The 237,500-nt window shown below is 39.5% G+C and overlaps 8 protein-coding genes and 1 long non-coding RNA gene across 22 annotated transcripts in view; 3 read left to right on the top strand and 6 right to left on the bottom strand.

Annotated features, from left to right (window-relative positions):
- Positions 1 to 47,580, bottom strand: part of cdkal1 (CDK5 regulatory subunit associated protein 1-like 1) — a 292,036-nt gene extending 244,456 nt beyond the window's left edge. Inside the window, exons 1-3 of one of the 2 annotated variants that reach the window (XM_031298668.2) lie at positions 47,415 to 47,580; positions 45,965 to 46,128; positions 44,498 to 44,610 (exon numbers count right to left, since the gene is read on the bottom strand). In XM_031298668.2, coding sequence (XP_031154528.1) covers positions 44,498 to 44,610; positions 45,965 to 46,122 — 271 coding nt within the window. In that variant the 5' untranslated portion in view covers positions 46,123 to 46,128; positions 47,415 to 47,580. Of the gene's footprint in view, positions 1 to 44,497; positions 44,611 to 45,964; positions 46,129 to 47,141; positions 47,241 to 47,414 lie in introns of those variants that run through there. The other variant, XM_031298667.2, reaches the window with a different exon arrangement.
- Positions 47,581 to 56,853: 9,273 nt separating this feature from the next.
- On the bottom strand, positions 56,854 to 71,377 carry LOC116049222 (transcription factor E2F3). Its single transcript, XM_031298670.2, has 8 exons — positions 70,785 to 71,377; positions 68,368 to 68,488; positions 65,405 to 65,535; positions 65,018 to 65,106; positions 63,789 to 63,947; positions 62,131 to 62,245; positions 61,421 to 61,562; positions 56,854 to 61,086 (listed from the first exon to the last, which is right to left on the bottom strand). Exons 1-8 carry the CDS (start codon positions 71,064 to 71,066, stop codon positions 60,791 to 60,793), a joined length of 1,335 nt encoding a protein of 444 aa, XP_031154530.1. The 5' UTR covers positions 71,067 to 71,377; the 3' UTR covers positions 56,854 to 60,790.
- Positions 71,378 to 75,230: 3,853 nt separating this feature from the next.
- Positions 75,231 to 89,049, top strand: mboat1 (membrane bound O-acyltransferase domain containing 1). The gene is made up of 13 exons (XM_031298669.2): positions 75,231 to 75,510; positions 76,022 to 76,167; positions 76,589 to 76,666; positions 78,853 to 78,948; positions 81,332 to 81,387; positions 81,660 to 81,714; positions 82,818 to 83,010; positions 83,328 to 83,520; positions 84,287 to 84,390; positions 84,550 to 84,614; positions 84,728 to 84,860; positions 85,248 to 85,399; positions 86,126 to 89,049. Exons 1-13 carry the CDS (start codon positions 75,421 to 75,423, stop codon positions 86,325 to 86,327), a joined length of 1,563 nt encoding a protein of 520 aa, XP_031154529.2. The 5' UTR covers positions 75,231 to 75,420; the 3' UTR covers positions 86,328 to 89,049.
- A 2,698-nt stretch (positions 89,050 to 91,747) lies between these two features.
- Positions 91,748 to 136,527, bottom strand: LOC116049223 (transmembrane protein 65-like). Its single transcript, XM_031298672.2, has 8 exons — positions 136,248 to 136,527; positions 135,607 to 135,935; positions 119,138 to 119,182; positions 110,031 to 110,098; positions 108,174 to 108,228; positions 103,738 to 103,780; positions 94,878 to 94,983; positions 91,748 to 94,052 (listed from the first exon to the last, which is right to left on the bottom strand). Exons 2-8 carry the CDS (start codon positions 135,899 to 135,901, stop codon positions 93,894 to 93,896), a joined length of 771 nt encoding a protein of 256 aa, XP_031154532.1. The 5' UTR covers positions 135,902 to 135,935; positions 136,248 to 136,527; the 3' UTR covers positions 91,748 to 93,893.
- On the top strand, positions 104,723 to 119,575 carry LOC116049224. Its single transcript, XR_004898459.1, has 3 exons — positions 104,723 to 105,032; positions 114,433 to 114,437; positions 119,564 to 119,575. It is a non-coding gene; the product is annotated as an uncharacterized LOC116049224 (long non-coding RNA).
- A 1,247-nt stretch (positions 136,528 to 137,774) lies between the features above and the next one.
- On the bottom strand, positions 137,775 to 192,578 carry LOC116049225 (protein MTSS 1-like). Of its 10 annotated transcripts, none has more exons than XM_031298674.2 (17): positions 192,038 to 192,577; positions 190,230 to 190,291; positions 184,525 to 184,598; positions 159,984 to 160,068; positions 157,806 to 157,897; positions 157,492 to 157,566; positions 154,712 to 154,723; positions 148,451 to 148,608; positions 148,074 to 148,181; positions 147,784 to 147,881; positions 145,964 to 146,228; positions 144,441 to 144,554; positions 143,785 to 144,030; positions 143,343 to 143,567; positions 142,460 to 142,619; positions 142,056 to 142,313; positions 137,775 to 141,741 (listed from the first exon to the last, which is right to left on the bottom strand). In XM_031298674.2, exons 1-17 carry the CDS (start codon positions 192,107 to 192,109, stop codon positions 141,197 to 141,199), a joined length of 2,649 nt encoding a protein of 882 aa, XP_031154534.1. In that variant the 5' UTR covers positions 192,110 to 192,577; the 3' UTR covers positions 137,775 to 141,196. The 10 variants fall into 10 exon arrangements, with proteins under 10 accessions (XP_031154534.1, XP_031154537.1, XP_031154540.1 ...); XM_031298677.2 differs by having other exon boundaries at positions 145,964 to 146,093; positions 192,038 to 192,576; XM_031298680.2 differs by lacking the exon at positions 143,785 to 144,030 and having other exon boundaries at positions 192,038 to 192,578.
- Positions 192,579 to 195,951: 3,373 nt separating this feature from the next.
- mal2 (mal, T cell differentiation protein 2) lies at positions 195,952 to 202,096 on the bottom strand. The gene is made up of 4 exons (XM_031298685.2): positions 201,788 to 202,096; positions 200,463 to 200,633; positions 197,211 to 197,411; positions 195,952 to 196,208 (listed from the first exon to the last, which is right to left on the bottom strand). The coding sequence occupies exons 1-4, from the start codon at positions 201,902 to 201,904 to the stop codon at positions 196,137 to 196,139; spliced, it is 561 nt and encodes a 186-aa protein (XP_031154545.1). The 5' UTR covers positions 201,905 to 202,096; the 3' UTR covers positions 195,952 to 196,136.
- Positions 202,097 to 207,779: 5,683 nt separating this feature from the next.
- On the bottom strand, positions 207,780 to 222,198 carry colec10 (collectin sub-family member 10 (C-type lectin)). Of its 3 annotated transcripts, none has more exons than XM_031298691.2 (7): positions 221,926 to 222,198; positions 219,972 to 220,043; positions 214,243 to 214,314; positions 212,332 to 212,385; positions 211,199 to 211,294; positions 208,586 to 208,797; positions 207,780 to 208,366 (listed from the first exon to the last, which is right to left on the bottom strand). In XM_031298691.2, the coding sequence occupies exons 1-7, from the start codon at positions 222,023 to 222,025 to the stop codon at positions 208,136 to 208,138; spliced, it is 837 nt and encodes a 278-aa protein (XP_031154551.1). In that variant the 5' UTR covers positions 222,026 to 222,198; the 3' UTR covers positions 207,780 to 208,135. The 3 variants fall into 3 exon arrangements, with proteins under 3 accessions (XP_031154551.1, XP_031154552.1, XP_031154553.1); XM_031298692.2 differs by having other exon boundaries at positions 220,035 to 220,043; positions 221,926 to 222,191; XM_031298693.2 differs by lacking the exon at positions 211,199 to 211,294.
- LOC116049227 (tumor necrosis factor receptor superfamily member 11B) overlaps positions 208,982 to 237,500 on the top strand; it is a 91,544-nt gene continuing 63,025 nt past the window's right edge. Inside the window, exons 1-3 of one of the 2 annotated variants that reach the window (XM_031298688.2) lie at positions 208,982 to 209,323; positions 213,429 to 213,522; positions 214,258 to 214,392. In XM_031298688.2, the coding sequence (XP_031154548.1) occupies positions 214,366 to 214,392 (27 nt within the window). In that variant the 5' untranslated portion in view covers positions 208,982 to 209,323; positions 213,429 to 213,522; positions 214,258 to 214,365. The remainder of the gene's footprint in view (positions 209,324 to 213,428; positions 213,523 to 214,257; positions 214,393 to 237,500) is intronic. The other variant, XM_031298687.2, reaches the window with a different exon arrangement.

The following is a 237,500-nucleotide window of genomic DNA, read 5'->3' as shown; positions in this document are numbered from 1 at the left end:
ACTCCATAGTAACCCTATTCATTTTGCTGTGAGCATCACTGACGTGGTCAAGCTGAGTTATAATATTGATCAAGGAGGTTCATTGTTTACCTTAGGACCAGCATCTGTGACAAAACAACTTCAACTCACAGGACCACTTACTAACTTTTCCTGAGCTTTCAACTGCATCTGTCTTGCATTTACAATTGCCTATTCTAGGTCTTCTGTTGTTAATTGACAAATAGTGTCCTTGAGTGTCTTACATAGCTTCCAGAATTTGACAAAAAAAATGGATGAATAATAAACAACCACCTATGTTTGAATTATAAAAACAAACGGCCTATTTTGACATTACAAATGACTTAAACTAAGAAAATTTAAACATATGTTTAAATGACACCCACACACACCCACCCACCCCCACACACACTTTCCGGACCAAGGACATTGATTAAATTATTTACAATGAAACACAAATAAAGTTAAAAGTCTTTACTATCGTTCCTATTCTGACTGAACAATCAATAGCTTAGTTGCACATGCAGACTTGCATGAGTTAGAAAATTGTTCATTGTACAGGTGCATATGGACCGTTATAATGTAATTTAACCAATGTAATGATCCACTTTTGAATGGACTGTGTCCTCTCTGATTAAGAGTAGAAAAATATTGGGCTAATGACAATGCATTGATCATGAGCCTATAACAAAATTGGTCTGATTATCCATTGTTTTTAAATGTACTGAGTGGCATTTTTTCTGCCTTTTCCTGTTCACGGTCCGTGATGGGAGTGCTACTTTGTGAATGAATGGCGTCATTCAAGAGCCGGACCTGATTGGTCCTGGTTAGTCAACCAAACTATTTAAGGCTATGGTTGAGGTGAATGTGTGAATTTACCTGATGAAGCTCTGAGACCAAAACATTGTATTTTTTCTAAATAAATTATTGCTTGCGTAATGGTCAGTGTGCGGGACTCTTCTCTAAGCTTTTGATCTGCTACTTTTGATCATATCCTACGCACCTGCCCGACAAAAGAGGTGTGCAAAAAAGCTTTCTTATGTTGCAATGAATTAGAAAATAAAAGATCTATTGCAGTAGGGGTTCCCTGGAATAGTCGAATATTCGATGCTTCGATCGAAGGAGCCTGATTCAACTTCCAATCTCACAGTTGAATCTTTGCAGAGGTGTTAGGAAACGAGGATCATGTCATTTTGGCTATATGGACGTGCTCAATGTCTGATTTTACATAGAACTACCTGTTTTCTCCCAATAAGTTAAAATACAGCCTATTATGATATAAATATCAACATATAATGCTGTAAATAATATATTGAAAAGAAAGAAACAAATGCGTGAATAGTGCGTGAATAAATCAAACCGCCCCATGACAGATTTAAGTTTCACTTTCCATGATCCATGACCGATGGAGGAGCATCTTGGCGGCAGGGATTTCAATCTTTAACTGAAAATGTGTGGGAAAATAAAATCTAAAGTGTTGGTGCACTTTGAAATAGTAAAAGATGATCCCAAAAACGTAAGATGCAAGTTGTGTTGTCCACATGAGTACCCTCACTTTTTACTGCGTACTGCCACCTCCTGCGTAGTACGCACCCCTAAAAAAAAAAAAAAAAAGTGTAAATGAGTCTCTCACATAACAGCTCAACGCTGAGAAAACAGAGCTAAAAATGTGCTTGTTAACATTGATAATTGTACTGGATAAACATATTATTGTAACCATGAAGGATGGAATGGCCACTGTGCCATCGTCCGATACAGGAGCTCAGCTGTGATCCAGTGCTCAGCCCACTGCATCCGCCCCAATGATAACCAAATCACGCACACTAGAACGGCAAGCCGCGGCGTTATATGCCGGGTGAAGCAGAGACAACATTTGCGTTTGTGGCAGAAAAACATTATGCCAAGAGATTGTAAATGAAGCACGCTTCTAACCATTTTCAATTAATCTTCTACACCCTTGCACCACTTATTAATGTCAAAAAAGACCAAAAAGTAATTTCACAACTAATTCACAATGTTATAAGGCATTACGTTTATATTGCATGTATATGAAACCACTTGTATAGGAACCACTTAATCTTTTAAAATGTGACAACACAGTAGTGCCTTGAGGTGTGTTTGATGATTGTATCTATCACACAGTAAGCAAGACTTAATAAAGTCTCATAAAAACAGTAGTACAGCTGTTTGTAGTAACAGCACGTCTTGTTAAAGCCTTAAAATAATGTAAGTCACAACAAAACACACACACACACACACACACACACGATTACTGGGAGTGGTCTCAGCTGTGTGGTTGCTGTCTCCTCTCTGTCCCGTGGGAAGCTATCCAGACCAACAATAACAAGCTCTACATCAATTTAACACACTCAAGACAGATACAAACATCTGCAAAACAATCCTATCTAGTCAGCACAACTTACCAGTACAGATACAAACTATAAACGAACTACAGCAAACAGTAAAACAAAAATATGCTAGTAACATGCCTTAGTTTCAAAGCTTCTTTTTGCTTTAAATAACCCTTAAATAATAATCATTGTTACAGGAATTACTGATCTCTATTTCCAGTCTATTGCTTTCCCTCTTCCTAATCCTGGATATAAATGCTATTATCAGAGACCGTTAAGACTTATTTCCGAATGTCTAGCCATTTAATCGCAACAGTACCAAAATCAACCTTAATCTAATCGCAAAGCAGTGCTGTTTCTGGCCGAACCTAATGCTTCATTTAAAGGTCCCATGGCATGAAAATTTCACTTTATGTGTTTTTTTAACATTAATATGAGTTCCCCCAGCCTGCCTATGGTCCCCAAGTGGCTAGAAATGGCGATAGATGTAAACCGAGCCCTGGGTATCATGTTCTGCCTTTGAGAAAATGAAAGCTCCGATGGGCCGATCTGGAATCTTCTCTTTATGTCGTCATAAGGGGAAAGGTTACCTCCCTTTTCTCTGTTTCGCCAGCCACCCACAGCTGCCCAGAGAATTTGGCCCACCCAAGAGGAAATAGAGCTACAACCGTGGCTGCAAGCTGGTCAAGGCCACACCCCCACCCTCCACCTTGCCCCGCCTCTCTCCTCCTCAATAGCATTTAAGGCTACAGACACAGAAATGGCACATCCTAGGGAAAGCTCATTGTGGGACTGGCTCTAGTGGCTGTAATTCTGCACCAAGGCTGAATTTCCAGAAACAGACTTCAGATACAGTATCAGGGGACCACTAAGGCCTATATAAAAGCATCCAAAAAGCAGCATGTCATAGGACCTTTAAGATAAAGAGCAAAACAAGCATTCTTCCTTTGAGTATTATGAGCACTTGTCTGGTGTAAAACATAATCTAGTTGCATCAATTTGCCTCAATGAATGTAGACATTGCTGTAAATCTCTTTCAAAATGCAAACAAAAACTCAATTGTGAGAGTTTTCTAGAACAAAGAAAAATGCAAGAAACTCTACACAGGCCTGATCTTAGAACCAGGACCTTACAGATCAAAGTAAAACCTTTTTTAATGAGTGGCAGACTCTGCTCTGACATCACTGGATATTTGAGATATTCAGGTCAAATACATTTAGCTCTGCTGCCTAATTTTCAGACAGTGCAAGCAATGTCTAATGATGCATTACAGGAACGTCACGAAAAAAGAAATCATACATCTCCACAGTTAACACCACAGAATTACTGCCTGGAAACACTCTTATTCTTCCATTAAAATCATTTAGAGAAATGCACTGACAATGGCTGTCACACCCTCAGTGACGGCTGCTTCTGCTAAGCGAACTTCATCTCATTAGAAACTTATCAAGCCATAACTGCTATCATCCATGTCACAAAAATGTATTATACTGGCTGTCATTAGCAGCAACTCAGACTTGGCCAAGCAGTGGTAATAATAATCTTAATGACGACTCAGAATCTAGAAGATGCAGAATTGTGCATTACTAAAAGCTAGATATTCATAATGTTGAAAAAAGAATGTGCAATTTGAACAAACTGTTACATAAAGCTAGCCTGGATGAGAGCAGAACTTAGCCCTGCCCACAACATTTGAGGTCGAGAAGTTCGGTCTGGACTTGAACCGTTGTGGGGCAACTATGCTCAAACCAGAGCTGTTTGGACCAATCAAATTGTCAGGGCAGGCTTTATACAATGGACAGATGATCAACAGTAATGTAATCAACCACGTCACCAAAGAGCGCTTGGGTTGAATTTGTTTACAACAAAGATGGCTGCCGCTGGAGAATTGAGATGTGTAGATTCTGCCATCGCGTCTGTTATAGAAGATATCGACAGCGCATTAATTTTAAAAGAGAAACAGAGAACCACGATCGAGGCATTTGTCAATAGGAAAGATGTTTTTGCCGCCCTTCCTACAACATACGTCACATACTCTGTTGCTCCGATTGGTTGTAGGTCTATCCAATTGAGTGCAGAGGCATTTTCTTTCCTGGTTCGGTTGAAACACGCCCCATAATCACAGCCCAATGGAGCAGTATCAGACTCATATTCTGACTAGAATCTGAGTATAGCGACGTCAGGCTAGCATAAGGCAGCTGGCAATGTAACTCTTAAAAGGAAGGCATTAAGCCACATAGACTGTATGCTGACAGTTTACAGTAGAGGTGTGGTAATGTAGCCTGGGGTAACCTTCAATGACTTAGCCTTAAGTACACATACTGTATATTCTACCACTGAAAAAAATGCTGCTATTAGGAAATCTGTATAAAGTTAAATTTGCATAAGATTTGCATAGGTATGGAGATGCAGCCAATGACAGGGTAGGGATTTGGCTATTTTTGCAAAACATGGCCATCAGGCAAGGCGTTGGTACAGAATGTGCACAAAAACTGTTGACTAATCTTTTATCTGATCAAGAAAGGTGAGACAAGCTGAGGTGTGTGCGTGCGTGCGTTTATAGCTGTGAAGGGCGTGAGAAGGAGGCTGCCGTTTTAAAGAAACACAATATGTAACATGAAGTACCCACAAAAGCAAAATAAATGAAATGTAAGAATATAACAACATTAAGAATGAAACAAAGCTAAATATGGTACAGCAATGTATGTTTGTAATTGTTGTCTTTAACTGCCTGGGTTTATCAGGTCAATCAGAAAATTGTATGATGATTTTACCAGTCCCCCTAATGTGTGTGATGAATAACTGTTTCTAATGACACAATTACTGCCTTTGCACAATTGTGGGACTTCTCAAAGAGAAACAATTTAATAAGGCTAATTTTCATTTTAGAAATTTTGAACTTAGCTTTATACCTACAAATACACACACCAGTGTAATAATAACTCTTTCACTCAGTCTGCAGTCCACAGATGAAAAGCCTGTTTTATATTTTATCCAATATAAGAATTATATTCCATTTGACCACAATAGCTGATCCCTAAATGTGTGTGTGTGTGTGTGTGTGTGTGTGTGTGTGTGTGTGTGTGTGTGTGTGTGTGTGTGTGTGTGTGTGTGTTTCTCCAATATAAATATAAGGAATTCCAGTACTCTCAAACAGTTGACCCCACTATACACAAAAGAAGAATTACTACTGACACAAATGACTAAATCAAATCCATGAGGTTTACTCATGTGTGTGCTTCTGTGTGAGTGTGTGTTTCTGTGATATTCACCCTAAATTTACCCTGCAACCAAATCATACAAGAGAGACTGGGATAGTAGAAAGACAACACCTGGGGTCAGTGTGTGTGTAACCATATACACAAGGTCATATATAACACATTTCAATCACACTACTCCCGATGGAGAGGAGGAGAAAGGGTTATGGGAGCAGGTGCATGCATCAAATAAGTATGGATGGAAAGATTGACAAAAGAAAGAACGAGTGAGAGCAAGGATCAGATGGCTGCTTGTGTATATCAAAAGAAAGACAAAAAGGATTAAAGGAATAGAGTCATTAAAGAGGGTCATCCTAAAACAGATGAATAAAAGGAGAAAGGTGAGTGTGAAGTGGAGGCAGGTGATAGTCAATACCCAAATGGGATTTAAGGATGACCAACAATGTGAGCAAAAATGAGTATAAGGAGAAACAGAGACAGCGCGACAAAACTAAATGTGAAATGAGGAAGGAGGAGAAAAACTAAGTGGTGGAGATGAAAGATGGAAAGCCCAGAGAGGGTACAGGGGGAGAAAGATAGAGGACACAGTGGGGGAAAGCAAATAAAAAGAGAGTAATAATTAATACATTTTATTTGTATAGCACTTTAAAGGGTACTCAAAGGCACTTTACATGGTAATAAAATAACAAACAGTAAGTGGGTGAGTGTCATTACTGAGTACCCTGTTCTGATCTGAAACAAAACATTATCATACAAAATATACATTTTATGGCCAACGTGTTTTAGTACACTTGCCAGGTTTTGTGTGTGTTCACCTTTGAAATTCTATAAATATTTTTTGTCAGAAACAAAAGATGTATTCTGCTGTATTTGCACATTATGTCGGTTGTTGATCGACCCACAGGTCTAGCACCCCACAGAGAAACAGACAGGAGGCTCAGCTGTCAGGTCAGAAAGCCGGGAAACACACAAACAATAACAGACAGAATGGGAATAAGGTAATTTCCCTGAACTCCCATGCATCCACTGTATGCAGATGTGCCAATTCACAAATGAAACTGTCAACTGTAAATTCAAATGTACTGTAAATAGACAAACAACTTTTCACATAGATACTGTAAGGTTTGTTACTTTTCTAAAAGTAGCTGAATAAAACTATATTTACTTACTAGCTGCATTTTACCTTTGCACAACATTAAAGATATAGCACAGTGCAACTGCATGTAAAAATGCAGGTTTGCACAACAGCACGTCACATGATGTATATCCATTGCACACATGGAACATAGTGCAACATGTCAACAGAATAGCATACAACATGTAACAGTCACAATACAAAGCATATAAAGTCAATTTGGAGTACTACCCTGGATGCAGGAGTCTAGATGTGTAATTTTAATTGATTCATCACTTCAAAAGCCCATCCTCCAGCTACGGCTCAACAGTATGTTTTTCGGGGGTCTCAAAATCAACAATGTAGAAAGGGTTGCACTCTTGAGTCCACGCTTACCAAGAACTTATATCAGGTGTGTATGGCGGAGGTAAATGTAGCATGGGACTGCTTTAATACCTAAACAACTGAGTTTGTCCTTTGTCCGTTGTGACATTTACAAGATTACAGAAGAACAAGTACTATCGCTTAACAAGAGGAAGTCAAAGTGCAGTAGTTTGCATGTGCCAAGCCGACGAGAGTAAAAGCAAAATTGCTGTTTTATAAGGGTATTAATGCTGGAAAACAGGACAATGGTGTATTAAGTTTCCTTGCCTCCACTGGAATGTGTGTGTTTCAACAGAAAACAACATTGGTAGGTACAGTATCTAAACGTATAGGCGGCACAGTCATGCAGTGGTTAGCACTGTCACCTCATAAGAGGTTGGACTCCAGTAGCCAGCATGGTCCTTTCTGTGTAAAATTTGACCCTGTGTCTGCAAGAGTTTCCATGCAAAGGCATGCAGGTTATGTGACTTGGAGACTTGTAGGTGTAAATGTGAGTAGTAGAGTTTGTCTATATGTGTTAATCAATGTGTGTTAGACTGATGACTCCCCCCCCCAATGACTCTGACCAGGATAAATGGGAATGGACGGACCTTGAAGTGTGTCATACAAAACGGGTATGTAGAAATGAAGAGGAAAAAAGTAACTGTTTAAATCACCTTACTGCCAGTGTTAAACACTATGGGCAGTGCAGCACACACAACTAAATATCTGACCTGTTAAGTTTCATTCTTTGATGTACTACACCTTCAAAGTAAAGGTGAGACACATATCCTATTACCCTATTATTTTGAGTAGTGGAACAAGGAGAAGTGGGAAGCAAATCTTATTAGAGAAAGTGAACATTCCGCCTTATACTGCTACTTTAGGCTGCATGCAACACAAAAGTTAGATCTAGACATGACTGTATCAATATTAAATCAATGACCAGAAGCAGTGCTATAATAAAATGCACTACATTCCGTAGAGTAGTAAAGCAAGATACAGCCCATTAATGAATAACGAATGAGTAATAATATAAAGAAACCCTACTAGTGTCCTTTTTATGCCAATAAAAGCCAGTTTTCCTAAATTTGAATATTAGCTTTCTGTGTGAATGTTAAAATGTAGTAATATTTAGGCCGAAATTATCTGTAAGGCACAGAGTTGCCTGAGGTAGATTCACATTGTCAACCAAAGACAGAATGGCATTGTTTGCTGAAAATGAGAGTAACAAGTTTGGAAATATACTACCTGAAGCAAGTAAAGACGGTTTTCAAAGTTGAAAAACTGTATTTTACTGGAGATACCAGAGTGTAAACATGTAAGCCGCAGACATGGTGGGAGGTAAGAGATGGGTGATTCTCATAGCATTGTTAAGCTCCTATCAGCATACACATTTTATCACATCATCTTTTCCCCCTATGTAACTTTATTCTTCTAGCTATTCTATTCTCCTTTTCCCCATATTAAACAAATTCTTTATTTCCCCTCCTCTCCCATCTCATTTAACCACCATATAACATCACTCTCACCTCGTCTTTCCCAATGTTTTCCACAGATCCAAAGGTTTAATCTATTTTTTTCTCCTTTCCCCTTCTCCGCCTTTTATAATTCCTTTTTTTTAAAGATATTTTTAAGATTTCTTTCCTTTATTTAGAACAGCTGAAGAGAGACAGGAAATGGGGAAGAGAGAGTGGGGATGACATGCAGCAAAGGGTCACAGGCCGGACTCAAACCCGGGCCGCTGGCAAGTACTGAGCCTACATGGGACGCGCGCTCTACCAGGTGAGCTAGAGGCCGTCCCAGCCTTTTACAATTTAAACTGCACCATCCAACCCTAATATTAACCTCAGACTTTTCTGCTTTTCATTTTTCCCACTCCATAGTAAAATTACAGTGTCCTTAGATGATCACCATCTTATAGAAAGATAATGCTCAATGATGATTTCTCTGTAGGATTTTGCAGTGGAAGCCGTGCTTTCCTACAAACTTCTATACACTTAAAAGGATCCTTGTATGCTGGATACATTTTAAGGTGAAAGTGATAAAGTCTTTCCTAAAGCAATAAACTCCTCCCATAATGTATCCATTTGATTTGCAGAAAAGGACAGGCTTACAGTAACACATTCCGCTCATTAGTTTGCACTGTGATCTAAATAATTAAAGACTTGTTTTGATGTGATTGCAATCTAAAATGAAACAGCAATCTTGCTTTCTAGTACTATGGAGCTCCCATGGTGATTACTCTGCAGACAGATTTGTTTGCTCCCTGCCAGGAGAGTACTTAGCATGTCTAGGTTTCACTGATCCAGCATCCTGCTTGGGTTTTTCAGGCAGTTCACGGAAGTTTACTGCAGTCAGATCTTGTAAATATATGTAGGTAAAAGAGCTCTGGAGACTCTGCTTTCCAAGCATATACCCCCGCTTTCACTGCTATCACGAAGGCTACAGTATCATATTTTCCATTTCAGACGAACCTACCTTAACAAGTTGCCAAACTTTCTCTGACATTCCTTCGAACGCTATGCATACACTGTGCAAGGTATATCTGTCCCTAGTGGAGACGAGCAGGTAGAGTTAAGCTATACAGGCATATTTAACTGTACAGAAAAGCAACAAGACTGAATGGAAATGGTTGTTTGTACTTGCTGTCTTTGCAGTACACTGATTCTCAATCAAATTTGGATTACATTTCTCAAACTGTTGGGCTCCACTCCATTCAGTCATTTCCCCAGACTACTTAAACTAAAACAAAGTATCTGAGCGATTGAGATGTGCAGATTTTCCAGACCAAAGACACAGACCTATGCAGTCTCTGATTTCCCTCTGGTCTTCAGCCCTGATAGATGACATGAGGGCAAAGGCAGAGAATTTTGGGTGTGTATATGTGTGTGTGTGTGTGTGTGTGTGTGTCTCTTGAGGAAGACAGCAAGCCCTAGGGGTCAATATGATGTTCCTGGTGCTTCACACAGACCACACCATGACCCACTTTCCACCCCATTCCACACACTCCCACATGCACAAATGCATATGCGCGCGCGCACGCGCACACACACACACACACACACACACACACACACACACACACACACACACACACACACACACACACACACACATCTCCCTCGTTATTTCTGTCTCCTTGCCTCCATCCATTCCACCCTCCATCTCAAACACATTATCTTTCCTTCTCCACTGCGCCCCCATTTCCCATCTTACTCACACACACACACACACACACACACACACACAAAAATACACAGGACATGCTGACCTTGGGATACAGTGCAGTAGTGGTTTGTAGGGGCAAGCATGCTGGGGCAAAGGGGTGGCTTTGGGGTGAATGGATACACTTGACTGAGCTAACAAGGCCTGTCTGGCCTTATTGGCTGATTGAACAGCTGGATGCCAGGCTGACTGGCTTGGACAGGTGGACTGGAAGGCAGGGTGGGGCGGTGATCCACTCACCATCATCGGAGGATGTGATTAATCATTATCCTCTCAGCTGGTCACTTTACTTGTCTTGTGTCTTTAAAAATCACATTGGTGCATTTGAAAATGGCCACCAAAAATCACCAAGAAAAGAAACTCCAAGTAGGTTTATAATATTGTTGTCTCTCCCCTGGATATAGTCCATGAGCCAGGGGGGTTAATAGTGCAAAGTGGTGAATGCAGTTAAAGATTTTAGTGCATTATATATATATATATATATATATATATATATATATATATATATATCAGGGTTCATACGCATTTTAACCAATACTTTTCCATGACCTTTTCATGACTTTTCCATGACGTTTTGGCAATTTTCTATGACTATGTATTCCTGAAAATGCCAGTCGACATTATACAATAAGAATAAAAATCTGTGTTAAAGTTTACCCTCAGAGGTTTAACAATAAAATGAATGACTTTATGTGGTTCATAGTGGGAGTCGTAATATCGCGCCCCGAATAGAACGGTTTCTAGGTTTTTTCAAAAACGTATGAACCCTGCTATATATATATATATATATATATATATATATATATATATATATATATATATATATATGTGTATGTATGTATGTATATATATATATATATATATATATGTGTATGTATGTATGTATGTATATATATATATATATATATATATATATATATATATATATGTGTATGTATGTATGTATGTATGTATATATATATATATATTAGGGGTGTAACGGTACGCAAAAATCACGGTTCGGTACGTACCTCGGTTTTAAAGTCACGGTTCGGTTCATTTTCGGTACAGTAAGGGAAAGAAATGCAAACATTAAACTGCAGGTTGTTTATTACTATAAACCTTTTTTTAACAATTTGTTTACACTTTTTAAAACACTTTTTAATAAAATATAATAAATAAAATATATATAAAATAAAAGAAGAATAAGAAAAATAGTGCTGCAAACCACTAAATAAAATACTCTGTCTCAAACCAATATCACATAATAAAATATAATGAACTAACTATGGATTACAGTGCAGCATTATCAATCCAACTTGTCAACAACCGAGTATGGTCGTAGATCAGCTGCTATAAAAACACCAATTGCTTTCGTTATTGCGTTGGCCTGATCGGAATTACCAGCAAAGGTCTGTTTAAATGCCAACGGGAGCTGCGTTTGAATTACAGTCGTTTTCTTCCTTGTAGTAGTGATGTTCACACTCGCGTGATGCCTTTTCAAGTGCGTTAGCAACGTCGGCACACTGCTTTCGTCTTATCGACTAGTCTTTGTCCGTTGACATATTTCACTGGGAAACCGAAGTGTTCCCGAACAGGAGACCTTAATGATATGGGTGGCTCTTCATGCTCCGGGTTGTCCGTACTGTCTATGGGCTTGTCTACATTGGCCATGACGCTAGCTAGCGAGAAGCTGAGCTAAAGCGTGCCGTGTATGTTGTTGTACAGCACGCGGTGTGTGATTTTTATTTTTTTCCCCAAACCACTTCAACGGAAATCCCGCCCTGCAGTCGATTTCATTGGTTTAGGTTACAGTGACAGCGGGTAGGTTTAGAGATCAGTGTTTGGTGTAGGCAATCTGTACAGTGATTGACATATTGACATGACCAATGAAAACTTCAGAATCAGCTGCAGGGCTGCGCAGATTTGCGCTGAACGAGGAGACTTCCGCCACTTAATATGTTCGTGTGGAAACACGAAAATTGACCTATGTTCCGCACACAAAAGATTGCGTTCGGTGCACACGTGCACCGTACCGAAAGCCCTGTACCGAAACGGTCTGGTACGACTACACGTACCGTTACACCCCTAATATATCATCATCATTATGTCGGTACACGATCCGTTCTGCCTGCACGATCCGTTCTGCACATGCGCAAGATAATACTGTTTTACCGAGGATACGACCTGCACGATCTGTTCCACGCTAGCCTATGGCTAGCCTCCACCGGGAAGCTAACGTTAGTTTAGCTAACAGCTAATTCGGCTAACCGCTAGTGACAGCTAGATTCAGACTAAAATAACGTTAACTCAAACTTAATGGGAAAAGCAGGCTACAGCTAAATTAAGACTTCACAGTAATAACAATAAAGACAAGTATTGAGTAATTGTATTTTAAATGAGCACAAGTAAAGTAGAACTGACGTAACAGCTGTTATATATGTTACGTGTTTGTTATATATGTCAACGTTTATTTTCAAGTTTTATTTTGAGGGTCTTTTAAAGTTATTACATGCTGTCTCAGCTAGCAGTTAGCCGAATTAGCTGTTAGCTAAACTAATGTTAGCTTGCCTGTGGAGGCTAATGGCAGACCGCTACAATCAGCTAGCGGGTAGCCGAATGAGCCGTTAGCTAAACTAACGTTAGCTTGACTGTGGAGGCTAACGGCAGACCGCTACAATCAGCTAGCGGTTAGCCGAATTAGCGGTTAGCTAAACTAACGTTAGCTTGGCTGTCGACCGGAAGCGTAGAACAAATTGTGCAGTGTCGTAAATCCTCGTACAACCGCGCATGCGCGAACATTTTGCGCATGTGCAGAACGGATCGTGCAGGCAGAACGGATCGTGTACCAACAGGGTGTATACGGTTCACAAAATCCACGGTTCGGATCGTATCACGGTTTTAGGATCACGGTTTTCAGTTCTTGTTATTTTTTCTTTTAATCTTTAACACTCCAGAAATATACTTTAGCATATGATATATAGCTAAAATTAGCATATTGAATGCATGTTGCAGAATACATGCACACAGTGGCAGTTCTATCTATTGTTTTATTTCCACTGTCATCATAGGTAACATGAAATCCAAAATGTTCCCATACACCAGACTTATACGACGCTGGCGCATCCTCCAACTCCGGGCAGCCTTCCTTATCTCTCCCACTTGACATTTCTGCATGTGACGTGACCTGCAGCACTCCACACTCCACCTGAGGAGCGGTCAGCTCAGCGCCTCTCAAAATCTGACGAAAATCTTTTAAACTGACCTTTGCCGATCAAAAAAGCAGACAGATTCAGCAACTGTATGGCCTATTTCTCGCTTAAAATGTTTTCAGAAACACTTTTCGGTGAACTATTTTCGTAAAATACGAGATCGTATTCAGAAAGAGACGCCATTAGAGTCTGTTTTGAAATTCGGGAGCAGCAAGAACTACGTGACGCGTTCATCCAATCAGCTGCCATGTGTTGCGTTCATCACGCTCATCCCCCTTGTCGTTTCCAGTAAGTGTTTTAACATATGTGTCGAAAGTAGGCATTACAGCAGTAAGTGGTTAGTGCACATTAACAGTGTACTGACGAACCGTGCGACACACACACTCCGAACCATGACAAGCGAACCGAGCGGTTCGGATGTTTTTTCATGAACCGTACCACCCCTAATATATATACAGTGAGGAAAATAAGTATTTGAACACCCTGCTATTTTGCAAGTTCTCCCACTTAGAAATCATGGAGGGGTCTGAAATGGTCATCGTAGGTGCATGTCCACTGTGAGAGACATAATCTAAAAAAAAAAATCCAGAAATCACAATATATGATTTTTTAACTATTTATCTGTATGATACAGCTGCAAATAAGTATTTGAACACCTGTCTATCAGCTATAATTCTGACCCTCAAAGACCTGTTAGTCTGCCTTTTAAAATGTCCACTTCCACTCCATTTATTATCCTAAATTAGATGCCCCTGTTTGAGGTCGTTAGCTGCATAAAGACACCTGTCCACCCCATACAATCAGTAAGAATCCAACTACTAACATGGCCAAGACCAAAGAGCTGTCCAAAGACACTAGAGACAAAATTGTACACCTCCACAAGGCTGGAAAAGGCTACGGGGAAATTGCCAAGCAGCTTGGTGAAAAAAGGTCCACTGTTGGAGCAATCATTAGAAAATGGAAGAAGCTAAACATGACTGTCAATCTCCCTCGGACTGGGGCTCCATGCAAGATCTCACCTCGTGGGGTCTCAATGATCCTAAGAAAGGTGAGAAATCAGCCCAGAACTACACGGGAGGAGCTGGTCAATGACCTGAAAAGAGCTGGGACCACCGTGTTACTGTTGGTAATACACTAAGACGTCATGGTTTGAAATCATGCATGGCACGGAAGGTTCCCCTGCTTAAACCAGCACATGTCAAGGCCCGTCTTAAGTTTGCCAATGACCATTTGGATGATCCAGAGGAGTCATGGGAGAAAGTCATGTGGTCAGATGAGACCAAAATAGAACTTTTTGGTCATAATTCCACTAACCGTGTTTGGAGGAAGAAGAATGATGAGTACCATCCCAAGAACACCATCCCTACTGTGAAGCATGGGGGTGGTAGCATCATGCTTTGGGGGTGTTTTTCTGCACATGGGACAGGGCGACTGCACTGTATTAAGGAGAGGATGACCGGGGCCATGTATTGCGAGATTTTGGGGAACAACCTCCTTCCCTCTGTTAGAGCATTGAAGATGGGTCGAGGCTGGGTCTTCCAACATGACAATGACCCGAAGCACACAGCCAGGATAACCAAGGAGTGGCTCTGTAAGAAGCATATCAAGGTTCTGGCGTGGCCTAGCCAGTCTCCAGACCTAAACCCAATAGAGAATCCTTGGAGGGAGCTCAAACTCCGTGTTTCTCAGCGACAGCCCAGAAACCTGACTGATCTAGAGAAGATCTGTGTGGAGGAGTGAGCCAAAATCCCTCCTGCAGTGTGTGCAAACCTGGTGAAAAACTACAGGAAACGTTTGACCTCTGTAATTGCAAACAAAGGCTACTGTACCAAATATTAACATTGATTTTCTCAGGTGTTCAAATACTTATTTGCAGCTGTATCATACAAATAAATAGTTAAAAAATCATATATTGTGATTTCTGGATTTTTTTTTTTAGATTATGTCTCTCACAGTGGACATGCACCTACGATGAATATTTCAGACCCCTCCATGATTTCTAAGTGGGAGAACTTGCAAAATAGCAGGGTGTTCAAATACTTATTTTCCTCACTGTATATAAATAATAGTTTGATTGCATTTAGTGTGTGTATGTGTGTGTGTGTGTGTGTGTGTGTGTGTGTCAGAACATCTGTGTGTTTGTGTAAATCTGTGTCTCGTGCATATGTGTGCTTCTGTACGCTTGCCTCACTGATGTGGCAAGTTGTGAATGGGCCTTAGAGGACTTACGAGTTTCACCTCCAATCACATTTTACAAGTGAGCACTCACACAGGCACACAGTCACATACACACAAACACTATGACATGCATACACAGAGGGGCCTTGGGGTTTTAGCGGTTGGTCTATCTGTCTAGCAGGGTGAGCAACCACTCAGCCGTGGATGATAATGCAATCAACACGCATTGCTATAGTAAGTTATGGTATTAGTACAATTCAACTGGCTACATGACAAACTCCTCATATCTCAACCTTACAAGGTGAGAAGCACATGAACATAATTAGAGCTGAAATGATTAGTTGATTTATCAGTAGTAGCTTCTCCAACGTGAGAATTTCCTGATTTTCATTGTCATACATTATTGTAAATCAAGTATCTTAAGGTTTTGCACTGTAGGTCGAATAAAACAAGACATTTGAAGACAGGACCTTGGGAAGTTGAGATGGATATTTCTTCCCTATTTCACATTTCATAGATGTAACTGTTATTTAAAAAAAATATTCGCAGATTAATAGATCGAGCAGCCCTGAACATAATTAATGTGAATATCCAGTTACAAAAAAACATATAGAACAAATGTGTATACGTAAAATAGAGCCGACCGATATATCGGCGGGCCGATATTATCGACCGATATTAGGCATTTTCCAAACTATCGGTATGGGCATTTATAATGGCCAATAAACGAATTTTAACGAAACAAAATTTAAAAAATAAAAAAATAAAATAAAAACGGACGAAACACCCTTCAACCATGTTATAAGTGTTGGCGTTGCATAGTTTGTCCACCAGAGAGCACTCTACAACGTCCCTGTTGGCAACACAGAATTTTTTTTTTGTGTTTTTGACTTTATGTTTCATATCTTAAGTTTGTATTTTTATACATTTTATTTATCAGAACTTTAATATATTTTGATGTTCCTCTGTTCTGTTGTGACAATAAAACAAACAAGTTTATTTTTAAATTGCATTATCATATTATTTTAGTGAGGACTCGGAAATAACTTCGGCCGGCCGATAAATCGGGCTAATATTTGCATTTTTACATGTATCGCATCGCCGATACGTGGCTGCTGCATTCACCAATTTTCCCGGCATTATTTACAGACAGGCGTCCACACAGGTAGCTCTGTGTTGCTAGAGAGGCTGCGGTTCACGTGCAGACCATGTTTTATACGTGGTTGAATATTTGTACCTTTTAACGTTGATGCAGTTTAGAACAGAAACTTGAACAATTAAGTTGTTGTTGCTTAATGTGCATCTGACATCACGTTATTTTCCTCTGCTGATTTATGTTATGTGGTTGACAAATCTGGCAGCTTCCTTTACATTTTCGTTTAGACCTACTAGTGTGTTGTCTTTGCATATTAGACGGCATATTAGCCTTAGACATGCTCATTTTATTTGATGTAGAAAAATGTAATTACAAATCAAGCACTTTATTTCAATGGCTACTTTTCAGGTTTATTGTTTTCTTAAATTATTTAAATGTGTTGACAAAGGACATTTTGTGATGACCTGATTATATCTGTCTTATAATATGTCAGCAAGGAATGCATCATCAAGGCTGTGTTGTAGTTGTTGATGAAAGCCTTTTACCCTTGCACAGTTAACCATATGCAGTGCACCCATCCATATGATGCACATTTCAGACATAATTTGGGTGATATGAATGTAAGATGATTGCAGAAGTGACACTGATCTGTGTTTTTGTTTATTCTTTTTAAAGAAATGGCATCTGCTGTATCGGCACTAAAAAATCCATATCGGTCGATCCCTACTACAAATAACTACTGTTAGGGAAATCTGTTTATGTTTTGTTACGCGTTTCTGGATTATTATTTTTTTAAATACATATCGGCCGATATATCGGAATATCGGATTTTTAAATCACCAAATATTTGTATCGATATCGGCCTTAAAAATCCTTTATCGGTATAATGTAAAGCCAAAATACTACACAAACAGAAAAACACAAGCACAACCACATCTTCCATCCTCATCTGCAGATATTCTCCTGATGCAACTACAGAGCAATACCAATACAGAAATGGAACTGGTTGCCTCAGACACTCAGAATATCAGAATCAGCTTTATTTGCCAGGTATGAGGACACATACGAGGAATTTTGCTTTGGATTATACATTGCTCACAATGTGCTTACTCATACAAAACAAACAATATTTACTACAGGATTGATACAACAGTTCTTGGCCCCATTGATGCTCCTCCTGCTGTTCTTTTTGTATTCTTCCTGGTGACATACAGGTGGAGTTGGGAGAGTAATCAGACCTGATGTTATGCACCTAGGTACGCAGGGCACAGGATGTTTTCATACTTTTTTCTTTTTGAAGATTACCCTTTTTTTGTTTTCACTGCATTACTACAAACTTGTTTACAATGTTAACTTTGTCTTAGGTAAAAAAAAAAGCAGGGGCTCATTACAAACTACAACCTACATAATTAGGAAAGATAAAGATTGCAGAGCAGCCAGCAACAGAAATAAACCAGACCCCAGGCTATTTAATCTATCTAGTTCAATGTTTTCTGAGAAAGATTACATTTCGGGTTTAAGCAAAGATGCTCAGCTCACACAAGTTAGGCACAGCAGGGGCCCACCATAGCACTCACGGCAACAGTTTGACAACATCTTAGAAACATCGATTCACTTGGGATTTCTCTCTTCTCCTTAACAACTCGAGAGTCCATTACTGTTACTGAGGAAGAGTCAGACTGACAGAAAGAGGCAAGGAGAGAGACAAAAAATAGATTGATGGAGGGCTGAGAGGGAGGAAAGGAATCCAGAGAAAGAAGTTAGGAAAGATGGAGGTGGAGCAGTATTGGAGATTCAACGGACTCAAAAGACAGAAGAGATTGAGAAAAGGAGGTAGGGAGTTGGAGGCAGGGGCTGAGTTTGAGGAAAGAAAAGGAAAGGAGGAGCATGGGAGAAAATGATGAAAATGCAGAGACAGAAACAGACAGAAAGAGAACAAAACAACAAGGGTGCGCAAAGAAGAGGCCGAGCATTAGAAGAGTAAGTGGGGGTATTTCAGTGAAAAATAGCAGGCAAGCTCAGCTGAAAGTGGAGCAGGAATGATGAATGCTGTGAGACAAGCCAACCGCCAATTTGGATGGCAGAGGTTTGCTTCTACAGGGCAAGAGGCTGGAGTCAATCTGTGTCTCTTACGTCTGATCACAGAGACACAGTGCACCTGGGTCCAGACAAGGGACCCTCTTTTAGACTAAAAATAGTGGAAAACCCTACTGAACTGGCAATACAAACAGCCAATTACATATCTGCCTAAACTGAGCAACATTAAGGCACTTTCTACCACTGGACCATTGTTTATAATCTATACTAGAAGTGGTCATCAATATATTGTTAAAACCAGAGAACAGTGGCAGTTCTGTAAGTAAAGGGGGTAGGAAACTGGAGAAATAAATACATTTTGAGCTATTAAGCTTCAAAGCAATCACTGCTAAAGAAGAAAAGTGGGCTTTGTAGGGCACATATGGCTTGTATATGGAAATAAATGTACAACAGAGGAAAGTAATGATAAACATCTGGCAGTGGATTCGCTGTGATTTTAAATGTGCATTAAGTGTGATTTATCAAGGTGCATACAGGCAGGGGATGGAAACCAGGCCTAAATACATTTTTGCCATTACACGTCTCACCTTGCATAGATAGGATGATTTGAAGCCTCAGGTTCATGCAGTAATTGGGGCCAATCACTAGTCTGCAGCTCAGACAGAAAACCATTATGATCATCAGTGCAGGCATGAAAAGATATTTCACACAGCGAGAGAGGGATTATTAGAGTCAAGGGCACAAAAGTCAGTGTGTCTGGGAGAAAGAAGGGCCTGGAAGGTTACTGACTGACAGAGTAATATGCCACTGATTTCACTTTTACCACATACCTTGGAGTGAAACATGGCAGACTCTTTCACCTTGTAGATGGAGGCCAGTGTAATTGCCTTCTCATTACTAGTACGATTTGACTGTCCACATGTGAAGTTAGCATTTAGTCTGGTTAGGGATAGAGGAAGCAGGCCAAACTAAAAATGATACAGTCACAGTAACAGACCCACTTTAAGTTTATCATTCAGCTCTTCTGCTCTAAATGAAGAATATTTAGTCGGATGCAGACTTTTGTGACAGGGGTAGGCAGGAGATAACTGTGTAGTTGTCTATAACAATAGGCAGAGTGCAGGCACCTTGAAAATTATCATTGATGAAAACATGGCATCAGAAAAGAATAAATACAGAGAAAACTATCCAATGTACACTACACTTATTTTCAGAAACGTTAAACAGTGTATGTTTTGATAATGACAATCATGTTATATTTGTCTCTGGCAACAACACTCTTGGCATTTTTACTTTGCTACAACATACCATACCTGAACTGTTTACGTATAAATTACCAAGTATTAAGCAAGCAAACTTACTGATTTACTGATAAATAGGACTAATGCTGTGCTATTAATAAAATAATTTATCTTTTTCTAAATGGCATTTTTTTGTAAATTTTCTGCACTTTTACAAACACACCAGTAATTGGTTTGAAACTGGTCTGTTTCTGTGTTATACACGAAATTCCTATGGCAAAAACAAAACTTTCTCAAGTTGTTAACAAGCTTCAGTCTATTTTTGTTCAAACAAAAGTGTTCATTATTCAGCTGAAGGAGGTATTAGGAGATTTTGTATAGTTTCAGATGTAAACTTGTCAACTTGTCAAAATCCTTAATTACCTTCCTCCCTCTGACATTATAGAAACTTAATTACGTGAAAACATATGTGTTTGCATGTTAAAAAAGGAAACACTGACGAATCTACTGTAAAATGATCAATATGTTTGGCCCAATGGATTCCCTCTCCCAGGTTCTAATTCTTCTTTACTGACCTAACAATCCAAATATCAAAGTGAAAGTGCTATTCTGCAAACCTCTTTCACACTGTGTGTGTGTGTGTGTGTGTGTGTGTGTGTGTGTGTGTGTGTGTGTGTGTGTGTGTGTGTGTGTGTGTGTGTGAGAGTGAGTGAGAGAGAGACTTTCTGTGCCTTAACGCTAACTGTCAAAATCATGCGCACCATGGTAACCACAGTCAGTTCCCCATTTCACAACAGTAACAGACTAGGCAAATATTGACCAACTATTTCTCTGACATTACAAATGTAATTATATTTGCTGTTTGCCTTAGGAGATGGCAGTTTATTTCAATGAGGTATGCACCCATCTGTGTGTGAGTGGGTGTGTGTTTACATGTTCAATTTTAAGTTAAAAAATAGGCTATGGGAAGAATATGCATCAATTTGCTGTGTCCACAAAAGAATGTGTTGGCAGACTGTTAGGGATCCCGTGTGTGTGTGTGTGTGTGTGTGTGTGTGTGTGTGTGTGTGTGTGTGTGTGTGTGTGTGTGTGTGTGTGTGTGTGTGTGTGTGTGTGTGTGTGTGTGTGTGTGTGTGTGCGCGCGCACGCGTGCGTGTTCCATTTCTCCCTCATGTCACCTGGAAGAGAAACAAAGAAAGATAGAAACAGAAAGGTAAAGAAAAAAGTAGGAACCACCTGTATGTAAAAGCTCACCTGTCCTGGGAACAAATAACACCAATGAATGAGCTAACTGATGGCAGATGGAGCTTTACCTTAATAAAAGTGGAGGTGGTAGCTGAAAGGGCCTGTGGTCTGTGATCATTAAAAAAATACAATACCCAAGCAACACTAATGGTCGTCCTTTTTTGGAAATGCTTTAGTACTCACTAAGGTAACCTGTACAAAGGTTCTCAAGTTTTAGATATAATAGGATACACACAATAATCTTCAACAATGCGGTTCTGTCTGCTGAATTGTCATATACACATAGGCCACCAGTTTAGGTCCAAGTTCAGATATACACTGATTATACAACAAGTAGCTCGGACCAGGCATTCTGATTGGTCAACTAGACATTTAGAGTGTGCTCAAATCAGCATGACAGCACGGCCAGGCGCATCACTTAAAGTATCACTCCGCCATTTCCATGTCAAGTTTACAGAGTTGAATCATTAACGGTTTTTGAAACAGTTGTACTGATGAAAATAAATCAGGAACCACAGTGGAACCCACATAAGCTCTCCAACTAATTTAGATAAAGTGATTCACGCTCTAGAGTTAACTGTTACTAGTAATGTTTGGATCACATCAGCTGTGCCTTTGACTGTGCACTATGTTAAAAATAGCTGCTACATGTGAATTTCGCAGACATACAGGAGCTAAATCTGTTGATGGAAATATTATTTTTTTCAACAGATATCTTAGTTACAACGAGATTGAGCTGGCAAAGCAGTTTTGTGTTTATTTGTGCGGTATTTATTAGGAAAATCCCACAATCTCTACAAAGCTAACATTAGCTCAGTTGACTGGCTGACTAACGTTAAACAGGGACAGGAAAATTGTCTCTGTTACTTAAAGTTCGTGGATGTATAGTATCTAACTCTATCCATTGAAAAGTTATTTTTTTCAGCAGATATCCTAGTTATAACTAGATTGAGCTAGCAAAGCGGTTTGGTGTTTATATTTGCGGTATTTATTCAGTCTGGGAAATCCCAAGATCTCTACAAAGCTAGCTTAAGTTAGCTGGCTGACTAAACAGGGAGGGACTAGCACTGAAATGCCCCACAATATGAATACAGTTTGACTTCGGCCAATAATGACCGATTAAATCAAACCCTCTCATGTAATATTGATAAAATAAAAGCACTTTGGATGATGAAAAGTCTCAGTGTTGTAAGCTGGAAGTGTTTGAAGGTTTCTGCTTAAACTTCAGTGCAGTTAGGTTCACATATTCACAAGTAGAGAGACGTAAGAAGAGAGGCAGAAGAGCAGGGAGTTAAAAAGTGATGATAGGGAACAGACAACACTCTTCTTGCTCCCTAACAGGCTGCATCACAAGTTGATTTTAAAACATATTTTACCGCTGAAGCCTTAATTAATGCTCACTGCTTTTACAGACACATTTTGACAGTTTAATTTTATTTTATTGATATCGAATTATGTGTTTTACTTAGGGCTGCAGGATTAATGTCATTCTGTGCGATTACATAATACCAAAAATTGCGCGATTTAAGTAAACAAAAAGGTGTGCTGTGTGTGTGACACTAGTCTCTGTGTGCACTGCAGTCTCCACGTTGTAACACCCTTCACTTCAACAGATCATGTCTTAAGAAGCTTGGTGTTTTTATTGTTCACTGGTAACTCACTTTACATTGTCTGTTATCTCTTTTTCCTCTCACTCTTCCCTCACACAGCCGCTCCAACACTGCTCACCAGTCACTCTCCACGCTTGTTTAACAACTCACACACTGACGTCACTCGCTCAACGCACCTGCAATTCTCGCTCTCACTAATGCCTGATTTATGGTTCTGGGATGAATCTTCATTGAATCTGCCCTCTGAATTACACACTGTGTGGGACAGGTACAGGATGGCAACAACAACTGCACAAGTTACACCAGGAACGCGCAATCCCTCCATCAGTGCTGTCCGCAATAGGCTGAGGGATAGCTTTTTGTTCAGGGACACATTATTCATTTTCTGTTACTCACAAGTCTGTGAAACTTGTTCAGTTTATGTCTTAGTTGTTGAATCTTTTTAGGTTCATACAAATATTTACACGTTAAGTTTGCTGAAACTAAAAACAGTTAAAAGTGAGAGGACGTTTCTTTTTTGCTGAGTTTAGATGGTCACATGAGTGGTAGAAGTGTAGAGGGTTTCAGGGCATCATTTGTACTTGAAAAGATTTTTGAAGTTAATTTAGTAAAATATAAAGTTATTATAAAAAAGTAATGCACATTTTTTGTTCATGTATTTCTTCTTATGCTTGTTTAACTTTGTATGTTCCACGCAAGTAGACTCATGGTACCATTATATCGCAATCACAATCACAGTATTACGTAAATGGCAATCGCAATATGACGTTTTCTTCGAATCGTGCAGCCCTAGTTTTACTGTTTAATATCCACTAGTCACAAGCACTGACTGACAGGACGTTAAGTCGGGTTTTCTGGATATTAATTAATTTATCCACGTAGTTAGCCTGAATGAACATTGGCATTACATGGAGATACTATTGGTCAGATTATTATTGTAAAAGGTTTCTTTTAACCTCTTCTGCTCCTGATATTAGATGATTGATTTCCTCAATGCCTTAAAATTGGCTTTCACGGGTACCTAGTTTATCAAGCAGATGTTTTGCATAAGAGAAGCTGATTGAGATAATACACTGATCTTAGAAAGCAGTAGAAAACGTGTATTTAATCTCTCTCTGCATGCATTACCTTGTGCTTTACATTAATCCGACTGCATTCAATTCAGACTTATGGCATGTTGAAAGTAATGCAGAAACATTTCTAGGTCTGACCTAGTAAGATTGCCATCGTGACTTTCACGTAAATGTGACCAGGGTGCTTATTCAGGCATGAGAACGACATGTTAAATTGCCATCAGATTAATGTAAATGGGAGCATGTCTAAAAAGGGGCTTACTCTTCTATTAAATCCCCTTCACTGTGGGCACCCTGTTCAATAACAGTTTGAGCAGTTTGTTTATGAACAGAAGAAAAGAAAGACCAGTGGAGAGCACCAACCTACATGTTTGACAGGATGAAAAGTATGTAACTCCCAGATGTGCTGCATGTGCTGATAAGACAGTGTTTCCCACAGGTTGAGAATGTACTTGTGGTGGTGGGTGGCGCAGGATGTTACGGCGCAGCGTGTTATGGCTGGGTTCAGTAATTAACAAGTCAAACTGAAAACAATAAATGCAACATTGACAGATAATTTAGGAAGAAATTACTATTTAAATAAACAAACTAGAAGATGATACAGATGAAGTGTAGCTTATGTTCTTTGTCAATTAAATCTGGTTTGTTTGTCATCGATTTTATGGTTCAGCAGATAAAATACCTGATTACCTGGAGCCAAATGTTATATGGGGTATTAACAACCTTAAAACCATACTATGATCCATACAGAAAGTTAGCCTGAATGTTGTTATATATCTTCACACTATGTGCACGGCATGTCTCTTTCTAACTCCTGTTAAATCATATTAACGTTACACTAAGGCTATCCAAAGTTAATTCTTGTTCATCTGTCATTCAAAAAACTCTGCATTGTAGTTTAAAACTTTTACAGCCAACTTAATAAAATGTCAGGTTTTATTTGGGCTCGAGTCTATAAATACAGTTAATGGGTACGGCACAGAGACGAAGGAAGGAAACATGCTTGGTTAGCGGTTCGCTCCGGTTAGCTCCAGTTAACTTCATTATAAAGATCAGCTCGAGCGGAGGATACTGCCGCGGGGAGAGTGAACAACCAGACTCTGGTAGATGATGCTTGGGGCGCTTTCACAGCGATGTGTGCGCAGTGGTTTTATGTTTTAACAGTACAGTTAATTCCACTGGAAGCCACAACGCTACAAGCAGCTTGATACTACAAGCCTGACGTGAATCGTTGGCGCTTCAGGGGAGTGGCTGGAGGCCGCTGGTCTGTGTGCACTATAAAAATACATTGTTGATTAGATGAACAAAATGTAATTCGGATTTTATTTACCTGGGCGGGTCTCAATCTACCTGGGTGGGGCACCCAAGTAGAACCTATGTATGGGAAACACTGGATTAGATCAGTACAGTGTGCAATAAATCTGCATAGCCACACTCAGTCTATCCAATTCCTTATGAACTGTTAATGGCCAATGCAATGCTAATTAGCTTCTATGATTAATTAGGTCTGTATAGTTGAAATGGATATCTTTGAGGATCTCAATATAGAAGTTGTTTGCCCTAAAATAGAGAACCTACAAAACAAAAAGAAGCCTTTTGATCAATACTACCACAGACACAAACACACAGATTGTTGTATTGTCTACACGCAAAAGCAGTTTGCATTAAGAGGAAGTTGCCTCAGCTTGGTATTGCAGCTAATAACCCTTTCGCATATTTACGCTCCACATGTTAAGCGTCCTAATTTGATTAATAGTAATAATTAGACCTTCCTCTGCTTTTTGTTTCTGAGTGGAATTGAAACAATTTAGGTCATCTGGCCCCTTATTCCCAGATCTAAGCTGTGGGACATGCAAATCAGATGCAAATGCAACAGAGAAGTGAAAACTAGTTATGGGCCCGAGTAATAAATACTGAATTTAGCCTCTTGGCATTCCAAAAACAGCCAGTTGGGGTTCATATGCAAATGGTATGCAAATAGCCCGGGCGTAGAGAGCTTTTCTGATACCGAGAACATGGGGGGGGTGGGGGGGTTCCTGGTGGCTTAGCAGGCACCGGCATATAACATGTCATTATGATGTTGCGGGTTTGAAGCCAGTTCATGTTGCCATCCCCAGACAACTATCACATAGAAGAGGGGGTAGAGAGGATAGAAGAGAGGAACGGAAAACAGGAAAAAATTTGTTCAAGACATTAGATGAAAGGAGCAAGACGAGAGGGTAAGACAAGGAGACAAGGAGAATGGGAGGCATGGCATGTAATTTCAAAAGTAAACCCCAGACACTGTTGACTGCTGATTAGAGGATCAGTGTGAAGATGAAGGCAGAGGGAGAAAGACAAAGACGTAAGAGATACAATTTGATTGTAGGAAGGAGGCGAGGCAAGTCAAATAAAAAGACAGAAGGGTTGAACATGAGTTCAAAAAGACAAAGATACAAACGAGAAAAAAGAAAGGAGCTGACGAAGTAAAAACCAGGAACGTTGAAAAGAAATCAGAAAGATTCACCATGGAAGACAAAGAGTATTTGACAGTATTTGAAAGTGTTAAGAGCAAATGTAGAAAAAAATAGATATTGGGATGAGGAGGAAAGCTAGACAGACAGACACACACACACACACACACACACACACACACTTTGCTGATCTAGCTTGTTCCTAAAGAGGGGGGAAAGGCTAGATATAGCAAATAAATCTGGAGGAAACACGTTGTGCACCCACTGTTAGTGGACCACCATGTTCAATTGGCAACTTCTCCTCAAATTATATGCACTGGCACATGCACGCATGCACACACGCACGCAGATGGTGAGGTGATGAAGTGAAGTCTGACTGCAGAAAGTAAATGTGGGAATAACGATTACTCGGAATATGTTCAAGTATTGATGCCTCACGCACATTTCTTCACTCCATATCATCCACGTTATCATGAAGATTAAATCCAGCAATGTTACGTTGCTTTTACGGAGTTATAATTGTATCATAAACACCTTGTAAAATCCAACTCAAATCTTAAATAAAAATGTATTCTTAATATTTAATCGGTGTTGTCTCACCGTCACATTGTCCGTCCCACCGTCACATTAGACCTTCATAAAGGTCTAAGACCGAAACGTTGTATTTTCTAAATAAATAACTGCTTGCGTAATGGTCAGTGTGCAGGATTCTTTCTAAGCTTTTTAACAACTTATTAAAATCTGATTTAGGAGAAATTACAACAGGAATCGTAATGGATAATTCTATGGAACAGTTGGAGGTGTTTTAATAGAACGAAGCTGCCTATGGCATGTGTGTGTGTGCGTCTGTTTGTGCTTGTGTACGTGCATACTTGGATGTCTGCCTCCATGTATTTGTGCATGAATATATTAGCTAGGTGGGGCGGACATGAAGCCAAATCCCAGAGATCTTGCCTCTTAATTAATAAATCATTACAAAATGGAACAATTTATGGTGTTTTCCATCGTAAATAATTAAAGTCTTTGTTCATAGTCAGTGTTAATAACGGGTCCGCTTTTCCCTTAGAAAAAAAATTTGATAAAAAAACAAAAAACTGGAAATAGGACAAAGGGAAAGAAGATCTACAGTACAAATACAAATAACGGGCCTTAAAAAGTGGCAAGGAAAATGACAGAGTAGGGGTGTGGGGGAGCATGCAGAACACACACACACACACACACACACACACACACACACACTCTTCCTCTAACAAATTCCATTGAAAACAGATGGCATCAGAATTATCTGATGTCCTGTCACTGTCTTTTTATATGCTAATCCAGCTCCTACACACATCCGAGTCTCTTTAATCAGATACCAGGTCAGAGAAGCTAAATCAAGCTGAGACAATCATGCTGCTAGCATATTACAATACACTGAGACAATAGTCAGACAGCAGTGTATCAGTGCACTTAATGCCATGAGTTAACATACGTAGCAAGGGTGATGTTGCTTTCAGCACTTGAAGACAATTGGAAAAGTGTTTCTGCGACACTGCACCACAGCTACATTTTAGCCACATTACAAACTTTCTTGCATACAATCCACTTATTTATCAATATGAGTCAGCCGTTACTCAAACAGCATTGTCACAGCGGGACGTTAATCTTGATCGCTATAGCTACGCGAGTACTTTCAATAGAAAAAAAACAGACCCGAATCAGTGCAGGTAACACGGAGAAGCTGCAGCTACATGTACAAGCGTCCCCTGAGCTAAAACGGCAGTTGTCGGGGAAAGTTTTAGAGTGCCTTTGTGCTTCTTAACAGACACAAAATGCAATTAATATGTCTGTGCCACATGAACAGGGCCCTTACGTGTCAACAAGATGCGTTTTCAACTCAGACATTGTTTAAATTGACCTACCCTGGTCCCTGTCTCTATCCTGCCGGTAGCTAGCTTGCCCTGCTAGCTGATAGCCGTTAGCTGCTAGCTGCCGCTCCGTGGATTGTTATTGGGATGATTATCACAGAAGCCTGGCTGAATACACTCACCGGAGGGCAGCTAGCAGCTACTACCACACTACGTTTTTTTTTTTAGGGGGGAATACACTTCAAGACGTGACATGACCTGTCCTCTGGAGGACATAGCCATACCACTGCCGCTCCGTGGATTGTTATTGGGATGATTATCACAGAAGCCTGTCTAAATACACTCACCGGACGGCAGCTAGCAGCTAACGGCTATCAGCTAGCAGGGCAAGCTAGCTACCGGCAGGATCGAGACAGGGACCAGGGTAGGTGAATTTAAACAATGTCTGAGTTGAAAACGCATCTTGTTGACACGTAAGGGCCCTGTTCATGTGGCACAGACATATTAATTGCATTTTGTGTATGTTAAGAGGCACGAAGGCACTCTAAAACTTGCCGTTTTAGCTCAGGGGATGCTTGTACATGTAACTGCAGCTTCTCCGTGTTACCTGCACTGATTCGGGTCGGGGTTTTTTCTATCGAAAGTACTCGCATAGCTATAGCAATCAAGATTAACGTAAAAATTGGCCGGAATTCTCCTTTAAGTATAGTGAGCTAAATGAACAGAAACAGACTTAATGCATATTGTTCATCTGCTTTAAAAGTTAAAAGCAGGGGCAGTTATGTGTGGGGCTGATAACTCACTAATCATGTGTGTAACTCCTTCAGCTGGAAATGACCTATTTTCAAGGCCACCCACTCTCTCTCTTTCAACTTTCCAATGTATACAGTCCAAGGAAAGATAAAATAAATATGATTACATTATTTTATTTATAATCACTGAAGCATGACTGATATGTGACCAAAAACCAAAGTTCAGAAATATAGGCTTGTCATAACAGTCCTGGTCAACCATTGATCAACTATCAACCACAGTTGCATGATGACGAGAAGATGAGAAGAGAAGAGTAGACACATTCAAACCACAAACTGTAAAACTTAAAAAAATTAAACACAACAAAAGGCTGAACAATCACACACACAGGAGTCAGCAGGGGAGTTTTGAGGACAGATCTATTGAGTTAATTCTTGGAAAAAACACACACACACACACACACACACACACACACACACACACACACACACACACACACACACACACACACACACACACACACACACACACACACACACACACACACACACACACACACACACACACACACACAGATCAGATATCAAAAGGCAGTGTCTGTCTGGAAGATTAGAAGAGCCATCTGTCTGCCATGTGGAAAGCCTCGGATTATCAATCTGTGTGCTTGTGTGTTTGATCCAGCTACTGAGTATGGGATGCAAATTAGAGAGACAGAAACAGAAGCACAGAATAAATAACTAAAAGTAACAACACAAAAAGAAAAAAAAAAAAAAAAAAAAAATCACTTTTGGTAGTTTATTTTAGACTTAAATCCACACAGCCTAGCACCATTCCTGGGGGCTTGGTCCAAGTACTGCAAAGAAATACAGCAACTCATTTTAGGGAGCAAACACTTCCAAAAGCATTAATTTACAACACAGACAGACAGCCTGGAAATGACTAGTGGCCACACTTAATGCTTTATCAATACATAGCTATTGACCTCTTTCCTGGCTAAACATTAACTGTATTTACTCTGTTAGGTTTCCCGTGTATAGATCTATACTGCTAATATAACCCGAGGATGAGAGGAGAGCAAGGTTGAATAAGAGCAAGAGAAAGAAGCACAAAACAAGTGAGAAAATGTGAGTGAGAAAATGTGAGTGAATGAAAAGATGTCGTTGACTAGAAGGAAAATGAATATACACAGCCCTTCAAGCTAATTCAAGCTAATTTATTACTGGTCTACACCCTGCCTTGCAGAGGGGACAGCAGACAAGCTATTAGGTCTATAACCTGTGGATGATCACACAGTTACTTCTATACATCCACAATTTCTCTCTGGTCAAACAAGGTCCTGCCGATGCTTCCAGTCAAGTTATTTTTTCTGCTTTGTGATCAAAGTTACTTTGTCCGATGATGATTCAAATTAAACCCACTGGTCAAATCATCTGCAGCTTTTAAATCCACTCTAATATCTGTGCTCTCACATGGAAATCTAGCACATAGCTGATTAATTTATATGTATGAAGGCAAGATCAGACAGAGACACATGTAGAATTAATTTATTACAAAACGACATAAGTGCACACACACCCAAGCATGCTCACACACACGCTGTCCTGTGTTAAAATACTGAATTCTTTAACCTAAGTATTATTAAGTGGTCCTCACAAAACTCATGATTTCATAAAACACACAAACACGCTTACACTTTTCTCTCTTCACTCACAGGTAGCCAGTGCTTTCATTTCAGCAGGTGGCCTCATATGAACATCCACATCCACACACACACACACACACACACACACACACACACACAGGTCACCCCTGCTTTCCATTTCAGCGGGTGGTCAGCAAGTAATGGCACTGATGGCTGAACATTGGACACTCAGACAGAAAGCAGGGATTATCTTCCAAAACAACACAAAAAGGGCCAAAGGGAAGAGAGGGAGGGAGAAAAACCTCAAAGGGGGCCTTGAAAAGTCATTCACTACATGTCCTTGATGCCCAACTCTCCACTCTCTTTGCTTTTTATCCATATGTCACACACACTTTCTCCACCCACACCAACAGCCTGGCATGCCACATTAATTACTAATGTCTTTCAAGTTTTCATTTCCTCTTCATGAGGAAAATTACATACATTACATGTTTTCCTTGTTGAGTCAAGATGACAGGGCAAACAAAGGACAAATTAGAAGTGAGAAAGACTAAAAAGTCTCTTTAGGCTTGTAAAAGAAAACAGACAAGCTAATGATTCAAAAACAGAGCAAGCAACAATGAGTTATCAAATGTCAAAAAATACACATCATCTTGCTTTGGTCTTTTTAGCTCTACTGTCAAGGAGTCCGACACAGTATTACACTCAGTACGTTTACATGCACATTCCACTATTATTTCGAATATGACAATATTCCGAATTTGATACACATCACGTAAACAGCATATTCCGGTTAGATATTCCGAATAACGCCTTTTTCCGAATATAGCATTTTCCGATTAAGACGTAGGATATTCCGGTATTATTCGGGTTTTAGGGGCATTATTTGAGCATTCGGAATATGCGTCTCAATCAGGGTTTTCACCGCAGGCTTATGGTCAGCTCTGTGCGTTGCTATGGTTTCTGTACACAAACCAACCAGCCAACAGTTTGCAAGGCTAGAGACCCGATAAGGAGAAACACAGCTACTTTTAAACAATATCAAAGACTTGGATATAAACAGGTTTTTGGATATGCGCACACATTGCTACGCCAACCTTTTCAAGTAGCTGGTTGAAGGAATGAAGGAGGGAGGCTGTGTTTGCATAAGTCCGCCGCCGCTGGTAAACTTTGAAAAAATCGTGTTTTGCATGGCTACACGTAAACGGGAATATTAGTGGAATACTCACTTTCATTAGCAATGTAAAAAGCTTAGTCGGAATATCCTGCTTTCAGAATTATATATGTAGTCACTGTCCTCAAAGAGAGGAAAGCTAAGTGAGTCCCTGACATCACTCAACTGATCAAATAAAGACATGTAATTGGATTAAAACAGTGGCATTTTTAAATTAGGACAGTTTGTAGTTTGAAGTTATGTGAATAAAACTAAATTTGTCCTGTGAAGCCCCTAATTAACTTGTTTGCTGTGTCTTATATACGTCACAGAAATTTTCAAGCAACGTTATAGCTCAAGGTTGAAGAAGGGGTGATAAAAAAATATTTCACAGTAAGCTGAGTCACCAGTTGACATTACCATACCATGATGTTGCATGCCTAACAAAAACAAGTGGATAAGATTAGTGTCGTGGTTTTTTCTTTTTTTTTTTTTTTATTGTCAACAAATCCCATTAAAAGACCAAAGCCAACAATGCATTATTCTGTCTTTAATACTTTGTCTTTCTCTATCCGTCTATGGTACCCAAGGCCCTTTTGTTCTTACAAAAGAGGCAATTCTTTACAGGCCCAGCCCACAAGACCCCCAGTCAGGTTGAAGTTTGGTGGAGCTATGCTTGTTTTGTACATGCCCACAAAGTCCTGAGAGGTCTAATTAAGCAACATGAGTAAAAATCCCTGTGTAGGTGTACTACGAGTGTGTAGAGGCTTTAAAAAAACATCTAATCACAAATATATTACATCACAAATATACAATTTTACTTTTAAAAACTGGGCACACTAGATTTTAGCAAACATTACTGAAACAGGAGTAAATAGTGTATTTGTTAGGGACTAATTTTAGCCTCAGTGTGTGCTTGCAAGTATTCAAAGCAGCAAGATGGTGTATATGGGATTGACTAGGTTAGTGCCAGTGGAACACATCCAATTTAATTAACAAAAAGTCTCAACTTTTAGGCATCACAGTTTCCCAAGAAAACATTTGTATTCATATTAATAGATATAAACTGTCAAGACAGAGGCATTGGATGGTGGGTTACTTACATACTGGGAGGTGCCTAACACATCCACAGGCATGTCGCGTTGCCCACTGAGCAGCTCAAGTTGAGACGCTGGGAGTTAAATGCCTTGGTAAATGGCACCTAATGCAACATGTTGAAGGGGATGGAAAGCATGACTCCATCTCCTACGCAGTGTGAACATGTTGGTCTGAGATTTCTACTGTCAATATGTAGACCATTAGCTTTAATGTTTTGCCATTAGGCCACCTCTGCTGCCAGAAAGTGTCATCTCCCTTCTTTGATTTAAGGCTCAACACTTTGGATGTGAGCAAAACCTGGCTTCACCGCTCATCCCTTTTCCTGACAACCAACTATCTTCCTTGTTTCTTAGTCCCAGCCTTCTTCAATCCCCTCCATCCCCCCAGCCTTTCCCTCAGCTCTTGCCTTATCCCATTACTCACATCCTCTCTATTATATTCCCATTATATCCCTTCAGGGTATTCCCAATCCCTGTGGAATGCAGGCGGTATTCCTGGGATAACAGGGGTTTGACGAGATGGCTGGCTTCTGCTGGGAATAGGGAATATGCTTACTTCCTCTTGAGGGAAGCAGCACCACCCTTTGGAGAATCAATTTGTTCTGTTTCTGCAATTCTCTTTCCTTGCTCCTAAAGCTCACATATGGGAAGTGCAACTAGCAATAAGGGAGATATTCCTATCCTTGGACAAATGAGTGCCAGGGAAGAATAATCCTTGTTTCCCTCCTGCAGTCCCTTACTAGCACTAGTGGACATCTGGTGTTAAGCATTTAGACACAGGTCATGCTGTTTTAACTGTTTTTTTCCAGGGGGATACCAATTATTTGCAACAGATATATATGAACTACACTGCAGAATGAATTCTCTACTAACAGTGACAAACAGAGTGACGGCTGACTCATATGAACGGGTCCAACGCAGGTTGAATGCACAAAGGCAGGTCCGCATTACATATTTCTGGTGTATGAAATATCTGTCTCTAGCCTGGTTGACATCAGACCCTTCTCAGTTGTAACTGAGAGTGGGTCTGGGGAAGGTTCATTCACAGCTCAAAAGGGGCGTCACCACTGGACGCCGCTCAAATGCCTCTGGGCGCATTGGATAGTCCTTCAACCAATCAGACCAACGATCCGGGTGACGTAACAGCGACAGCGGCATCAACAGGTCGCTGCGCTTCAGTGGCCGTCATGTTGAATGTAGACAAAAAAGCTGCTTGCCGTCGCTGCGCTATCGTCATCGTGTAAAGCCCGCCTCAATGGTTGTGATTGGTGCCTCGATTTGGAAAAATTGGAAATGGGCTTGAATGGGCTCTTGTCCAGACTGACTTGCAGAGCAAATCTCAAATTTGCCGGAAGTTCGTCAGGGTTTTCCCAGGCTAGTCTGTCTCTTCACTATGCTGCTTTTTTATAAACTATGGTAATCTGGTCAAGTGCAATGAGTGCAACAGGACATGTACTGTATAGTACAGAACAGCGTGTTTAGGATCCCCAAATCACGGATTAATACACTTCAAAAAACGAACAATGATCAATCCAACAAAATGAACAAGAATTAACTTCAGATAGTCCTAGTCTTATATGATTTAACAGGAGTTAGTAGGGAACAGTGTTGAGATTAATAACATGTCACTTTCTGTATGGATCATAGTACAGTATTACAGGTATTTTATCTGCTGAACCGTTAACATTTGGTAGAAATGCAGAACTGAGCAGGCTACATTTTAATATCTGTTTATTTATCACAAGTTATAGCCTATCATTATCGCGATATTCAACGTTACGGCATCATCGCATATTTTCCTCATATCGTGCAGCCTTAATAACTACCCTGAAATTGTGTCAGATGCTGTATAGTGTCGCAATATTTTCATCTGTATCATCTTTTAGTCTAATTTGTATGTAAAAAGTTATTTCTTTCTAAATTATCTGATAATGTTATGTAGTCATTATTTTCAATTTCGTTTGACTAGTTTATAACTGAACCCATTATTACTAAAAACAGCCACTACACGCCACACGGTCACATCCCGCTCCACACACCTCAACCTGTGGGAAACACTGCTTACCTATGACTCAACTAGTAATGTGGCAATTAGTCTAAAATAGCTCCAATGGTTGTTCTCATCAGGTCAGTTTGCTGAAATTCATCTCCTAAGAGTAATCAATGGATTAGATTGACCACTGATACCCCCTTTCTTCAAGTTATCCCATTTTCCTTCTTCTCCTCTATCTGTAGTTCCCTCAAGGGAATCTTAAGGCACGAATGGCTGGGGTCCCTAATTCCATGGCCTCTAAATGGTTACTGGGCGCTGCTTACACGTGGGTCACCTTGTAGGATGCACACACACAAAGATCACTCTAATCTCCTGCCCTCACAATGGTTACACTTGACTGCCTAGACTCATGGGTCTATTTGTAGGACCTTAGTGTGTGTGTCAGAGAGAGAGAGAGAGAGAGAGAGCGAGCTATCCCGTTATCATTTTAACAGTACTGCTCTGTTAAAGCCACACATTCCTAAATAAAAAATGGTAGTATTATACACGATGTGTGTACTCTGTAATGGAATTGTATTAATACCCAGTGTCAATTGTGACAAAGTAGTAAGTGAGATAGAGAGAGAGTAAAACACAATGTCTTTCAGTAGTTATCTTTTGTGATTGCAAAATTCCCATACAAAAGGACACCTGTTTTTCCAAATGACAACTTTCATATTCAAAATAGTTTAACCGTCATGTCGCCCGTCTATTTACATATCCATATTTACATATTAACAGCTTGTCTACCTGTCAAATGTCTGCTCTGAACTTGAGGGTAATATATTTAACATTCAATTCAAGTGTACATGCAGTAATACAAATTTATTTATTTTGGTTCCATTTCTAGTCCAATGTATATTCAGTTTCTAACTGTTATTTTCTTACAAATATGTCACTCGATTCATCCATTGCTGCTAACTATCATTCTCCATTAGCTTAACCTCATTTTTTCTGTCATCTTTCATTTTTTAAACCGCTCCCCTCTTGTCTCTTAAATGTTCTCCACTCAGTTATTCCTCCATCTATCCATTTCTCCAGATTTACCAGTGAAGTTTGTTTTTTTCTGGCAGCATATTGCCCTCCCTGTTCGCCTCCCTTTTTCCGACCGTTGTTTGGCTGATTTTGGCTTCAAGTGCGTCTGCATCTCTCGGCTGTACCCTTCATCCCAGCACCCTCCTCCCTTCCCCACTGACTCTTCCTCTCGTCTTTCCTAACATCGCTTTCCTCTTCAGTCTTTTTCACCCTTTTCCCTCTCTCAATCAGCAAAGACACACATAGTTGCAAAATAGAGGGGGTAGAGCAGACAGAGTGAGCATACAGTGTCTTTCTCACACACATACGCACACCAGTCAATCTAATCATTCTAATCTTGTAGAATGACGGCTGTCGAAAACTGAACCATCTCTCACACACTTTCCCTATACAATATCAATTCCCACCACATCTGCAACTGTGTGTGAGAAGAGCAAATGTGTGAGAGAGCTGGATGCCTGTGCTAACGTGTGTGTGTGTATATGTGAGAGGTGGAGTCAAAGAGATTATTGTAAGTTTTCATTGGCTATAACATTGCGGCGTGTAATGTTGCGTAGCACACAGTCAGCCAATCAGAAGGTCCTCACACACTCCGTTTTATGAATGAGACGGCACATATGCGAGATACACACACACACTCAGAGTGAGAATACTCTACAGTGATGTAATACAATCGCAGTAGAAGTGCTTGTAACTCGAATGCAGTATGAGCTAAATCAGAACAGTTCAACAATGTTTCTGGCTAAATTTCTAAACACTGTCAATTACAAATATCCTGGAAAATGTATATAAAATTGGAAAAGCTAAGGAAATTCATTGACTGCAAATGTCATATACCCTTCAAGATCAAATTTACAAATATGTTTTCCTTCCTGCCATGTGACATGCATATATCAATAAGTGCTTCATTTTAAATGGAAACAAACATTTAGTGATGAAAACATATATAATACCTGCTAATCCATGTAGCTTTCTGTTAAAGCTAATGAAGCATTTCATATAAATCATAATTTCAAGCAGTTAATTGTCTAAAAACACTCCAGCATTTTCTATCGACTGCAACACCTGGAATGCTTGCTGATCAATAAAGCCCTCGTATCATTTTATCATAACAGCTCACACCCTCCTTCTAAAACCCATATCCTCCAACCGTCTGTGTCCAAACCAGGAACTGAGAATGCCTCATTTGGCTGACATTGTGTACTGGGGAGTAATTTTGCCTAACCGGTATGTAAAATCATAACTGAAGTGCTGGCAGAGGCTGGATATCGGGAGGGGAGCAGCCAAAAACAATCAAAATATCCTGGTGTGACTTTCCATGAAGGGGGTGTGTGTGTGTGTGTGTGTGTGTGTGTGTGTGTGTGTGTGTGTGTGTGTGTGTGTGTGTGTGTGTGTGTGTGTGTCCATATGAGAGTATACACGCCTTTCTATGAAGTCACTATTTGGCACATTGCTCTGATGCTCAAATGTGGTTCATTTGTATCAGTGTACAATCATGGGTAAACAGTGCCATCTCTGGTTGTACAGAGGAACAGCAACTCAGGACGAGCCAGGCTGAACAAGTACAGGCAGTCTAACAAGTGTGGAGACAATAAAAACCGAGGAGAAGTGACACATGTTGTTCTTTCATTGAAGTAAAACAGAACAAGACAAAAACTCAGGGGAGAAAGCAGGCGTTTTTTTCTTCAGATTGTTCAGAATTACTAAATATTTTCTATTTCCTATTTTAGATATTTTATGACTGAATACATAAACTGGCTGCTCAGTAATCACCTCAACTGGAAGGCACCCGGAATATAAACATTTGAGGTAAAAATAATAATAAGGGTCTTGTTATGTCTTACAGTATTACATTATATTGATTCCAGGTTAGTTACAGTGTAAACAAAAATCTAGCTTAATTTGTATTAACATCAATGATCACATAATATCATGGTGTAGCCTTCAAGGACTAAAAGTTACAACTTTTCAAACTATGAATGAGTTTTTCAGAAGGATGACCTCATCCTGATATTGCAGAAATGTCTTCTTTCAACAAAGCTCTTCCAATGAGCCAAGGATGCCACCTAGAGGCCACCATAAGAACTGCTACAATGTCTCACACTGGGTGATGTCATAGTTTAAGAAAGAAAGAGTTAGAGAGGGAGATGAAAGAGGGACAGGGGAGGGCAGGGGATGTGAAAAAGAGAAAACAGGAAAGATGAGAGGGAGGGAGAGAAGGTGATGTCATGTTTTCAGAGCAGTAGAAGCTGTCTTTGTCCAAACTCTTTCATTAAACTCTGCAGATCGGCACTGCGGATATAAACGACAGACACTACAGGAGGTATCGGCCTGATACTCATATGAAGAACATAAACACTCTGACTCACAAATTATTATGTTCCATCATACTTAGCTAAAGACTAGACAGTACATCCTTCAGAAGCCCAATTCAGTCCTTGTCATTCCAGACTATTCCACTCTCTCTATGCATACCCAACAATCTCATGCCATTCTAGACAATTGCATTGCATTCCTTACTACACCATTCAAAACAATCACGGCCTCTCCTGAGTGTAATCTCCCCCGATTCTGGCCATGAAGAGGCAATTTCTCTTTCCAACAATCTCACAGTAAAAAAAAAAAATGAGCGAAGACACACACACACACCCAAAGAAGAGAGGGTGAGATAGAAAGAAAACCAAAAAAAGTGATGCAGGGGAAAAGAGATAGAAGTAGAGACACGGAAGCAAACAAAGAGAAAAGAGATAAAAAGCAGAGAAGAGGGAGACAGAAACCAATGTAATACTTTAGCTTTAGCAGTGAGACACTGACCTTTAAAGTACTTTGTTGAGAGGGGAGTGAGAAAGAGAGAGACAACAAAGCTGAAGGAGGGAGAGAAACAGGGAGAGTGTTCTAAAGCTTCATCTGTGAAGAATATACACATCTCTGAGCTACATAGTGGGATAAAACCATTAATGCTTTTTTGAACCTGAAGGACACACGCAGACACAGAAACACACGCTACTAATAAATCTAAGGCTGCACGATTAAACTAATCGCAATGTCACTTTGTGCGATTACATAACCGCAAAATTGTGGGATTTAAGTAAACAAAAAGGTGCTTAGTGTGTGACACTAGTCTCTGTGTGCACTGCAGTCTCCACGTTGTAACACCCTTCACTTTACCGGCAGTATTAACAACAGATGAAGCCACCGTGTCTTGTTAACTCACTTTACATCGTCTGTTATCTCTTCTTCCTCTCGCTTTTCCCTCACAGAGCCACTACGCCGACACCACTCAACGCTGGCTCTCCTTGCTTGCTTCACCACTCAAACACTGACGTCACTCAACGCACCTGCCATTCACGCTCTCACTAACGCCAGATTTATGATTCTGCGTTGAATCTATACTTTTGTCCAAATCGTGCAGCACTATATAAAACCTGTATGCTTATGAAGACATTTCATTAGTAAACATTTATATACCTAGCCATAACTTTAAACTTTCCACCAACTGGTTTGGAGCAAATAAACTAGGCTACAGCGTAGTTTCGTCAGAAGTTGGCGCTATAGGCCATACATAGCTGTAATCCGCCAGTAAACAGAGTAGAAGAAGTAGAGGTTGCTAATCTGATAAAAAAGAAAACAAATCACCTTGGCCATCTACCCACATTTACGAGAGAGAAATGATGAGGTCTTAAGGAATTTGTTCTTTCATGTCTGCGATTATTGGCCATGTTTCATGCTGTCCGGAGATGAAAATGCAAATGCGTTTCCATATCCCATATAGCGAATCAACTCTTTTTTCGACAAAGGCAAAAACTACCTTAGCAATTGAGAACACAACACTTCAAAAGCGCATCAAAATAGGTAAATGCAAACACGACTAGTGTTGGCTGATTCCCACTACAGAACTTGAGACCTGATTTTCCACTCTGCAACACTTTTTGGAGCTCCCCAACAGAAGCCCCAGATCAGAGGCAAATCGGCGTTGGCTCAGCGTCTGCAAATGGGCACCCGCAAATTGGCGTTCACACGCCATGTGTGAAATGTTAAAAAACACGAGCCAAGAGGCTATCTAGTGCCTCGCAGGCGCATTCCAGATATCTAGCAGGCTTAATATCTGGACCTGTCGGGAGCGGGGGAGGGGTCACCTGTAACACGGACCAAAGTTGTTGTTTGCACCTAGAGAAAACAGGCTATAAGCAGCAAAGACATGTGGAAACAGGCTATTTGTGAACATGTGTGCCAACTAGGGCTGCAACAACAAATCGATAAAATTTGATTATTAAAAAAGTTGGCAACGAATTTCATTATCGATTCGTTGTGTCGCACGACACGCCACTCAGTCGCAGAGATAAAAGCAATTGAGTTGAGTGCCGTGTGGAGCGGCGCGGAGCGAAAGCAAAGAATCGAGTAGAGCGGAGTAGAGGAAATACGGAGAGACCGGAGAGACCCTTAACATTGTTCTGAAACACATGGCGGAGGCAGAGAAATCAGTATGACCTAAGTCATCCAAGGTGTGGGAACATTTCACACTACATAAATCGAAAACGTGTTAATTGCAAGATAAGCAAAAGCGACATGGCATGGCACGGGCGCACCACGGTGATGATTCAGCACCTCCTAAAACGTAAACATGGTGGAGTCCTTGATGAGGAGGAAGGGAGTTCAACAGCAGGGTAAAGTCACTACACAATCCTACTTTTGTACTTTTGTCCCTCTTCTGGTGCTGGTGTGGTATTTACTCGTTATCCAGCTGACTAGCATGACAAGCTAGCGTTAGCTCGTTAATAACAGTAGTAAAGCAGGACTAAAGACACGTTTTTATTCACTCGCCTTTTTTGGCCCATTCATTTTTCAATCTATTGTCATGTATATATTCTGTGCTTTGTCCCATATCAGTTATTGTTGACAAATATATTTGTGTGTGTTGTACTTTTTAATTTCATTTTGAAGTTCTTTTACAGCACTTGGTCATCTTAAGCTGTGTTTAAATGTGGTGTACAAATGAACTTGACTCGCACTTACTACAATGATGGTAATAATTTAATGAATAAGCTTCAAGTGAACGTACGTGTGTGTGTGTGTGTGTGTGTGTGTGTGTGTGTGTGTGTGTGTGTGTGTGTGTGTGTGTGTGTGTGTGTGTGTGTGTGTATCTGCTCTTTGGGTTTGGGGTTGGTTTTTTTATCCGATTCATCGATTAATCGAAAAAATAATCGACAGATTAATCGATTATTAAAATAATCGTTACTTGCAGCCCTAGTGCCAACGACAACACCACCTAACCCTTCTTTTCTTTTTCTTCTTTGTTTTGTTGCTGCAAATCAGCCACCAACAACTTGGAGCGCTTGTTTCTGGCTTTTTTTTTTTTTTTTTTTTACATCCAAAAAACCTGTCTCGGGCATGGTATTACATTATGTCCTGCGTCACTTCTCGCGTGTGTCTTTTCGTGGCAAAGCGTAGTTTAGAGCACCAGTGATTCCTCCTGGTGAGATCTTGTAGTGTGTGACCATATGGGTGACCCCTACCCCCAGTCAGTCAGGAGTGTGAAAACAAGGCAGCAAGTTGTGTAGTGTGAACAGTACAGCGATCTGACGACTTTGAAAGTCTTGTAGTGGGAACTCAACAGACACCTACAAGCAGAGGCACAGAGCAGGTAGACAGGTAACAATGTCCCATAAAAACATGAAACACGATCGCACCTTTTTGCAAATGCATGTAGTCATGCAAATGATATGCAAAGGAAATATAAAAAAGCCATTAAAACAACTGTGAACCATTTTCTTTTGACCCTTGTAAGTATCTACATCACCTGTTATTGTTTTCGTGACACCAAGTCAAAGATGGCTGCCAAAGATGCCCAAACAGAATATACTAATTTGTTGTTATTTTCATATAGAATTGCATATCTATCTGGACTAAGATAATGGTGAGAGAAGAGTTTTTATAAGCACAAATATCCATACCACTATTTGTGAGTCTTTCTAAGCTGAGCTGAAATATATTGAAATTAAACAGCAGTAATATTTTCTCAAACCATGATCCCTGTGTGGTCACTGCATGGTCCTACTTTAAGAACAAACAAACCTCATCCAGAGATGAGGAAACATTCATAACAGCATGTTTTAACCTGATTACCTATAAGTGAATACATTACACCATCTTAAAATGTGTCTTTATCTGCTGAGGCCCTTCAGACAACCAGAGAAGCTATGTACTGTAATCAGATTTTGAACGGACATATTTCTCGCACAGAAATCCAAGTGGGAATACAAAACAACTCTCTAACTATAAACAGGGTTTCACCACACTTACTTCCTGAAAGACAATTGCCACAGTAAATTACAGAGTTCAAATATATCTAAGGCAGGGATCTTCAACAGGGGGTCCTCAGAGTCAATGCAGGGGGGCCTCCAAATTGCTGTTCATTTTTGAAGTTTTTTCAAAAATGAAAAAGTCTTAACATGAATATATTATTAACAAATATAAATCCCCACTGAATAGGCATACTGTCCTATAGGTAAGGTAGTCACTAAGGCCATCCACAGACACAGTGAATCGTCACATGTATGTTTTAACATGATTTATAAAAAAAACAATTAGGCTAATTTAATAGCTTAGTATTCAATGTAAAGAGTTATGTATAAAGGCTTTAGGCTACCCTACACATTATTGTAGGCCCAGTTTAATATGCAACTCAATGTATACAATATATGTAGTAGGGGTCCCTGATCCGTCTCTCTTTAAGTTTAGGGGTCCTTGGCTTAAAAAACGTTGAAGACCCATGATCTAAGGTAAAACAACTAGTAGCACACTAAACACCAAGACTTAGTAGATGCTTTAACACAGGATCTGCTACTGCGTCAAGAGAGACAGGTATCTGAGACTAGCTCAAGGGACAGAGTAAACTGTTAAAACAAAGAAAGATGAAAAAAATAAAGATTAAAGGTCTACTACCAGTGTGTTCGTGTGTGCGAATACATCTGCATTTTTTAAGTGTGTGAGATTAATGTCCCTCTCTGACTGGAGACCCCATGGTGAGAGAAACGCCTGAAGGGTTAATATTAACTCCCTTTTCTTCTGTGTGCATCTCTCTCCTCCATACACACACAAAGAGCTACTGCAAATAGAAAGACACATCAGTACAATACAAACACTCATACGTGTAGGTACTGTACAACTAAGCAGACACCCTGGCAAAGGAACTTCTTTTTCTTCATGACTGATTGTGATAAACACAGGATCCCACATACACAAGGAAACTGTTTGAACTGACTAGCAAACTCAAAAGATAATTTTTAACTGACAACTATAATTCAACACACACACATGTTCTCAGTCTAACCCCTGTTGTCTGAGACATGTAAAATGTAAGATGAAATGTAGTATTCAACAATCTCTAATCTTACACCTGTCAACTGTATGTTGATGTCAGATGTATTTTCTGATGTATCACCGGTGTCTTTCCATTACCAAGTCGATTTGTGCCTTAGCCTAACCAAATCTTAACCATAGTAATGTCAGATCATAAAGCAGATTTATTTACTAAGTGACTTGAAATGGTTTTTGAAGGTCCTGGCAAATCAAAGTGTCCTGCCAATAGGTGAGTCAGATCACAAAACACTTATACAGTATGTGTTGTTCTGGATGGCAGTTACAACAAATATATATTTGCCGTTTAACTTGGAGGGCTTGTAGTATTTTAAATGTCATCATTCTAACTTTCTATTAAAACAATGTTAAATTCCAGAAGTAGTAACACCTATTAATAGTTGTGATGACTCAACTGATGACTCAACCGTTAATAGAACATGGCAGCTTTAAAACATCCACCTCCTGGAGAAAAAACAACAAAGACTCTTGTAATATTATGCCATAATAAACTTTTCATTTTCTCAATGTGGGAAAAAACAACTCTGCAACACTAGCTGGCTTACTGAAAGAATTTGCTCTTTGCTTAACCAACACGTTTTGGCACAAGGCCTTCACCGGTTCAGCTTTGGTTTGGTACTTAAATAAAGAGTAGACTCTACCAGTAAGTCAGCAATGTTGCCAAGTGGATTTTTCACATTTGGTCCTTTGTTACTTGAGCACTCTTCATTCATGTTCCAATGTATCAGATAAACCCCACTGATAACAACTAGCTAACTAACAACTATAACTATTTTTAACCAAATACATCTGCATGGTCGAGTTTTTTTAGGGCAGCACACAGCCTAGGAAACTCAATTCAGAGCAAAACCAATTCTCCCAATGAAATAACATAACACAAAAAGTACAGCTTACTTACAAAGCAAGACTGCCCCCTTGTGTTTAATAATAATAATGACATCAGTTCTACAGACACCTACAATATAATAAAAACATTATACAATTTTACCATTTCAGCTGTTCGTTTATTTACCTTCAATTCATCAGTCTGAAATTCTTCCACCCTCCTATCTTAGTATTATTCTATTAGTATCTATTAGTAGTAACATTCTGGGAGTGCGGTTATTTAATGACCTCCAGTCAACGGACTTAATATAAACCACCACAATTTAAGAATCTCTTACCAGTCATCTTGTATCCGCTGGCAGCTAGCTGTCCGGCCATGTACTCTCCATCTGAATTGTTATGACTGCAGCCCCACGTTTTCATCCAGATTTTTTGGGTGCCAGGGATCAAACTAAAAATAAACAATAATAAAATAGGTTTTTGTAATATGATGTGTTGAAATCAAAACCAATAAATCATAATAAATCATAAATCTGCCATAAAATCTCAATCAAACGATCAACTGATGATGACTTGTCAACTTTAGCCTCAGTTTAGTGGGACAGATAGATAGTGTGCTTTCACACCTAACCTGTTTGATTGCTGATGGGAAAGCAGACAACCAAACTCTGGTGCAGATCAAACAACCAGACCGAGACTGCTTCAAAGCAGGCTCTGGTGTGGTGTGTTTGTAGTATGAAAGCAAATCACAGGATTTAGACTAGTATTAACGGGTATAATATATGGGGGATTTTCCCTGATCAGAAGAAAGTTAAAAGAAGTTAAAAGAGAATGTGTGTCCAACACAGTGTAATAGAGCATTTCTCCAATAAAAAGTGAGTGAAACATACAACCTCTGTACTCTTACTATGAGATACCTCTTTTGATCCTATTTTTACTTGTCCGTTATTATTCATGACATGTGAGGTCCAGTGGCAATCTTAACTAACAAAGCTCACAATCAATCAATTATGTCTTCATGAGTTCCTTGTGTCACCAAAGAAGTAATATAAAAAAGGAGCAGTAAAGTACTATATGACTTGCTGGCTGTCACCAGAATGTGGTTTTCCCCAACAGATCTATGTACATGTAGCCCTGATGCTGCAGGATGACAGTCACCATAACTGTCCAATGAATGAGTTACCGGTCAGCCCATATGGCTTCTTGTTAACATATATTGGTGCATTTGTAATAACTCTGTGTGAACACGTAATAGCTCTGTGTGAACATGAAATGGACCCAAACTAAAAGGCAACAACATATCATATTTTTCTTTGGTCCGGACCAAGTGAGCCAAACTACAGGTGTGAAAGCAAAGTTAGTCCAAACTTAATGTTCAAAAAGCTGCACTTAGCACACTTATAAAAATGCAGTTCTGCAATGTTTAACTTTGATATTTCTTTTACTAAACTGACTGAAAATTAACTGATCAAATCTTAAACATGACCATCTTATTTTTATCTACATGAGATATTTTCACATTTTATTCAGGAAATATTAAAGTCAACATAACCCTATATGTATCACAATCCCTTTGATTAACTGAAAACCTTGAAATCAAGACACACTGGTTGCAAAACCAGCAGTTATCTGAACTCAGAGAGATCAATCTATTGTTCTCCCCCTGCTAAGTGACTTACTGGGAATTTAGAATTGACTTAAACCATCATTAGCCTAAAACATACTGTATACACAGAAACAAAATCACTAAAAGCTCCCATCCTCACATACCGTACCATTATAAAAAATGGTTTGACATACAGTACCTGTCAGCTTGGAGCTCCTCATTGATCAGACTCTCGTTTTTCTTCCTGGACCTTGGTACGATACTCTTTCTAGCAGACTGTCTCTCATTAGGAGTGGGGTCAGTAGAGGACACCATGTCCTCAATGTCTTCAATCAGAGAGTCACAGGCAGACGGCATGATGGTCTGAAAATTAGACAGCAATATTCTAGTTGAGACCTTTGAGTAGTCAAGTAGACCCTGCGAGTAGTAGACCCTGATTACATGAAATGGATGTTGAAAATGACTGTGGACACCAAGTTATTTTTTCCTGTTGGACAGCAATGTAATAAAACAAAATAATGTAATAAAACAAAGTACACTGTCACTTCCTTTATGTCTTCACTGGTGATTAAAACTGATGCAACATGATAGTTTTCTCTATGTTAGTAGTGTGCTGTCTCCTTACTGTAAGGTTTCATGGAGGCAGTTTTACATTTTTGGTAAATGCTGCTTATGCTGGTAATGTCAGAATAATTTTAAAGACATTTTAAATTCATCAGACGTTCCATTTTTGAAACCCTGCCTAAACTGTAGAGAATACATTACCTAGCCTAATGAATATGACATCCTTATGATGATTAGAGCAGAGCACCTGTGTCCAATGACACACGTAGGTTAATTATAAACTTGCATACAGAGACATTAAATGAAATAACAAATGTTCTGTTGTTTACTCTTTCTTCTTCTTGCTTCCCTTGTTTTCTCTATAGTGTAAAAAAAATGTGTTTACTACATGTGTTTATTGAATCCATCGTTCACTGAAAATATGCCAGAGAAAAAAGCTAACGTTACATGAGTGGCAGTAAAAAAAAAAACTTGATTATAGTAGCTAGCTAGGTTGCTAATGGATAGGTCAGGGTTAGCCAAGTAGGCAAGTCAAGCATCCACAGTGCTGAGACGTTGAACCTTTAACTTTATGCATGCATTTACTTTGCTATAGACATAAGTTGACATAGTGAAAATAAAATATCTGAAAACATGAAACTATAGCTAACGTTACTGGGTTTGTCGTATAAACTGAATTTGGCTTTCTAACTAACTAGCATAACAGTTAGCTAGTGTTGCCCAATAACCCCTTGTTTCAGCTGCTGCTGCTGTTTACATAACATAAAAAGCTAGCTTCATAATTATATGTAACGTTAACTAAATAAATTGACCTAACGTTACCCAACTGATAGTATTTTCTTATTTTCACCCGACCTTTACCTATAACCTAACCGCATGCGCACGATAGGTGATTAACATTAACACTGACTGATACAAATGAGAAACACCTGTGCAAAGTCTGTCTAATTTGACGCATACATAGCAACCTATAGTTTAATTTTGTTGGGTAACATGGCCAAGCTAACGTTAGCTAGCTACCAGGCTACCCACGTGCCCTTATTTTGGACAGGCATACCCCTTGAAATACCGTATAAATCCCTTACCTTGAGTCGCAATGTAGTTATTAGTTTAGATAAATACGAAATCCGAGAAAATGATGATTTAGGAATGGAAAATGTATTGTTTACACAATCAAAACAGTTGTCACAACTCTCAGACCGCCATACTTGTGCGTAGGTACGGTAGGTAAAGAGGGACAAACAAGGCACGTGTGTATTTCCATGAGGGGAGTTAGTTAGTTCTCTACATCCGTGGAGTTCATGATGGATCATTTATACCCCCCGATTTTAACTTTTTAATGCTTTTATATATAGCCTATATATAATATAAACTAGGCTATTTCTATTCACAAAGTTTCCTAAGTGAGTGACAAAAATATCCATTTCATATTAATTTCAGTATTACAAATATCCATTTAATTTCTACATAGGCTACCTATATTCATATGAATTACAATAATACTCCAATTGATATCCATTTTAAGAGTACATAGGCAACTCAACATCAACCATTTCAATAATAAGATCTCGAATTCATATCAATAACTGTAAGAGGTTCTACCATTGACATTCACTGCTTCACATTCACGGCTATTAGAAGCACTTTTCCGGTGATGGCTGAGCGCTACAGCTTCAAACTGAGATTGAAGACGTAGATGTGATGTGAGCAACCTGTCTGAAAGTTTCAGGGAATGGAGTGCAACTTATGGCACGGATAGCATAATAATAGGAGGTGATTTTAACATAGCACCTAATTCCTGGCTTGACAGAAAACCTCCCAAGGGGTTACAACCAGAATATAATGACATGTTACACAACTTTTGTCTATCCAATAACTTGGTAGATTATTGGAGAGTGACACACCCTAACACAATGCAATTTACATGGATCAGCCCAGCAGATACTAACCTATGTTCAAGGTTAGATTATTGGCTTGTGTCTCCAAATATTACTAATCTTACACCAAAATGTGATATTCATTCATCTCCTCTCACGGACCATTGTCTTATTGGTTTGTCACTATCAATAGTCAAACAAAAACAAAAATCAAACAATATTTGGAAATTTAACAATACCTTGTTGCTGAACGAAGAATTCTGTAGCCAGATTAGAATAATATGTCTTGAAACTAATGACATGGATTTGTCAGATATAAGTAAATGGGAGTGGTTTAAATTTCGAGTAAAGCAACAAGCTACTGAAGCTGGAAAGAGAATAGCCGACAACCGTAAACGTAAACAAAAGGAAATAGTTGAAAAGATAAGTTTATTATGTGGAAAACCTAACATGACTGTAGAAGAGACACAAGAGTTACACACGCTCTAGAACAGATTAGATGGTATATACTTGGAGAAGGCAAAAGGCGCCTTTGTTAGATCAAAAGCCAAATGGATTGAACAGGGGGAAAAAAACTCATCATATTTTTATAGCCTTGAAAAACGGAGACAGACTAAAAAATGTATAACAAAATTAAACCAAAATGGAAATATCATTCAAGACACAAAAAAAATAAAAGAGGAAGTATGTCAATTTTATAGCAACTTATATAAGAAAAAATTTCAGAGTGACGATTGTGATGCCTTTATGAAAAGTGTAAATGAAAATGTAACAAAACTAACAGATGAAGACAAATTTTTACTAGATAAAGATGTAACCTTAACAGAAATTGAAACAGCTTTAAAACAAATGCAAAACGGTAAATCACCGGGCATTGATGGTTTATCTATAGAATTTTTTAAGACTTTTTGGACAGATATTAAAAATTCATTATTTAATGCGTACCTCGATTGCATAAAAAAGGGTCAGTTATCCCCAACAATGAAAACTGGTCTGATAACCTTGTTGCCCAAACCCAATAAAGACTTATTATTATTAGATAATTTGAGACCTATAACTTTACTTTGCAATGACTATAAATTACTAGCTTTGGTATATGCTAACAGAGTAAAAAATGTCTTGAACAAGTTAATAGACGAATTTCAGTCAGCTTTTATTAAAGGTAGACATATTCACAATAATGTGAGACTAATTATGGACATGTTAGATTACCAGAGCTTTATTAACACAGAAAGCCTAATATTGTTTATTGATTTTTTCAAGGCATTTGATTCCATCGAACATGACTTTTTACTGAAATCGCTCCAACTTTTTGGGTTTGGCAATAACTTTTGTAAAGTAATCAGAATGTTTTATGATCAAATATATAGTTATATTTCACTTCAATCAGACATCACTCCAAGAATCAATGTCTCTTGTGGAATAAGACAAGGGTGCCCAATTTCACCAAAATTATTCATTCTCTGTATGCAGCTTTTGGCCTATTTTGTAGTAAATAACAAAGACCTTGAAGGGATAAAAGTTTGTGACACCGAATTGAAAATAAGCCAATTTGCTGACGATACAGTGATATTTCTAAAGGACAAATCAATTCTTCAGAAGGCTTTAAATGTAATTTCTGTTTTCTCCAGGGCATCAGGCCTTTGCCTTAATCTTAAAAAATGTGAAATACTACCTTTGTATAATTGCACTGAGACAAACTTGGAGATGATTCCAGTTAAGAATGAGGTAAAATACTTGGGTATTCATCTTTCTAAAAACTTGGTAATAAGAGAATCCAAAAATATCACAGAGAAACTTGAAGAAATAAAAAGAAACCTAAATCATTGGTTAACAAGAGACTTAACTATTTTAGGACGTAACCTATTGTCAAATCAGAAGGGATTTCTAAATTAATTTACCCAAGCTATTCTCTCTATATTAGTTCACAAAACATAAGAAAAGCAAATACTATAATTTACCAATTCATCTGGCGTAATAAAACTTACTACATTAAAAAATCACAACTTGTAAAGGACTATAATAAAGGGGGGTTAAAAACAATTGATTTGGAATCTATGGTTGGAGTTTTTAGAGTTAACTGGGTAAAAGCTTTTTTAGATAAACCTGATTCTCTATATACCATAGAGAATATATTCCCAAAAACATTTTTGATAAAGTGGGAGGCTTAGAGTTTCTTTTAAAGTGCGATTTCGAGGTATCCAAATTGCCAGTTAAACTGTCTGATTATCATAAACAAGTTCTTCATTACTGGAAGATGGTATTTACTCATAATTTTACACCACATGGCTCCACCTTGTGGAACAACAGAGTGATAACAATAAGTAGAAAAACACTTTTTTTCAAAAATTGGTTTGAAAAGGGAATTATTTTCATCACAGATATATTAGATAAACAAGGTAATTTTCTTAGGTTTACGGATTTTAAAACAAAATTTAATATACAAAGTTCGATAAGGGATTATAATAAGATATGTAAAGCAATACCAATAGCCCTATGATACAAAACTATTTACATTATTCCAAAAGTCAAATAAATTTGCCTAAACTGCAACTAAACCAAATTCCCCTGAATAGCAAAAAATGTAAGCAATGCTTAAAAAGAGATTTGGTTTTGAAGTGGAGTCATGTGTGTTCTGTTCCCAGGAAGATGAAACTATTGAACATTTGTTTTTCTCTTGTTCAGTGATAAAAAGATTCTGGCAAGATGTCATGAATTGGCTGGAAACAAAAATGGGGAAAATTACACAATTAAAGTTAGAGCAAATTCTTTTTGGTAATGAAAACCTTCCGAAAGAACTTTTTAAAATTTACAATATCATAACAATTATGGGTAAATACCATATCCATAAATGTAAATGGCAAAACAAAAATCCATCCCTAATGGTGTTCAAAATTGAACTGAGGGAATACTTTGCTTCTTTGAAACTTCTGAAAGACTCCAGTGTTAACATTTATTTTCTATGTGAAGATGTCTCAAAATATTTGTCATTATAAGTTGTAAAGCTTCCATGCAACTTTATTTTAAGAATATATGTAGACTGAAGACAATATATGTATGTAAACAACTTTGACATGCCTTATGGACTGTAATGCCTTTGCTTAATTTATTTTATTTTAGTTTTATTTGTATTTACCTTTTTATTGTAATTTGTTCTATTTAACTGTGTTTAACTATGTTCTACACATAAGTCTCCCAACGAGAGATTTTGTAAATTGTGTTTTTGTAAAAAAAGTGTGTTCAATAATAAAAAAATAAAAAATAAAAAAAAAACCAGTCTGAAAGTTGTAAGTCTTCTGGTAGCTGTGCCAAGAGAAATCTCAATCATTCCGAATCTTGCAGAGACGGAGAGCGTAGGTATATGTTAGGAGATAACATAGTAACAGGCTAATTATTGCTAACTAAAATGCTAGTTAACATTAGTAATTCAACTTAAACAGCTAATGTAAGTCCAAACTGCCTGCAAGCTTCTCCTGACTATACGGTAATCAGAATCAGAATCAGAATCAGAAATACTTTAATAATCCCAGGGGGAAATTATTTTTGTTACCACTCCAGGTATACAAACAACATATATTATTCAGACTTTTAACATATATATTAAAAACAAATATACAGAAATAATATATACAATATGAAATGTACAGTGTTAATGTGCAAATAGTGCAATAAAAAGGAGAAATGATTGTCTATGGTGAGATGATTATAGTGCAATAAAAAAGAGAGTGATTGTCTGTTTGAGAGATTACAGAGAGGGAGTGTTCGACTCTCCGAGGGAGGCGTTGTAAAGTTTAATGACCACAGGCAAGAACGATTTCCTGTGGCGCTCTGTGGTGCATCTGGGTAAGAGGAGTCTTCTGCTGAAGGTGCTCCTCTGCTGGGCCAGTGTGTCATAGAGAGGGTGTGAGACATTATCCAAGAAGTAATTCCTCTACTATGCAACAGTAAGTCGCGTGGTCATGACACAATCGTCAGCCTATTTTTATAAAAACGTCTGCTACGGAGCCATAACGTGAGATACAAGGTAATGGAGCCTTTTATACATTGTTGTGTTTCTTCTGGCTCATCTCGAACAAGCCTAGTGTTTTTCTCTGGTCTTACGAATCAAACAAGACCTCTCATGAGCCAATCGGTTCCCGGGAGGCGGAGATAGACAGCTGGAAACCCAACGATGCTTCTGCATTCGATGTGGACCACTTATTTAGACTACTTATTTCTATATATTTATGTAAATAGTTATTTCAAGTTTGTGTGTGATTGATGTGTGTGTTTGTGTATTTGAGAAGTTTTGTATTTTGCACTTTTTTGTCTTTTTGCTTTGCACTTTCCAAATGGACCTAAGAAAAATGCACAGACATACCTGTAGAAAAAAATTCATATAAAATCCATTTTTGAGTCTTTTGGCTTCAATTCTTTTCTGTAGTAAGTTGTGACATGTGGCTCTGGTCTTGTGTTGTCTGTATCTCACCTAGATGTGTTTACAGCAGTATGCTTTAGTCAGTTTACAGATGTATTCTAGCCTCTGTAACTCTGTGTCAGTAAGGCCTAGAATCACCCTGACACTGTTACAAAAACTTGAGAGTGTTACCTTTCCAATGATATCAAGCACACCCCAGAGTGTCAAAGTATATGGGAGCTGTACCACTTTTAATTTGGGTACGTTTAGACCAAAAAGCATGGAATTTCAGTCAGGTTAAAGAAAATCAAAACAGTGCCATCTAATTGCCGATTGACTCCAAAATTTGCACATATGCTCAATGTCCCATGAGGAACAACTGTGACATGTTTCGTGCTCAATGGCCCACGAGGAACAACTGTGACATGTTTCGTGGGTATCGGAATAGATGTTGGCAAGATACGCAACTTCCTGTTTCGACAGCCCCCTACAGTCTATACAGAAGTTTTTGTGCAAATCGGACTCACGGCCCAGGAGGAGTTAGATAAAGTAGGTTTCCCATTTATCGCGATGTGGCTAATTAATAAAAGAAATTGAAACAGCGCAATGGCCGATTCACTCAAACTTTGGCATGGATGCTCAACCCCCTATGTGGAACAACTGAGTCAAGCTTCGTGATCATCGGAATAACTGTGGCCAAGATATGCAACTTCCTATTTCGACAGTCACCTACAGGAAGTTGGTCCCCCCTAACTTTCGCATATTTTCAACTATCAAAATTCTTTTGAGAACTTTTTGTCATGAGGGTCCATTGATAGTATCTGCAAAGTTTGGTGAAGATCGGAATCACCGTCTAGGAGGAGTTCCAAAGAATGTAAAACACATGAATAATGAATAAATTAAAAATGGCTGCCTTCTGGTTGGCCGAAGCTAATGAACTTAAATTGGAAATATGTCCACAATGATTAGATCAATATGTGTAGTAAATCTGTAGTAAAGATGGTAATTAACTTTGGAGGAAGGGAACGGCTCCGCAGCCTCTTTGCATTCTAGGTGGAGATGTGGACATGGTTGAGGAATACAGATACCTGGGTGTCAACATCGACAACAGGCTGAACCGGAAAGTCAACAGCACTGCTGTTTAGAAGAAGGGGATGAGCAGACTCTATTTCCTGAGGAAACTGAGATCCTTCAACGTGTGCAGCAGAATGTTGGAGATGTTCTACCAGTCTGTTGTGGCCAGCATTCTGTTCTCCTCCGCCATCTGCTGGGGCAGCAGCATCGATGCCAGTGACACAAACAGACTGAACAAACTGATCAGGAAGGCTGGCTCCGTTATTGGCTGCAAACAGGACACTTTTGAAGCTGTGGTGGAGAGGAGGTCACTGAACAAACTGTTATCTATCATGGATAACCCCGACCACCCTCTCCACCCCACACTGGTCCAACAGAGGAGCACCTTCTCTAAGAGGCTCCGACAGCTTCGATGTCGCACGGACCGCTACAGGAAATCATTCCTACCACAGGCAATTAAACTTTTTAACACTTCATCACTGAGTGTTAGATAAGACTTATATACATCACAACTGCACTAAATGCACCTTGCACAATAGGTTTATCTACATCTTTATCAATACTAGTGAAACAGTTGTACATTTTTTTATTCCCAACTTGTATATATTTTTAATATTTGTTTTTGTATTCTATTCTATTATTATTTCATGTATATTGTATCCTATTATTTAATGTATATTCTGTATGTCTGATATTTTGCTGCTGCAACACCATAATTTCCCATTTTCTTTTGGGATCAATAAAAAAAACTATCTATCTATTTATCTATCTATTTATCTATCTATCTATCTATCTATCTATCTATCTATCGGAGCAACTATGTCCATGTTAAGGCTTTCCATGCATTAGGGGGCGCTATAGAGCAACCATACCACTCTCAAGCCTAAATGTGAATCAAAGAATTTCCTATTCTGCACATGGCTGCACAACTTCAAGAGTTTTTGTGCATCCTAAAGTCCTAAAACACCTGTTCGTAAAATTAATAATTTCGCACGAAAACCAAGATGGCCGACTTCCTGTCAGGTGGAAAATTTTCAAAAAAAATGCTCCATGGACTTCAACATGAGACCTATGTTCCCTCAAAATTTGGTATATTAACTTCTAATTTTTTTCAGAATTCCGAAGCTCGTTAGGGGGCGCTATGGAGCCCCCTGGCAACGCTCAAGCTGAATCACTACAGAACTTTGTAGTTTTCGCCATGTCTGACATGTGTGCAAATTTTTGTGAGTTTTCAGCATGCTAAACCCCTCAAAAATGCAAGTGACGTCGCAGAATAATAATCCTTACAAAAACAATAGGTTCCTTCGCACTTGTCAGTGCAAGTCACTGTTGGGGCAGTGACTACTGAACAGTGTTATGTCTACTAATGGGATAATGTATTAAACTAAAGACAAAAGGCACATACACAACCCCAAAACAATTTAACATTCTTCAACTGTTTCATGTTTAAAACATGTTGAGAGGTTTAATCCAGCATCACCCCTACTGGATTAAGACTCTCAAGCCTTCAGATAAATTATTTAAAAAAATATCATGACCCCTAGTGGATAAATGAACTTCATCCCTAAGAAACAGTTGAGGCTTGTTAAATTCAATTTGAGGGTGATGCACGATACCCCCTGTATTCCCAAGACAAAGGTAGCCATGACACTGTTCACCCATTTACGGGACTTGTCAATTTTCCCCGGATGGCCCGATCTCCACGGACGTCTCTGGGTGATGTCAGACAGCAGGATGATCATCTGAGGGAAATGCCGATGGGGATGTTGCAGATCCTGCTTCATCACTGCGACGAGATCGATGCTCTTCCTGCATCCCAAGTCGTTCCCGCCGCAGTGAATCAGCAGGACATCCGGGGCTGCTCTTCCTCTTAGGGACCGGTAGAAGAAAGGAAGGAGTCCGTGCCATTGAAGTCCACCCCAGCCAAACCAGTGAACTAGGCCAAGATTGGCCCCCATGGTCTCTCTGGCCCTCTCTTCCCCAGGACGAATGTAACTGCTGCCCATGATCCAAATCACTGGACCTGTTAATAGCATACAGTAATCACAATCAGAACAGTGTTTTGTCAGTGTCAGCACACATATGTTAACACACACAAGTAACTTGTCTCGGGCCATTGATTTCTCCCTATCCAAACAAAACAGAAAAAAGTCTATGCATTTTGTGGTTATATTCGGCGACCATTAACATTACACAACATGTGCAAGCAAGCATGTTATCTTTACCAATGCCTATTTTCATCGTGCTTAAATGATATATGCATTAACTTAATATGGCGTACTGGCGTTATATTTAAAAATAAATAAATACTATGCAAAATTACCAAATAATTAATCAGAATACTTGCCAAAAGTTGCTTCTGCTCTTACTCTCTCCGTCTCTGCAAGAATCGGAATGACTGAGATTTCTCTTGGCACAGCTACCAGAAGATACAACTTTCAGACAGGTTGCTCACGTCACATCTACGTGGTCTCTCTCAGTTGGAGGCTGCGCAGTAACACTCAGCCCTCACCGGAAAAGTGCTTCTAATAGACTTCACTGGTCTCCGTTGGAATCTACGGCGTCACATTGTCCATTTATTTTACTGTCTATGGTTATGACACAATCGTTATCCTATTTTTACAAAAACTGCTGCTACAGGGACCTAACGTGAGATATAAGGTAATGGAGCCTTTTATACATTGTCGTGTTTCTTTAGAAATAAACAATGGACAAATAGTCTTTAAACGCTTCAGATGTAAAGTTATTCGCTGTCAAAGTGACGCCAAAATGAATGGGAGTCAATGGAATGGTAACAGAAGTTGATGGCTTGTTAGCCTAAAATCTCCCCATAGGAGGTATGCTTTACGGATGCTCGCTTACCCCCTTGGTTTAAATACTCTAGACCGCCATACTTGTGCATATATACGGTGGGTAAAGAGGGACAAACTAGACACGTGTGTATTTTACACAAGGGGAGATAACGATGAATGATGATTTTTGGCCATTTGACAATGTTTTTAAGTGGAGTGATATATGGTTATTTCAATTACGGGCTTGTTTTCTTCTTAAATTATGTCTGTTGCTGATCATATCTTTCAGCAGTAGCCTACAGGAAACCAATATGTTCTTAGACCGAGATTTTCACGGTACTTACTTTTCACTACAGCGCAGTCATCCCTGAAGACAAAACATTTATTTTCATGTTCATATTGCCTTTATTCAAATTTTCAATTACAAACACCCAGAGTACAAAAAAAAAAATTCATTTATCAATTTATCCTCCCCCCCCAAACAAATACAACTCAATTCCCCATTTGACATGTTATAGAAATTTGTAACTGAATAACACACATCAAAAACATCAAATTAGTTTACCTTAAACATTCAACAGCACACTAATACTTTCACCCATGCATTCAAATTGCGTTGTGATATTACAGCTCTTTTTTCTGTAATTAGTGGAAACAGGCAGCAATATCATAATTTTACAGTCAATTCTTTCCTATGAAACGGTTAACTTTTCACTGAACCTTTACAGAATATTTACCGATCAGTATAATGTATTTGGTAACAGCTTAAGAATAACCATAGGTAAATAGCAGGAACAAGAGTGCTGTTTCAATCTTCACTAATAGTAAACACCACATTTAGCCTAATGATACTTTTCTGTAAGGTCTAATCACACATCAGAATCACTCATTAGAAATGAAGGAGCTGTAATTTTAAGTCACCCATAACACATTTTTCACACTCACTGGCAATGACACTAGCTTAAGCGGTGCATTAAAATCTTTAACATTCCATTAGAAACCCATGGAAAGGTACAATCTTTCCAAAAAATCATGTTTCCATTGTGTAAAAGTGGATACAATATTGTGACCAGATTCTGGTCGCCTGAAATAGATGGAGGAAAATATAATTACTTATTTGAATGGTTTTAGAAAATAGCACAACGGTGGTTAGTGAACCAAATGGGGAAATACATGGGCTGGATTTATCCATGCATACAAAATACACTGATATAAATATGCTTATAGGGAAATTGTATTGTCTATCAGAGCATTTCTGTGCATTTAAGTCAAATTTTACGTTCACTTGCGATGGTTTATATTATATTGGGTTTTGATTTTACATAGTCAAAAAGCGGTTTCAACGGGCTTCAATACTCTCCATGAAAAAGAAAGTCAGAAAAAAAAGTTCCAGACTCCCTCACATCATTCCAAAAATAAAACGGACACACAGTGTCACAGAAGCAAAAACCCCTACACACTTCAGTAGAGGACACAAGTCTGATCCTGGTTCAGTGTATATAGACATAGCAATGTCTCCTAATGGCCAGTAAAGGGCAGATAGGCTAACTGTGAAAGAATGACTGCATGTATGCATTATTGAATGTGTACCACTTCTTGGGTCTAAGAGAGGCTCTGCATGTAACAAAAAAAAATGACACTAAATAACTTAAGAAAAAAAAAAAAAAAAAAAAAAAAAAATCACAAAAACACAAAACCAAACAAATATTGCAATATTGCAATTTGTCCGCTTTTCTACTCATCAAATGTGCACCCCTAATTCAAATTTAAGATGCAACAACATGAGACCGATTTAAGAGCAAAGGCATACTCATATCAGGGTAAATAATACAAGGCTAATTTCTAAGACAAAGGGGAATTCAAAGACTCATATACGCTGGCATTTACCTCTATGCCCTATTATTATTGTCACACATTAAGTGAGAGGTAGCCTACAGTACCTTGTGCACTGAAAAATTTAGAAAACTGTACATCATATTACACATGGCAGGCTTACTCTTTAGGAAGCTTGATCTTTGACATAACTCACACATGCTGCAAACGCAATTACTCAAGCGCACATCAATCAGGTCAGGGAAAAGTTTACAGTAACAGCAGCAATATTACCTGCGGCCGCAGGTTTCTTTAGATTAAAAGCCAGGGTTTCAGAGGAAATGTTTGTTTTGGTATTACCAGGGATGTCATCAAACACAAGAAGCGATGGTGTTCCAAATACCAAAGTGAAAACACAACACATCCCTACAGCTCTTGGTTCACCAAGTCCTCCAGCTGGCTATTCTTGATTAACCACTGTTTGAAGACTCAGTGGCCAAAGACAACAGTATCACCAAGCCTGTTATGAAACATGGCTTGTTGCACTGAATTTGCTCAATTTACGAAACAGGGTCTTTTTTTTCTTTTCTTTTTTTTTTTTTAAATATCCTGGTTATGGAGGGGGGGAAAGCCCTTCATTGCATGCTGAAGCCTAAATTATTTTCTTAATTTCTCGTTGCTTAGGTGACCGTGATATTAGTTATTTCTACAGTATTAAAATCCATTAAAATTCAACATTTATTAAACCTAAAAAGATGAATATGCGCCTATCCTGTCTCCTACACAGCTTCAGTACACACCGAGTAGGTAGTGTGCTTCGATAAGTGGTTCAAATTTTACTGATTAGCTCGAAACCACAGTATAATTTCACAGCAACACAGACTAAATGAGGAGGCATTAGCGTAAGTTTGGTTATGGCAGCTTCTGCTGATGAAGATGGAGGGGACAGGCAAAAAGCAGCAAGAAAGTGGAAATTTGGGTCTTGATTTCACCAAGTGTCAATAAGAATATGAGTTAGAGATGATATTTAAGTTTGGATATCAGGTGTTTATGCTTATCCCCACATTACCCAGGTATGATGGCTGTTTGTGCTGTTAGCACATGGGTCATGTAATGTTAAACATCACAATACCTGTTCCCATGTTGAACATTTTTGTATTCATCATGTACAAAATATGAGATTGCCCACTTGATGAGTAGATAACAGGCTGATCAGCTAACAAAGGTCCCTTATTAAATGTACCTATTAAATCCATTTTAAATATGGAGGACATAGCACAAGATACATTGTGTACAAGGGGATTTAACTAATTACTAGCCATAAGGCATACTGTAAGTATTCTGTACACCTAAACAACTTATTTATATGTCTCATTTTAGAGCATTTAGAGTACACACTCTTATTTCCATTGCCATTTTCCTTTAACACTGGATAATTGTCATGTGCACTCCAAAACAGTATATGAACTTCCTTGGAGCTCTTAACACATCTAAATAGTGCTTTAATGTACAAAATACTCATACTTTTAGTAACTGTATGATTATAAGCCCAAATAGCACAATAGGAAACCTGACAAGTGTCTGAACAGGCAGGGACAAGATGGGTGACCAAAACCTCAGCCTGCCTAACCTAACCATAGGATAGCAACAGTAGTCATGAATGCTGTGTATCAAAATTGCCCTGTTTTCATTTAATATTCATTTTAATTCTTAAAACACCTACTTAACAGTCAGCAGTATGAACCTTCAAACACAGATCATTGGTGCAATAGAAAGCCATCAATAGCCCCCACAGCACTTGGCATTAACACATCTGGATGAATTTTGACATCTGCCAAGAAAATGCATCACTAGGAAACCACAGATAAAACCGCTCCTTTTCTTGCCAAATCGCAGATTTACAGGCCTGTCAAATCCTCATTTGCATTATCCTTCAAGATTTAAACAGTAAGCACAGTCTACTGATAATTTTGGGTGATCCCATCTGTGCATCTTAGGTGCACTTACACTTGGGTGTCATGCTAAACCCAAACCAATCAACCACAATGTGTGTTAATGTCAGATGGTGTGGGGGTGTTTTCCTTCGAGCTGTTCTTTGTCCCGTCTTTGTTGTCCTCACTGTACAGTGATGTAATGTGAACCTTGTGTCATACAGAGAGGTGGATATCCTTCCCCTTCCCATTTATACTACCAAACAGACAGCAAAGGCCTTAAGATGCCCCCCAACAACCAGCTACACTGGAGGCTTTACATAGCCTGAGACAAAGAGTAATGGATATGTATTCCCATTGACCGGTCGTGTCTTTGTGTGAAATCATGCAAGGCCATTTATCTCTCACACCATGAAAGAACATGGCATTTAGTCCCACTGGGACTGAAAAAAACCCCAATGATTCCTTTCCAGCTATTTAGAATTGGCTTCCACTAACTACACAGTCACAGGCATCAAAACCTTCACCGATACTCCATCTCTCTCCCATGCACTTAAACTGAGTTTGTAATAACTAATGCTAGCTGCACAGGAGGTCATCCAGGCCAAGAGAGGGCATTTTATCAAAGTCACAGGCGTCAAACAAGTCGCTGATTCCCTGGTCATCTCCCAAACCTAAAAGGTAGTCATCTTGGTCCAGAAGAGGCGGCCCAAGGTTTAAGAAAGGCCCCAGGGATAAAGGGATCTGGTCTTCTGTCTGCTGGAGAAGACTTGTGTAAGGGGACGAGATGGGGGAGAGAGTAGTGACGGAGACTGCTGAGGAAGAAGAAGGTGGAGCCAGGGAGGGGATGGAAGAAGTGGTTGTGCAGGTGGGACCTGTGAAGGAAAGTTGAGTCAACTAGTTATTATCTTTGCATAGTCAAGGAACCATATCAACATAACAAGACCATGTTGGCCAAAAGAGTAATCATGTTGACCAGTGTTATGGTGCTTGTTGTACCAGCGAATCAGTGCTTGGAATCAAAAGTTGCATGGACACGTGCAAGTTGTTCATTGAACAGATCTTGGGTTAACTTGGGTTGGGTGGGAGGGTGGCACTCAAAACCAATTTTATTCTATTACGAGTTTAGCTAAGCATTGCACACGTTGCTCTTTGTTTGTAATAAGGTCTAAAAACATTCATGCACACCTATGTCTATCTGAGACAAACCTTGAAGGACTTTGAGGAAAGGTGAGTTCCCATTGATGTCCATGCTGCCATTTTTTACAGGACTCCTGGGGTCATTCTCCTCATCTGGGCACAGGAGGACTTCTATAGGACCCTTAGTGCTGGTCAGATGGATGGACAAACTCTGGAGAGAGGAAAAAATGTATTCTGATAGGACTGCACTTGATTAGAAGGATGGACAGACTTAATTGAAAAAATTAAGAACAGACTACGAGTCTCTTTTCCATATGCCCTCAACTTATAAATGTTCTACCAACATATATACACGAAAGGTACTGTAGTCTGTACATGTAATGGTGTACCCAAAAAACTGGTAACTCGGGGGGAAATTGATGCACTACATTTTGCTGCAGACCATGACACTGCTTTAGTCACTGTCATCCCCAAATGCCTGGTAAAACAAATCCTCAACACCAACCCTAGATGGGTCACCTAAACTGACTGCAACCTCCACAGCTGGTGCATTAATGTCAGGAGAAATGCTATGTCCGTTAACAAGTGGCTAGAAAGAATAGCAGTGTTCCTGCATTACTTCACTTTTCTATGTTTACACACTGCAAAAGCATTGTGAAGCTGTCAGTTTTCCACTTAGAAGCCAAAAGACCACCAACCATAGAAGAGCAATAAACAGAAGTTTCATCAGGACAACAATGACAGATCCACCCTGTGTGTTTTTGTGTGTGTACACATACCTCATCAGGGTCTGGTACTTCTAGTTTGGTGTCTGTGGGCGCTTTGACAACAATAACAGTCTGGTCTCTGAGGTTTCCCAGCTGTTTGATGTCTTGGTACGTTACATAGGCATATGTGCAGATGAAAAGGTTAAAGAAATAATGCTACAAGGACAGTACATATTAATACTAAACATACATGTATATGCAAGCCGGAAAATGCTAACTACATGATGACAAACCTCCAAACTGCTGAAGTGATTGCTGTACCATGCATCTACACATGCTGGTGTTTTAAGCTTAACATGTTAGGCACCATCATGTAAAATAAAATTAGGGCTGCACGATATTGGAAAAAACTGACATTGTGATATATTTTTTTTTCCTGCAATAGATATTGCGTTATGAAATAAGACACATTTTTACAAGATGACAAATAGCTCTATTTGGAAATAATAAATCATTCTGGACTACTGGGGTGATTTTGTAGGGGAGTGCATCTACATAGAAAATAAAAATGAAAAAGGAACTTTTCTTATGTGAACCATTCTTTGTTGAACTTTTATGCTTTACAAACACCAAAGCAAGTAAGCGCTGTGACTACTCTTCTGAAGTGATTTTGGGGAGGGAAATTAGGTAGTTAAATACACTCACATGACACCATTGTATTCATATAATACTATCAATCCAGGCTATAGTTAATGATATTAATAATGCATGCATGTTGCTTCCTCTAAATTTCAGGTTGTGGTCGACTAGTGGGGCCTGCTTTGTTTGTTTGATAAATTGATTGATGGTTTGCTGTGCATGCAGAGCCTGCATGTCACACAATTGCAACAAACTGTGTATCCAAGAACACATACATCAGTGTAAATGTGTTATATCAGACACAGACTTCTGTTGTAGATTGGTGTTACGTTTCCAGCTTCGTGGCTCCGAACCGTCACGTTAGTTGGAACAGAACCCTTGTATCTTTAGGTTAACTATATTAGCTTTAGCCTGGCTGATAGCAGCATTCTGGCAACTCTGCTGTGAAAAATGGCCAGGAGACGTCGTGATAACGTTCCATTAATCAGGTGATTTATTTTGTCTTTGCAGCAAACATAAAACACTGACTACGGTAGGGTCACTATGAAATACCTATGAAAATTATGTTTTTTTTTTGTTTGTTTTTTTAAACACACACACACACACACACACACACACACACACACACACACACACACACACAGGAGAGCCTTACTTCCGAACAAACCCCGTCGGACTAACGTTACGTCACATACACACATTGCCCACATGGCCACCTGTCTTAAAGGGGAATGGTCGGGCGGTAACAATCATGTAAAAGGAGAACGGTGAAAGTTTACTTTTCTATCAAGCAGCAAAACATTTGTAGCGTTACCATTGCATGTCCTGCAATGTGACTATCGCACATCGCGATGTAGACGATGAAACAAAATATCGTGCAGCCCTAGCAAAAATCCTCATGGTATCACCTTGGCCTCACTGTGAGACAGGAATAAGCATGCATACAAACAATTTTACACCTTGATCAATTTGGTGAGGTTTACCTGCAGAACTATGAGAACATAGTTACAGGAAGTTTTTAACAATATAATAAAGTGGCTAGGAACCATTTTACCTTTTGGATGACATGTCAACTAACAACAAAAGGATATTTCTGGTTGGTTTGCAACTCGCTCATGTGTCTCATATCCAGGCTGCATCTTTGGATCAGTTGTTCAAGCCTCTGCTCTTCTTCTCCCAGTGCAGAAACTTCTGCTGTTAGTCTCTGTCTCTGGCTCAGTGCCCCCTCTACCTCCAACAGACTACAGCCCCTGTGAAAGTGAGAAGAGTGAAGTGCGTGTATTTAAACAGATTTAGTACTGGCTCAGGTGCTTCACTTGCCCCTTTATTACTGCCTGCTTAAACAGCATTTTTTGGTACCACAGATTTGTGTTTCAATACTTAGGTGAAATCTGCTACTTGGGCGGAGTGATATGATTGCAGCACCTGAGAAGCCTCGAGCAGAGTAGCAGTGCTTCACCTTTCTGAGAATATAGTTCCCAGTTTATATACGGTTAGAAGATGGCTGTGTCTCATGTGACGTTATTTGTACACGCTGTGACTATACAAATCACAACATGTAAACAGGAACATGTTGGCGTTATTTTGTCACTTATTCGGAGCACTAGGCTAGTTGGAACCTGTTACCTCCAGGATCTGTGCTAGGCTAAGCTACCGGCGGAGCTGTCTGACAGAGTTACAACATGCACGGAGATGAGAAGGGTATGTATGGACTTATCTAACTCTGGGGGTTACTGTGAATAAGCTAAAGTCCCAATAAGTCGGCATGTTCCTTTAAGTGACTAATATGGATTTATTTCATTTTAGCAACATCTAAACTTAGGCCAACCACATTACATCCAAGACAGGAAAAATCTGGGCCTTAACTAAAAGAAAACAGAGATACTGTATATCATAGAAAAGTTTAGAACAGTCAGGTATACTAATATTTCTAACATATAGCTGTTACCACGTATAGTGGTAACAGCTTGCACGCAGCCTCCTTGTGCTCTACAGAACAAGGAACAAAATCAGTTTATATGCAAAAAAACAATCATAACATTTTTTTTTGCCACACCAACCCAAGATACACAAATATTGTCTGAGATGTTAAAGTTTTTAACTCCAAAACAATGAGATAACTCACAAGATGGAGGAAGACACAGGGAGAAACCAAGAGAACTGAAATGTGTCACATTATGTTCTCAAATCTGTTCATGATGGGATCAATTAGACAAGAGTATAAATTCAAGTGGGTACTCGGATCGGCAGGTAAGACAAAATAATACTCTTAAAAAGATATAAATCAAGTATTTGAGTGTTAAGAGTGGTGACCACTTACATCCACTGAATGTTGTTCTTTGATTTCTTCTTGATGAGGTGAATGCCTTCTAGTACATTGGTGATATCATACAGCCGCCTTTTCTGTACCTAAATGTTGAGGAATACATATCTCATCAGTTACCAATTTAGAGGTTGATTTTGATGTGTAAATTACCAATCGTAGCAAAACAAAAATACCTAACACACATATCCAAAACATTTTCAATGCTTTGAGCAGATATTTTTGCTTAAGATGTCCCTTATACATTTTATTATCCCTCCCTTTAATTTCTTGCATCACTAACAGGATTTAAAGGAGAAATGCATCAACTGTAAGGTAGGTTTGCTTTACATAACCCTCCTACCACCGACACCCCCTTTCTTTTTTGTTTTGATCTGAAATTACCTGTAAGGTTTCAGCAGCGAGGTTGAGGTCCAAGACGCCATCAGAAGACTGGGCAAGGAGGTCCACAAACTTCTTTGTCAACAGGCCCAGGGAGGTGTCATACCGAGTCTTCTCTGGTGGAGACTTGGGTGCTATGGTGGAGGAACAGAAAAATAAAGGGGAAAGGACAATGTATTTCAGCGACGTGATTAATTTATGCAAGGAAAGTAAAACATAAAACTTCCTAATAACAGTTTTACTTGGTAGGAGGAAACCCAGGTAAATTGTGGGTTTGTCCATAATGTGAAAAAGTTAAACCGACCACAAGACACCTATACTCACCCTGACTTCCAAAACCAGCAGTAGAAAAGCAGCAGAGGTGTCAGAACTAGGGCTACTCCCTCTTAGTCGATTAGTCGACTAATCGGTCGTTTTGGTCTTAGTCAACTTAGATTTCTTTAGTCGATTAGTCATGTTTTATGCTTTTTTCATGCTGAATGACTTATTTCCAAGAAACGTACGAGCACATCTCTGGCAAACAAGAATTAAAGTGGTGCTTTTTGACTCTTTGCGGAGAAACTCAGATTTACAGATCTGTCGATTAAATCAACTAATCGATTAGTCGATTGAATTGATTACACTGATGCAATAGCCAAATATCATGAACACAAACACTGAGGTACAGATTTTGTTTCCGTTTCAAGTTCCAAATATAGTTCAGTAGACTGTTCCCGGGGCCCGTTTCAGAAAGCAGGTTCAGTGAAAACTCTGAGTTTGTTAACCCTGAGATGAGGGAAACTCTGGGTTTTCTGTTTCAGAAAGAGAGGTTAATCAAACCTGAGAGAGGGGGGTAACTCCAACCCGTTTCAGAAAGAGAGGTAACTTAACTTCAGAGTAGGGCTGGGCAATATATCGATATCATGATATGAGACTAGATATCGTCTTAGATTTTGGATATCGTAATATCGTAATATGACATAAGTGTTGTCTTTTACTGGTTTTAAAGGCTGCATTACAGTAAAGTGATGTCCTTTTCTGAACTTACCAGAATGTTCTAGCTGTTCTATTATTTGCCTTTTCCCCACTTAGACATTATGTCCACATTACTGATGATTATTTATCTAAAATCTAAGTGTGAAGATATTTTGTTAAAGCATTATTGTCAACCCTAGAATATCGCTGCAATATCGATATCGAGGTATTTGGTCAAGAATATCATGATATCTGATTTTCTCCCTATCGCCCAGCCCTACCTCAGAGTCAGTTACTATGGTAACTGAGCCTGTGAACCTAACCTGGTCGGGAGCAGGTTTTCTTCAATTAACCTCGAGTTACAGTTTGTTATCTGCATGAATATAAAAAACAGGGTTGGTTTATTAACTCTGTTAGGCAGACTATAAAACTATTTTTTTTTCTGAAAACATGGCATTTCCTTTTGTCGATGATCCCGTTGATGAAGAAGCTGTATTACTTCGCAGGGAGTTAAACATACGTCGGGAGATGATATTGAGGCTCCGACTATAGAGGCATTTTCTTTTCCAGATACGAGCCTTCCTATTTGAGCGGTATCGTTTTTCTTCCCAGTCTATCAGTTATGTAGCTTACATAACCTTATCCGTCCTCATATCACTAACGTCACCCATGGTGGACATGCTCTTACATCCCAGCAGATTCTTTGTGTTGCATTACGTTTTTTACAAACGGAGGTTTTCTTTACAACATTGGTGATGTGGTGCATTTAAGTAAAGCCACTGTAGCAAAGCGCCGTCAGAAGAGTGTGACTCGTTCTGAAACTTGTTTTAAACGTTTTTTTGTAGTGTTCCCTGGACACGAACCAGTAAGAGCCATTAAAAAGGAGTTTCACAGTATTGCGGGTGAATGATGTAAACTCTTTGAAATAAAAGATTATGAATTATAATTCTGTTAATGATTGTGCAGCCTCAGAATGGGATTAGTAGGCCTAGGACTTTTTCGCCCACAGGATTGCACCTAAATGAAATAGCTTATAGGTTTAATACTATTTCACCAGTAATATTATACTTATGATTAAATATGATATTAATACACTATATTGGAACTCACGCATTTACTCTTGCAGCAATTTTCTCCCACGCAAATTCTCTCTTTTGCAGCAGCCGCTGTGTTGCTTTTTAAACGAAATATATGTTCAAACTCGTTTGTTTATGGTTGTTACCATGGTGAATCGTAGTATCATGGCTCCATTCATGCTGCCTTTTTATAGTGGTGGTGCACGCGCTTAACTCTGAGTGAACCTACTCCGAGTTGATTGAACCAACTCATATCAGCTGTTCTGGAACTGAAAACTCAAGAGTTTCCCATCTTTTTTGTTTGTTTGTTAAACCTCTTTCCTGAAACGGGCCCCAGGACACACATGCAGAGAGTAAACAGAAATTAAAAGGGCCATCATGAAAGGGCATCTTGTTGTATTTTTTATTATATCCATATATATAGATTTAGCCCAATATCATTTAAATTAGGTAGCAATTAGGAAGAAAGTTTTGTCTTGTTTGAAAATGTTGTGTATGAAGGACATGCACGCAAAAAACTAAAGCAACTTCTTAGTGTTTTTGAATGTGTGTGCATTCTGCATTTCAGCTCCACTATGTCTTGTTCAGTGGAATTCACGGGATTGCATTTAAAATTGTTTGCAATAACATTGAATGTCTATAATTCTCAAACAACTGTGAAATGACCCTGGGTCAAGGGCTGGGTTAAACTCCATTCCACTTGAGAGTGAGAATTGAGTGGATCTTTAACCCTTTATGATTATGTCTGGAGCATCATAATGTCCAATGTGTTCAGCTCAGTGAGAATCTTTTTTTTTTTCTGTATGAAGTTGCTGCATTGAAGCTGATTTTGTGTAAGAAACTTTGTGTTGACCGCCTCCAGTACAGGATGACCCTGTATCATTGGGCTGTAAAATTCAGGTTACATGTACAAACAGAATGGCGAGGGTTTCTTACTTCTAGGTGTCTTTAGCCGTGCCCCATTGGCCACCACAGACCCTCCTCTGCCTCTTGGAGTCCTGGCTGGTTCTGACTGGTACTGGTGGTCTGAATCATCGAGGGCCAACCGCCTTTTTGCCTAGATGGACAAATATATACTGTTAACAGCACATATGGCAGTTTTGGTCATTTGGTAGGCATCTCATCTTTGAAGCCACCAGGAATTATGCATGATGCTAAATAAATTACTTTCATCTTATGTCTCCAGTGTCAGTGTCCTAAAACATTCACAACTATTTAGAAAGTTAATAGAAATACAAGTAATTTTATAAAGAAGACAAGGTGAGGTATTTGGTCACTGAATCCGAGGCAATCATTCTTCTGTTGTCTTTTCTATTTCAGTTTTGACAAGAAAGAGCCTATTTTGTTCTATAATTTCTGAGGTGGATCAGTCAAAATGATATTCATGAAATAGTTCAAAAAACAAGATGTTTTTTAATCAATATTCCAGTGTGCCATGGAGAGACTGTTGGTCTTACGATGTTGCGCAAAACCAATGGTTGTGATTAATTCTCATCTGAACACATTGGCCAAGACAAACCCACATAGCTTTAGAGTGAGTCACACCCATGGAGTTGATCACAGTTATGCCAATAAAAAAGCCAATACAAGTACACTTATAGCCCCATAATTAACCCAACTAACTTTGAATATTACCAATAGGAGATCCCAACCTACTGTCTAAGGATGTAAAAGCCCATTTGCTGTACCTTAGTCACCCATTAATCAAAACTAAATAATGCCATTTCTGAAGCAGTGTTGAGAGCTTAGTCTATTTTGATATAATCTAGTGTTTTAACAACATACATCCACATTCATCTTTACTCCAAAATTACAGGTCACCAATGTATAACCTGTCAGAATCAATTTCTTCTATTGTAGTACTTGTGTAGGTTGACAAAGGTGAGGTCATTACCTATGGTTTCAGCAATAGTAGACATTTAAATGTCTGCCTCATCACCACTGCAGTACTTGACACCATGTTTAAGACCATTTTGGCTGTGTTCTACATTCATTTATAATGCAAATGTTGAATTACCCAGCAACCATTTGCTGTTTCTTCAGTGGAAAACTGAATATTTTCACCAGCCTAAATTGGCATTCTAGTCATTACTGTTACATGGCATGGTGACTTAGCGAATAGTCTCTCCAACCAGGGACGCTTAAAAACGTGTATGTTGGCTAGAAACCATCCTGTTTTAGTGTCTGAGCAACACACCAGTACCAGAGAGCTGGTCTACTGCATTTCCCTCTAAAACCCATGTAGACGAGCAGTCAATTAACACTCATTAAGCATGTTATGTAGAGTAAACCCTATAATTTAATTAATTAAAACACTTTCTTACTTAATTTAGGCCAAGTCTGAGAAAGAATAATATGCCCTCTGTTGACAGTCAAAATGTCAGCCATTTTATATCAGCAAGCAGCTCCCCTCACCCCCTGCCTGCTCATGGCTACAGCCTGAGATACAGAGGCTGGTTTAGGTTTAGTTCATGAAAGATGAGTAGCCAGAACAAACCAACACCCTGAATGCTGCTGAAACTATTTTGTGTGGTTTGTGCAGGTTGAAAACACAGGAAATGTGCAATCAGTTCAGCAACAAACTCCAGTTTCACTTCACTTGGCATGAAAGGCACCATAACGTTACACTTTATTTGCAAAAAAAAGAGGCACATACAACACTTAACAAAATTAAGGTCAAGGCCGACAACGAGTAATGTCCTCTGATAATTAATACTGCTACTAGCCTTGAAAGCTAACACATTTCCAAGCTCCATCCAAGTTGGCTTGCATCTTCATAGACGAATGGAAAAAATATCTATCGAGTAACGTTAACTCGAGTTTCAAAACTGAAGTGCAGCTTTAGCTTATAAGCTCATGTCTTTGCAAATTAGGCACTAGTGTCTTGTTTGAAAGACAAAAAGTAGCTAACTGAGAGCCAAGTAGTCCAGCAATCCCCCCAACCCCTAAATTAGGGCACCAGCAGCAGCCACTAGGCCACCGCTAACGTTACTCATCTCTTACCAATATTTCCATCTGGCTGCAAGGGTGAAAGCGGTCTCAAAACACCGTGAAGTTAGCATAGCCCGCTATTAGATGACATGTCTACGTGTTTTGTAAACCCCAAACTAACTTAAACTCGACGTTTGCTTCCCTACGGTCAACATAACACTTAACCAACCCACTTGGATAACTTAGCTAGCTAGCGGTAGTTAGTTAGCCACCTCGCTAGGTTGAGGGAATGCCCTGGCTAAGCAGCTAATGTTAGCTGCCCGAACAACAAGCTTGGCTAGCCTAGCAAGCTAACATTTTGTCGTGTTTGAGGCTAGTTGTAGCAAGCCAAATATGTTGAAACGAGCTGTATAGATGATTACCGGCGGTCTCCCCAGAGCGGGTCGTTGTCCTGCTCCGTTTGCTGCAGCTTGTTGTGGAGTTGTGTAAATGTTGTTTATCTGAGGTTCGGATAAACACACATTTGATGTCTGTGTAACGTTGCAAGGCGGTGGGGTGGTTATTATTTGGATATACGTAGCGTTGGATTGACCGGGGTTTAAACGATCCGTGAGAGTTGTTAAAATGATATTATTGTCGAGAGGAGAGCCCCCAACCCCCGCTAAAATCACTTTGTCCGGAGCCGAGGAGATCCCTCTTCTCATCTTGCGTATTCGGGGTAACCCCTTTCTTGTCTCAGTACTTTCAAGCCCGTATAGCTGCTAATCCGCCGCAAAAATTACAAAAATAATCAGACCGAAGTAAAGATGACAGTCTGATTCATCGACTTTTGTAAAGTATTTTTCCTTAAGAAAGTGCATTTAGGCAGATGCAACGGATTAAAAAGTAGCGCAACTCTCGTTTCCCCGATTTAGAAATGGCTTCAGGAAACGGCCTGATGAATGAAGGGATACGGTTTACGCGCTCAAGAGCCCTCCCGCGAAACTCAGATTTCCCGGGAAATTTTCAAACGGAATTTACATGACAGACGCTATTGGTCCTTCAGAGAAAATTCCCCACCCATATTATAGCCGTATTGACCAATGACAGCTCAAGATTAGGTGTGCCACGTGTTCATTGGCAGTTGTAAACAGGCAGCGTCACCTGTCACGCCTTGCGTGTTCCCTGAGAGGACGCTAAGTGGCGCAAGTGATCGGTTGTGCTGAAGAGGCAGAGTGAAGTGAAATTTTCACTCTTGATTTAATGTTCGCCCCCTTTTTTAACTTGAGTTTTGTGGGCCCTTGTACATCAGAATGACAAGATAACCTTTGGGCATTAAATACTGACCTCCTCCAAGATAATAGGTTACTGTGATATTGTTATTGTAGCAGTTGGTAAAACCAGTTAAGCAAAAAGTGATGACAAAACTAAATACAACTTTAAAAAATATGATGAAATAAAAAATGCTATATTTTCTTCCTAAAAGGTGGTTTAATTTGAATTTCAATATTGTTAGGTGGTATCATGTTTGTTTTTGTGCATCATGTTTTCTTCAGAATCAGAATCAGAAATACTTTAATAATCCCAGGGGGAAATTATTTTTGTTACAACTCCAGATATACAAACAACATATACAAACAACATATATTATCCAGACTTTAACATATATATTAAAAACAAATATACAGTAATAATATATAAAAGATCAAATGTACGGTGTTAATGTGCAAATAGTGCAATAAAAAGAGAAATGATTGTCTATGTTTGAGAGATTACAGAGAGGGGGTGTTCGACTCTCCGAGGGAGGCGTTGTAAAGTTTAATGACCACAGGCAGGAACGATTTCCTGTGGTGCTCTGTGGTGCATCTGGGTAAGAGGAGTCTTCTGCTGAAGGTGCTCCTCTGCTGGGCCAGTGTGTGTGTTCACAGCTCCTATGGGACTTTATATGTAATCCCTTGCTTATTTCATGCAGAGCATTTAAAAAAAAAAAAGTTTTTGCACTTTTTTGCTTCTTTGTTTAATCAGCGCTTCTAATTTTCAAACTTTCAAGTGCATTTTTTAACTTAAAGCAAACCTTACCTGTGTGTGTAATCATAATGTTGACAACAAGTAGAAATTAACTTATCAGAAGGGCAGCTTAGCATTGTGTCTAATTCTAATACTACTGCCTACTGTATGTTTTACATGGCTAGAGTAGGCCAGCAGTGACCTGGTTAACTGTAGCTCAGACTCACAGAAGGCAAATTACAAAAGTATCTGCCTTTTAATTAACTTAAAGCTGTTAAAAGGTTTACATTCAGTGGGGGAATGTAACTAAGTGCATCTAATCAAGTACTGTACTTAAGTACAATTCTGATGTATTTGTAGGCCTACTTTACTTGAGTATTTCCATTGTATGCTTTATACTTCTACTTCACTGCATTTCAGAGGGAAATATTGTACTTTTTTACATTACATTTAGCTACAGCTAAGATTGTACATACAAAATATGTCATCAGCTTAAAAATGATAATTGCTTAAAATAATATTTGGCCAATCACAACATTAAATTCTGTTTACACATAAATGCATACATAATAATAATACTACTACTAATAATAATAATAATAATAATATAATATACAGTATATCATGATATAATGCTCTGTAATGGGCCATTCAACGTTATTTTACTTTTAAGTACATTTTGAAGATAATACCTCTGTACTTTAATTAAATAAAATGTTAAGGACTTATTTGTGTAATGGAGTGTATTTTACAATGTGGTATTTCTACTTTCACTTGAGTAAAAGATTTGAATACTACCACTGCTTACATTACAGGTCTGAAAGTTGGTTTTCTCAGGCCATACAACACTTGGCGTATTGACATCATAGTATGGTCAATAGGTCAGAATGTACTGTATTTCCTGTAAATAGATCATGAATTGTGGTGAATTGTGTAAAAGAAACTTAACTGTCCTTACAAAATATATTTAAGCTCAACCATGCAGGCTGTTATTTTGTAGCTGATCTTGACCTCTGACCTCACCATTGAATACATGAGGTGGCCTAGTAGGCTACAAGAGGGAAGAAAATTCCCTCATGGGAATCTATTAAATGCCACATTAATTGTTATATGGTATATGGAAAGGCTAATTCATAGCTGGTGCCTCACTTTAAATGTCACCCTTGGACTCACCCTGTGCAAAAAGTGTTCATAGTAGGTGGCCACTGACAAAACTTCACATTTGGGCATTAATTATGACTCTCTCTAAATGCCATGTTTGGGCATTAATTATGACTCAAGCAATAACCTCTCAAAAATGAATAAAATTCATGCCATGGTCTTGCAGGAAAGAACATTCAGTCCTTTCACAGATGAACTTTCTTAACACACTCTGCAACACACACATGATTCATACATTTTGAAATTTTGAAGATTTGAGATTTGGGCGACCTCATATCTAAACTTTAACAAAGCAGGAGATGTATCATCCATTTTCAAGTGACAAATTCTCACCTGTGGCAATCACCTTTACACTAGTTGTAGTAGCCTACACACTGTCACGAACCCCTCCCCTTGAGCATGTTTTCCCTGTCTGTCTGGTTTGTTTCTGTGTTTTGTGTTACGTTCCTGAACGTACCCCGTTCCGGTTGCCGGGCAACGAGTGCAAGGCGGGAATTCCAGGATCACCTGAAACTGCTCTCACCTGTTCCTCATCAGCAATCTACACACCTGGTCCTGATCATCATCACAACACTATTTAAAGTTGTGACCTGACAGTCCCTGCCGATCGTTAGCCAAAGTCTACGCGTATGGTGTGTTTGCGCGGCAGCCTAAATCGTTTGCTAGTCAGTCTCTGTTCGCTTTGTTCGTTTATGCTTGTTCGCTTAATTGTTTCTCTGACTTACCTTCACCCCTGCCTGGCAACCAGAACCATCAACTTTCCTCAAGACCCCTGTCCACCAGTACTCACCTGCCAACACGTTCGTCACCACCACCAGCATTCCATCGCCCGTAGCCTACTCACCTGTCTACACGTCTGGCATTACCTTTTCAGTTATATTTTTGTCATCAATAAATACTCACCTTTTATGGGGGGCTGGGGAAAAAAAGGCTAAATCTTGGATCAAAAAATAAATACTCACCTTTTTTCACCACCTACCTTCTCGTGGTCTGCGTTTGGGTTCAGAACCTGAGAGGTCTGACACACACGTTACCACGTACCAAAATGGGATTCCTTCTGTCTTTGAATAACCTACTCAAACACTGTTAATTCATATTTTCTTCTGGTTAATGAGTAATGCTTTGTCACCATGAGTCACTGACAAAACACTCATTTTAAATAGGGCGGGGGAAATAGAGCTGATACCACTTTGTGAACTCCTGTTGCACAAAATTGGAAAGAGCCTGGATAACACAGCGGAAGTAAGATGAAATGGCTTTCATACGTTTTTGTTCTCAATCGACTTACTGGATAAATAAAGGTTAAAAAAAATATTCCAATGTTAAATGTAGGCTATAGACGCAGACGTTTCTCTTTAAAAATAATCTTTACTCACGATGCAGTCTATTTATTTTTAGATAAAAGCGTATGATACACTGCCACGTTTGAAAATGAGGGATAGGCATGTGGGGTAGGTAATGATGAACACATTTGTGTGAGAATTGTAATTAAAACATCGCCTTTTATAGTTGAATGTCTGTGAGTACATTGTGGGCGAAAACAAGTCCGTAGAGAATAGATTTCTCCTCACAGATATATCTTATTTGCTTTCTGTTAGCCTACAATGCTACAACCCCTAATTGTGCACGTTCGCAATCCGACTTTTATTTTGGAAGCAATGACCGGAAAAGCTATTCATTTTCTTTCTGTCACTGTTTTACTTGATTGGTATGTCTACTGTCCTAAGGATGAGGGGAGTACTGTATTCCTGGTCGTACTGTGTAACCTACTAGCTCGACTTGTCACGGAGGCTTTTGCCAAACAATGAATTTCTGTCAGAGAAAATAGTAAGTAGTTAAGATAAATAAAAAAAAAAACAAGGAAAAAGACAACCGGGAACATTGAGGCGTCGCGACAGAAAATTACGCAGGATGGGCGAGCGGGCGGACACTGCTTTTAAAACCACTGGATCCAAGTGGCTGCTGGCTGTCAGTGAATACTTGGGCTTTCCCCTTGATCAGGTAGGAGGATCTGTCCATGAATCACAAAACAACGAGGATATTTCGGAGTTAATAAACAGCATTCCCCAAGCTCTGTTATGTTATGAGTGGCACACTGTTATGACTGTAGGCTATCGTCTGCAAGTGTGTCACTTGTTAGAGAGACGTGCAGTTATTCCCTTATTGTCATCGACGCCCACATTGCAGTTCATAATTGCAATGATGTGTAGATTAAATGATGTTGGTGTCTCTCCAAAATGGCATTTAGAAACTGAAGACTTGCATGCAAAATGACTCGACGTTTATCGTCAACTATTTGATATTCTACTAAACAATTATCACAGAAAAACTATACATCCTTATAGAATTTATATGATACCACTGGGGATGATGAACCAAGTGGGAAAAAAAAAATTATTACCATGCATCATGCTGTCACAATATGTCCCTACAGGAGTATTATTTAGTTGTATTTTTTTCAGGTATTAAAAAGCAGATATTACCTATCCTAATCTCTACCTCTCCCACACAGGTGAATTTTATGGTGTGCCAGCTGTTTGCCCTGGCTGCTGCCTTCTGGTTTCGTCTCTACCTCAGTCCTAGCCATGCCAATCCATTGGTCAGGCACGCTGTGGCCACTCTCCTTGGCATTGCTTTTCTCATATTCTGCTTTGGATGGTACTGTATGATACTGTCAGAGATACTCTCACACAGTACTCCATTCAATTTCTCTTCATTTCCTGTCTTTACTGAGTCAGAAAGTCTGTGGTAGTGTGTGGTAGCCACTGAGTTCTCAACTATAATTGTCTACTAACTGTCTACCTTTCTGACAGATAGACAGGGCTGATGTCAAGTGTGCAGAGCTACAGGCTATAATTATAGGAGGACAATGAGGCTGTAGACAATAAAGGTGCACAGAAAAGAGAGACACAGGGGAAATGTTTGTGGTGGCATTTGATTCATGAGCAACGGGTTTCAGAGGAAACGTGTCTGGGCTGCACTGACATACAGCCCACTTCAATTTAAAATAATGAATACTGTATTTTTCAAATACTATTAATGATGGACATTTTCTGGTCCTGTGTGTCCTTGTCTGCAGGTACTCAGCTCACATCCTAGCAGTAGTGGTAGCAAGCTACTTGATCATCAACAAAGCTGACATCGACAATGTACACAGGTACGTGTTGGTCTTCATACTCATAAAGAGAAATTAACATTGAAGTCTGGGATAAAGCTAAGTTATGGAGACAAAATGTTGGATTATAAAATGGATCATGAAATGTTACAGCACTAAATAATGTATAATAATGTAAACATATCAAATATTAGGTGGAATTAAGAACATTCTTAAGTGCCTTGTGCAATCAATTAATGCCTTTTTGCCACACCTCTAGAAAGTCTTCAGGTAAAACTTGTCAGACAAGATCCACCTGGAGATGATTTACGTCATAAGAGTAAACAGATGGCTTAGTCTAGATAATGGTAACTATATTAAAGGTCCCATGGCATGAAAAATTTACTTTATGAGGTTTTTTAACATTAATATGAGTTCCCCTATCCTGCCTATGGCCCCCAAGTGGCTAGAAATGGCGATAGATGTAAACCAAGCCCTGGGTATCCTGCTCCACCTTTGAGAAAAAGTAAGCTCAGATGGGCCGATCTGGAATCTGCCCCTTATGTCGTCATAAGGGAAAAGGTTACCTCCCCCTTTCTCTGCTTTGCCCGCCCAGAGCATTTGGCCCGCCCATGAGAAAGAGAGAGACATCATGGCTTGCAAACAAGCGAAGTACGGCAGTTGGTCAAGGCCACACCCCCACCCTCCACCTCGCCCCCCTCTCTCCTCCTCAATAGCATTTAAAGCTACAGACACATAAATGGCACATCCTAAGGAAAGCTCATTGTGGGACTAGCTCTAGTGGCTGTAATTCTGCACCAAGGCTGAATTTCAGGAAAGAGACTTCAGATACAGTATTAGGGGACCACTAAGGTCTATATAAAAGCATCCAAAGAGCAGCATGTCATAGGACCTTTAATGCTTTATTTGTTGCAGTAAAGCAGTATTTGACATTAAAATCTGAAAAACAACATTTATTGTTTCTTACCTCTTGGAATGTACCCATTAATTTACTCCCTGCAATGCACCTCGTCCCTGTTATCCTTCTTTTAAAAATGGCCTTGAAAGAACTTGGCTCAAGTGTGTCATTGTAGTCTTTTTCTTTTTATGAATGGAGCAACATAAAAAAAAGGTTTTGTTAGGTTACCCTGGTTTATACGTGTAAAGGGATTACCTGCAGGGGCAGGAAGATAACACCTGTGTTCTATACGTATATGTGGAGGCAAAAACACACCATAAACTGTGTTCGTGCTGATTGTTAAACATGCATACCACATTACACCCCTCTTTATCACTGGCACAGGGTGAAAGAAGGTAACAAACTCAGGACACTATAGTGCATACACGTAACGTAACGTAAAGTAACACAAGTAATTATTCTGATATGTTATAATGTCAACATTTGGGACTATTAGGAATTTGTTGTGGTGATCCTGGTGTTAAACATTTACCATTCTTTTTGAAGACTTGAATTCATTTGAGCTTGAACCGGATGATTAGTAATCATTTTACCTTTAATTACATTTTTACCTTTAGAATAGGTCAGTTCATACATTTTCATAGTATCAACCAGCAGCTCCTCTGATAAGTCAGGACACAGTATACAAATTTAAAAAATATTTAAAGACAGAACTGCATGTTGTGACTGACATATTTTTAAACCAACTTCACTGGTAACAAGTAAATTATTCTTTTTGACCCATTTCAAATTTACAAGTGCACATCAACAAGGTTTGCAGCAACTTATGTAAAATTATGTTTTGATGAAGACATTTAAGGAAAATTAATAACATTCAGGTAACAAATGTTAAATTCTTAGCATCCGACTTTGGAAAAAAAAAAATTATGTAAGAAAGGCATCCATGTGGCTGTCTTAATCCGAGTATGCAGAAAAAAAAATAGCTGCCATTAGCTGCCGCCTAGACGACCAGCTAGTCTTCCCGGGGTCCAAAAGGTGGCAGCCCTACTTGGTAATATTAACTCTTATATTACCAGAATATCTTTTTGTCTGATGTAGTTTCTTTTCTTTTTTTTAAGATTACTTTTGGGCATTTTAGGCTTTTATTTCACAGGACAGCTGAAGACATGAAAGGGGAGAGAGAGGGGGAAATGACATGCAGCAAAGGGCCGCAGGGCGGAGTCGAACCCGGGCCTGCTGCGTCGAGGAGTAAACCTGGGCGCCTGCTCTATCAACTGAGCTAACCGGGCGCCCTTGTCTGATTTAGTTTTGTTAATTCCTCCACACACAGGTATTCCATGGTGACGGCTATGGGCTACTTGACACTGTGCCAAGTGAGCAGAGTCTTTATCTATAACTATGGAGTTCTGTCCACTGACTTCTCTGGGTAAGGAAACACGTAATCACTCTGTAATCTTCTCTCTTTGCCACACCTTCTTGGTGACAGCATATTAATCATTTTTACAATCACACCGTTTTAGAGCAGTTGTGATGTAATCAGTTAACATATGAAACTGTGTTGTACCTGTTTACACATTCGCCAGTGCCACGGCCTTGTGTAAAGACAACGCCACTGATTAAAAAGCAGCAGTGTTGATTGTTCACAGTTGACATTGTAGAGTTAAGGTACTTGCTGCCTCCTGGCAACTGTGACTTTGTTGTGCTAGAAACAAGGCTGCTTCTAAAGGAGTGAGCAGTTTACTCTTTTTCTCTTTTTTTTCATTACAGCATTACATTTGGACTCGACTCTTTCAGAATTATAAAGAAGAGCTAAAAGAAGAATTTAGCGAAGCAGGAGGGGATTTCCTATAACAGAAGATGAGCAGTGACTCCTTTGTCATTGCTTATTATTTCATAAATGAAAGATTGCATCATCAAAAATGACTATTTTGAAATAGAAACTCTGCCCACATAGCCTAGAAATCTAGACGCACCCTAGCAGCAGCAAATGTAATTTGCAGTCAGGGTCAGTCTAGCATGGCTTGCGACCTGGAAAAACCAAATTCTGGTCAGGCCAATCACATTGTGTATATGTGGGTCTGGCTTGTCAGGCTACTGCCTACAGGTATTAACTGCAACTTCATTCCATAGCTATTCTTACATTAATGGCATGTGGTTGCTTTGATAAAGAGGGTTATCATTTTGTTCACATACTGGGCCTCCCAGGATTCTCAAAAATCAGACAAATATTGAACTAAACATGGAGCTGCAAATACATGTGTTTTGTCAGGCCTGAGGTGGTAGCAGTGGTTTTACTGTGATGGTTCATACCAGATAAACCGGATAATAATAGTGTTTACTGTGTGCAGTTACTTTTTGAAAGGTGACTGTTGAATTTGCTGGCTCCTGTATTCAGCAACTTTTTGCCCAGTTCTGGTCTAGATGAAATTGCTGGCAGCAGCACTTGCAATCCGCCGTGTGACTTTAGCGATGATCAGCCAGGCCTGTGAGTCAGCCTTGGTAGGGTCATATATTGAATTAGAGATCCAGCTTATTTAAGCTTTCAGATTGGACAGATGAATAGTTGTGAATCACAGAGATAGTGTACATATGTGTAGCTACTTACACAGGATTGGATGTAATAATCCGGTGCTAAAGACAATACTTATAAATATAAGGTTCTGTGACTCACAGTGCTTTTTTCTTTGCTTGTGTAACACCATTCATTTCATTTGCGGTTTTATACTGTCATGTTGTCCTCACTATCACCTTGATATACCCACAGTTAATTTAGAGCTCGTCTCTAAAGTCTGTGTGCTTTTCTCCCATTTGTCATTCAGCATTTCCATAAGCCGATCTTACTGAATATGTGCAAGGCAGCAGAACTGAAACTGAACCGGGTCAAAATCTTGTGTACAAGGCCAACTTTAGAGTCTACATGGAAAAACAGAGTCTGTTGGCTACAGCGGTGGAGAGAGTTGCACATACTGGCTGGCACCCTGAAAAGGTTTCTCTAAAGCCAACTGCCAACTCTCATTGAGCTGGCACTGCCAGCCGCTCGGCCCCTCTCTGCCTCGGTTATCCATGCTGTCCACACAATGCAGCCCACTCAAACACAGGAACCTGTGTGTGTGTGTGTGTGTGTGTGTGTGTGTGTGTGAGAGAGAGAGAGAGAGAGAGAGAGATGTAGTTTGTGTGCCTTTGCACACTTACATTCTTGGGACAGAGAGGTCTTTATCTGTGAATGAAACTAGTAAAGGGGGTGTGAAACTAGTCTGTTCAGAATTATTGTACAGGACCTTAATGCCCTCCGCTGTCGCCTCCCTTCCATAATTTTTGGTATCCATTAATGGCTAGCTTACTGAAACGACTGAAACCAAAATGTAGCTGTATGTGTGGTAATGTATGTTCACCTAGTCTCTCTGTTTACTGTTGTGTATTGTTGTTCTGGATGACTGAATTGCATGGCAAATAAGTGTGAAAAAAACTACAGTTTTTGATGGATGAAATGTTCTTACTAGCAATATTCCATTGGTTTAATCAATGTTAGAAAATCAATGTACTTACAGTGTGAGCTTGAGAAGATGGCTGTCAGGCTGTACTGGTTTCAAAGAGAGACGGGGAATTAAGTGAAAATTTAGAGATTTGAATGAATTGCATTGGATTAATGACCTGACATTGTCATATAATAGATGACTAAAACATTTTTTTTACTTAAACATCCTGCTGTGGATTAAACGTGGAGTGCTGAGGCAGAAATAGCATAAGCATATTGTATTATAGGGATTTTACATCATTAACTTTGTACTTTCATTATTTTTTCTACCCAGGCCTCTGATGATAGTAACCCAGAAGATAACCACACTGGCTTTCCAGCTCCACGACGGTAAGGCAGAGGAGAAGATGACCACACACACACACACACACACACACACACACACACACACACACTGCTCACCCATTGTCCAGGCGAAGTAGAATTTGGGCCTTGCTGCTTGAATGGAGAAGAAAATATATGTCAAACCATGACAATACCAGGACCCTGAAACTAAAGCAGCTAAATGAAATTCAGCCATCATTCATTTTATAATTTGCTGAAAAATGACAAAATGAAAGTTTCCAAACAGGTTACTCATGACGTCATCTCTTATTTTTCAGGTATGTGTAAGAAAGCTGAACAACTGACCCCAGAGCAGAAGCCTCTGGCTATAAAGTAAGTTTTTACCGTGGTAAATACTCACAACTTCCAGTACACTTGGAGTGTGAAACATCCAGGGTATAGCCTTTTGGCAGACAAGGCAGAGCACTGTGTCCTGCGAATAATGACATCTTTTTTTCCCTACTGAATTTAGCTGATTTCTTTTAAAGCTGATCTTTGAGGTGCACATAGTTTACAATGTAGGGTTGATATGGTAGGGTTGCATCTGAATTAACACCTTATTTAAAGAATAAATAACTGTTTCTTTTCCTTTAGCCACGAAGGACAATGACAAGGAGATGCATTCATGGTGAATAGCTTGTTCATGTAAAAAGCATGCTGTGAACTTAGAAAAGAGGCATCATTTTGCATGGAAAATATTACATTTTATGCATGTGAATCGATAAAACAACAGTCATCAGTGTACCATGCATGCCATTTTAAAACAAAAATTCTAATGAATTTTAAAATGTATCAAAAAGCGATCATAACACATAGTGTTGCTCTTGTCTGATAATCCTGCAGCTCTAAATTCCATGATTGTCTCATTTTTGTTAGCTTAATTTAAGATTCCTGGGCTACCAAATAGTTTTGGATACCAACATGTATACTTATTATAATTAATATAGACGGCAGCTCAATAGGTCAAAACCTTTCTCTCAGGAATCAATAAGCTTATTAAAGCAGATTTTTTAATATAATTTCCTGTTTACTTCATTGTTTGGAACTGGTAACACTTCATAACCAGTTCTCAATATACCCAACTCTGGTTTCTTAAAATGCTGCAGAACTGCTGTCGGAGAACCAAAAGGGACCAGATCAAAAGCTCATTTATAATGTGGATTGTCTCATGTGAAATTTTAAAAAGTCAAAGTTTTTGTCATTCATAGAATGTTTACTTTTGTGTAACGTTTCATCTGCCAAGCAATTATACAGGTTCACAGAACTCCTTTTTTAAATGTGTCATTTTTATTTAAAAATAATGGCATGCTTTTCTCACTATCCACCAAACTTAGATGAAAGAAATTGAATACCACTGTTGCTTTCTCACATGAAGTGATCACTGTTATCATACTAAAAATATGATTCTCGTTTGTTTTAAATTATTTCTCCTACAGTGTAAGGCCTTCTCTCATCGAGTACCTGAGCTACAATCTGAACTTCCTGAGTGTATTGGTGGGACCATGCAGTAACTATAAGGAATACATAGACTTCATAGAGGGCAGACACATCAGCATGAGGCTTAGGCAGCACTCTGGGATGTGTAATGGGCAGAACGGTTATGATAAGACACCGGAGCCATCACCACTGGTAAGTTAATGAATGCATACCTGGTTGCTGCTTCCTTAATGGCACAGCATAACCTGGGACTGTAGTAAAATCTGTCTAAGTCTTCTCCTACTTAGATTTTTGTATTCACTGAGACTCGAATCTTATCAGAGTCAGATTCTTCCATTTTTGCACCTAGTCCTGTTGTCATTGTTTCAGCCTTGGTTGTAAATATGGCTCATTTCCTCTGATCTCAACTGGACCTGGTTTTGGAGTGACTTAATTAGTCCAGTGGTCATCACGTCCATTCGTAATGTGTGTTTCCATCGCTGCTCAGCAGTTATCCATTTTCTCTGCAGAACGCTGTCTGTCGAAAATTGCTGGTCTGCAGCGGATGTATGCTGTTCTTCCTCACAGTGACTCGGTCCTTGCCGATAAAGTACAACGTGGACCTTCACTTTGTCAGCCAAGCCCCCTTCCTCACAAGGCTTACCTACGCTTTCTTCTCCATTCAAGCAGCAAGGCCCAAATTCTACTTCGCCTGGACACTAGGTGAGCAGTGTGTGTGTGTGTGTGTGTGTGTGTGTTTGCGTGCGTGCGTGCGTGCGTGCGTGCGTGCGTGTGTGTGTTAGAGTGCGGATCGGGTCGCATTTTTCTGAACCCGCCCCGAGCCCGACAGGCATTAAGATATTTATGTCCGAGCCCGACACAGTTAAAATCTCGTTTTTTTCTCATACTAATGACACATGTACGTTTGTTGGTGTGGAAAGCCCGCTTTTATTAAGCAACTGTTTGTTTGTTTGTTTATTTAGGCTCCTCATTAGCTCCTACATTGCAGGTGCTATTCTTCCTGAGGTCCTTACAACTCACTTGAAAATGTGGCAATGCAATAATCAATACACATAACAATATCATAAACAATAAAAAATAAAAATTGTAAGACAAAAACTAAACATACACTATCATTTCATGACACAACTCATATAAAATAACAAAATACACACACATAAGACAAGGACAGACACATAGACAGCTCCACCAGTGCAGTCATCGGGCATTCATACATTTAGGTTGAACACATTTTTAAGACCGGTATATCCACATACTATCGTCACATAACTTCTCTCACAGTTGAACAAACATACATATGTTTTTAAACCTCAACCAATGTTGTTTCTGTAGGAAGGCATTCGGAAATGTCAACAGATGAGCGCATCAGCGCACATGGGGCAGCAAGCGCACATTAACACAGGCGCGCACCTACATAGTGTGTGTGTGTGTGTGTGTGCGATTTAATTTTTTTCCTCTGTCCTGTCAGCTGATGCAGTCAACAACGCTGCAGGTTATGGTTTCTTGGGGATGGATGAAAATGGAAAGCCATCTTGGGACCTTATGTGCAACCTCAACATCCTGGGGATTGAGGTACCCTCAATGTTTTACGTGATTTAATAAACATACATACACAGTCTCTCTACATTGTGTTAAGTTTCATGCACGTTCATGTTGGTCAAAATCAGGCAATGACTTTTAGAGGACAAAGTTACTGTTATGTGGTTATTGTTATTTATTGATATATTTCAGACCGCCACAAGCTTTAAGACATTCATAGACAACTGGAATATTCGAACAGGAATTTGGCTCAAAACGTAAGTACTGCAAATGTGAACTCCAATACGCATGCACGCAGTGAGAAAACATTTACTCAGCTGTCTATTTCATAAACTCTTTTGAATATGTTTGATTACTCTCATCTCTTCAGGGTGTGTTATGACCGAGCCCCCAAACACAGGTTGGCGTTGACCTTTATCCTGTCTGCCCTGTGGCACGGTGTTTATCCAGGGTACTATTTCACCTTCATCACTGCCATCCCCATCACCATGGCAGCACGAGCTGTGAGTACTCTACCTCCTCTGGAAATTCAAATAAATACTTCATCTTCAATCTTACTTTTAAATGCAAACAAAAACACAGTTCTTAATAGTGATAAAAATGGTTCTGTCAGAAAATAGCTATATAAGAAGTGGCGCTTTCCTGTAGCTGAGGTAAGGTTGGTTGAGCATCTCAGTTTTCAGAGAAAACCCAATAAGTGCACCTGGCTGACCTGTTGATGATAGTAGATGTTTTTACCAAAGCAAAATATACCATACACCAATGAATGGTTTTAATAGACTAAATTCATACAATCAAGAAAGGTATTAAAGTATTTTCATGTAACTTTATAGGCTTAGTATCACTGGTGTGAATGTATCCCTCTCTGCTCATCTGTCTCTCCGCACCAGGTACGTAAGTCAGTTCGCCACTACTTCCTGGGCTTCAGAGGCTTGAAGCTAGGTTACGACATTTTAACTTGGGCTGCCACCCAGCTGGCCATCTGCTACACCGTTATGCCTTTTCTACTTCTTGCAGTAGAGCCCACTTTGGTTTATTACAGGTATGTAATTCATCTTAAGTCCTCTCACCTCTTAAATCCAATTCATGCTTACTGCTTTCGTGGGACCGCGTGGGTATGTGTGACACAAATTTCATCATAGTTCTCGCCATCTTGTTTTCTAATGCATGTGAAGAGCGTCGTACGCAGACCCCTGATTGTAGTAGGTATAGAAGTGAATGCACGTCCGCCCTGCACATGCAAGTCCGCAGCTAACAGCATTCGTATTGAAGTTTGAATAAACATGAGAATGTACAAACAGTGAAATGTGGTTATGAGAAATGAGTACCAGTGCACCTGTGTTTAGGTCATTTCTGAATACATTTTTGTGTACAGGTGTATTGCCACAAATTTGTTCAGTTTAAGGAAATGTTCTGTGGATCCACTCAACAAACTACGAAATTGTTGTATGGAACCAGATCATTTTGGCATTAAAAACCGCCTAATCCACTTATTGTTGCATCTTTAGTATTCATGCATTTGCAGGCCTTTAGCGATATATAGATGTTATTTTAGGAGCTATGCCAGCAATGCTGTTTCTACTGGCTGATGACATTTATTAAGGTTGAAAAGTAGAGGCCCAGAATTCTCCTTTGTTTTATACATTTCCAAAAAATAGTAGTTTCGAAGCTTTATTTTGTAATCTCATTTTTTCCTACTGATCAACATTTCCCCTTACAGTACTTTCATGACAAAGTTACAAAACTTACACTCCATTTTTCCTCCTAGGTCTATGTACTTCCACGTTCACATCATCAGCATTCTGGCTGTGATCGCCCTGCATCGGAAACACAAATCCAGTGAACCCACTGCCACCACCAAAACGTTTTACTCCTCCTCCTCCTCCTCCTCCTCCTCCTCCTCCTCCTCCTCTTTGTGCTATGCCCAGTGCCAGCCTGTTCACTCTAACAACAATGACAAAGTAGACTGAAAATCCCCACTTCACGTTCTTTTACCAGGCTCTCATTCAAGGGTGAATATCCCTTAAGGGCATTCAGCCAACTTAAAATGGGAAAACATTATTTAATTTTGGGACAATACAGAGTTAAGAAAAAACTATGATGGTACATAATGATGCATGACTTGAACCTATGACACTGGATGTACATGGGGAGAGCTGCCATATAGTAAGGTTAACAAGATCAGAAACTGAATCTGATTCTAAGAGAACATATCAAACACAAGCAAAGCAGGCAGACTGAAAAGAAAAACACTAGCTAAGGGAACGTCTCTGGTACCACCACTACCCCCAGGACGCTGGCCTCCTTCCGCTTTTCCCTCCACCTGCCCCCCCTCCATGCCCAGCTCTTCATCATCTTACAGCCTGCCTGTTCCAACAACAATGCAACAATGTGAAGAGAGAAAGGAGGCTGACTTTCTTTCCTGTCCTATCTCCAAGTACTGCCGATTGGTGGGATCTAAGCCAGCACAGTGGGAGAGCAGCTCATAAACGGTGCACAAATACCAGGACACACAAACTCATGCATTACCAGACAGACACTAGGACACAAGTATGCACAATCTCTCTCAGACACGCTCCTACTTGGTCACACTCTGATGGCACACAAAGGCTGCGCTTGTGTGGCTCCAGGCAGCAAGAGCATACCAAAAGGCCTGGTGTGTGTGTGTGTGTGTGTGTGTGTGTGTGTGTGTGTGTGTGTGTGTGTGTGTGTGTGTGTGTGTGTGTGTGTGTGTGTGTGTGTGTGTGTGTGTGTGTGTGTGTGTGTGTGTGTGTGTTGTCATTATGAAAAACTGCAGACTGTGTTGGTATGGGTGGAACGACATGGCAATGGAATACAAATTATACAATGCAGCTCTCAAACTGTCCAGTAAAACTATTAAAGAAGTATTTTAAGGCAGGATGGCAGCTCTTCCAGGTGAGGAGACCATCATGTAGGACACCAGAATGGTTAATCTGATCAAGAATAGGAATTTATAAATCAAATATATTTCTTCTCAGTAGGAGCATGTTGCTGTTTTTTTTGTTCTGTGGTTCTTTGTGAGAAAGAACATGTTTGGAAACTGTAGATTTACTAGAGCTTATCAGCAGCTGCAGGTTGATTTAACAGAGACATCTGCTGGTTGTTTGTACTGTCTGAACGCTGCTGAATGAAGCAATGAAGGTAAGCTCATGTGGACTGACTGAAACTACCCCGCTGCAGCATTTCCCAATGTAATTTCATACCAACTATAAGCAGAAAGCACATTTTTCTTCTGATATTACAATTTCTTCAATTTCTCCTCTTCACTAGCTTTTATCTTTGCACAATCGGAAGTTAATAAATCAGTGGTTGATGCTTATGATTAGAGATGAGCTAAGCACGGTGAAAACAAAAAGATACATTCATGTTTTGAAATGATGAATTATTCTGTTATTTTTTGTTATCAAGAAGTTATCACTCGTAAGAGGTTTGGGTCGCATTGGGAGTTTTAAAAGTGGCACAGTGGCTTGGTTATTAATGGTGCTACCTGCTGCAAGCTAGCATGTTAGCTTTTAACTACATATTGTATATGGGTTGGTTGTAATAAGGTGTGCTAACAATGCTAACGCTGCAATGTGATAATATTTTTTTGGTTGTGTTAACAGTGCCTGGTGATGAAAAATGACATTGCATTTGTCAGGCTATGCATTTTAAATGCATTTTATGGGTTGCCTAATGAAAATGCAATTTCTTTCCACGGGTATAGCATGCAAACAGCATTTTTGTCTGTTGAATCATGTTGGAGACACAATCTTTATGCATTGTATTACCTGCTTTAGATTTTAATCCCAACCTTTTTGACTTTGCCTGTTTGGGCTCAGTTTGGACTCAACCCTCTGATTCTTATTTGTAAAGCATCAGCATACAGCATGTTTATACAAGAAAAAGAAAAAACATCAAACATTTATATGACAAAGATTACATCTGTGTCATATAAAAATCACACTTCTTTGCTGTGACAAGGACCTAGTTCACAGATAGTGAAGTGTTGACACGGGGGCGGCGGGGGGGCATTCATCAAATTAACATTGATTATTAAATAAATACAGCAGGGGAATTATTTAAGATTGTGTTGATTATTTTAATGTTTACCTGCACATTAGTACCTCTTGAAGTTGATGAAGCATCAGTAATGACTGCTCTGGGACCCTGTAGACTTTGCAAGAGGCCTGGAGTTATAAACCTAAATGCTGATGGTAATGCCCCATCCCCATGACAGCCACTGTCAAAAACGTACTGCAACTAAACTCAAGAGGTTTCTGTGTGCTGGAAAGTGTTTCCAAGTATTAGTTTGCTCTAACATAAACTTGTTTGTTCTTTTTGTGAAGCAAAGCCTTTATTAATTGATATGGAACTAGCTGTAGCCTTTAAATATGTTTTTATCATTAATATGTTCACGGCACTGTATAGTTTGCCAGTCTGCATGTTGGTAATGTGTTCTTAGTGCAGGAAAATGAGCGATGAGTGGCACATATACATTGTGACTGTTAAAATGAGCAGCTATTTGAATGATGTAATACTGATTATACAGATATTTTTTTGTATGTGTTTTTGCAAATGTATGCATGATCACTGACAGAGTGTGTGCTGTTCCATTGTAGTATTGTTTGTATGGAGGAAAGAGTGACTGGTATAAAAAATATTTGAGTAACAAATAAAGCTTCAGTAAAAAAAATGTGTTTATTCAATTTGTTTTAAGTTTGAATTGTCTGATACAAAAACATTTTAAGTTTTTATATATATATAATGAGGAATTATAAACCATTACAAAGACAAACGTCATTTTTGTATTCTGACCTCTTATTAATTCCAGGTGCCAGAGTCCTATTTGTTTTCTATCTGTTAGTGATTCTCCCTCTATGCGACGCCTGTCCCATGCTGTTTATTCTCAGATAATACTCTCAAAGTGGCTGCCTCTCTGTCCCTTGTGTCACTTGTCCGTTCCCCTCTGACACGGATATGCCTGTGTGTTCGCCTGCTGTGTTTTGATCCAACCTGACCTCCAGAGAACTAATGACATCCAGGGGAAGAAGAAAATGTGATAAAGATGACAACTAGCAGCAACAAAATATACTTAAATCCCTGCAACCCTAGAGTATGCTCCACTTTAGATCTTTACGCAGGACACAGTCATCCAAAACAGTCAGTTTGTTTTTTTACTCAGTATGAGACTGATTGCCAACTGATTGAAAAATGTGGAGAAATACAGGTGGTTATACGGCCCTAAGAATAGTTCAACACAACCAATTCAGTAACAGGTGGGCTTGTGGAGGGACTAAGTAAGGTAGATAAAATATACTGTATATTTAATTTTCAAATATTAAATATTTGACTTTTTTTTAACTCAATGTGTGTATAGAGAAGTCAAACTTGAAAACCTTGCATCATTGTAAAATATTCTGTCAATAAATAAAATGCACTGCTTTCTCTGTACACAGCTTCACAGTGAGTCTACTGCCTTCTGGAGCTAGAGCAGGGAAATGCAGTTTATCTTGTTTGGCAGTAAAGTCTATATATAGAGACAAATGTGGTGATAACACATGCACATAAGCATATTATCAAAATGCATAATCAAAAAAAAAAGTCCACCCCAGGCCAGATGTTTGCAGCCAGGTGATTTTGGTTTAATTAAAGCTGATAAAAGAAAACAGAAACAGACCCCTATTCTCTACTCCATTTTTTCCTCTATATTATATTCCTCCCAATTAATCATTTTAATTTCTCACTTCTTACATATGTACAGAACACATCCTGAATGTATACTTTAAAATACAAAAAATGTAAAACTCATTAACTTAGTACTAACAGAAATCAATGATGATTGTTTAGCACCATGAACTATGTCACAAAATAAAGTCATGCATACTGCCACACTACAGATGAAAGTGCTGCAAAGAGACCAGAACACAGAAATCAGGTTTTGAACCCATGTCATGCAGATTTGATTCCATTGCTTTCAACTTGATTTACCCTCATTGCTTAATGGAGAGAAATTACTGTATGTGCATGTCTGTGCAGCGGAGAATAGATGTGTTAAAGTTGTGTATATTTATAATGTCTAAGACTTTTGTGACTTTTATGTTTTAACTTGAGTTTGATTACCTAAAAACCTGTGCCACTTTTAGGCTATAACACCAGTCAAAGCCCAGTGGGTAAACTCAAATCCCATGATTAAACCCAAGGCCTTATTTCTTATTTCCTGCAAAGTTGATTTGAGTTTTGATGCAACAGCAGTCTTTCATTGAAAACGAGCACGCTAGAGGAAATCACCAAAGTCCCCGACTTTGTCCTCTGGGAACCATGAATGTCTGAATTAAATATCTCAACAACTATTGCCATGACATTTTGTACAAAGTGGTGGATCCACTGGCCGACAAGATTTTAACATGCAACTCCAGAATTGATAGTTTTATGGTAGTTTAAAGAAGAAGTTCTTTTGGATGATAAAAAATACACAACAGACTGTGTCAAATAAGATGGGCCATATGGTGTCCAAATACTGGACCATGTCTAAATAAAATACAAGACAGCAATGTATACTGTAGACTGAAATGTCTTTGGCTAATTACTCCTGCCTGTCCATATAAAACTTCCAAATATTCTGAAACCAAAGCAGGTCCATTCAAACACTGAAAGCAAAAAAAATTTCAAAATAAGTAAATAACAGTTTACAGCATACAACTATATCAGCAGATATAAATTAAAGTCCTTAACTCACAACCTACAACATTTCACACACCAAAAAGGCAACCCATGAAGAATAATTCAATGTGTTCTTTTTTTAAGTCATCTTTGATTTAACATAATAAAATTACACAGAATTAAAGATAAATCAACTGAGATTTTGTGAACTGTAGGTCTCTTTGCTTTCCTCCCAATGATACACATAGGTTAAGTTAGTGAATTAAGAAAAATTGCCCCCAAATTACAGTACTTTGACACAGATTATTTTTTCTTACCATGACTGACTATGCACAAAAGACAGATGACAATTCCTACTTTTACTTAAAACTATTATGATCACATTTTGCCAGTCAAGCAGTTTTCTCATCACATTATGCTTCCTGTAGGATCCACACACTGTCCAAATCTCCACACTGCATTTGCCAGTTCACATCCCAGTAGAGGGCTCTGTTACCTCTGCAAGGCTACACAAAAGAAGACAATCCTATTTTAAACTATGTATATCATTATCTGTCTAAAAAGGAAAACACAGGAGATTCCTTGTATGATTCCTTATATACCATAAAATATATATTTATATCACAGCAGTCAAAAATCTGATCTTTTGCTTTTGCATGTTAAAACTGGATTCATCACCTCCAGTGATTTGTATCCTTCAGTAATGCATACTTTTAGAACATACAAGTTTTTTTTATGATTCTTACACAATAAACATGTACAATAGGTTGTTTTATTAGCAGTGCATGCAAGGTGGAAATCGAGCAATCAGATCAAAAATCCTAACTACATAAATATGTTCAATTCTTTTCTTCATTGTTATCACTGTTTAGGATCACTGTTACCCACATAATAAATAACCAGAACAATCGTATACAGGGTGAAAGTCTTCAGAGTATGTTTCATAAGTTTAGTTATGGACTGTAACATAGAGCGATCGGTTGCAAAGTCCTTCCTGTTAAAGAATTCTGCTGGAAATATACTAACAAAAGGTGTTTTTGTGCTGACAAATATCTATTCTTAACATAGTCCTTTGAGATAACGATAATATACAGTGTGAACATACATAAATACAAGTCTGAATATTATAACAAAAATAAATACATTTGCTGCAATCCATTCAGTGACACGTGGCTGCTTCCTTTCATTTTAACTTCCAAAACAGATTCAACGCCATAAACAACAGGCTTCAGTTCTGCTGTTGAGATGAGCAACCTGTGTCGAGCAACCACGAAATCAGTGACAGCTAAATTAAGACTTGGATGGATTGTAGTATCTTATCATCCCAAATAAATCCTTTCTGCCTTCATGTTTCATGGCTGGCTGATGCTGCAGATTACTTGGTTTGAATATCAAATTAAGAACAATGATTTAGAAATATAATTATAGGGAGTAAGGGATCAATTATAGCCAGAGAAACTCAACTAGCCATTGAGGGGCTGGAACACTAAACAGGAAAAGCTTTAAAAGATTTATAACCGCAAGTGTGTGGCAGCATCAAGGTAAAAAATGAACTCAACTGAAAGAAACTTCCTCTCAATTTCACCCAGAAGAGGGCAGTAGAGAAGAGACAATATAATATAATTGTAGGTATAGAGTTTAGTTGTGCGTAAGTGTTAGAAAGCAGTCCAACTGAAAATATCCACTGGGCTTACCATGCATGGGAGAGGTGTGTTGCAGTTCACCTGCAGGTTGACGAGGAGATAAATCAAATGGTATTGGAACCAAAGAGACGGAGCAAATGGGACAGGTGGTTCAGTGTTGGCATTTCTTATCTTTCTGCCACAGCTACTCTGTCTTTTCCTCCCTCTGCCTCTCGGTGTTCATCTCCTTCCTGCTTAGAGGAAAGTAACAAACTGCTCTTTGAAAGATTTTGGTGAACTGCACCTACCTATTCCAGTATACATGTTAGACATTTGGTGCATGTTACTGCTTTGGGTGATCGTCACACCATATAATATAAAGTCACACAAACAAAAAAATAATAATCTAAAGAAGTAAAGGCGCAGCTAGCAGGTGTAACATTTAACCGCCCGACTCACACTAAAAGCAGCTGACTGGTTGTCGTTGAGTGTAAATGAGGCGGGACTTTTTAAGACTGTGACATCATCAAAAGGCAGACATGCTTGTAAAACCGAAGAATAATGTAGTTGATGTTGAAGGGTGCATGCAAAAGTGACCCTTTCCTTGGGACTTAGCTTAACACTGCTGAATCGAGCCATTGGCATGTCTCTTTGTTCAGTCTTCCTCTATTAATTATCACAATTTCTGCCAATATACAAGAAACCTTCAACGTCAAAATGCCATGTATGGTAATTTTTTTCTGAATAAGCTCTAAAAGTTTGTTGTGATATTTTAGGGAGCCCTCAAACTGTCAACTACCTTTACCTAGCTTCTACTCATGTAGAGTCAGAGGTTTATATATTCAACAGACTCCGAGCAGAGGAGAGAAAGAGGCCACTGCAGTGTGTTTTAGATGGAAAGTTTTAGATAAATGAGTTTCAGCCTGTGTCGGTCAGTCAAGACAATGTGAGGTCACGGCGCAATAGTTGGAGTAGCAGCGGTCAAATGAATCAACCATTTCTTGTTTCTTCAAGAGATGATCAGGTCCCTGTGCTTAAGTTTAAAGTCTACAATCAAATATCTAAAATCCTCTTCAGAATACCTTTGATAGTTTGACTGGGCCTTGCAAAGTAAAGTACCCGGTGATTAGACTGTAACGGGTTCAATGACATTTCCATACACTCCAGTCCATCAGACAACGGCAATCAGTCCCAGTTTAAAGTATTCTAATGGATTTCAAAAAAGTATTTGTCTCTGGCGAGATGTTATTTTCAGTTTTTGCTGTTCTCTGTTGGAGCAGGTGGTGGTTGTGTTTTCTCCTTCGCCTCCATCTGTCCTTCTTTCTTCTTCTTCTTCTCATCATCGTCCTTGAAGAAAAAAAGAGGAAACATGCCGAGGATACAGCCGATGGCAACACCAATGGCTTTGCCCTGCACAGAGGAAAATGGAAGTAAGAAAATATTACTGACAAAATCAATTTAAATAATCCACACAAAAAAGTTCAGTTCAAAAGTTCAGCTTTACAGCTCTGTCATTTCCAGTAAATAAGAGTGTTAATGAAGCTGTCCTTTTTTATTTTACTTTTGGTTTGTTTGACTAATTATCAAAACCAGTTGGGTCTAAATTCACCAATTTACAAGAAAGCTTTATCATCATTTAATTGCACAATTGTATTCACAGAGTAACTGGCCTGCAGACTGTAAGACTGAACAGGCAAAAAGTGCAAGGAAAGATTGACATTGATTTCCCATTACACTTTGATATGTATTCTATATATACACATAGTTCTAAGAAAATAAAACAGCTATTCCACAACATGTCAGGGCAATTGCCATGATCTTTCACAACCAGGAAAGAGCCTTTTAGTGCTAGATGAATCACTCAACCTTATTACAGCTAATTACATTTCACTCTTCAGCAGTCACAGCATATTAACAATCATTAAGGTCTAATTTTCTCGCACAATGAAAGAGTGTGACCCAAAAGGCCACATCCCAGAGGCTTGTGTCTCTGTTGTCACTATACAGAACTCCTGAACTGGTTTGATGTTTACGATGCATTAAACAATTTAATATCCACTCTGACTGTGGACTGATATGTTGAATGTTAATTAGTCTGATGGCTTTTGTCTTTCACGCACGCTAAAAAGTGGGACAAGCATTTAAGTCCCTGTTATTCTAAAAGAGTGACAGAGACAGTTAGAGCAGAGTCGGGGTTAAGGCTCGTGGGTTTTAGTGAGGTATGATGATACCAACCGCATGGGAGCTGACTCTGGTCTGCCACATGTCAGCCTGTTTTGGGCTTAAGTCAGGAATCTGCATTCCCAGCCGATACGCCAAGGCCTCCACATAACCTGCCAGCCTAAAGAGAGGAAGAGACAGACAGAAGAAAGAAGAAACTGAATGAATGTGAGTTACCACTGATTTGGTTATTTGAAGATCAAAAGACGTAAAAAACCAGGCTGGTTTTGTGGCTCAGATTAGTTAGCAGCAGATGTTACTGAAACAACAGTGTTTAGTTTTAACGGATGTTAAAACGTGGTTTGACTACCTACGAAGATAGAATGAACAACAACTACTGCAACTGATTAAATAAATCCATCAATCAATGCAGAGCATAGCACAACCTCTGTAAAAGACCTTATGTTGGCTTTTGACAGTGTGGTTATTTTTGATTTTGACATGAAGGCTTGTGACGGCAGTCAGATTAGTTAGCATCAAATGCTATTGCTATGACTGCTTGTTTTTTGTTTTAACACTTAAAATGTGGTGTTGTATAACCCATTTCTGAAATACATTGAAAGTTCTTTACAACCAAGTAAAATCCAGAGACTACGGTAAAGGAGGCATAGCACGATGACTGCTAAATAAATTAATTAATAAATATATTAAATAATTTTAATATTTAAATATTTATCGTTAAAAACCTTAACGATTAAGGTGCTTTGAGAAGCAGATATTGAATTATCCATCACTTTGTCAAGTGAACAATTTTGACATTTGACAAGATGGAAAGCCTGTTCAAGCAGAGCAGAGAGACATGGTGGACATAAGGTTATTAATAGCGACATGCGAATCAATTATAGACAGAAGTTAAGTCCTTGGCTCTAAGCTTCCCATTTTATTTAAATGAAGAAAAAGAAAGCAATATTATTCACATCCTGTAAACATGACCACGATGACTTATGGGAATAAAATGCATCACTAAAACAAATGTGGCACACACATTAACAGGCACATTAAAATTGTGTTCAGCCTGTAATTTATAACCAATTTGTAGATGTTTTTCTACATTATATGTCATGATCCATTAAACCACCCACGGAACAAAACTTACATAGCAAAGTAAACGACCAAAGTAATCAACAATAACGACAAAACAAAGTAAATCAGAAGATGAATGTTCCAATCTGCGCCTTGTTGATGCCATCTGTCATAAAACCAGTACGATGTCAAATATCATCTCTAATAACAGACCGAGAGAGAGAGAGAGAGAGAGAGAGAGAGAGAGAGAGAGAGAGAGAGAGAGAGAGAGAGACTCCAGTGTGTATAAATGAAAATCACTCCTCAGTGCTTTACACACAGATGACAGAACAAAGACTGCAGCAGATAAAGCATAGTGGTGATCAAATAATAATAAAAGAGTGTATGTATCATTAAAACTTATCAATCATCCAAAACTGTTTTATTTCAATTGAAAAGTTGTACGTTTTGTCTGATGTGGACCATGAATAGCCATGTAGATACGTTCTGTGTAATTGATTAATACTGAGGGCCACAATTTATTTTCTGTACTCTATAAGTAGATATCCAACTATTACACAAATCTATTAAAATACAGAATAAATCAGTTTGTATTCCTTATGAATAGATTTTAGTTTGGGGGAAACTTCTTCCAACACCTGCGTCCATAAAGCTAGACATCGGCCTGATATCTTGAAGAGCTTTTGTGCAAACAACCAGAAATGGGTCCAAAAGTGAACTACAGAAATTTTATAATTTACCTAAAGAGCAGAGAGAGTGAGAACATTGTCAATACTTCCCTCACTGGGGATAAAAGTCACATGTTTTATATTAACATGAACAATAATTTGGGCAATAAAGGAAAAAAAACAAGAAGACTAAAAATGTGTCATAGATAACAAAGAAAAAAAGTATAATGCAAAGATGTAACAGTCCAAGTGAAGCTGGTGATTAAAAAACAGCTAATGTTAAGGGTCTCATTTTGTGTAGATTGCAACATCTACTATAAGAAACTGGTAAAGCTCTTGTTTGTCTCTCAGTTCCAATTATTTCAGAGCTATAGAGTAGTTGTAGTAGTAGTAAATTGGCTTTATGGTGTAAATGGTGATCTCTGTGGTCAACGCTGGCTGGACCTGATAAATCTGTGGCCCTGTATTTAGTCCTGCCCACACAAACACAAACACACACACACACACACACTGACACATTTTGCCCAGTATCTCTACACTGAAGTACTACCCTGCCCCACGTTTGGTATATGTCAGTCAGTTAGTTAGTTACAGTAGTTCATTTGATAACACACAGTCTTGTTTAAGGAAATCATTTTGTATAATATCAACTGAAATATTTAAAAAAAAGTGTTAGATTCTGACACAGGGCCCATTTATAAGACACGGCCTCAAGTTTCAATTGTGCTTTAGTGCTGCGTATTGCCAAACAAATTTGTAATTAGAGATGATCTTGGAATAAGATCATACTAGCCGCGATGCCAAATCGGGCCAGTGGTATAAAGTGAAGGCGACAATGGCCCCTTCCCTACTTCTTTCCGCCCTTCCGTGGACCACACCCATCTTCATCTTGATCTTAACTACAAAAGTTTTGTGACTGCATCTTGTACAGTTGTGATGCTATCGCAGTGACAAAAATCTAGCCACAGACAGACCAACATATAAACACCTCTTCTAGCAAAGTACTCAAAATTGCCTCCGTGGTAGTTCCCACTACAGTACATTTTACCATGATGACACACACAAACTCACAAGGTGAAAACAATACCAGCATTGCTTTTGCGCCAGGTTCATTTTTTCACCCGGGGCCTTTGGGGCCTCAGAGCATCTGGGGCCCGAGGCACCTGCCCACTTAACACAGTAATAGTGTTATGACCAAAATAACAACTGAAACTGAAAGTTTTTGGAGAGCTGCTGTACCTTACTTTCCAGTCTGAGAAAAAAATATAGAGCAGGTCAAGCAGCTCTAGTGTGAGAAATGAAATTCAGGCTAATATTTTGACCCAGGTCTGGTTCAGTCACTGGCACTAATGGAACTTCAGTTCACTGCACACACAAATAAGCTGCAGCTGGAGCTGTCGAGTCAGGGGAGTGATAAGTAGCAAGTTGCTTATTTGAGAGAAAGATGAGGAGACAAGGAGAGGAAGCCAGTGTGTGCGTGTGTGTGTGTGTGTGTGTGTGTGTGTGTGTGTGTGTGTGTGCATTAAGCTGCATGTGTGTGTGCCTGACAGCAATAGCCTTTCATCACAGTAGAGCAGAAATAGGTTTTTAAGAGAGACCTTTTTCAGTTTCTCTCATTACAGATGATGAACTATTGAACTAATTATCCAAACGGCTCCTGAGGACAATAATTACACAACAGACAATCATGATATATAGACATATAATAGAACTATGATTCTATGATATGCAAACTCATCAATCCAAAATACTGACACTCAGTCATACAATTTCTTTAAATTTTTCAGGTGCATATCTTGATGGAACAATAATACAGACACTCCTGCCATTGAGTCAAATCCTGCCTAAATATTGCACACATTTGCAACAGCAGAAGGCAAAAGAAATAAAGAATGCATCAGAAAATAGGAAACCTGTGCGGGCAATAACAAACGTGTGTTCTGCCGCGTTGGATTTTGATAGTTAAAAGGGCACAGCCGCTCTCATATGGTTAGTGTTATCACTGTTTTATGCAGAGAGCAGTGGTGTCATTGGCAGGGATGTAAGTCCAAATGAAGGCGAAAGATGAACTATAAGAAACAAAAATCTTAAAATGATAAATGAGCTACAGTTAATTAATGGTAAATATGGTATGTTTCCAAAAGGGTGGTTAGATTAATGGGGTGGGTTATAGAAATCCTCCTTCGACAGGATTATGGATTAACACTGAATCCCTTCTGGTCTGTAAAGGCTCTGACACACCAACCCGACGGCCGACCTTTGGCAGAAAGGCAGTTGGACTGACTGCCTCCCCGAGTTGGTCAAAAAAGTGCCTCGGAACACACAGAAGCGATGCCGAGTTGAGTGTACGTTCTGCGCGTGCGTGAGACGTAATACGTCTCCATAACAGCAGGCGGTGCAAATCTGTATTGTCGCCCCAAAAAATTAAAACCGGCAGCTGATTGGACAAACGCGTCACGTGGGTCTGGCATCATGGCGGCTCGTTCGGAATACGATCTCGTATTTTACAAAAATAGTTCACCGAAACGTGTTTCTGAAAACATTTAAAGCGAGAAATAGGCCATGCAGTTGCTGAATCTGTCTTCATTTCAGATCGACAAAATCAGTTTACAAGATTTTCAACATGTCAAATCGGCCCAAATGAAGGCCGACGGCTCCTCCGACTGATGATGGTACGGAACACATCGAACAGACTCGACTGTGCTTTACTGGCTGCTTTGTCTGCCCCAGATAGCTACTAATGCCTTATGTCCACAAGGAACACGACAACAGTAGCTGAGACTAAGCTGTGCAGGAGGAGCATCTGTAACAACTGGCTGAACGGTCAGAATGACTCATGAGCTAAATTATGGGCTTCAACGAGGGTGAGATGGTTTTTCTACATCTGTCAAAACACACACACACACACACGCACGGAGGAAAATCTTACAAATGCACCCAAGCATGAACCCCTACAGATTGGTCACTACAGGCACCAACACCCCCCCCCACACACACACACACACACACACACACACACACAGGAAATTGTATACAAGAGCAGGGAGTCAGAGTCAGAGCATCAGAGCTCAGTCCCTGTCTTTTAGTTGAGGAAGACAGACGTTGAGTGGAGGATTTACAAACAATCATTGCAATGTATAATCACTACAGTATTGACAAAAGAGACTCCAGAGGCCCAGGCTGAAGCAGCAGCTACATCTACAGTATTTGTACTGTTTGACTACATGACTGAGAAAAATCACACTTAGCAGAGAAGCTGGTGCATTTTGACTTTGACTGGCTGATGTTAGGAATGAGCTGGCTAATGTATACATGACTCCTGTTTCACATCCTCTCCTACTAGTCCTCCCTGCACTTACCACTGTGTTTCCTGTCTCTATCCATCAACTCTTATTACAGATGCACAAATTACATTTAATTATCTATAACAAATTTAAAAGAGTCACTGTTTGAAAGTCAAGACATATATTTATATTATTAGGGGTCTAAGCCCGAGTCTCGAAGAACCGGCAGTAGCAAAGCTACGCCGTTCGCACAGCAGGGCTGTGGAACCCTATTGTTTTTCTAAGGATTATTTTCTATTACTCTTCTCCGCCTAAATCTCCCGCTACAGCCTAAACCGTACATGGTGGGGGGGGGGAGATTTGGACCAGGACTGGTCCAAAATCTGGTCCAAATCTCCCCAAATCTCCGCAAGGACCTCAGGAGCAACAACTGACCCACTTGCACTATAGCAGAAAAAACGCGTTTAGCCCTAAACTCCCACACCATACACTGGACATTCAAAAACCCTGGATGTTCCCTGGATCCAACTGAATCGCCTGATATAGGCCACCCCCATTTCCGCCTAGACTTTTGTGTGAAAAATCTCAATTTATCAAAAACCTACTTTTTTTTTTTTTTTTTTTTACACTCACTTTACACTCTATCAAAAGAATGTTTATAGAATAAAAATTGCGCATATTACGCACGAACAAATTTGTGTAGCTAACTATGAAAACACTAACTTTGCCATATCTCGGCCAAAATAAATGCTATCAACGCAAAACTTTAGATTCTTGTTTGCCATGACCCTCTGGAGGTGCCCCTCACATTTGGCCACTAGGTGGTGCTACAAGTACAAAAAGTTTATATCTCATGAACAGTGCATCCAATTTTTACGAAATTTGGAGGGTACCATCTAGGGCCACTCCTGAGGCCACCCCTACAGTGGGGTACTGATTGGTCAAAGTGGGCATGGCCTATGGTATGTTATTACACATGTGGACCACTAGGTGGTGCTATAATGACGTCAAACGTGTTTTTGCCTATACTCCCACATTACACATTAATATATACATCCACGTGTTCCTTGAATCAAGCTGAATCACATGATATAGGCCAGGCAAGTTGTTTCGTAATTTCGCGCAATGCTACTTTTTTGAACTCGTCCTAGGTCGTACGACCGATCTGCACGAAACCTGGTACATAGCATCTCCAGACGGACCTGACCAAAACGTATTTTAAAAAATTTGCTACGTTAAATTATGCACATTTGACAACCAAACAAATTTTCCTAACTAGCTAACACACACATATCATATCATATCTCAACCAAATTAAATGTTGTCAGCAAATAACTTGAGATCATTGTTCAACATCCCACTGCGATGCTCTGTACCAAATTTGGCGAAGATCGGCCATAAGGGGGTGCTATAATCAATGTTTATTTGTTTTGGCCAATAACTCAATGCATTTAAATGGGAAATTTGCAATTGCAATATCTCTGCCACAGTAAATGCTATCAACACGAAACTGTTGATGCTTGTTCGGCATGCCACTCTGAGGCTCTGTACCACATTTGGTAAATATCGGCCATTAGGGGGCGCTATAGTCAACGTAGACCAGTTTGGGCCTTTTTACCCCTTCTGAGGTCGAGGGCATCATATACAACGCCAAACAGCACTTCTGATTCATAACTTAATAACTTTATAATTATAACTAGTAGAAACATATGGTCTTTTGAAGCTAAAAGCTAACAGTCGCCCCATTCTGTTGATGTATTTGATGTCTTCCTAGCCCTTACAGAAGGTTTTGTATTCAGCCTAGAAGTCCAGAGTTTTTCGGGGGCCTTTGTGCAAACTCATTTAGGCAGGCAAGAAAAGATTCTAACTGATCGTCACACCCAGACTGCCTGAAAATGGGGATCTTGATCCCTTTCCAAGTGAACTGAAGTTTTTTTTTTAATAAGAATATATTCCAAGCCAACTGCAGGAAACAACCTTCAAAATATTCAAATTTATGGGACTTGGGAATTTATGGTTTGTTTTTTAACATTTGCTGTTAGCAAAGACACTCAATAGGTTGAGAACATATTACATGCTAAAACTGCATTAATTAATCAATTAATGGATATGTCATTAACAGAAAATATTCAAACAAATAAACGGTTTTAATACTTTATTATTTGTTTAATTCATTTTTTAACCAAAAGAATTAAGTGGTTTCACCTTATCCAAAACTGAAGATTGCTGATCTTCCTAGTTTATTAAGACAACAAACTGAATATCTTTGGGTTTTAGTGTTTGTTCAGAAAATAATAGTTGAAGCCCTATTTCATTCATGCTAAGCTGACTCGGCCATGCCACCAACTATCTCTTAACTGGTGGAGTATAAGTCGGTCCAAAAAGCTATTCACTTGCAATTGGGTAGTTTGGAGCTGAGCAAACTAAATACCAAAACTGCAGCAACTTTACAGTATAGAGGCCCCTGGGGTATCCTCAGCTGTCAGCTTCAGATAAAAGGTACCCACAGTAAGTCCACTGCGCCTCCTCAGCTCTTAACTGCTACTAAAGTGCCACTAACTCCCAGAGTAATCTAAAGCACAGGGTGTATGTGTGTGTGCACTTCAGCCATTCCCCTTTGAAACAAAGCTGTAATGCAAATGTTGCAGCGAAGGACACCTGCAGGAGCTCCACTGACAAACAGCCTTCACACTCACTGGTGTAAATCCATCACAAGAAAACAAAAACCCTCTCTTGTCTGGTCTAATCGAGTCTCACCTTGACAAACTGGCCACAACGGCTCTACTTTCCAACGTGATTGAGTGGCAAACACAGACGCTCACACAGAGGTACAACTGTGTGTGTGTGTGTCCACTGAGAGCGTTTACAAAAGGCCAGAATGACTCCATCACACTAAAACGGTGCAAAGGCATCTTTAAAGTTGTCTTTCTACCCGACTGTCCGACTTGTCTGTTTTGCTGACTCTCTCTATATTTAAATGAGAAAGAGTAATTCAATTCAGTTTATTTATGAAAAGAGACAGTGCAAATTAATAAAACGCATGATTTTACATGGGTTACAAAAGCCAGAATTTGCCAAAAGGCTATTTTTCATCTGTAGTCCCCTGCCCTTGATGTTAAAAAAGGCTTTTTAAAATACAAAGAAACAAAAAGGAAAGCAAGCAAAACAAAACTTAGCACAAAACATCACAGAAGCAGAAAACAACAAAACAAAGAACAACGCAGAACTAAGCACAAGACAAGACACAACACAGAAGCAGAAAGATATACAACAAAGCAAAGCAACAGAGTATATACGGTGGCCGACAGGGGCAAACACACTGCAATTTAATGAAACACACGCAAATAGACAAAACACACAGAGACGTGTCTGTATACTCATGGTAATAAAAAGGCAGCGCGATCTCTCCCCGTGGGGTCGAAAATCAAGCTGTTCCACTTAGCGCTCCCCCTAGAGGCCTGGAGAACTTCCGCTGTGTAATCTGGATGCAGCGATTTTTGTCTTGTTTCCTTTGGGACACAAAATTCTTCATTTCTCTATCTCCCTTGCTGCTCGTGCTTATCTTCCTCTGGGGTAAATTCAATGATTACGGTTTAATACTAATATAAGTAATTTAATGACTTAGCCTTTACCAAAGGGAGTGGGATGGTAAACCTTTACTTTCATTCTCTCTGTATATTTTAATTTGTGTATACCTGGGTTGGAATTTAAAACACCGTATTGCTGTAATAATCTGTGTAATGGGATATACACTGATAGTACCATAGTTTTTCTTAACATTTCATCATTTGAGTGAATGAGGGTAATAAATCTAAATCCTCCTACAACCTGCCATGACGTGCAGAAACTTTAAAGGGTAATAGTTGCTGAGTATGTGTGTGTGTTGGTTCTGATTCTTACCCTAGTCCTGCCAGGTCAGACACCAGGTTGCCAAGGGCAGCAGCTGTAGAAAAAGCAAGAGAAAGAGACATGATTACAACACAAGTTAGGAAATTGAGGTTTGTATTGAGGACAGCCAAAAAGCACATCACGCAAAATGTGTTTACCTGGTTTTTCATCATATGAAACCCGAGAAAATGACTTTTCCATCTACCTCTCAGAGGCCTGACCTGGAGTCATCTGCCAGCAGAGTGTGAAGCCGTCCATATTAACAGGTCACTACATTCATTCCCCCTGAATCATATTTCTGTATATCTGTATCAGTGTCTGTGTCCCAACCGGCAGCAGAAGATGGCCACCCACCAACAGCCTGGTTCTCTCTGAGGTTTCTGCCTGTTTAAAGGAAGTTTTTCCTCCCTACTGTCGCACCAAATGCTTGCTCGAATTGTTTGGGGAATTGTTGAGTCTTTGTTAATTGCACTGTGGTCTAGACCTACTCTATCTGTAGTGTCCTGAGATAACTTCTGTTATGATTTAACACTATAAATTAAATTGATTGATTTTACGACAAAATATATACAGTACAGTTGTTAGTAGTAGTTGTAGTAGTAGTAGTAGTAGTATTGTGTAGTCACTGTACATGTGCATCAGAAATACTAGTGGACCAATAAGTATCCTCATAATTATTTCTAAATATAAATACACAAAGAGTAAATATGGGTCAGTAGTATATATTTGTTTTACAATAACCATATAGTGCTTTTTTGTTTGGGGGGGGGGAGGGGGGATTATTGATAGGACAGATGAAGACAGGAAAAGGTGGTAGAGAGAGGGGGGACGACTTACAGCAAAGGGCCGCGGGTCAGACTCGAACCTGGACTGAGCCTTAGTATATGGGACGCACACTCAAACAGGTGAGCTACCAGGCACCCCATATATACTGCTTATTTTTACCATGTTGGTTATTGCACAGCATATGATGGGACACCCTCAGTGCATTCTGGGCTCATTAAGGAGACAAATGCAATGCTGAAGTCCACATCGCCGTTGCCTCACTCACTTAGTGCAGAGTGGAAGGAGATTCAGGGCAACAAAGTTTTTGTAATTCTTCGCCAAAACACACAAAGTAGGTTTGTCCTAAATGAGGAGACCAGGGGCGCGGGAAGTAGGGGTGCTGGAGGTGCTGCAGCACCCCCTGTTAGCAAACTGCGATGACAATAAAATGATAGCTTATAAATATCTCTGGTTGTTGTTTCTGTTCCACGACATTTTGTATGTCATGTTTGGGGTGTGGGATGAAGAGAGGGATAATTTTAGTAACAAGAGGGCTTTTCACCGGGGTGGAACAGCTGATCGCTTTACCGTGGAACAGCTGATCCACTTGTGCCTCTATTTACCAGTGTCTACTGCTGGCTCCCAAAGGTCTTTCTCAGCTCTTCGCCGCCTGAAAACCTTGCTCCGTAGCACTATCACTCAGAGTAGACTTTCACATACCGCACTGCTTCACAAACACAAAGACATTTTGGATGATCTGATATTCAGGGTGTCATGGCAGAATTTATCAGCCGAACTCCAGAGCGCAAACCTTTTTAGAATTTGTCACATACTTCGCTGTTCGTTGTTCTGAGTTTGCTGTGCAGTACGCACCGTCAGCTCAGCTGTACTTCATGGAGGGGAGGGGAGAGACAGAGGTAGAGTGGTCTACCTGTTACATTTCTGATTGCTAGACAATCTGTTCTGGGTCTCGTGGCAGTGAAAAAAAGGTTGTTGGGTAAAGATGATTACAGTTTTTTTCGATTGCTAAACGTAATGTAGTTAAACGACAGTGGGCAAAAGTGGAGCTACATGTGCAAAACTTTCTAGACCTGCAGCAAAATGTCGGGATGTGTATTATCCACCGATGTCTATTGGTGAGTAAATGGCCTGTGAAACAATGTGATACAACAAATGGGGCTGTCTTATTGGTGTCTATTGCTTGTAGCTGCAAGGCTCACTTACCAGCTGTAGGCCACGATGATAGCTGTATATGAACAACACTGATCTATACCTGGAGGCTTTCTACAGCAACAATAACACACAAGTACACTTACACATAACTGTACATAGGCCTTACATTAATTCTATATAAATATGATATCCTGATAAAAAATTGTCCAACTTGTGGGGACCGAGGAAGGGCATTAATCATCTTAGTTGTAATTATTTATAGATGTAATCCTATCTGGACCTTTCACGTTACCTCTGTTTACAGTATGTAATTGGGCCAACTCAGCAGTAGACCATTTTAGAATGGTGCACATTTGTCTCATAGAAAAGGTGTGATTGGTGGACTTGACTACAGACTTGACACTAGTGCTAAATCACTGTGGACTGGGCTATATAACTGCAGCCTCTTGATTTGCAGAGCCCCACATGTTACAATGTGAATGGTAGTTTCCTACACTTTTTAAAACTTAATCACAGGGGGATTTCTGCAGCGAGAGCTCACTCTCAAATCTCTTTATGCCACTCAGATATAACAGGCTCTGCCTGTCAAACTACTAGTAGCCTTACTGAAAAACAAATTTAACATTTTCTGGCTGAGTTTGCAACCTGATAACTCTTTTGTCTATAAATCCAAACTCCCAATCATCCATTCATTGTGAAGTTCCAAAAGAAACAAGAAAAAAAAGAACAAACGCACATTTTAAATTTGAAAAACTGGTTTGTATTGTAAATCTACAAGAGCAGGATCAAGTCATAAGTTTGTTTGACACAATAAGCACCTCAAAGTAAATGTTCAAATACCTCCCCTCTACGGTATATCCCTAAAAGATCTATCGCTCCTTGCTAGGGCTGGGTACCGAAATCAATAATTGTTAGACACCAGGCGAATTGCCTCCTTAGTATCGAGTATAAAAAAAAGTCTTGTCATTTAATATCAAATCTCATCAGCGTCAGTGAGCCAATAAGCATGCCTCTACCAAGATCTAATAATGCTGCTGATTGGCTGTCTAATGTTACGTGTCGTAGAGACATGCAGGAAAAACTCTAAGTTACACACAGAGACAGGGCTCACGTGTTAGGAGCTGAAAAATAAATAAAAATATTTGTGCCGTAATGTGTAATGTTGTAATTTATTTTTATCGTTCAGGAACCAGTATTAAAGTCACGGTATCGGTATCAACATATTTTCAACGATACCCAGCCCTACTTCTTGCTTCAGTCTGCACTGGTCAAGTTTTCTACATCTCTACAATTCCCTGTGAAGTAGATTAAAAAGAATAGAATAGAAAAATAGAATAAAAAAATGCTTCAGGCCTCTGGCCTTCTCTGCTCTACAGCATCAGCTTCGACTCCAAGTCTTTCAGACTGATTAGTTTACTGAGTCGATATGAAAATCTTGAGCTATAAACAAAAGCACACTGTTATCACCGCCAGCAGCAACAAATTAATCAGAAGAGGAAAGGTAAGACTTGCAGAGTAGAAGTGGGAATGCCAGTTGCCCCAAACTATAATGTTTTTACCACCATTACATTTGTAAATAGGGACAGTCCTACTGCTTCACTAACATCATTATGCTCCTCTCTCAAAGTATCTCCAATATACACTGAACAGGAACAAGTGATAACATTAAAATGCAAATGTGCCTCTTTGAACTAAGTGGATATGACTGCACCCATTCAATCTGCTTGTGAACAGTGTTACAGTATTTATGAAACCCTCGTTATTTAGGCCAGGCAGTGTCACTCTATGTTATCGTTACTCTTTTTTTGGATTAGTGTCACAACAGTGTTCAAATTGAGACTTTATCATTAAAGTTTCATTATGAGACTGGGCATTCTGTCGACACTGAAATTGAAAATGCCTCCTATTTTTGTTTGAACGAGTTGGGAGTCCACTATGATTTGCCATACCGTCACTCTAATTGAGAAGTAGACAGTGAGTGCGACTTGCAGTCTGGAAAAGAAAAATGTATATCTGAACCTAAACTAAATCCGAGGTAATAGGTTTTTGTCACATATACATTTGCTCCAAGATTTTTTCTCAAACTTAACAATTAGATGATGAATTTAATTTGACTGATTATGTATGCAAATATATGACAAACATACTTTTACCAGATGGAAAGCCATCAGGGAGATCATGTAAACATATGTCAGAACTGACATGTGACCCATGTATTATAATAATAATAGGCATGTTTAAAGAATTGACCAAAGTGGGTTGTGCAACAATCAACATGAGAAACATATTCTCTTGTTGTCATCCAGGCATCACTTTTGTTCTGCAACAATCCTCAATCAAAAATTTGTGTTCTTAAAAACCTACACAGAATTGATATAACCATTCATACCTATAAAGGAAATCAGACAAGATACAAATCAAGGAAGACTTCAAAAGGTACCAATAAGAACAAAATAGGGAAAATGCACTGCGTCATTGTAAGTTACATTAGGATCATGAGATTATCTTACCAGCCATAGTTGAAATGCCGAGGACCACGCCAATGGATAATTCAATGTGTGTGCCCTGTAAAACACACACACACACACACACACACACACACACACACACACACACACACACACACACACACACACACACACACACACACACACACACACAAATTTGTAAGACGGGAAACTCAATTTCAATTCCCTCATACTACAATACAAACCATACAAATCGGTGCAGGCTAATGTACGGGCTATGACATGAAATGTATCTGTTCATGTTCTTTCTCAATGATATTCAGAGAGAAATACAGAATGACTTATTTATCGTCATAAAGACTTAATTATTATATACTGTGATGCCAGTATGTTTTTAATCTTTAGTAATGACCTCTGTGTAATGTCTCATCACATAGACTATAGGTGTCTCTCCTCTGGTCTTGTCAAAAATGCTATAGCAAGATGTTTAATTTCAAATTGTCAAAATGCCCAATACTTTTCAGTCAAGATTTTCTAGAAGCTTTCAGTCTTTCAGTTTATGGCTTCCTGGTTTTAGTGGTCTGATCCCATACAAAATGGAAACTGGCCTGAGATCTTCAGCAAGTACAGTTACACTTTTACACTCACTTTTGATTTCAATTTTCACACTTTTGCAGAGTCTGCTTTATAAAAAAAAAAATATATTTTGTATAACATCTGCATATTCTTCCTTTTGTTAAAGTATATTTGTTTTTGGGCAAAGTTATGACATTTCATTATGTCCGATTTAGGATATCATAATTTTTTCTCTTGTTATATATTCCTATAATATATTTCTTCACTTCGTCTATCCATCTTAAGAGCTTCCAGCATAAGAATGAATCATCTCTCTGTTAAAATAACCCTGCTGTGAAAGAGCAGTATCAGACTGTTCCACAGGGTTTGGATTTCATTATTTGAACAAAGACTTAAAGTGCTCATATTATGCTAATTTTCAGGTTCATAATTATATTTAGAGGTTATATCAGACTAGGTTTACATGGTTTAATTTTCAAGAAACACTATTTTTGTTGTACTGCACATTGCTGCAGCTCCTCTTTTCACCCTGTGTGTTGAGCTCTCTGTTTTAGCTACAGAGTGAGGCATCTCACTTCTGTTCCATCTTTGTTGGGAGTCGCACATGCGCAGTAGCTAGGTAAGGACTACTAGCCAGTCAGAAGCTGAGTATGAGGGCGAGCCACGCTAGCAGCTATGCGAGCATTATAACGTGTTACAAAGTGACGCACGTTTGTCACGGAAGGCTGAACTACAATAGAGCTGTTTGGAGCAGTGTTTTCTGTTGGAGATGGTAAGTGCCTTTGGGGTGGACTTTGGGCTTTTTCACTTTTTAAACCTATAACGTGCACAAAAAAGATATATAACACAATAAAGGAAAAGGGAAAAGCCAAAAAGCATAATATGAGCACTTTAATAAAGAGTGGGTAGGTTTGTGGCAGACAAATTACGATTTTATCGGATGTCAAAAAAACAAAAAGAAAAGGAAGGACCCTGAGAAACAGATTGCCAAACAATAACAGAAAATATACATACACACATTATATATACTGTATGTGTGTGTGTGTGTGTGTGTGTGTGTGTGTGTGTATATATATATATATATATATATATATATATATATATATATATATATAGAGAGAGAGAGAGAGAGAGAGAGAGAGAGAGATAGTAGCATTAAACTTGTGCTTCTACTTCTCCCTCGATGCTTCTATTCAAAGCTTCCTACAGTATTAAGAGTACATGCAACGTATTTGTTGGAAATCAAACCCCTCACACTGAGTAAATCTCTACACCCACTGAGCTGCAGGGGAGCACGGCACTGCATGAAGCTGACAGACTTACAGCAACGATCATGATGCAGTTGTCCAGGAATCCAAATCCAACGAACGGGATTGCATTGTGCAGTAGAACTGTAAAATGACAAAAACAAACAATAAATCACCAACAGACAAACAGAAAGCATGCAGATTGCGTTTGTCTACATTATTAAGTAACAACCCATCAGACACATTGAACCTTGCAGAGCAGAACTGTACCAGAATGAACACAAAGAAGATACAAGAACATTATTTCACAGAGACACAAAGCACTTCTGTGCTAAAAAGAAAATGAATATTATGAAACTGATGTTGGGAGATCCTTGAAATAAACTGGACCATAACTCTAGTTATTTATTCATGCAGGTTAACGTTATGTTGCTGTAACGGATTGAAATGTGGAAGCATATTACAAAAACAGCCACAAATGACCTAAGTGTGCAGATTTGAAGTTTAATCCATATTCTTGATACAACATGTGACAGAAAATATACTGTTAGTCTGTGTCAGCTGATAGTGTGAGTAGTTTGCCTGATGGACAGGGCCAGGCTGACACGTCACATGGCGGGGCGTTTGTGTGATGCTGATTTAACCACGGCCGAAGCAGCAGGTGTGGAGATGGAGATTCAGGTGGAGATTGTTTCTGGCAGGAGACAATCACGGAAGCAGCATGCGACAGCTTTTAAAAACCTTTTGAAACCTGAATTATACAACAGGGAGAGCGGGCTTGCGGAATCCTGACGCCGACGAAGGAGAGGACGCGGAGCAGTGAATGCGGAACAGCGGTCATCCGACAGCAGGAGAGACTGACGCCAGCAGGCCCGGCTCCAGAATGCGAATTGAAACTGCGGCTGGGTGAGTCAGTTTAACACAGCACAATCCCTTTTAGGTAGAAAAGTATACACTCATCCAGGGGTCTCATTTATAAAACGGTGCGTAGGAGCCTTACTATAAGTGTACGTATGCCCAAAAGCCCAAAATGGCGTATGCCAAAAACAATTCAGATTTATAAAACCGTGCGTACGTACATCTGTAAGCAATGTTCCCTTTATAAATCACAGATTACCTACAAGTGTGCATACGTGAATCAGCCTCTTATCCCGCCCTGTACACGCCCATTTTTAACCATAAATAGTCAATGCAAAGCACCTCGTGAATGCTGATAAGTATGTTAATGACACTGGCAGTCACCGAATCAAGCCGAATCGTGACGACTGGCGGAGAAAAAGCGAAAAACCTCTCAGACGCTGGTGAATTGCTGCCAATTGAATTATAATTTCGGCCTGTTGTCGCAGTGTAGGGAAACCTAATCTATAGACTACCTTTATTAATAATATCTTCCAAAACGGCAGGTATTACGGCACTCGGGGACAGCTTCGATATACCAGACCTATAAGATTTAACAGAACTATACTGTATATTATATCCAAACAAGTGGATAGTGATAAAGGTGAAGATTATATATAATATTTATTTGAAGAAAAAAAAAACCCACTTAGCTAGCCATTTCCATCTGGAAACAGCGTGGCGAGTACCTGTATTTGGACCGGGATGGCACGGTTCCGGCGCGTTGCCCTCTCTACTGGACCCAATTCAGTACATAGATCCAAGAGCGCAGCTTTATGGAATTTAAATCGGCATATTAGCCAGTCATCGTCATGGTCCCTGAAGCTTTTTTCTCTCCTGATTCTTCCATTGGGGGTTATAACCTAGTCCTCTTGCAGGGCCAGCAGTGCCATCATGCAGCATTACGCACGGGGGTCACCGCAGTATTAATATGTTTACAACAATTAGAGTGGTTGTAGACACCTTGCCAAAATCACAGCATCAACTAGTGGTATCCCCCCCCACCCCAAGATACAATTTGAAGACGAAAGTGTAATAGGCAAACACACTTTTCTTCATGCAGGTTTTGTCACGACCAGTATTAAAGTGCGGCCCGATAACGAGGACATTAAGTGTAACGATTGCGCGAGAGCTTAACGGCTGTATTTCCAGACTTTGACATTTGATGATATGTGCACAGTATTAAAGCCAGATATTTAGTTATTTACACTGTGTTCTGCCGTTATCTAATGCTAGGGTATTTAAATGCTATCCTGTATTCCATGGAGTCGGGCCGTCTCATCCTCCTGCGCTCCGTAGCGGACAATGTGACGGTGATCAGCGGCGATTAAATCAGAGTTTTGATTTAAGATTTCATTTGTATTTTACAAGGTGTTTATGGAACAATTATCACTCAGTACAAGCGCAAATAACACTGCTGGATTTAACCTTCATGGTGATGATGATATGGAGTGAAGAAATGTGCGTGAGGCATTAATACTTGAAAATATTAAGAGTAATCTTTATTCCCACATGTACTTTCTGCAGTCTGACTTCAGTTCACCACCTCACCATCTGCGTCGCCAATTCCCATTGGCCCTCATTTATCAACCTAACGTAGAAACCAGCGCAGATATGAGCGCAGAAATCCTCTTACGACAGGCTTCACGTGTGATTCATGAAACGTTCGTATCACACCAATCAGAGCGTAAGAATGGTCGTACATTGATAAATGCAGCGGCTGGAAACGATCGTAATTTAAATATCACGCCCCAATATATTCTCGGTTCTGAGGCCTCGCCCCTACAATTTACGACATGGCGAGACGTAATCCGGCTGAGAAGCGGCACTTTTCAGAGGTGGAGATAGAAACTCTGATATCTCAGGTTTGCACTAGCGTTTGTAGTTTTGTCAGCCTGAAAACTGTTATTAAAGGCTGTAGAAATAATGCGGAATGGAAAGAGATCACTGATGCAGTAAACAGTGTTGCCGTGGTAAATCGGACTCCAGCTGAAGTTTATTTAATTTATACATCCTTATGCTATAGTCCCCATAGTAATATACAGGCTTATATTGCAATATCTTAGGCCTACATGGTTTACGTATATTTAAATAAACACACAGTAGCGGAGTTTATGCAGTGTCTTTTATTTTACTCGTGTTTTTTTCATGAGTCAGAACTGTGAGGGAGAGCGCGTGTCCTCCGCCCCCCGTGCTGGACCCCCACCTCGACCCTGTCTCCTGACAGCAGAGGGGCTGGAAAAACAAGCCGAAATATATCGGTCAATGGCAGAAATAAATGTTGTGCATCGTCATGTTTCCTGTATTGAGTATCATTGCCAAACATAATATACCTTTTAAAAGCGAGGAATAATATCCCCAGTTGGGGCTGTGGTGGACACTGCTCTCTGGTCATCGGGTCATCTGGCTCCAGAACCCCACAGGCTAAAACAATGTTGCAGAATTTTTCTGCCGTGTATAGTAGGGTCCCCCCCCGCTGATGCAAGACCATGAGCCATCTGCCCTTAATCAATCCGATGGAGCGCTCCACCGTGGCCCGTGTGCATACGTGTGCACTGTTGTACCGGCGAATATAAACTTTTTATATGCTGCACCGCAAGTCCACACTGACTCGAAAACTTGTGTACACAAGTTCAGACCAGACGTGAGATTTTATCGCAGCCTACGCTCACGTTCAAATCCCTTGCTTTGCGTAGGAATCGGCGTACGCCCGTCCTACACCTGTTTTTGGTCGTACGCACGTTTCACAAATGAGACAATGACAATTGTCTCCAAAATGTGCGTACGCGTGGGTCAGAGTTTGCGTGGACGACCGCACATTCTCCCCAAGTTTGTTTTTTATAAATCACAACCTTTGCGTGGGAAGTGGCATACGCACATTTTCAGCCCCGTTTTGTGCGTACGCCACGTTTATAAATGACCCAGGCCAGTTTAGGTCTCACTCTCACGGTAAATGCATCACGCAGGCAAAAGGAGACAGGGGAATAATGTTACCGGCGAGACTAGCCTTTAGTAGCTGTGTAAGTAAGTAAGTAAGTAAGTAAGTAAAATTTATTTATAAAGCGCTTTTCACAGATAAAATCACAAAGTGCTGTACAAAAGAATAGGTAAAACAAACAATATAAAATGTATATACATATATAAAATTAAAGTGACACTAGTGAAAACCCATCAACCAAAAGCTTTCCTAAATAGTAGTTTTCAGATCCTTTTTAAAAGAGACAACAGAGTTTGCCAGACGCATGGACAGGGGCAGGGCGTTCCACAGTCTGGGAGCAACAGACTGAAAAGACAGGTCCCCTCGGGTCTTATAACGAGTCTTAGGAACTACAAGCAAGTTCTGGCCAGAGGACCAAAGAGTCCGGCCAGAGAAAACCATCTGTTCTCGTGGGGGCTATGAATGAAATCCAGTTGTTCCAAATTTGGTAAAATTTGTCCTTTTGGATTCTTAATTGGTAGGTCAATTTTTCCATCCTAAATATCTCTAGAGTAGTTCCAATCCAATCATCCAGGGTAGGCTGGATCGGGCTTAACCATCTCCTTGTAATTGTTTTCTTACTTGCCACCAAGAGTAATTGCAGCAACTGTATCTCGCTCCTACATTCCAAAAAAGAGACGCGACCCAGGTACATAACATCAAAACTCAGAGGTATTTGAGTGTTAAAGACCATGTTTAAGGAAGCCTGGATACCCTTCCAGAAAACATTTAACTTGGGACAATCCCAGAATATATGATAATGGTTAGCGACAGTCGAGCCACATTGTCTCCAGCATGGCATATGTGCACCTTTATACCTCTCCTGATACGGTGTCTTGAAATATCTAATAATATTCTTCCAGCAATGCTCTCTCCAGCTCATGGAGTTGGATGTTGTCCACTGGAAGGACCAGATACTGCCCCACGCCTCCTCAGAAATCTCAATCCCTGATTCCCTTTCCCATTTACCTTTAATGTATAAAGTGTTATTATCGTTGGCATGGGAAAGAGCTGTGTATAGTTTTGAAATGGAGTTAGAAGGGATCATGGTCATGGCATTTTTCAGAATGCAGTAAAATTCTGATTCAACATCTGAAAGGTCAGTCAATTTACATTCATGATCAATATATGATCGTAGTTGCAAGTATCTATGAAATTCGTTTCGTGCCAAGCCATGTTTGACCCGCAAGGTCTCAAAACTGTGCACAGTGTTTCTTTGAGTGAGTGAAAGGAGTGTTGTGAGACCTTTTATATCTTAAACACAGACTTTACTTTAATGCTACACCAGGGGCAACTTGAATTGGATTTTTGGTTTGGATGAGTCTGTGCAGAAAAACAAACTAGAACTCAAGAGTGAAGCCTTTTAAAACAGCAGCGAGTGAGTTTATCATTTTGCCTCTTGGCTCCAGTATCCCTTCATATAAAGCATCACTGACTCATGCAATTTCAGGGACAGATCTCCAAATTTTAATTTTCCCAATAACTACCCCTTATCTCCCCCGGTCTCAGCTGGTAATTAAAAGTGGACTCCTCTGGCTATAGTAGTTCCAATTACTACAGACAGGCGCGCAGGAACCTATTTTTGACCAGGGGTGCTGAATAACAAAATAATGGATGTCTGACGATTTCTCCCCCTAGGAAATGTTTCGGATTTTGACAGCTAAATACGTCATTTTAGCGCAGTGTATGGGTGAGAGTGAGAAGTTTTAGAAAAGTCCTGGGCAGCCACAAATTCCACTGTTCCACAATTAAGCGTGTTTTACAGTAACCACAGCCCAGCTGGCGTGCGCATATGTGACGTCATGAAATCGCTGTAACTATTTATACCCGCGCTGGTGGTTGCGACACTAGTTGCAGTCTTCTCCTGAACAGAGGTGGCACTAATGAGGAAAGGCTACCGACTTTGCTCTTTCTACGGACTAGAAGAAGAAAAAGATAAACAATGGCAGAACTGGCAGCAGCATTGACGTCAATGCTTCGATTTGATTCGACTTGGTCGGATCAAGCCTTTCATTCACCATAAAAGAACTCATTTTAACCCAGTAAGTTTACAAGAGAGACTTGCAGTCACTCTGAGAGTGCTGGCATCTGGTTGCCCAGGAGCTCGTTCATGCTTCCCGTTTCCCCTTTGTCGCGCCCCGCTGAAAAAAAAAGAGTGGTGTGCGACCTTGGCTCACGCGCTATAAATCCGGGCGCGCCAGCAAGATCTACGTCATTTTGACGTCACCATGGCGCGCGGCAGGTTGGGAACGGCCAGTATAATTCACCTCTTATGCGACAGCACTCGCCACCTCGACTCCACTGTGTGCACCCACATCACAGAAGCGCCCTTGACATCATTAGCCTGTTTCAGTATATAGCTACGGTATACTTTTCTGATCGTCAAAACCACACCAGAGATGTTTGGCTTGAAAATATATGCTAATAGTCAGGCAGCAATGACCTCGCCAACAATTTCCTAACTTGTGCCTTCTCCACAGCAAATGTGTCCTAACCACGTCACAGCGGTTTCTGTTACACAAAACATATGCAATGAAAACAATCGTACTTGCAGGCATTGCCCTCACAGGGAACGGAATTATCTTTAAAGCAACTTATTCTTTTTGCAGAATAACCAAAATTTCAGGAGACACTGAACCAGCGTGTAAACCGTAGTTCTTTTCCACACATGAACAGGAAGTAAGCTGAACATATTCCTGTATTTCAGGATAATTACCAATTGTGCCCAGTAGATGGCACTCTAATTCAGGATAATTACCAATTGTGCCCAGTAGATGGCACTCTAACACAACAAATGACACAAGAAACAGCTTATCATTCATTCTCATCTCAGGTAAAAAGACCGTTGAAAAGTTTCTGTCCCGAACCTCCTTCCAGGATAACTGAAGTTGCTTGGCTGACAGGGCTTTTTGAATCCTTCTGTAAAGTTAACGTTAGATGCTATGATGGTGCTGCTAACGTTAGCCGAGTTGCTTGCTAATGTTATTTCAGACTCAGGCTCTTCAGCTACCCCAACACGGACGAGGAAACATCAACTGTAACATCTACAGATGAAATCTTGCTAATTTAAGCCGCATTACTATGCCAGAAGAAAAAATCTTGTATCCTTTTCTGCGACATATTCTTCTCTACAACTAACGTTCCAGTCAACTAGCTTCAGCCTGCTCTCTCTCAGCGAGTCACGTCACTTGACTCACTTTCACCTCTATAGCAGCTATAACAGTTAATTTTAGTAGGCTATATTCAAACCTATCCATAACCCTTTTTTGCTATTTGCCTCATTATTTGATATAAAAAAAAATATAAATAATGTCAGACAGCGAATTAGTAATTATTTAAAAAATATAAAATCCAGCTCCTGCCAGCAGGGGGTGCTGCAGCACCCTCAGCACCTCCCTTCCCGTGCCTTTGGCACTTTGTGTTACTCTGAATAACATGACTAACTAAAGTTTTATCAACTGATCTTTACCCTAACGCCACCATCAAGCCAAACTTTGCTTATGTCGTATAAACTGTAGCTATTCTGTTCTATTCTGCACAGAAGCCTTGGCAGAGGTCTGCTCTCTGTGCTCCCCTTTTATTTCAACATTTTCATCACATTGAACTTACCTAATCTTATTTAAGGCAAAGAAAAATTCAGAGCCTAGAGAGTAAAATGTAAAAGCTGTTTTAGAGGCACTGCACCTCAGAAGTCTCAAACTTAAAAAAGGTTTACTTTTATATATCAACATAGGTTTTTTTTTAAAATTGTTTTTATTAAAATAAAAAAAAAATGTTTTAAATAAATGAGAACCAGGGTTGAGGCATTTTGATTGTCAAACTTCAGCTCTAAATGGCATTTCCACTCAGTTTAGTCGGCACAAAGGAAGAAGCTTTACAAAAGAGCTTTACAAAAGAATTTCACCATTAAATCAGTTATCAAGCTTATTTTCAGAATTCATAGGTCGGAGTGATATGACTTAAATGCTGAATGGATCTTTCGTTTTTACAGTAATAAAAAGGCAGAAAAGCAAGGCAACAATACACACAACACAAAGACTTTGCCGTCTTGAGGAAAACATTTACGTGCCGTGTTGGACGCTGTTGCTCTAGTGACAGCCGGCTGAGTCGATGTTTCTTGTCTCGATGTTGATCTCAGCTGTGTTATCTTTAGTGTTGAGCCAAAGCAAGAAAAACTGCATTTCAGCACAACAGAAACACTGAGCTTAAGAGAAGACAATTCTCACACGATGTCTCCGTTTTTGCTTATAGTCAAAGATCTTTGTCTTTCTCACAGTATACACAAACACAGTTTGATATGAACTACTTTAGGCTTTCCAACCTCTCAGCAGAAGGAGAGGAGGAGAGAAATCTGAGGTCATGTCAGTAACTGAGCAGTGCAGAGTGAAGTATGCCTGCATAAGCTTTTAGTTGAGTGTGTGCAGGTGGGTAACGTGTGTTAGTGCATGACCTTCATTTGTAATGAGAGACAATCTGCAATACACATTCTATTGGAATTTATTACCAACTCACACCAATTTATTATTTCGGCAGCATGGCCGTTGTTTCTTTTTTCTGCATTTTACATTCCTCATGTTAATTTGTGTTTCTTCTTTTAAATCACTTAACGTTAAATCATTTATCAGTATGGACTGCAGGAAGACTATCAGTTGAGTTTATGGTTTATCTTATAAACCATAAACATGAATCAATAAACATATGTTTGTTTTCTTGCTTTTCGTTAACAGCATTTGTGTGTGTTGTGCTCTGCTAACTGTGATTTAAAGAGTGATGGACTTCCAAGCACACAGCCCAGCGAGACGGAGTAGAGAAACATTGTGTGCTTTGTATGATAAAGAGACAGGACTATACATTTTCAATGCCTGTCTTTGTCTCATCTTCCTCTGTATCCGAAAACTTTGTTTTGTATCTTAGATTCAGATTAAACTGATATTCTTGGGTACCCCTTTGTCAGGGACATATGGAGCAATAGCTAGTGGCATATCTCTTCATGGAAAACTTATAACCCTATAAGCCAGGTTCATATACACTATGTTTTTCCTTTCCTTTGCAGAGACCATGGAATCAAAGTATCAACAATCCACAATAACCTGCTCATTAATGTTAAAGACTGATCTTCATTAATCCTTCCTGCTTGATTGACAGTTAAATGAAAAATGTCAATCCAGGTGGTCATGTTACAAGATTAATAAGCATTTTTCAATTCCATGTACTTCTTTAACCATCCCTCTACATCACCAAAATGGGGTAAAATACACCTAGAAACAGAGTCATTCTAAAACATCCACCAAGATTGCAAAAAATCTTACCATATCTTAACTCTGCTGCAGTAGGTGGTGCAACTTCCAGCTGCCCTGAAAAAGAAGAGAAGAAGAAAAAAATTATTATAAAGCATCTGCATCTCCAATGGCCTATAGAGGGGAAAAGTCAGGATAAATGTCACACAGTTCTTAAATGGCAAAGCCTTTCAGTCAGGACCTTAATAAGTAGGAAGAGGGGAGAGAGAGAGAACATTTTAGCAATGTGTCAGAGGAGATAAAAGGGAGCGAGGAAGAAGCGCAAAGAGCACCTTTCTTGTTTCTTCTTTCTCGTTGCCACATTGCCTGAGCGAGATGTGGATAGGAAAAAAATGACGTCAGACGTCATTGGTGTGTGTGGGGTGACAAACAGACGGCGAGAAAGGGAGTATGAGATCGAAGGTGTGAGAGGCTTTTGTTTTCTGGCATCATCAACAGATTTAAAGTAATACCATCATCCAACACAACGTGGATGAAAATAAAATGATTACCTTGTCTACACTGTGAAATTTAAAAGGAAAAATTAAGTTAAAGAGCTGTAACATCCATCTTTGATGTGAAGTGTCAGACTTGATATGCCACATTAAAAAAAACAGTCGCACCGTGACACAAAGACCTGCTGTAAAACAGGAGATAATTACTGTGCTTTTAAGGCTAAAGACAGGAAAGACAGTTTTACTGGAGGTCAGTAGAAATGTTAGTCCACACAATGAAGTCTGTTCCATCAGTTACAGGTGTTATTGCACCACTGCAGGGCAAACCAGGCGGCAGCAGATTTCGCCATACACAATCTGTCTCCACTACTATTCCAGCCAGGCACACAAGCATGCATTCTGACACAGACACTTGCTATCCCCAATGCACTATTCCAACTGAGTTTGCTACAAGTGCAAATGCCAACTTTCTGGGAGGAGAGCTATCTCTGCCAAGAATTGACTCCCGCTAATGTTTGTGTTTTTTTCCCCATCTTGAATACATTTTGACATTGCTATCACTTTATAGACACATTCACATTGAAAACTGGCAAAAATTATCCACCGCATAATATTAAGTCAGGCTGTACCATCAGAACAAATGCAGAGAAAAAAAAATAAATAAATGTGCCTTTATCCTGTCCCCACCCATTTCCATCTTCTCATTTCCTTTCAGGAATCAGTCACATTACTTACTACATGCTGCAGTCTTCAGTTCAACCCCCGTCTCATGTTGCTAACACAACAATGGACAACTGTTCACCTCAACGACAGCCCTTTCATCAGCAAGAGCGTACAAATACTGCTGGTACATTCACAGAAACGCACCAACACGACTATATGTTCATCATCAGTGCTCATACTTACACACACAGATGTGTAATTGCCTCCAGCCTCTGCAGTACCTTGTGCATAATGAAATGCTGTCTCTTTCCAATTTCAACCATGAGCATCATTAAAGGTTTTATCTCATTTCACAGGTTTTGGAAAATCCTCTCAGCTACAAAAGCATACATAAACTGTCAAACTACAAGACAGGAAGAAACTGGCAGAGATGAAGATCCTGCCCACAGAGGGCTTCGGCAATTAGGTACCAGAGCATATTTCTTTCCATTTATTACTCATTCATGGGCTGTTCTAGGATTTAATTAAAGGCTTTCAATTATCCTCCTGCGCTTACTGTATCTATGAGCTGACGCTGTCGGTGTACTGCTGCATCAACCACATCACTTTTCTCACTGAAACAGCTGATGCTGAATTGTTCTCAGCTGTTATATGACACTAATATCTGTAATGCTTTAGAAATATGAGATAACTTGTAAATCGTATGGATGTCACTAACCAGTGGTACCATACTGTACTTTGGTACCACTAAACAAACACCTGGATACTCTCAGCCCTCTCTGGCATAAGGTTTGGCAAAATGATATTGGTTGGTCGTACGCTGGAAAGTTACATGTTAATATGGCAACTAGTCATCCCTGAAAAATATCTCAACTTCAGGGTCGTATTTTTGCATTGGTCCAAGCTTGGGTTATCTTAAGACTAAAGCAGATAATTCCTTTTGTAATTTAGTGCCGTTACAAAATTGTGTACTTTGTTATCATCCATATTTGTTCTACAAGAATAGGGTCAGTCAAGGTTATAGAAACTGCAGAAATATCGTGTAGAAACACCAATATACTTGTGCAATGAACAGTAGCGGTTGAAATGAATTAAAATGCCTGCTGAACATTTGTTTTTCAGAGGTTTTTGGTGCACTTAACTATTTCTCAGACAGCAGATACTATGGCCGTGCGCTGTTGAACAATGCTAAAATACAGGTCTGTCGAGAAACAGAGTTCCTTGAAGATTTTTCTCTCCCAATCCAGCTATTTATTAGAACTGTGGTAGCTGACATAGCTGTCTATTGCCCTCAGAACTCCTCTGGTATAAAGTATTGATTGCATGGTAACTTAAATCCCCCAGAGCCGCTGTTTCAAAAGAATTCAATTCCAACAGACAGGAGTGATGAAAACATGTAATGGGCTGTGATAAGTAGCGAACCACAAGCATGATTAATACCGAGGCAGCCATGTTTCATTCATCTCAAACCTTTTCTTATCTTGCCTTGCACTACTGCAGAATCACCCATACAGCACACACCTGGCATCTGATGAAGACTGTGCTTACAGATAAACAGAAAACTGTTGGGCTCAGATCTTAACTGTTCTTTGCCAAGTCAGATACAACAATTCTCTGAAGAATTAACTATGCTCAGCCTACAAATTATCTAAGACTATAACAAGGCTGTTAACTGGTAGTGAAATGTTCTTTGAAAGAGGGGCTGTACTTGAAATACTGGAAAAAAGTGTGCTGGGTTTGCATTCACACGGCTCTCACAGACTGTTCCCCATACATGAAGTACCCGAAATATGTTTTTTCACGTGCGGCCAGACCGGCTTTCAAAACAAAGAACAGAGAATCTCGGATTGCAACACACAGAGGGAATGTGACTTCATTCTCTGCTCAGGACGCCATTACTCCACTATATCTTTACATAACAAAATGTGTGTTTGTTGCTATATTGATGTTCTGAATATGGAGTACAGCCCCTTTAAACAAGCAGAAACCAGGCTGTGTCCAGGCAGCATTTTGACACAAATGAAGAAGACTAAGAGACTACAGACATACTAGCAGTTCTGTAAAGCTGTACAGGGGATCACTAAAGCAATTTATCCTGAGGGGGACATAAATGTCTGCAACACATTTCATTGCAATCCATCCGACAGTTGGGTGGTAGATTGTCTGACTGACCGAGCCATGCTGCGGTTAGCGTTGCTAAAATCTTGTTTTGCTAATGTGATTGTTTTTTAACTAGTAAAAATCTAATCATGTCATCTAATATTTCACTTCTGCATCTAACCAATACTGTGCTATTTATGAAACTCTATATTCCCTATTCAGGCCAGATGGCATTTACTCTTTTAAAAGGCTCACATTAAGGGGATTTGTTCATATTTATCTAAAAGCATTTATATATTTGTGTGCTGGATAGTTGGGTTTTACCCTGAGGTTTTTTGTTTCACTTTTTTTTCCCTCCCTCCTTGCTGCTATGAATTAAGTCTGTTTGAACACTGAAGTCCTCTTAAGCTGTGATTGTTTGAAGGGGAGAGACAAGTCTCATTTTCCTGTCTTTGTTTTGCCGCTTTTTCCACACGTTTGTCTCTTGGTGCTGATACGGCATGAAATTGAAGTGTGAACAGAGTTTGGGAAATTGGAGCTAAGTCTACGAAGGAACCGAAAAACCAAGTTCTCTCACAGCAGTTATGTCAGTCAATGAAAATGATAAATAGAGGCAATACGATTTTCTGCAAAGTTAGGTGTTGGATGTTACAGTGGTAGAAACCAGAAGATTTGCACGGGCATTTTTAATGGCAGTACTATGCAGCAGTTCAATGCAGTTTGTGTATGTGACTGCCTCTGTGTGTGTGTGTGTCTTGGGCTTTATCTAGCAAGAAACATCATCTTCCCCACAGAATTGTGTGTGAAGGGGTGTGGTGTGTAAGTGTATAAACATGTGTTTATCAGTGTGAATCTATATCATATTATCTGCAGTGTGTGTGTGTGTGTGTGTGTGTGTGTGTGTGTGTGTATGTGTGTGTGTGTGAGTGAGTGTGTGTGTGTGTGAGAGAGAGTTCAGCAGAACAGGAACAATAGAAGGCTAAAGCCATTCATCAACCTCACTGCACCTCAATATTCTCCTATGATTTATGAGACAGGAAAGAGCTAATTTCACAGCACGCAGAATGTGGGTCAAGACGGCAGGGACAGTTATTAGTAAACTTCTAAAGTCTAGGTTGAAATAAATTTTACCTACAAAAGGCAATTAGATTTAGAAATAAATATATTTAAGGAAGTACAACTCAATAGAAAGCAGACAATACATGAAATGTTTATGTATCTAATGTCCTCTAATATAGTAGTCCAATGTAGTTGACAAAATGATTGAGTCCACATTCAGCTTGTGATTTGCATATAAAATGCTCATTTGGAGGAAAGGCTATTTATTTCTGTTTCTGCTCCCCTTTGCCAAGCTCTTACAGTACATACTGGCGGACTTCTGAAAGTCATAATACAACTTCAAATTCTTTGTCTGCTGAGGGGAAAATAATAGGCTTGCTCCCAGTAAATGCAGAATTGACTAGTCAGTATATACCCGTGAGAAGAAAATACCTGGGGCACGACACCACACAAACTGATGCCTAACACTGTGGTTGAATTTCAGCAAAGTACTTTTTTTCTTCCCATGTGAGTTGAGTGAACTCTATATGGCAGGTAGACAAATATAAACAGACACCCGTCTATTCCCCCAGTGCCAATTAAGACAGCTGTGGAGGGCCTGAGACTAAACACAGAAACAGACCAAAAACAACCACAAATCCTTGAAAGTAACCCTCAGACAAATGGCAAACCACAAGCGACAGGAGGAAAACAAGAAAGCAGCCCTGTTTCCTCTCTGCCTTACTGCCGGCACCCAGCCAGTAGGAACAAAGGACAAAGTAAAGAAATGTTTTTAATTGAGCAATGGGCTGCCTAACTAACTCCGAGAGCTTAACAGTTTACAATGACTTCCCCTGTGGTTTTTAGTAACACTAACACAACGAAAACGTTCCTGGGAGAACATTCATTTACATGAATTGTTTAAACCGATAATAAGATGCCATAATAACACCATATTTTTATAGTTAAATAGTGATACAGCCCGAAAAGGTTCCACCTATATTACAGTGAATGCTCACTTCATTTTAGTTGTGAGCAGATGCAAATCCTACAGCAGCCCTTTCTTTCAAAGGCATGGTTCTCAAAGCTGGCAACAAAAGTGAAGCTGGTTTCCATCCATGCAAGTTAATTGCACTTAATTACATGCACCTGCCTTCCTAGATGTCAATTAGTCATTCTATCAGATTGATAGAATTAACACCCCTCACTCCACTACGCCCACAAACTATGCACAGGTGTTTTCACTTATTTTGGCTAATTAGAACTTCTGTGTAGGTGTGCACAGACCATCTTCCTGATTCTCTTTTCCTGCTTCTGTTTAGTGCGGGACAACTTTACATTTTGATGGTTGGCTGCACTCTATCTGGCCGTACCGGCATGCTGCATGTTAATGTACATATCAGCAAGAGCAGCGAAAATTGCTTAAACAGGGCAACAGTGGCACAAACTATACTGAATCCGTCTTAGCTGATAAACAGCAGCAGGTAGAGACGCGGGAGCTGTGAGAAAGATGCTTATTGAGAGTGAGTTTTACTAGATTCAGCTGCATCTTTAAACAGCTTGTGTACAACATGTGCAGTTGTTATGCAGTAATATTTCCATTGTTTACCATATGCTGGAAAGGTACGTTTTGTACCCTACTTGCTGCTTAAGCCAGGGTCAGCACATTCTGTTTTCCAAATTTAAATATTGGAAACCACACTGGTACAACACAAACCAGGATTTCATTAGTTGGAGCACACCCACTCTTATGTGGAGTTGAGCTTAGCAAACTCAAAGCATGACTCTCCTAAATTTAAAGGTGGTCTAATCAGCAAAGAAAAGAGTTTTGGAAGCTGACTGTACACTATATCCCCAGCATCAAACAGCACACATTTAAAGTAAGTAGTAGTGGAGAGTTAGCCAGAGCTGTTAGGAGAGTAAATATTGGACTCTGTAACTGTCTGCTGTTTGCTAACAAGAAAAACATTTACTAATATAAATCCTTCCTATGCAATTTCAATATATGTATTTTGGGCCAGTCAACAAAGCAGCTAGTGAAGTCAACTTGCCAATATAGTAAGAAACTTAGGTAGGTAAACCTAGAAAGCAGTAAATACAGGCCTTGAGAGAAATATTAATACCTGCTATAAAGTGCTGACTTAAGTCTTGTGGGACTGCAGTGAATTTAGCAGCCATGGTGACTGTGTAGCAAGGTCAGTTACAGAAGCCTCTGGGGGAAGGTATAATGTGTTGTGGTACATCTCATAGAAGTGTGAAGGGACAGAATGAGAGTGGGAGAGATAAGAGGAGAAAAGACAGTGAGTGAGGAGTCAGCAGAGCAAAAGAAGTGAAAGGGGAAAACAGTTTGGAGGTGTGTTGTCTTCAGAGGTCATATTGTCCCATGAAAAAAAAAAAAGATGATCCCTCTCTGTCTTTTACGCTCTCAAGATCATGACCTCGTGATAGAAATGACAAGCTCACGAAAACAAACACCACCATGAATATCAAACGCATCCTGCTGTGCATAATAATATTACCTGGGCTGCTGTGGTGCCCGTATAATTTGATTCATGCCTTGATCCATCTGTCTAGGTTTCACAAGAAGGAAGAGCCATAAAGTATGTAGTGAATTTCCTCCATCTTTCATATCTTCTGAATAATTACATTTTAATTGGTGCCAGATTGTCAACTGGAAGACAATCTCACATACTGGGCTCCATATATAATGATTAACCTTGGCTCTGATTTATTGTCTTTCAAAGACTCAAAGGAAAAGAAACTTTATCATGTATTTTACTCTCCGAACAAAACAAAAAAAAGTTAAAATACAGTGGTTCTTGCAGGTCCGTTCATTTTTGTTTTGTTTGAGGTTTTTATATAATACTGTAGCTTCCCAGTAGTGTTCCTTATGTATTCAAATCCAAACATTCATGCTGCCGCTGCCTAACATACTTACTGGTGCCATGTGTACATGGTGTCCACAGCAGTAACATTACATTGCTTAGATTCTGTGCAGTTATTTCCAAACTTAGCACAGCTAACGTTGATTCAGTTAGTGCCTGCATTCAGATTATTGATAACCTTAATGATAAACTGTAGTAAACGTCACTGCTTTTTGCTAAGGCTGAGTGTGCATTACCATTTAAAAAACCTGTAAAAGAACACAGTAGTCTGCCTTTAATTTAGTTTTGTTTGAGTGATAAAGTGTGATAATGTGCACCTGAACAGTTTGAAAGGTTGTGCTTTATTATTTAGCTTTTCTAAAACCAAAAAATAATTGAGCAAAGGTGTGAGTGATGGATTATAAAATGAGGCGTTACTAGCTGCTCTAACATGCAAACATTAGCATGCCTTACTAACTTGCTTACTACCAACCTAACTTCTAACTTAATGTTACTTCAAAGGCTAGGAGGCATTTCATTAGCATGATATCATGTATGTAATTATCAAATACATAAGAACCCTTTCACTGAGTTTTTAAAACATGTCGGAGTTTTGAACCAATTCATGAAGCTAAGTTAGCTTCATAAGCTAGCTAGCTACAGCTAATAAAATTTGCCAGCAGTTGTCATTTCAGCCTGCAAAATCAGCAGTCGCTGTGTAGAACTTAAAGGCCTGCTTTTGTCTACCACTGTCCAACACCAAGGACAAACTGTTTCAAAAATCAATATGAATTTTGAGAGATAAATCTGCCACCGTTGTAAATGTAAAGCTTGGCGTAGCAACAGTATTAAAGTGGGGCTGGGCTTAATAAACAGTCAATTGTGGTATATTGTTTATGTATGACTAATCAAATTCCCTAGGTGGCAGAGTGCCAGTCATTTGTTTGTGTCCACTAGAGTGCCAACGTGTGAGGCACTCTTAAGACAATTGATGTTTAGTTTTATGTGTCGCTTGGACAAGTCAGAGAACCACATAATTGAAGCTCTCGTCAGCCCTCTGAAAAGCTGTTATAGATACACTTCTAGGTTAAGACGACATTGGTGCAATAGCCTTTATATCCTATAGGCTCATATGTAATTTTTATGTATTATTGTGTATCCTATAGGTTAATATGCAATTTTTTATGTGTTTTTGTATCTCCTATACTATATATATTGTATTATGTGTTATATGGACCGGTGTCTGCAATAAAGCTTTATATATATATATATATATATATATATATATATATATATAAATAAGGTATCCTTTAAAAGGAAAAAAACTCACTCATCCTCAACATCACTCTGCTTATTTGTTTATTTGTCTAGCATCAGCGATAGCAGGTATCACTTAATTTTTGGGGGTTCAGCAGCACCCACTGCAGTTAAAACCATTCAGTCAGTGGCTGGGTTGGCTCAGTGGTAGAGCAGGCACACATATACTAAGAGGTTTATGCCTCAATGCAGAGGTCCAGGGTTCGAATCCGATCTGTGACAATTTCCTTTCTCACCTAGCTGTCTTGTCAAAAATTAAAGGCGGAAAAGCCCAAAAAAATAATCTTAAAAAAAACACTCAGTCTAAAATCTCCTTGGCACACTGAGACTGATTAGTTATTAATGGCTGCAGTTCTGTTGTTGGCAGCAAACTGCGCTCAATAAATATCCACAGCGTGTTCTAGCGTGTCTGTGTGATGAATGGTGCATTTCTGTACACAAATTACAAGACAAATGTTAGAGCAACAATGTCCACTGGACAGCAATATAACTGACTGTCTGGCATGTTATTTACTCAAGTAATTCAGCGAGAATCACTGTTTCCTTTTAGAAAGTCAAGTAGCAGCATGATGGCAGCATCATAACAAATCATGCAAATGTTCATCAGTGCTGATGATGCCTCTACTTTTTTAGTACCAGACTGAAGGGAGTCAGTTGTGTTTGTGCTTGGGTCACAGCAGGTTAAATGTCATCATGGACCACCATTATGCCACAGCGTGTGTGAATTAGCATGACAATAAGAAGGTATGAGCTGAGGCAGAGTGGAGAAAGGTCCTCTCCTTGGTCCGTCAGTTCAGGCTAGAAGGCTATAATCTGAAAGGCGGGGAGAGAGGATATGGCTTCCCCTTTCAACATGAAAGATGGAATATAATATTATCAGGCACTATGAAAGCAATGCATTGAGCACAACAAATATTAAGCCTCCCTTCGAAATAGACAAACCTGAGAAAAGAGGATGAAAGCTTTGATGCAGGATTCATTATACCTGCTGAATCTTGTCATGGTTCAAGAACAGATTAAGATGATGAAGAAGAAGAATTTCAAACTTTAAGACAAATGTAAGACGGGTTGTTTAAAGACAATGAAAGGAAGAGGTTTGTTTATGCCCCTAAGACTGTGTACTGTAGCCTCAAGGGTCACTGAGGTGAAAAACAAAGCAAAGTCATAAAATCATCTAGATATCCCCCATTCCCTCTTGCTGCTCTTTCTCCTCTTTTGCATCTCCAATTCACTTTCCCTCTACATTACTTCTCCATCCTCGGAGCCATGAAGGGAAATTGCTTCTATCCTGTCTCATCTCACGTTTTCTTTCTTACCAGCAGGCCTGTGGGAAAACCACATTAGTAGTGGATGTCACTGAGTCACTCAGTAACTGGTGATCATAGAGGGCCAGATGGAACAGAATCTCATGATCTCTGGTCGCTTATTTATTAATTCATTTATCTGCTGCATCTCTCCTTTAGCCTTCTTCTCCAAATCTTTGCTTCATTTCTCTGTACTTTTGTCCATTGTATAAAAATGTAATGGATGACTGATTTTTGTCAAGCAAACAAGATAACTCAATATGCAAATATGTTCCCTGTCTGAGTATGAGAAATAGGCTTACCTGTCCCCCCCCAAAAAAAAATGTGTATAGATCAGCATATACTCCTGGGAATAATTCCCAGAATAATTCCAATTAACCTCAAAGTCATTTTTCTTTTTTTTTTATTGACTGTACAGTGTTAATGTCATATTGATTATTACGTGACAAAGTGACAGCATTTGTCCTTCAACAAGTCGTTAAAATAATATATATTTCAACTAATCTGTAATCATCAATTATTTTAATTACCATAGTTACAGTGAGCCCCCTTATTTCCACGCTCTCTATCATTATTATACCCTCACAATGATATTTAGACAATCAATAGATAATAATAAATCAATTAATTAATAATTAATCATTTTGTTTTATATGAAAATCCCTGTCCCAGTATTAGTCGGTCAGTCATTTCAAATATTTATATTTATTTGCAATGCAAAAGACTAATGTAATAATCACTAAACTGGTCTCTGACAGTGTAGTTACTGAGATCTCAAACATGACAATGAGTCATCAAGATCCACACTTTAACTAAGCTGTACAAACTGGTCACAAGTGTAAAAGGCTTTTCAGCTGTGCTTTTGTTCACCAGGGTCAGCTTTATTCTTCTAAACTGTCATGATAGTAAATCACAATTTTTTTTTTAATTCATTGTCTTTGAAATATCTATGTTCAAATTTTGTTGAAATCATGAGCTCATTTTTGTTCTTTCTGGCTTGAGTCAAACCAAAAAATTGCTAAATGTCCTAGAAGAATAAAATTGGGATTTGTATTCTCATTAAATATGTCTGAGTTACTTTGCACCATACTTGGTTATTAGCTCCCTCATAGTTTTTACTTCTCTTCATCCTTTCGCTTTCCGTCTGTTTACTCCTCTGCTCTAAATTAATCTTTGCCGACATCTCTCCCTTATCCATTCTAAGTGTCTGCATCCCCACCTTACAGTACCTTGCTTCCTTCAAACTTCTCTCCTCTTTTTCTAAGAACGGGACATTTCTATCGCTACAAGAGGTAAGGTGAATGTACTTGTGTATGATCTCCACTACAACTTGCTTTTTCCTAACACTTTCTCTTTTCTCTACTCAAACAAACATCTAGTCCTAACACTGTGCCCCTAAAATGTTCACTAGACATTTGTCTGGAGAATAAAGTCTAAGAACAAAAAACTAGTAACAACTTACCAGCCCTCAGTCTGCCTTACATGTTCTACTGTTTCACCAAAAACATTGCAATACAAAAGTATTGCAGTCTGCTTTCCCTAAAGTTGTGATTATTAGTGACTTGAAATAAAATACATGCTCCATGCTTAATAAAGAGAAGTAGTTTTAGCCACCACCACAAAAAATGACATAGAGGCATGACTAGAAAATAGCTGTCTGACATTAAAACAAGAGACCCAGTAAAGTTGATCCCGGACCGTGTACCACTTTCAAAGAATGGTAAGATAAGTTTTCAATTCTGAAAAAGCATCAACAAAGCCTTCTCATATCCAGAATACTGCATTTACAGCACAGCCTATGCTATGAACAATGGGTCAAATGTGAAAGGGGTTGTTTGTTATTACATACAGAACATTTTCTACCGACTCTGCAGTTCTCCTCAGCTCTACGGAAGGATTTAAAATCTTTCATCTCAGTGTTTTGATTTTACAGCCAACAACTCTACTGTTTTGGGTGATCAACTAGTTCCCAGCAGCTTACTGTTTTCAGCAAAAAACTCAACAGACTGTATGCTACCTGCCCAGCACCAAATGGCAGACAAGCCAAGTTAGCAACTAGCTGGTGAACATAGCGAAGCATTTAGCAGCTAAAGAGACAGATGTTTTCCTCCGGGGTTGCTGGTGACCAAAAACAGATCTAAAAGAAGAGTGAAAATTGGACATCTGGCAAGAAATACAAAAGACCAGAAATACAACTTGAAATGAATGCTAATGTTCCACTTTGTCTGCAGGGTGTGTAAATAAGCAACTGTTTGCTAAAACAGTTGCAACTTTGAAAAATTTGTGTAGCAAGGAAACTGACTAAATGTTCAGGCAAGCATCTTGTAACGTAACATGTAACTTAAATTTAATAGCACAATCCAGAATGAAGGTGAATTAATTCGGTAAATATGGCCACAACCTGCATGGACATTATGCAGTGGACTCCATTAATCCTGAGGACTGCCCAGTACAATGTGTCAGCGAGTTTCACCCACAGGCAGAAATCCAGCTTCATCACCATTCCCCGAAACCTGCATATACTGTAATATATGTCAGGAAAATAAGGGCTTTGCCTCAGGTGTCCTGCAGCGTCTGGGTAGAATGACGATGGGTGTTGATAAGTCTGTCTAAAAAAATCAATCTATCGGCCGGCAAGTCAGTGAGAGAGTGTGCCGACTGGTCCAGCAATCACTGATTCAGCTACTCTGCAGCCCTGCACATATAGTAGGTAAGAAGATCCCTGAGGGTTTTATAGCGCGAAGGTGAGGATGTCCGCTCGCTCCAACCAGGTACTGTAGGCCCCATCGGTGAGAGCAGAGGAAAGTAGCCGTCGTCTGCATACAGTTACCTCAGTACACTAGCCACATTATTCTCTATCTTTGGTTGCAAATTTGTGGTGGTTTTTGAATTGTAAAAAATATGAAGTTGTGAATCAAGCCAGCGATGTCAATCTATTTATAGCCCTCTGGTGCATTTCACAGAAGGGGATGGAGGTTCAAAATCTGGTTCAAAATATTACAACATCTCTCCATTTTCATGCCACACAACAATATCATGAAAGAAGTTTTGCCCAAACATTTAAAATGGTCTAAAATGTTTAATAGTATGGTTTTCTAGTCACTAAGTGCAACTTGAACATGTTACAGTGATCCAAAATGAGTGTGACACCTTGTTTATTGCAGCCCCAGTGTGTGATATAAAACCCTCCACCATGAGGATCATGGGGGATTTAGCGCTGTTTGTTCAGTGTTGAAACTGCACAGGGAAGGCTGGCAGCATGTGGTCAGGATGTAATCAACCACATTGGACAGGAAAATAATGATGTACTATTAGGAGCGCCGAGCATGGAGAATCTTATTGAAACACCTCGTAATGGGGCGAACCGGCCAGCCTCCTACAATTCTCTCTGCCAGTTCTCCAGAGTCTGGATACAGAGTGGGAATGGGAACAGGAGGGGTATTTCCAATCAGGCAATAGACAAACTGAGTTTCTGTATATTTTTCCTTCCAAACAAGTTATTATCATCTGTGCAATGAGAGGAACTATTTAGGTGGACTTGAACAGGGTCTAAGCTTATTGGGCAATAACTATCACTAAGGCTACGTTCAGACTGCAGGCAAAAGTAGCCCAAATCTGAACCTAGATTGGATTTTTTCAAATCAGATTTAGACCACTTCCATGTGTGGTCCTGAATCAGATCCATGTCTGATTTTTTTTAATGCTGCCGCAGTGTGAACAACCAAGGCGGATTTGATGAGACTTTTACGTCAATCTACATCGACATTTGTCACAATTATGCGCCGGCGGGAGTTAGCCCTAGACACAGACAGTAAAATTAAAAACTTGACTAGGCCTACAAAATGGAGAACAGTGATGGAGCAAGTCAATGGAGCTAGAATGAGGTGTTAGACCTAATTAGTGTATGGGGAGATACTTCAATTCAATCAAAACTAGAAGGATCATACCGTAACCACTCCGTTTTTGAAAAAATAGCAAACGAAAGGGAAGAACGGGGACACAGGAGAATGTGGCTACAGTGTCAAAGGAAGGTGAAGCGCCTTGAAGCTAAATTTAAAGAAGTGAATGATTCCAATAACCAAAGCGGGTCGGGGTCGCATCACCTGCCCATTTTATAACAAGCTTAGCCGTGTTTTGGCCGATAAACCCAGCTGTCAGCCATTGGAGCTGCTGGATAGCTACGAAGCAGGCGAAGAGGAGCCTGAAACTCAGAGGAGCGAAAGTTCGGCGGACAGCCACAACCCCGCAAAAGGCCAAAATAGCCAAATCTTTCTCTTCATTCTTCTCCTCCTCAGCACTTGCTCATTACACATTACACAAACATTTGGAATAAAAAGCGAAAATGCTTACTTCCTCCATAACTTAAGTGCAACAGCGTGCTGCGTCTGATGTCATTGTTATTGTTCTTTTGCGCAGGCGGGTCAGTTCGAAACCGCAAACAGTTCACACTGGAATCTGATATAGGCCACATTTTAAAAGGTAATGTGAACAGCCAAACAAAAAATCGGATCTTAGCAAAAAATCCGAATTAAACATTAAGACATGCGGTGTGAATGTAGCGTAAAGGTGTGAACTGTAAAACTGTTCGGCAAAATAACTGTTAGATGTAGGGCTGGGCGATAGGGAGAAAATCAGATATCACGATATTCTTGACCAAATACCTCAATATCAATATTGCGGCCATATTCTAGGGTTGACAATTGGTGCTTTAACAAAATATCTTCACACTTAGATTTTAGATAAATAATTATCAGTAATGTGGACATAATGTCTAAGTGGGGAAAAGGCAAATAATAGAACAGCTAGAAGAGTCTGGTAAGTTCAGAAAAGTACATCACTTTACTGTAATGCAGCCTTTAAAACCAGGAAAAGACAACACTTATGTCATATCACGATATTACGATATCCAAAATCTAAGACGATATCTAGTCTCATATCACGATCATCAATATAATATCGATATATTGCCCAGCCCTAGTTAGATGACACTGTCAAGCTTAACAATCATTACCATTGTCTTCACAGCCATCACTACCATCTCTGTAATCACCACTTTTAACATTATCATCACTGCCAAAATTACTTATATAACCGTCTAAGCTGCTGTCAGTCAGCAGAAGCATCACTGGCCTGTTTTAGCATACATGGACAGAGGTGGCTGACTGCTATGACACAATCAATCATGTTAAGGAATCAATACCATCCATCCCCCATACTGTAGATGACAGCAGAATGCTACCCTTCCCAGTTAGGTTATTGATGCAGGAGTGTATAGAGAGTAAATTATGACACTCACAGAAAAAATGATGCAACATTTGTTTGTGTTTTTCCTCCTCAAAAACCATCTCTGACGAGGTAAAAAGTGAAGAAACAGAACAACTGAAATCTTAAATTGTAAACTAAACAAAAAGATGAAACTTTTCAAGCCACAATGTCAGTAGGCATGCTTATATTAACTATTACAGTCTTGGCTGTGATTTGCACATGTAATTGCTAATTGTTATTCTGGGCCTCACATACTGTACACTGCAAAGAAACTGTACACACATGACACTATTCATAGCAACTGATGCATATCGTTCAACATTCAGCAGTCTGACGCTACATGGTTTAAAGGGGCCTGGCATACAGTTCACTGAGTGCAGCAGGCAGTACACAAAATAAGAGCATTAGATTCAAATGGTTGGTGCAGAGAAATTGAGAGACTTTAGGGATTATTCTGACTTCAAATCTTCTGAGGTCAGAGATATTTGAAGCTATACCCTGCAGGGTGTCCCACGAATCACTTGTCCATCATGAGACACAACAGTAAACAAGGCTCCACTGAAAACCATCCGTGCAAGGCTCCAGGAATAAAGTGGAAATAAAGTGCTTTTATTCACAATTTGAGGGCTCAGTGCAATCAGTCATGCCTTTCCTCAGTGCATCCCTCTATTCTCTTCTGTCTCTGTATTGGTCGACCCAGTTCCTTCTTTTTCTCTGTGTCTGAAAGCCACAACTAGGCTTAGGTACTGATGGATACTGTAGTCTACTCCCTACTGAAATACTGTGTGAGGGATTCTTGTGGAATACATGTGGAAATAAGAGTTACAGTAATTAATGGTGACACACTGTATTGATCCCTGCCAATACATTATCTCTTCTCTCAGGGAGGTCAGAGGTCAGGGTCGGCTGCAAAACAGAACACAGGGATAAGCTGCCCTCCGTGGAACTGTGTTGTGATATTTAAGAGAAACTAGGCTTTGATCAGTCTTCCAACTGCAACTTTAGACTTAGACTTCCATTACCCATCAGGAGATTAAAATCAAATCTGTGATGTTACCGACATTATACTACAGTGTACCACACTGCAGGCTACTCCATCCTATTACAGCCTGTTCCCTGATGCTGTAACTTATGTCAGCTATGATTACACTGATAAGTGGATATCTAACCCAAAAGTTAACTGCTTGTTTTTACATGTAGTATTCAGTGGTGATTAATAGATCTAACATGATCTAACAACATCTAATATGAAGTACATACTGCAGTTGATGATGGCACAAAAACCATTATCATCAATTATAGGCCTAAATGATTTTAATGATGCATTTTCTGATAAAGTAGGCTATAGGATGTCCTATGTTGTATATTAAAGACTATTCATCCATTGCTCACAATTTCAAAAGGATGGCCAGACTGTATTTCCATTGATTTTCCTGCTGTGTGGCACTTATTATGAAAATATATTTAGCTGTAGGCTACTATAGCACATCACCTACCTTGAGCTATGGCTATGGACTCGAACTTGTGCAGTTCTCGCAGCAGACAGGTACGCTCAGACGGATGGAGAGTATAAATAAACTCCTTGGCTCCCCGGGGAGAGTCGAGGGGCTCCACGAGCTCATTCAGTGGATGTGTGCCCATGTTACACCGCTGCACCAGTATGGAGAGAGGAGGCTCTGAGGCGAACCGTGCTATGGCGGGTGTTTGGTGGTTGCGTCCGGCTGTGGCCAACGCAGCCCCGGCTCTCAAAGAGAGGGCGGGCCGCAGGACTCTCCGCAGGCAGGGCAGCATCGCAGGGATGGAGGTAGAGCAATACGCCGGGAACCTGATGGAGAACAGCGGAAAACACACAACAGGCCTTGTTACCACTTTCAGCCTGCACTCATCTAAAACATAACATGTCGCTTTATAAAAGAATGATGCTACAAATAATCGCTGCAACGGTCGCATGATAACATCCTCAGTGTAGAGGCATCTGGGGTTATTTAAGGGCATAACGGGCCTGACAATAACAATTCCACATTATTTAAGAACATATAATTCAAGCCTATTTTACGCGCCTTTTGTAAAACAAAAAGTAGGAAAATATGCGACAGCTGTCCAAAAATCCAACGGCAACTTGTCTTATCGGACGCACCTCAGTCGATGCAGCTGTCCCGTCCAACAACCTAAGAAACCTTGAAAATACAGAAGCTGCTCCGGCGCACACGTTACTTATTTACTAGCGGTGCGAGTTTGTAGATAGCCGCATGCAACCTCAAACACCCAACTGGCTGTAGTATTCGTACAAAATCACATATTTGCGAGCGTAATCCCGGCTGGTGTAACCTCTGGTTGACAGGATGATGTGAGGCAGATGGGATGGAGGGCACGTCAGCGGCCAGCAGCCCGAAAATACTTTCCAATAGCAGCGCTGCTTTCCTCAGTGCGTAACTGTGACGACACCGCCAGACGTAGCCTACGTTCATTCAGTACATAGATAGGGGCATTGTTATAGGCTACGACACCGTACGTCTACCATAACGAAAAATACGAATTATGTCCTGTATAAATTGGTAACCTTATAGAAATGTTAGTGATAGCAGCTGAGATTGAAAAATAATATCTTCATATTTCCTGTATGAAAATAGTATTTGTCACAGACAGGCGGTTATCTACTGCAGGTTTAGTAAAAGGAGTGTGTTTGTCTGTTCGGTGTGTGCTCATCCCTCCCTCTGCTATTAAGCACTTGGGGCATTTGAGCTATTCAACCAGATTACAGTCCACACCCTAAGGAAATATGACACCATGTGGAAGTTATTTGTGTCGAGGCGGAAGCCTCTTACATTAGGCAAAAGTAGGAGGCTCCCTCACAATCTAAAACTTTGTAATGCGTGATTTATTTCAAGCCCTTCTGTGTGGAAGGGGCATATTCATTGTTTTGGCTGTACATGTATTGATTAGAAGAGTGTGTCCAGGGATGTAAGGATGGGAGGAGTGATGCATTATCCAAGTAGAAGCTGCAAACCAGGTTTGGGTGTTAAAAGAAGCTCAGACAAGAGCACCCCCTGGTGGACAAACCCAAGCACATCATCATTATCATCATCATCATCATCATCATCGGTTTACATCCTAACTGAAGGTAGTGAAGACTTCAGCTCTTCAACCTGTGTTATCCTAGAGTTACTTTGAACCTGTACATGACAACGTTTCCCACCCACTATCCCACAATATGGCCAGTTTTCAAACTGGGTTTGTGTATAAGCTTTTAAATGAACACACAGCTCATGCAATTAAATATATGAGAGATCAATGTGCAAAAAAACTTGTACCTGATTGTTTTTGAGTTGCTGCTTTCAAGGTCAAGACTTAACTGTAAAGCTTAACTTTTAGGTCAACATCGATGAGAAGTCCTAGAGGTGCTCCAAAATTTTGAACATACATTTCCATTGCAACAGAGCTAATGCAAATGCCGATGAGGTCTGTGTGATACGGCAGAAAGCTCCAGAACAGCTAATAAAGGGTTTGTCAGCCATTTACCTAAAAGTTCAGTAATGAACGTAAGATTAAAATTGACCGGTTCAAGATGTCTTAGGCCTACAAGTTAAACAAATAAAGTATTAGGGAGGTGGTGTTTAAAACTCTTGATACAACAACAACACATTCAATAAGTCAGTGAGCCAAATCAAAATTTATATTTTTATTATATTGCTAAAGCTGTCATTACACAAAAATAACAACCTTTTACTTCCTGAAACAAACTGCATCATAGCATGTTGAACTGTACAGGGACAGACAGAGAGGTCAACTCTCCTCGGTGCTAAAAACTAAACTAGAAACCAGGTTCAACTGTACTTTCAAACCCTCACAAACTATAAACTTCTTATTCATAGGATATACTGGCATTTGGCAACTCTGATATAATATATATTTATGCTAGCAATTTAAATATGGAAATTACAGGTTGATAATATAAGTTTTAGACAGGATGACGGCAAAAAACAAACAAAAAAATTAACATCATCAACAATTTTAAGAACTGAATGCTGGGTTTGAAGAAACATCTAAGCAGTAATATTATTTTTGCTCTGTTGAAATCAAACAGTACAGGGATATTTTGTATGAAAGGGGTTTGTGGTCCATAACCCCTGTTCACACTATAGGTTTAATTCAGGCACAGAGATAATATCTTTGCTTTTGTCATTGCTTTTTTGCATTAATTCCTCTTTTTGTACCTGTCTATTACATTACATTCATAAGAATCTTGTTTAAAAAACTGAAAAAAACTAAATTCTCATGCTAAAATGTCTTTGGAAAAGTCAGGTCAGATTAGGCTAGAAAGGCCAGACGTTGTGGGCAGCGTGCCATTTGTTCGACCCTAATATGAAAAGATATTGTTCAATAACATTTGACCTGAACTCAGTTGTCAATAACTGGGGTACAAACATTCAAATTTAAATCACCCTCAGGGAATAGTTACAAGTTTGCATGTCGCCATGATGATGACTCAGGCAAACCCATTCTGAACTGTCTGCACTGTCTTGACTGAACTGGACTCAGCTCTTGTAAATACCATCTGTCCCAAAATCTGAATCCATAATACTGATTAAAGCCTCTCCATTGTAAAAACCAAAACTTTGCGGACTTCTAGTGGTACCTGGAATCAGAGGAACACATTTTGTTGTAGCCTTTGTTCACTTCTAAACCAGCCAGCATTTATGCCATTATTAGAATGCAGTGCAACTATGCATGTGTGTGTGAAATATGGGACTTGAATGAATCGTAGCAGGACGGTCATGAACGTTTCACTGATGAAACAACACATCATCAGATGGTACATGCATGGATAGAGGAAACAACTATATTACTCTATTTTATATACGTATAAAAATAGGTTGAGAAAAAAAAGACTGAGAAGAATAAAATAAATTAACATGTGTGAGTTCTTGGACTAACCTGTATAGCTAAATAACACTTACAGTTCCATACATCTTGTAGTAGCCATGGTCTCACAGTGCTTGAACAGAAATGTAAATTAAAATACAGACTATGACTCAAGGATACTATTGGTTTCAGCTTATTGTCTTAAAACGCTGCAGTCTCATAGCTCCAAAACATCTTATTGTCCAGATAAAAACAGAGCATTTTAAATTGTACCTATGGTGACATATTTCTTAAATTATACAATGGATTTTCGTAATTTTTAGGGTAACAAAATCTGTACGTACTGGACTTGTCACCTTTAATGCTATTGCAAAAGATTAAAAAAAAAAAAAAAAAAACTGAATTGGAGATGACAGATGTTAAAGCCTAATTAATCAAGGAGGACATGAGCATGCACGCTACATGCTTTTCAAAGAAGACAACAGAGTTCAATATAACAGCAACCAGACAGAACAATTAAACCAGTATGGCATTACCAGTAACAGCTAATAATACTTAAAAGATCAAAAGTATGTCCTCATTAACTTCTAAAAAATGTTTAATAATATATATACATTTGATTAAACGTTGAGTTTTGACATGGCACAGCTGTATATTGACATTTATTAGTAATATTATGAGCAATGATGCGCAGCAGGTTGCAGTATGGCTAAAAAATGCTACGAAAAAGAAGGGACTAATATATAATTGCTAATATATAAACACAAACCACTGAGGAGTTCTACAAAGGTCAGCATGTAGATATTGCAGATTAAATGATAAATTCATACTGGGAAAAATTATGAAAAATAAAAACAATTTACATCCAAAAGGTAATGGTATTTGAGTATTATTATAAATTATATTAAAGATGTGAAACTTTGTGATTGTGGCACAGAAGGAAGGAAGAAGGAAATACAGAGAGCGAGAAGCACCAACACACTCCTCAGCAACAGAGACGTGCAACATTATTTACAAATCATGTAAATACTAGCACAACTAAAACAGGGCGATACTTTTAGTGTCTGTTAATGTCACGGCATCAACCATGTGACACTTTAGTCTCATTGTTGTCTCCTACAACTTTGACTTGGATGAAACTCCGGCTGCAAAACAGCACTTGAGGAGCTCTTTGTATTGGTCACAGCCCAGCCCGTGTTGGCTCTGTGGACACCTCACATATTTAAGTATTTGAACTGTGAGGGGATGACAGCATTGAAAACACAGCACCTTCCTACAGCCATCAGGGCGTCCCTCCAAGTAAGCAGTTAATGCAATTCGGGAGATGCCAAATGGTGCAATCGAAAGCCGACCACTGGAGCCATTGCTTTCTAGTGCGACTGAGTATTGCTCTTGATGCTGTGAAGTACTTGCATTGGCTATTGTGCTCCTTCTGCCAAGTCACTAGGCAGTTAGAATGCTTACTTGTCCCACGCTGGTACAATGCACTCCCTATATAATAAGAGTTTACACATACTATACTATTATACACATTTTATTTATTTTTGTCTTTTTACACTGAGAAGAGGCAGGCACATTGTCCTTGTCCAACACTGTGCTTCAAGAATACCACCAGATAAATGTGTGTAATTACGGTCCTATTAAAGAAATAAACATACTGTGGTGTAATGCTACTCTTTTCTTCTTTTGTTATTTATCAACGAAAATATCCTCATGTCATTACACAGCGGTTGGCTCGGATTTGCAAAAACATTTTAGTGCTGAGGCCAAAAACCTTTATCCGAGGACCTAATTTCTTAGGTCTTATCCTTGTACCCGTAAAGGCTCGTTAGTTACTCGACTTACACAAGGATCTACTACGTGTGGTCCTGTGATCCACTTTAGGTCCAAACCAATATTTCAACAAACCTGGCTTTACATTGTTTCTGAGGCATCATAAGCCAAATCAGAAAATGTGAACCAGCATGTCTTTATATTTTCTACATTGAATCATTATAGATGGCTTCTGCAGTGAGGGATTCTCACAGGTAAAAAATGTACAGAATGAGAAACGCTTACATGGTGTCATTCACTTCTCATACTAGCATAAGATGCCTTTTGATTCTGTACATCTCATTTCTATCAGCGAACATTTTTTCTAAAGCCTTTGACCTTATTTACACAATGAAGGGAGAGCCTCACTTCTGTGACATGAGCTCACATGTTGTCACGTGTGTCATGTCATCATGCGATGCGTGGTGCGGAGCGGTCGTTGGTGAGGGTCCTCTTGAGCTTGACCCCCTTGCGGATGGCCACCAGCATGTTGCCTTCTAACTCTTCTCCTGCCTCCTCTGCTCCTCCTTCCTGCCCTATCTCACAGTGAAGGTGCTGCTGGTTGGGCAGGGGTACAGTGGGAGGATTGGTTGTAGCCTGACCACTCCAGGACATCACAGGCAGCGTGCCAGCATCCTCCCCTCCTGCAAATGTTGGAGAATCTGGGCTTTCTTCTCCTCTTCCTCCAACCATCTCCTCTGCACCCCTGCTCCCATTAACTGCTCCAGACATATCGGGCACGGTAGGGATTTTTACCGGGATGACAGGCGTACGAATAGGGATGGGTCCTGTGCCCACAACTGAGCCTGACCGTCGGGCGGAAGGTTTTGAAGAAGGCGTGCGGCGGATTGTGGCAACCCCAGGGGTGACAATAACTGGACCGTGGCCTGTAGAATAGGAGCCAGGGGCATTATGGGAGCTGGATCCAGAATAAAATCCCTGACCTGAACACGAGCCTGCAATGGTAGAACACAAATAGCAATTTAAGCCAAAAAATAAATTTTACTATTAATAAAGATCATTTCAGTATATTATACAGCAGCCTTTGAGATTTATTAACGAGAATAATGAAGGACATAAAAAAGCAGGGGAAACAAACAGAACATGAACTATTCTTCTGATGAAGTATTACATTTATGTAACATTTATAAAGTGTGTTTTAAAAGGAAGTTATTGACATAAACCAACATGATACCTTACAACTTCAAGACAGTAAAAATGGAAAGATTTTAAGTGTACACATTCAATTGTGACATATATCAGTCGGTACCTGTAGGGGTAGGAGGATAAGCCCCAGTGTGGATAGGTGTGGGGGGATAGGGCCCTGCAGGGTAGGCTCCCTGTCCATGGTAGGGAGTCTGTGTGCTGGGCAGGCCGGCTGTGGAGGCCGGCCGTTTGCTCTGGAACATGAGTCGGTAGGACTGACTGATGTCACTGTTTCTGGGGATGGTGGAGGACTTGTCAAAGTCAGAGTGCTGCTGCTCAGGCTCCTGATCTCCGGCCATTGAGAAATAGTCATAGTCTGATACTAGAAAGAACAAACAGAGAGGTTAACAATGATCTGACGCAACAATATATTGTATATTTGAAAAAGAGAGGACAAAAGACAAAGAGTTGAGCAGTGTACTTCACTGAAAATTGGTGACCATTGCATTATAGATGTACAAGTGTTACCTTGTGAAGGAATTGTGTCTTCGGAGCAGCAGGGCGTGTTGGTCTGCGTGCTGTAGCCACTGGAACATTGGATGGAGTCTCTACTGGACCTCTGTGTGTCCAGCTCCAGACCTCTGGATAAGGCCAGAGCCAGTTCCTCGTGGGCCTCAATATCACCAGCCTGGAGCAATCACCCAATGAAAAAAACATTTGGTAGGGTCAGGAAGTCTCACTGTTTGGATACAGCCAGACACAATTCATTAAAGTAATTAAAAACATTAGGTACAGATCATGAAAGTCAGTAAATGGGAACATTAGTGGTAGGAGGCTCAATCATGTGGTCTAAATGCCATGATTGCAAAAACATCGGCTAGCTGGAAGTTGAATCTGAGGTCGCCTGAAACAGATGGCATTAAATGTAGACTGACCTATGTCAATGTGCTTTGTCCAGTATTTGCAGAATTAACAATCACTGAACGATTCTGATTTTGTAGCAATTTGCCACCTGCTGCAGCAAAGTACAAATTTTTCAGGCACAAAGACAAAACAGAATGTCTGAAATCATATGGAGCTTCTTTGCCCCTAACAACATAAACACGCAAAATATAAATCAGATGACTCAACAATTAATGGAGACCATATAGTAGTACTAAGGCCAACAACACACTTCTCACAAGTTGCCATTAAAAACAGCGACTAATTAAAACTACCAAAAGTCTCCATTCGAGTCTAAATGGAGGACAGAAAGGAAATGATACAGACAAAGTAAAAACAAGCTAAATGAAGAAGCACAACACAAAAGTGAATATGTGCCACAATTACCAAAAAATGAATGCCTGGCTGAAAGCGGGATTAGCTAAATGAAGGCAGGCTGTGTTTGTATGAGAGGGAGACTAAAACTGACCTTAAAAGGGGCACCCACAGTTCTGTTCTTCTCCTCCACCGATGCCGATGTTTGTAGTGCAGCCGGAGCTGGTGCTGAGGTCGACATTGAGGCCGGGCCTGAGGATGGTCTGCTATCATTACTCACACTACCATTACTGTCCACTACAGCTGGGGTCCCCTTGTCTTTCTTCCTCCTCAGTGTGTTGACCATGGGCTGATCATAAGGGCCTGGCTTAGCCCAGTCCTATAAAGAAAGACACGTCAGTGTTGATTGTTAATACTTTTCTCTGATGTGCTTCCCCCCTTATTTTCAGCAGCAGATTGAAAGTATGAAAGAAGGAAACTGGTGAACAACAACAACAACAACAGTAAAAATATGAACAAGGCTTGCATGTTGAACAAACCGTTTAACAAAGAGAACGGGAATAAGTTGATCATCGAGACCGAGGGGATGAACAAACCTTCCAGCTGGGGACTCGCGATGAAGGCACCATGGGGGAGCCCAACGAGCAGTTGTGAGGTTGGTCTGGCAGCAAGGCTGAGGCAGGACGTGACCATGAACGAGTGGGGCAGGACGAGGCGATGTAGGATGAGGAGGAAGGAGGGAAGAAGGGAAAGGCAGTGTCTGACCCTGAGCCCAAACTCCCCCCGTTGCTATGCATGTAGGGGGAAATGGCTGGACTGTAGTGGTCAAAACCATTGGACAACTGGATGCGTGCGCGTCAGTGGGAGGAGGGATGATAACAGAAACCGGCAAAATAGAACAAACACACAATGGGGTAGATTATTGAAAATCATAAACAGTGGAAAATAAAAACAAAACGGAACACATCACTGGGAGAAATCATTCACAGGAACACAAAAATAATAAGGGATCCATATTGATCACATCAACACAGAAAAAAAAGCTGAACTGAATGAAAACTGGAGGAACTGATGCACATGCCAGGGAGTTTGGAGGTTTCTTTAACATTTCTGTGATAAACCAAAGTCGATGCAATGTACAGCACAGTTTGAAGTTTAGTATGAGGAAGCTGCGGTGGGTGTATTGCTGGTACAACACAGACCTTTATGTGAAAGGAGGGGTAAAGGTTCTTGGTGGATGAGTGTGTTTCACCTTGTCAGTAGTGTGCTGAGGAGCACTAGCAGCAGCTAGAGGAGAAGGGGAGCTGCAGTCACTGTGGAGCTGCCCAGTCTCTGATACCTCAGAGGACCTGAAACTGGGACAAGGCTGGGACAGCGAGGGCAGCAACAAGCAGGCAGTGGGACCAAACCAGAGGGAGAGAGGGGGGAAAAGATGGGGAGGGGGGGATTGAGACAGACGGAGGGGAAGAATCGCAAAGACAGACATGTCAGCAGGTAGACAGATAGAGGCAGTTTGTTAGAGAGCACAGGGAACTTATCCACAGTTCTCAGCAGTTAGTGAGGAGTACAACCAAGTGTTTATAGAGGCTGTAGCGAAGGTGCACTGGGAGTCATACCAGCATTACTTGCAAGGACATCAGCAGTGTTGGAGTTTGTTAAAGGGAAGCACAGGCAAAGTTCTTCTTCTTTAGGAAGTTATAAGTATCCTCACAAAGTCAACATGTGTGAGGCATGACATTTAAAAGAAAACTATAAGCCCTGGTTATTTTAACATTAATAATATGATACTTACTCTCTGCCTATAGGGAAATAAACTTTTTGCATGCTGCCCTCCAGAAGGAGAATAGGAGTTGGGGCAAGCTACAGAACATCACCCTCCATAGAAGTGGGTTTTGAAAATGGATGGATCTTAAAGAGATCCTCATTAAGTGTCAGCCATGGCCCGGCCTTATTAACCCTTGGTTAAAGAGTGAGCCCCTGTAAACCCTGTTTAGCCATGAGACTGTTCTCCTTCGAACATCAACTACTGTTACTACACCAAGAATGAGGCAACGAGAGGGCTGATTCCTAGGACTGTACTGTAAATGGGTCAGGTATGGACTTGCCAAACCGCCGTCTAACTATACCAATGTGTTTTGGACAGGGGAACTCTGGTTGCTGGCGTGCTAACAAAATGTCAGCTAGTGCAGCCGCTTCTCATGGTTGATCTCAAACCACAAGCCCCACACAGATAATCCTATGGACTATCACAGTAAATATTATCTGAAACCTTGTGTCAGGTGGTTGGATAAAACTGTCAGGATTAGACACGCTGATAGAGACACAATCTTAGTGTCTGTAAAATATGCTGTTGACACTGTGACATGTCATTTTACTGTGATACATTTAATGAAAATACAACACACAGTATGCTCAAGCCAAACCACAGTCTGTCACAGCGGTCGACTCTTTAATAGCAGGATGGGGCTGACCTGTTTTGCCCTGGGCTAGAATGGAGGCAGACTAATTTCCTGAGCATTTATGTCATAATAATAATAGCATTGAAATGACTTCACCATGATCACATACACTTACGGCTGCCAGCTAACTGCCTCTCGTAGTGGCTGGGGAGATGTGCGAGAAAAGACTTGCGTGGATTGCTGGTTTGAGGTTTTCTCTCTGTCTCTGACTACAATAACTTGTAAATCATAGAGCATATGTGGTTTTATAGTCTTGTCTCAACCGTGTGTACATACCTATTATTGTTAAGTGTGTGTAGCGGAGGGCTTCTCTTACCTTTGTTTCAGCTGCCATGGGCGGGGAGGATTTGGACGACGTGTATTGGTCGTGGGATGAAGAAATGAAGCCCGAGTCGTGGGAGGAGATGCTAGAGAGCCGGGCTGGGGCCTGCTGGGGTAGTGTGGAGCTACGGTACCGATGGTAGGGGTGATGGTGGTGGAAGAGGTGGTGTGAGGAAGAGGAGGAAGAAGAGGAGGAAGGAGAATGAGAGTGAGAGCCACTGGATCCCCTGGAGTCACTACTGTTAACGCTGTTCAGACTACTGTGAAAGGGGAAGGAGTGATGGATGAGGGGAGGACCAGAGGAAGGAGAAGTTTGGCAGTGACAGGCGGGGTAAAGAGAATCAAGTGCACCCAAAGACATGGATTGAAGAAGGAAGGTTGGATAAGAAAGAGATAAAAGGAATAAAAGGGAGGGAATGAAGGCAGGGGATTGGGGAGAGACAGGGTGGGAAACTATTAACACAGCACACACCAAGATGCAGCAGGCAGTGACTGAGGCCAAATCCAGTCAAAACAACAAAACAAACCAACTTAAAAAGGCATGAAATCAAAATGACAATAATTACAGGCAGGAAATCACAGAATTTCTTGCCTATGGGAATATTCACACAAAACACTAATGAAAGGTGAAAAACAGCATAAAGACTGGGTCTAATTACTATGTGAACTGAGACTTGAAAGCAATAATCTGAATGTCTGTAGAAGATATAAAAATGGCATCTTGCGAAATCTGTACTATGAAAAATACATACAAATCATGTACAAAATTAATAAAATGCACAAGAACAAGGCAAAACTATACCTAGTTTAAGCTTCTAGTAGTAAAAAAAATAGTGACAATTATAAATTGCAAAGCATCAAAATCATAAAAGCGACTGCCTCACGATGATTTGTGAATTAACAAATCACCCATCTAAGGATCAAGAAAAAAAAAAACTAGCTTGTTATGGACTGAAACCATTAAACTGCTCCTCTACAGCGGGTTTAACATGGTTTCAGAGTCTGGAAGTCCTTCAAACATTCTCATCATGACAAAGTTTTGATTCAATCACAAGAAAACCCACAGCCCCAAAATTACAGTGTAGTTACAAGATTTTAACAGGACAAATGCAAAGCAATTCCCAACCCAGGCACAACATTTCATTCTTTAAACCAGAACAGTTCAGGAAAAATCAATGGGAGATGCACAAAAAGCAGGGAGGACAGATGGTAGAAAACAGAACAGTCTGAACAGCTACATAACAAAAAGTGTGCCGTTTTGTTAATTCTTTAAAAGTTCCCTACCTTTACTTTGACAAAGTAGGAACACTTAAACTGCATTTCTCAGTAAAGTGAACTAATGAACAATTATCACTAGCAAAGAGGAGATGAAGCAGAGATACAAAGAAACTAAGATAAAGAATTTGCAAACTACTCCATATTGACCACTGGGTGGCAGACAGAGTAGTCAACACAAAAGCTTTTCTCCATGTTCTTGTTCCCTACTGCATTACACTAATGTAAGCTGTCTCCATAACCATTGAAAGGGTCTACAGGACAAATTCGCAGATTTCAGTAGATACTATGTGTATACATGTGACACTTGACTAAAAATATAGACACTGTATACAGTTTTCACCTCCTCATTCCTCAGTTCTTGGAAATGGGTGAACAAAATAACTGGAGTAAATTCATTTTCCATTTGACATTATTTTCAAGCACACCGGGGCACAGAAAGCTTTTACGGTTACAGCAGGTAAATGTGTACTTAAAAGACAAAGTCTCTCTTTCACTTATTTATGCCTATGAGTCTTGTGATTGGCTGTCGCAGCCTACCTGCACATGCTAGACTTCCTGGACATAGTGGTGCTGGGGGATGAGGGCGGCGTTTGATATGACCAACTGTAGTCTGAGCCCTTAAGGTCCAAGATCACCTGAGAGGGAGGACGATATTAGTCATACTGATTAGTCATAGTGAAGAGGAATGGCACTAAACAAAGCTTTGTTTCATCAACAGAATAGAAGAAAAATAAGACACACAGGATCAAAAGGGTATGTATTTTGACAGTGAGATAAAGGGCAGTTGCATAAGCACAGACTGTCGCATCTTTGATATTTTTCCTCACCTGTTCACTAGCAGGGGGAAGCGTGTGTGGGTCAGAGGTCAGGGCTTTAAGGTCATCAGAGATAGCCTGGAGATGGGTGACCTCTCCCAACATAGAAATCTCCTCATCCTAAAAGAATAAACGGCAGAGAGAGAGAGAGTTGTGGAATAAACTCTCATACACAGTTTACACAACACTGAAAATAGTCCTCCTTAGATTAGTAGTGGTAGTAAAAAAAAAAGCTCTAGAAGTGTGATGAAGTAGAGGGTGTGAAAATGCATATTTCCAGTCTGTGGGATTAAAAGAAAAAGCAAAGACACTGTGGAGTGAGTTGACTTTCTGTTGTTCTCCGAGGGCTTTCTGAAGTCTAATTTCTCTTTCTCTGCCGCTGTACTCACCACTACAGGCCGCAGCATGGCTACGAAACAGCAGAACCTCTGTCTGTCCTCTATAAGAGCCTTCCTCAGGGCCTGTTTCTCAGTCTCTTCCAGCAGAATGTATTTATCACTGACATCCTGCATGGCGCTGTCCAACTGGGGTTGGATATCACCACGACCTTAGAACACACAAAAAGAATATATACATCACTAAAAGGTATAATAACGTTGCCAACTCACAAGAAAAAAACACATGTCTATGACTCTATTTACTACTTCACAATGTTTAAAAATCAAGGTACTGCGCTACATTTTACCATTAAACCTGATGGCCAATATTCTCTTTATTTTCCTCCACAACACAAACACTAAGGATAATAGCGTTATGCTACTGTAGCATGCATGGATGATCATGTAGCAATGAAAGAACATTTGGTGTTTTTACTACTGCTCTACATGTTAATCTTTTTATCATAGTACATTGCTATCTTCAGTGCTAGTATTTGAATGTCCCCACTACTTTTTGGCTATCACCTCAGCATGAAGGGCCACTCTTGTCACTGAAGTGTTTCCTGTCAGTTGTTCTGAGGTGGCAAAAAGGTTATCTACTTTAGGCTAATCTGTTGCTTGTCTTGGACTTCAATCCATTATGCAGAGATAGCAAAAAGCGAGATTTGCTTTGACTAGCTCTCTATTACTCTTTGTCAAACACCTAAATTCCAGTGTTTATAGACAGGGTTAAGAGAGACTGCGTCTGCTTACACAAGGTATCTCCAGAACCATCTGTTCCTTGTGCTGCCTATATCTCTATAAATATAAATAAATAAATATATGTTTGAATATGCGTATGTAAATCCAGGAATGTCTTCGGGCAATTACAGTCCCAAGGTGACCCTGTTGTTCAGCACTGTGTGCGTCTTTATGCTGCATGTGTATAGGTGCGTGTGTGCGTGATTGCATGCATTTCTGTTGGTGAGTGTGCAATTATGAGAGAGGATACCCTGAAGCCGAAACAAGCCCTCTTGAGCTCTCTAAGGAGGCAGGAAGGCTGGCGACTGTCCTAGATGACATGCAGTGGGCCTCAAAGGCATTATCTAACCACTTGACGCACACTTTGATACATCAAAAGGTTAAACCCAAAGTGAACAACTGTGGTCTGTCTGTCTGTTCTTGTGTCTGGGCAAAGATAACAAACACGGCATTTTATATGGCCCTATATCATGACAATCAGTTGTAAAGAAACACAGCTAGAGTTACACAGGCAAATCATGCTCACCTCAAATGTAAAACATAAGGATGTGTGCTCTTTCCTTTCTGATGTGTCAGTGCAGTATATACATTATGTATGATCCAGTATGTGGGGAGCTCCGTTTCCACTGCTTTATCTGTCCGTCAGTCAACTTGAACACAATTAAAATGCCAATTAACAATGGCTTCAGGCACGCACACACACACACACACACACACACACACGCACACACACACAAATACCAAGTTGATGGAAAAGCACCAAATGGAAACACTTACTGTCATTATGCACCCACTAGCACAACAGCTGCCCTTACTGACTAAATGTTTTAATCATTCAAGTGCAGTGTGAATGTTGATATGGGGTGAAGGTCTAGTATAACTCCTCACTATATATTGTTCTGGATTTAAGACAATGTTTGTACCCAAAGTGAGAAGAATGCAGGATTACATTGGACTGTTTTTTCTATTCTAGGCAAGATTAAGTCTAGTGTAGCTGCTTAAGAGTTTCAACCAAAATACCAACAGTTATTGTCATACTTTTTGGTTAACATATTGATGACATGGTAAATGTGTAAAAGGACTAACATTTGTAGTTTTACGGCAACTTTTCAAGTATACGAACACCACAATTATGAGTCCTGTGTAGAGAGTCCTTAGCCCTTAATGGTTGTTGACAAACTGAGTTTCCATATGGAGAGAATCCATTCACCCAGCTTGGTTTGGTGACTGTAACACTGAGAGGAATGTGAGTTATGTGTGTGTTTATGGCAGTTCCTCCTATATTACACTATGGAGAACCACAATGGAGAAGATGGACTGTAGAAAGTCCAAATTGCATTTCAATCCAAAGGCCATTTTTTGAGCAGACACGTATACAGTTACGTTGTACTGTAAGGTTTTGTGGTGCACTGGCAGTATGACTGAGTCTGAGAGGGCTAGACGGGCCTCAGTCATTGGTCTGGTTTCCACTGCAGGACCAAACTCATTATTATTTACTCCCCCCCCCCCCCAGGCAAAATTAGGCCTTTTCCATCTTTTTTGCCAAGGAAATTAATTGTAAGCTGGGCTGACATTTCAAAGAATGTTTTAGTCACTGGTTATAAATAGCCAATCACTTAGGTAATGCAAAAAAACACATATCAAGTGCATCTATAAATTAAAACGTACAGTTAAAATTATAGAACAATACTCAAAGTGCTCATATTATGCTTTTTGGCTTTTCCCTTTCCTTTATTGTGTTACATATCTTTTTTGTGCACGTTATAGGTTTACAAAGTGAAAAAGCCCAAAGTCCACCCCAAAGGCACTTACCATCTCCAACAGAAAACACTGTTCACAAACTGCTCCAAACAGCTCTATTGTAGTCCAGCCTTTACTTCGTGATGAACGTGCGTCACTTTGTAACACATGTTAATGCTCGCCTAGCTGCTAGCATGGCACGCCCTCATACTCTGCTTCTGACTGGCTAGTAGTCCTTACCTAGCTACTGCTCATGTGCGACTCCCAACAAAAATGGAACAGAAGTGAGATGCCTCACTCTGTAGCTAAAACAGAGAGCTCAACACACAGGGTGAAAAGAGGAGCTGCAGCAATGTACAACAACAAATATATGGTGTTTTTTGAAAATTAAACCATGTAAACCTATTCTGATATAACCTCTAAATATAATTATGAACCTGAAAATGAGCATAATATGAGCACTTTAATACCTGCCCTAACAACAAAATATGCCTTGAGTGAATGTAGCCTCTGTTGTAATGCTCAGGGATATACTGTACGTTACGCGCCATTAAGAAACATTCCCATCACAGCCATGTTTTCATTAACTCTGTTTAAGATAAATAAACAACAGTTTAAACTTAAGGCCTTAGTTGGCCTCAATATACTGTAGAAAAGTGAATTTTCAAGTCCCAAAGTCAGAGATTCTGTGGTGTCTCCTTGGCATGCAGTAAAACGAGGGAGCATATTGTATTCTGGTTTTCACCCACAAGTTCAAGTCTTGGCAGACTGTATTCTCAACATAACCACAGTGGGTTTGGACAGACACTACTGTAAGTTGAGGCACTTTGTCTGAGACAGATGGAAAGCCAAATAATTTCCTTGTTGCTGTTTTGGTAGTGTCCATGAGTATCTTGCGTAGTGCTTCACATTATCACAATCAGTGTCATGATTACTTCCTCGTGTACTTCTGTTAAAAGTTGACCCATCAAAAAGCACCTTAGCCCTTCACTCATTTAATTACATGAACAAGTTTAAATCAAGCAAGCAAACAGATTTAATTGCGGCTGACTGACTAATATTTGAGTTTGAAAGTGAATCACAAGGCTATCAATTCCAAACATCCATACACTCATGATACTAGCTCATGTGGAAACTCACCATGAAGAGTGAATATTATAAACATTCTTTCAACTAACCACACAGATTGAAAAATATGTTTAATATTCAATCAAATGCCATTGTTATTACTCAATCAGCTTGAGGTAGACATCAGTGTTGATGTAAAAGACGTAATTGTAGGGATGGAGGGGGTTGCGCACACACAAACATAAGATGTCAACTTGTGGTAAGCAGAGGGGTTATTAGTGCTGAACTGAACACATTCCCGGTCTCTGTGCCATAACTTCTGCATCCGTGCTTGTGCAACTATGTGAATTACAAGGCCCTATTTGCTACTTCCTCTTTTTCTTCAACCACAGACAAACACTGAGGTTCATTAAAGGTCAATGGGCACTGACTGCACTGTAAACAAATCCACCCTGAAACATATTTCACTACAAGCCATTTCAGTGTTCAATAAAAGGACAATTAGTGTTTGTGACAAGTAGTGTAGACTGAAGGATGACTAAGCGATGATATACTGTAGATGTCCTGTGTGTACGTCTGTTAATTGAACCAACACACGAGTCTCCAAAATATAGTAATACCAAAGCACACACCACAACGTCCTCTAATGCACTTTACCAGTCAATTCAGATAAGCTTCATCACTTTATTAGGTAGATTTCATTGGTTAATGCGACTAGTGAGCTAATTTGCTTATCCACACTTTAACACAACAGTCAGGGAAGCAAAGAGGAGAAGTTTTGAAATGGTGCACGCAAAATACTGTACAGCACATATTCAGTAGATGATTTTGTGATTATTTCTTTTCACCTTTTATTAAGATTGGGTTTTTTAGAAGATTTTCTTTTTGTGGACATTTTCGGCCTTTATTTTTGACAGGACAGCTGAAGACATGAAAGGGGAGAGAGAGAGAGAGAGAGAGAGAGAGAGAGAGCGAGCGAGAGGAATGACATGCAGCAAAGGGCCGCAGGTCGGAGTCGAACCCCGGGCCTGCTCCGTCAAGGAGTAAACCTCTATATATGGGCATCTGCTCTATCAACTGAGCTAACCGGGCGCCCCCTTTCATTAGATTTGCTGTGTTGTACAAGCTATTATTTATCAGAAAGTTTTAGGTTAAAAACAATAAATCAAGCAGTAGTCTCATAAATCTAACTGATATTTTATAGGCTTAGTTGTTGTTTACCAAACACAAATATATGTATATGCTATGGTAGATCTGCACAGTCTGCACACTTGTAGATACTGTGCACACACACGGGAATGAGATTAGCTTCTTCAGCTTTCACATGACCGATGATTACATTAGGTTGCAGTCACAGGCTGTTACTTAGCAAGGCTGGGGTCTGAGGTCAGAAAAACACCCTCACAAGACACGTATCAGAACATCAAATATACACTAGCCAACACAAGCGGACAGATGGGGTGTTATTTCGGTGTGTAAATGGACAGCTCTTCCTTTAAGTAGCGTGACTAAAACTAGTAGCCCTTGATTTAAATGTTTGTGTGAATTTCTGTGGTACAATGGTCACAGAGTTTACATACTTCTTGGGTTAAAGAGGTGCATTTAGGTTAAGTGGAGGAAAGATGGTTGCCAAACAAGATGAAATTATTTCCAATTTATAGGAAACAAAGACAGCAATCTCTTTTTATTTCCTCCCTGTGAGCAAATATATAATAGAAGCAAGCACTTTACTGTATATATATAACCACGCACACACACACACACACACACACACACACACACACACACACACAATTTAATGACTTCATTTACAACTATTCAGTGTGGACAGGTTGTAGTTAAAAGTAAGAAGCATCACAAAGCATTACAACTTTACAAAAAAGTTTTGTTCTGGCCACACTTCCTTTTATTGGTTTTGTCACTAGGTGGCTTACTGAAGACAAGACAAAATGTGCATATGTGTGAGCAGAGCAAAGGAACAGAAACTTGCCAGCATGGACCATACTTAAGGCGGACAACACAGTACGGATACAAATTAAAATGGTAATTTGTAGACATTAATGTAACATTACAGAACTGGACCAGTAAAGCAGAAGGAGTCACGCACTGGACAATTTCAAGTCTACTTAGGCTTCCACCTCACCTGCTTTCCTCTCTTTCCTCTTTAGACCACAGCTTGTTTTTACTATCACTGTGATACTGATTCACTGAAGACATTCTCTTTTCTATTTCAACTCTCAAGTGGGTCAGAGCAAAGGCTCAGTAAAGGAGCACATCTCTGTTTCTTGTTCAATTTCCTTTTCAAGAACACTTCATTACTCCAGGTGCTCAACAACATGGGGCCTCTGACCCAGAACTACAGACAGCAAATGAGAGAAGCCATAAGAAAACAAAAGAGAGGATGTATAGACAACAGTAAAAAGGATAGATCTTGGGTTTCTGTACCTTTAAGTAAAAACCTATAGGGAACCACAGCTTCTCAGATGACTATATACAGTATCCTAATGTGCCAATATGAAGTTGCAGCGTCAACAATAGTTGCCATATCTGTGGTGGAAAATTGAGCATGACAATATTCACAGTAGCACCATCCAAACATATTTCATCTTTTCATAAAACTCAGTATTGATGGTGGCTTGTTCACAATGCAACCAAAATGCTTGGTTAAGCATTATAGTGTAAGCAACAACCTGGACAGTGTGTCTACTCCACAAACTGACTTACCTAGATTATCAGCTGCAGTGCAGCGTAAGGAGAAGGATGGTATCAGAACCACATGGGGACAGGGAGAGGAAAAAGATGCAAGTCAACTGAAAGAGTGCCAGCATTTAACACCAATGCATCACCTAAATGTGCAGTCTTGTATGTCTTGATGCCATGTTTTAAGCATTTGTATGCCTTAGTAAATCGTACAAGAGTAAGACAGGCTGAGCTTTACAGATATGCCTTTCTCAAAGACATTAAACCTTTTGGAAGGTCAAATACCACGATAAGTTGATTGATTTGGCAGTTGCATTAATTGCCACATTGCCAATTCAAAAACAAATGCCAAATATCAGCAGGTTTTGTTTTCTACAGATGACACTGTCTGATACCAAATGTATGCTGATATGTTCGTACTTTAATACTAACACCAAAATTCCACCAACTGCGGAACGGCTGCGGAACGGCTGCGGATCGGCTCCGCTGCGTGTCGGCTCCGTGCTCCGCCATCCTTCAATACCCACCGGGTCCGGATTTGTTGCGTAACGGCTGCGGCCATGACTGACTGACAACTGACAGACTTTAATGGAAACCGATTGACTCCGCCGCCGTTCCGGAGCAGATCCGCAGACGTTACGCAGTTGGTGGAAATTACCCGTAACAGATGACACAAAATGGGATTAGGGTTACTGCTTCCTTCCTCACTGGCACACTGGTCCATTGGTCAGTGAACTCAAATACATCAAGACAACGCCTTTCAAAAAAACATCTGACATTTGACTGGACATGCTTTGTAAATTAAAACAAAAAGGAGAGCAACGTGACAACAATCCCAGTGCTGACAAGTATGGTCTGTCTTGAGCTTATGCCAGCAGTGTTTAATGATAACCAAAGTCATGCAAACAGCTGTAGGGGAAGAACACCCATCTTAAAGGGACAGTTCAGCCCCAAATCAAAAATACTAGTTTTACTCTTACCTGTAGTGCTATTTATTTATCAATGTAGATAGTTGTGGTGTGAGTTGCCCAGTGTTGGAGATACCAGCTGTACAGATGTCTGCTTTCTCTCAAATATAATGGAACGACATGGCACTCGGCTTGTGGTGCTCAAAGCACTAAAAGAATACATTTGAAAAACTCAACAGCAATGTCTCTTTCCAAAAATCATGACCCGGTTACTCCAGATAATCCACATACGTGGTTTTGAGCAGTTTCATGTAGGTACTATTTTCTTTCTACTGAACTACACCCGCCAACCTTATCACCGCGCAGAAGGAAGCGTACTCATGGACATGGAGAGACTGGTGCTCGTGACATCGCGAGATGAAAACATTTAGGGGCGCCCCCCTCGGTTAAGTTGTAGCGTTAACTAGCTCAGGGGAGCTAGCAGTAACGGTTAGCTATAAAATAATCTTCACGAGATGAATATGCTTCCTTCTGTGATACGGTCTGTGGATTATCTTGACTAACCGGGTCATGATTTGTGGAAAAAGACACTGCTGTTGAGTTTTGAAAATGTGTTTTTTGGCGCTCTGAGCACCACAAGCTGAGTGCCATCTACTTCCATTATATTCAAGAGAAGGCGGACATCTCTACGGACGATATCTTACACTGGGCAACTCACACCGAAACAATCTAGATTGATAAATAGCACTACAGGTAAGAGAAAAAAATATGTATTTTAAATGTTGGGGTGAACTGTCCGGTTAAGTAGCAGTATTACTAACGATCACTATGGGCAGCATTAGTTATATGCCAAAGAATACCCATTGACCTTTTTTTAGGGTTTTTTTGCCTAAACATCTGTTGACTTTAGGAATGTGAGACATGCACTGATTCAAACCTGAAACTCCCCAAACATCTAATTCCTTTTTTGTGTATGGTATGTTTTCTCTAGGCAGGTGAATGTGTTTGTAGAACCTGAGCCAAGAGAAATGCAGAGCAGGGAAAAGCCTGTGCCCTCTCAGAGAGTCTTTACCAAGTAAGGTAATGTTTAGCCTCACTAGATCTGCACACGTCTAATCAGTAAGAACAAACTTCTTCTACACACATCACTGCTGTCTAATGAAAACGTCATATATACAATTTGGACATTTTCCTATGTGAAATACAAGGTGGCAGTTGTTTCTACCACTGAACCCTTTCATAATTTCAATAATCAGATTTTTCCACTAGCCCTAAATGTTGACTTCTTGCAGATAGAAATCTTTAACCCAGTACAGCATAAATCAAACTAAACTCAAATACTCCCAAAGCCCAGGTGCATACAGTAGAATTCAAGTAAAACAAATGATAGAATTTTGAGTGAATCACCAGTAGATAAATTGCTATTTTTCCTTCTTCTATCCTACATCCATAACAGATAATTGCAAGACTCTCATAGAGGTCAATGAAAACCACATTTTTCTTGACTCTGGCTTGTGATGGCATATATGGGAAAAAAAAAAAAAATCACTGATTGAATTTCAAGAAGCCAAGCCCTTCCTTACTAATACATGTCTATAGCTAATCTCAGGTGACTCATGGTTCAATGCTTCCTGATAAGGTTGCATACTAGTAGAGGATAACAAAAAGCATTTTACTTGTGTGTTTTCTAAGAATTGAATCTGAACTAATTATCTGACGGACACTTGAGATGGATATTTTTCACTGAGCTTAGCAGACAATGCTCCAAGTTGTTAAGTATGTCTGTAGGAACATGATTTAATACAAGATTTGTCTCCATCACTATCAGATGAACTGCACGTAGCAGTGTTATTTTTGTTAATTCACCCAAGCTTTGGTTTAAAAAAATTTTTTTACCTTTCTTTGCTTTCTTCTGAAGTTTCAGTGTGTCCGAAGACTTCTTCTTTATTTCCTGCCGGGCTCTTTTATACTCTGGTTCAGATAGACAAGGTAAAAAAAGTAAACTAACTGTGTGAAAACTAAGTGTTAAGGTACACATTTTCATACACTTAATAATATTCTGTGGCACAGAAGAAAAAACATAAATGGTATGAAACCCTGAATGTCAACCTAAGCTTTAAGTCTGTATTAATGTATCCTAATGTCAAAGTAATTCCTGGATCTGCATTTTGTGTTATATGCTTGTATGTGATTACATTTGTTTGTCCTACCTTTAGCATGGTCCTTGTCCAAAGTATTGACTCCTCTTTTCCACTCCTCCATTTGTTCTTGTAGAGGGTTGATCAGACCCTCCAGGAAGGCCCTGCAAAACACCAGGATAGTTACTTCTAATCTGAAGTCAGCTTGATCAGTTAAACCATTCAAGACTAACCTTTTAAAATCTAAAATGGTCACTATTTGAATTCAGCTAAAACACTAACTGCTTGGGTTTACAATTTCCATAAATGATGTGTACTTATTGACCAATGATAGGGCCCAAAAACCTATTTATAAAATGTTAAATACCAGACCTGCTCTGCAGGGGTTTGTCAGTATATCTGTCACCTGATCATAAAGTAGCAGACAGACGGTCAGACATAAAAATCATTAGGTCTGGTTTGCCTTTCTGTCTTTACACTGTATGGTCATGTCTGTCAATCATTAATAGGCAGAGAGAATTGTGAGAAAAACAGAGACTGGGAGAAGAAAAGGTCGGCTTATGTCTGACTGTGTCACAGGAGGAAGTAAGAAGCTTGTGCAGTCAATCTTTACCCAACAGTGTCCGTGTTGTATTTGAGATGTATTTGTGAGTGTGTTCAAGAAGCTGTGAGTGTGAGAGGTAGGCAGCTGCAGGCTTACTGCATGAAACTAAAATTAGACTTCTTCCTCTTGCAGGCATTTCTCCAAAAGTCTGTCTGTGTGTGTGTGTGTGTGTGTGTGTGTGTGTGTGTGTGTGTGTGTGTGTGTGTGTGTGTGTGTGTGTGTCAGTGGGTGGGTAGTGACCACAGCCCCCCGTGTACAGCCCCTGCTATGGAGATCCAAGTGGAATCTCCACTGAAATGCCACCCAAAATTAGAGAGCCCCTTGTCTGTGTAGGGTGTGTGTGTTTGTGTGACTGACGGAGAGAGAGAGAGATATGTGGTGTGTGTGTGACTACACTGAAACATTATAGATGCTTGTGTTGCCAGACAATCGTCTCTTTCCCAGCATTCCATGACAAGGGGCATTCTCACCCACGCACATGAAATGTCAATACATGGAGGATACGTTGAGATGAAATTTTTAATGCTGACCATTTTATTGGAGTTGCACTGTTAGAGAAACAGTTTGGGTCAAAGTACACAAACTGTGAGTAACTTATATAAGAAACAGTGCAAAAAATAATGTTTTTAACCCAATCAGATGTTTGTAAGAAAGGTTTTAAAAAGCTGGTGCTAAGAACTTTTTGTCAACAGTAGAAAATCATATTAAAAGCAAATAATGCATCACTTGAAAGTGGTAGGGTTTTAGTGGGGAAGTGTATAGGACATATGAACTTCCTGTAAATATTCGTCTTTTAGCTCAATAAAACCACACTGATGGGGCTTATTCACAAAGTAACCCCAATTAAATCCCATCTCCCACCCAACCCCTCTTACATCCCAGCCAATCATTCACCATAAATGCAGAAGGGATATTTTATATCAGATCCTGTATGTTGGTAAATTTCAATAGTATTGTGGTTGAGGAGAGATAAAGACAAGACAAGGTAAAACAGCACACAAATGCACTACGTGAAAAGGCTCTGACACACCAACCCGACGGCCGACCGTCGGCAGAAAAGGCAGTCGGACTGATCAGTCGGCTCCCGTCTCTCAAAAAAGTGCCTCGGAACACACCGAAGCGACGCCGACTTGAGCGTACGTTCTGCGCGTGCGCAAGATGTAATACGTCTCCATAACAGCAGGCGGCGCTAATCTGTATTTTCGCCCAAAAAATGAAAACTGGAAATGACGGATGAACATCTCTCTAGACCTAGTAAACACAGAGCACGCTGTCGTCAGTCATTGCCCAGTCAGCCCATCAGAGAGTGTTGATAGTAGTCAAGAAGGATCGTTGTTGTCATTACTCGCTGAACGGAAGAAAATACGATGGCTAGTAATAAGAAGATACTGCCGTTGTCAGCTCTCGGGCTTCTTCTTGTGGAAGAAGCACTGATTTGCTAGTCAAGGGCTAGCATCCCACCAATCAGATTGCTCATTGATTCAACAAGGCCGATTCAACAAGTCAAATCGGCCAAAATGGATGCCGACGGCTCCTCCGACTGATGACGGAACGGAACACACCAAACAGACTCGAGTCACCGACCTCACCAGACTGTCCGACAGCCGATAATCGGGTTGGTGTGTCAGAGCCTTAATGTTGCTTACATGGAAAACTGTTTGAGTTTAGCCTCTATGCTGCGATGTCTCATACACATCCTGGTCAACGCTGATCCAATGTCCTTGGTCCCACCTGAAAGACATAAAAAAAAGACACAAAAAATGTTTTGGTAATTGTATTAAAGTAAAGTATACAATAGTCAGCTAATTCATATAAGAGTGAGAGCGACTTTGCTGCTGGAAAGAAAAAATATGGCTGGACTTTCTAAATTAAACATCTGTAACAAGCACTCGCTGACCCCTCTCTTTCTACTGTGGGAAGCCGAGGGAAAACACTGAGTTACGAATTGCACACATTTTGGTCAAGAGAAGTGATGGGAAGTTGGAGATGGAGCCTTGTAAATGTGCTTGAGGCCAGTTTCCTTACACAGGTTAACTAGCTGTCCACAGGAAGGCCTCAGGCTGGACAGCCAAGCAGGGACTTGACGTTGATTGACAGAGCTATTGTCTGGCTGCTCAGTATGACTAGTCGGTTTCTCTGTGGGGTTGAAGCACTTCAACCCCACAGAGTGTGTGTGTGTGTGTGTGTGTGTGTGTGTGTGTGTGTGTGTGTGTGTGTGTGTGTTAGAGACAGTCTGGTGTGATGATCTAATGTGAAGTGTGAATCCCCTCCAACAGAGCAAGCCATTCTGCTGTCAGCACAGTCCTTGCTTCATGCAGAGACACACACAGAGCTGTCACTCACTCACAGCCACTCATACTCATATTAACAACACACACGGACACACAAACTTGTCTTTTGCTCGGCTGCTAATTAGGCCGACTACACGCACTCATGGTGATTGGGGCGGCACAAAAAACAATCCTCTTAACAGGAACTCCTTACAGAACAGGAGAAAATGTGTAAATTGAGACAAACTTTCAAATTGTTTCAAAATATTATTGAATGGTAATGTGATATGGCCGAAGCATCAACATCTTATATTGGTCTTAGATTTTTTTTTTTCACCCTCTGTGAACTGTTTATCTCAGCTGGAGTGGGGAAAGATGGGCCCAAAGTTTGGAGCATATGTTCTGAATTACTTATGTCTAAATTCCATGTGTGAAGCAATGTTGAGTGGATAAAGGGTTAGGGTTTTTCTGGATCCCTAAAATTAAAACCATAGATATTTGGTGTCAATTTTGCAAAATGTGTTTTGTGTTAAATCTTCCCTGCCTCTGTCTTTTTCACTAAGCTACCACACTGATCCAACATGCATCAGTGACAAAATATCTCATTTCTACTCCAAAACTAAACCTGTGGAATAGCTGCTGAAGTTTTTAGTCTCAGTCGCTGTGTGATTATGAACAGTTTGTCTAAGAACTGGTTTTCAGACAATCCGCATCTGTCCTGCTCTTCTAAAAGACCAGAATTAGCTCACTGTTCTTTTGACTGCTCTGTAAAAGGAGGGCAAAGCAGAGACAAACTGTAATACAGAGAGATACAGCGTGACAGTGAATTAAGCTACGTATTCTACATGGCAAATTACAACTTTCACCAATACATAATTTAATGTCAGTCCCATTGAGCCCATCACAACCTCAATGTTTTTCCTTTATCCATTCATTCATCCTTTCCTCTTTTACTGTGCATGCTTGTTATTGCAGAAGGTGTGGCTACTACATGCCATAAAAGACCTTTCTGTTAACACCAGAATTCTCATTCATTCCTTCGTTAGTTTGTTTAGTCATCCTAGCCATCAATCCATCCATCTGCCCATCTCACCCTAACTATAACTGCTTGTTGTTCTAGAGGGTGTGGCTGATAGGTGCTATAGTGCCACAAGGAGGCCACACACAAGGGGGAAAAAAAGTAGGATTTAGTGCTGGCAAACGTTTTTCAGTAGGGAGTTACTGTAGAGTAGATGTTGCTGTAGAGATGTTGCCAAGAGAAGAGTTGGTTTCAGTTTAAACTCAGGTTTATATCACACTAAGATTTTGTGAGATTATTGGAATATCCCCATTTCCATTTGAATAGAGTTCCACTGAATGGCACATTTTCTTTCAAGGGGTCATATTTGAAAGAGACAGAAATTTGTATGCAGACGTTAGCATTGCTCAAGGCGTGGGTATGACAAAAGAACTCCTCCTGTGCCATGAGCATAAACAGGCAGACATTCCAGGTAACTGAGCCTTGCAAATAAAACGGTTTACACCATAGCAAGATGATAATCATGAGAAAGGTCTTTGGCTGAATTAAAATAATTCAGCAATACCAAATACTCCATGTGTAAAAGAGACTTGTGCGTGTCTCCCTCTCACAGTAGTTGCCAGTCAATGTGGCCTCTGCCATGACTGCTGGTTACCGTGGAAACAGTTTATGTATGTGTGTGCCTGCTACACTCTGACTTGGGCTCCATAGTAATAAGTTGTCAATCAAATAAGATCCAAAAGCAGGAAGATCCATGGGTAATAGCTCATTCATTGAACTATATCCCAGTAGAAGTTACAGTGACAGCTTATTCGCAGTCCTCTTCAATGTTCTGGCAAGTGTTTTCAAATTTCCTGCAGTTGCATGCGTCTATACATTCCAAGCAACTATTTCTGAATAGAATAGATTAAATAGAATAGAATGATTACAACCAGTACAAGTACAGGTACATTGGAATACTGTACCAGTCTATCATATTTGTAGATTTTTGTACACAATGATCAACATCAGCTAATTCCCTATACACATACCTGCAGCTACAGCGTTGGCTGAGTAACTTCTTTATCACTAATGACCTTTTTCTCTATACTTGTGTGATTTTCAAGCTGATTATTGACACTTGATCTAAATCAGGACAGGATGTTAAATTCCCCATGTGTGAAAACCTGTGAACATTTAATTAAAGTTTGTAACTTTTTGTATATGTTTATACATTTGACCTCAAAACAAAATACAAAGTAAGTAAATGTAGCCTGATAATATCAACAATAATAGTAATAATATTAATAATAATAATAACGGAGTAATTATTCATAGTAAAAACAATTATTTTCCAATATCTAAGCTGTTTCTTCACATTACTTCTCAAATCTGAATATGGCATCGAATTGCCCATGTAGGAAAACTTACAAAAGCACATTTAATTCATGTTTGTACCTTGTTTAGTCAAAAAGATATACTGAAAAATAGATTTCAGCCTGGCGGTGGCGGCCATTTTAAATTTCTCAATTTTGAGGCATTTTGGGACATTTTTGAGCTTCATATACAGCAGATTTGGATTCAGCACCCCTTAATACCCCTAGAAATGTTGTACAATATAAATAATCACAAAATGCCTTCGGGGTTCTGATTTTGTGAAAATTGACCCTGTCTACCAATAGTGTTACGAGGTTAGGACCCTTTTGTTTTCTTCCATGTATAAAGTCGATGACATGCCATACTCTTTGGGAAGTATGACACCCAAAGCTTACACATGACGTCCAATATAATGCACAGCAAAGCAGGGTGGGATAGTAGGACTGATTCAATATTTTTGTTAGCAACTTCTGATGGTGTAAATTGACGTTTTGTTGTGAGATTTGTAAAACTTATATTTGAATTAGTGTATTTTTGCCATATTGTGAAAAATATTCTTTATATATATATATATATATATATGTAAGAAGTGTTAAGGGTTAGGATGCTGACCAAAAGTGGTTCTCAGGCCAATCTGCCCTGTTTGTGGAAAGTTGTTCTGTTGCTCTCAGGATAAAGTGGCTGCTAACACACATCGTCTACTCTGTCTAGCACCAAGTGACCCCTGGATAGAAATAGCGCCATTGGCAGCTCCAGTTGTCACATGCACGCACGCACGCACGCACGCACACGCTTCAGACCGCTGCTCTCTGTGTGTGTGTCTGTCTGTGTGTGTCTGTCTAGTGGCATAGCTGGCTGTCAGTAGAAATAGCTGCTGTGTGACATGGTTGTTTCGGAGGCTTGTAATTATCCCTGCACCACTAACACTTAACTTGTTGAAAACACACACATTATACACTATGAGCTTGACTCTTGACTCTGGTGTATCTGTGTACCAACTGTGCTAAAGTGACGCCTTTCTTACCTAGTGAGCAAGTAGCCAGCGCTAGCAAATTTGAAAAAAGTGGCCACAGAATGTTTTGACGTTTCAGTGTTTTGGCTTTTGCATGATTTGGTTGGGAATGCCAACCAAATCATGCACACCCAGCCCTAGCCAATCAACAATGTCCCACAGTAGAGAGTATACAGTATAAAGTCAATGGATTGTCTTGCAGCTGTTAATTAATTCACTCTGTCAGGTTGTAATACTCAGAAACCACCACTTTTCATATATCCCTAACAAAGCTTTGTCTATTGGTCTATGATATTTCAACTTTCTTGTGTCTTGTGTCTCAATAGTCTATAGGGACGTTTGTGACAGAGGTGATAGTTTTCTGTGTGTGTGTGTGTGTGTGTGTGTGTGTGTGTGTGTGTGTGTGTGTGTGTGTGTGTGTGTGAGAGAGATAGTATTGCTATTTGATGTTGAGCTGCCAAGTCTGTCTCTGTCCTCAACCCCCTTCCAGACTGTTCCTTGGAACGTCACACTGTGCTGGCACAGAGTGTGTGTCTGTGTGTGTGTTTATGCATTTTGTAAGAAAGCAGAAAACGGACTTGGGAAGCAAAGTAAATTAAGATGTATCAATGTATTGAAAGCATACTGCAAAAAGGCACTCTTTAATTTAAATTGTTTTATTATTAGCTCTCATTATGCATAGCCTCTATAGTATAGACCTGTGTAAGCAAGCTCTGTTTATTTTTGGTCTTGCAATTAACTCTCTTGCTAAATAAGCTTGCTAGACAATTTTCCAAACGGCAGCAGGCCATGCAACTCATCCTCTCCACAGAAATTAATAAAAGGTGGAAGGACAAAGTTCTTTCCTTTGTCTTTTTTTATATAACGGGAGTATAGTTCTGGTTGCTATGAGAACGTGATATGATTCAATGCAATCTGAGACTATCAATAATAATAATCCTCTCCATATGCTTATACCTGCAGTAAAATCTCAATGGACCAGTACTTTATTAGCAAAATGTTAGCACATAACTAGATCTAGGAAAAATCTATGTATCATAACATCTGAATTCTTCTCTTTAAATGTAAACCATTTCAGTCATGAATATTAAAGCAAAGTGTAAACTAAACACAATAGCATTAATGATAAAACATTAGTGGGATGTTAATAACTTAGACAGTATTCTGCTGAACAGTATACTAATGTTTCAATAAAAACACACACCTTAATTCAATATGTATTGATTTCAATCAATTCCAACTTTTCAAAGCAACACTGTTGGCTTAAAACCTCAAAGACAGCAATCATTCATCAGAATAACCAACCAACATTTTTGTTTATAGGACCCCATTTTATTTCAATAAATAAACTACAAGAACCCTTGTTGTGTGCACCCCACGTCACAATCTCGTAACCATCTCTTCACCTCACAAAACAAGGTTGTTATGTTACAAGCAGTTCTGGAAGTTTGATAACAATTGGTATTACATAATGGGACTGTGCCTTGGGTTTTAGCAGAACTCTCTCTATACAGTATGACCCAAACGAGTAACAAGTATGACTTGTTACTACAACTAGGATTCTTTTCTATTAGCATGTCATATAGTGGAAGGGAAGGAGGATAAACACTTAAGAGCAAAAGGGGAGAAGGAAACATGGAGAAATAGAGAGAGAGAGAGTGATTTGGCTGGGGTAGTTTTGAAATGAAGATCAGGCTTGCTAAGCTAAAACCAACTCTGTATGGGCACCAGATGGTTGCTGTTAACTCTGTGCCAGTGGCTACACTGATAAGAGACTGGAGACCATACAGCTGGACGGACACACACATGGACACACACACACACACACACACACACACACACACACACACACACACACACACACACACACACACACACACACACACAATAGCTGAGCAGTTGGTATGCCCAGATGGAGCCACCCACATAGCACAGAAACAGGCTAGGATTTCATTCATTGATTTATATTTCTGCTCTGTCAGTCTGGTAGGCTACTGTAAGTGTCTACAATTACATTTTTTAATAAATGATAGGCCTAAACTAAGTGACTTGAGGGAGCTGGAAAAAAAAGTGAATAGATGTAGGAGTGAATGAGTCAAAACGACCAATCCAAAAATGATCTCAATAAATAAATAAATCTACTATACAATTCATACTGGGTTAAGGGGTTAGGATATGTGGGGATAGGAATCCGCATGGTCTCCAAGGTCAAGGGCTCATAATAGTCTGCTCTAATAGTTCACTTCCTTGGGAACCAAGCTCACCTCTTCATTCATCAATAGCTGCTGACAGAAAGTCAGCTTGCCCTCTACAGTCAGTCTACCCACACACACACACACACACTCACAATCAGCAAGTCTAGCCTCAATGGGCACCAATGCATGCAAACGTGTGGGCGAGCAAGCACACATGCACCTGCTGCAGTGTGACCAGTGCTGACACACAAAAACTCTGGCCTGTCTGACTACAGCTCCTAACAGCTGTCATCCAAAGACAGAATAAGGGAAAGAAGGACAGAGGGGAGAGGAGGAGAAGATGAGCAGAGATGTTGAAAGAAAAGAGGAGTGAGAGGGAGAATAAAATGATGAGGAATATTTTCAGATACTGTAAGAATTCTGTAAGCGTCCGGTTGGGAGACTTTAGATGAAATGTGTGTATCTTAAGTAGAGTTGTGTAGTAATATTATTGGTGCTATAGAAATTGATTTAGTTTTTTACTCCTTATGAACATCTCTAAATTGCAGACTTTTATGGTGAAATTTCCATTCACTTTGTGTTGTATTGTAAGATATGTGTTGTAGCAATCAGCTGAGCCTTATCTGGTTTTATTTAGTGACGTATATAGTCTAAATACCAGTGTTAAGCAGAAACTAAAACATCCACATTGATTTAAATGTGCACCATATTCACTGAATACTGACAGGAGAGATAAGAGAAAGACAGAGGGGAGGGCGGATCATTAGCCCGGTTTGAACTCATGATGCGGTTTGTCAATGGTTTGCATCATAGTCAAATGAGGCACCAAAACAACTGCAGGCTGACATCTGAATGTCTGGCCATGCGCTGGATGTGTAGCTTAGTGACAGTATTCAACATAAACCTTAACATTGGCAATGGGCCAACAATGTAGCAGATTGTAATACTGACTGCAAGATATTTACAATCTGTATTCTTTAAAATAACTCATTGTCAACTGTAGTTGTGAATGTGTGTCAGTGTGCCACTGCAATGCAGTGAAATGCATCCTGAATAGTAATGCATGAGACTCCGCTTACCCTTCTCTCCTTTACATTGCTCTCCTCTACTGAAGGCTGCATCTCTCCCAAACTCCTCTCTACTCCCCGTATGCTTCCATTTTTCATTCCTTTTTAGCCCTGATCTTGTTTCTTCTTATTCTCTCTGCTTACCCTCCCGATTTCCTCTACTATTCTCATCCCATTCCTTTTTTTTCTCTGTCTTCCAACTCACTTGGTCTTTTTCTCACTACCTTCCTGGTGTACAAAAGAGTGATGTCCTGGTGTCATTGGTGTACAAAAGAGTGATGTATACAGAGATGATTTAGAGATGTAGTGCTTTAAAAGAAACCTAAGAGTCTTGGACTGATGTACACTAAACAGAGCCGAGGTGGGCGCCCTGGTAGCTCACCTGGTTGAGCGTGCGCCCCATATACTGAGATTCAGTCCTTACCGCAGTAGCTCAGGTTCAAGTCCGACCCGTGGCCCTTTGCTGCATGTCATCCCCCCCTTTCCTATCTAATAAAAGCCAAAAAGCCCAAAAAATAATCTTGAAGAAAAAAAAAAAAAAAAAGAAAACGAGCCGAGAGCTGTTAACAGGAAGTGTGTCAGTGTGCCACTGTAGAGCTGCAGCCTGAATACTAATGCATGCTGTACAGAGTTCCAGCAAAATGTTTACAGTGTTGACATAATGCTTACTGCAAAGTAGAGAAAATGTGTCATAAAGAGTGGGCGAGGAGGGCTGCAGAGAAAGGAAACCAGGAAACGGTAAATATATGTTGATTTTCCAGTGTTAAGATAAAGGGGAGAAGAGAAAGTATAGTTAACAAAAAGGACTAATTTGAGAGTGACAGTATGTCACCTCTGTGTGGTTCTGCAGTGTGAATGCTAACGAGGTCTCGAAGTCGCAGATAAACAAGAAAAGATAGCTGACAAATGCATCCATTGCTCTCTGCATCGCTCGCTTTCTCATTTGGATGCTTACCGAGCTCCTGTATCTCTACATCCCTCCTCCGTAATTTTCCGCCTTCATCCAAATGCTTATAAAGAATTTCTCTTTTAGATGCTTTTGTGTCTACTATTGGACTGCTGCTGAGTTCTGGGACAGTGCAGCAGGACAATCATCCTGAACATACAGCTAATGCAAACAAGAAATGTTTTATGGCCAAACAGTGGATGGCTTACTGTACTCTTACTGTACTCTATGTCATAACTGCACATGTTGGCTTCAGCTGGAGATTGCAGTGCAAATGTAGGTCATTGAGGAATTCCATCCCCCCCTCTCCCCTTTATTCTACTGTATTCCTTTGATTTCTTATTTTAAGCTGCTCTCTCTCTGATCTAGTTGTTCTCTATTGTGCGCTCCAATCTCTGTGTTGAGTTTAGTTTTCTCTCTTTCTGGTTTCTTTCTGTACTGGCTTAGTCCTCTGCTCCCATTCCCCTCTGTGAATGTAGTACTATAATGTTAACATGGTGCCTGAGTTAATCCAGTCAGTAAGCAGTTGGCCAGTTCAATGAACGGTCAAAGTTGGGACAGAAAATAAATGCTCAAAGAGAAGTGGAGAATGTCCCATGGGAAAGTACATGATGGAAATACAGCTTTTTGGCGCATCCTTGCAAATGCCATCTCTACTGACAGAAATGTTTCAAAGTGTTGTCTCGGAAGAATACTTGCAACAATATTGAAATATAGCAACATATTAAATGGTAAACATCACTCATCTTAATAATAAAAACCCTGCATGGTCCCAAAGTCCCTGTTATCTAAAGGTTTTCCACATACATTAGAAGGTAACATCTGATCATCACTGGGTCTTCAGAGCTGCATGTTTACGGACACAGTCAGTTCTTGAATCTTGGGTGGATTGATAGACAGTGTGTATTATGCAAAATGCACAATCTCTGGTATGTACAGGCGTTTGGTGTTAGGCTAAATATATCGCCAATGGACTTTTAGACAACATAACTACAGGTGCCATTACATTTCAGCCTCATCCGCATTCAAGACAACACATGTGGTGCGAACAAATAACCTCGCAAAGCTTAAACACAATAACATCAGCTGTTGTCATAGAGCTGGCAATATCAAATAGAGCTGGCAATATCAGGTGCCATTCACTGATAGCCAGTGCCTGCATAATGTTCTACACAGCATGTAACAGCTCTCCAGCAGCTATAAACCCCCGAACGAGGGGGTTTAATAGTGTCATAAGATGACCAGAGAGAGAGAGAGAGAGAGAGAGAGAGAGAGAGAGAGAGAGAGAGAGAGAGAGAGAGAGAGAGAGAGAGAGAGAGAGAGAGAGAGAGAGAGAACAACAGCGAGACCAAGAGACACAGAGAGAGAAAGAGAATGAGAGAAAGAATAGATTACCCTAGAGCCCACTCTTGCTCTTTTCCGGGCTCTGGTGCCCCACTTTCTCTCTAATCTTCCTTTCTGGTCTGACACACATTCCACAGACAGACAGAAAGAATTTACTAGAAGCTCTACCGATGAACTTGCTTTTCTGGTTAGAGTATTGCCATCCTTATTTAGGGTACGCAGAACTAAGAAGCAGTGGCAATGATAACGGCCACTTAAAACAATCAATGAAACCCAATCCACATAAAAGCCAACAATAAAGCACTTTTTTCTAATTTATTGGACAAATGAGACACTGTCTGGTCAGAAGTACGGCGCAGCGTCACATCAGCATATGGTCAGAACGTGCAAAAAGTCTCATGTCACGGTTAATCATTTGCAGTGAAAGGGACAGAGGTTCATATTTCCATTGCAATAACTGAACACAATAACAACTGAATAAACTAAGGTCTGAGTCATTGGGTCTGAGTCATGTTCATCTTGTATGCAGGACTAAAGTCACAGCCTAACTTGTCTTCATGACTCATATTCAGATTCAATTTCAATTGTGTAATTCTTTACATTGTCAACAAGGCAGAGATATTCAAGTCAGGTTTTAGGTGCAATATCACCTACATAGGTCTCAACATTATAATATAACAAATGCAACCTGTAAAAAAATATCAGCAATAGAAAAACTTTGTTACATGTTATAACAAAGTTCTTATTAGAAGAGTTTTAGCGTTTCTGTCAATTCGCCCTTACGCAAGAGGTTTATGTGGGCGCTAATATTTCAACATAAGTCATAATGGAGTTTTGGGATGTGTGTGCACAAGGAGTGGCAATGTATCATTCTCTCTTCTGTATAAGCCCAAGGGCAACGTGTGAAATGTTTCATTGAAGAATAAATTGTAGTAATCACTTTTCTACACAGCAAAAACACTGTGTATAAATTAATGTTAATAGCTGTAATACTGTCATAACAAACAATATCTGGTGAAATAAGCCTAGACATCAAAGTGATGAAGAAAAAACATCAAAGTTTTACCTTGACACAATGGGAAGATAATCTTTTTATGAAAGTGACTTTAAAAGTCTGATGAAATGAAAAAGACTTTGGTTGCTGAGGGGGAATCCGCCCAAAAACATCAAACAACAAATATCAAGAGTAAGAAGTTTTTCTCTAACAAAGTTAGAAACAAGACAGCAGTCTGTGGCATAATTAAGAGCTGCATGATGGAGAACAGGTTCTAACCTAACTTACTTGTCAATCAAAAATATCTACTATGTTTGGCTTTTGCACATAAGTATGCAAATGGGACTCCACCTTTTCCTGTAGGCAGAGAGAATAGGAGGCCTCTAGTCTGGGAGATACAGGTGATAATTTAAACCAGACACACACTAGAGAGACTGAACTGTCAGTGCAACACAACAGTCCCTTGTTTGCAATAATGACCACCAGATTACATCTACCATGAGCCTTTGCATGCATATATGTGTGTGTGCACATGTGTGCTCATGTATGTGTAAGAGCCCTCTATACTATCAAAGAGTTAGTGAGGGGACATTTTCCACCCCAATGTCACCCCAGTGTTTTATGAAGTGTCTATGGGACGACAGGGAACAATCCAGACACTGAAAGCTCACTGAGTCAACACTGAGTAACTTGACTGAACCTAACCATTACTTATCCATCTATCAACCAATACAATGGCTGTATTATCTCACACACTCAATGATAAATTCATACCTTAGATCTGTTTACATTACAACAAGTGACATGCTTGTTCAGCATTCACATTCATTGAAATCATTTACCTAAATTCAGAACCTATAGCTTAAAATGATTACATAAAGAAATATAAGGCACATTTCACGCACAGTGTAAGGTCACCTTACCTTATTCTAAAAGAATAAAGTTTTTCCAGTGAATGGGAACGACTGAAAGAGGTAACACTTCATCCAAGTTCACCTTCAATGGTTATGCTGCAGCAGATGGCTCACCTGTCCAGTTACACACCAACGAGCTGATGATGGTATCCCACTGTGCATGCGTGTTTCTATCTTTGAGTGTGTGTGTGTGTGTGTGTGTGTGTGTGTGTGTGTGTGTGTGTGTGTGTGTGTGTGTGTGTGTGTATATATATGCAAATATATAACTGTTGCACTCTATTCTTAAATACGACACCTTTTATTACTGTTACTTCTGCAACCAGGCTCTTGCTCTCCTCCGTCTCTGCCCCCCTATGAAATCCAGTGTGAGTCTATAAGTGCGTGCATGGAGGTATAGAACAAAAGCAGACTGTGTTAGGTTGCAGCCTGGCTGCTGGGATGTGGTCTTGTGTTGATGTGTTCAATGTAACTTTTATATAAGGAGAAACCCAAAACTAGCATGCACAATTACAACACATACACTTAGCTAGACACCACAAAGACACACATAAGCCAGTGTTTTAAGGTAAACAAACTAGTACATGCACACACAGTCAGCAGAAAGATGCAATTACACACACTCACAACACTTGTGTGTTTGAAGAAAATTTGGGTCTTGGTTTCCCTAAAGCCTTGGTAATGCTCACGCTTGACACCGTGGCGCGGGCCTCCATAGATGGTGCTCACGCTACGAGCATGCACAGAGAAGTTAATGCTCAACGCATCGTTTGTTGCAGTATTCTCTGAAACGCCAGGGGGCATACAAACAAAATAATCTGTGAATAAGCAAGAGGTAGTAGAGAAGAAGAGAGTGGAGGTAAAGGTAAGCAGTGGTAAACACATTAATGATAAACACAGACATACCGCCAAACATTGCATTGGTGTAATTATTAATGTTACTGCCGCTTGGAAGTGGAAATGACTGACTGCCTCTAAATGTTATGAACACTCTTTCTATAAGGACTGTTTTTTTAGCTTTGACAAAGCCATCGCTCAAGTTTTTCCATACTCTAGCAAAATGCTTCTTTTCCCAGTGTGGTGTCTCTCTTTTACACATATTTAAGGCCATTTGACTCCCTGTGGTCTGTACATGAAGAATCATACAGATGACCATGTTGAAACGTAAAGCACAGTGTGCACAGAGTTACAAAAATTCAGAGATGCACAACCACGCGCAGCAACAACTTGTGGAGCCTTTGCGCTGGAAACGACATACGCGGTGTTGCCATTTTATGGCTTGTGCACCTTGCGCCGGGAACACCACGGTGACCATAAACCTAGCTTTAGTTTCTCAGGAGCACACACACATTAGCAGACAGAAGGGATGTTATCAGCCCAGGGTTTTCTTATCACTTAATATAAGAGGTGAACATTTAGGAAATGTTACCAACTGAGAATAAAATGTCAATCAAATATGACTGGGATTAACAGGTGTGCAACTTGGTTCTTTAATGATGTATGTCTTTACTCTTGTCTTTGTCATGGACAATAACAAAAACATGTTTATCAAGGCCACCAATGTGATGTTTCACATTAACCCAAGTCCTTTAATGCATATTGTTTTCCACCAGAAAGGAGTATCAATTTGGCAACTTTCTAAATAACCAATCAAAATGCCAATCAAACCACCTCAGAAAGTCATTTGTCTGAAGTTCATTTGCCAAGCAAATGTCTTTCAAATTTGGCTTTGCATGTCAGGTGTTCTAAATCCAAAGCTCACTGGTCTAACCGGGTTTATGTTTAAACTTGAACAAAAACAAAGATCAAACAGCGCTAACACCCACAAACACTTGTGTGGACACACGTTGCATGCACACATACTCAAGTTCACAGAGGATTCTCTGATTCTTTTCTGGGTCAAACATACCCAAAGCTGTTTGGCCTACTCTCCTGTTCTACTCTACACATGAACAGAAAAACATACACCCCCACATTTGTGTCCCTTAACTCTATGACAAGGGCGTTTTGGAGCCTAACTCTGAATCTGCAAAGTTAATGGGCAGATGTTTGTATTAAAGCAGATGGTTGCGGCTACATTTTTCAAAAGAGACTTCCTTGGATTTTCTCTATTAATGTGTTTTATAGTGCAAGCTAAATGGCAAGGCAAGTGAGTCCACCATGAGACGTGACAAAAGAGTTTGACCCATACATTCTCAAACAACAGAAAGAAAGACCAGCGCTAAATCAGCCCCAGGAATGATAGTCTGAGAAAGGCAGAGATCAATTAGTCTATATGATTGAATTATGCTGTGTATGTTTTGTGCATGTGCACACAAGGGTGTGTAAGCTTGAATTAGTCTATAAGTCTATACGTGAGTCTATATATTGTGTATTTGACCCATTAACTAACTGAATTGCTGGTTCCAGTGTTCTGTAAGATTCCCAGGATGGGGTCAGGGTGAACAGAAGAGAACAGAGGGTGGATTGAGAGGCACAGAGCTCGTCCAGGGGATGGGATCTAGGTTTGGGCTGGACAGAGGACAGGAAATGTACAGGGCCAGGCTGGTCTTGGACTGAAACTGGAAAAGAGGACAGAGCCCTGTCAGAGAGTGCATTGAGACAGTGGGTTAGTTCAGGATCTAAGGCTGCTCTGTAACAGAGGCCAAGCCATGAACTGAGAGGGGCAAAGAGGAACAGGCTTGATTCTTTTTGTGGAGCTGTATGGGGGTCTGTCCATGGCAGAGCACACAGAGCCTGCTTAGAGAAATGAGCACAAATACAGACTGAAGTCTGTTCCACCAAAATCATAAATTCAGTGCATTCCAAGTTTGGTTTAGAAAGCCAATGTGTCTATGATAGATTTAACAGACAATTATACTTTGTCTTGGAGCCTGTCAAGTAAAAGTACATCTGCATTCAGGTAAAACTTGCTGGATTATTAAGAGTTACTGTGAGCAGCTCAAAAGGAAACGTGCCCACTTACTTCAGACAGGATCTCTTCTTTACTTTACTAAAATAGGCTGGATGTGCGCTAGTTCACAGTAATTATATGGCCAAGCGCCACTCAGTAAAAGGGGATGAGAGAGGGGGAACAGAGGCCTCATTGAGAAACAACCATACACACAGTCACACAAGAATATGTGTAGCATGTTCTTGCCTGTATGTACACACGTGCAGCCACAAGCTCAAATCCCTGCACACCATATGACAATCGATACACACTTGATTTTTCACTCCCCTCAGACCCAAATATTACAGAGATCTACAGTATCTAGGTTATATATATACACACACTAATTAGTTACCCTTATCTCCCATTTAGACTTTGGATCTCAAGGTTTCATATCCACACCTAATGAACTGCATTAACCACAATGTCTGCCATGCATGCCGTCGCTGTAACCCTGTTTTTAAATCATTCTCAATCTCATCTACCAAGACAGAGAGTGATGATATGTGAATATGTTATCTATGCCTGTAATAGTGACAGGCATAGAAAACAGATAACAATTTTGACAGTTTCTACCCTGCATTAGCAGAGGTACCAAGTGCATTACCAGATGACTGGAAATAGCAGAAGGTAAATCTTTAGAGACATCTGCTTTACAGCCCCACTTACCCTGAATATCTGCTAAACACACAATAACACAGCATGAACAACAATTTATAAAACACGTATGTAATCTACTATTGTGGAGTTTGTCTTTTTTTCTGGAAACATATTAGAAATACACTGCAGATAGTTTAAAATGAAGTACATACACAACTCTAAATTGGAAGTTATTTTCGGGGGCTGAACTCATTGTAGGCACACACGGGCCTCAGTGGAACTAAGCTATTCCATAAGGAGGGGCGGCATTGATGCTAATGGGAGAGGTATTACAATTGGCTGAAGCTAGGCAGTATAGAGGTCAAAAAGATGTAGCACAGCTACTCTGTCACAACTAGAAGCAAGCTGGAAAATATGGAGCAATGAGATAACTTGGCAAAGTAGTGTACCAGTATGGTAAAATCAGCACTGGATTATTTACTGGATTCATTATTTTCATTCGCAGTATACACCATCACACATTGATTATGAGAAAATTATAACTCACTTCATACTGTAGATCTGGGATTTAGCATCGCGCCCAATACTTCAACGCACCTTAAGCATCTCAATTCCATAACCTCGCTTCTCCATGTCTACTGAGACAACTCATTACAGTTTCATGAAGGCTGCAGCTTACTCAGACATACTGGGCTGCTTCCAGTCAACATACCAGAGAGGTTTATTTTTGGTTGATGTTTTGTTTTTCACCATTGGCCCAAGTGAAAAAGGTGGCTGCAACTGTCTGTCTGTCTGTAATAAACGTGAATTAAAAATCAGGTGCGAGATAAGAGGGACAGGCACTTGGGTAATAAAGTAATATACTAAGTATAGCTGGATAACAAGTAAACAATAACAAGTATTATAATAATGACAACATGACTGCAATAATGACAGCAATAGCCAGCCTATTTCCAAAACAGACAGGATGTGTGTAAGAACTGGCTAATCGTATTCATTAAGGCTTAACAACAATACTACAGTAGACATTTACGTCATAAAAATAAAATGCCTGACTTGTAAACGTAGTGAAACAGAGATTATTTGACAATACATGTTAAGGAATATTCATTTTGACCACACAGGGTGCTGTGGGCTATTACTGTACATAGAAGTCTTAGGTAGTTTAGCCTATTTAGCCCCTTAGCACTTATGGAGGAGCTTAAACAGCTAATTGTTGAAAGAATAATTTCTTTTTTCATCTTTGCCACAAAAAACCCCACCATTTCTTTAAAAAAAATTGTTTTAAAGCAAACTGCTTAAATAAGAAAACAATATCTGACCATGTATGCACAATTCTAGTGATATGGAGCTGTTTAAATGTGATGTAATGATCGCTTTATGATTTATTATTCTTGCTGAAAACGATTACTGGATGGGTGACTGGAGGATTCAAGTAATTATCGGCTCTAAAAACATGTTTGTGCAACTTAATAATCCTATTAGGTCCAAACAGGCTTCTACATGCTAGCTCTGTGGCAGGTGTCTATTTCATCTCGACAGAGTCAGACGTGTCCAAACAGACTCAACACTAGAGCTGGTGACAGAGCCACTGGTATTCATTTATACACACACACACACACACACACACACACACACACACACAGACAGTGGCCTGACAGCTGCCAACCATCATGTGACCCCGGCTTGGTTATTTTTATGACTGTTAACAAATTTTGCTATGAGTAGTGTGAGAAATTTGTGTTGTGTGTGTGTGTGTGTGTGTGTGTGTGTGTGTGTGTGTGTGTGTGTGTGTGTGTGTGTGTGTGTGTGTGTGTGTGTGTGTGTGTGTGTGTGAATGTGTTTTTGCAATAAGCAAGAACAACTCAACTCCTGGTAGTGTTTTCCTCACGCAGTGGCTTTCAAGGTCAGACTCTGGGATTTAAAGATGGGCCAATGGAATAGAGCTTAGATCGGCCCAAAAAAATCAAGCCCGACCCTACCCAAGCCCGAGCACGTTGTGTCCGAGACCGGCCCGGCCCGACACATTAACTGTAATTATGAGCCCAAGCCCGATTTAAACCCGACACTTTTTTAACACGTGGGCCGTTATAACTGACGTTCTCAACTACAATTCCTAAAGAGAATCTAAACTCTACAATGGAAGCCTCAAACACACCATCTAATTACATCTCAAAACTGGTCAAACTTCCTCTATGTAAACCTAGTGAGACTGTCCAAGAAAGGGATGTCTGTGCCTACCAGTAACATACCATAGTCTAGTAACCTTAGATAATAATGGCCTTCAACTTTATCAAAGTTAACTACCTTTGGGAATATACTCTTACACAAGTCATGTCTGTTTTTAGTCCAACAATATGCAATTCTTAGAAAGGGTCTAAATTGCATTACTATGTTATTTTTAACATCTGCTCTCCTTGTCTGGTCTGTTGTATGGAATGACCTCATATCCCTGTACAGCCTGGTTGCCATCAGCTGTTTCACCACGGCTGAGTCAAAAAAAATGCCACTACCTACCCACTCGGTCACTCTCACACTCACTTAGTGAATGGAATACCACAGAGGTAGCACTGCTATACGAACATGCACGCTAAAAAAGACTCGTGCTCAGGCACACAGAAACAGACACATACACCAACCCATTATACGCAGAAGGAAACTATGACGAAAGTATAATTTGATACAAAACAGAGAGAAAAAGGGGATCTACATGGAAAACAAAATGGTACTTGATGAAACAAGAGAAAGGATTATACTTTCTCCTTCTCTCTTCTTCTGTGTCTGATATCTCTTTATCTCTCTCTCTCTTCCCAAATTCAATAGGGCTTTGTCTCATTCGTCACCAATGCAGTTTCAAGTTTTTTAGAGGGAGAAAATATGGTTCAGACTGCCTGGTTTTGTCTCAGCCAAAAAAAAAGCTGGAATGAAAATCACGAAATACCAATCAGTCTTGCTTTTTGCAATTATTTTTGGTTTTGCCTGTAAAATTAATTCTTAAGATTGACTTGCATGGTATAATACCTTGCAAAGAAAGCAGGTGTACGTTAGAGTGCCTAAAGCTGTACCCTGTAATTGGATTTAACTGACCCATCTTCCAACGTTTTCTAATCTGCTTACTTACCTATTAGGGGTGGAAAAATGAATTATCTTAGAAACATCATGATACTCTCTTAAACTACTGAGCGCTGATGCAAAAAAAGAATTTAGAGGGCTCTCCACGGATGGCTACTTTTATATACTGCAGTGAAGTCCCATTTTGGGGAAGGTGGTAAGGAGGTAAAGAGATTATTGACAGAATGTGATGTGAGTCAATGTGAGCCATTCTGCTCATTTAACTAGATTTATGTAACCAAGACTGCTTAATCTATTTTAAAAAGTGCTAAAAGCATGTCCCTACTGATGAAAGCTTTATTTTGTGTGCACCATGACTAAAGATATTGTTATGGATATGCTCAGATTCTGTTTATAAAATGTAAAACATAAATGTAAATGCATCACTTGTAACTGTTTCCATTTTATAATCAAACCCTATGTAGGGTGGCCATGCACGTCTGGAGCAAGAATAGTTTTGTGATCAAATCATAGCACCTTCAATTGAAAGCTAATTGAATGGTGAGCTAACTAAAGATGCCTTGCCCTATTGCCTGAAGCATCACATTTTTCCTTTCAGCAAATTCACAGACACCTCTTGGTAACAGCTTATTTTTCAGCCTCCTGGACATTGTTCCATGTGGCCTGATGTCCGAGTACGTCTATGAAGTCAGACCCAAAACATGTTTAATCATTAACGTTTTATCACATTAGTTTAAATCAAATAGAACCATAAGACCTATTAGAGCAAACACTGTCACACTGCTTTAGGCAGAAGCAACTCTGCGGACGCGTGATGTGAGTGCCCTGTTTGTTCCAACAGTAGAGGGATACATGTGTATGTCTTATGTAATGTTTTCACCTTTGTGGGCAGGGTTCAAGGTTAGAAAATAGATAGAACTGTGAGAAAGATACATGGACAAAGAGTAAAAGCAGCCCATAGAAAGAGAGAGAAGAGAGTGCTGCAAAAAGTGGAAAAGGAGACAGAATAAGAAAGGCACAAGAGACGGTGAAAATGTGACAGACGAGAATAAAATTAGAGACAAAAAAATCTATTCTTAAATTCAGTTCTTCAGTTAATGAGTGAGAGGGTTAGTGTGAAGACGGCAGACAAACTAAATAAAAAACAAAAACAAGGATGGAGCCTAATCTTCTGTACAGGAATTGCTACAGGCTAGACAACTTTGAACACGTAAAAATGGGTAAACAAAAAAAGTTAGTTTTGGAAAAATCTTTTTGTTAATATGACATAGTAACACGCATGCTAAGCAAACTAAAAAAGGCTTTCTCTTTCTAATACCCTTTTTCAACCAAAAACACACATACAGTACCTTGAGAAAATATTGACAGACAAAGCAAGACAAGCCGTGTTTTAGACATTACTGGAAAAAGGTGTCTGATCCATTTTGAAAATACATGGAGTAGCCAACGCTAAGCTGTCCATACTCAGCACCTACGGCAAAAACAAACTGCAAAGACAAAAGCGGAAGGCACAAAGCAAACAACTGGATGAATACATTTTCCACAGGGATATGACTAAGAAGACCAGGAAAAGGGTTTCATGTTGAGGGAAATCAAATATGAAAATGTACAGTAAACACTGACATTATAAGAATAAACTTATAAAATGATAAAGAATAAAAACTACGCAGACACATTGCACAGAAGTTCAAAACGCAGCTGAAATACAACTAGAAATGTGCGGAAGTGGGGAGATGCCAAAGCACACTTTAATGTACTTTATCAGACTGGGACAACAAAGCAAAGGGAGCCCTTTGTGCATGAAGAAAGTCCAAATCCGAACAGCCCACAACAAAGCACAGCGAAACAGGTGGTTTTGGCTAATCCCCTGTCTGTGTGGCTATGAATGTACATGTCTTTGAATGACCACATTTAAATGTGTAGAGGTGTGTGGTCATCCATGATTATAAGTGCATAGCTCTCTGTTTATTTGTAGCTGTGTATGCATACTGTACGTATTCATATAAGTTCTACCTAAGCAAGCAGATATAGTCTTTGCTGTGTCTGTGCTCACTGTCAGTTCCAATACACTCTGAATAATAGAGCACAACAGAGGAAAAAAAAAGACTTTGTCTGGAAACTTAAGTCTCTTTCTTTCTTTCTTCCATTCTTTCTTTCTCCACTTAGCATTCCAGTTATTGTATTTCACTCAACTGTGTTAACTAGTAAGCTGCTTTACCTTTACAATCCTTGACAATGAAAAGAAGCATATGCACTCATTGTGAGTTTATTTTGGTAATACGCAATAAATCTTGCATCTTAATCCTCATTTCTTTTCTAACCCCTAACTATGCTCTAACTGGGTATCCTCAACCTGGTCCATGTAATGCAAAAACTGGCACGGCGTTCCAGATTTAAAGGGTTTTATCCTCTGTTCATCTTTATGAACACATCTGGTTTTCATAAATCAGTTACACAAACAGAATGCTACAGCTAATGATTATATGAAGCTACAAACTTTCACTGGACCATTTCCAAAACTCAGTCGAAGGTTTTTACTATGCCACAGTGATTAGCTCATGCAATGGGCATTTACTGATGTTTACTGGAAGATTGTTCCACAACCCCAGGGTGCTTTGTATGAAACTACAGCTATATTGCTGACACAAGGTTCTCACCATAAATCATCAGGCATATTTTAATCAAAAGCCCCTTGCATTAATGTTAAGATGATTATGTTGTGGTGTATTTGGATTATTTGCAAATATGAGGTGGAGGAGTGAAAAGAGAGAACGAATTTTGCCCAATTTATTAGGTCCAATGTGTTAGGTAGCTTATCAACAATATCAAGGATGTAACAAGGACTTGTTTGAATATGACTTATACAGCTGTTAAGCAGCCATGAGAGAGCAACTCCAACAGCCTGTCAACACTGATAATGACACTGTGTGTGCTAAATTATACTTTGAGAACAGTGGAACTAATTATTCTTGCTAGGAAGATATTAAAAAAGTTGTAAATAGGCCACAGCTGTTGCAACCTAAGATTTATAAATTCAATGGCAATTCTCGGTAAAAGGTCAGAAGCTGTGAATAAGGTGTTTTCCTGTTACTTTAGTGTCTCTTAATAGCCTGAACCCTAATGGAATCATTGAGGTATTATGGAAGAATTGTTTAAGGAACCTGAACCTACCTTCCACATATTCAACCTATGACGCTAGTGAGGGAAACAGATCACTACTGGTGTTTCAACATACTGGGAAGCTGAAATTCATGCGGGGAGTTTTTAGATAACCTTCTTGGTTAGACTTCGTTCTTTAGCAAAAGCCTTACAATTCTAATACTGTAACAGCATGCACTACAAATGGAAAAAAGTCCCTTATTCAGTTGGTATTCAGGACTGGAAATGTATTCCCAGGACTGGCGTGAAAACATCTTGTACTGTGGGTATAAAGACAGATGTGTCAAATTCATGTCTTGCTTGGGGTTACCTATGTCATAACTGCAAAAGAATGTTTAATCCGTAGTTAATCATGTCCAGGTTTTATCTACATTGGGAACTGGGAATGGACTGGTCCTTAAATGCAAACATAAACTATTAAATGTTTGGTATGCACATTTTACACATCAATATTTTAACAAAGATGCACACGTGAACACAACATTGCAGTCCATGGTTCAAGTTTTGAAAAGACTCACTACTGTTGATGTGTCTTTCAATCTTCTGATCATCTTGCTTCAGTGATAACACTGATAAAAGAGTCCCAGAGTAACTTTCATCTAAACACTTATAAACATAACTGCTGTCACATATCAAAGTCTGCAGAGTCTAGTGATCAACCCTTGATTTTTTTTATGAGCTACCATCACTGCCAATATCTGCAAGGCTATACAACGGTACAAAGGCGGCCAAAAACCTTGTTCTCCTGATTAAGAGACTAATCAACATTTAACACGTGCACTGTCAAATCTCTGGCAACCTTTATGTTTGTGCACCTTTATTATTATTATTATTATTATTATTACTACTACTACTATAGAACAGTGGACAGTCTCTATGGTGTGGTGGTAGGGAGAAGAAAAGTGTTTGACTTTAGCCCCTTAACACTCATGCACACCTTTGATCCGCAAACACCCGATTTCCATGCTGTTACCATGGTGATGTCTGTAGAAAGCAGGTTAAGATTTGGAGACACAAAGGAGGACAAGAAGCAAGAAGATGGAGTTAGATATAAAGGATGGAGGTTACGAAGTCATTATCTATGTATAATGGGGCCTCAGCAGCCTCTGGCTAATCATGATGAGCAAACAGAAAATGGTGTGTGTCAGTTTGTACTATATCAGATCTAGATACAAAACCATGCAGAATCTTTTTAACATCAAAGCTACTGTAGCACACACACACACACACACACACACACACACAGGCCGTGATGTCTTTAGAAAATATACCTTGCTGTTCTGCTTTGTAGGTGAACAATACAGTAAGCTGATATCCATACCTGAGTAGATGCAGCTACCCCAGGCACGCCTAGAGGTCCATTACATGTGCATAACTGTTTTGTAGATACAGTAGATTCCAACAGAGCAGTTTGGTTTGGTGACAAATGAGTCCATAGTAAAGTATACTCCAGAGATCAAGTTTTTATAAATATTTTTCCTTCACAAACAGGTCGGTTGTGGGGGCTGACCTAAAATTCTATCCAATTTGTCATGCCTCTGAGCTACCAGAAACCACAAAAACCATAGTGCTATAATTTTTAACAATACTTTCCATAATACTAATTTTTAACTTAACTTTAGAGGTAATGAGAACTTTCTTTCAGACTTAATCTCCTGCCTTCTAGCAACTGTTCAGAGGCCTTTGAATTAGCTCAGTACATCCCAATTTAACAAACAAGAAGAAGACAAACATGACATCTTTACTTAATATTAATGTTACTCTTTCTCCAACACAACACCTGTTGGTCATTAAAGAAGGCTACAGAGCTCTCTGGAGCATGCCCAATTCAAAAAGTCTCTAATCACTATGTAAACATCAAATAACCCTAAAACGACCATTAGGCAGGTGTGTGTGTGTGTGTGTGTGTGTGTGTGTGTGTGTGTGTGTGTGTGTGTGTGTGTGTGTGTGTGCGCGCTCGAGATAAGACTGCTGTTAGATCTATTATGAGTTTTCATTAAAACAGTAGCCCAAATTAGTATTTTCCAGATATTTGAGCTACTGCGAAGAATAAGTTAAGCTGAAGGGTGTTATGAGCCCTGAACTAGTCTAAGAGGATTTTATATTCCATAATTTAGAGATAAAGAATAATACAGATAAGAAGATAACGATAAACATATTAAAAGCTATTTGTATAATATGTTGTCAAAGCTCTTGCAAAGTATGATGAGCAAAATGAAAAACTTCCCGGCGTAAGTGGTGGAAAACAAATGTGGTGCCCTTACAGTGTACCTCACCAATCTGAGGTAGGGTTTATATGAACATTTTAGGAATGTGTAAAGATAGAGCCTTAATGGAAAATATGTTCTGTAATCCAGGTAATCAAGACTCATTATAATACCATGGTACGATTATCATGTGGACAGGTTATCTATCTGTGATACAGATGGCAATGTGTCAGCCAACAGTGCATTATAACACATTATCCTCGCTTGCCCCTGTGCTCTAGCTCAGGTGTACAGCGAAGGCTGAGCAACAGAGCATAAATATGATAAGGCTGTTATGCGATACTGCTAACCTAAGGTACAGTATGTAGAGAGAATAGAAAGTGATGAAAGAGCAGATGACAGATGACGCAACGCTTCAGCTGACTCCTTCGCAGCAAACATTTATACTGTGTGTGTTAGACAGAGAAAGAGGCAGAGGGAGAATGACTCCCTGCACTCCCCCATCTCTCTCCTCCCTCTCTTTCTCTCTGCAGTGAGTGAGGTGATGAATGTGTGTGCCTGTCTCAGTTCCTATTAATAGTATTAATAGTATGGAGCAGGGCTGGAGGTGTCAAAGCTAGGGAGGGATGAGATCTCTCACTCTCTCTCTCTTTCCCTCTCATACGCATACAGAGTTAACGCCGTCTCTACGGGAGAGTCCAGATGTAGCAGAGGTGGAGTGTCTGTGGGTGGTTGGGGGGGAGAAAGTAAGAGAAAGGGGGGGGTAGAGGTTGAAGACAAAGCCAGCAGCAGAGCTTCAAACAGCATAGTGAGGGATTTACTACCCATACGATAAAGCAAACAACCCACAGAACTTCTCAGCACAGTGGGGTGAAAGACTGGCCTTGCACAGTAGGGCTACACAGACGAACATACTGACACGTAGGTGCCCAGACACACATACCACATACTGTTAAACAATGACTTAACTGATTAACTGACCGGCAGCACTGTGCTACACGGTGTCCATAAAGACAGAAAATGACATGGCACTGACTCTGTATTTTGCCGTAGAAGACCACTGTTCCTACACTCAAGCCTATGAATCTGTGTACAAGTTCCTACCTCGTGAGTTGGTGGCCAGGTCGGCCACTTTTTGAAAGGCATCCAGGAAAGCCGCAACAGCAACCACCGTCGCCCTGGGAGAAAAAAAGAAGACAGAGGTTTAGTATCACACTTTACTGATGTAACAACAAAATACAATACTATGTTTTATAAAAAAAAAAGAAACTGTACACAAAAAAGGAGAAAATCCCAGTGCAATAATGATGGAAGAAGCAGTGCTTTGAATCAGTCAAAGGTTTCGTGAACACGGGTGGCTGATCAACTGTAGCAATTATATGTAAGTGTTAAAATGGTAAACACATAAACTGATCAGGTGAAGAAAATACAAGATCTTGTTTTGCTCTGAAAGGTAAAGAAAAAAAACATCTTTTGTGCATGTATGTGCTAAATCTTAGATTATGAAGTTTACATTAACCCTGATCATTTTAGAAAATGTAGGTATATATGGTAGTGTCCGTATGTACTGTGAGCATGGGAGTAAGTTAAAACTTTAACATGCCCTGCTGTGTGAGGAATGACTGTGATTACTTTATAGACCGCTGGAATCTGTCCGGCTCAGCAGAGCAGCTCTTGACCCGAATTTGCCGCACTTACAGGTGTCAATGTGGGATCTACCCTGTTCAGCTCTAAAATGGAAAACGGACTTGTGGGGAGTTCACAACTCATACCTGCTTCTCTGTCATGTACACTATGGTTTACCAAGTATTTACAAATTGCAGTACAAACTAATGCTTATACATAACAGAATAAAGAAAGGGCTAAATTAAATCTGTCATAAAAAAGTAGTGGAAGCTTGGTGTAAGATGACTTTCTGTTTTACTCATTAAAGACACAATCTTGCTGATATCCCCCTGTCTGGCTGCCTGACTGACCGGTTATTTTGCTAGCTGGTAACAGGCTGCCTCATTAGCAGTCCAGCTGACTGGTTAACTGGCAAATACTGACTCTTCTACTTCAGAAACAACAAGCCTCTCATGATTAAGATCACAGGTATGGAGATGACGCTCTTGGTGTGAGTATATACATGTGTGCACATGCATGGATGTGATACATGATCTCCTCAACAGAGACAAGACAACATTAACTGGTAAATACAGTCTTGTCTACTTCAGAAACAACAGGCCTCTCATGATTAAGATCACAGGTATGGAGATGACGCTCTTGGTGTGTGTGTGTGTGTGTGTGTGTGTGTGTGTGTGTGTGTGTGTGCTCGTGCATGTAGGCCTATGTGATATCTGTTCTCCTCAACAGAGACAAGACTACGTATCAGTCATGCATGCTAAAAAAAAACCAACACAATTGTCTGTAAATTTCCCCAGGCACAACAATGACAATAAAGAAGAATGCGTGGAATAGAAAAGATATTATCTCTGGTTCTGCTGCATCAATTTTGATGCTTTTTTTAGAAACTGTCCATTGTGAGTGTGACAACAATGTTATATAAGTGCAATGCTAAATCGTTGAGTAGTCCTTTAATGCATGTCTTTAGGGGTGGGAGGAAACTGGAGCACCCTGGGGTTCCAACCCAGGACCAGTTCTAACCACAGAGCCACAGTGTTGTGCGAAGATTTATAATAGACTGAAGGTTTATTGTGCTGAGAGTATGTTCCTAATGCTGAGTTGCACAGTAGTTTTAAAAAGTATTTTCTCAACTGTCTCAAGACTGTTAAAGTCGTTACTTGCTTAATGGAGTTACAGTTAACATCTCGGAGGGGCCCACGACAAGCTTGACAGAAAGGGGAAACAGAACACTGATCAACTGATAAACAACCCTGATCCAAAACTTCATAGAGGCCTACATATTCTTCTACATTCAAGTGACAACCAAGTCTTAGCTTTCAGTCAACGATGGAACGGTCACTTCCTTAATCACTCAAAAACATAATATAATATTGGCTAATAAGTGCTGTGTTGTTATAGAGCTGACCAGAAGATCCAAGGGTGTGTCCTGCAAATGGAAAAAGAAACATACGCGCAGGCACACAGATTCCGTTCTATTTAAAGTCCAGTGCGGCCACCAGAGCAACCTCCAACTGATATGTCTCCACTAATTTATACTTAACACTATTACTCTGTGGATTATATTTTACATGCACTAGCAGCAGTCTTGTTCAGTCAGGTTTAATTTATTAATCCAAAACAGGTTTGTGTGGGAAGTGGTTTCAACAGAAGCCTACTTTTAGTATTAGTGGCCCCAGCCCTCTTAAGTACAATGTGCAGTAGTTTACAATTACAAGCCATGATCATCCGCTCTAATCTGTTCCATGCTTTTACAAGAGAAATGCCAAACTATTAAACTAGTTCACTACACTTTCGATAGAAACCTTGGAAAGGTTGTCAACATTAGAGGGAAAAACCACGGCTTTACATTTGACAGAGAATTGTTGAATAGGCAGCATTGAAAAAATTAAACATTCAAATCTTTTTTCTTTTTTTGCTCAATCGACAGTGAAATTAGGTAGGCTAACCTCTCAACAAATAAATGAATACTTAGTTGCACTAAAGGCAGAATAATTAGGTTTTAATACCAGCTACAGTCAGCCAAAAAGCCTCTAGACTTCTGTGGCTGTAAGAATAAAAAAATAATAAAAACTAAAAAGCATTACTGCTACAAGCCTTCAGCTCTGCACAGTGCTCTAACAATGACCTGACTGCTACCACTGGCCCTAAAATCTGCAAACGGCCCTGTCCTGGAGTCAAGACAAACGACTTTAACATATCTATTCCGCAAGGCCTTGGCCAAGCCAATCTAAACTCCCCATAGACCCTGGCGTAGTATAGCACAGTGCTCTTTCTGACAATGATACATTCAGCACTGCTGCCCCCATCTATTCTTAGTCCAACAGAAACTGGAATGTGACTGTAGTAAATCTGAATCTTAGTAAAGAGGTTGTGTTTAACTCCTCCTGTTTGACACAACATACCAAGACTCAGGACAGAGATAGTGCTTTGAGTGTGCTTTAAGAGATTTTTATGTGTATGTATGTTTATACTGTATGTGTCTATTAATCTATCCATCCATCAATCAATCGACTTGTCCATCTACCATCTAAACATTTTAGGGCTCCTTCTTGAGCCCAAATAAGTTTTATAAACCATACAGTTCTTAAGCTGAATTTGAAGTTTTGAGGTGGTCGGTTTCTTCACAGAATTAACTTCTGAGGAGAAGGAGGAAGGCCTATGTATACGCCTAGCTCTGACACAGCTGCATCAACCATGACCCACCAAACAGACCAAACACTGAAAAGGACTGTGATTAGAAATCAGCTAACCTATATTCCACCCTGCCCTCTTTCTTCAAAGCTGTTCTGCATGCATGCATGTGTGTGTGTTTGCTGCTTAAAACCAGAATGGGCAGAAAAAACACCATATTTGGACCAAAAAAAAATGACAGAACAGGCCCAAGGAGCAGAGGGTCTAAATTACAGAGTAGTCTGCCTTAGGACATCATTACACACACAGACATATCCCGCTACCACTGCTGGCTAGTAACTTATCCAGGCCAAGGGGGGAAGGTGTGTGTGTGTGTGTGTGTGTGTGTGTGTGTGTGTGTGTGTGTGTCCCAGTCCTCAAGCAGATTATAGAGGTCCTTGGGTGGGGGGGTCATGCTGTAGTCAGAGGGGCTAGTTGGCCAAAGTTTTAGTGGCTGGAGACAGGCTTTAAAGCAGACAGAAAAAGCCTTATTTGTAGGTCACCACAAGCAAGCAAAGATAGCACTCTTATTAGCAGTACAGCAGCAAGGGCATTGTTACAGCCAGCCATATGCCACAACCACTGCCACCTGGAGCAGGGCATGAGCCAAGCTTAATCGGGCAAAAGCTAGCCTAAAATACCAAAACATGGTTTTCTTTCCATGAATGACACTCAACTCGTCCTGTAAAGTGAATGGGATTACATTTCACTGGAATTGTGTACCTCGTACATTTTTCATGTGACAAATAAAATTGATTGATAAAGAAGGAATTGATCTTTTCTGGGAGCAGCATTTGACTAATCCTGATAGAGCAGGAAAGTGGTGTAATGCCGTAAAACGAATTGGTCAAAGTATGGGACAGTGATTAGGGCTGCACGATATGAGGAAAATATGGGATACAGTTGTTGAATATCGCGATAATGATATTTCTTGCGATAAATAAACAGATATTAAAGTGTACTCAGTTCTGCTGCTTTCAGTATTCTGCTAAAATACAACAAATTGCTTGTTGAATTTAAAACAAACGAAAGGAAATATTTTCCATTTCCAACATTATTTTATTGAACATATTTAACATCGAATTGAATATAAAAGGCACTACTAAAAAAAGAATGACAGTATCTTTTTAAACTGTAATTTTCTACTGATATTTTCTTTCAACTAACACAAAAAATCTCTGAGCGTCTATCACGATATGTCGCAGCCTTTCGTGTATATTGCGCCAGTTGATATTGCAATAAACGATAACGATAAAAAAATTATATATTGTGCAGCCCTAACAGTGATCATACTTTATTATAACATATTGTTTTATAGTGGACAAAAGGAAACTTTTCACAAGCATCTCCATCATCAAGCTAACATACTATGACTAGATAAAAACACATTGACATACTGCAGGTTCAACTCACCATTTCACCAGTACAATTACAGGTAGATTTGTTCTTTTATCATTGCCTCCGGTGCCCAGACACACAGACATCCTACTGCTAAACAACCCGTCATTAGCAACAAGGCCACAAATACTCCCCTGAGCTTTAGCATGGCAGGGTCACATATTTAACCCCTGAATGATGGAGACACTTGAATAACATATCACCATTAATCAGCCTTAATACTGAGAAAATAGAAGAATGGGACACTGAGTGGCCCCTGGAAAGTATTGTTAAGTTCCTGAGCCTTTATACAACTGTCACTGTTAGTCTGTCTCAGGACACGTGGACACTTAAATGGCTAGAGAACTGGCACGCATTGTTAATCAAAGAATACGTTAGACCACAGGACATCCATATTTACAGTACTTGCTGGACAATAAGCTTTTATTTCAGCTGTCATCAGTTGTTTGTCTGCTGACACGTGGCCACTTAAAGCCAACTAGCAGAGGTGACTGGGATTGGCATTGATTGTTCGCAGAAGACTTGGAATAATTTTGGCAGGACGTGTGGAAATTTACAGCATTAGAAATACAAATTAAATCAGGCTTAAAGAAGACTAAATGTGGGAGAGGGACACATAATGACCCCTGGACAGTATTGTTAAGAGATTAGGATTTTATGTAGACTGTCATTGCTTATTAGTCTAACACATGGCCACTTAAAACTTCTTTCGAAAGGAAATGACACTGACATCTAATGTAAAAGCCCATATAAAGCACAAAATCTGTTGACAGAATGAGATTTTTTGGTGTATAACGGGTCATCATGGGGTACCAGAGATGTTATGCAACAATCACAGTGGTATTTCCCTAGGCAGGAAAAGTTGTAGGTAGTTCTATAAAATCTATTTTGTTTTAACAATACAATCTGTGCTGTCTATAGTAAAGCCTCCATCCAAATTTAGCAAATAATGTCGCTGAATTTCCCCCAAAAAAACAGCAAAAGAAAATGCTAATGAATGCGCATTTCAATGTACTTCTATTATGCAAATATTAGTAGAATCGTAATAGTTTATGTTTCCTTTTACACACAGAAACAAATGGATTGTATTTATGTGCACATACGCACGGTCTCACCTGAGCTGCGACTGCAGTTTGCCGGCCTTGGTGATAAAGTCCTCCCAAATAGGATAGCTGCTCTGTTGGGGGAAAAAAAGATAAATAAACATGAATGACACAATCATCAGAACAGATTTCAATACTCCCACAGTTACATAACGGTTCAATCAACATGAGGCCATACTGATGAATCACCTGAGGGCTAAACAGAACTAACCAAGGCTTAGGCTTTCTGATACAATTTCAACAGCTGGCTTTTATTTTGATCCTATTTAGTTTAACATTTTTTTTTATTTTTTTGTTATCTGCTAATGGGAGAATAGACACACTGTCATGTCCTGCATGTTCAACATTGCAAAATGGGTCACAGGCCTCTTTTGGAAAGATCCCCACACAACAAGAGCACCAATACATGATATAATGAGCCTGGTTCCTGATGGGACTCTAAATTTATCTAATTCAGGTCCTGGGCTGAAAATAGTTGAATAGCCTATCAAAAGCATCACAGAGAACAGGTGGCCTAATGCATCGAAAAGAGGAGGCTAGGACAGCACCAGATAATGTGATGAATATCGCATGAGCACATGTTTGTTGCAGATGTGCTACTACTGTCAGGGGTCTGAGGAATGTCATGTTATGCTGTCAAACATTACACCCAACAACCAACTCAACTCTCAACCTACAGTACTCTTTCTTTCTCTTTCCCAATCTGCCTCACATCACTTTTGTTCTTTTCGACCTCTGCCCTCTATTTGCATGTTGCTTATCCCTATCTCTTCTCACTGTCTGTCTTCCTCTCCTTCTCTCTCTCTCTCTCTCTCTCTCTCTGTAGTGGCCACCACCATCAGCTCTGCCTGCTTCAGAACAGATATCAAACGCTCCTGCACCATGGCAAATGAGCCTTCTCTGCATTTCTCTTATAATTTCTTACTCTTCTTGTTGACAGCTTAGGTTTAGTGAGCTGTCACGTTATTGTTTCAGCATCTGTAGCGCTCTAAAAGAAAAGGCATTTGATATTTTCACTGGATTCTCTGACAGCATAGATGTCATAAAATACAGGGGAACCATGAACTGTCAAGTGAGACATGGGAGGCTGAGAAGTGCTGAGTGTCCGAGCAGTATTCATAACAAACTTTCTGACACCAGTAGAGCCGATGGCTGGCCATTTGACCTACACACACAAAGCCTTCAGACCCTGCGGGTAATTTTTTACCCTGACAGCTACATTCCCGGAATTCCTTCAGACAAGATGTACAACAGCTGGGAAATTGCTAATTGTCTCATCGACCAAGCTGTAAGAGATAACATCAAAATAAGATGCCCTAGTTTTGAGACTGATGGTTGCCATATTTAGCCTTTATGCACTGTTGGCTGCTGCATGCACATCAAACTGGAACAAATGGACGTATAAATGTATTTGTTTTTCCAATATAATAGAATGGAAGAAATTGAGAAGAGCGCAGTCAAATATAATAATAGGCTAACTTAGCTAACGTTACCACAAAAAGTAAACCTAATATACGTAAGACCAGATATACTACACAATTTAACCTAGCTAGTTATAAACATCAGTTGGAAAGTATCTCACATTTACTCAGCTCTACTCCATTTTGTTTATCGACTTCTAACGTTAGCTAGCTAGATATACAATAAGAAGGTCTGGTCAGAAGTCTGACGCTAAGTTTGTCTGTCATAACATTAAATTACCTGTAGTTGACCTAATATTGATAACGTTAGACTGATGTTTGGGAAGTTACTATCTGGCTGGGGAAGATAGTTTTTGGACGTCGCTTAACGAATATGTGTTGCATGTTGATTTGGCTTACCTTCATGTCTCCGATAACAGTTTGAAAGAGTCCCCCGAGCGCGCTGCATTCCTTCTCGATAACAGCCTCCATTTTCAGGACCAACTCCAGTGGTCAGTCCCGACTCGGTGAGCCGCTTTCAGTTCGCCACCTCCGCTCTCCAGGAAAACCAAAATACTCCAAAAATATGAACAAAAACGAACAAACCCTTGTGTTAAGATTCTACTGTTCCGTAATCGATGAACAACTTTTATCTCAGTCAAATGTAAAGAAACACAGACCGGTTCTGCTCTAGTGCACGATTTACTTCAAATCAAAAGAAGTTGTTGGGACGAAAGAGAAATTTAAATCCCCCTCTCCCCTACACGCCGCCCAGTTTATACTCATGGCTGGACCTTGACGATAATATATTGCAGTTTGCTAGTCGAAACTAGAAATAATCCCAATGTTAGGCTGCTAATGTCACTCCGTATCTTGACAGGTAACGTTAAATGCCGACACTCACTCGTTACTCCTACTGCTTTCTCAACAGTGACTGAGAGAGAGAGAGAAAAAAACGAGACAAGAAATAAGCATCAAACCTCCCTGAATAAAAAAAAGATATTTCCGGTTAATTAGTTTACACCAAAATAAAATATCTGATTAATGGTGCCCTGGAGAGATAAGTAGAATGAAAATGGAATGGAATGGGAATTTAAAATTAGCGTTCGACAAATTAGTAATACTAAGTAGCAGTAGTACTCATAGATGCCTTGAAAGGGTCTTTCTCTATCACTCTGGGCTATTCTATTCATAATCACACACTGTGTGTAAGTGTAGCCTACATCAGTTAAATGCAACATAAATCAAACATTTAAAGCTCGAGGTAAAACTTTATATTTTTAACATTGGACGTGTTGTTATTTTTATTGTGAAGGAATACCCGTGATACTTCCGGTATTGTTCTGTTTGACTTGACTCCATGATGATGGGAGATGCAGCAGCAGAGGAGGTGCAGCAGAGGAGGTGCAGTGAGTGAACGCGCGCATGGGGAGGTAAGCGCGTTCATGGTGTTTGTCCATTTGGCAGCACTGTATCGCACAAAGCAGCGCACTAACAACGGCTTGAATGTGTGGACTAGTCTAAATTAGCTGACATTACTTTTGTAAGCATAGAACAAAGTATTTTCTTCCCAGTGAGTTGTGTTTAACTTCATAAGTGTTGATACAAGCACAATATTATAACGAAACACCAATTATGTTGACGCCAACGTTTTTGTTATAATGTATAAACATTGGATACATGTTGAAAGGTTGAGCAGTTGTAGACAACGGGAGACATCTAATGGCTGAAGTGCAAATTACAACATAGCCTACAACTATTGCAAGGAGTTTAAATAGATGTGATGTGGTGAGTGTTAATTACATCCAATTACAGGAGCAAATTAATTAATTAAGTCAACCGTTTCTATAAAGACCGTATCTATAGCGCTAAGGGCATTTAGAAATGATGTTTCATTGTTTCTAGCACTAACCTTACTTTTAAAGGTATAGTCATATGAGCCGTACTGCTTTTTCAACAGTAAATACATATGTGCTGAAACTATAGGCTATTACAATACACCATGAAATATTTAGTTTTGATAGTGTGTGTTAAGTGAAATTAAATGTATTCACAGAATGACCGAGTCATAAAAATATCGGACCACAGAAAAGACATTATGTTCACTTAGTCAAGTCTTTGAATTATGCAACCTGAGGAACTCTGTGGGAAACAATAGGCCTACTGCCTGGGACACAGTTTATCCCTGTACACTTTGCTGTGTTTCCTCCGATTGCCTGCAAGCTTCTCCTGACTATACGGTAATTTCTCTACTGTGCAACAGAAAGTTGCATGGTTATGACACAATAGCCTATTTTTTACAAAAACGGCTGCTACGGGGCCATAACGTGAGATACAAGGTAATGGAGCCTTTTATACATTGTCGTGTTTCTATAGAAATAAACAATGGAGGGCGCCCAGATCACTCAGTTGGTAGAGCGGGCGTCCATATCCAGACAGGTTTACTCCTCGACGCAGCGGGCCAGGGTTCGACTCCGACCTGCGGCCCTTTGCTGCATGTCATTCCCCCTCTCTCCCCTTTCATGTCTTCAGCTGTCCTGTCAAAAATAAAGGCCGAAAATGCACCCCAAAAAAATAAAAAAAATAAAATAAACAATGGACAAATAGTCTTTAAACGCTTCAGATGTAAAGTTATTCGCTGCCAAAGTGACGCCAAAATGAATGGGAGTCAATGGAATGCTAGGGGAAGGTGATGGCTTGTTAGCCTAGAATCTCCCCATAGGAGGTACGCTTTCCGGATGCTCGCTTACCCCCTTGGTTTCCTCTCATAATGCCCGTATGTGTAGGTCGGTCAGACTTGATATTTTCGGACTTTAGCGACTCCTAGTGGTAGAATAAAAAAGACAACGTGGCAGACAACAATGGACCCTGTAATGATTCAAAGACAAGAGCTTCTTTTTTCTTCAAAACCTTTATTTCTGTAGTTCGAAAAATTCATTAAAAACGTCAAAAACAGCAGGTGTCAAAAATCAAAGATTCTTTATTTAAAAGTATTTTTAAATTAATAACATTTAATAGCCTAATGCAAAGAAGAGTATACAGCTAATACAACTAATAAATCATGTAGCAACATAGTTATTGATTTGGGTAATTTTATGATGCATCATCGCAGTTACAATAATCATCAAACACTAAAAACATACTACTATATATACTTAAATGATCCATTATTAGATACATATCAATGTTTGAAATATAGTAGCTGACAAAAGCCGTTTTTTTATTGATGGTCAGATTAAATGTTAGTTTGTAGTAGCCTAGAACTCATGAGAATGACAATGAAATTGATCAATAAGTCACAATGGAGTCACATACAACAACACTCACAAGTTTACAAGTTTAAACAGTAACAGATATTATCACATGAATAGTTACCAAATTGTGAAAAACAGTTATTTAAATTGACAAAAAGTGCTCACAACAAGAAATTACAAATTTGAAATTTAATTATCAGATAAACTCACATTTTAAATAGTAGCCACATCAAAATGTATTAACAGTCATCTAGAGTGTTTACAACTCAGTGAAAACAATCATGTTGCCTTTTAGGCTTTTTCAAACTAATTGCACCATCACATTATTGTTCTATTGTGCATAACCTATTAGCAGCATACTTAGGCATGTTTTGTGGTATTATAAATGGGAAATATTCCCTTCAATATGGATGTGACTCAGGAAATTGGGCAATATGACTCATTCAAACTAATTGCATTATAACATTAAAGGACAAATCCGGCGCAAAATGAGCCTAGGGGTTAATAACACGTGTACCGAGTCGACCGTTCTCTGGGATTTGTTTTCATGCTAATCGAATGTGACCAGTTTTAGCACAAACCGCTAATTAGCTTATAAAGCTAGTCGTCGGGGCACAGGTAAAGTAAAAAGAAAACGCTATTTCTATACCACTAACAAGGCTAAAATAGCACCACACTTCCACGGTAGCATAATGAGGGTCCCTACATATAAACCGAAGCATTGAGAACTTGGTAAGTGTACAAACAGTTTATTAAAAAGATAGTTTATAAAGACAGTACCGTTCACGTATACAGGCGGGTGCCATCTTGGGAAAACACTCACAACCAGTTGAACGACGAAAGTTCTCAATGCTTCGGTTTACATGTTACTTACATCTTGCATAATCATCCTGTATAGCCTGGTATCATATTCAACTACATAAACTGCTATTCTTAACTGTGTCCTCAAAATACTTTTAACAGCCCAGAACCTACCTGAGCCCAATTCTTTCAATATCTCAGAAGAATAATTATTGTATTAATATTATTGTCGAGAAATCTTAACAGATGTTTTGACTGAGGCAGAAATTTTTGTATATTTGTATTTTTTTTTTTCTTCCTTTGATGACCTGAGTGTCCCATCAGAAAATAACAAAGTTTTCACTGAACAGAATAGCAGTGCTCTCCATGGAGCTCTGGATGGTGTGGCAGATGTTTTAATAATACATGCTAGAGTTATGAAGTTATGACGCAGTTATAAAACTAGTTTGCACTGGTTTTCCCGCTTACATCCTCCACCTCTTGAAGCCCATCACCATACTGCAGCCGTAGCATAGTGTCACCAAAAATGCAAATATCTGGGACAAAAAGACAAAAGGAGAGAAAGCAACAAAACTGGTTAGAAAAACCCAGCCAACTTTACTCACGTGCTAACTGTAAGTTGATTCATTACCTATCTATAATTATTTAATTATTTTAAATCAATTAAGTTCCAACAAGCTTATCTGAAGACATCTTTCTTATTCTAATCAGCAAAAAACAACATTTATAAAGCAGCTGAGTGAAACATTTTTATAATCCTTACTAGAAAAGGTGAAATTGTTTGCATAAGTGGCTAATATAAATATTCATCAAAAGTATCAACTCAAATATACTGTTTTAAAATGACCTTTTCTTTGGTATACAATATATACAGAATATGAAAACTCAGCACAGAAATGTAGCCTTTTATATGAGTTTCTCAAGTTACACATTTTGGGTCAGCACAGGTTTTTTTTAACATAAGACCTCACATCACATAACCAAACATAACCTATAATATTTCTGTCAAAGAGGAGGGCCAGCACTTGCTTTTTTAATCATACTGTTTATGGCCTGATAGATCTAGCTGATAGCAGGACACCACAGGCATGCATTCAATATTCTGTTTATTTATGGCAACATGGACACTCTTTCACTTTATCAGAAGGTGCATGCACATTTTTTAAAACCAAAACAAGACCAAAACCGACGTTTAGTGAGCAGGGAGGTTACTGTGTAAATGCAAATGTGTCAACTGTTTCTTTGACAGAACTTATTGAGAGCCTAAACGACTAATAAGGCTGTTATTACCTTCATGATTATATGAATTAACCTTTCGTAAAACCAACTATTTCTGTTTTTTGTTTTGTTTTTGTTTTTTTATATCTTTGTAACGCAATTTCAGCAGCTCCCGTACGTCAGTAAAAGTCAACCAAGGAGTTTGACATTGGGCTATATTCAATCAGATAGCACTGTGAGTGCATTATGATATGAATTAAAATGTACAAATTATGCATGCACTGTATTACAGACTTTATTTGAAAATATATGACACTCACCGTGGCAGCCACATTAATACTGTATTGCTTGTCATTCAGGACTGTGAATATGTTGCCCCGAGGGTAGGTTATACACATGACACTTTGAGTGCTGTTAGGCAGTGGCTTGATGTAGGCTCCTCCATTAGCTGCTGTAGTTGCTGCCTCCAGCACGAAGGCAGCAACGTAGAAAAGCAAAGCTATGAAATGGTAAATCACATCCTGGGGGAAAAGAAGAGAGAATGCATTACAAATAAACACAAAAAAAGTTCAAGTAGTAGCAGTAGATGGGAACAAAGAGTGACCAACATGTGAGTTTTATCCCCATTGGGTAATTATCAGACAATAGCTGCACTGGTCACTACAGCTCCCTGGACTTTGGCATTCACATAACAGACCAGGCTATCTATCGGTCAAAGAATCAAGTTTTTACATTAGTTATAAAGCATAACATAGTAGATAAAACAAACATGGCAAATAAAAGAATGAATGAATACAAATACAAAAGAGTGAAAAGACTTGTTATTTGGAAACCATTATATTAATAAAGAAAGTAGAAAGACAGACACAGAGAGAGTACGTGTCAGAGAGTAAAGAAGGTTAATGAGAGTTTGTGTTGTCGACTTTGCGAGCCCGGCGGGACCACAGGCGGGCCTTTGTTGCGTTTTGGTGTGAGCTCATCATCCTTGTCACTCATTGTTCGGCTGAAAAACAAACAACTTCACACGCCTGGCTACTCCTGGAGCAGGGCCTGGAACCCGAGGCAAGGCAGGCTCTGTCTGAGAGCCCAGACTTAACACAGAGTACACTACAATGACATATCACATATCACAACAACATGGCACAGGTTCTCACTTTTCGTCTTATATCGTACATTTATAGTAGTTATGCACTAATGGAAAATGCTTTCCAATACTAAAATGAGACTGTCTTCTAATAGTGATTTCATGTTTGTTATATTCTATATGTTGTACTCCACATACATGTAGGTGCTAGGGTGCATTATTGAAAAGTTTTTAAGCAGGGTACTTAGATTGCTTATAGCCTAAACTCATTATTATATCAGATTTTTAGGCAAGGAAACCAGCCTAAATTAGTTGATTTCCATTGAAATACAAATTGCCTCATGTGCTGCACTAATATGTAGCATCTTCAGCCACACCTGCTTGAGCTTTTTACATACAACAAGAAGGCTACGGGTTTACAGCTAAGCTATATACTGTACAGTAGTTACAACAATAGCTATTTCACAACAGGGATGCAATATCGATTACTTTTATTACCGATTGATCTAAAGACTATTTTCTCAATCAGTCGATTAACCAGCTAGTCTATAAAACGTCCCACCATAATTTCAAGGTGCCAGAGGTGATGTCATTATGTCTTGTTTTGACCGACCAACAGTCACAAACTCAAAGAGAATCAATTTTCTATAATATAAGACAATGGTTAGCAGCAAAATGACTCAATTATCAAAATTGGAATTGATGGATTTTCTGTTGATTGGGCAATCAATGAATTGACTAAATGTTGTAGCTCTATGTCAGTTGGTGCTCTATGTAAATTTCCACATTAATTGCTAGCTCTATACCGGGATTAGTGCAGCCATTCTGATAGATCTTGTCTTAGTTCAGTTCTGAACTACCAACAGCTTACCTTTAATAATGTATAAGTTTATAGCCTAATGTTGGCATTTGGGTGTAGGTGACAGCCAGCTTCTGACAATTTAAGTTACCATTATTGTCTAAATTACAAATCTCCAGAGCTGTTCATGTTTACTACAAAATACTTTAATGTTTCAAGCCACCTTTAAAACAATTCACATCTGTCATTGCAACAACTTGGCTGTGTTCTACACTGGCACGGAAAGAAAAGTTGCCTTGACTGTTTGAGTCATTTTAAGATGAGGAAGTGTAACTGCTTATGTTTGAATAAGTGGCATAAAGCTTTGTGTGATCCTACAAGAGAGCTGATAAATGAATAAACCATCTGCCTCACTGTGTAGTTAGATCATTATACTGAAGAAACAACGTGTTTGTTAAGCACCTGTTTTAAATTACAAAACAACAGTTGCTGCCATGACAACATTATCAAACATGACAGTCATCTTAAAGGTGGAGTGGAGTTTTTGACACAGACCTACAGTACCAATGGTGTCACACTATTCCACTGATCAGGTGGCTGTAACACACCAAGATATTCTACAATGTGCCAGCAAAGACAGGAAAGAAGAAGACTGCAAGCTAGTAAACATGGACAATATCGCCGCTCAATGCATGCCGGTTGAATTTGTGTCCGACTTCATCCCGACTTGCTCTGACGTCATGCACACGTGGGCAACGATAACCTCACGAGATCATGGCGGCCGCAGTTTTGAGAGGCAGGCGCCGCAGTTGCTCTCCACCGACTCAAGACCCAGGTGGACCCAGGGCATGATGGGAAACGCCTGGCCCTCAGCTGATCTAACAGCTGATTGGTTCAGAATCGACTCAACATGACGACATTTTATATGTCATCCTGTTGTCTGTGTAAAGGCTTATTCTGTACAGAACACGTGTTGTGTGGCGGAAGGTGACGTTTAGAAGTAAGAGAGACTAAATGCGTTCAGATTTCGGATCATCTACAGTCTGTTGTTTATTAACATCAGCAACAGATCGCGTGTAGAGCATTTTAACAGGCTTCTCTGTCTTAATAAAAACAACTGGAGACTGCGTACAAGCTGATATATGGGTCTGATAACATTTTAATTAATTGGAATCGGACCTAACAGGATGAAAGTGTTTCTGTGACTTCCTGTTTAGACTGAAGGCTGCTGGAAACGACTGGAAACTGTCCAACTTGACCGCAGCTTTTTGTCACCGCCCCCTGCTGCTGCCACCTGCTTTCGTCCACATTACAGGCGAGGTGCAGCTCATTTCGAACGAGCCTAATGTTTTATGAGGAAGGAAATGCACTCAACATGTTTGGTAGACCTTTAAAGACGAACACAATGTGTTATGATGAGTAACCCTGAATTAAACATAACGTTTGTCTGTTTATAAGTAAACTCCACAGCTAAAACATTTTAAAAAGTGTTTCGCTATGTTATGTTGTCAAAGCATTCACAGGCTCTCGCACAAAAAAAAAAGATAAGCAAAATGAAAGGCTTCCAGGCGTAAGTGGTGGGGAAGAAATGTGGTGCCCTTTCAGTGTCTGACCAATCTGAGGTATAGGGTTTAATATACAGTAAACATTTTAATGGATGGAAGGACAGAGAGTGACTAACTGACTGACCAAGAAATTCCAATCAGTGTTGATGCGGTCAGCCAGGCCGGTGACGAGGAGCGCGAGGTAGGCGGAGGAGAGGAAGAAGGTGGTGAGGGAGACAAACATCACCCAGCCCTGCAGCAGAGGCACAGGAACATTGGAGGACGCCACCAGGATCCATACCAGACCACCAAATAACTGGGGATAGAGACAAACACTCCTATTGGTCATTATGTTTCAGTGGACACATTTGTATAGTTACAGGCTTGCCAACTATTTATGATGCACTAAGAAGACATAAAGTATAATAACTGTACATATGTATGCTAGTAAGGTTTATTGTACTTATGACATCCAACTTAGAATCTGTTTGCCTCACTGAGTGAAAATCATTGGAAGACGCTTAATGTAAGTTGTCCAGGAATAGCTGTGGTACACCAGTCTGCTGTGACTGAATGAATGTTAACTGATAGAAAAATGCTGAATTTTATAATACAATTGAAACTGTATTACATGTGGATCAGGCACATCTGATTGTTGCATCAATAATTGTGAGATTTTGCATTATCTGCTCATAATATGATGCTTTTCACAGTTTGGTGACAGAATCCAAGGCAAAGTAAAATAAGCTATGTTTATGGTAAACTTTGGACAAAGGGGCAAACATGAAGTTAACACAGTTTATTAAAACACTGAAGAAGATTGTGTTATGGAACTTCCCAAGTATTTCTAGGCTACAGTATCTACTGTAGTTTATGACAGGTGTAATATCTTGGCAAAGGCTTTCACATTGTGCACGCTGATAATAATAATTGGCAAATGAATGATAGTTTCCATCTGAAGGCCTATCTGTACAGGCCTTCACCTGCAAAGGCCTATAGATAGGTAGTCAAATAATCATAAGCTTAGAGGTAGCATGTAAAACACGTTTTATTATAGTGAAAGGAGATGATGGTGATAACAAATGTGGTATTTTACAGGCCTGCACTGCTCTATAAGAAGCAGGTGTTTTGACCCTCGCGGCCAGTCTTGGCGACATTTGCCCTTGCTTTGACTGTTGTTAAGCAAAAAAAAAAACAGCCTCAGGCAATCACAGTGACGACCAGTGTGTTGGCAACATCCAAACACTCAGCAGTCCGCACATTACAGAGGAAAGACCGTGTTAGTAGCCTACAACTTAAAGTCTAACTGGACTTGAACAACGTGCCGTACAAAACCATCAATTATTAATAAAGAATTAGTGACTATATAGGTTCTGCAGACTAGAGTATTGCTACAATACAACTGAAGTCACTGATACATTGTAAGAATATAACATACAGTTGAACATCACAGATAAAAAACACACTTACTATTTCTACACAGACAAGGGCTCCAGAGTAAGTTCTCAATACTTCCAGTCCCAAAGGAAGAGAAATGGTTGGCGCTGGGAACGAGGTGGCAGCGGGATTAGCGGCTGGTTCCGACATCTCTAAATCGCCCTCTCTCTTCTCTCTATTTCCCCCTCGCCTCTAGCTCTCACTCTCTGTCGCCCACGAAAAAGAGTCCGTTGAACAAAGGACGGGAGCAGCGGAGGAAATTCCTCCGGAATCATGTGTCCCCAAAACAGGTCGGACAGGTGCAGGTGCAGGTGCCACTCCCTGGAAACCAGCGGTGCATTCAAGGACCTCACGGAAGCTCCTACATCCAGATATCCATTTATTTAATCTCCTAGCCAAATGTCCGTTTGACAAATATGACAACCAGAACAGTTTTTGTTGTTTTGTGATGATAACTACAGATGGAGTGGGTTAAATTGAACCCACATAGACCTATTTAAAACACATATGCCTAGATTTTCTAAAGATCATAATCCATTTAGTTTTTAAACAATTGCAGTGATTAAGCGTTTATGCAGTGTTGGAATCAATGTACATTAATTACTTGCTGTACTTAAGTACAAATTCGAGGTATTTGTACTTTATTTGAGTAGGTTACTTCCATTTTATGCAACTTAATAGCCTACAACTTGCCACTAATTCTCAGAGGCAAAACTGTACTTCTTAATCCACTGCTTTAGTTAGTGGTTACTTTTCAGTTGACAATTTTCTTCCTACCCAGTGAAAACCCTCTATCTCTAAATTTGGTGATTTTGATGAGAATTTTGATGATAGATCCATAAAAAAACATCCCACTTCCTTTATGGGTTGAGAAAACTGTCCTACTTCTTAAGCTAAATAAACAATTTAAAAATAATTTTGGATGAGCTGGAAAATGCATCACCAAAAGCTGAAAATGAAGTTTACTTTTTAGAGATACATGGTTCTCACAGGACATGATTTGGATCTTATAGAATATATATATATATATATATATATATATATATATATATATATATATATATATATATATATATATATATATATATATATATATATATATATATATATTATAGAAACCTATATTAAAATACCCAACAGTATATAAAGGAGTTAAAATTAGCACAACCTTAAACATCTAAAATGCAACATACACAACGCAGCAGTAATATCAATCCAGAAACATCATATATAATAGTAAAACACTGACAGGAACCATGTTACTGCTAAATAAGTACTTTCACTTTTGATACTTTAAGTAAGTTTTGCTGATAATTCTTACACATACTTTAACTTAAGTAAGGTTTTGATTGCAGAAGTTTTACTTGCATTTTCACAGTGTGGTATTAGAACCTTTATTAAAGGATCTGATTACTTTTCCCACCACTGCTTGTATGTGCAACACTGGCAAGAAAAAGCCAATAAAATGTTGACAAGTCATGTAACTAAGCTTATAATTAATTTATTAGTTTGAAGTTGATTATAGTACAATAGAGAGGGAGGCTAGAACAAAAACAATACCCATTAGCCATAATGAATAACAATCAAAATATATTTTCTTCATGTCAGTAATGGTTATAACATGCCAATACATTTAGTTTTGGCAGAATGAATCTGCTGTTTACATCAGATGTTGGTAAGGTAGTATATCAAGTATGTCATAAAAGGCTTCAAGGTTTACAATGATTAACACCACAGACTGATCCCTCCTTTACTCCTTCATGTTTACACGACTTTTATGCTCTCCACACCCTAAATGTCAATTCTTAATACTATAACTCTGCAATCAGAAGGCTACATTGTAAATAAATATGCTCATCTTGTACTTCTGGTAATTCCAACTCCAACTGAAGGCAACAATTTTACTCCCACTTGTTGGTTGGAGCCTTGGCTCCGTCATTGTGTAAGCAGCCACCAGCAGACTTAGAAAGCTTAGAAAAATGACAGAGGAAAAATCAAATAGTTGGAGTCATGGCTTCTTCTTTTTTTTTTTTTTTTTTTAACATGGTTAGAAAAGAAATAAGGGCTAAGAAACAATGGTGTGTCTACTGGTTAACCTTCCCAGTACAGGAACAAAGTAAATATTAGCTTAAAGGTTAGAGTATCCACTGAGGAGAGAGGAGAACTGATTTCCAAACTGACTTAGCTATGTTTACCATCTTTGCATTAAAACATGGGACAAAAACATCAAGTGTTGGAGGGTCATTTTTGGGGACCACATGCTTTTTTTTAATCAAATGGTGATGTTGTTACATTGGTTGGTAGCAGTTTCTTATGGTAAGCCACAGTTAATGTTTAGCTATGACTTGGGTCATGTGAACCAATGTTGATATAACCTTTTAAAGGGCGCTGAGCTTAGTTCACAGTTAGAATCAATACCACCTGTATAAGACCCCTGTATCCTATCATGTGAGATACCAGCATTGTTATATTGGAAATCTTTTTTAAGGGTGATTTTTTTTTTAACATCAAGGAAATCACAAGTTTTAAGAAGCACATATTTGCCCCTGTTTCTCCGTACATAGAAAGACTTTAGCCCGGTGCGTCCCTGGAGGTCTCCATAGATATAAAACATATATAATATTATATCAATGCCTCACTCACTGTCATCTATGGAACAGCATAAAGCTTGATATTAATCTTCTTTAATTAAACTGCTGATTCTTAAGCTACAATGTAGCAAATTACTGACTCTGCGAGATTAAAATAAGGACATTGTGAAATATAAAACTAGTCAATCTTACTCTTTTGTCCATGTTTTTATTGTTTATTTTAGAAGCAGTGGAAGAAAACAAAACAACATACAACGCTGTGTGTTACCTTTCTCTTTGAATGACTAAAAAAGCAGGAACAAAATATTAATAAGCAATATTGTGAAGATTAAAGAAAACTCATGTGTATTTTTTAGTGGATACATTCCCTTAACATTTGTTTTAGTGTCTTTTATTTCATAAAAGAAATTAGAAGAAAAAAAATCGGAGTTTATTTGGAGGGCTTGTTTGTTATAAAGATATAAAGTACAGTAACAATGATGAAAAGTGAAGCCAATGCGTATGCCTTACAACTGCATTATATCTAATTTCCAGCAAAGGGCGACTCAAGTGGTTGCAAAAAGAAGTCAGCTTGTATAGAAGTCTATGGGGAAATGACCCAACTTGTCATTTGATTTATTACCTCAGTAAACATTTTCCTAACCAGCTTATGGTCTCAATTGCTACTTTCAAGTCTTCTTTAATACAGCATGATGTTCATTTTGTAAATTATGGTAACATTTATTTTAAAATTGATAATAGAGCAGGACATGCTTTGGGCGTGGCTAACACACCAACCTGTCAATCACGATGATGCTTAGCAATGCGTATATCCATGGCAATGTGTACATTAAAATAGCCGTGAACTTGTTTTGGGGTGTTGTCCGTGTTTTTCGCGACTCTCACTGTGTGTTTTCACTTCATCAATGTTAATTGCTCTCACTCATCAGCTCTGCGAAGCCTGGACAGTCTTTGCCTGACCTCCTCCCACAAGGCTTTCAGACCCTCTTTCTCTGCCAGTGTTGCCTTCCTCCAGTTCTTCCGTAGTTGTCGGCGCCTTCGCACTAGATGGTCAATCTCCTTTTCTCTCCTTCCCTTCTCTCTTTGAGCGGTCCTCTGGTTGGAGGTCACTTCGCCAAACCTGGTCCTGCAGGCCTGGTATAGGATATCCCCAATCTGGTTGAGCGTGGATTCCGCCCCTCCTCGCAAAGATTCCTCCAGTGTCTTGACCAGGTCGGAGTCCAGTGTTCGTCATGCATCTGTCTCGCTTGACTTTGGCCATTTCAGCTTGCCTCTTCTAGTTGGTTTCTTGGTCTCTGCTTTTGGCTCTGTCCTGTGTGAGTTGGTGGCGACTGGGTCTTGGTAGTACTCACGTAGGGGCTCTCCCTCCACCAGTGGGCCTTCTTCCTCTGTGACTTCTTTGCCTTCTGCAACATTGGGTCCATCGGCTCTGTGGTTTTCGACCTGGCTTTCGGTCCCTCTTGTCTCACCTGCTAAGGCAGTGCAAGGTTGCTGTTGGCCCTTCTGCCCACACTTTCGCTTCCCCTGGTGGATTCGCAACCCACAGAACCCATGTTCATCTTGTTGTCCGTTTCCATTGCTGTCGTTACCGTGTGATCCGTCCTGTTAGGCCAATCTTTCATCCCGCCTCTCGGAGGGCCTGCGGGTTGTTTTTTCTTAGTGTTCTTTGTAGTCAAGGTTTGGGTGTGCCTCTTCTGAGGTACTAGTGGGTTGGGTAACTAGCCACCCACTACCGGTGCGGTCTTTCCCTGCTGTCATCCAGTCTTTCCTGGTTGTCCTCCAGAGAACATATAGAGGTATAGAGACATATAGAGGTTTACTCCTCGACGCAGCGGCCCCGGCCCGACTCCGACCTGCGGCCCTTGAGTGCATGTCATTTCCCCTATCTCTCTCCCCTTTCATTTCTTCAGCTGTCCTGTCAATAAAGGCCTAAAAATGCCCATTATTTTTAAATACTATAATATTCATTCTTTGTTTGACAACACAAAGATGTGTGTAGTAAAGACTAATAGCTCAAGTATCAAGCAGTGAGCCTGCGCTTGGTTAAATGATTCCGACACAACTGTGCAGATGAATGTAGTTGTAGTTAGAATTTAACAGTTATACAGATTCGTTTTTCATTCGTTTGGGTCGGCTGATATGACGCTGTATTAGTTAGAATTCTAATCTTTTTATCCCATCCCTTTTATTTAATGTGCACTCACATGCATTTTATCAACCCAAGTCTCTTGGTGTTTGATAATGTACCTTTATTTTCTGCACCTTCTTTGATTTACAGCAATGTCTCCAAATTTTGGAGATTGCATTCAAGTTTCAATTTCTTGTTGTTGTATTGGCTCTGCAGAGCCTCCATCTCTTTTGTCAGGTTGCTGGAACCAATCTTCAGTTGGTCTCCCACATCTCTCAGAGTGTCTCTGTCTATAGTCAGGCTATAGATTGAATCTACAACAAGTTCATTCACCGTAGAATCAATGAAAAACCATGATTTGTTTTGTTTATGTTTATTTGTATAGGGACAATTATGTAGCATAAAGTTATGCCACACACCACAGCATTTATTTAGCATTATTTATGGCCTAAACTAATTTGCAACGCCCATGCCTAGATAGGCCTTTAAAATACATAACATATTGGCAGGAATGTGGTTATGGTTATTGGTTGGTTGTGTATTCTTGCCTGAAATTTAAGATTGCCATCCATACTTTAATCTATGGTCAGTACCCATCAGATTCACACTATCTTTCCCAACCTCCCCTGACTTTCTGTCCATTGACACTGACATCTCTCAAGTTTGTGGTCAGGGTCTGTGTCAGTTATTATTAAGGTTCAATGATTTGCTGACACTGCAAACACAAACTTGTGGGAGGAGATCTTTAGTTTGAAAAGCAAATATTTCATAACTTTCCTAACCATAAAAAAATCCTCTTCTTCAGGCCTTAATAATAATGCTTGCACAGTTGTAGCCTTTGATAGCCTTGATAGCTTGCCATGTAACCATGCAGGTTATACAGTGCCAAAGAGTACAGTTGGGCAAAGCAGCTTGAAATGCATTGTTCCATATTCCATGCAAATGTTGAAAGTCACCATAAGAACAGTTGTTGTACACTCTTAGCCATTTTTTATGCTTACAGCATAACAAACAATTAAAAATAAATGATAGCTTTTTCATGCCAATTCAAATCCATTTAACAGCTCATTATCACGTGACCAAAGGTGGTCGTATATGGGAGGGAGATCTTGACACCTGTCCTGGTTCAAGGATGGTCTATAACATTGAATGTGAATGTGAATGGCAGGAGTTACATGCACTCCCTTATTCAATTTTACATGTAGGTTTGTCAGCAATGTAGGCAGATTAGACATTTATTAATCGTTGAAGCTATATTCACATTGTATGATTATATCACACACACACACACACACAATTAAAAACATACATATACTGCAATTTTAATGCTAATGTTTTACGTAATAATAATGCAGTACAAAGAGACATAATTAGTGAACATTACACTGCAAACCATCAGTGTGTCTCCCTCTAGAAGCCTAAAGGTGCACAACACTCAAAAACCTGACAAACTTTTAAATTGAATTGGCTGGTGTATTGCTGAGGACCCAGAGGCAAATTTAGAGCAAATTGGCCAGTTGGTGGCGCTATAAGAACAAACTTTATCTTTTAGCCTGCATCTTTTGAACCATAGGTCTCTGACCTTTTTTTGTATTTTTACGTTTTTCCTCCAGGATAGGTCCAGACAGATCTAACTGTGTAAGCCACGCCAAGTCTAGATTTTCAATTTCCCCCTCCTCCTGATCCTCCCCTTCTCCTGCTCTTTGGGAACTCGCAGATAAAAAACAAAGTGGCTTCACACTCCACATAACTCCATGTCCCAGTGCTGAGCAGCTCCACACAGCTTGAGTTTGTGGTGGGAGATACTCTGGAATTGAGCTCCTCCTCTTGGCTCCAAGCTGCAAAACCCTGCAGAGGACTGGAGTCTGCATAAACATAACCACTTGTTCCAACCTGACAAGAAAAAACAGAGATAAATATATAATTAGAAAGTTATTTGCACTTGAAAAATAGCATCTCATTATTAAACCAGGTTTCAGGAGAGCCCTAAAACTAAAAAATGAAATTCCACCTGCTGCAGTGTGAGTGTGTGTGTGTGTGTGTGTGTGTGTGTGTGTGTGCATTATGAGCATCTGATGAACATCTGTTGAACATCTGATGGGGACCACTTACTGTGTCCTTGCTTTGAGCCTGCAGTCCTACATAAACTCTTGTCAGTCCTGCCTGACTGACATAGTCTGCCATGAGACGGTTGGTGTTGCTGGTTTTTGGCATGGCCAGGGTGCCTCCTCTCAGCTTACAGTTTATTAAAGCCTCTCTGAACCTCTTGGGCTCCTTCACCAGCAGGTAGTATCTCTCTTCTGTTTCCTTCAGCCCCAAGATGACTGCACAGGACAGGGTTAAAGTTCTTTAGGGGTTAGGATACTTACTTGTTTTCCATGATAATCTGTTTTAATAAAACAAATTATACAAAATATGTATTAAGTAGCATAAAAAAGAAAAAAAAAGAAAGATATTAAAGAAAAGAAAAGAAAAGAAACAAACAAAACAAGTCAGAAGCCAGTGGGCCAGTGCTATGTGCCATTAAGGTTAGGATAGCCGATTGGTCAGGTGATAGGACCTATACAAATAGGGTTACGTTACCTTGCGTAAGCATGGACGCGTGGCCAATAAATGCTATTGAAGGGCGGGTCTTGGCGTGGCCATAGTAGGATTCGTAAATCCGCGCCCCGTTCTCTTAACTCAACCATGCATACGCTCACTACGCAAGTTGCGGAAGTCCCCGCAAATTACGCAAAGGCCCTGCCTCCCCCTCGTGTGTCATGTTTACAACTTTGACGAGGAAGATGAAGCGGAACTATTCTTCTAGTCACGCAAAGAGGGAACCCCCCCCCCCCCCACAGTAATCAGGTAAACTTGTGTTCTCTTTTCTCCAAGTTTGATTTCAACAAATAACAGTAACGTTAACGTTAAGGTTAAGGTTAATATGGTAGCTCGCAGTGCATCTGTCTGTCGGTCATGCTTGCTTGCAGCCACTTCCAGGGCTATTCTGTGACTGCCTGACTAAAGCGAGAGTGAAAGAGGCTACAACGATTTACGTTTAATAAACCCCAATCTGCAATGGTGTTAATTAACTGCAGCTCGGAAAACATAATCGCGACGCGCGTGAACATGCGTTCATACCCATGCGCGTTAATTTGCGTGTGCACGAAATGAACTTGTGCCTCCAGCAGCCACTCTGTGTAGTGGGGACCAGTCCAGACAATATACAGTTGCCTTTGAGTGGGATGGCACTGTTCTCATTTGAAAACAAGACTATCTAGTCGACTCTCATTCAAGGGTTAGTTGTAACTGTGGACTAATGCAAGATGGAAAACCATGGGTTGATTGACTATTGATTAAACATTGAATTTAAAATAGCTATTAAATTAGCTATATTGAATTCCAAATGTTGATTAGCTGGCAGCTAATCAACATCTGGAATTCAATATAGCTAATAGCTGGACATACTGGTCAATAGGCTATATATGCACATCTCACTCACAGTAAATAATAACCTTAGTACGCAGCCTAGCCATAGTATAATTCATATTTTATATTTAAAAATGTATAAGGAAATCTGGGGAAGGCAGTTTAAATGGGCCTGATGCAGCTAATTAAATGAATAATAGTATTATTATACTATAATTTACAGGTGCATATTTGTCAGGATATGCTAAATCATCAGACAGTACAAGCACAGACTTTGCACAGTAGTATTAGTTATTTGTAATAAATGTATGTGTTCGTTACCACATGGTTGCCTTGTGCATCATATCTTGGTTGTGTCATATCTGTTCTATATTTGGATATGTAACACATTAATACAGGTGAGATTCAGGCCTTTCCAATGAGAACATGACAGTAAAATATGCATCAAACTCTAACCAGATCAAGCAAAAGGCTGAGAAGGACCATTCATTGGATTAGGAGGAAATTTACTGTAGTCTATAGATAGTGTAGCTGCAAATATGTCTCACTTTAGTCTTCACAGGCTTATTTGTATAGTACGTGTGCTTAAACTTATATTTACAATACACAAGTTGGTTCAGTGCCATTGCAAGAGGCAACACATTACAATGATGGGACCCCAAACCAAATCTTGCTTAGGGCAACCAAAGGTCTAGGGCCGGTCCTGGTTGTACAGTACCTATGTTCTGTAAGCTTTTGCATCAAGTTCAGACACATATTTCTCAGGGCATTAACATGGCATTATGACTATAAATACTGACAGATATTTACTGTATCTATATGGCAGCTCCACTATGCTTGTCAGCACAGAAATCACAGAAAAAGAGACAGAAAAATGGAAAGAGAAAAGCTGTGTCTCATTTTCAAAGTTGATCAAATTACATGCCATGAGTAAGCGCAGGCATGGGAAAACTAAATACTGTAAGCACTTTTTTCAAATGAACATAATGCAAATAAGGAATTGGTGTTCATACAGTTTTCCACCCTACGTTAGTTTCAACCTAAGACCAACCAAGACACTGAAACAGATGAACTCATGTTTAAAAAGGCATAGCAATAATGTAAGGGAAGGTAATATAAAGAATAGGGAATAAGGAACACAACAAAAATATTAAGTAATAAAACATTGTTTCTTCTTAGATGCGTTTCATAAATTTTATGTTAACTCAATATAGGTTTTACAATTTTATATTTAGAGCTGCATGTTATGTTTTTCCCACTTTCTAGAATATTCAGCTGGCGTACCATGGATATATCACACCACTTAGCACTTACCATTCTTCACAAACTTGACAGCCTTCCTCAGCTTGCCTACATTGACATCCAGCTGTCCAACCACCTTCCTGTACCTGCCACAGTCACATGTTGTGCCTGATGGATTTAACAAAGGCCCGCACATGATTTGAGTGTGTACACGATTTAGCACAGCACAGAATCACCTTCTTGCATTATTACTATTATAAAAATGTACCACCATATACAGTATTAGTGTAAGGTCCTTCAGTACACCACCACTGTTGTTTCTTTGTTGTACGAATTGATGGCCATTTAAGAGCCTACAAGTCCTCAGTCAAGTCCTGCTGCATGGCCAAAGCCTCCTCCACCCTAGCCGTGGGTTAATTGAAATAAGTTAATACCATTGAAGGATTATTTGCAATGCTATCTAAGTTTTCATAATATGTACACAGAGTAATCAGAACATAGAATTATAGAACTATTTTTCTTAAGTCTGTGACCAACTAACATCAGCCAACATTTGCTATCATCCTTGGTGATGCCCTGCCAGGTCTGTACTGCTGGCGTCTTCTTTTCATGTTTGCTTTCAGCAAGTGAAACACATAATCAGGTGGACTGAGGTCAGACTATTCCAGTGTTAGACCTTATATAATATAATGTCTAAGATCATTGTCATGCTGCATGGTCATACAATTGGTGAACTACTGTATCTATAAATCGTGCTACAACACACATTTTAAAGCTGATAGTCAGCACATTACCCTTATTGTCATCATTTGACTTCAACTTCAGTGTGCTGGAGTACACAGCCCATACAATGAAAAACATCACTGTCCTGATATTCTCTGACAGCTGAGTTGTATTTAATGCTGCTCTACTGTATTTCTGTAGTAGCGAGGATGCTCAAGTGGAGGAAGCTTTTTTTTTTTTTTTTTAATTGCAGTAAGTGACACAAGTATAGTTTGCTCAACTCTATATTTATCAGTTCAAACCCACTTACAAGAATGCTTGAAATGTCAGAGAAATACTGACACATTATCTGGTTAGGCTGTTTATTTGTAAATGTAAAATTTCTGTAACCTCATCATGTTGGTCTGAGAGGAGCACAATGGTAGTTATTGTCACATGGTGGACTTGAAAAAGCAACGTCTACATGCTGTAGACTTACTCACCAGGTTTCCCCTTTAAACCAGAAGGCCCCTCCAAACCTGTATCACCTTTGTTACCTACAGAGCAATAGAAATCACATGTGAGACAATTCTGACATCTGTGATCCTGGCAATTAACGTTTTCATGTTTTTAATCGCTTAAAAAATAAATAAACAACACAGTACTATGACTATTTACTAATTCATACTGACAGCTTCTAATGTTATTATGTGACATTGTGATGTAGTTTCAAAAGATTACCACCAGATGGCTGTGTCATACAGTCAAACAATTTAAAGATGGCTGCACACAGGTATCGATATACTCAGGTCAAACTTTGACCAATTGTAACCCAGATTAAATTGTTCCAAATAGACCTACACATGACAACACACACATGTTTTAAAAAAAATATATATATGTTTGTAAATTGTAGTGTTGGTGTGTACATGTAATCCAGAACTTATTGTGGAAGTGAACTGAGTGTTTGACATATTGGGGAAGTGGGCTGCAGTATAAACATCACAATAGGCTGGTTTTGTATGAGGACATATTGTACTTGTACAATCTGATCAGGCTGAGTGGCTTTGTGATGGAATAAACAGTGACAGTTTGAGCACCCTGACAAAAATGTGAAAAGTCAACATTTATAACTTCAGACTTATTATCTTGTTGCAAGTTATTAAGTTAAAATGCTACCAGATATGCAGTGCAGTGTCATTTCTGTGGACAGTCCTGCTGCAGTTAGATTGTTGGTTTCCCACATTAATTCACTAATTACACATAGTTTTATAGCTTTAGGTAGTTGCTCTATCCAAGCCGAAGCAAAAATGTAAGCCATGTAAACACTCTAATAATAAGCCAACATATGCATATAATTATAGCAGATACAAAGGATACTTGCTCATGTATTATAATAACCTTATATATATATATATATATATATATATATATATATATATATATATATATATATATATATATATATATCTTACACCAATTTTGCTAACATGGAAATTAAAACTATTTTCCTTGAGTGGGCTGGTAATTCAGCAAAAGATTAGTTAAATCTTAGTTTGTGATTCTGCTGACATTGCCCTAAAAATGTGTTTTTCTCTAGGTGTTTTATGAGCTACAGGCGCTCAGGATCAAGGGAAATCCAAACCTGTGACCTCACTCTTCTGCCTGAGATGCTGATGCACAGCTACTTTCCTGTAAGTGTATTAAACATAATGAATACTGAGAAAAGTGAATGCCTAGGAAGGCAGGGGAACATGACTGCTCATAAAAACAAATATAAAGATAGAAATTGTTTCAGCCACCCTGGGCAAAGCAACTGGATGACATCATGCGGTAGGATTATGCCGTCTTCTATCTTTGGACGCGATCATTTAAAACAAAAAATGGGGGGAAATTCTTACTTGTGTGTATTAGTCTTGGGACTAATTAAGTTTGCTGCTTTGTGTAGAAATGTCCGTTCTACTCATTTTAATGTTTTGAGTCTGATTATGGAGCTGCAGTCCAAGCTGAGGAGGAGTTCGGGAAACTATATTTCTTCTTTTAGGCAATTATAAAGTCATTAAAATCCTGCGTAAACCTTGCAGCTACATTTTTGCCATTTTTTTAGCCTGTTGTTGACAACTACAGGCAGGTTAAAGAAGTGTCATGGCACTGGAACAAGGACAAATGTATACACTTGACGGTTAAAGAGTCAATCAATCTTTCTCTCATTTTGTAATTATGTTTTTTTCACAGGACACTGAGGATAGGAGGTTTTCCACTCCTGTTTGATTCATTGTGTACAATCTATTTGACTCAATGCTAATGAATCCATAGTAATGGGTTAACTTTAGAGAAAGATAAAATGATCAAGGCGGAGAGACAGAGACAGTGTTTACATTAAAAGTGCTTAGAAATAACTTTTTTTGTTATACCTTTGTCTCCAATAGGCCCCATCTTTCCTGTGTGGCCCACATCTCCTTCAAGCCCCATCTCTCCTGACAGTCCTGGGGAAGAAGAGAAAGAAACACAGAGGATGAGGGGAGGGGAGAGCGAGCATGAAGAATATATGGAGAAGATTTGAGGTATTTGAGACCAGTAAAGATCATCATCTCAGTTTGAGATTATGACTTTCCAATTGATATACTCTACAGAAAAGGGAAGTATACACAATATGCAACATTTTCCAAAAAAAAAACTCACTGCAAAATCACTTCATCATATCTTATAAAGATCCTTTATTCTATCATTCAGACTTTTTATATTCATACAATAAATGGTATGCTTTCATCATTTCTCTTTTGTTTTTGGATTATTTTGTTGTTTTCAAGCCTAATCAATATAATTGCATGCTCCCAGAGATTGCGAGCCCAGAGGGTTTTTACCAACAACCGCTGCATAGTTTGGTTCCTAAATTGATGCTGTTTTTGCTATTATTATTTTGCCAGTAGATAAATTAGAGGGAAAAATGCTGATTTATTTCGGGCACTGACTAAAGTATTTGGTGTTTAGAGGCTGTTTGTGGAGTGAGGATAGTCTGTGAGAAAGTGCACATTGTTGCAGTTTTAGCTGGTTTAGCAAAAGTGGAAGTCCACTTTAAAAATGTGGTAAACAGAGTACAGTAAATGCAAAGTGTGTAGTCGACAATGATCTGCTACACAGAACGTGATTTGAGTTGAGTTGATTAAGTTCTTTTAATTTGTTATTTAAGCATCTATTGTGATTATCTATTATCTTCTATCTGATTGCTGTCACCACAATGAGAGATTACAGCCCTTTTCTGTAATCTGATTACTGTCATCTGTCACTCCACAATCCTTTTAAGGCTGCTTTAGTTTGGTGTTAGGAGAGATACTGAGAAAGTGCATGATTTTGAATGTTACAGTGAAACTGTAGGAGGACAGAGAATATCAGAGAGAGTGTGAGAGAGACAGAGATTGTGTGTGTGTGTGTGTGTGTGTGTGTGTGTGAGAAACTACAGAGCAGACAGAGGCTTTCTGCCAACACTTGAATGAGTATTTCCTCAGGAAACTATTCAACTGGAAATTGATGGCATTTGAAATACTAAGTGACACATTAGAGAGGCCTTCTGCTATAAGAGGGATTACACACACACACACACACACACACACACACACACAAACACTGCTATTTCCCACTTTCTCATGTGAGAAGTGTTGGCGGAAGGTGTGAGGACTTATGAATTGTGTGAGGTCTGGTAGACTCTGTTAAGCTATGGGAAATTTCATTATTTCACTATAGTCTGTGTGCAATCTTTGCGTACTTTTCAGTGTGCATGCCTGAGAGAATACTTTGACAATGCTGACTTGAGAACTGATTGTGAACCGTGATTATAGGTGTTTGTTTTTTCCTATACGAAGAAATGTAATCCATTAGTCTCTTCTTATTGCTTCTGTCTATAAAAGTGGATTATTGTTGTTTTCACAGTGCTTATGCTTGCCAGTTAAACTGTCTTTCTAAACGTCCAGATAACAGTTCTCCCTATCACTGCAGTCGCTCTTTATAATGGCCAACCCCTCCAACTGGTTTAACGTCTGGATTCTCCAGCTGCTGGAGGGTAATGCCACATTTTTCAGTCAAATAAAGAGCCTAAGACAACCTTAAGCTAGTTAAAAAACGTTCAACGGACTAGGTGTTTTCAAGGCTTAATATAACAAAAATACAAGAGATAAAAATGCTAAGCAGATCTTAGATCAATCATTCATTATACATTGTTTGCCAAACAAACAAACAATGAGCAAATCTGAATACTGTTTTTTTGCTTTTCAGAGCTTAATGGACAGAGGAAAGAGAGCTAGGTCAGATGAAATAAAGGCCTTACCTACAATTCATTGGTAGCTTTCTTAACAGGTTTTCCCCAAGAATTAAGAACCTCACATAACATAAAACTACTGTCTGTTCCACTCAAATTCTTGTCTAAACGTTACCAACAGTTTAACAGTAATTTAAGCAGTATTATCAAATGTAGAAATCAAGCGCCGCGATTGGTTGACAATAATAAGCTAAGCTTCATAGTCATGTATTCCTTTTTAACATTCCAAAATTAAGCAACTGCTTCCTGTAAAACGGCCTAATTTAGAACAGGGAATAGATGCGTCATCTGTTGAGCTGTTGACATATTGCAGTTACAAAGTCATAGGAACCTGCGTTCATTCCTACAGCATACACACAGAAAACCCATAATGATTGGGTTTGCTATACTGTTGCAAAATATCCACAGAGTTGAAAAGTTGAAAAGGGTTCACATACTGTATATATATATATACACTTTCTTTCACTTTACACTTGGAAAAGACTCAAGCAGCCCTGGCATGTGTCTCTCACAGGCTGATGAAACAAGTGTGTGTCTGTTGTTGTAGAGTGTGTGCATGTATGTGTGTGTGTGAGGACCTCTGTGTGAGGTTAGTAAATAAAACAAACATCTGCGGAGAGCAAGAGGGCAGCCAGGAACCAGTGCTTTTATACGGTGTGTGTGCGTGTGTATATACAACTATGTGTTTGTATATGTACATCCTTGTGTCGTTATGCTTGCATGTCTTGTGTGTATATAGTGTGTTGTATATATGCCTGTGTGTGTGTGTGTGTGTGCGCAGAATGCAGACATCTGTGTATATCGTATGGTTGGTTGGTTGGCCAGCTAGTCGACCAGCCCAGTTGGAACACATATGGCGAAGCGGGACGCCACTGCTTTCCTCGGCAGCAATTAACACGTCTGCTTCCTCCACAGACACACAGCAGTGCAGGTCTATCTGTTTGTCTGTCTGTCTGTCTGTCTGTCAGTCACAGAGCAAAGCAGGCCTCTGTATCTACTGCACAGCAAAGGAAAGCAAGCTGTCTAGAGAAGGAAAAAGCAGAAGCTGCTGCCAGGGCAAAGTCACGCAGCTGTCTGGAAGCTCACAGTACAGACACTAAGTTGTATGTAAATGACATTTTTGAAGTCGCTGAAGTCAGACTTTATGCTATTCTGCAAACATAAGAGAGGCCTTCCCGACCGTTACTTTTGCTGTTTTTATTTCCACTTACAATTGTCTTTAGCCCTCGTTAAACATGTTGCATGCTAATGAAGACAGAAGTGTAGGAGCGTTTCAGTAATACATCTCTCAAGGGCTCTCAAGCGGTTACACCAGGGCTATTTTTGTTCTTTTGCCTTCAGTAAGGCCTTTTCCACAGAGGACAAATTTCACATGTCACACTAGGAAAAGCACATGTGTAAATAATAAAATGAATGATGACCAGATTCCATTTAGCTACTACATCACACTATCATCATGGCTTTATGGGACACTTGAATAGTTATTAATCTCATGTGTAACACCTGTGTTTTGCTTTCTATGAAATGTCAAAATGTCTGCTGTGTAAAAGGCCTATTTGATACACTTAAAGGACAAATCCGGCGCAAAATGAACATAGGGGTTAATAACATGCCATTCTCTGGGATATGTTTTCATGCTAATTGAATGTGACCAGTTTTATCACAAACCGCTAATTACTTTATAACGCTAGTCGTTGGGGCACGAGGAAAGTATTTCTATACCACTAACAAGGCTCAAAATAGCACCACACTTCCATGGTAGCATAATGAGGGTCTCTACATGTAAACCGAAGCATTGAGAACTTTATAAGTGTACAGGCAGTTTATTAAAAAGATAGTTTAGAAAGACAGTACCGTTCACATATACAGGTGGGCGCCATCTTGGGAAAACAGTCACGACCAGTCGAACGACGAACGCCGTGCAATGTGAGCTGAACTGTCACTTGAAATCTCCCATGGTCCGTGGTTTCCCAATGGGTCGATAGGAATTACGTTTGTGAAATGTAATTACATGGAAATGCATGAATTACATCTCCATGGGCCAGGTCGGGCCGATATTTTCCGCCGCTATCCTCGGGCCGGGCCGTTGATTAAGCATTTGTGTTTTTTTAATAATTACTTTGTTAGCCTAATTCAGTGGGGAGCAAGCTATGCCTCTCCAGCCCCTCCCGTAGCTCTGGGTAGGCTACATGTCCTGCACTGATTTGAGTGTGAGGTAAACTGTGCTACATCGTGTCTCCCCCATCTGCAGCACTGTTGTCGGCCAGTGTGTCAGCATGCAGACCGTGGCGAAGGACAGTATTAATTAGGTGATCGAGACAAGAAAGTCTCCTATATGGTTCCAGGGCTTTGATTATGTTGCTGCCTTGATCTGTAACCCACACTATTCGGCTGAGGGAGCTAGGGTCGAGTTTTTTTTTTTAAGTTTCTTCATTCGGATCCATGTGCGATCCATTCCATTCTGAATAAACAAACAGCGCAGTTTACATGCTTCGTCCTTGTTGCATTATTCATGAAGATAATTCTAAACAGATTTCTGTAGTTCAAACAACTCAGAATTGTAGTTGAGAACGTCAGTTATAACGGCCCACATATTAAAAAATTGTTGGGTTTAAATTGGGCTCATAATTACAGTTAATGTGTTGGGCCGGGCCGGGCTCGGACACAATGTGCACGGGCTCGGGTAGGGTTGGGCTTGATTTTTTTGGCCCGATCTAAGCTCTAGTGTTATTAACCCCTAGGTTCATTTTGCGCCGGATTTGTCCTTTAAAAATATCTAACCTGTTATTGATTTGTCCTTTTTTAAAGATTAAAAACTCACAGTGAGGTGAGATTATTTCACCACAATTCAAGACAAATTATCTTTTTCAGGACAATAGTGCGACAACCATTGTTCTGTGTTCTGAACTTTGCAAAGTTTAGAACATTGCCAGACCTATCTCCACAACGCTGTGGACTAATGTCCGGTTACTCCAGCGTGTAGCTTGCTAGCTCGAAGTTTGTTGTTGTTTCCCGAAGCGAAGGGATTGATTTTGAGTATCGCAGAGAGCTGAAGCGGAAGCTCACGCGCCGGATGTCAGGCAATTATCCTGGAAATGTACTTCCGTTGATCCAGACTAGGGTGCCATTAAAACAGACCTGGAGTCACTGTCATTATGCTAATATTTGACCACTGCATCATCTGCAACCACAGTCTGATAACAAACCAAATGTTATTTTATTTGGACTATATAATGCTGGCCTTAAAGGGGAACTCCACCAATTTTACAGATCAAAGTCGGTTTACAGGTCTTGGGGAGTACTACTACATATGTGGAAAATGAAGTATTGCAAAGCTTTTTGTGGCTCCATTGGGAGTGATGTCACTTCAGTAAGCATCAGTTGGGGCTAAAAAATAAAAGTTTGAAAATAAAAATAAATCTGGGGATGTGTTAGAAATGAATGGATTCTCCAGACCTCTGTAGCCTGCTCCTCATCTCTGCTACATTAGCTGCTACTAGCATATCACACTTAAAACTCTGACCGACCTGTCTGTGGTTGAGATGCATTATGGGTAATGTAGGCATCAGGTTTTGACGAGGAAGAACAATGGAAAAGGAAGGACTTTATTTTTGGTTTTGCTGCATTGATTTCATTTACTTTTTTAATTGCCCATTGTGAGACAGTGTTAAAAGACTGCAATGCTAAATCGGTGGAGTACTCTTTTATTAGGGTAGTGTCTTGTTTTGTTTTTGTCCCCATTCCTACTTCACAGTAGCCATTTATGACAACATTAACCGCATTTTCCCCACCATATGCGGTATATATAATACATAGATGAATGTTCGATACCTGGAAGTCCTGGTGGTCCATTTTTTCCCAGTTTACCCTGATCTCCCTCCTCTCCAATCTCACCTTGGTCTCCTGGATTAAAAGGAAAGACAGTAAAGAGGAGGAGTGGAAAAGGAGGAGTGTGAAAGTAAAATACATGAGAGCATATTTCCCTATTATGTTTAATGCACAGTTCTTTTCAGAGGAAGGGGCCTTTCAGAGGCAGTGTACACAGCTAGATGGCTTTTCCCAGCATGGCAGGGATTAAATCTGCATATTCCCACTCACTGCTGGCATTGATGGAATATTAAAGCCATCACAGGATGACGATAAATTATCAAAACTAACAGTTGGCCAAGAACTACTACAGCACAGCACTCGGCTGTGAGTGTATGAGAGTCAGTGTAGGGCCAGTTGTGGGATTGGGTGTCCTACTGTAAGGTTAATTTTGAATCAACTTTGTATGTTTATAAAAGTTTTTTTACTCTTAATATTCTTTTTTTAATCTATCTTCATCCAAGCCAATTTCATTTTCAAAAGTAATGAATCATTTTTAGTATTAGTGACACCACATAGTTTTCTGAGTTGAAAGCACAACTGAGCTGTAGGAGAAATATCTCTGCACTGCTCAAAGAGCTCTTGGCAAAAAATCTTGAGAGGTTTCTGAGTGTCTATTAGAGCTGTAATTTAGCCATAGTTGTTGATGCCAACAGCACTTTATATCTTGTTAAGTGCAGGGCTTTGAAATGAAGGATTGTAACAAAACCCCCTCAATGAGACTGGAGGAGTACTTGGGAAAATTGATTATTCAATTCTGCAGACTGCTTAGACATTATCAAGTAACCTAAATCATTGCAATTTCAAGTGGTTCTGCCTGCATACAAATTGTTTCCTTTTGTGGACTACTAAAATAAAACCATAAATAGTTCCTAACATGCTGCGCTTATGTAATAAGTAAGTAATATGTAAGAAAAAGCAAATTCAAAGTTTGTCATATAACTTTTCTTAGTGTCTTGACATTCTTAAAAACAATAATGATGACGGTAAATCTATTTAAAGTCAAAGTACCAGTAAATGAAATAAAACTATGTTGGAAAGTCAAAATAAATAAGGACAGTGGTGTGGACATTTTCTTCGGGCTATGAAACAGAAAAGTACACGTCCGACACCAACTCAAATACACAGGCGTGAGAATACACACACTCAGAGACTGACTCTGCTCAGCAGTATCTGGGATGCATCTTGTACAAATAATCAGTTTAGTTTAGTGGCAGCTGTCTAAATACATGCTGTCTTTTTTACTAGTACAGCAATTCAGTGGAAAGCTCACAATTTGTACACTCACTTCCTGGTGAGTGTATATGACTGCCAAAGTAAAATCTATCTAACTTACTTTAAAACCAGAAATAAAAGCAATGTTTTTTAATAGCATGAATGGAGCTAAAAAACTGGTGCTTAGCTTGAGTGTGTATTATATTAGGTCTGTCTGTCTGAATCAGCAGGGGAACAAGCTACTGGATGTCGTAAAATGGAAAGCACACACGGGGAGGCATTCCCTCCAAAAGACTATGGGGTAGCAGACTGCTAGCTAATAAACTACAGGACATTACATGCTTGCTACCTTTATCATCAGCTCTCTGAACCCTAAAGCACATTAGGGGTGTTTCCTCAGAATTTTCCATTTGACACATATGGGTATAGACATTTACTTTGTTAAGAGATGTAGTCAACACTCCTATACATTTACTATGAAGCCATAAACTTGAATTGTCTTATCTCTAACAGTATGAACAAACAAGAGTTAAGATTGTGAGCACAATTTTTTGTTGAATTACTGCGTTACACAGATTTGTGCGTTTAATAGAATTTCCGACTCAAATGTTTAAGTACTGTGCAGTCAGGTTTAAACATCAAGAGACACACACACACACACACACACAGGCAAACCCCTAGCACATTCTGGGATATGCCTTACCTTTAGCTCCAGGTAGGAGGGTATTTGTGCAGACTTCAGTAGAGGCAGAGATGTCGTTGAACACGACTGCAAACACACACAGCACCAACAGTCCCGTCATCTCCCAATCATCACTGACCACTGAAGAAGATCCTGATTTTTAGATTTGGAGTTTGTTACTAGCGCCAAAGTATTAACTGTGCATCTTATGTGTGCCAGTTTGCACCAACTGACAGTTTTAACTGTAAGACCAGAGGATCAGTGCAGCACTAATGAGCAAGCATGCAGAGAGGGTCAGAACAGAGCTGTTGTTTATAGAGTCTTATCAGTTACTTGTCATAATGTCAAACAACACAATGCAGAGTACTGCATTCCTGTACTCTTGCCCCTTGGAATTTAAAACTGTGTGTTATTATAAGTGCAGTTTATAACATAATGTAGATTGATACAATGTTGGGAGATCAATGAAAGAATAGCAGTAGAGTTAGGGCTAATACAATATACTCTAAGCCAATTCATTAAAGTTCATGAAAATAAGTAAATAATGTCAATTTACACAAATAGGCTGTAAAAGCTCAACAATTTAAGATATTCCAGTACATATTGTCAGGATGATGATGAATTAACTGTGACTTGCTGGAAACTGAAAAATAATGTGAATATTTAGGCTAAAAGGAGTGCAGTATGTAATATTAAACATGCCTGAGTCAGAAGCGATTGGGATGTTTCTTATCAACAACAAGGGAGTAGCACCTCTGGGCCTGCACATTCTTTATTCTGTTCTTCTTTTCCTTTCACCCGTCTGACCACAAATAATTTAGTGGGAGAGGTTTACGCAGATATATATTACATACATGCACACATAGACATGCCCACAAACACATGATATACCAAAAGTGTCCATGCACAAAACCAAAAAGGCATGTTAACACACACACACACACACACACACACACACACACACACACACACACACACAGATTCTTGCATTGCGTAATTGCATCCTCTGGTTTGTCACTATGTGATGAAAACATACAGGGATTGGAAGGTTTGGAGGCCTCAGGGATAAAGAGAAAGGAGGGAGGGTGGTTGGTAGAAAATGAGAAAAGAGACAGAAAGAGATAATAAGAAATAATGACACATAATGAGAGAAGAAGACACAGTAAGACAAGAGACAGAACAAAAAAATGGCAAGTAATGAAGAGTGTGTGGTCAGAGCCACATGTTTTGGCACAAAGAGCAATTTCCTTATTCAAGAGTTATGCTTCCTGGGATGTAGTCAGCACTCTATCAGTGAGGCAAGTCATCGGGGGCGTTAGTGTTCTTCTTTGAAGTACAGGGAGGGGCTGATGTTATTGAGACTATTAATTGAAAAAAACGGGGAAAAAACACTGAGATTCATCTTAATCAGACATGTGCTGGTTGTTCCCTGAGGGATTGAATTGGCTAGTCATCACTTTGTAAAGAGTTAAGTGGTTTGTTGACTTTATTGCGGTTGGCCTCTTACACTGTTATTTGTATTTACAGAAAAATACACCCAGTATTGACTGGGATTTTTCGACAGATTTTTCTGCTTACAGTCAAGTTACAACTTATTTCAACTGTTGCAAACGCTGTGCTCTTCAAAGAAAATAATAGAAGCCTGTTACATAGTTGGATAAGTCATATAGTCATTAATCAGATATTTCTGCTGATTACAATGTTTGTTTCGTTTGGGTTATCTGTGAAAAAACATTTTAAACCCCACACATACACACACAGAAACAGGCTTGAAATATTTCAGGCCTCACACACTCAATACCGCTGAGTCTGACAAAAGTTTCTTTTGGCTTTTACCATGTTTTGCTCCAAGTCTGTATCAATTCTGCAAAGGAATTTGTTGATGTTGAGAGCTGTGTATTTTGGTACGAGAGCCTTTTTATGTTTCTGGCTTTTGTGTCGCTGACAATAACTGGTTAGCTGTTGCAGCTTGTTCAATTACAGTTTAAAAGAAACAACCAATGCCAACAGCACGCATTTGCTGTAAAATTAACAGTAAAAGCACAGCCTATTGACCAATCAATACTCGATTGATAACGGCATCACCGTTCTCAGAAGATCCGGTGGAGCTCGGTGCGCAGAGAGAGCGAGGTGCGCTAATAAAAGTTAAAACATTTAGAGACCGACAACCCCGTTAACATTCCCTGATTGGTATTTTTATGAAAGATATAGATTTTCAGCGGAGGGAATTACATATAGGCTATTTGTCGGCTTGTTGAGCTGTGTGTTGCCAATGCGCACATCGGTTTGAATTATGTTTTTATATATTTTATTTGCTCTTTTTCACGATCGCTTACCACTGCCAGGGTTGCAACTGAAATAATAGGCTAAAGCAACGACAGTTTATGGAAAGCACAAGTGTAATTCTGGTCAGATCTTGTGCCTGACTGATGGGGAAGTGATATTGATAAGCGTTTTGATTTACACATCTACAGCGTCGGCTTTTTTTTGCCAGCTTTCCTCCTGTTTTAGGAAGCAGAGACTGTATTGCGTTTTGCCTGTAAAACCGTGTCTGTGTTCTTCATATATATGTAGAATTATAGTTTGCTCTTTTTATGTAAAACATGTGGCTCTGGTAGATGTTTGTGATTGGTCGTGCTGTGCAAACACCGCCTCTTTTATGTGAACGCGCGTGCGTCGCTGGATTGGGAAACCCTGGGTTGATTGAGCTAGTTGTTAACCCCCATCGTGACACAGGTTATGCGGGTCCGTGGTTGTTAAATTTGGTGAAGCCGGGTAACTGATATAAATCCAGGGCATGTTGATCTTGATTTGTAGTACAGGCCTCAGGTAGTGTACAGTGGGTTTATCATATCCTTTTCACACAAAAAAACTGGTTCAGTAGCTATTTATCAGATCAACATCAGTGTTTGAAGGTAAAAATGCCAAATCTGAATCCTGACTGTTACGACAGTATAGAAGAATATAGACAGAATAGAACAGTCGAGAACCCTTTTGCAATTATGTAAGCACATAATGTAATCTGAAAACTGCTACCCTGATTAAAAAAACAATGCAACTGATCTCAGCTGGTATTCTGTCTGTAATGGAGTGGAATGGAAATGTCTAAGTGACCCCAAACTTTTGACCGATAGTGTATACTGTAGTAGTATATTGCAATTTGTGTGTGTGTGTGTGTGTGTGTGTACACCATAAGTTATCAATCATCCTTTCAATTTGTGTGGACTTTGTCCTATATACTGTACACTGCAGCATTCATACTCTGTGTGCAACACACACACACACACACACACACACACACACACACACACACACACACACACACACACACACACACACACAGAGGAACAAACCTGTTACCCTGAAGGCTAATTGTTTACATGTGGTTTAGATTGCGTTCTCTAATTAAGAATGTGATTCACACTCCTGGATTGAGGGTTGTCTCCATAGTGGTAACCACACCACAAAACAGCCGTGTTTTCTCCGCCGCTTAAAACCCATTTACAACACTGGAAGTACCATTCATTGCATAAAGTGCCCACATGTGTGTCAGTGACAAATCAGTCAACAGAAATTAAGCATATACAATGTTTACCTAACCTCTGCTCTGAACCACATTCATTTACTGTAGAGAGTGAATGTCACAGTTGGCCCAGTTATAGCAGTGGATGTGACTGCGCTGCCTGTGTTTCATTACATTACATTATATATATTATATATATATATATATATATATATATATATATATATATATATATATATTTTTTTTTTATCCGAAGTGTAGTCGGAAGAGATGTGTTTTTAGCCTTTGGCGGAAGATGCGTAGGCTTTTGGCCCTCCTGATGTCAATAGGGAGATCATTCTACCATTTGGGAGCCAGGACAGCAAACATTCGGGATTTCGTTGAGTGATTAGTTCTCCCTCGCTGTGAGGGGGCAGCAAGCAGGTTGGCTGATGCAGAGTGGAGTGGGCGGGTTGGGGTATAGGGTTTGACCATGTCCTTGATGTATGCTGGGGCTGATCCGTTCGTGGCCCTGTATGCAAGTACTAGTGTCTTGAAGCGGATGCGAGCCGCAATTGGTAACCAGTGAAGAGAGCGGAGGAGCGGTGTAGTGTGAGAGAACTTGGGGAGGTTGAAGACAAGTTGAGCTGCTGCGTTCTGAATGAGCTGCAGGGGCTGGATGGCACATGCAGGCAGGCCAATCAGGAGGGAGTTGCAGTAGTCTAGACGTGAGATGACTAGAGCCTGAACCAGAACCTGAGCCGCCTTCTGCGTTAGAAGGGGACGTATCCTTCTGATGTTATGCAGCATGTATCTACACGATCGGGTAGTTGCAGCAATGTTGGCAGTGAAGGAGAGTTGGTCGTCAAGTGTCACACCCAGGTTTCTAGCAGTCTGGGTGGGGACTACCACAGAATTGTCAATTGTTATAGTCATGTACTGGGTAGGAGAGCCCTTCCCTGGAAGTCTACTTGAGTTTCACACTTACTGTTTCCTGGTATTTACTGGGGAGTAGGGCACAGACAAAGCCCTTTCTCTGGAAAAGACACACGCAGCGAAAGTCACACACTGTGTGATTTATCACTTTTGTTTTTATGATTTCACTTTTCTGAGGAAGTGAGTCAGATGATTTTACCGGTCACGGAAGGCTTGTATCATGTGGACGCGCCGAAACTACGCACTATAGCTTAAATTGTCTGTGTGCCCTGGCGATTTCCTGAGCAGTCATGAACATTGGTGGTCTTGGTAATCAGTAGGGCTGACTCTAAAAAACTTAAAATGAGAAGTTTAATTGATCTAAAACATTTTAAAACACTGATAAGTGCATTGACAGCAAAATACTGGGATAGTGCTGAAAATTAAATCGAAAGTTAGATGTCATATTAATGCCACTGGGTTTTTCTTGATTGTAATTCGCTTCCTAAGAGCAGAGGGCCTGTAGGATGCAAAAAGGTGTTAGTAATATGTGTTTTAGCAGTTAGAAGTTCATTCAGAAGTAGTCTGGATTAACAGAAGTACATTTCCAGGATGGCTTTGCCCCTCACCTTCCGCTCGCTGTGTGTTGCCGTTCTCAAAATCCCTTCACTACAGGAAACAACAACAACATACCACATGCTGAAAATGGCAGGTTTAGAAGAAAATTTGGATCGTGCAACAAGGCAGGCCTGCTTGTTTCTTTCGGGCAATGTTTGTAATAATTTACAAAAAATATGTTTAAAAATGTTATATGCATTTTTTTGGGACCAATTAGTAGGGATTGCTATAGATAAAGTACACACAGCGATACACTGGTAAGAGCAAATTACGTTTAACCATGTAACCAGCTTATTTAAATAGCTCATGTTACTGTTTTGTGTGAACAGTTAACTTCATTTAATATTTTATTTGGCGTTTTGCGGGGTGCAAATGTTCCACCAAAATAAGTTACTTCCCTGAGACTATTTTGCAGAGCCACTGTCACTGCGTCCGGATTTCAGCGCCGCCCGAGACGATTGTGATTTGTTTAAAGAAATGCAAATAACCCAGAGCGTTTTATTCCCTTATCTGTGGTGGAGCCGGACCTTACTCACAGCGCTGTGGAGTAAGGTCTGGCAATGCGAGATTATCCAGAAATAAAACCCAGTTTGGCTTAGAAGCTAATGTTAGATTTAGAAAATTGTACGTGCAAAACAGCAGTGTTTACAAGGACAGAATTATCTGTTTCAAAATATTGCCTGATTCCTGCAAAATATATACTGTTTAATTTGTTAAAGCAAAATTTGAGACACTTTTACTTCCAAGTACGTGAATAAGTCCTATTTCAAGCAGAGACACTCAATGAACCTTAATGTATTGATTAAAAGAAAACACTAGGGTAAAAGTCTTCCAAGTTATCTGCATCCCCATATCTAGGACTTGGCCCAGCCTGACGCACTCTACTGTACTAACCAATCATGGAAAGACCCTCTCAGTGTGGTCAGAACAACACATTCACTTCCAACCTTCCATCTGAAAACTCATCTCTTCGTTTTTTCCCATGAAACACTCCTCCCACAGCATGATTTCCCCTTTTTACTCATTGTGATTGCTTTAAAAAACAAATAAAAGAAACCATACTACAATGTGAACGTTTGTCACAAAACTCACAGAATATTTGTTGATGACGAAACTGTCTGGCCCGGGTGTGAACCGTATCACTGGATTTGGGTCACTTAGCAATGCTTGCTGGCTGGTGCATTAAATTAGTGATTATACTGTCATTCTTGATTTTACTGTATTGTTGTACATTTTTGTACTGTTCATAAACTGCTTATGAGGGCCAGTATGGGCCCTGCTGGATCTTGGATCTTGGTGTGTCCTAGTTCCTCGCAAACCCTGAGTCTCCTCTAGTAGTTGGTGACATATTAGGCAGTTGGAACCTATCCCAGCACACACTGGGCAAGATACAGAGTACACCCTGGAGATTGGCAGTCTATTACACAGACAGAAGAAAAGATATAGGAGTTCTCTGACATTCTAGAGACAGAAAACAGATGGTTATGTCTTTCAAACTAAAAGCACATGTCCTGAAGAACTTCTTGCGTCAAGCAGAAACATCTAAACGTTCCTCAGAGAGCACCAGTGGATCAGTCCACCCTTTAAAGTAGTCTCAGCTGATTACGTGCACATTGAGCAAAGCAAAGGTGGGCATGTGCTTGTGGTGGATCACTTTACATTTTTGTGCAATTTTACCCGACCACAATTAAATCTGGGAAGATTTTTTCAGAGACGATCTTCGAACACACACTATTTCCTGAAAAAAATCACGATCAGGGTTGGAATTTGAAAATAGTCTCTACAACAACTCATTCTCTGACAGCTCCATACCACCCACAATGCAACTGAATGGAGCTAGTGCTCTTCAGGAATTCAAGAAAGCCAACTAGAAGGAACGCTGTCCATGTAATACATGCTTACAATACAACATTTTTTCAGGTGTGTGAAAGACACCCTGTTGGTAGATCTGCTGTTCAACATCAAGCCGTTTGGATACAAATGCAGACAATACCAAGGATCTTCTGCTAAACCTAAAACATTTGTCACAGATGTATGAACATACAATATCTTCAATCTGGAGATGAATTAGAGACTTTGTCCCTGCTGTATGAAGGTTGTGCATTGTGCAAGTAAGAGCACTGCAGATGGACCAGTGTACAAGATCCAACTATAAACTAGAAACAAGTCAATACAGTTCACGGTGTAAATATAATACAAGTGTCTAAAACAGATGGTCCTCAGCCAGAAAACGAACATATAGGTTGATTGTGCAAGCAGGTCATAACGACCCATAATTACGTTTCTTTTTAGGCAGTCGCCTCTTGTGGCTGTAATAATTGTCGCAAGAGCAAACGAGGTGACAAAGTATAGGAGCGCCAAATTCCGCATAACGAGGTAGGATGGGGTGGCGGATGGGTGAAACAAACGCAGGCCTTTTACTCAGGAGACCGGGCTTCGTGTCCCAAGTGAAACCATAAGTCAACAGTCATTTTTTGAAACTTACAGAGTTTTACGGACCTCATTCTGTGACGCAATGACGCTTGTTACGTCACATTACTTCCTATATTTAGTAGTTTTACATGACTCTTTTAAAGCCAAACCCTGATGATTTACTAACCCTTAATACTTTTGTTGCCTAAACCTAAACCTCTGTTTCACAATGTTAATTACGTGTTTAAAACTGCGCCTGTTGCATGTTAAATAGAACGGTCACATGATTAAAATGTCCATTGCGGTCACGTGTTATGGTCACATGTTTGAAACGGCCACTGTGCAGCAGTAAATAGAACGGTCATGTTTGTTGTTTATGAAATCATTGAAAATCTACCTTTTTCTGTCGTTAAGGTATGAGGATGTGTTGGTCTGAAATTGTGCGCCATTATCTCCATGTTTAAATATGACCTGTTTTTTACTTTTCACACTTTTTTTCTAGCAGAGCCATCCAGGAACAGAAAAAGCAATTAGGTGAAAAGACATAATTTGTTTTATTGACTTTATTTGCCAATTTCATCTTTACCTAACAAAAAATCTGTATATATCCCATCTCATGGTAGTCTAGCTATAGTTGACCTGCAGATAGAGTTCTCAAAGATAGAGTTCTTAATTCTGGACTTGTTTAAATAAGTGGGGAAACAAAGAAAATGCCAGAATAAGCTGCATTCAAGTCTTCTCATTGATGATTATGCAATTTTAAGACCATAAAACCTGATATCAAAAATAAATGTAGCTGTTGATTCAGCTAAGATATACAGGTAACAACTTATACTGTATGACCACAGATGTCTAAAATTTCACTTTGACACTCTTAAAAACACGTTTTTGACCAGCAGTATGTTGGTCCAGGGTTTCATATTACATATACCGTATCAAAACAGACAAGTCGGGTCCTCTGAAATTTTGAGTAATGATATCTTAAAAAGCAAGTAGCTTATGTGGTACCTGTCTGAAAGCTGACAGGCACATTTCTCCTTTTCATGAAAAGATGATGTTTCTTTAACAAAATCAGCCATTTGTTTGACATTGAAACAGTATGTTGGAAAGTAATCTTGTTGTGGTCGGGGTGATGGATGGGTATTTACATCTGCCTTAAACTCTGCTGACTTTGGTTCAATATCCAGCTCTTCCAGGAAGTATATTACTGAAAGAAGTTGTCATCTTCAGGCAAAGTTTGGTCTTATTTAACCATGACCAAAGGCTTTCCCCAATCTAAAATGAACAATTTATGCTTTATTGCTTTAACCTAATCCTAACCTTAACTAAAGTTGTTTTTACCAGTTGCCATCATTTCACCTGTTTGTCATCTACATAATGTGAAAATGAAGTGACATATTCAATGCAATAGTTACATAATGTCCACAGCTCATAATCTGAGTTTCAGTTTGTGCTCATGCCATGAATTCTAATGGGACTGTGTTGAACAGACCCACATCAGTATATCAAATGTCAGTTTTGTTATCATAGTAGTAAAATGTTAACCAGCCATTCAAATGAAGGGAGAAGGAAAAAAGGCAGAAGCTGTTTGCTCTTAAAAATAAAGCATTTACACGTCATTATAGTAACCCCTAAAACTGCTGTACAGATTATTTTCCCATTTTTTAAAAAATATTACAACAACTTGTCTAGTCGTTTAAAAGACAATCTGTCGCAGCCGCACAACAAGCTTTGTTTGCTTAGCAAAATGTTTATATTCATGTTGCTGTCTGCATTTCTCTTCAGTATTGTACTACCACGAAACCACATTTCTGGACACAGTTTTACCCTCTGGACAAAACATTTACACACTTTAAATTATAAGCAGCATCAGCACTACACTCGTGCCTTGTCATGTCGTGTCTACAGAAAATTATATTTATTTTTGTTGCAAAGTCATTGCACATATGATTATTATTTCTTTACCAAACACTATAAAGTATGAATTCCAGAGGTACAAGCAGTAGTTTTGTCACTTCTACTATGTTGCCTGGAGGCGTTTGACCCTTTGTAATGTGTGGATGCATTGAACTGATACTTCTAAGTGCCAAAAATAGTCAAAGTTAAATATACGCCTCTGTTTTTGAGCGTGTGAATGTGTGAGTGTCTTGTTAAAATCACTGTAGCATGGTGTAGTGATGTGAGGCATGATGTGCTGTCATTTGCATCGTTTGAGCCACAGCTTCCTGGAGAAAGTCCCCGGGGAAGTTTGATCAGCTTCCCTGAAACCTATAAATTGGTGCTAAGTAATTTTCTTTTCAGAGTTAAATCAATTTTTAGAAGGGAGTAGGCATCTTCTACTCTGCATGACGGAGTTTTTTTTTAATCTGTAAAGATGAGGGGTTATAATGAGACAGATAAATAATGCACATTCATGGTAGATAGACAGACCGGAAGCCAGGCAGACATATAATGGAGACAGACATTCACAGGAGAAGATAAACACACTCCCTGTCTAGAAGTGAGACAGAATGTGCAGTACAGAATGATAAACTAAACCACCATCATTATCACCTTTGGGCTTTTAGACCTGGCACTGAAATCACTGGCTTTGTTTTCACCGGCCTTACTACAACTGATTTAAAACAGCTATTTGATGAATGTTTCTTGTGTGCTGCGCTTTTGTTGAGAAAAGCCAGCTAGTCTACTTCCAAAGCTAGGAATAGCTGTATATTGCAAACTATTCCATCATTTTTTTAAGGAAATTTTATTTTGAAGGCACAATGAAGACACTGCCAACATAAGACCCTATTCCAGTAACAAATCAAATATATCAGATCATTTTTTCCTCCTTGACAACAAACAATGTGGCAATGCTGTCTAATACTATCAACACACACAGACACCACTACATTATCCTTTTAGAGAAATGTAGAAATCTTTCTGATCTCTGATCTCACTGAGATTTCAAACCCCTCATAATGTAACCTCTCAGGATTTAAGACACTATTTGGAGTGATCGATTGCGCAAACGCCTTTATCTCACTCTCGATGAAACATTGGATTAGATAGGGAGCTGTAAGCTGCAAATTGTCGTGTGCAAGTAGCTGGCAATATTAAATAATATGAGTCAGATGGGTGTTGAGAAAACCACCTCTAGAGTCCTAACCATTTCTCACGACTCCACCTTACAGCTTTGGATGTCACGCTGTGTTTATAGTATACCTCATCCAGACCTGTGGTTGCACTTAAATATTAAAAATCCTTCCTGTTCTCCATGATTGACTTAAGCTTAAATTCCTCCTATGTGTGTGTCTGAACTACACCTAAAAGTTTGGAAATAACCTCTGCATTAGAACAAGTAATAACTGGGGCATTAACTAAAGTTGAACACACATCCTAATAGCTAAATTGTTTCCTCTACTGATTTATCAATACAAAAAATAGTGGTACAATACAGACCAAACTAAAACAATTAGATCCATGTTTTTTTTTTTCTCATTGCAAGCATGTCTATAAATACATGTAAGTGTATTTATCATGTGTTTATTGAAGTGGCTCACCTTATTGCACAATAACAAAATAACTACCCTGATTTATTTATATTATATAATATACATTTTAGGTTAGTGCCAAAATTGTATATATAATATATTGTATATATAAGTGGTGCATATCAATAGCTTCTGCATTGTAACCTGCAAGATTAGCATTTCATTTTAATGATACTTTTGAACTGTTATAATTGGGTAAAAATGGTAGCCTGATGTGGAAAAGTAAAAATGTAAGTATTTAGAAATGTTTTTTTCCTCTGTATGCATGACTGTGGACATGGTCTCCCTTTTAGGATATTGCTAACCACTGGTGTTTACTTAACATTTTATACTCTATGCACACCAGACAAAGCAGGCTGCCAGAGACACAGACAGATTTGGTGCTAATCACCTTGTCAGTTGTTGGATAAGGCGATTAAAAGAACAAACTGTGTCTTTGTTCCCTGTCAGGTTGTCTTGTGTGAGCATGTACTGATCATCTTTGGGGCCAGTTACTATAGCAAAACATAATATAATGTCTACATTTTAATTAAAAAATATTTAACGAAGGCAAGATCATTTTGCTATATTTGTTTTTGGTCTCTAAGTCTAATTATCTAACACATGGGATATTTAGTGACTGTAATGGTTGGCTTTTGATTATTTGATTTAGCCAATTAGTCATTTTGGTGATTTTAACAGTCCGTTATAAACAGAAAAATACCTTGAATGGTACTTGCATGTCACTGTGGACAAGTTAGTCTTTTGGAGAATTCCCCTCGCTCCCTTGAACATATTGTGAAAGTGGCTTGGTTGCAGTTAAAAAGCCTCCCAGTCTTCTACATTAGTGTCTTGGCAGCACGGCCTGTTTGTCTCACACTGAGTCTTTGGAGGCTGACTGACTGACTGACTGATTTCAACATCAGTGTCGGACACACATGCAGAGACACACACACAAGCACATATGTGTAACCACTTCTCACATTCTACAGTAACTGCAAGGGTTACCTCAGCTCACCTTTGTGTGTGTGTCTCATCTGTAAATAGCAACGGTGGAAGAAGAATTGAGATTTAAGTAAAAGTAGTAATGCCACCCTGTAAAAATCAATCAAAGCACTGTAAGAGCACCGACACTGTGTGTGATTCCTATGGAGGAACACTCAATTTCCTCTGTCCAGGTCACACTGGGCACTGAAGCCCAATATCAAGGGGATTTTGTTTTGTAATGTTAATTACCTGTGAATGTGTGTTAAGACAATAAAGTTTAAAAAATGGCTGTAAGTCCTGCCTTCATAATCTTACTTAAGTAGTACAGCAAATTGTACAGTATCAAAAGTTAATATGCTCATTAGGAAGCAAAATGTCCCCTGTATTACTTATACATCACTGTGAAAGCAGCATATTAATATTGTAGACAATTTAACTATTTTATATACTTATATACTACAATTCATCATATTTAATGTCATCTGTTTTCTAGGCCTATATGTAAAATATGAATCAGAAAAGTAATTGGTAAGTAGCTGTCAAATAAATGTAGTGGCGAAAAAGTTCAAACTAACAGAAAATGGAATTACTAAAGTATAACTATATAATAACATTGTACAGTACTCAAGTGAATACGTTTTCCACCCCTGGTGAATAGGTGTGGACAATGTGAAAACAATCTATAATATGTTTTGAAGATATGGCAGTGGATTTCTTTTTTTACTTTTACTAAATAGTATGACATTTCTCAACTTAAAACGACACAAAATGTTGATGTAAAATGCACCTGCTGTATGTGTCTAAATGACAACAAGTGGTGTTGCAATTATAGCAATAACAAAAACCCAGGGTGTGACTTTTCACTTTAAAGTGCTCATATTATGCTCATTTTCAGGTTCATAATTATATTTAGAGGTTGTACCAGAATAGGTTTACATGGTTTAATTTTCAAAAAACACCATATTTTTTGTTGTACTGCACATTGCTGCAGCTCCTCTTTTCACCCTGTGTGTTGAGCTCTCCGTTTTAGCTACAGAGTGAGACATCTCACTTCTGTTCCATCTTTGTTGGGAGTCGCACATGCGCAGTAGCTAGGTAAGGACTACTAGCCAGTCAGAAGCAGAGCATGACGGAGTGCCATGCTAGCAGCTAGGCGAGCATTATAACGTGTTACAAAGTGATGCACGTTAGTCACGGAAGTAAAGGCTGGACTACAATAGAGCTGTTTGGAGCAGTTTGTGAACAGTGTTTTCTGTTGGAGATGGTAAGTGCCTTTGGGGTGGATTTTGGGCTTTTTCACTTTGTAAACCTATAACGTGCACAAAAAAAGATATATAACACAATAAAGGAAAGGGAAAAAGCCAAAAAGTATAATATGAGCACTTTAACAGTTTTTTCTCCTAAAATACAAGACTTTAAAATTACAAGATACACATACACCTCTGGATGTTCACTGACTTATGCTGCTCTGTGATTTCTCAGAAAAGTCATTGGACTCAAACAGAGATCTTTATTTTTATGGTTTTTTCCTCACTGCATAAATCACTGACACAGAAAATTAAATTTGTGGTGGATGACTTATGGAATGACAACAGAAGGCTGGAGCGACTTTTGAAAGCTGAGGTTGGAGCCACTAGTGTTGCTTTAGGCACGGCTAATCCTGCAAGTGTGTGTGTGTGTGTGTGTGTGTGTGTGTGTGTGTGTATGTGCGTGTGTGCGTGCGTGAGAGAGAGAGTGTGTTGGATGGATTTGATATTCTCTGTCTGAATTTCTGTTACAACAGCAGCCATAATCGTTTATTTCATGTATGCACTATGCAGCACACATTTGTTCACCTTACTGCTCTGTAATTAACACAAACAATGTTTACCTTTGCATTGACAACTTCAGTTTGCTGTATGAAAAAAATGAACTACAGTGTATCTACTCTGGCAGGGCAAGCAGCAGACTATTACAGTTTGTACCATGATGTGTGGGCTGAGATCATGATGTGTGGGTTCAAACTGTGATGTGCGGTTTGAAGGACTGCTCGAAATATGGGTCCACAGTGGTGACAGTTTGCGGAAAAAACCTACACTGCCCTTTGCTCTCACATTCACCCTATACATCCTACCAAAGGGCAAATTGTTAAACTGAGACAAGAGGAAGGGTGGAGAGGTGAATGATTGATGGTGTGTAGCTGATTGATTTCAATTGGGAATTGTAAAAAGAAATTGATGCAGTTACTAAGAGGCACAGTATACTGGTCGTGTTACCAACCTGACTAGTTCAAAGAGTGTAGGGACCAGAATGCAAAATATCTAATGCAACAAAATAAAGAAAGACTGCTTTAATAGAAAAAATGTCTTGCAGGGAGTGTAAATCAATTATCAAATATCAATAACATATGGATAATGACAAGATCAATAATAAGCGTATGTGTGTATGTGAATGACTGATGTCCATCAAGTTGGACATATGGACAAGTCTATATACGATGGACTCAGTCGTTTTGAATGGTCATAAGGCTTTCTAAAAGAGGGGATTTGGGAGTCACCAGTACATTTCTCTACAAGAAAATGGGTTTATCTAAAACTCACCTGTCAGAAAGGAACCACTTATTGTGTTTTCCTTTGGTTGTGGATTACCTGTGTGTTATGTTTAAGGCTCAGTGAATTTTGTTCTGCTCTGTGTCTGCTTTTATAACAGAGAGCTGTTGCATACACACTCTTTTTTTTAAGATGAGATAACACTGATCTTCTTTTACTTGTAGTCCCCTTTTGCTGTTGTTCCAAATAGAATATTTTTCTCTGCTTAATTTATTTCCATCTTCATGGTTTTCCTTATTTTCTGTTTGTGGTGGGGAAACGTTCTCTTGACTGCAGAGAGAAGAAATGGCATAAATCAGCATTAAGTTGTGTCTGAAAATAAATCCAGCCTCAGACTGTTAAAACATATCTTGCTTTGGAGGAGAGTATGTTTTAAGAATATGAGCATCCACTAACTCATCATGTTTTTCCCCTGTCTTTTTCCTCCTCTGCTTCCGTGTCTCAATTCCCACTATATATGACCCATAACTCTCCTATAATTTAATGAAATGTAAAAATGTAAGGATTATATGAAGCAGGCGCAATTAACAGCTGTAGTTTGATACTGAAATAGTGCCATGGAAAGTGTTAAGTGTGTGCATATATCTCTATACTCTCTTCAACTCTGACATGGGTTCAGTGCTAACTCAAGAAGTTCCACTCTACTTTGAATAAATGTTTACTTTTTAGTTAAAGTGTTTCTCATTTAATCATGACCAAAACCGTCCCCAACCTCAAGGAAAATGTTTTAATTTTGCTAACCTTTTCACATGACATGCAGGTAGACAAAAACAGGCTTCTCATTTCTAGGCAGTGACTGTTAATGTGCTGCCTGAAATGACAACTGTCTGGAATTGTTTATCAGCTGTAGCTAGCAAGCTGATTTAGCTAATTTGCTTGCTAGCTACAGCTAAGCTGAGTTTATTAAAAAACTTTTTCTGCTCCTGATTTAGTTTTTTAATGTTTCCAGCGGACTCGCTTAAAACGTGAATCTTGTTGTTGGGTCTTAAATGTGCAGTTGGTGGCTATATTCTTAATATCGTGCTAGATTGATAGAAAGCTTTATCCTACAGCTAGCGTTAA

Source organism: Sander lucioperca, chromosome 10 (assembly GCF_008315115.2).
Source record: "Sander lucioperca isolate FBNREF2018 chromosome 10, SLUC_FBN_1.2, whole genome shotgun sequence".
NCBI lineage: Eukaryota > Metazoa > Chordata > Actinopteri > Perciformes > Percidae > Sander > Sander lucioperca.
This window is presented reverse-complemented; position numbering and strand designations above follow the sequence as displayed.

What these genes read in the sequence shown, in the direction of transcription:
- LOC116049222 (XM_031298670.2), bottom strand. Translation starts at nt 71,066, where the DNA reads ATGAGAAGAGGGATCTCCTCGGCTCCGGACAAAGTGATTTTAGCGGGG. An exon ending in AAGAACAACATTCAGTGGAT is followed by an intron (nt 63,948 to 65,017) that starts GTAAGTGGTCAC and finishes TCACTTTCACAG; the next exon opens with GGGCTGTAGTCTGTTGGAGG. An exon ending in GAGTTGCAAACCAACCAGAA is followed by an intron (nt 62,246 to 63,788) that starts ATATCCTTTTGT and finishes TTTCATCTGCAC; the next exon opens with ATATGCCTATGTAACGTACC.
- mboat1 (XM_031298669.2), top strand. Translation starts at nt 75,421, where the DNA reads ATGGGCGAGCGGGCGGACACTGCTTTTAAAACCACTGGATCCAAGTGG. An exon ending in CACCGGAGCCATCACCACTG is followed by an intron (nt 83,011 to 83,327) that starts GTAAGTTAATGA and finishes TTTTCTCTGCAG; the next exon opens with AACGCTGTCTGTCGAAAATT. An exon ending in CTACTTCGCCTGGACACTAG is followed by an intron (nt 83,521 to 84,286) that starts GTGAGCAGTGTG and finishes CTGTCCTGTCAG; the next exon opens with CTGATGCAGTCAACAACGCT.
- LOC116049223 (XM_031298672.2), bottom strand. Translation starts at nt 135,901, where the DNA reads ATGCTGCCCTGCCTGCGGAGAGTCCTGCGGCCCGCCCTCTCTTTGAGA. An exon ending in TGCAGCAGAGTTAAGATATG is followed by an intron (nt 110,099 to 119,137) that starts GTAAGATTTTTT and finishes GTCATTTTACAG; the next exon opens with TTCTACTGCACAATGCAATC. An exon ending in CGGCATTTCAACTATGGCTG is followed by an intron (nt 103,781 to 108,173) that starts GTAAGATAATCT and finishes CTTTTTCTACAG; the next exon opens with CTGCTGCCCTTGGCAACCTG.
- LOC116049225 (XM_031298674.2), bottom strand. Translation starts at nt 192,109, where the DNA reads ATGGAGGCTGTTATCGAGAAGGAATGCAGCGCGCTCGGGGGACTCTTT. An exon ending in AAACTCAAACAGTTTTCCAT is followed by an intron (nt 157,898 to 159,983) that starts GTAAGCAACATT and finishes GGTGTTTTGCAG; the next exon opens with GGCCTTCCTGGAGGGTCTGA. An exon ending in GGACAAGGACCATGCTAAAG is followed by an intron (nt 157,567 to 157,805) that starts GTAGGACAAACA and finishes TATCTGAACCAG; the next exon opens with AGTATAAAAGAGCCCGGCAG.
- mal2 (XM_031298685.2), bottom strand. Translation starts at nt 201,904, where the DNA reads ATGTCGGAACCAGCCGCTAATCCCGCTGCCACCTCGTTCCCAGCGCCA. An exon ending in ACACTGATTGGAATTTCTTG is followed by an intron (nt 197,412 to 200,462) that starts GTCAGTCAGTTA and finishes CTTTTCCCCCAG; the next exon opens with GATGTGATTTACCATTTCAT. An exon ending in GTATTAATGTGGCTGCCACG is followed by an intron (nt 196,209 to 197,210) that starts GTGAGTGTCATA and finishes TTTTTGTCCCAG; the next exon opens with ATATTTGCATTTTTGGTGAC.
- colec10 (XM_031298691.2), bottom strand. Translation starts at nt 222,025, where the DNA reads ATGACGGGACTGTTGGTGCTGTGTGTGTTTGCAGTCGTGTTCAACGAC. An exon ending in CCTCCTACCTGGAGCTAAAG is followed by an intron (nt 220,044 to 221,925) that starts GTAAGGCATATC and finishes CTTTTAATCCAG; the next exon opens with GAGACCAAGGTGAGATTGGA. An exon ending in TGTCAAGTTTGTGAAGAATG is followed by an intron (nt 208,798 to 211,198) that starts GTAAGTGCTAAG and finishes TGTCCTGTGCAG; the next exon opens with TCATCTTGGGGCTGAAGGAA.